The 288,358-nt window shown below is 42.2% G+C and overlaps 1 protein-coding gene across 1 annotated transcript; it reads right to left on the bottom strand.

The window, feature by feature from the left end:
• Positions 1–101,087: 101,087 nt before the first annotated feature.
• Positions 101,088–236,611, bottom strand: LOC126416353 (thyrostimulin beta-5 subunit). The gene is made up of 3 exons (XM_050084031.1): positions 236,551–236,611; positions 176,511–176,727; positions 101,088–101,475 (listed from the first exon to the last, which is right to left on the bottom strand). The coding sequence occupies exons 2-3, from the start codon at positions 176,724–176,726 to the stop codon at positions 101,230–101,232; spliced, it is 462 nt and encodes a 153-aa protein (XP_049939988.1). The 5' UTR covers position 176,727; positions 236,551–236,611; the 3' UTR covers positions 101,088–101,229.
• Positions 236,612–288,358: the final 51,747 nt, after the last annotated feature.

Genomic DNA, 288,358 nt, shown 5'->3' with positions numbered 1-288,358 from the left:
TCGCCGTTGCGGTCGGGACGGGCACCTTGCATCTGTCTGTCGCTCTGCCATGGCGCCGATCTCCAGGCGCTCAGACACCGAGGCGTCCATGGACATCAACCAAGTTGTGTCTTCGGCGTCCCTCAAACTGCATATTGATGTCACCATATTGGGTAAGCCAGTTCGAATGCAGGTCGATACAGGGGCTGCGGTATCCCTGCTCAGTTACACTACTTACACCGTTTTAGGAGCGCCAAGCGCTCAACCGGCTCCTCAACACCTCCTTACGTACAAAAGACAGGAAATCTTTTTGTTTGGGCAGTTCACGACGGTGGTTTCTTACAAATCTGTCAGTCGTACGATTTCTTTTCTGGTAGTCAACAGTTCCGATGCTACCGATCTGTTTGGGTTGGATGCTTTCCAAATGTTCGGGTTCACAATCGACTATCATGTACATCTGGTTTCTCCACAGGTGCCATTTCCCGAAGTTGACTCTCTCTGCACCGAATTCCAGGATCTCTTCTCCCTCGGCATTGGGTGCGCCAAGGGGTTTGCAGCGACCCTCTACCTCCGGCCGTCAGCCCGCCCTCGATACTTCCGGGTGAGGCAGGTCCCCGTCACCCTCCAGCAGCAGCTGCGCGACGAATTGGACCGTCTGCAACGGGAAGGGGTGCTACGGCCTGTTCAGTTCAGCCCCTGGGCCACGCTTCTCGTCATCGTCCTGGAGCCAGGCAGGCGTCTCCGTCTCTGTGGGGACTTTTCGGCGACCCTCAACCCCCAGCTCCAGGTGGACGACTTTCCGCTCCCTCGGCCTGATGATCTCTTCCGCAAATTGGCTGGTGGTCGTTACTTTACCAGACTTGCTCTCGCTGCGGCGTACCTCCAGGTTCCTTTGGATGAAGCTTCTCACTCCTTCACCGTTCTGAATACGCCCGCCGGCCTGTTCCAAGTCACACGCCTCATGTTTGGCCTGGCTAGCGCCCCAGCCATTTTCCAACGCTTCTTGGAACAGCTTCTGCAGGACATTCCCGGTTGCATTAATTACCTCGACGACATTGTCGTTACGGGCGCTACTGCTGCAGCCCATCTTACCAACATGCGTCAGCTGTTTCTTCGTCTCCGCGAGGCTGGACTAAAATGCAATAAGGAGAAGTGTTCCTTCTTTCAACCTTCTATTTCCTATTTAGGACATGTTATTTCCCATAAAGGCATCTCTCCGTCATTTTCCCATGTGGATGCCATACGCAACCTGCCTCCCCCACGGGACATTCATCAGCTGAAATCCTTCCTTGGAAAATATCGTATTACCGCAAGTTCCTTCCGTCGGCCGCTCAGGTGGCGGCCCCCTTATATCACTTATGCCGCAAAAATGTCCCCTTCAGTTGGTCCCCGGCCTGTCAGACGGCCTTTTCCGCCCTCAAACGCCAGTTGCAATCGGCCTCCTGACTGATGCCGTATGATCCGTCTCTGCCGCTGCTCCTGGGCACGGACGGCTCTGATTACGGGGTCGGGGCTGTCCTCTCCCACAAGCTTCCGGATGGGACAGAACGTACGGTGGCTTTTCTATCCAAGGCCCTAACTGCCACCCAACTGAAGTACTCTTAGATCGAAAAGGAGGCATTGGCTATCGTTGATTGGCGACTCCATAGTGTCCTGTGCACTACGACCAGATAATGGGTATACTTGGAAGGAGAGACAGCATTGGTCGTATATTTTTGTTTATTATCGCAAAATCGATTTTCGGTCACTTAGTGACCATCTTCAGTGCTGTAATATATAACTTAAATTAGTAATAACTGGTGTCAATAAGCTTACAGCGATCACATAGACGATCTATGTGATCGCCGTAAGCTTATTGACACCAGTGCTTACGAATTTAAGTTATATATTACAGTACTGAAGATGGTCACTAAGTGGCCGAGAATCGATTTTGCGATAATAAACAAAAATATACGACCAATGCTGTCTCTCCTTCCAAGTATATTGGCTATCGTATTTGCCTGTTCCGAACTCATGCATTCTTTATATGGACGGGCCTTTCATATCGTCACTAACCACAAGCCCCTCCTCTCCCTGTTTTCCTCGGAGGCCCGGCTTCCTACGAAGACGCCTCAGAGGCTTCAACGATGCGCCCTGTTCCTCTCGCAGTTCCGTTACACCTTGCATTTTAAGTCCACCTCCCAGCACGCCAACGCGGATTCGCTTTCCCGCTTTCCTCTTCGTTCCGACCCTGCGTTTGACTCTTCGGACGTCCTCGTGTTCTAAGTTGAGGAAGCGATCCACGACACCTGCGCGGGTTTCCCATCAAGGCCTCCACGGTGGCCATTGCGACCATGCGTGACCCATTGTTGCACCGTGTCCGCTCCTATGTTCAGTGCGGGTGGCGCAGCTGTGCTCCCACCCGCGACCAGCAGCACCTTCGGTTTTTTTTTCTATCCGCCATCAGCTGTCGGCGGTGGATGGTGTCCTATTGTGGGTAGACCCTACGTCCACACCGCGTGTGGTCGTTCCCCAGCATCTACAGACCGAAGTCTTGCGTCTCTTACATCAAGGCCATTGGGGAATCGCTCGCACCAATGCGTTGGCCCGGCGTCACGTCTGTTGGTTCGGGCTTACCAGGGACGTCACTCACATGTTTCAGAATTGCTCCACGTGCGCCAAACAGCTGTCCCGGCCCCCTCAAACCTTCCTCTCTTGGCCTAAGCCGGCGGGTCCCTGGGATCGCATTCATTTGGACTTCGCCGGACCCTTCCTCGGCTACCAATGGCTTCTCGTCACTCACGCCTTTTCACATTTTCCGTTAGTTATACGTTCTACCAGCACCACTTCGGAAGCGACCCTCGCTGCTCTCCAGAAAGTTTTTTCCTTGGAAGGGTTGCCGATAACAATTGTTACCGATAACGGCACTCAATTCCGGAGCCAGGAATTCGCGACGTTTTGTTCTGCCAGCGACATCCAACACGTCCTCACTCCGCCCTTTCACCCGCAATCGAACGGCGAGGCCGAACGCCTCGTCCGGACATTTAAGGCCCAAATGACAAAATATACCACCGCCCACACTTTGGACGAGTCCGGTGGAACTTTTGCATGGCCGGCAATCTCTTCCCCTTTTGCACCTCCTCCGGCCTGGACCAAAACAACCGGTTCCGACTGCACAGGCTCCCTTTGTTCCGGGATCCCTTATCTGGGCGCAAGGTTTTGGGCCGAGAGCTCTTTGACGTCCGCATCACCAACACAGTGGTCCGCAGGCACCGCAACCAACTCCGGCGCCGGTATCAAGGTTTTCCGACCGCCTCTTCTTTCCGGCAAGCCGCTCCGCCCCCTTCTTCCGGCCGCCCGGATGTGCTCCCTTCCACCCATGGTCGGCGTGCAGAGGCGCCAGACCCCGTCCAGCAGCAACAGGCGTCGTCTCCACAGCGGCTGCAGGCTCCACCGGCTCCTCCGCCGGCCCGACCGGCTGCGCCATCCGCCATCGTTGACGATGCCCCCACGCCCTTGGCACCGCCGCCGCCGATGTCGAAGCCTAGCCAGCGACGCCCGCACGGTCCACTTTCCGGGCAGCATCCCGCGGACGTCGATGAACCTATGCCGCTTCCCCGCCTCTTCCGCGACGCAGCTCCACCCGTCTGGCCCGCCACGCCACGCCACGCCCTACTCTGCGGGGGCCTCACGAGGCTGCCAAGGCCGAGCAGGACGACGTCGCTCTCCTCTCCCACCCCGGGAAGGGAGGTGTGTACTGTCTGCCATCGGGTTCCCCTAAATGGCAGGCAGCACCGCGTAACAGCCACGCTAGGAGGGAAACAAACCAACAGCCAAACAGGCGAAGACATCAGGTAAAAAAACGCCGAAGATTCCAGTCGATTAATAGGAACCTTTCCTTGCAGAGGTCGCCGCGACATATCCGACCACGGATTCCTACGCCGGGTTTCTATTGGCTCCAGCTCACTTTATAGGCTCGGCCGGTCGAAGGCAGACCAGTCTTCGTTCGCTGCTAATGGCAACCGCTATAGCAGAGTCATCGAGAAGGTATCACCGAAGCCGCTGTACTGCACCGCCTATCGAAGTACCAGCCGACCGAGGGGAACCACATCTCTGGCTAGATCGACGGACGTCTATATCTATTGTACACCTAGCTATTGTATTGTAGAAGAAGTTACGTTCAATAAACTGTTGGAGAATACAATTCTGCCCTCTGCTCAAGTCTCCTGGACCATAATTCAGTTGCACTGGGTATCCATTCTCATGGTTATATTGTCCAGGGAACGACGTTATTGGCACATACTCTCCATAGCCTTGATGATGAGTTTGCAGTGGAGGCATTTGTGCTCTTTTTATTGAGTCTATAATTTCCATTTTTGTAGTGAGTTTTCTGTGTTCTGGAATTTTTTTCATGTCTTGTAACAATGAAAGCAGAAAGAGACGATCTAGTTTTCTTTCGTATTGCCTTTCTCGCTCCTCCCTCATTGTGATACTTTGCTGGAGTACTGCAATCAATCTATCGACGTTAGTTTTCTGCTTTTTCTTTTTTGGCATACTATTCCTTATGTTACCGCTGTGATGGTTATCTTCAGGAACTTCCGTTTCCAGGCTGGCTTTAGTTGGGTTGCTCAATAGTGTCCTTCAGGAATTGTAATTGCCAAAATACGCGTAAGGGCTTTTACGCAAAGCTGCAGATCCACTTTTCGCACCTTCTCTGCGTTTTAATTCCCAGCTAAAACTCGTTCTAATGTACTTCCACTTCAGCTGTAGAGATTTTCCTGCAAAAGACGTCTCAATTAGCTCTGTTGGGGTGAATTTAGGGATGCTAATTTGAAAAATATTTTAAAATAATGCACTAAAATTTCTGTCACAGATGCATGGGTTTCAATTTTTTTCATATGAACGTGTTTTTCGTTTCAGATATCTGGCTTCAGGATGTACTATGGCATCACTGACTCACAGATTTCGGATAGGATATACCATTGTCCGAGAAATACGAGGGCAGTTCAATAAGTAATGCAACACATTTTTTTTCTGAAGCAGGGGTTGTTTTATTCAGCATTGAAATACACCCGGTTATTCCCCAATCTTTTAGCTACACAACACTATTTTTCAACGTAATCTCCATTCAATGCTACGGCCTTACGCCACCTTGAAATGAGGGCCTGTATGCCTGCACGGTACCATTCCACTGGTCGATGTCGGAGCCAACGTCGTACTGCATCAATAACTTCTTCATCATCCGCGTAGTGCCTCGCACGGATTGCGTCCTTCATTGAGCCAAACATATGGAAATCCGACGGTGCGAGATCGGGGCTGTAGGGTGCATGAGGAAGAACAGTCCACTGAAGTTTTGTGAGCTCCTCTCGGGTGCGATAACTTGTGTGAGGTCTTGCGTTGTCATGAAGAAGGAGAAGTTCGTTCAGATTTTTGTGCCTACGAACACGCTGAAGTCGTTTCTTCAATTTCTGAAGAGTAGCACAATACACTTCAGAGTTGATCGTTTGATCATGGGGAAAGACATCGAACAGAATAACCCCTTCAGCGGCCCAGAAGACTGTAACCATGACTTTACCGGCTGAGGGTATGGCTTTAAACTTTTTCTTGGTAGGGGAGTAGGTGTGGCGCCACTCCATTGATTGCCGTTTTGTTTCAGGTTCGAAGTGATGAACCCATGTTTCATCGCCTGTAACAATCTTTGACAAGAAATTGTCACCCTCAGCCACATGACGAGCAAGCAATTCCGCACATATGGTTCTCCTTTGCTCTTTATGGTGTTCGGTTAGACAACGAGGGACCCAGCGGGAACAAACCTTTGAATATCCCAACTGGTGAACAATTGTGACAGCACTACCAACAGAGATGTCAAGTTGAGCACTGAGTTGTTTGATGGTGATCCGTCGATCATCTCGAACGAGTGTGTTCGCACGCTCCGCCATTGCAGGAGTCACAGCTGCGCACGGCCGGCCCGCACGCGGGAGATCAGACAGTCTTGCTTGACCTTGCGGCGATGATGACACACGCTTTGCCCAACGACTCACCGTGCTTTTGTCCACTGCCAGATCACCGTAGACATTCTGCAAGCGCCTATGAATATCTGAGGTGCCCTGGTTTTCCGCCAAAAGAAAATCGATCACTGCCCGTTGTTTGCAACGCACATCCGTTACAGACGCCATTTTAACAGCTCCGTACAGCGCTGCCACCTGTCGGAAGTCAATGAAACTATACGAGACGAAGCGGGAATGTTTGAAAATATTCCTCAAGAAATTTCCGGTTTTTTCAACCAAAATTGGCCGAGAAAAAAAATGTGTTGCATTACTTATTGAACTACCCTCATATATGAAACTTGCTTGGCGATTTGGGAGAACATGAGAGAGAGTATTCCCAGAATTAAATGAGGAAAGGTGGATTGAGATAGCAGATGGTTTGAATAAAAATTCGGACTTCCCCAATTGTATTGGTGCCATCGACGAGAAACATATCAGAGTAATAAAACCACGTCATTCTGGTTCACTCTACTATCCTTGAGCAGCCGCTAGTGAAGTATCTGTGCAGCAGCAGTGCAGTAGCGAGTCGCATATTTAGCTTTCATATTCGTTTTGTAGTTTGATTCTTAATTTCTTTCCGAGTGTTTGTGCGCTTGCATATTTAATTACATAAAATATTTGAGAGGAGTAATATCGCTTATTGATAGCTGCAGAGTATAAATTCGCGGAGTCGTTGATATTAGCAGTAGGATGGATAGGGTGTGTGTGTGCTGTGTGCGGGCGCAGGAGGAACTGGCCGCGGTCCGCGAGCAGCTGAGCGTGCTGTTGGCCACGGTGAGCCCCCTTCAGGCTGCTGCCTCGAGGTACAGCGACGGCGGAGGGTCTGGCGCGTCGCTTGAGACTGCCCAGATGTCGTTTGCTGCGTCCGCTGACTCAGGCGCCGAGGCACCCTCTAGTGTACACGGCGCGTTGGGGCCGCCCTCACCTCAGGGTGACTGGCGGACTGCAACGCGTTCGTGTCGCTCGAGGAGGAAGGTCAATGTGGAGGCCGTCCGGCTGGCCTCGCCCGTTCGTCCTGTCAGTGGGCAGGTGGCCGATCCTTCAGCAGGGCCCGAGCAGGCACACGGGGGCAAAGGCTTGGTGGTTATTGGGAGCTCCAACGTTAGGTGGGTGATGGAGCCCATTAGGGAAATAGCGTACACGGCTGGAAAGAATTCCAACGTGCACTCGGTTTGTTTGCCGGGGGGGGTCTCATCCAAGATGCGGAGGCGGCCTTGCACTGCGGCTATCGAGCGTACGGGGTGCAGTCGTCTGCAAGTAGTTGCTCACGTCGGCACCAATGATGCCTGTCGCTTTTGGTTCTGAGGCGATCCTCTGTTCGTACAGGCGGCTGGCGGATTTAGTGAAGACCGCTGGCCTCGCACGCGGGGTGCAAGCAGAGCTCTCTATTAGCAGCATCGTTCCCCGAGCAGGTCGGGGTCCATTGGTTTGGAGCCGAGTGGAGGGTCTCAACCAGAGGCACCGTCGACTCTGTGACGGTCTTGGCTGCAGATTTCTAGACTTGCGCTATTGGGTGGGGAATTGTAGGAAACCCCTAGATAGGTCAGGGGTGCACTACACAAAGGAAGCGGTTACTCTGGTAGCAGAGTACTTGTGGCATGCACATGGGGTTTTCTTAGGCTAGGCAGTAGTGCGAGGTGTCCTGATGAACACTCACCAGTCGACGTGCAGGCAGGGAAATCAGGACGCGCGCAGTGTAAAGACACTTCAGCTATCAAGATATTAGCAGTAAATTTTCAGAGTGTTCGGAATAAAGCTCCTGAATTTACTGCCCTCCAGGACGTGTGTGGCGTCAAATTATTCTCGGGACTGAGACCTGGCTGAACCCTGAGATAGGCAGTTCTGAGATATTTAGTGAGGGTTGGAACGTGTATCGGAAAGACAGATTAGACACCGTAGGAGGTAGTGTCTTCATTGCAGTTGACAAAAATATTGTGTCTACTGAGGTCGAAGTAGAGTGTGATTGTGAAGTTATCTGGACACTTTTAACAGGGCTAGGGGAAATAAAGTTAATTGTTGGGTGTTATTACCGGCCACCAGGATCCACCGTGACAGTTCTAGAATCATTCAAAGGGAGTCTACATTCTGTATCGCAGAAGTACCCGGATCATACTACATTAGTCGGAGGCGACTTCAACCTACCTAGTATAGACTGGGATGTCTATGGATTCATTACAGGTGGTACAGACAAGCCGTCGTGTGAATGACTTTTGAACTCATTATCCGAAAACTGCCTGAGCAGCTAAATCGACAGCCAAAGCGTAATGGAAATATTTTAGATCTGGTAGCCACGAACAGACCAGACCTCATCGACGGCGTTAGTGTTGAGACAGGGATTAGTGATCATCATGTTGTCATTATGACTATGGTTACGAAAGTTAAAAAGTCGGTCAAGAAGGCTAGGAGAGTATTCCTACTAAAAAGAGCAGATAAGCAGTTGTTAGCATTCCAATTAGTAAATGAATCGACTACATTTACTTCCGGTACGATGGACGTGGAAGAATTATGGGCAAATTTTTAACACATTGTAAATCACGCATTGGACAAGTATGTGCCGAAAAAGTGGGTTACTGACGGAAAAGACCCACCGTAGTTTAACAGCGCAATTCGGAGAATGCTCAGGAAGCAAAGGCATTTGCACTCGCCGTAGGAGAAAGATCGGGAGAATGAGGACGGGCAAAAGTTAGTAGAGATTCGTGCTGCTGTAAAAAGAGCGATGCGCGAAGTATTCAACCACTATCACCGTCATACCTTAGCAAAAGATCTTGCTGAAAACCCAAGGAAATTCTGGTCTTATGTAAAATCTGTAAGCGGGTCGAAGGCTTCAATCCAGTCCCTCACTGATCAGTCGGGCCAGGCAACGGAAGACAGCAAAACGAAAGCTGAAATTTTAAATTTAGCATTTGAGAAATCTTTCACACAGGAGGATCGTACAAACATACCACCGTTTGAGTCTCGTACAGATTCCCGTATGGAGGACATAGTGGTAGACGTCCCTGGGGTTGTGAAGCAGCTGAATGGGTTGAAAATAAATAAATCACCAGGTCCTGACGGGATTCCAATTCGGTTTTACAGAGAGTACTCTACTGCATTGGCTCCTTACTTAGCTTGCTTTTATCGCGAATCTCTTGCCCAACGTTAAGTTCCGAGCGACTAGAAAAAAGCGCAGGTGACGCCTGTATATAAGATGGGTAGAAGGACGGATCCCCAAAATTACAGACCAATATCCTTAACATCAGTTTGTTGCAGGATTCTCGAACATATTCTCAGTTCGAATATAATGAATTTCCTTGAGACAGAGAAGTTGCTGTCCATGCATCAGCACGGCTTTAGAAGCCATCGCTCCTGCGAAACGCAACTCCCCCTTTTTTGACATGATATCTTGCGAACCATGGATGAAGGGTATCAGACGGATGCCATATTCCTTGACTTCCGGAAAGCGTTTGAGTCGGTGCCCCACTGCAGACTCCTAACTAAGGTACGAGCATATGGGATTGGTTCCCAAGTACGTTAGAGTTCCGAAGACTTCTTAAGTAATAGGACACAGTACGTTGTCCTCCATGGTGAGTATTCATAGGAGGTGAGGGTATCATCTGGAGTGCCCCAGGGAAGTGTGGTAGGTCCGCTGTTGTTTTCTATCTACATAAATGATCTTTTGGATAGGGTGGATAGCAATGTGCGGCTGTTTGCTGATGATGCTGTGGTGTACGGGAAGGTGTCGTCGTTGAGTGACTGTAGGAGGATACAAGATGACTTGGACAGGATTTGTGATTGATGTAAAGAATGGCAGCTAACTCTAAATATAGATAAATGTAAATTAAAGCAGATGAATAGGAAAAAGAATCCCGTAATGTTTGAATACTCCATTAGTAGTGTAGCGCTTGACACAATCACGTCGATTAAATATTTGGGCGTAACATTGCAGAGCAATATGAAGTGGGACAAGCATGTAATGGCAGTTGTGGGAAAGGCGGATAGTCGTCTTCGATTCATTGGTAGAATTTTGGGAAGATGTGGTTCATCTGTAAAGGAGACCGCTTATAAAACACTAATACGACCTATTCATGAGTACTGCTCGAGCGTTTGGGATCCCTATCAGAGGCGGGCTGCTAGATTTGCTACTGATAGGTTTGATCATCAGGCGAGTGTTACGGAAATGCTTTAGGAACTTGGGTGGGAGTCTCTAGAGGAAAGGAGGCGTTCTTTTCGTTAATCGCTACTGAGGAAATTTAGAGAACCAGCATTTGAGGCTGACTGCAGTACAATTTTACTGCCGCCAACTTACATTTCGCGGAAACACCACAAAGATAAGATAAGAGAGATTAGGGCTCGTACAGAGGCATATAGGCAGTCATTTTTCCCTCGTTCTGCTTGGGAGAGGAACAGGGAGAGAAGATGCTAGTTGTGGTACGAGGTACCCTCCACCACGCACCGTATGGTGGATTGCGGAGTATGTATGTAGATGTAGACTATAACTACAAAAATTATTTTTCCATCGGTTTACTTGCTTTATGTGTTGCTGATCATAAGTTCAGATATATAGATGTTGGAGCGTATGGAAAATGTAGTGACTCATCTACATTTAAGCAATCAATTTTGTATGAAAAACTCATGAATCACAGTTTACGAATACCTGAGAAAAGCCCGATATCTAACAGTGGAGTATCGGTGCCATATGTCACTGTCGGAAACGAGGCATTTGGTTTATCTGAAAATTTAATGCGTCCTTATGGAGGAAGGAGCTTAACAAACGAGAAAAGAATCTTTAACTACCGACTTTCTCGGGCTAGGCTTTTTATAGAATGCACGTTTGGCATTCTGGCAAACGGAGAATTTTTCATCACCCAATTGACGTTCGAGAAGACTTCGCAATTGCCATAATAAAAGCGTGCTGTGTTTTACACAATTATGTGCGCGAAAGAGATGGTTATAAATTTAAAGACACATTGTATGTAACTCCAGAACTGGAAATTCCCCCAGATCATACAGGCAGAAGGTGCCACTCATCAGCAGCATATAGGGATTTATTTGCGGATTATTTTACATTATTTGCCGCTGGAGTGGCAAAACAGAATTGCACTGGGGTAGTAATTATCTGTGTCATTTAGATAATGTATGTAACTGTTACTGCTTCCAAGTGATTTAGTATTAATTATTGTTAAGTGTAAATTGATACCCTCTTTTCCATTATTGTAGGTATAACAAATGTTCAATATGTAGTAAATTAAAAAAAAACGCTTACCGAATTCATTCTTGTTATTTTCACTCATATTCTGCTCACACATTATATTTGTTATTTCCTCCCAACTCCTTCTCTGCAAATGACGATCACTGTATTCTTCTGATGAAATATCCCAAAATGCTCTTCGGCTTTCAACCTCACGAATAAATTTCTCCGTATGTCACACGAACACACGGCCTGGCTGCTTGGACGAGTGCGCGGAGACTGCAGCCAGCCACGTATGCTCACTGCGAGACACGCTGCTGCCACCTGCCTGCCCGCAGCCGGCTGCCTACCGTGCAGTTGCCCCGGTTCCTCTGGCTGCCGCATCCAGAGAATCCCGGCTGCCCAGTGCGCGGCCTACCTTACGCCGTCATTGTTTTACCCGCTGCCGCAACCAGGCTGCCTAGTGCGTTGACGCCCTAAACCTAAAACACGTCTTTAAAAATCTCATAATAATTCCTGTGCATAAAATCACTTTGCTCATTAAGTAGTACGTCTGGGTTTTTCGTTTGGTGAGCGTGTATTTCAATCTCTTCGAGCACTTTGAGATAGACTATTTGGAGCTTTATGTAACACCTCCATTTGTTCATTTATATTACTCACTTCGTGTTTATTATCCTTTACATGCGCTCCAATTGCTGTCAGATTGATATGACTGCAATGTTCCCTGTATCGAATTTCAAAATACCGCCCTGTCTGTCCTATATAATAACCGTCACATTCAGCACATTTGATCTTGTATACTCCGGAATTGTTGTATTTCTTTTGTTTTGTCGTTGCTGGTTTATGTCTTAGTCTTTGTGCCATTTGCCCCTCATTCTGGAATGCCACAGTGATGTTTTTTGGAAAGCATTCAGCAATTCTTTCCGACACACGCCCTTTGTATATCAGTGTGACAAAGTTCGTCTTACCATTAATTTTCCTAGAATCATTACTGATACCGGAGGATTTGTTTTTGATCTTGTTAAACATACGTGTATCGTCTTGTCTCCTGAACCCATTAGCTGCTGCTACTTGCTTAATAATGCCTAGTTCTTTCTGCAACTCATCTCCCTTTAGTGGCAATCGCAGGGCTCTGTTGCACACTGCATGAAAGTACGCTCTTTTATTCTGTGCCGGGTGGTGAGATGTCGCTTCTATAATGTTGTCGGAACAAGTGTCTTTTCTATAGAGCTGAAAACTTTGTTCTCTAAGTCATTCATAAAAATTTCAGCTAAAATGCCTGATAGACAGTTTCCCATAGCTAAACCATCATCTTGAATAAAAACCTTATCGTGAAAGACGAAACTATTAAAACTCAACGTGAAATATTGCATATCCACGAGTTCGACGATTTTACCCATGCTCATTGACCCTTTTTTTCAGGTTTTTTCCTTATAATTTTCAAAGTTTCTGCAATTCAAAAATCGATCGCGGCAATCCCAATAAGACAATCATGTCTAGTTTTGGTAAACTTGTACCTAGTCAGGCTGTGGGAGATGTGAAACCATTTTTTAAAGCTAAGCTTAGTATTATGAAAGTTAATTTAAAAATACATTTCAACAATAGCTGTTTGCAAGTAGGAGTTGTACCAAAGAGCGCAAGAGTTCAAATGGTTCAAATGGCTCTGAGCACTATGGGACTCAACTGCTGAGGTCATTAGTCCCCTAGAACTTAGAACTAGTTAAACCTAACTAACCTAAGGACATCACACACATCCATGCCCGAGGCAGGATTCGAACCTGCGACCGTAGCGGTCTTGCGGTTCCAGACTGCTGCGCCTTTAACCGCACGGCCACTTCGGCCGGCAGCGCAAGAGTAAAGATAAATAACAGCAGTACCTCAGCCAGAAAAGTAAAGAGGAGAGCAGTAAAGTCATGGAAAAGACAGGAGATCAAATCAGGGCACATCGAGAAAGACAATCTCAATAGGCCAGCGTTCAATTTACATATGAAGTTAGGTAACTTATTGTCGCCAGTGCAGTTTATACAAGTTCAAAATGAGATTGAGGCAAGGATTCAGGTACATAGGGACGAAATCATGAAGAGACATAATAAGAAAATTACTAACGTGTATGCAGAGAGGGAAACACATAAAGTACAGTATGTACATAAATTTTGTGACAGAACCATTAACCTAACACATATTGTCTTTGCTAATGAAGAGCAGAAGCTTTGGATAAGGGGCGTAAGTTTAATCCGCGAACGAACTTGCGATAACGAGACATCAAGAGAATGATCGCAGAATTGAAGGTAGCATGTAGGGACGCTAAGTTAACTACATTCCAAGAGACATGTACCGTCATCAGAGCCAAAGAGACAATTGAATGCCAGAAAACATTACGTAACGGTAAATATAGTGAGCTGTTGTTAGTGAAAGAAATTAACTTAAAACTGGATTGTATTAAAACTGTGTGCCCGACCGAGACTCGAACTCGGGAACTTTGCCTTTCGCGGGCAAGTGCTCTACCATCAGAGCTACCGAAGCACGACCCACGCCCCGTCCTCACAGCCTTACTTCTGCTAGTATCTCATCTCCTACCTTCCAAACTTTACAGAAGCTCTCCTGCGAACCTTGCAGAACTAGCACTCCTGAAAGAAAGGATATTGCGGAGACTGGCAGAAGTAAGGCTGTGAGGATGAGCCGTGAGTCGTACTTCGGTAGCTCAGATGGTAAAGCACTTGCCGCGAAAGGCAAAGATCCCGAGTTCGAGTCTCAGTCGAGCACACAGTTTTAATCTGCCAGAAAGTTTCATATCAGCGCACACTCCGCTGCAGAGTGAAAATCTCATTCTGGAAACGTCCCCCAGGCTGTGGCTAAGCCATGTCTCCGCAATATCCTTTCTTTCAGGAGTGCTAGTTCTGCAAGGTTCGCAGGAGAGCTTCTGTAAAGTTTGGAAGGTAGGAGATGAGATACTGGCAGAAGTAAGGCTGTGAGGACCGGGCGTGAGTCGTGCTTCGGTAGCTCAGATGGTAGAGCACTTTCCCGCGAAAGGCAAAGGTCCCGAGTTCGAGTCTCGGTCGATCACACAGTTTTAATCTGCCAGAAAGTTTCATATCAGCGCACACTCCGCTGCAGAGTGAAAATCTCATTCTGGAAACGTCCCCCAGGCTGTGGCTAAGCCATGTCTCCGCAATATCCTTTCTTTCAGGAGTGCTAGTTCTGCAAGGTTCGCAGGAGAGCTTCTGTAAAGTTTGGAAGGTAGGAGATGAGATACTGGCAGAAGTAAGGCTGTGAGGACCGGGCGTGAGTCGTGCTTCGGGAGCTCAGACGGTAGAGCACTTGTCCGTGAAAGGCAAAGGTCCCGAGTTCAAGTCTCGGTAGGGCACACAGTTTTAATCTGCCAGAAAGTTTCATATCAGCACACACTCCGCTGCAGAGTGAAAATCTCATTGTGGAATATATGTATGATTTAATTATATTTTAAGTTTTTTTTTAAATTTTAAACTAGTGTAAATTATTTCAGTTCATGGTCCACTCAAAAAAGATTATTCATATGTTATTTTTTTGAAAATTGTCTTATTACTAAAAAGCATATTCGCCCTTAATATGTATGGTGAAAAAAAATGCACAATGCTTACAGCAGAGGGCACTTTTTACTTTTACCAATCAGGTTTCTCCAAACTGTGATATAAGGTTTCAACAGATTAAAAATAATTTACTATAAAAACAGTCTTGATCACGATTTATTTATCGTGGTGACTGGTTTCGGCCACTACTGTGGTCATCTTCAGACAATTGAGTAGGAACCTCTTTCTGTTGTAGTGATTCTCCAACAGAAAGAGGTTCCTACTCAATGGTCTGAAGATGACCACAGTAGTGGTCGAAACCGGTCACCTTGATAAATAAATCGTGATCAAGACTGTTTTTAATGGTAAATATTTGTATGACATCGATCACTGCCACTCCCATAATGCATTCAAAACATTAAAAATTACTTTAGTCATGACAGCGAACCAATAGTTCTGTGCTGACAGGTTACTCTATAACTGCAATATATGGTATGTTGGCATTAATACATTCCAAAATTTCTTTTTGTAAACTAAGATAGTTCTATCCGTAACTATATCTCTCTTGTTAATTATATTTTTAACTTTATCTAACAGATCTGAAGATGGGCAGTTAGCCTGAAACCTGTCATTGAAAATAAAAAATAGCGATCAAAGACTGAAATTCTATTTATTTATTTTTTAAATTAAACTTGATAACTTATTTATTAACTTTCATGCAACTATGCAGTAATGACACTATTGTGAGGCCTTTCTGTGGACGACCGTTTGTAAATGTATTCCATGCAATGAACGCTCTTGTACGTAGATTTTTCTGTTACTGACCGCATATACCTTCGAATCGCTCTAAATAACTGATACCTTAAAGTGTGTGCTGAGCCCACAAACATCACTAGTAAACAGCTTGTGCTGAATATCAGTTTCTACAAAACAAAAATTGTGCTGATTAGTTGTAAGAGAACAGACAACGTGATTATCAAATTGGAAGAGATCAGAATTGCGAGTCAGCAAAATATAATGTCTATGATGTTGGTTCACAGTAAAATGACGTCATGATGCTGAGATAAAATAAAATGGCACTAGACTACACGTGCGACATTACAAAAACTTCATCGTCTGCTCGATGTTACATTTATCACACTTAAGTGAATTGTAAAGTTCTCTATGTTACCCGTACTGCTGTATGGAGCAGAATCTCTCATTCATGAACAGGATGGACGAATTAGACGGGTAGATGTGCTTCAGCATGGTGCAAACGTCTTCTTATAAACGGAAATTTGGGCGATGGGAGGTGGAGGGGAAGGGGGTATGCACATCATCTGAACGTAAAGTACAGCTTGACGAGTCTCATCTCTGAAGGGTAAATAGAAAAGGAAATGTCGCACTCGTCGGAGAAGAGCCTCTTGGTCCTAGGATTTCCAAGAGTGGCACGACATCCAAAAAATTGTTGGGTTGATACGAACAGCTGAGAACAGAGAGCTCTATGATGCTCACTAAACTTCTGTAAAAACACCCAAAACGAACAATGAAATCACCTCTAACACAATCGTCATCAATTACTATTTAATATGATCTACTTTTCTCCTCTAGTTTCATCTCACTATAGCAAAACAATACGTTGTTTATATTTCAGATCCAAGCACTAGATGCCTGACTTATTACGTCAACAGACTTTGTAGTATTCCACTTGTTTTCTACGGGAGTGAGACACTCACGATATGGCATCTATCAGCAGGCAGCAATATTTTCTAGGAAATTGTTCTCACTGTTGTAGCCAGGATATGCTTAACAATCTTAATTGATGTCAAATGATTAGCTTGCTCATGATGTATTTCATTACGGCAGCGCCAGGAATGTCTTCCACGTAAAGTGAACTATGAACTACTCTCCTGTTTTTAGCAATACGGAGCAGTGTCAAAATAGACCATACTTGTAAGACGCAAATCTGCAAAAGCCTTAGTAGAGCCCTCTTTTTATGCTTTCGATGTCCATTTCAGAAAGGGAAATCGAAATAATGTTTTATTTGTAACAAACTAGTCGTCTACTGGAAGGTAATCTATGTTACTATCAGCATTGACAACGAACATTAACCAGCATAAATCAAAAACACTTATTGTATACTGCCTCTCTTCTAATAGTTATTTACGCTCTTAGTTCTAAAAATCCATTTTCCGTCAAAATGAATTTGAATGTTGATTTGTTATTTATTCATAAGAATCTAAATCACTGAGGGATTCTTAAGTTTTCGATTTAAAAAATCTTACTTGAGTATCCTGCGGATTTAATGTTTTTCCTTAACTAATCTTCGTTACAGTCTTATATGATTTTGGGTAATTAATGATGTCTGCCATATGTAGTGTGAATGGAATTAGTCACTTAAATAAATCACCTACATTAAATATCTTACGTTGGTCCCACAGTAAGATGTATTAAAACACATAACACCCGATTTTGTACATGATTAAAGCTCTTTATACGACTTAAGTCGTGAGCTAGACTGCCTCGTTAAATAGTACGATCCGTTCATCAATAAACATCAAGAAGCGTCAGACCCGAAGAAAGAAAAGTGGTAAACAGTTTTACTTTTTCCTAGGAACAGTTTGTGTTGTAGGAAATGAAAGCAGTACCAGGAGAAAGCAGCCCATATCGTTCTAATATATTCAGTTGTTTCTGGCAGCTGAGGCCTTGGGGTTGCTGCCCGCTCCGGAAGACGTTGTCTGATCTCGCTGTTAGGACTATACTGATGTTCAGAACCTAGTCGAGAAAAAGCCGCGTGTCATAACATCATATAGAGACGCTCTTAGAAGCATGCATCATCAGTACTCACCATAACATTAAACTAAGGGAACGCTGCACCTTGAGGGTATGACTTTCGTAGACGCACTAGCAAACCACAGTTTATACTTCCTCCGGCAAATAAATGGCTTTTTCTAGGAATCTGAGAAGTATTAGTACAAACGACGAATCTACGCTGTATAACCATTCACGTTTCGTAATGGAACAATTCCTACAAGACGAGAGTGTTCTCTTGAATCCGAAAAAGTCGTTTTGTCAAAACTAGAACAATGAATAGCTTCTGCAATATCTGTCTCGGGTTACATACGCGTCTACATACACTTGTCCAACAAAAGCACTCAACCGCTAAATCTTTGCCTATTAGGCCCGTCGGCTGGCCGAAAGAAAACAAATACCACGAAAGAGTAAAAACTCTCCTTCAGTCCACATTGAAAATTTCTGAAGATTAGAAAAAGTATTTCAGTAGTTTAGTGAATTCTTGTTTTCGTGCTTTGATGCTTAGATAACTCATACGGCACGTAGCAGGATACGCAAAAACATCGATCCAAAGTTTACAAACACCCGGTGTGCGATAATTCAAGAATATGTTTTGCCGCACAACCGAACAGGCGTGTATCAGTATTTATTGACGAAAGGACAAGGACAGAAGTTGTGAAGGGCGATATCTATCAAACATGGTTTCCTAACATGGAAGACTGAAAAATGCGAGAGCTTAAGGCGATGATTGTACTGGTGGTATCGTCGTTAGTGGCGGGTGTGCTTCTGGTCGATGGTGGATGTCGAAGACTAACGGCTCGTTATCGGTTCGGCTGGGCTATATTTAGCAGCACATAATTTGTAAAATTAATTAAAATTTGGACCGTCTTGGCCGTGTAGTATAGCATTCGGGCTATCGGTTACCGTTTGCATGGAAAGAGGTTTCAGTAATACGTTCCGTGTGCGTGCATGCACGGGCGCTCGAATGATCCTAATAATAGCATGTGGAATTATTATTTAGGTGACAGGAAGTTGTTATGGTCAGCTGTAAGCTAGAAAATACTATCAAAATAAGTGATATGCTAAACAGTTTCCAGCGGTTCCGAAATGAAATATTGTAAAGCCTCCTACCGCGTTTCCCCTTCCTCTCTCCGCAAGCGTTTTTACTTCAGCACGAGGTTATCCTTACCACAAACACACGTATACACACGCACCACCTTAGTTTCGATGTGACAAGAGACAATAAAATCGTTCGAACAAAGTGTCTGGTTCCAGAGCTTGTAGGCCCTGCTTACACTACCGCCAAAAGTCACATTAATGAAAAAACAAAATGGCCACAAGCGATTTTTTAAACAGATATTAACAGAGTGCATCATAATGGACATCGAAAACTGACAATGGTGAAAGCATACGGTAATAGAAGGAAAATCGCTTCAGAAAACAAGGATCCGCGCAAACGGTTCGCTTTTAGAAGTAAGCTTACTGGATTGTTTTTGTTTCTATTATCGTATACTTACAGTCGTGTTAGTTTCCACTATTAACAATTGTACTGTAGACCAGGAGGAACATGTGGCATATTGCACGAAGTACTACACCGTGTCTTTGCCGATTGTTTGCGTATCGATGGACTCAATGAACTGCGGATCAAGCCCGACCAACAGGCTTACATGCACTGAGCGAAAATAATAGTGCATTGAGAATGGCTAGCTTCTAACCGAAATCTGGATCTGTACAATAAAATTTAAAAAGGACGACTGATCGCTGCAATCTATAATTTACAAGTCAATATAACAGTCGCCGAGTGCAACAGCTTTCTGAATGGAAGGTAACCTGATGAAAACCAGTCTTTGCAAAACGTTTCGCCAAGCGCATTCGTCCGGTATTACGGATCATGGAGAACATCACTGATGTAAAAGCACCACTGAACTGACTAGCAGCGAAAATCGCTACAGAAGATCTTGATACTAAGTGCCGCTAGAAGTCGCTTGCATATTCATGTCACCGTCAGCTGAAAATGTGAATATGTAAACCTAGTAAAATGTGGTAACTGGCATACGACTATAATTTTTTGTAGCAGGTGGAAACAGAAATATTTTCTAAAATCAGAAAGAAACAAGTAACCGTATGGAAGCAAAACAGTAAGTCGAAAATGACAATTTGCCTCTAATATTAAAACCTAAATCGTATTTCAAAATCCTATCATTGCACAGTGTCAGATGAAAGACAAAATAATCACACAGTAACATTTATTGACAATATGCTCGCACAGAAGTAAACTAGCTGAGGATGAGATTGCATGGTATAGAGCCCATATGTAACTCATTAAGTAGGTGATGAAGTAGCAATCATTCATTAAGGGATTTTAACATCACTGTTCCCAGCACGCACATTCAGCTGCAAACACGTCACAGGAGGCAACAACTCCAGCCAGATATACTACATGATATGTAGCTGAGGTCTATGTATGATTTCGAATTTTCAACAATTGTTGTGAAGGGAAACCATCAGAGTCACTGAACCAAAATAGTAATATTACAGCGATGACAAAGAGAATTCAATAAAACACTAAAAGATTTAGGTAAAATAGAGGTATATTCATAAGCATGAGTTGTAGCTACGCAGCGTATTGCCTATGGATATAAAAATGGACAAATCTGCGATGGAAGTACCTATAGGTCATCCCAAAATAATACCGAATTGAACTTCGACATGCTGATGGGTCTTACGTCAACTGTCCAGTTAATTAATACGCGCAGTACATTTACAGCGCATACTAACCACACGTCAAAACCTATGGAGGGGTATGCGTAACAATAATTTAGTCCAGTATAATATTAATGGCACGTATTCCAGTTTTCATAATATGAAATGTCTTACGCTTTACATACACTATTCACAGATCAGATGATGGCAATCTGTTTATCGACACTAGGTATCATTAATGAATGTTTCACAAATGCAGTCTTGGCAGAGTAGTTGAATTTCTTAAAGCTGCATATTTACAGATTGCTCTATTAGTACTCAGCGTGGGCAAGTTGACTATCGTCTTGGGTATGGAATGGTTAAAGGAGTGTGAATCAGAAATTAACTGTGGGGTAAGATTTGTTCATTATGGAGTGAAGGTTCAAAACTGAGTGCGAATTTTGAGAATTTGGCAATAGTAACAATCTAATGCGACAAAAGAAAATAAAGATGATGCTGATAGGAGCTGATTTTGGAGAACTAGAATTGAACCTGGAACATGATGGTGATACATATAAGAGTGCGATTATACAAGGATTAAAGAACCAAAGAACCATTAAGAGTTGATCCACAATAGATGAAAGTGATTAAGAAATGTCCATCTCCAATAAATGGAAAGCAACTGAAGTCTTTTCTAGGTTTGTGTATTTTTTATACAAATTTTGTGTCTGTACAAGTCTTTAACAACGCGTATTTGAATAAGTTATCGAGTTCTAAAGTAGCTTTTGTTAGGGCAAACAAGTCTCAAAAGGCTTTTTATGAACTTAAGGAGGCTTTGAAGAAGCAGATTTTCCGTCATCCTGAAAGGAAGATCACAGGACAATAGCTTGTGCAAGCAGTTCATTAAGAGGGAATGAGGGAAAATATAGTGTGAGTGAATGAGGTGCATTGATCATAATTTCAGTGTTCCAAAAGATGAAAGATTACCAATGGGGACATAAATCCATCACTTAAATTGACCACAGAACCCTTATATTTTTTCAAAAAATTGAGACTTATGAATGCAAGTTTAACTAAATGACCATTGTTTTTGAAACGATTTCAGTTTGAACTCGGATACATCAAGTGTACTCAGAACAAGGTAACAGATGCTTTTTCCAGACTGCTAATGCAAGGGAGTGATGAGGTATGACATGATGAGGAGAGCGAACATATAAAACTGTTGTATATACGACGAAATCAAGGGGAGAACAAAACTGAAAGTATCTACAGAAATTTGAGAAGGTATCAGAATCAGGATGAAATATGGAAGCTAACAAAAAGGGACTTTGGTAATAAGCATAGAGAACATAAATTTTCAAAATATTACAAGTTATATGGCAGGCAATTGTTTAGGTGAGCAAACGAAAATCTAAAGAACTGGAAAGTATGCTGGCCCAATGAGTACAAAGATGAGGTAATCGATTACATTCATTTTAGTTTTGGACATGCAGATCGTAAAAATTGTGTACAGAACTTCTTCCAATCCATATCCATATGTGGCATACAGCAAACCAGTGCTGAACAGTATTGGTTAAAACCAGTCTTGGTTGCAATTTTAGTTTTTTATTTTTCAACTACGCGTTTCGCCTTATTTAGGCATATTCAGGTTAACTTAATTTGGTATTTCTTAGAAGGATCCTTTTGACAGTGTTCAGGTTAATTTAATTTGGTATTTCTTAGAAGGATCCTTTTGACAGTGTAGCCAAAGGGCATCGTCGAATATATCAGGCCAACATCGCCTTCGTTAAACTCAGTAAAACTTTTCTAGATGGACGCGAGTGACTCCAAGACCTGCATAAAATGTTCTACACTGTGTTTAGATTTAACTAGACATCATATTGCCACATACTCATGACCAAGTGTGAGAATATTCACCTGTTGCAATTATAATACAACAAAATTATATCAGTTCCTGCTTTATTTACGAATTTATTTACAGAATTTTCGTGTTTTGTGTTATTTCGGTGTCTGCTGTTAACCTCTGGCGTAGTTACTTTTAATAAGTTTAAATAATCAAAATTCCCGGTCAAAGTTGAGGCAAGTAGATCTATGACAACCATTTTCTTCACAATTGCAAGCGCTTAAGAGAGACTCCTGCAGCGTTTTCAATGGGGTGTGTTTGATCACACGTCGTGCCTCCCGGATTTTCATCTCTTTATTCACATGAACCGCTGACTATGAGGTCAGCATTTTGGCACAGACAACGAGCTGAGGGCTGCCTAGAGACTGGCGGAAAGCATAGGCGGCTGTCCCATATGACGGAAGTACTCGAAAGCTGGTACCATGCTATGACAGCTGTCTACGATCAAAAGTATACGGACAAGTGGCTGAAAATGAATTACAATTTCGTGGCGCCCTCCATCGGTAGTGCTGGAATTAAATATGGTGCTGGCCCACCCTTAGCCTTGATGACAGCTTCCTCTCTCGCAGGCATACGTTCAGTCAGGTTCTGGAAGGTTGGGGAATTGCAGCTCATTCTTCACGGAGTGCTGCACTGAGGAGAGGTATCGATGTCGCTCATAGAGGCCTCGGATGAAGTCGGCGTTCTAAAACATCCTGAAGGTGTTCCATAGGATTCATGTCAGGGCTCTGTGCAGGCCAGACCATTACAGGGATGTTACTATCATGTAACCACTCCACCACAGACCGTGCATTATCAACAGGTACTGTTGGCACTACACACGCTGGCAGACGACGTTCACCGAATCGGATGGCCACGTTATGTACCGTGATTCGTCACTACACTGTTCAATCGTCCAATGTTTACGCTCCTTACACCAAGCGACGCGTCGTTTGATATTTACCGGCGTGATGTGTGACTTATGAGCAGCCGCTCGACCATGAAACCCGTTTTCTCACCTCCCACTTAACTGTCATAGTACGTGGCTCTTGATGCAGTTTGGAATTCCTATATGATGGCTTGGATAGATTTCTGCCTATTACACATTACGACCCTCTTTAGCTCTCGGTGGTCTCTGTCAATCAACAGACGAGGTCGGCCTGTACGCTTTTGTGCTGTACGTGTCTCCTTTCATGTTTCCACTTCACTATCACATCGGAAACAACGGACCTAGGGATGTTTAGGAGTGTGGATATCTAGCGTAAAGACGTATGACACAAGTGACAATCACCTGACGACGTCCTAAGTCCGTGAGTTCCGCCGAGATCCTCATTCTGCTCTCTCACGATGTCTAATGACTACTGTGGTCGCTGATATGGAGCACCTGGCAGTAAGTGGCAGCACAATGCACCTAATATGAAAAATGCGGTTCCAAATGGCTCTGAGCGCTATGGGACTTAACATATGAGGTCATCAGTCCCCTAGAACTTAAAACTACTTAAACCTAACTAACCTAAGGACATCACACACATCCATGCCCGAGGCAGGATTCGAACCTGCGACCGTAGCAGTCGCGCGGTTCCGGGCTGAAGTGCCTAGAATCGCTCGGCCACCGCGGCCGGCTGAAAAATGTGTTGTTGGGGGTGTCCGGATACTTTTGATCACATAGTGTATGTAGGGAAGTAGCTGGAAGGTGTAGTTAAATGCTGCACTTAAAATATTTTTAATTTTCCCTGAGGTCTCCATTTCGGAACTGTCGGAACATTAAAAGAATGGCCCTCGTACAAAGCGCCGCGTAACTTCATATGTCATCGGATACGCGCCGAATGAACCCACTAGCGAGCTAGTTCGAGCCAAACTGTTCAGTGTTAAGTGTAAGGGAGCACAGCTGAGTTGCAAGGTCATGCACCTTAGATGTTAGTTCGGCTGAATCGCTATGTATTTCTAACATCGCAAATTTTGCAGCAAATGCAGATTATAATTGAGTTTAGGAAAGTGTAATTTTGATTGTGAAATGTTAACAATATTTGCTACTCAGCTTCATAGTGGAAATAATTTAATATCGAACAATACTAATGGTCAGTAATTTTGCATGTGATCACCATGGATATTCGTTGTTCGGTTTTTATTTTATCCATACAAAAGTGCATAATAAAATAGATTTTTATAATTTATTTCAGTAAAAGAGGGCTTTAATGCGTGTTTCGTGGTAGTTCCGTTAAAGCCTCATAACATATGCACTGAACTCAAGATCTACTTGCTACCTCAGTAATAGGACGACAACTTCATTTGATGACGCCAAGTTCTTGCACATTTTAAAAACTCTGTGTTTTGCTTTGACGCCGCAAGACCAAACTAGGGCCTTTAATGCCGTGCTACCCCAGGAAAACTGCAGACATTTATGAGCCATATGTGGTAAAAGAGAGGGGAGAATCGTCCTCGCAATGGTGAGTGACTCTCTCACTCAAACACATTTGCGACTAATTATCTTTAGGATCACAGTGAGCTGGTTGTAGGCGTTGTAAACGTAATAGTCCCAAGCCTAAATTCGACGGACACTTGTTTCAGTATACAGGCTGTCCAGTCACATTAATGTGACCACCTGCCAAAACGCTGAATAACCAACTTTCGTAGTACGGACCGCTACAAGATGTGCAGGAAGAGAGTCAGCGAGGTTCTGGAAGATGCGGACAGGGATGTGGATTCATACCTACTCCAGTGCAGTGGCCAGCTGCGCTTGGTTTCTTGGTTAAGGATCCATGGCGCAAACATTCCGATCGAGGTAGTCCCACAGATTCTTGATTGGGTTTACATCCGGGGAGTATGGTGGCCTATGAGGTACGATAAACTCATTCTGGTACTCACCGCCGGCAGCTGTGGCCGAGCGATACTGGACGCTTCAGTCCGGAACCGCGCTGCTGCCACGGTCGCAGGTTCGAATCCTGCCACGGGCATGGATTTGTGTGATGTCCTTAGGTTAGTTAGGTTTACGTAGTTCTAAGTCTAGGGGACTGATGACCTCAGATGTTAAGTCCCATTGTGCTCCGAGCCATTTGAACCATTTTTTGGTGCTCACCGAACCACACGCGTTTTGTGCGAGTTATGTGACACTTTGTATCGTCTTGCTGGTACATGCCATCGATCTGAGAACACCGAACTGCATGATGGGGTAGACCTGATCCCCAGTGGTAGATATACACTTCTGTTGATCCATTGTGCCTTCCGAAATGACGATACCACCCAGGGAACGCCACGAAAATATTTCCCACATCATAACGCCCCCTCCTCGAGCATGCACCCTTCCGACGATTGTCGCAGGGCGTTTGCTTTCAGACGTTTCACACGGTACACGCCAATAGCCATATGTCCAATGGAGCAAAAAACGGGATTCATATGAAAAGGCCACCTGCCGCCACTCAGTGGTCGTTTAGATGCGCTACTGGTGTGCAAATTCTAGACTTCGTAGCCGATGAACTGCAGTCGGCGTGTGTGCATGAACCTGGCGCCTGCTACAGCGTCCCATATGGTGCAACGTTTTCCGAATGATCGTTGAGGAGACTGTTGGTAGCCTCTTGGGTCATCTGGGGGGGGGGGGGGGGGCGTCATTTGCTCAACAGCTGCACGTCTATTCCCCCCTACACAACTCCGCATCCGATAGCGCCATTTTACCATGTACGGCACGAGAACAGTTCACAAACTAAGCTGTTTCTGAAACGCTAGTGTTGCCACCTGCCGTTTCTGAGTGGTTGTTGTGCGTTGACTTCGAACGTAGGTGGTGGTCTTTAACTTTTTTAACGGTACATCTAGCGATGTTCCCGAATCTTCGGCTGTAATGGAACTCTTTTTTAGCTTTATGTGAAACGGAGAAAACTTGAATAATACGATGAGCCGAACTAATGCGAGAGTTTTTACAAGTTCAGCATTCCGCTTTTCAGGAACTGAATGAGGTGTGGAACTGAACTTAGGCATTCTTATTGCCAACGGTTGTAACAGCAAGCAAAGAAAACCTGCTAACACTGGCTTCAGCAGCTCGTTCATTAGACATCAAAAAATCACGACAATTGCTAATAAAATCAAACAATTAGTACCTTTAAATAACCTCAGCTATTCCGGGTTATTCCCGGCTTGCCCAGTAGAGTGTACGTTCGGCCAGCAAACAGTCGCAGAATGTCCTCCTTAATCACCACTGTACTTTGACAAACTGCGCTCGAGTGTCAACGAGACTTACTAGATCTACGTGTATAGTGGGAACGAGCAGCTTCACTGCTCCGGATATCAGTCCCCAGTTCTTATCCCGTTACACCTCTTACAGATCTTGGCGGCGGCTAGTAAGCAATTAAGATGGCGGCGAGATTACAAGAGAATCTAAAGGCTTTACAATTACAAATTACTGAAGTGATTTCACAGAGTTGCTGTAGCTATATTACTTGTCATATTGTCACCAGGCTTTGTACACACATAGAAAAAAAATTGTTTTGACATATAACCAGTGCCCATACCTCTGCCGAGTCTGCAGATGTCAAGTTGATAACCAAGATCTTCCCACGTTCAGCGCAGCAATATCCCTGTTAGTCTTTTCAAAACTTCTGTTTATGTTTTTTGGTAAAGAACGGGTAAACAATGAATCTTTGACAAACCCCACACCAAAAATTGCATTGGTTTAGGTCGGGAGAATGTGGAGGCCATGACGGAAATTTTATCAACAACATCACCATGGCCGATCAAGAAGTTTCTCGATTTTTTGTTTAAGAATTCGTGAACATCTTGATGCAGTGGTGTGGAGCACCGCCCTATTGGTAAATGAAGTCCACACTGTCGGCCTCCAGTTGTGGCATGATCCAGTTTTCCAGCACATCCAGATACATGTGTCATGTAAAGATCTTTTCGCGGAAGGAAAAGGTTCCGTTAACTTTAAAACTTCACAGAACACACTACTTTTAGAGGATCTCGAATGAGCTGCTCGGTAGCGTTGGGGCTGTCTGTCCTTCAGATTCACACATTGTACCTTTTGATAGTGCCATTCACAAAAAAAATTTACTCTATCATTGAAGATAAGCTTGTCACAAAACCCATCCTCTTCCACAAGCTCTTGCAACTGGGGCGAAAATTCAAAGCATCTGACTTCGTCATCGTGTGTCAGGGATTGCAGCAGTTGCAAGCGGTAAAGTTTCAGCTTCAGTCATTTCCTTAAGATTTTCCAAGAGGTCTGTTGTGGTATGTTCAGTTATCTGCTTCCTCTGTTCTTCGATTTCTGTGGGCTATGTGCGGAACTCGCCTGCACATGGTCAACCAATTCTTTACACGCTGCAAACCGTTCCGTTGATTTCCCCTTTTGGAGGCATCCTGAAGTGTTAGAATGTATATATTATTGTTGTGGTCTTCAGTCCTGAGACTGGTTTGATGCAGCTCTCCATGCTACTCTATCCTGTCTAAGCTTCTTCATCTCCCAGTACCTACTGCAGCCTACATCCTTCTGAATCAGCTTGGTGTATTCATCTCTTGGTCTCCCTCTACGATTTTTACCCTCTACGCTGCCCTCCAATGCTAAATTGGTGATCCCTTGATGCCTCAGAACATGTCCTACCAATCGATCACTTCTTCTAGTCAAGTTGTGCCACAAACTTCTCTTCTCCCCAATTCTATTCAATACCTCCTCATTAGTTATGTGATCTACCCATCTAATCTTCAACATTCTTCTGTAGCACCACATTTCGAAAGCTTAATCTATACTCGATGTTAACAAATTTCTCTTGTTCAGAAACGCTTTCCTTGCCATTGCCAGTCTACATTTTATATCCTCTCTACTTCAACCATCATCAGTTATTTTGCTCCCCAAATAGCAAAACTCCTTTACTACTTTAAGTGTCTCATTTCCTAATCAAATACCCTCAGCATCTCCTGACTTAGTTCGACTACATTCCATTATCCTCGTTTTGCTTTTGTTGATGTTCATCTTATATCCTCCTTTTAAGACGCTATCCATTCCGTTCAACTGCTCTTCCAAGTCCTTTCGTGTCTCTGACAGAATTACAATATCATCGGTGAACCTCAAAGTTTTTATTTCTTCTCCGGGGCTTTTAATTCGTAATCCGAAATTTTCTTTGGTTTCCTTCACTGCTTGCTCAAGATACAGATTGAATAACATCGGGGAGAGGCTACAACCCTGTCTCATTCCCTTCCCAACCACTGCTTCCCTTTCATGCCCCTCAACTCTTATAACTGCCATTTGATTTCTGTACAAATTGTAAATAGCCTTTCGCGCCCTGTATTTTACCCCTGCCACCTTTAGAATCTGAAAGACAGTATTCCAATCAACCTTGTCAAAAGCTCTCTCTAAGTCTACAAATGCCAGAAACGTAGGTTTGCTTTCCTTAATCTAGCTTCCAAGATAAGTCGTAGGGTCAATATTGCCTCACGTGTTCCAATATTTCTACGGAATCCAAACTGATCTTCCCCAAGGTCGGCTTCTACTACTTTTTCCATTCGTTTGTAAAGTATTCCCGTTAGTATTTTGCAGCCGTGACTTATTAAACTGATTGTTCGGTAATTTTCACATCTGTCAACACCTGCTTTCTTTGGGATTGGAATCACTATATTCTTCTTGAAGTCTGAGAGTATTTCGCCTGTCTCATACATCTTGCTCACCAGATGGTAGAGTTTTGTCAGGACTGGCTCTCCCAAGGCTGTCAGTAGTTCTAATGGAATGTTGTCTACTCCGGGGGCCTTGTTTCGACTCAGGTCTTTCAGTGCTCTATCAAACTCTTCACGCAATATCGTATCTCCCATTTCATCTTCATCTATATTCTCTTCTATTTCCATAATATTGTCCTCAAATACATCGCCCTTGTATAGACTCTCTATATACTCCTTCCACCTTTCTGCTTTCCCTTCATTGCTTAGAACTGGGTTTTCATCTGAACTCTTGATATTGATACAAGTGGGTCTCTTTTCTCCAAAGGTCTCTTTAATTTTCCTGTAGGCAGTATCTATCTTACCCCTAGTGAGATAAGCCTCTACATCCTTACATTTGTCCTCTAGCCATCCCTGATTAGCTATTTTGCACTTCCTGTCGATGTGTCAGTAGTTCTAATGGAATGTTGTCTACTCCGGGGGCCTTGTTTCGACTCAGGTCCTTCAGTGCTCTATTTTTGAGACGTTTGTATTCCTTTTTGCCTGCTTCATTTACTGCATTTTTATATTTTCTTCTTTCCTCAATTAAATCCAATATTTCGGCTGTTACCCAAGGATTTCTACTAGCCCTCGTCTTTTTACCTACTTGGTCCTCTGCTGCCTTCACTACTTCATCCCTGACAGTTACCCATTCTTCTTCTACTGTATTTCTTTCCCACATTCCTGTCAATTGTTCCCTTATGCTATCCCTGAAACTCTGTACAACCTCTGGTTTAGTCAGTTTGTCCAGGTCCCATCTCCCTAAATTCCCACGTTTTTGCAGTTTCTGCAGTTTTAATCTACAGTTCGTAACCATTAGATTGTGGTCAGAGTCCACATCTGCCTCTGGAAATGTCTTACAATTTAAAACCTGGTTCCTAAATCTCTGTCTTACCATTATATAATCTATCTGAAACTTGTCAGTATCTCCAGGCTGCTTCCATGTATACAACCTTCTTTTATGATTCTTGAACCAAGTGTTAGCTATGATCAAGTTGTACTCTGTGCAAAATTCTACCAGACGGCTTCCTGTTTCATTTCTTAGCCTCAATCCATATTCACCTACTATGTTACCTCCTGTCCCTTTTCCTACTACCGAATTCCAGTCACCCGTGACTATTAAATTTTCGTCTCCCTTCACTATCTGAATAATTTCTTTTATTTCATCATACATTTCTTCAATTTCTTCGTCATCTGCAGAGCTAGTTGACATATAAACTTGTACTACTGTAGTAGGCGTGGACTTCGTGTCTGTCTTGGCCACAATAATGCATTCACTATGCTGTTTGTAGTAGCTTACCCGCATTCCTATTTTTTTATGCATTATTAAACCTACTCCTGCATTACCCCTATTTGACTTTGTATTTATAACCCTGTATTCTCCTGACCAAACATCTTGTTCCTCCTGCCACCGTACTTCACTAGTTTCCACGATATCTAACTTTAACCTATCCATTTCCCTTTTTAAATTTTCTAACGTACGTGCCCAATTAAGGGATCTGACATTCCACGCTCCGATCCGTAGAACGCCAGTTTTCTTTCTCCTGATATCGACGTCGTCCTGAGTAGTCCCCACCCAGAGATCCGAATGGGGGACTATTTTACCTCATGAATATTTTACCCAAGAGGACGCCATCATCATTAACCATACTATAGAGCTGCATGCCTTCGGGAAAAATTACGGCTGTAGTTTCCCCTTGCTTTCAACCGTTTGCAGTACCAGCAAAGCAAGGCTGTTTTGGTTGGTGTTACAAGGCCAGATCAGTCAATCATCCAGACTGTTGCCCCTGCAACTACTGAAAAGGCTGCTGCCCCTCTTCAGGAACCACACGTTTGTCTGGCCTCTCAACAGATATCCCTCCGTTGTGGTTGCACCTACGGTACGGCTATCTGTATCGCTGAGGCATGCAAGCCTCCCCACCAATGGCAAGGTCCATGGTTCATGGGGGGGTGGGGGCGGGGAGAATGTATATACCATCGTCGAACTGAGGTGGTAGTTGCTACATCTTTGTTGAACTCATCTCTGAACTGCCATTGCAATGTTACAGCGGACTGGTGTGAATATATTTCAAGCTCAACGTACGGTTTCTCGGCGCCGTCTTGCCAACTGCTCACTTCTGCGTTCTTAAGTATGGCTGCAACAGTACAAAGCGTTTCGAGCTTTTCTGTTTGAATGCAGAGTTTTTTGACAATATGTTAGCTAAGGGAACACTGCACATGAAATTCGTTGAAATTTAACATTTTCTGTTTCCTACTCCGTAATGTACTTTGGACTTTCCTGAACATTTTTATATATAATACATTAAAATCAGACAATCGTGAGACCTCCAAACAATATTTTGAATGTTGACGTGTGACTGTCAAATTTCGCGGCTACGCATATACTGCCACAGTTGAGCAGTCATATATCCTGGGAACTACAGAGTCTAGAAGGCTGTGAATTGCTTTGTTTTGTGCCTACTGCTACGTCTCAGAAGGTGGCATTGCGAATAAATAAAACAGTCCTTTGTTTCTGGTACTAGTTTTCGTTGAAAGTTGTGTGACTATAGGCTATTTTACTAGTAAGCTAACTTATATTGCTTTTTATAAAATTAGTAAGCGTAAAAGCAACTTCAAGAAACGGAAATTTGCGGGTAACAGATATGTGAGACATACATTTTCTTCTGAAGTACTTAAAAACACGTGTGCTAGCAGTGAAGGAAACCACGATAATGTTTCTGAAGTGACCACATCCCCTAGTGCATCGAAAAGGAAAGTAACATTAGAAACGGGCGACAGTGGTAAAAGTAATGATATTATGGACAATGTAATTATTGGTCTGCAAATCCTTGCACTAGTTCTTTCTGAAACTGCCTCTTGCTATCTTGGTGGTGAAGTTAAACTTTATGAGGATATTGGAGCTCGAAAAGGTGTTGTGACTAAATTAATTATTATTCGTATAAGCTCGAATAGGTGTTGTGTCTAAATTAATTAACATTGGTATAAGTAAAGATGGCGGCCACTGAGTGACGCGCGTTTCTTTGGCTCGCGAGTTTTTCCGCTCATTGAAGGTGTTACAGAGAAGTACGGCAGTCCACAAAGTGTGCACCCGACTAAACAAGTGTTACTTGCCGTGGTGTGTTGTTCTCCGTTGATTACCACAAGTGATTAGTGATAAGTGAGTGAAAAATGGGGAGAGCACGAGTAAGCGGCAGCAGGCGAGGCTACGGGGGCGCAGGCAGCGCGGGCGCCCGGTCTCCGGCGGCAGGTGAGGCCCCGCTTCCCGACATCGGGGAGCTCGTCCGGTCCCAGGTGAGTGCGGCGCTGCGCAGTAAAGACACGCTAGACGTAATCGTGCAATCCGTGACGGACTCTGTGACGGCCGCGGTCATGGACAAACTGCAAGAGTCTGTCGGGCGCAACAGCGCCGAAATCCAGTCTCTTAGAAAGTCCCTGGCCGCACAAGAGAAAAAAGCCGCCGACCTAGAAGCTAAACTGTCTGCTGCCACCGATGAAATTGAGCAGTATCACCGAAGGAACAGCTTGCGCTTGTTCGGGGTAGCTGAAAACGAACATGAAAACACCGACGACCTGGCCATTAGCCTCGTGCGTGAGAAACTTGGCGTGCAGATCGACGTGGCCGATATTGAAAGAAGCCACCGTGTTGGGCGCAGGATACCAGGTGCCATGAAACCCAGACCCATAATTATTAAATTTGTGTCATACCGGAAAAGAGCTGAAGTGTTTGTTGAGAAAAGAAAACTCGCCAAGAGTGGGGTTACACTGAGGGAAGATCTGACGCGCGAAAGACTAAAAGTTTTGAACGCTGCAGTCACACAGATCGGCCTTCAAAATGTATGGACCAAGGATGGCAGGATCGTAGTCAAGACGGAAGGAGGGAGGAAAACGGTGACGAACATGTTCGAACTGAAAGACTGAGCGAAATCTCGTGAGACACGACGTCTCATATTGTACTCTGTCTAATATAAGTTAATTTTTATTCTTTCTTTTCATTTTTTTTAGCTTAAATATTGCTCCGTTATTTCTTTAAGTACCATAAGTACTCTATTTAAAATCAGTCAATTGTCTCACATAAATATTGCTTCTTTATTTGTCTATCGTAAGTGCTCATGTATATTCATATTGTCAGTCAAACGGGAATCAACATTCTCCATTAACAGGAATCTCCTTACAACCGCCTTTCTATATCTGTTATTTTCACCCTCGTCACTACCACTACTACTACTATTATCTTTTTCGTAACCACTACTGCCACTTTCCATCTTTCTTTTCGCTCCCTTCTCCGATACTTCCAGCCTGTTTTTCACCTTTAGCTCACAGACGCTCGAGTCAGCCACAACACCTGTAAATATGTCTTCCCCCGCGGAATCCAGCTTTTGTCCTTCTTCCGGCCAGCAGGCAAACGGAGCGCGCTCGGTCCTACAGGCGGCCACAATGGGACGGACCGGTTCCAGCGGCGGGCTCTTTGTGGCCCACGCGAATGCGCATTCGCTAACGGCTCTCTTCGACGAGTTCTGTGACCTGTTCTGCCAATCGCTGTTCCATATTATCCTCGTCTCTGAAACTTGGTTGAAACCAAACATTTCTTCCGACGCTATCCGAATCACTGGTTACTCTCTCCTAAGGGCAGATCGTGAAACACGACGCGGGGGTGGTGTGGGTGCCTATGTTCGCTCTGATCTGACACCTACCGTACTATGCACATCAGATGCAAAGGGCGAAGGAGAAGCAGAGTTCTTGTTTTTCGAAATAAATACATCAAATCAAAAACTGCTAATTGGAGTAATCTATAAACCTCCAAACGTCGGTGCCATGTCCTCCTTTCAGTCTGCCCTGTCCTCACTCGTGACACAGTATCAACACATAATCATTATGGGCGACACAAACATCGACTTACAGTTAAAATCTCCCTCTGCAGAAAAACTAAGGCGACTGTTCCACTCCAATGGTATGAGTTTAACACCGCTGGACCCAACTCATCACACGCCACACAGCCAGACACTCATAGATATAATAGCAACAAAGCGACCAGATAAAATAATTCGCACCAATCTGACATTCGCTCCGGGACTCTCTGCTCATGACGTGATATTCTTAAATTACTCAGTGCATACTACCAAAGAAAAATCTCACCTGGTAACCTACAGAAACTTAAAAAATGCTAACGATGACGAAGGATTGCTCAGACATCCCTTGGCATGATATAAGCAATGAACCGACTTTAGACGGAAAAAATCCGGAATTATGTCGCAAAATTATTGCACTGTATGACAAATATGCTCCTCAACGTACTGTCAAGGTAAAGAGAGCTCCCGCTCCGTGACTCACCACTGCATTACGCCAGTTAATGAATAAACGTGATGCTGCACATAGGGCCTTCAAGCGTAACCCAACTCCAGAGGCGTACGAAGCTTATAGGAAACTCCGAAACAGAACCAAGCAAAGCGTGAGAAATGCCAAAATCAGATATGCCCGCTCTGTCGTATGCGGCATATCAAAACCTCCTGCACTGTGGAAAAAGCTGCGCAGTTTCGGTATAGGGATGCGAAGATCTGACGCTGTTTATCAAGCGTCTGCAGAAGAATTAAACGATTTCTTCTCAACAGCTGTAAACTACCACGCAGCGACAAATTACCAGCCCCAAGATATCAATCTCTCGAGAGACAAGTTTTTCCTAAAACATGTCACTACCGGCACTGTACACAAGGCAATTATGAGAATCTCTTCCGAGGCAGTAGGAAATGATGGAGTGAGCATTGGCATGATTAAGAACGTCGTAGACACTATTATTCCAGTTATCACAGACATACTCAACCCGTCTCTTGTCAGTAGTACATATCCTACTGAGTGGAAGCAAAGCTTAATTCAACTTATACCCAAGACTGACAACCCTAAGTCGCCAGGTGACTACAGGCCGATCAGCATACTACCTGCAATATCTAAAGCCCTAGAATACATCGTCCATGAACAGCTGACGGATTACCTCAAAACTCATAATGTCCATGACGAATATCAGTCAGGCTTTCGAAAGCACAATAGTACAGCAACTGCATTAATCAAAGTAACTGATGACATTAAACATGCTATGGACAGACGTGAAGCTACCATCCTAACACTGCTTGACTTTAGCAAGGCTTTTGACACAGTTGACTTTGATATATTACTAATTAAAATGAAAAAGCTGAATTTCTCAAACAGCGCAATACACTGGTTCGACAGCTACCTCAAAAACAGAAGTCAACAAGTCGTTTGTGGGTCGGAAAAGTCATCATGGGAAAACGTGCGCTCTGGAGTTCCCCAAGGCTCCGTCCTTGGTCCATTACTCTTCTCACTGTACATTAATGATATTTCTTCAGTGATTCACTCCTGCAACTACCATCTATATGCCGACGACATCCAACTGTACTTAAGTGCAAGCTCCAAGAACATTGCTGACACAGTAGCGAGTATGAACGCAGATCTTTGCTCTGTTTCTCGATGGACACAGAACCTAGGTCTGAAACTAAACCCCAAGAAATCCCAGGTCATACTTATATCTCATCCAAAGTTAATCAGCCGGTACTTTCGCGAAACATTCCCTCAAATACTCCTCAATGGTACCCAACTACCATACCAAAAAACAGTAAAAGACCTTGGAATAATCTTGGATGAACACCCAAACTGGGAAGAACAAACAGTCACAGCTTGCCGGAAGTCGCTTTCCTCCCTACATGCAATTCAAAAATTTAGAAAAATATTTCCAACCCATGTTAAACAAAAATTAATCCAAACACTAGTCTTGCCTAATCTTTACTACTGTGATGTAGTTCAACACGGCACAAATAGTGAAAATTCTAGATGCCTCGAGCTGGTGATGAATGCTTGCGTTAGATACGTGTGCAATATTCGGTTGTATGATCATATCAGTCCTTCATACTCCCAGCTAGGGTGGATATGCCCACATAAGGCACGCGATCTCCACACGATATGCTTACTTCATCGATCTCTTAGCCACTGATGCCCCCAATACTTATCTTCTCACATTAAACACCTATCATCATTCCACAACCGCAATACCAGATCAGATACGTCTAGCATCTTGGCTGTTCCTTTAAATAACACAAAATCTTTCTCCGTGTCATTCTCCATCTCAGCCATACGACTATGGAACGCACTCCCCTGTGATCTGCGTCTTATCCAGAACCACTCAACATTCAAGAGGGAACTCAAAACTTACATATTAGGGACGGTATAGCCACCATTGTTGTGCCCCTCTCATCTCTTTCTTTCTGCTCTCCATCACAGCTTCGAATTTTACCATTCTATTTGACTTCCTCTAACCTATCTACCTCTTCTATATCTCTTTCACCCCATTCTATCGTCTTATGTCTCTGCTCGATGAGAATAACTCACAAGCTGCAAGAACATAACGAGAAAATTCCCAACTAACAATAGGACTGACATTCAGAAAAGAAAAGTATATTTACTTTCATATACATAGTCATTACCACTATTATTATTATTATTATTATCATTATTATTCTTGATTGTTGTAATTATTTTTTTATTATTATAATTATCATTGTACTACTGTTATAATCTCTATTTTTTTCTTTAACATCAATACTGTATAATACGTTATATGTCCTTAATATTCTGTGGAAACTGTAACTCATTCAATCTGAGTATGCCTGATTAGGTGTAAGAGAGGGCCTGAAGGCCCTAATCTTGCCAGGTAAAATAAATGCATAAATAAATAAATGTCAGAAGTGCATAAACGATAAAGCAGTTCATACTTCATCAAAGCGTTCAGGTAATGAATTGTATGAAACTAATGTGAGACTGTTCTATGGCCTCAGATGCATTGGTAAAGGTGCAAGGGCTGTGAACAAAATGATGGTGACACAGACACCAGCATTACTGTAGGTGGATCCTGGCAAAAGCGTGGGTTTAGTTCTACAAATGGTATTACGACTGTAATAAGTAATGACACTGGAAAAGTTTTGGATTTTGAAGTTGTCAGTAAACACTGCCAAGGTTGTACAGTGAACCAGAAGAACAGATTACTACATAAGCACGAGTGTATAAAAAATTATGGTGGTACAAGTGGAGGATTGGGTGTAAAAGAAGCAGTTAACATTTTCCAGTGTTTGCAGAAGGAGAGACGTGTCAGATATGTCAATTACTTAGGTGATGCCGACCGCTGTGACCGAGCGTTTCCAGGCGCGTCAGTCCGGAACCGCAGGCCGCTACGGTCGCAGGTTTTAATCCTGCTTCAAGCATGGATGTGTGTGATGTCCTTAGGTTACTTAGGTTTAAGTAGTTTTAAGTTTAGGGGTCTGATGAGCTCAGATGTTAAGTCCCATAGTGCTTAGAGCCATTTTGTAACACCTCCCATTTATGTATCCCGCTCGATCGGGATCTGTATAGCAGCCCAAATAAATATTAATTAATGTGACCGTGTACCTAATGGGGCTGGCAATCGGATTTTGACTGCTGCGGAGTTGTTACATTCCATTTTGTCCTTCTCAATGCCGTAATAATGAAATGTCTGGTGACAAGAAGAACGCCAACACGGCTTCACTAATCAAGACCTATATTCGTCTCAAAAACACAAGAAGAAGGAGACAGCCACTGCCTTCGTCATACATAATTTATTACGGCTTATCTCAGCACAGGCCTCTTCGTTATTCATTATTGTCACACGCAAATTCAATCACTGCAATCCAACACTGCAATCCAAATGATGCCGGCACGGTAGACGCGAAACCAAAAATATCGGCACAGAAATATCACTGACCACTCTCGTAATTGTACATCTTCACTTTCTCGTATTATTCTAACACAAAGGGGTTACACCGCGGCGATGGCCACCCCCTTTGTAGGTAAACCTTGCTCGGACACCGCAGCCTGGGAACTAACTAAACTCTACACTCGCTCTCGCAACCCTACACACTATCGATTGTTTGCCCTGTCGACCTGTGCCGAGTGCAAACTTATAGTAAGGGCTTACGGACCCCTTACATCCCCGCCCTCGAAAACTTCTATGGAGCCACTGGCGTAAAAGAATCCCCAAGGGAATTAGACATTGCTACATCTGAACAAAACACATAGTGTAAATAACTAATGAAATTACAACTCACCAAATAATCCCTCGACTCCAGTACTGGACTGCCTCCACAACAATATTCTACAAAAGGTTATTAGATCTCATAAACATGGCATTGTCCAAATTACAATTTTTTATATCAAACAGCAATAGTCCTTTATAGTCCAATATTGAATGAAACACACAACATACAATCAAAAATAATTACGTGAACATACGACATATGAATTATTATACTACAAATTAGTTGTTACAGGTTTTTACATCCATTCTCAGGTAGTCGTCGATATGAAATATGAAGTTCTACTTACAATACATCAGAAAACACAATGTAAATAAACATTTCCCTTTTTAAAATGTCCGTTTAACAACTAAATGTTCTAAACATATCTTACCTAACTACATCAAGGAGCTTGAACGCTCTCATTTCAGACATTCGCCCTAATCGAGTTCCCTTTCCTCCTCTGGCTTATCCCTGTTCTCGTGTGAGTAGTACCTTTTTATGTTTTCCACATGTTCTTTACCATGCACTTCTTTGCCCGTGCATATTCCAACTCCACAGTGTTAGGATGACCAATTTTTATAATCCTGTACGGTCCCTTATAAACGTGGTTAAATTTATGTATTTCAGAGTTTATTTTCTTTGATTTTGCATGAACCTTTACTAGTACCAAGTCTCCCACTCGGTAAGTTATCGGTTTCACTAGCTTGTCGTGTCTTTCCTGTCTTTTTCTAGCCTTCTCCTTCATACTTAATTCCACTAACTCCAATTTCCTTCCCCAAGTCAATGAACTTCCTGGTGGGTAGACTACCAACTCACGAAAAATACCGTCAGGTTCTTGATTGAGCAATACTTCACATGGTGCAAACCTTGTAGAATCATGTGGGAGGTGATTCCTGACCCGCTCAAATTCTTCCAGATATTCTTTCCATGAACCATGCTTCCTATGACAGAATGTTCGGCATAAACGGTTCAATTCCTTCATTGTTCGTTCTGCTGGGTTAGAAGCTGGCCTATACCTAGAAATGGCAATTTGCTCTATTTTGTGCTCATTTAGCATCTCTGTCCACTCCTTTGACCTAAATTGTGACCCATTATCACTCAAAATTCGCTTAGGATTACACACCTTTTGAAAATAGTCTTTCTCAAAATGGTTAACGATGGCTCTACTAGTAGCTTTCTTCAACGGGTAAAATTTTATGTACTTGGAAACCAGTTCTTCCACTACTAAGATTTGTGTGTAATTCCCTCGTGAAGCAGGAAGTGGCCCAAAGAGATCCACTGCAACTATGTCCTTAATTGCTGTTGGTACAATTGGATGCATATATCCTTTATGCTGTACTGTAGTCGTTTTAGATTTTTGACAGGTATCACATGTACTCAGTGTCTTACGTATACGCCTTCCCATGTTGTTGAATGCACAATCTAACTTCAACTTTTCCAGACACTTTTTTGGTCCATAATGCGCATTACTATAGTGCGTATACCAAATTAATTTTTCTACCACATGCTCCGGCACACAGAGTTTCCAGTTCTCCTCACTCTCCTTGTTTCTTTTATAAAGTATCCCATTATGAATATAATAAAATGTGCGAATCCTTTCCTCTCCTGCACACCTGTATTTGTTTTTAATTGTCTTTAATTTCTCGTCCTCGTTCTGTTCCCTGCACACATTCTTTAGGAATTTCCTTATGAATTCTTCATACTGTACTTCCTTCATCAGGTTAATTCTAACTCCTTCTCCTTCTGGCCTGTCCACCAACATTCCTCTCGAGTCAGCTGGTAATCTTGACAAAGCATCAGGTATTATGTGTGTTGCTCCTGGTTCATAAATTATCTCGAAGTCATAGTCTTGTAATGCCAGGGCCCATCGCGTTAGTCTGCTATGCCTCAACTTGCTTGTGGTCAGAAATGTAAGGGCCTTATGGTCAGTCACGACTTTCACATGCCTCCCGGCCAAATAATACCGGAAACGCTTAAACCCCCACACAATTGCCAATGCCTCCCTTTCAGTAATCGAATATTTCCTCTCCCAAGCATTTAAACTTCTGCTACCAAACGCTATTGTTCTTACACTCTCACCATTTCCGCTCCTCTCCATTTGGTACAAATGTATTCCTAGTCCATAGTCAGAGCTGTCTGCTCCTAAATAAAAATCCTTGGAAAAATCCGTGTGGTACAACATGTCTGCACTATATAGTGCTTCCTTGATATTCTCAAACTCGGTTTGGCACTCTGCACTCCAATGCCACGGCATCCTCAACTTGGTCAATTCCCTCATAATCGGGGCATTAAGTACAGATCCTTTGACAAATTTTCTATAAAACTCACAAACCCCAAAGAATGCTCGCAACTGCTTCTTACTATGGGGGGTCATAAAATTTCTAATAGCCTCCATTTTACTAGGATCAGGATAGACACCCTCCTCGGATATTATATGGCCCAGGAATTTTATCTCTGATTTGCCAAATTCCGACTTGTCCAGGTTTACAGTTACCCCTGCGGTTTCAAAAGCTGCCAAGATTGCATCCAATCTATTCAAATGTTCTTCCCATGATTCGCTTGCTATCAAGAGGTCATCCACGTAGACGGTGACCTTTTTAAGTAACTCCTCGCCTAGTATCTTATCCATCGCTCTTATGAATTCAGACACTGACACATTAAGCCCAAATGGCAACACTCTAAATTGACAGCACCTCCCTCCATAAGTAAATGCTGTATACTGGCGGGACTCTGTGGCCAATGGTATTTGCCAGTAACCAGCAGTTAAGTCGATACTACTAAGCACCTTTGCTCCTCGGAATTTTTGAATCAGTTCTTCTATAGTCTCAGGTTTGTCCCACTCCGGCTCGATGATTTTATTCACTGTTCGTGCATCCAAGACTATCCTCACCTTTCCATCCTTCTTATCAACAACAAATAGGGGGTTGTTATATTGACTGTTGGCCCTTTCTATAACACCAAGGTCCATCATCCTCTGTATCTCTTCATCTACTGCTCTTCGTTTCGCCTGGGGAATGGAATACTGTTTTATATTGAACGGTTTGTGGTTCTTTATCTTTAGCTTACACTCCACCCCTTTCATGATACCGGGCCGTTGAGAAAATACTTTACAACGCCTGTATAATACTGTGGCTAATTTCTTCTTAGTCCCCTCATCTAGGTGTGTCATCTCCTCTAACTTTTTACTGATCTTATCCTCTTTATGTCTATCCTCTCGTGCTAATCCCTCAAGGTATATCAACACTTCTTCTCCTAGTTCCTCTTCCCCGTATCCCATGGTGGGTTCCTCTTCATGACACAAATTTATTCATCTGAATTCCTCCTCTTCTTCGATTGCACTCCCCTCAGCAAACTTTAACCTCTTCTCTTCTCCCTTTCTTCCTTTGACCTTGATAGTACCTTCATCAAAACTCACTACTGCATCAACTTCATTCAACCAATCTATCCCAAAAATAATTGATGTGTTCAATCTGGCCACCACCAAAAATGTTGCTTCGTATTCTTCTCCCTCTATCTCGAAGGTAATCAACACTTGTTCTTTAATAGGTTTACTCCTTGCACCCAACGCATTCACCATTCTCACTCCACTCACCGGGAAACTAGGCAAGCTAATATTTGCTTTTAGTATCTGTTCATATAACCTTTTGGATACTGCAAATGCTTCACTTCCTGTATCTACTAATGCCTCGATATTCAGTCCACATAGCTTGATCCCTATCATGGGTAGCATGGGTTCTTTGGGAATCCCATTTCTTTCCTCCAGTAGATCTTCTCTCAGATCTCCACCATTGTCGTGTCTTAGTAGGTTTACTCTGGTCCTTGTAGCTCTCACTCCTGACCGGAGTGTCATTCAGTTTTCCGGTCTCTCCGCCTCTTCTATATGCACTGTGTCATTCATTCGCCTATCTCATCCTCTCTCATGGTCTCTTGGTTCTTCACTCCTCCTCCAATCATTTCTCCATTGCCGTTGACCACCATGGTTCCTGTACCTATGGCCACCACCTCTTCCTCTATAATTAGACGAATTACCAAAATGATTCCTTGGGTCATTACTTCCCCCTCGGTTTTGATCATTAGCTTGGTTGTGTTCCTGTGATTGAACAGATTCCAACTGTTCCAGTATTTCCATCAAGGCCTCCCTATCTTTAATTAGGCTCCCGGATACAGTTTCTTGCATTCTCCGGCTCATTCTTCTTTTTATCGCTGATATCATTACGTCATCACTCAGGGGTTGTTCCAAGGTCTCGTTCAATTCCCACAAATGTTCGGAAAACTCTCTCAACGCTCCTCTCCATGTACTAAGTGACTTGCGGTGGAGTAGGTCCTCAATTGCTGCACACTGATGACTTTTGGACCAGTATTTCTTCAAGAATTCCTCTTCAAACTGATCATAACTAGTAGTCCCTTCCTTCTTCCTGACTCCCCAAGTGAAGGCCTCACCTTCCATTCTATCTATTGCAAATTGAATCTTGTCTGAGTCTTTAAGATGTGCTGGGAAAACTCCTTTTAACCATTTCATAAATATCATTGGGTGCAACCCTCCTTTCGGTTTAAATTACTGCCCTGTATTATTTTGGAGGTACCGATTATCACTGCTCATTAAGGTAACGACTCTACCTTCCCCAACGGTTAAAGTGGCACTGCTAATTCGTTTATCAATTTCTTCTGTCTTGCTCTCCAATTGCTGCACTCTCTGTTGTAATTGCCTGACCTCCATTGCAACCCTCTTGTTATCCTCTTCTCGTTGCACGGCTATAGCATTTCTCAAATTGACAGCCAGTTGGTTTTGCCTATCTCCTATCCCCTTAACTGCATCAATGCATTGTTTCTGCATCTGCGTCACCTCAGCGATCCTTTCTCCCAATTCGGTTTTAGTTTCTTCAACATCGTCTTCTATCTTTTTTGTCAACTTTTCTTCCATCTTCTCCACGTCTCCCTGGACTTGGTCTACGCTCTTCTGTAGCTTCCTCTCTCTCTCATCGATGTCCATCTTCAGTCGTTCTTGTAACTCCTGCATTTCCTTCTTCAGATTACATTCCATCTTCATCTGCGATGTTTTGATCTCTTGTGCTATAGTTTCTTGTAAATCTTCCTTTAATGATTTGTGGAATATTTCTTCCCTTTCTCTAGCTTCTTGTAAACCTTTCTCTAAGGATGCGTTATTTTCTTGTAAACCTTTTAGTGATTCTCTTGTTTCTTGTAAACCTTTCTCTAATGATTCTCTGAGACCTTTCTCTAATGATTCTCGAGATATTCTTCCCTCTTCCCTAGTTTCTTGTAAATCTTTCCTTAATGATGCGTTAGCCTCCTTTATCAAGTCTACCAACATCGACCACTTATCTGCATCCTCTGAAACTGACTTATTTCTCATCGTTTGTCCCGGTGTCTTGGGATAACTAGTTGAATGTGCTAATGGGCTATCTAATGACACTCCATAATCACTGATTCCCGAATCCTCTCTGTCTTCCTGTCCTATCCCTTTCCTTTCAACTACTGCCTCACAAACCTGCTTATCTTCAGTAGACATGTTTGGTTTATTTTTAATGCACAGTCAAGTAATATAAAATAACTTCTAGTAACCCAAAACACTCCTAATTACCACAAAACTAATCAAACAGTACCTGCAGTATTTTCAGTTAATTCCAAAATTGATACAATACGTATGAATACTGAACATAACAACTCTCAAAACCTAATAACTTCAAATATCAATTCTCACATAGACAGTTTATGTAAAATGTTATAAATAAGATAAACCACACCACTCATAAACTCTATAAATGTAAAATCCCCAAAAACAATGAGCATATCTGTATAATTACCATTTAGACAGCGCAGTGTGCATAAATAAGTATGCTATATTTCAGAGTATGTTTCGCAAACTTTTCGGAAATTACTGTAATTGGGCACTTTTCCTAATGTGAAATTCCGTTTACCATTGTTTATTTACCGCAAAAACAGTACACTGCAATTTAATATTATGCTAGCCAGTCGTCTTCACTCACCAACTGACGTTACCACGAGCCGTGATGTTTTGACGTTTGAAGTGGGCGTGGCGCTGTACTGCCGCCAGAGCTGCGTGAAGTCACGCTGGAGATCTGTGGCGAGTCGTCGTAGTTCTCCGTCGGCCGCTCCGCGGCGCTGCAGGCGGGCGTAGTTGTAGTTCGGCCGCTAGATGCCGGGTCGGCGCTCGGTGTAGTGCGTCTGTGCTTGAACTACTCCTTGCACAGGTAGTTGGGATGACGTGTGAAATCACCTCGCAGATCGAAGCTCTTTGGCGCAACTGCTACACGGGTCTTCGTGACGTCACTCAACAATTGCGTCGCCACACGAATTGTCATCCACATAACAGTTTATGGGTCCACATGAAGCTGTCCGATTTTCACTATTCAAAAAGCAATTCCAGTCACAATATTACTATTAAACACTTCTGTAAAAGCTTTAGTGACGAATTCTTGGCTTGTTTTGCTATTTTAAAGTTCACACATGTCTTTCTTTAGTGTTCACATTTCACAGTTTTTCGCGCAGATTTACGCATTTGCACATTATACCACAGTTTATCGACACTATTATTCTTACCTAATATGGCAAGAAAAGAAAGTTTAGTCACAATTGTAAGATGCTATTACTTCGTATTGTTCAAAATGCACTGTTTCTTGTCGCAATTTCAACGATTATGCTCTGTCTCGATCCGACATTGAAAAATATTTTCTTGCGTGAAGCAAGGTAAAATTACCTATTGTTCTTTACGATTCATCCGAAAATTGCACTTGTCCTTTCACGGTAAGCCAAGGGTGTAACACCTCCGATTTATGTATCCCGCTCGATTGGGATCTGAATAGCAGCCCAAATAAATATTAATTAATTTGACCGTGTACCTAATGGGGCTGGAAATCGGATTTTGACTGCTACGGAGTTGTTACATTCCATTTTGTCCTTCTCAATGCCGTAATAATGAAATGTCTGGTGGCAAGAAGAACGCCAACACAGCTTCACTAATCAAGACCTATATTCGTCTCAAAAACACAAGAAAAAGGAGACAGCCACTGCCTTCGTCATACATAATTTATTACGGCTAATCTCAGCACAGGCCTCTTCGTTATTCATTATTGTCACACGCAAATTCAATCACTGCAATCCAACACTGCAATCCAAATGATGCCGGCGCGGTAGACGCGAAACCAAAAATATCGGCACAGAAATATCACTGATCACTCTCGTAATTGTACATCTTCACTTTCTCGTATTATTCTAACGCAAAGGGGTTAAACCGCGGCGATGGCCACCCCCTTTGTCGGTAAACCTTGCTCGGACACCGCAGCCTGGGAACTAACTAAACTCTACACTCGCTCTCGCAACCCGACACACTAACGATTGTTTGCCCTGTCGACTTGTGCCGAGTGCAAACTTATAGTAAGGGCTTACGGACCCCTTACAATTTGAACCATTTGAACTTAGGTGATGGAGACACCAAGGCTTTCATTGCAGTACAAATCAGTAAGCCATATGATGTTCCTATACAAAAACTCGAGTGTGTAGGACATGTCAAGGAAAGGATGGGAACACGTCTGCGTAACCTAAAAATCAAGCTTGGTAACACAAAACTGTCTGATGGCAAGACAATAAAACGTGCTGGAAGGATTAATGGACAAAGTAATTGATGAATTACAGGAATATTACGGGAAAGCCATTAGAGATAACTGTGACAATTTAGAGAATATCAACCGATGAAAAGCCATGTTATGCTTTGTGTCCACCTCCACCGGACACTTGGTGTAAATATAGGAAAGCTGAATTTTCTGGCACCCTGCATCGAATTACACATAAAAATTTTCTTCCTTTAGCAGTAATGGAGGCAATCAAACCTATTTACAGAGATTTGGGAAATCCTGAGCTACTAAAGGACGGTTTACATGGGAAGACCCAGATTGTTAATGAGTCCTTCAATAATGGTGTATGGTTCCATGTGCCTAAAAATGTATTTGTTCGACTTATGACTCTAACGATAGCAGTGTCTGATGCTGTAATGACTTTTAATAGTAGGAACTATGAAAGACTTAAGGTTCTGGAGTAGTTACGGGTAATATTTGGGCAGAACACAACTAAAGCACTGCGGGAACTTGATGAGCTTCGTGTACGTGAAGCAGAGATAGCTGCTCAGCAAATGACAAAAAAAGCAAGAAAGAAAAGGAGGAAGCAAGCACTGGGCTGTTGTGGCACTGAATAAGACACAGGCTATGAGCCAGGGCAATTCTAGTGCATAAAAGATGCAGAAACGTAAGTCTGTATAAGAATTTTTAACAAAAAGGCTTTTGAACCTCAGTGTCTCTGAACTACATTTTTTGCAATAAATGACCCGTTTTCTAAAAAAGTGCTGATGGTAGAGACATGAAATTTTCACAGAATGCCAAGTGTGACGTTCAACACATATCAAACTAACATAATTAAAATATCTTGAGTTGTTTGGCTTTTATGCTCATTTATTTACAAAATTCTGTCAAAAATTGAATGTTTGAAAAAAAAGATAACATGACCTACAATAGAACTTTAGTAATAATTCTAGTTCAGTTTATCTAGATAGGTGCACTCAATAACTATGGAAAATTGTAAGTTGGTGTCTTAAAATGTTTCCGAGATAATAGGTCACAAAATTCGATAATTTAACACTGGCGGCATAGGACATATAGTGTCCCCTTAATGTAGAGCTATAGCGGATTTCTGAAATTGCTTCGGTCGTTTATAATAACCCTGTATTTAACATTTTCGATTTTGGCCTATGGGGATGGCAGGAAGAAGAGGTCACAAAGAAAAGTAAACACGAGAAACGATTAGATAGTGCCGCCCCATAAGAGTATGCCAAGGAGACCCCTAAAGATCTACGCATGGTACAGTCAAGAGCATTTCAGAGTGCACTGAAGGCGGGCGTGGAATTCATGAAAATCAACTTTGAACTTAATCATTTGTTTTGTTTAACACATCTCTGTGTATCTGTTTGGACTACGGTCTAACAGCTGTATCTCCATAACCAAGAAAAATTGGACACGTAGTGTATGCAACGTTTCATGCGGTTTACTCTATACCACCACTTCCTGAAATTTTAATACACCTCCTTGAACACCTTATACAGAGTCTCCCACAAATGTTGTGAGAAGCTGCGGGTTGGCTATAGAGGGCGTCTTGAGAAAGTATTCGAGGATAGGAAACCGTGTCCGGAAACGTCATCCAACGACACTACGAAGCGTCGAAGTTTTACAAATGTTGACCCACATATTAATTTTTTCCGCAGATTCGGATAAGTTTTGTTTGGATTCACATTTGTAAAACTCCAATTCTCCTCTCTCTCAAACCCCGCCCTATAGGAAGAGTGGGAGAGTTTTAGTTTTAACGAATCAAAATTTACGAAGTAAATAAGGATCTTTTATTTATTCGTAACTATTTTCCATGCAAAAAGGAGAATATGGATTTTCTTGAATTACAGCGCCAACTACCAAGAATCAAAACAAATATTTAAGACAAAATGTATGCAGTTTTTTATGTAGAATCTGATTCTGCAATAAAAAATGGGGGTTCCCATTTGAAATTTTAAAGTTGCCTCCTGCCTCACCCCCATGGACTGGGGTGGTCGGCTAATTTTAGCGCCAGCAGATGTCCCCCTCGAAAATAATCAACTTTGGACTCTACACATTTTTTCGTGTGAAGTTTATTTTTCGAATTATTCTGGTCTGTCAACTTAAAATTTACACCTTGTGTAAAGGTGTATCCACCGTATCTCGTAAATGTTCTGTTGCTACCAGGGGGCATTAAACATCCTGAACTACCCGTCTTGTAACTTTGTTCATTCCAGAGATATGAACCTCACTACGTCTAAACTTTTGTGTTGGTAATCCACTTCCTCTCCTCAAGACCTGTTCTAAAACTTATCACTGTCTACCATTCACGTAAACATGATGTTGTTAAGAACTTAGCACAAAAGTGACTTTCACTCTGCTGTACTAGCACACTGTGTAAGTACCAAGTGTAAATCAATCCCGTCCGCTTGCTGGAGCTGAGAGTAAACATTTGGAAACACAAGGAAATAGCACACCTATCATTTACTCAGACGTCATCAGTTGAAGGTTTGTGTAAGTACAGTTCACATCAGCGAAGAGGAGGAATAACACTATGCCTTTATGGGGAATGTAAATTAGAAGAATAGTAATTGTGTTTTCATTTATTTAGTGTCAACTCAAACAAGTGGACGAGTTACGTACCTGAACTTCAAGCTAGTACAGGACTGTCGAAGTCAGTTTTGTGTTACGTTTTTAATAACGTCGTGTTTACATGAGTGATATACTGTGATGCGTTTTTGAACGAGTGTTGAGGAAGTGTTCCTATTTAAAGAAAAGCACAACTTCGTAATGAACAAAGTTACAAGAAAGGTTGCCATCCAGGTTGCGTCCCAAGGCTAGGGAAACAACCATTTGCTGTACATTCTTTTTTATTTCTGCTCTGGACAAAATGTTATTTGGTGTGGTCATGATAAATAGGACGAGCTGTATATTGTTCTGTGCGCCCGTATAGGAGACGCGAGGGACTCGTGTAACTTTTCTGTATTTCCGATAAGGGAGTAAAAAGACTGCGATCATTGTGTATTAGTGTGCATTGTTGTACTCTTCCTGCCAACAGTGCGCCGACAGGACGTTTACTTCAGTCTCCATTCGCTCTAAATTCTAGGGAGTGGCGTAAACGTTACACATAACTTCTCATGAATACACGTCCCGCCAACCTCAATTTCATGTTCGCTGTGGAGTTAATTACGCCTTGCAACGATCAACAAAAGACCAAATGATCTCTCTGCAATAACTGATGTGTGTTCTCTTCCCGACTATCACAGCAGCGTCCTGGCGAAACATAATTCACATCGTACTCATCATTTAAAGTCGTTAAGATAGTACCTGCAGATTTTATTTAACTGCAGTCTTTCATTTATATGTTCAAATGTGTGTGAAATCTTATTGGACTTAACTGCAAAGGTCATCAGTCCCTAAGCTTACACACTACTTAACCTAAATTATCCTAAGGACAAACACACACACCCATGCCCGTGGGAGGACTCGAACCTCCGCCGGGACCAGCCGCACAGTCCATGACTGCAGCGCCTTAGACAGCTCGGCTAATCCCGCGCGGCTTTTTATTTATAACTTTACATGTTACGTTCATAATTCGAAATTGCCGAGTGATAGAAACCTTCGACCATTCGATTCATGTGTGGATTCTCATCGTATACTGTAGAGTCAGCAGTATTTGGCCTGTAATGTGGAAACTACGTATCCAGCCCCTAGACAACGAAACCAGCCAAAACTTTTAATATTGAAACTCTGAGTCAGAGAGTGCGTAGTTGAGAGCCACCCACACCGTTTCCTTTAATGAAAGTCCACAAATAAGAGAAGGAGAAAGACTAATTGAGTTCTGCAATAAATTTCAGTCAGTAACAGCGAGTACTATGTTCAAGAATTACAAGAGGAGGACGTATACTTCGAAAAGGCAGGATGATACACGAAGCTTTCAGTTACGTTACATCATGGTCAGACAGAGATCCGAAATCAGATACTGGATTGTAAAGTGTATCCAGGAGCAGACCATAGACTCAGATCACAATATAGTAGTGATGAAGAGTAGGCTGAAGTTCAAGACATTAGTCATGAAGAATCAATAAGCAAAGAAGTTGGATAAGGAAGTACTGATTAATGACGAGATACGGTGAGGAATGGGCCATCACAGAAGTTGGGCCTGCCGAAGTGGCCGAACGGTTCAAGGCGCTTCAGTCTGGAACCGCGCGACCGCTACGGTCGCAGGTTCGAATCCTGCCGCGGCCATGGATGTGTGTGATGCCCTTAGTTTAGTTAGGTTTAAGTAGTTCTAAGTTCCAGAATGAGATTTCCACTCTGCAGCGAAGTGTGCGCTGATATGAAACTTTCTGACAGATTAAAACTGTGTGCCCGACCGAGACTCGAACTCGGGACCTTTGCCTTTCGCGGGCAAGTGCTCTACCATCTGAGCTACCGAAGCACGACTCACGGCCGGTACTCACAGCTTTACTTCTGCCAGTATCTCGTCTTCTACTGGCAGAAGTAAAGCTGTGAGGTCCCGAGTTCGAGTCTCGGTCGGGCACACAGTTTTAATCTGCCAGAAAGTTTCATATCAGCGCACACTCCGCTGCAGAGTGGAAATCTCATTCTGGAAACATCACCCAGGCTGTGGCTAAGCCATGTCTCCGCTATATCCTTTCTTTCAGGAGTGCTAGTTCTGCAAGGTTCGCAGGAGAGCTTCTGTAAAGTTTGGAAGGTAGGAGACGAGATACTGGCAGAAGTAAAGCTGTGAGTACCGGGCGTGAGTCGTGCTTCGGTAGCTCAGATGGTAGAGCACTTGCCCGCGAAAGGCAAAGGTTCCGAGTTCGAGTCTCGGTCGGGCACACAGTTTTAATCTGCCAGAAAGTTTCAGTTCTAATTTCTCAGAAGTTAAGTCCCATAGTGCTCAGAGCCATTTGAACCATTTGAACAGAAGTTGGGAAGGAAAACATAGGTAAAATTATGGTAATTGCGAATAAACCATGGGTAACAGAATAAATACATCAATTGATCCTGAAAGTAGGAAGTACAAAAATATTTCAGGAAACTCAGGAAAAGAGAAAAACAAATCGTTGAGGAATGAAATAAATAGGAAGTGCAGGGAAGCTAAGATGAAATGGCTGCAGGAAAAATGTGAAGACATCGAAAAAGAAGTGATTCTCGGAAGGACAGACTCAGCATACAGGAAAGTCAAAACTACCTTTGTTGACATTAAAAGCAAGGGTGATAACATTAAGAGTGCAACGGGAATTCCACTGCTAAATGCTGAGGAGAGAGTGGATAGGTGGAAAAAAATACATTGAAAACATCTATGAGGTGCAATATTTGTCTGATGTGATAGATGAAGAAATATGGGTTGATTTAGAAGAGATAGGGGATCCAGTATTAGAATCAGAATTTTAAAGAGCTCTGGAGGATTTAAGATCAAATAAGGCAGAAGGGATAGATAACATTCCACCAGAGTTTCTAAAATCATTCGCAGAAGTGACAACAAAACGACTATTCACGTTGGTGCGTACAATGTATGCGTCTGGCGACATACCATCTGACTTTCTGAAAAGCACCATCCACACAATTCCGAAGACGACAAGAGCTGACAAGTGCGAGAATTAGCGCACAATCAGCTTAACAGCTCATGCATCCAAGTTGTTTACAAGAATAATATACAGAAGAATGGAAAAGAAAATTGCGGATGCAATAGGTGACAATCAGTTAGGCTTTAGGAAAGATAAAGGCATGAGAGAGGCAATTCTGACGTTGTGGTTAATAATGGAAGCAAGACTAAAGAAAAATCAAGACACGTTCATAGGTTTTGTCGACCTAGAAAAAGCATTCGACAATGTAAAATGGTGCAAGATATTCAAAATTCTGAGAAAAGGAGGGGTAAGTTATAAGGAGGGACTGGTCATATGCAATATGTTCAACAGCCAAGAGGGTATAATTATAGTGGACGACCAAGAACGAAATGCTCGTATTAAAAAGGGGTGTAAGACAAGAATGCAGTCTTTCGTCCCTACTGTTCCATCTGTACTTCGAGGAAGCAGTGATGGAAATAAAAGAAAGGTTCAGGAGTGTAATTAAAATTCAAGGTGAAAGGATATCAATGATACGATTCGCTGATGACATCGCTATCCTGACTGAAAGTGAAGAAGAATCTTCTAAACGGAATGAACAGTCTAAATAGTACAGAGTACGGATTTAGACAAAATCTAAGAAAGACAAAGGTAGTAGAAATGAGAACAGCGAGAAACTTATCAGGATTGATGGTCACGAAGTAGATGAAGTTCAGGAATTCTGCTACCTAGGCAGTAAAATAACCAATGATGGATGGAACAAGGAGGGTATCAAAAGCAGACTAGCAATGGCAAAACGGACATTCCTGGTCAAGAGAAGTCTATTAATATCAAATATCAGCCTTAAATAGAGGAAGAAATTTCTGAGATGTACATCTGGAGCATAGCATTGCATGGTAGTGAAACATGGACTGTGGGAAAACCGGAGCAGAAGAGAATCGAAGCATTTGAGATATGGTGCTGCAGACGAAAGCTGAAAATTCCTCCGTGGTGTGACATTTGTTTTGTCTTGAAGTGTATTAACATTAATTCATCCGGTTGTATTCTTTCTCCCCCTACATTAACTTGATGCAACACAATAATGTTTTGTCTTCGAAACTGTCGGAGATGTAATTAATAATGGCCCTCCTCCAGCATGCGCACATTGGCAGTCCAATAAAATAATATTAAAATGTAACTTTTAATAACGCCAAATAATTTTTGCAAATAGCTCTCGTTTTCCCCATCTTTAAATTTAATTAAAGTTGTTGCAAAATATTTAGGTTGTATGCATATTGGTACGTAAATATTCGCAACACTTTTTAATCAAACACTCTCTTAATGTAAGAGATAAATTTCTGAGAGTTCCATTGTTTGTAATCGCCTACAGCCACATTTTGACAGCACGTTCACGCGCGTTTCCCATTAAGTATATATGGTATTTGTTGATCAGTCACATTATTCTCTACTGGCATAACTTTTTAGTTATCGTCAGCGTGCTGCGTAGGGTTAACAGCTCTTGACATGGCCTGTAGATTGACTTCTCGTGTAGCGATGTATCATTATTAGTTTGGACAGGTGATGTGTATTAATTAGGTCGTGTAGTAGTATGTAATATAGATCTGAATCGCTCACCGTGTAGCAAATTCGCCGCCTAAGTGGTTCAAATGGCTCTGAGCACTATGGGACTTAACTTCTGTGGTCATCAGTCCCCTAGAATTTAGAACTACTTAAACCTAACTAACCTAAGGACATCACACACATCCATGCCCGAGGCAGGATTCGAACCTGCGACCGTAGCAGTCGCGTGGTTCCGGACTGATCGCCTTAACCGCGAGACCACCGCGGCCTTCACCGCCTAAGTCTGCTCATTCACCTGACTCCATTTACGTATGTATGACGCTTAAAGTAAAAAATAAATTTTAATTGCAGCATCACATTGTTCGCATCTGTCGACTGAATCCGCTACTCCGAGGTAACACCCACGCCATCCGGAAGGCAGGTAGACCACTCTCTGCCATATGTGTTGCGGCTCAAGCATCCTCACAGCCGACAGCTGTTTACGTTAACAGCCTGTACACCTAACTGTGTACCGAACCTGATATTAAGCTCACCGGAATAAGGTCACTCACCACCATAAAAGATGACAGTGGCCACCTTGGAGAGCTGTATGTAGTGTACAGCTGGTAACAGATCGTTATGTGGTCACCGACCGCTAGTGACAGTCAAATCAGTGAAGTGATTTGTGCCCATGACAACATCGAGAATGAAGTTGCCCAACTAGTGGATGTTTCAACGCTGACTATACAGCATGAATACGAATAATGTAGGAGAGGCGTTCAATAAAAAAATGCAACAATTTTTTTTTCTAGGAGCTGCTTGGTTTTGTTCATGATTTCAATACACTTTATTATTGCCCACTGTTTTGGCTACAAAATACTATTTTGCAATATAATCTCAATGCGACCACCTTACGACACCATACTGGGTGGGCCTGAATGCCCAGATGGTACCACTCTACTGGTCGACGGTGGATCCAACGTCTTGCTGCACAATAACCTCTATGTCACCCACGTAATGCTTCTAGGGGAGTACATCGATTATTGGGACAAATCGGAAGGTGCAGATGTGGGCTGTAGAATGGGTGAGGGAGAACATTCTAATGAAGTGAAACCCCCTCGGGTGCGTGGACATGCGTGAGGCCTTCTGTTGTCATGGAGCAGGAGAAGTTCGTTTACATTTTTGTGGCAAAGAACACGCTGAAGTCATTTTTATTTTATTTCAATTTCCTGAGAGCGGCACAATACACTTCAGAATTCATCGCCGCACCATAAGAGAGGACATCAAACAGAACAGCCTCTTCAGAGTCCCAGAGGACCGTCGCCATGACTCACCGGCTGAAGATGCGGGTTTGAACTTTTCCTTCGGTGGTGTGGTGCCACTCCATGGGTTACCGTTTTGTTTCGGGGACGAAGTAATGACCCCACGTCTCATCACCTGTGGTGATCTTCGCCGAAAATTGTCATGATCAGCATTGTAACGCGCAAGCAATTCGGCACAGATGGTCCTTCGTTGCTCTTTATGGTCTTCTGTTAGGCAGGGAGTAACCCAGCGGACACATCCCATTCTCTACTCCAACTAGTGAACAATTGTGTCAGCACCCCCAATAGAGACTTCCAGTCGTGCAGAGAGGTGTTTGATTATGATCCATCGATCAGTTCGAATGAGAGCGTCCGCAAATTCCAACATTGCAAGAACCGGCTCGCGGGGGAATGGGGCTGGTTTGTGTGACCTTGTTGTGATTATGACAGACATCTCTTCCGACGACTCAACGTGCATTTGGCCACTGCCAGGTCTCCATAGACATTCTGCAAGTGCCTATGAATGTCTGATACTCTCTGGTTTTTCACCAGAAGAAACTCTATGATAGCTCTCTGCTTGGAAAGCACCTACTTTGCAGCCCCCACTTTGGAGGCTATGTATAGTGCATCTATTGAAACTCCATGAGGCAATAGGGGCTGAAGCGGAAATATTCCACGATGTCCCATAAGAAATTCCGCATTTTTTCAACCGAAACTGGACGAAAATAATGTGTTGTATCACTTACTGAACGCCCCATGTAGCTTTCACATCCAACGAACTCGATGCAACAACAGTGGTCAGGATCAGGGATCAGAGAAGAACGTCACATCTACTCAACGACACTCAGTTTCGAACCCGACAGATAATTAGTCAGTTGGTCAGTTGCACATTCCATAGATCATTTGAACAATTCTTTAAAGAAACAGAATGGAACGAATCAGTTTATACGTATATACTTGAAATTTAGCACTGCAATAGAAGGTGTTGCCAAGGAAAAATGATTAAAAATTATACTTGTCTTGTTGCCTGTCAGATATTTCACAGTTGTGGACTAATGCTCAAATATTTTTGTTGCTGTATATTGAACACCTTTCTGAGCCACTGACAGCTTTGATAATGAGGTATAAAGGTCATTTTCGCCTGTAGTGTTGTTGGTGTGGACGTCACTGTTCTACTCAAATTGTGATGGATTATTTATGACGAATTTCACTAACGATTATACGTGTTGTCACGATGCAGATAAAATGCCAAGCTCCTTGAAGTGGTATCTATGTGTTACAAGTTTTTAGGTAGAAATTCGCCAATGGAATAGGAAATGTACAGGAGAAATGATTTTCAGTTCCATTTAAAAATTGTTTTATTACCTGGCAGACATTTATGTTATTGGGAAAATGATTGATAATTTATGTTACTGCTTATTGAACTCATTTATGAGCCACTGACAGCTTTACTAATGGGTAATAAAGGTTATTTTCCCTCTAGTGTTGTAGGTATGGAAATCCTCGAGCTACTCAAATTGTGACGGATTATTTATGACGGATTTTATTATCAAATATATGCATTGTGGCGATGGAGTTAAAATGCGTCTGTCATTGAATAATACCACAAATTATTCGTACTCCTCGCTTCTGTGCAATCGATACTTTCTTTCTAATTGATAAGTTACACCATAAAAATAACCCAGAAGACATTCTTAAGTGGAAATATGCAAAATATCTCAAGAGGTTAATTCGGTTGTTTCCAATGTTAGAAATTATACGAAGACCAAATGTAGCTGTACTATTCCTCTTCCAGCTCAGTGTCCATCAATATTTACACCCAGAAATATGGAGCATTCTAACCTATTTGCTGCTCATGTGCCACATCAATACATGTATGGTTATTGACCATTTGTTGTATAGAACTGCATATAGAGAATTTTTTCCAAAATTTAGAGAGAGAGTACTTTTTCTGAGAATCACTTAATAATTCTTTGCAAAATATTATTTACAATCTCTTCTGTTGCTTTCTTACTTATGGAATCGCCTGCTAGGAGTACCAATTCTGCTTGCTGAATGTTAAGTAAAAGGTCATGGATATATATACGTAACAGGAGTGGACACAGAGTTGAACACTATAGACTCCCTTTGTGACTTTACTTCAGTCACCAAATTTTCTACCCCTACTAATTCTTTCAATTATTTATTACAATTTTTCATTCATTTTGTTAAGTATGATTCCTACCAGTTGTGTGTAAAACCATCAGTTCCATACAATTTCATTTCTTAGATAGCAACATGATCTGCACAACCAAATGCCTTGTAAAGATCACAAAAAATACCACTTAGCTGTATTTTTTTAATTTTAGGCTTGTACTATTTGATGAGTATGTGTTATAAACAGCATTCTCAGTCAAGCAACCCTTCAGTAACCAAATTGGGATAAAGTAATCAATTTATTTCTAGTTAAATGTGAGACTACTTGTGAGTACATTACTTTTTCGAATATTTTGTAAAATGATATCAATAAGGAAACTGGATGACAACTGTTTCAATCTGGCTTGTCGCCTTTCTTATCAAGAGGTTTAAAAACTATATATTCTAACCTGCCTGGAAAAGTTCCCTGTGCCAGTGATGCATTAAATTTATCACTAGGGACATCTTTCCAGAATTCTGTCTGAAATTTCATCAACAACACATGGGCTTTCGGTTTTTATAGAGACAGGATTTTCTGCTGTCAATGAATCCCAACCAGTTTACAGGTGAGCATTCCGAAAAGAATTACATGAAATAGATTTTTCGAGTCGTAAGTCTGGCGTTGTCATCGCTGAAAGTGGCAAGTGGGTCATACAGGTGCACGCCTTTAATGCGCCAAACAACTGGAAATCTGGACAACAGCTGACGAATGGCGGGCAGTGTTGTCTGACGAGTCGCTGTTTCTCTTCTTCTCAAATAATGTGACACGTCCAGTGCACTGAATGGTTGGGCTAAATCAGCTGATCTTTATCCCTTAGGAAAATTCTGACACTAATTGTAGCACAGGTTAACAGTAACAATAAACACCTAGGAGATCTGGTAACTCTTGAGATCTAATTAACCCATTACTGGTATCAGCCACATATGGTGTACGTTGACATGCTTGTAGACTCTGTTCATCGCCGAATTGAGGCCCTCATGAGGCCGTTATCAAGGAGAGAAACGGTGTCACACGGTATTCGTTTAGTGTCTCGAAGCGACGGTTGTATTTTTGTCGTACGTGCTTAGAAAGTTCAGTTAGTTGTTTTTGTTTACCGGTATTGGAGGCAAAACACAGTCATTTGATAAAGGAAAGAGGTTCGTCTACGGTTTCCCTTAGTAAGATTTGTAAAGCTTCTTTAGGATTACAGAGTATTTGTGGTGATATCAAATCACCTTTTTAACTCCTCCACCTGTCCTGACTATCACACCAACCAGGTGTAGTCTAATGGAAGCTGTAGCGCTGACATATGTTCTTCGTTTTTTGTAACATACTTTGAATCAATGTCATATTTTCAAGCGCTGTAAGAACATATTTTTACGAAAATAAATCGTCTCCAAAATCTAAAATTCGATTCAAAGTGGTAATTCATGCTTTATGCTCTGTTTATAATTTCGTTCATGGCCATTATGCTACAGCTATTTCTAAAGCAATCTTGATCATTTGCTTTGCTAAAATTTAATGTCCTTCCTTGCTCTAACTGAAACAACATTTGTATTACAGTTTTTGTGTTTTGGATTATTTCTAGCGTATTTTATATTTACAGATGAACTAGATTGTGTGATATTAATCATATGATTAATCAAGAAACTATGAAAGTCATATGGAGATACAAATAATACACAAAAAGATGAAGATGAGTGGAGAAACGATTGAGGTCCTACAAGGTAAATTGATATAAGATTAATTCAAGGTTAAAATCAATGGGTAGACTAGTGGAGACTGAATAGTGGAGGAGGAGAAGTAATGTTCATAATGGTTAAGATTTTGTTTTTCCTGATTATTGTAATTTGATATTCATGAATGCTTATGTTTGACTTTTCATTTGATTTATGTTTTAGAGTTTTCTACCAATGGATTGTCTATTGTGATTTACTGTTTCTCCTCCGGTAGAATATTGGAGAAGGAAGTAACTGTTTATGTTAATGATTGTGATTTTTAGAGACAGAGGAGACCTATAGAGCATCAATCAAATTAAATGTAATTTGGTGGCTAGACACATTTCCTTTTACATGTGGAATAATGGGACAAGACTTTTGCCATGTAGCTAAAAGAAAATTTATGCAAATATAATTTTATTTTATTTATCATGTGCCTGGTACTTGAATTTGTCCAGCAAATAAAGGAAATTTCAAAGGGAGAGAAGATGCCCTGCTAATTAAAAAGTAATTAAAATAGGTGTGTAGCAGACTATGTTGTAAATAGTTAGAGTCAGTGGTGTCTGATGTTCAGTAGACTGTAGAATTGAATTAAGGGGTGTTGTTAATTTGAATTTTGTATAGATGTAAACAGCTATAGGCATGTATGAACTAGTGGTTATTGCACATGTGGATCCACATCATGTCACTTTCATTAAAAATATTTTTCGTTATTCATTTGTGTATGCTATCGTATATTTGTACAGTCAGTTATGAACAATAGATATGTACATACTACCCTTCACTAACTGTTATGTTTATATGATTGTGTGACATAATCTACTTGTATAATAGCCTAGTAACATTTGTAACAAACACGGTGTTTTTCCATTTGTGGATCCTCATTTCTCAAGCTGGAGAAAAATGATGGATTCTATAACGAAATGTGTCCAAAAGTAGATACCATTTTTCATATAATGATCTTTTGTTAATAATCTATACAAATTTGTGTATGGATTGTCGTATGTGAGGCTTACAAATTAACTTCTTTTAAAATTTCTCATGTGTAATTTTGAGGGTTGGACACTGTAGCAGATGCTGATACACTGCTGCATGAGGCACAGTCTAATTGGTCTGCTGTTCACTGGGTCAAATGAGATACTCATCCGGAGGTACACAGAAACCAAGGATGTTGCTGAGCAAAATGGCACTCATCCAGTACCTGTGCTGGTAGCACTTATCATTTACCAGTTCAGACAAGGTGATAGTTGTGCAAATGGCACAAATGAGAGGAGGTTGATGGCCTCAGATGCCTCCAGATACTTCAAAAACTTCGCATTATTTGAGACTCATGAAAGACTGCCAAAAGAGCATCAGCACAGTCAACCAACATTGTACGCAAGAATCTGCACCCAGGTGTTTCCATGAATTTCAGAGTAATTCTCAGTTGTCAAAATGTTGGGTGTATGGAATTTAATTAATGTGTTCAAGTGTGCATAGGGCACTATAGATACAAAGTGTAGCCTCAACATCAAACTATTTTCCATTTGATTTTCAAAACAACATATTTTAATTACTTCTTAAACTAATGTTGTAGAAAAGTAGAAGTAAGAAATACTAATAGTAGCAGTAATTCTTGCAAGACTTCAAATCAGTTAGGGATCAGTCAGTGAAATTAGTGCTTTACACTCATCATTTTATTCTGAACTTTCAATGGATGGCAAAATGTGGAACACAATATATTGTTAATGCCAAATGATATTTTAATTTTAATATTTTAGGTGAATTTTGTCATGTATACACGATTTATTTCATGTCTCATGTTACTAGTTGGTTATTTCGTTGGGAAACAATCCCATTCACAAATTCTATTCCTTTAAAAGTGGTCTTATACTTACTTGTTAGTATCGGCAGATGTTGTTGTTGTGGTCTTCAGTCCTGAGACTGGTTTGATGCAGCTCTCCATGCTACTCTATCCTGTGCAAGCTTCTTCATCTCCCAGTACCTACTGCAACCTACATCCTTCTGAATCTGCTTAGTGTATTCATCTCTTGGTCTCCCTCTACGATTTTTACCCTCCACGCTGCCCTCCAATACTAAATTGGTGATCCCTTGATGCCTCAGAACATGTCCTATCAACCGATCCCATCTTCTGGTCAAGTTGTGCCACAAACTTCTCTTCTCCCCAATCCTATTCAATACTTTCTCATTAGTTATGTGATCTACCCATCTAATCTTCAGCATTCTTCTATAGCACCACATTTCGAAAGCTTCTATTCTCTTCTTGTCCAAACTATTTATCGTCCATGTTTCACTTCCATACATGGCTACACTCTATACAAATACTTTCAGAAATGACTTAATGCGTTCACTATGCTGTTTGTAGTAGCTTACCCGCATTCCTATTTTCCTATTTATTATTAAACCTACTCCTGCATTACCCCTATTTGATTTTGTGTTTATAACCCTGTAGTCACCCGACCAGAAGTCTTGTTCCTCCTGCCACCGAACTTCTCTAATTCCCACTATATCTAACCTCAACCTATCCACTTCCCTTTTTAAATTTTCTAACCTACCTGCCCGATTAAGAGATCTGACATTCCACGCTCCAATCCGTAGAACGCCAGTTTTCTTTCTCCTGATAACGACATCCTCTTGAGTAGTCCCGGAGATCCGAATGGGGGACTATTTTACCTCCGGAATATTTTACCCAAGAGGACGCCATCATCATTAACCATACAGTAAAGCTGCATGCCTTCGGGAAAAATTACAGCTGTAGTTTCCCCTTGTTTTCAGCCGTTCGCAGTACCAGCAGAGCAAGGCCGTTTTGGTTATTGTTACAAGGCCAGATCCGTCAATCATCCAGACTGTTGCCCTTGCAACTACTGAAAAGGCTGCTGCCCCTCTTCAGGAACCACACGTTTGTCTGGCCTCTCAACAGATACCCCTCCATTGTGGTTGCACCTACGGTACGGCTATCTGTATTGCTGAGGCACGCAAGCCTCCCCACCAACGGCAAGGTCCATGGTTCATGGGGAGGGGGGGGGGGGTAGAATACAGATATTTGCAAAATGCAGAAATATGCCCATACAGCTTTTTGTGGAGTAACGTTTCATGATAGTGGTCAGAACCAAACTTGGTTTACACAAGTTAGGAGAGTCAGATAAATACAAAATGTCACCTATGATTACCTTTACGTATTTTACATTCTGAAGACCAGTTCTTATATGTATCCAGTCATGCTTTTTACCATAACAACTTGTTCCACAAGCAGACTGCAGTGTGATTAATATTTCTTTAATATAATTTTTAATTGACACAAATTTTTGATTTTAGATAATGAATTGTATGTGACATTTAGATAATGAGTTCAGATGTCATTTTATTTTCATGTCTCTATTTTACTTTTCTGTGGATCTCCCAACTTGATGTAAGCTGAGCACCCTAAACCTTATACTGATACACGATAGTTGACTGAAAATTAATGCCTCCACCTTCGTAGCTCTTCAACAGTTGGCAGCATTGGTAGATGGCAGGTACTGGCTTTTTCTGTAGCCTCTTCTCTACAGCTCCAGTTGGCGGGAAGCCTTAGCATAGAACGGTTTTGTTGTTACAGTCTAAAGTATGGCACCCTGCGCAGACGGTCGGTCAATGTGATTTAAGCAATGTGCAATCATTGAAATCTTGACAGCAGAAGGCGTCACCCCTAAGGAGATTCATCAGAAAATGAAAGCTGAATGGAGGATGGCGTCACCTACATTCTCGTAACGAGAGAAGAGTTCCTGCAAATTTCAAGTCTATGCACTTTCATTTCAGGAGTTAGCGTCTGGGGTCCCCATCGTGCACAGGTCATCTGATAGCCAAGCAAAGCAATAATCAGACCCACAAGTTCTTCTGAAATGTCGATTGTGCTTGCAATCCCTCTCTGAGTGATACGACGATCGTTATGAATCAATCTGCAACATTTTGCTTGTGAAACTCGGTGGTTGCTGTCACAGGCCGTCCAACTCCTTGTTTGTCATGCAGGTCAGATGTTCCCGCCTCAACATCTTTAAACTTACACGCCCTATGACGCATAGTGCTCACATCAACACAACCACCATAAATTGCTTTCATTCTCTGATAAATCTCCTTCGGGTGATACTTTCTGCTGTCAAGAATTCAATGACAGCACGTTGCTTAAATTGCATTGACCGACCGTCTGCGCAGGATTTCGTACTTTACGCTGTAACAACAAAATCGTTCAGTGTTGAGTCTTCCCGCCAACTGGAGCTGTAGAGAAGAGGCTACGGAACAAGCCAGTAACTGCCGCATACCAATGCTACCAACTTTTGAAGAGTTATGAAGGTGGAGGCATTACTTTTCGATCAACCCTCGTAGTTCATCTTGTTGCCGTGAGAGTACTACAGAAGTATGAAAGGTAGTTTGTCATGTTGTGTCATTACTGTGTCACACTACATTGTAACAAGCTGAATTGGTATATTCCCATCAACATGTACGAACAATTTTGTTTTTTAATATTTTCCAGTAAATATTTGCATTCTCTTTTTTGTGTCGTTTAGTTCTGATGATGGCTGATTAGCAGTTGAAAGCAGGCAAGCTTGTTGTTAATTTCTGTGATTAATTTCAACAAAACATCTGTGAATATTAAATCGCGTGCTCCCTATATAATGTTTAGTCTTCTGGAATTTGTGCCCTGCCGGGAGAGTGAAGGCTATAAAAAATAAATCGTTCTGAATTAGACAAACTGAAAAAGAACAACTAAAATAAAAAGATAAAAAGTCCATATCATTAGGTACTATCCCATGACATGCTAAAGTTAAAATTACTAACACTTTACCACTAGCACATTAAGTGAAAAGAAAAAGTTATGTAATTTTGGTAAATATGCATGTAAAGTAAAAGTCCTACTGAAACATATGTGTAGAAGGGTCTCATTTAGAAATTCGTCAGAACTGGTTATTCTTTCAGTTCACATGTATACTTGAATAAACGCTCCATAAAGTAGGAAAATATTTACAAAAGACTGCAGCAGTAGATTTCAATATTGTGCAAAAAACAAAGATAACAGAGATAACAGAAGTAATGAAGCAATGAAAAATGAGCTTTTCTCATGAGATGATAGTTAATATATGTAAAATTGAACTTAACAGTGATGAACAGGCATTACTACATAAAAGGCTTGAATACAACATTACTCCTCACTTAGTGCAAGGTAATTTGAGGAAGTGATAAGTGAAATAGCTAAAATTATAAGATTCGTTGTGACTATCTTAACTATTCAGGTCAAAAAATCACAAACAGCCACATAAAATATAGTTAATGTAAAAAACAATGATGTGTAGACAGTTAATAACCTTAATAAGAAACTCAAGAAGCGGAAAGCTCTCATAAGTAAAACTGATAAATGCAGTACTGCCGTATTGCCCTCAACAGTGATTACACAAAGAAAATTGAAAATATCTTTGGAACAAACGGTATAACTGAAATTAAGAAAGACCCAATAAAACTTTTCAAAAGAACATTGGAAGTTAGAAATTATTAAATTTGTGTTTTCTGAAAATGAAATAAAATTAATTAAAGTAATGAATACCGAAATTCCAGAACTGAAGTGCCGAATAAAAATCCATAAGAAATGAGAGGTGATCCGGGTTCTAGTTAATAACATAATGTGTCATAGCTACAGACGTAATAAGCTACTAAACACAGTTAGTGTTTGATTCTCTTTGCCTCCATGAATTTTCAGAGGTAGGGAGATCCTGAAGGGGAGACGCTCAACCTCATGAGGCCAAATGAGTACCTGCCTGAACAAAGAAGCAGCAGCATCATCAGATTCAGCTACCGGCAATGATAGGTGAAGAGACCAGCAGCATGTTAGTCACCTCTCCCACAGTCACAGTCTGAACATCATACTGCCTTGTAGGCAGTTATAGGCCATGCGGAACAGGCCGAACGCCTAATCCAATAGTTGTGTTCACATTTATCTGGATAACAACTTTTTTAATAAATTCCCAAAGTTCAGATAAAATATAATCTATTACAAACATCATGTCGATGAGGTCGTCTTTCTCTATAAAGCAAATGAATTAAACATGATTTGTTCTTCATGAACAATTAGCTCCATGTTTTCTAAAATCAATCAGTTATGATAGAAAATGACTTCTGCAACAAGTACCCTGACATGGCAATCATGAAGAGAGGAAAGAAGTATGTTTTTGCGATCTACAGAAACCCAATAACTACAAACGCAATTATCAACTCCCACTCCTGCCATCCGCAACAGTGTAAGAAGGCCTACTTCAGTTCTGTGATTCATTCTCTGATACATCGCGCCTCGCAACAAAATGAAATAGATAAGAAACTTATCATCTTCAAACAGATAACTGCTGACAATGGGTACCAGAATAGAGAAGTCACTAACACCTATAACAAGATTAAAAGATAAGAAGCAGAATGAACCACTTGAAATTGACAGTAAAAATACTAAATATGATTGCATGATCTACAATAGTAAAATCTCTCAAAAATATGAAATCTGTATCAGGAAATATAAACTAAAAGTCGACTTCCAAACCTTTAATACTTTAAGAACGTAACAACATCATAAGCATCGCCAGAAAAGCGATAAATTTTTGAATTCAAGGTGTACAAAATTAAATGTAATTTGATATACTGCATCCAAAGGATGACTGCTTAGTGTGTTGCAGGAATTGAAGATAGTCAGCGACATGGAGAAGTACATAGGCAGTATTCTTAACGAACAAAGTGAGTTTGACCAGAACTTCTGTTTCAGCATCTTTGGAGAGTTGTTCTCTTGACGAAGGGTATGGGGCCGAATGGTCTGCAGGCCGCAGAAGCGCCGTGTTGTCTGCTTCCTCCTGGTCTCTTTGTGCTATTAGCTTGATGCAACGGTCGACTGCATCAAAGCTTATCCGTGTGCTTTTGTATCAAGATATGGCTTGGGGTCAGTAGCAAGTAAACCAAAGACCACCTGGAAACTTGTAAACTCTGAAGACCAACAAGCCAATTTACCTCCGTCTTTTCCATACCCTACCTCCAACGTTTTCTTTTATATGTTGTATACTTCGAAGCCGTGTTGCTATTTGTATCCAGTCATGCATAGACAATGAGTAGTTTCGTGATACTCATTTACTAAATGATTATGTTAGAGAAACCAGTGGGACAATGGAGTCACGTGACTGGCCAGGTTGCACGTCCCATCTCCGATCTGAGAAAGGAGATCGAATCTGCAGGTGTGGCACAGAGAGTTGTGCTTGACCCACATGTGCATAAGCAGTATAACGTTGTATGATATGTTACCTCTAAGTACGAGTTTGATAAGTTATACATTATGTGTGTCTTTTCATGTGGCATGTAATTATGAAAATAAAGCAGTTAAGTCGTGGCGGCTCTAATATTGGCGGTATGGATCTCCACAGGCATTACTAGTTGCTTAGGTTGCCAATGTCGAGTCGATCGTGCGTCGATAACTAGGGTCTTTGGTTGAGGTGTGGGACCTGTGGGGGCCAGTTGGCTGAGGGGCACGTGGCTGGCAAGTTTTAGCTTTTCGGGGACATCGGCTGTTCAGTGCGGGCCCTGAGGAACGGCGAAAGATTAATTCCGTCGGGGGCGGTGCCAAGACAGACGGACGTTGAGTGCACTCTGATCGGCATGTTCCCGGTCTATTCTGCAAACTTAACGTTTACGCCACCTCGAAGATCGTCTGTGTAGTTTTATAAATTATAGAGTGCAGCAATCAGTCGTACTTTTTAGATTTTATTATACAAATCCGGATTTCGGCTAGTAGCTAGCCATTCTCAATGCGATATTTTTTGTTCTCAATGCATGTAAGACCCTGTTGTTCGGGCGTCAGTCACAGTGCTTTGAATACTACTGACAGTAGTATTCAAAGAACAACAGGGACTTACATGCATCGAAAATAAAAAATATCATATTGAGAATGGCTAGATACTAGCCGGATTTTCGTAATAAAATCTAAAAAGCACGACTGATTGCTGCACTCTATAGTTTATAAGTCACATAAAGTCGCTGAGAGCATCCACTTTCCGAATGGAAGGTAACCTGATCGTCTGTGTAGGTATTTTGACCACTCGATATTATAGGCCATGCCTGTGTTTCATGGAATCAGGTCTGTTATATTGATGCACATACCAGTGTTTGAGCACATGACCATCGGTTAGTGTCATTAATTCCACTTATGGTACAGGACATATTTCGTGCAAGAGTGTACCAAAAAAAAAATGGTTCAAATGGCTCTGAGCACTATGGGAGTTAACATCCGAGGTCATCAGTCCCCTAGAACTTAGAACTACTTTAACCTAAGGACATCACATACATCTATTCCCGAGGCAGAATTCCCGGTTCCACACTGAGGCGCCACAGCGGCCGGCTAAGAGCGTACCTCGTGACAGGTATCGTGAAGGGAATAAATTGTGAGTCGATCTGTGTAGCAGGAAGGAGATATATGCTCATGTTTGTGTTATTGAATCAGTGGGTGCTGACATGATTGGTAGCTAATATATAATATTATAATGACTGTTACATTTAACTTATTGGTACCCTCTTGCCATTATATATTTCCTTTTTTCTCCTCAGCCCTTCTTGTGTGTAGCTTTATGTCCGCAGATTACTGTTCCCATTCGTCCATGTAGGCAGGGCAACTTTAGTGGCAAACGCAGCCTTCCTGTTCCCTGGGCCCGGAGCAGAGGCGTGTTCGTTTGCCGGCACGGCGGCACTCGGGTCGTCGCATCGCGTCTGGGTTGGTCGGAGCGGCTGCTCCTACTAGCAGCGTCGGGGTGGCTCAAGTTAAGGGGACATTGTACGTCCTGTGCTGACAATGTTAAATTATCGAATTTTGTGACCCATTATCTTGGAAACTTTTCAACACACCAACTTACAATTTTCCATAATTATTGAATGCATCTTTCTAGATACCCTGAACTAGATTTATTATTAAAATTGTAGTGTGGGGCATGTTATCTTTTTTTTTTTCAAACACTCCATTTTTGACAGAATTTTGTAAATAAATCAACATAAAACTAAAACAACCCAAGATATTTTAATTATTCTAGTTCCATATGTGTTGAATCTCACACTTGGCATACTGTGAAAATTTCAAATCTCTACCATCAGTACTTTCTTAGAGAATGGGTCATTTATTCCAAAAAATGTAGTTCAGAGATATTGAGGTTTAAAACTCTTTTTATTGCAAATTCTTGTACAGAATTACATTTATGTGTCTTTTATGCACTATAATTGCCCTGGCCCATGGTCTGTGTCTTCTTCAGTGTCACAAAACCCAGTGCTTGACTCGTCCTTTCCTTTCTTGCTTCTATTGTCATTTTCTGAGCAGCTAACTCTGCTTCACGTACACGAAGATCATCCAGTTCCCGCAGCCCTTTAGCTGTGTTCTGTCCAAATATTACCCGTAACTACACCAGAACCTTAAGTCTTTCATAGTTCCTACTATTAAAAGTTATTACAGCATCAGACACTGCTATCGTTAGAGTCATAAGGCCAACAAATACATTTTTAGGCACACGGAACCACACAGCATTATTGAAGGACTCATTAACAATCTGGGTCTTCCCATGTAAACCATCCTTTAGTAGCTCAGGATTTGCCAAATCTCTGTAAATAGGTCTGATTGCCTCCATTACTGCCAAAGGAAGAGAATGTTTGTGGGTAAATTCACGCAGGGTGACAGAAAATTCAGCTTGCCTGTATTTCACCTAGTGTTTGGTGGAGGAGGACACAAAGCATGAATTGGCTTTTCATTGATTGATATTCGATGAAGCAAAGTGTTCCACAAAGCTCTTTTCATCTTCTCTAAATTGTCATAATTATCTATAATGGCCTTCCCATAATATTCCTGTAATTCATCAATTAGTTTTTCCGTTAGTATTCCAGTACATTTTATTATCTTGCCATCAAACAGTTTTGTGTTACGCAGCTTCGTTTTTAGGTTTATTCGTAATGCCACTTCTGAGGTATAATAGTAGGCACAAAAAAAAAGCTATTCACAGCCTTCTAGACTCTGTAGTTCCCAAGATATGACTGCTCAACTGTGGCAGTATATGCGTAGCCGCGAAATTTGACAGTCACATGTAAACATTGAAAATATTATTTGAAAGTCTCACAATTGTTTGATTTTAATGTATTATATACCAAAATGATCAGGAAAGTCCAAAGTATATTATGGAATAGAAAAACTGAAAATGTCAAATTTCAACGCATTACATGTACAATGTCCCTTTAAGTGAGACTGATCCCTTCATGCGTGCCACGGCGGAGCGTCGCCTTTCATGCGGGGCCCAGCAGTTAGATCTGTTTGTTGAATTTAAGGATCTTTGGAGCTTATGGCATGTTTGCCATTCCTGAGGTTTTTCATCGTTATACCTCTGAGAGTGTTCTTTGTTGGCACCCTTATCACTACTTCTCAGCATGCACAGTTTAAGACCAGTTACTTATCAAGATAAACTGACTAACCGTAACTTGATCCACAGTCATTAGCTATTACACTTGCTGAGAAATTTTGCTGCTCATTCCTTGTTGGTTGCCATAGCTGTCTACCGTAGCTCTCGTCTTAATTTGAATTTTGGGAAATTGTTTAGTTATTAAGGATTGCGTCAAAGTTCTGCTTGTCTGTACCAAGTTAAAGTACATTTCAATTCCAGAATGAGATTTTCACTCTGTAGAGTGTGTGCTGATATGAAACTTATTGGCAGATTAAAACTGTGTGGGGGACCGAGACTCGAGTCTGGACCCTTGCCTTTCGTAGGCAAGTGCTCTATCAACTGAGCTACCCAAGAATGACTCACAACCCGTCCCCGCAGCTTTACATCCGCCAGTACCTCGTCTCCTACCTTCCAAACCTTTTTTCTTACATTTCAATTGTATATACTTCAGTTATCTTCAAATCTAGGCCGTTGTATATTTATTAAACCTTGTTAATGTTGGGTTGCTATATATGAATGGCCATTTATGTTTAGATTTTATACCTTTCTAGTTGGACTGTTTGAGGGAATATGTAGTTCGATATATAAGGTTTTTTCATTGATGGTTATGCATTGCTAAGCGGCCTCCCAATAACTTCAATCAGTGGTGTGTCTTGTGAGCAACCGGGGATTTGGTGAATGTTATTGGACTCTGTAACGGTCAGCTAGTCTTGAAATGTAATACATTTAACAGCTGTTATTGTAATTCATTTGGATTATAAAATTGTTTGTTGCGCCTGCTTGTAACCACACTCACTTGATGTAACCTTTGTTTTTCGGAGCTCTGTACTTCTGTTTTTCATTTCCTGTTTTTAATGGATAATTATTAGCTTTTTAAAAATAATTTGAGTCTGTTCAACTTTATTCCTTTAATGAGTTTTTAAATTGCAGTGTTAATATTGCCATAAAGTAATAGTGTAAGTAATAGTGTATTACACAAAATAAGACATGGCAAATTTTTGGCTTCACCTTCCATGGTTTTCCCTTCAGCTGTCCCAAACCTAGTCCTGAGATATGAGTAATGGTCAATTACAGGGAGTCATTTTATTTTCCAGGAGATATCAGAGTGTACATCCTGCAAGTGTCTTGTAGTTTAGAGTACTGTAAAACAGGATGACAGAATGTTTTTCAACTTAAAAAGAAAAAAATAGTAATTTTGAAAAGAAAACTGAAATCAAACTTATATGGGATTACGGGTACTGAGTTGAGCTCTGAACTTATAATGGGTTTGGGGCCTAGCTGATGACTTTATAACACAAAAAATTAAACCTTGGTGTTTCTGTTCACCCTGGAGTGAACATGATGCTTCTGTTTCTCTTTATTGGTACTTTGGCTGAATAGGGAGACGTCAGAATCTACTTCAGCTGTAGGCGAATAATAAACAAAACTTATCTGGTTAAAACAAGTTTTCTTCCGTATGAAGGAACATTGCATTTTGCATACATCGTGATTTTTCTGTCTGTTTACTGAATAATGTTTTCAATGCTTGTCAAACTTATATTTCTTATTTTCATATTTTACTTGACGTGTGTTCAATTCTCTCTGTATTTGTGTTAGAGGACAGATGAAGCATCAGTTAATGCATTTGCCTGGAATCTCATTGTATGCTTTTTCGATTTGTTGACATTCATGAAACGATTATGTAACGCATCTGTGGACTAGGTATCTATTTTCGTAAGGCAAATGGCCACGTGATTACATCAACTCTATATCATTTGGCATTTGCTATTTTCAGAACTAGCCACCTATGTGATAATTATCTTGTCATATGTTATTTACCTTTACCGCCCACCGGGCTTAGTTGATTGCGTTTATATATGTGGATGCCAATTGCCGCTGTTTACTTTACTGTAACCCCTGAAATTAATCGCTTCGCTTGCTTTAGTGTTTATATGTCAGTGGTAGATAATTTAATGCAACTGATTTCTTGTAAAACCCCCTTTAATAAATCCAAGCCAAACCGTCTAGAGGCCGCCTTCAGTATAAGTTTAGCCTGGTGTTTGTTTGCCCATTGCGCTGTAAAGTTCTATGTTTAAGATTAAGATCCTCCAACAAAGTAGTTACTAATTTTTATAAATCTTGAAACAATTCACCAGTTGTAAAGTTGCTATCGTGGATCGTGGGGGGGGGGGGGGGGGGGGCGACGATTAGTTCCGTTACACCTACATTTGTCGCAAATGCTAATAAGGTTCCTTGGAGTGCAATTCTGTCGAGTTAAGTTTGGACGATGGTACCGGCAAACTGGTCGTATGGCCAAGGGAAAAATCTTTCTTACTGTTCCTGAAATTTCCTCACTATGGTAGACACTTATCATTGGGCCCTAAGCCGTTTCTACAGTTATGAAGTACAGTGAACTGACGCTCTAGAATAATCTGTTAACGAGAAGCGCCATAGAACGATTAACAATTTTGGAACAACTGCTTAATACTTGAATTATTCGATAATTTCAATTTAGCCTTTCTATGAGGGGCGATCTTTGTTGTTTTTAATTGTCATTTCAAGGGTTATACCTAACTGTGTATTTTCTCACTGTAAAAAGTTTAATTTTTTTAAAAAATCGCTTTTAGTACACTATATTCTGTGGACCTAATACCGTTTGTCCCCAGCTAGCTCCCCACAGCGTCAATTATGACCTTGAAAGAAAAATCTGTCGCCCATATGTTGACTATCGGAAACGAGAAAAGTTTGGAGGGTCCGGTTCCAATAATGTGCAGCACGAAATTACACACTATAGCAACGACAAGTGATGGTAAACTACAGACAATGTTCTGATTCATCCGTCTTCTGACTGGTTTTATAACGCAGCAAGTTATTACGAGATAACATTCGTCGCAGTAAGGCACACTGCCGTGTGGCATGGTGGCTTCAGGATGGCGCTATGTTTTTTCTTCGCTCTGACTCACAGTGAAGCTGACACTAAGGGCTGTGTGAAAGGTCTCAAGTAACATTCAGTCGCTACGCAAATTCATACCCCCTACGAATCTAAATAAACCATAATAATTATCATCCGATTTTGTTCAAACTTGGTACACAATCTTTTGTTGTTAAGGACGGGATCCTGTCAAAATTGCAGATTTTTATCTATTATAGTTACAGAGATTGAGAAAATTATTTAAACATCCTAAAACCGACACTTATGATTCAAAACTCAGTGAGGAACAATAACCAAATGTCTTTTATTATCACCGGAAGTCATACAAAAGCTCACAGTACATAAAATCACTTAACTGGAATTTTCTTTTCAAAACTTTAATTACTCTACATTATGTAGATTAAATCATTCAAAATTATTATTTGCTTATTAGTTTTTGGTGTGAATACATGGGAATGAATGAGAGAGTGTATGCGTGACATACGAGAGCAGTTCAATAAGTAATGCAACACATTTTTTTTCTCAGCCAATTTTGGTTCAAAAAACCGGAAATTTCTTGTGGAATATTTTCAAACATTCCCGCTTCGTCTCGTATAGTTTCATTGACTTCCGACAGGTGGCAGCGCTGTACGGAGCTGTTAAAATGGCGTCTGTAACGGATGTGCGTTGCAAACAACGGGCAGTGATCGAGTTTCTTTTGGCGGAAAACCAGGGCATCTCAGATATTCATAGGCGCTTGCAGAATGTCTACGGTGATCTGGCAGTGGACAAAAGCACGGTGAGTCGTTGAGCAAAGCGTGTGTCATCATCGCCGCAAGGTCAAGCAAGACTGTCTGATCTCCCACGTGCGGGCCGGCCGTGCACAGCTGTCACTCCTGCAATGGCGGAGCATGCGAACACACTCGTTCGAGATGATCGACGGATCACCATCAAACAATTCAGTGCTCAACTTGACATCTCTGTTGGTATTGCTGTCACAATTGTTCACCAGTTGGGATATTCAAAGGTTTGTTCCCGCTGGGTCCCTCGTTGTCTAACCGAACACCATAAAGAGCAAAGGAGAACCATCTGTGCGGAATTGCTTGCTCCTCATGTGGCTGAGGGTGACAATTTCTTGTCAAAGATTGTTACAGGCGATGAAACATGGGTTCATCACTTCGAACCTGAAACAAAACGGCAATCAATGGAGTGGCGCCACACCCACTCCCTTACCAAGAAAAAGTTTAAAGCCATACCCTCAGCCGGTAAAGTCATGGTTACAGTCTTCTGGGACGCTGAAGGGGTTATTCTGTTCGATGTCCTTCCCCATGGTCAAACGATCAACTCTGAAGTGTATTGTGCTACTCTTCAGAAATTGAAGAAACGACTTCAGCGTGTTCGTAGGCACAAAAATCTGAACGAACTTCTCCTTCTTCATGACAACACAAGACCTCACACAAGTCTTCGCACCCGAGAGGAGCTCACAAAACTTCAGTGGACTGTTCTTCCTCATGCACCCTACAGCCCCGATCTCGCACCGTCGAATTTCCATATGTTTGGCCCAATGAAGGACGCAATCCGTGGGAGGCACTACGCGGATGATGAAGAAGTTATTGATGCAGTACGACGTTGGCTCCGACATCGACCAGTGGAATGGTACCGTGCAGGCATACAGGCCCTCATTTCAATGTGGCGTAAGGCCGTAGCATTGAATGGAGATTACGTTGAAAAATAGTGTTGTATAGCTAAAAGATTGGGGAATAACCTGGTGTATTTCAATGCTGAATAAAACAACCCCTGTTTCAGAAAAAAAAGTGTTGCATTACTTATTGAACTGCCCTCTTACGTTAAAACTTAATGTCATTTTATGTAAAAGCTCACAAAATTGAACCGTGGGAAAATTCCGTTGCAACCTCGATGCTGATGACGTATGTCGAAGTGTGCTTGCTTTTGTAAGAGAGCAGTTAGAATAAAAGTCTGAAGCGGAAATGTTTCTGTATTCATTTAAAGAATATTTTGCATTTCGTTCTATTTTATTAAACAATATATTAGAAACTGAAATTGTAATGACGTAAATGACTATCTGATTGGTAGTTGGCTACGGCAAGTTTTTCCTCTAGTATGATCTCGAAGGATCATTCTGATTGGTCATTCAGATCAATAGCCAATCATAATTAAGCAGTTTTCACGTGCAGATAGATAGACAGAGAGGAGAGGGGCATCAAGAGAGATGCTCGCCAACCTGCTTCCGACTACCACCGTCCTAGATGTCTCCGCGAAAGTAGTATGTAAAATGAAGACCTAGTGAGATCATTTCAGATAGAACGTGTCGTGACTAAAGCGGTTTAAGTTACGAACATTTTGAGGAAAGTGTGATGTTTCCGAATTAATTAGTTGAAGTTTTATAAGCGTGCGATCTTTTGGTCGTAGAGACAAATCCGCCTGGCATGTTCCGTGTTCTTTATGGAATACTTGGGCGATCGCTTCTAACATCACTGAAACGACCGAATGTTCAACTCGCTAGTAGTGGTGGGTCAGTGACTGTTAGATCACAAAATTAATCGGGTCAAACTTGTAGGAATTCTGACTGCTTTTAAGTGTGAAATATGTTGGACAAGCAGTGAACCTGGAATGATAGAGCATTTGCATTATTAAATACAGACTTGATAGCCATTTCATGTGCTTCCTTATGAAAAAAGGCGTTAACAGAATTTTCAAATGCCTACTGCAATTAAACTGCGTTCTCCTACCGCCCGAAATTTGTGAAAATGAATATACAGGAACTGATTGGCAACTTGAGTTACGCGGCCTCTGTGTAGTATGTATTAGGTAATGGTTCATCAACGCTGTTTTACACTGCCTAGCGTATATCTACTATTGCAGAGTGAAGGGACGTCGGAGGAAGAAATATAGAGGTAGCTGAACTGCCCGATAAAAATGACTGAGAGAGAGAGAGAGAGTAAGGAGACGAAAGAACGCCCAACCGACCCCGCCCCGCCGCAGTTTGATACGGCCCTCCAAGAACTCCTCTCCTGTGGCAACATCTTTATCTTAGACTAGCACTTGCCGCCTACATCGTAAATTACGTGCTGGAAAAATTTCAATCTCGGTCTCCCTCTACAGCTGCCTCTAGTACCATGGAAGTTTTTCCCTGACGTCATAACAAATGTCCTACCATGCAGTCCCTTCTTCTTGTCAGTGTTTTCCAGATATATTTATTTGCTGGTCGGTTCTGCGGAAAACCTCCTCATTCCTTACCGTATCAGACCACCTATTTTTCAACTTTCTTCTGTACCACCACATCTCAAATGCTCAGATTCTCTTCTGTTCCGGTTTACTCAAATACTACGTTTTATTACCGTACAATGCTGTGCCTCGAACGTACATTCTCATACGTTTCCTCCTCTAATTAGGCCTGTGTTTCATACTACTAGATTTCTCTTGGCCAGGAATGTCCTTTTGCCTGTGCTAGTCTGCTTTTTATATTCTTCTTGCTGGGGTAATCATGGGTTATTGCGCTGGCTAGCCAGCAAAATTCTCTAACTTCATCTACTTTGTGATCACCAATTCTGATGTTGATTTCTCACTGTTCTCGTTTCTCCTACTTCTCGGTACTTTCATCTTTCTTAGATTTATTCTCAATCCATATTCGGTATTCATTAGACGGTTCAGTTCATTCAACACATCCCGTAATTCTTCCTCATATTCACTGAGGATAGCAATGTCGTTAGCGAGTCTTATCATTGAAATCGTTTCACCCTGAATTTTAATCCTATTGTTGAACCTTTCTTTTATTTCTGTCACTACTTCTTCGATGTTTAGATTGAACAGTAGGGGCGAAAGATCACATCCCTGTCTCACACCCTTTTTAATCTGAGCACTTGGTGCTTGATCTTCCACTCCTTTCCCTCTCGATTCTTGTACAAACTGCATATTACCCGTCTTTCCTGTAGCTTACCGCTATTCTTCTCAGAATTACGAACATCTTGCACCATTTTTCATTGTCGAACGCTTTTTCCAAGTCGACAAATACTGTGAACGTGTCTTTCTTTTTCGTCAGTCTTGCTTCCATTATCAAACGTATCGTCAAAACGGCCTGTGTGCTATCTTTACCTTTCCTAAAGCCAAACTGATAGCCACCTAAAAGCTGCTCAATTTTCTTTTCCATTCTTCTGTATTTTATTCCTGTCAGCAACTTGGATGCAAGAGCTGATAAGCTGATTGTGCAATAATTCTCGCACTTGTCGGCTCTTGCAATCTTTGAAACTGTGTGGATGGCGTTTTTTCGAAAGTCTGACGGTATATCTCGATTGTTATATATTCTACACACCAAAATGAGTAGTCGTTTTGTTGCCACTTCTTCAAATGATTTTAGAAATTTTGATGGAATGTTGTCGATCCCTTCTGCATTATCTGATTTTAAGTCATTTAAGGCTCTTTCAAATTCTCATGGGAGTGCTGGATTCCCTATCATTTCCCTATCGTTTCTTTTTCTATCACGTCATCAGAGAAGTCCTCCCCATCACAGGGGCCTTCAGTGTTCCCCTTCCACCTATTCGCTCTCTCCTCTGCGTTTAACAGTAAAATTCTCATTGCATTCTCAACGTTGCGCATGCTTTTAATTTCACCCAAAGGTATTCTGACTTTTACGTGTAGTGGCCCATCGCTTCCGACTATCATTTCTTTTCGATTTCTTCACATTTTTTGTGCAGACATTTTCCCTTAACTTCCTTGAAATCCTATTTGTTTTACCCCTAAGTGACTTGTATTTCTCTATTCCTGAATTTTCCTGAGCATTTTAGTACTTTTTGTCGATCAGCTGAAGTATTTCTTCTGTTACGCAAGCTTTCTTTGCAGTTACCTTCCTAGTACCAATGTTTTCCTTTCCAACTTCTTCTACAGACTAATTGCCTACTAAGCTTTGGATGATACTGAGTCAACGTATGACCCTTTTCGCAGCTGCACCAGTGGGACTGCATGTCTGAGAAGTTGAGTGGTACGGTTTAAGTTATTTTCAAGGAAATCGTCCGCCCACGAAATATGCCACTGTGTCCACGGTATTGACCTCATTTGTACTGAGAGTGCAGTCCATGTGGGCGGTCACAGTAGGACCTTAAGGCATATGGAAAAATCTCACATCACTTTTACTAACCTAGTGTCTTCACTCCAAGTAGTTTGTCCCAGCTCATTGATTGCCGAGGTGTCTGTTCTTCATCAGATACTGTTGTCTTATTGCTGCTATACCTGACTCGTACATTCAGGCTTAGGTAGATTATTAACCTTTTCATGCGTAACAATGGGATTTTGGACACGGTAACCGTCCATTTTATGTAAACTGAAGGTGTAGTGGGGCGGGGGGGGGGGGAGGGGGGGGGAGGTGGAAAGGAAAGGAGCTATTGCTTTTATTTGCATCGGGATTTTATGAGGAATCAGCGGCGACGAGTGAAAATGTATACTGGAACCGGATTCCAATCCGGGATCTCCTGCTTAGTAGGCAGTCGCGTCGACCACTGCGCTACCCGGACACAGTGTTTATCGCACTTGCGTGGTCTGTCTCGGCACTCCTGCCGGCCGATCGCCACCCCCACCGGGAGCCAACTATACGCAGCCCTCGTCCATGTCCTCCATGCTCGCTGCTTTGAGATTCGCACAGAAGGTCGAACGTAATTGTGCGTCCGCGCTGAAAATGGTGGATTCATTGCCCATCGAATGTGTCCGACAGAACAGACACCACGGTGGTGGTGGTGGTGGTTAGTGTTTAACGTCCCGTCGACAACGAGGTCATTAGAGACGGAGCGCAAGCTCGGGTTAGGGAAGGATTGGGAAGGAAATCGGCCGTGCCCTTTCAAAGGAACCATCCCGGCATTTGCCTGAAATGATTTAGGGAAATCACGGAAAACCTAAATCAGGATGGCCGGAGACGGGATTGAACCGTCGTCCTCCCGAATGCGAGTCCAGTGTGCTAACCACTGCGCCACCTCGCTCGGTCACAGACACCACGCATTCATATAATCTTCCATATTATAAATAAACCTGTCCTAAAAATTCTTTACTTCAGATTACGTTCTGTGTGACCCTCAGAAGTACAGTTGAATTTTTTTGGGAAAAACATCATTTGCTGCAAAACAAATCAATTATTTTTCTTTATTATTTTTATAATCTTCCACGTCTAATGCATCGCAGTGGTCTTTTGGACACCTTAGCGAAGAAGCCATATTTCTAGTAGTTTATCCACCTTTGCTGTGAATGGCAAAATTAAGGAAAACAATTAGCAGTTTGACATATCTACATTCAATGCTGGAAACTCAGAAGTAATCCAAACACTACAGTTGGGTCTTCCTTTGAAAAGTAAGTGTAGTTCTTTACGACGAAATTGCTTCAGGGAAACATACATATAGTTTCATAAACAGAAAAATTACGCAAGATACTTGCATAATACATGATAAGATGTAAAATAAAGGGAGCAAAAGGCTATTTACTATTTGTACAGAAACCAGATGGGAGTTACAAGAGTCGAGGGGCATGAAAGGGAAGCAGTGGTTGGGAAGGGAGTGAGACAGGGTTGTAGCACATCCTCGATGTTATTCAATCTGTATATTGAGCAACCAGTAAAGGAAACAAAAGAAAAATTCGGAGTAGTAATTAAAATACATGGAGAAGAAATAAATACTTTGAGATTCGCCGATGACATTGTAACTCTGTCAGAGACAGCAAAGGACCTGGAAGAGCAGCTGAACGGAATGGACAGTGTCTTGAAAGGAGGATATAAGATGAACATCAACAAAAGCAACACGAGGATAATGGAATGTAGTCGAATTAAATAGGGTGATGCTGAGGGAATTAGATTAGGAAATGAGACGCTTAAAGTAGTAAATGAGTTCTGCTATTTGGGGAGCAAAATAACTGATGATGGTCGAAGTAGAGAGGATATGAAATGTAGACTGGCAATGGCAAGGAAAAAGTTTCTGAAGAAGAGAAATTTGTTAACATCGAGTATAGGTTTAAGTGTCAGGAAGACGTTTCTGAAATTATTTGTATGGAAGTGAAACGCGGACGATAAATACTTTAGATAAGAAGAGAATAGAAGCTTACAAAATGTGGTGCTACAGAAGAATGCTGTAGATTAGATGGGTAGATCGTATAACTAATGAGGGGGTACTGAATGGAATTGGAGAGAAGAGAAATTTGTGGCACAACTTGACTAGAAGAAGGGATAGGTTGGTAGGGCATATTCTGAGGCATCAAGGGATCACCAATGTAGTATTGGAGGGCAGTGTGGAGGGTAAAAATCGTAGAGGGAGACCAAGAGATTAATACACTGAACAGATTCAGAAGGATGTAGGTTCCAGTAGGTGCTGCGACATGAAGAAGCCTGCACAGGATAGAGTAGCATGGAGTGCTGCATCAAACCAGTCTCAGGACTGAAGGCCACAGAAACAACAACAACAACATTTCTTATTCCTTACTTACAGCGCGAATTCCACATTATCTGTAGGCATCAAAAGAAGCATCACCTGAAGTCAGCATAAGATATGGTCAGAGGTCTGAACCAATAATTCTTGAACTGCTTGAAGATGAATAAACTCTTTCATATCAGATAGCTGACAGTGATTCTGACGTTGCCGGTCCCTGGATAATGAATCTGCGTCTTCTAGAACTCTAAGTAATGACAAATTTCTTTACACAAGAAGAGAAGAGAAGCTTTGGAAATGTGGTGCTACAGAAGAATGACGAAGAATATCGTGATGGATCTCAGTGAAACGCTGTCAATATGCAATGTAATTCGGGTACACAATATCATGAATAGATTATCTCGGAAAGACTGTTACAGGTGATTGTGCATTCTACTAATTTAGATGGTAGCCGTATTGCTAGTATCAAGGAAAAATAGCATAATGTTAAAACAAAACAGTGTTGCTTCTACTACACTAAAGCCACTAACAAGTACATTAAGAGAAGCCTGCCGTCTAAGGCGCTGCAGTCATGGACTGTGCGGCCGGTCCCGGCGGAGGTTCGAGTCCTCCCTCGGGCATGGGTGTGTGTGTTTGTCCTTAGGATGCTTTAGGTTAAGTAATGTGTAAGGTTTGGGACTGATGACCTTAGCAGTTAAGTCCCATAAGGTTTCACACATATTTCAACATTTTATTTATTTATTTATTTTTATGGGAGAATCCTCAACATATATTACAATGGATACTCTTTTCAAATGCGTTCCGTTTCTTAAAAACTCTTGCGGGAAAATATTGGAACAGAGGGAACTGAGACACAACAGCAAAATATATCAACAGTATTTAAGGCTTCGAAGTCCAGAGAAGCCTTTATTCACATTGTATGGCTTAGGAGAAACTTTCACACTTGTAGGTTATGTATCCAAAAAGAACATAAGTGTCATGATGCTCACTTATATGCGCCACAGTGCCACAATAAATCAATGAGTTGAAAAGAAGCCAACAATAAACTAAGTTCTTTCTCCTGACCAGAAGGCACACACTTACAAACGCAAGGGAGAGCCAAGAAGACATACTTTTGACTTTTCGACAAAAGCAGTGTAGGTCTATATAGCACACATAACAAATCTGTGTTTATTTTCGCAGCAATAGCCAAACTTCCATGAAAGCAAATTTGATAAAAGAAGAATTTTCCTCAAGGAGTTAGGGCAAGGAATGATACAACCTCATATGGAGAAGACCCTAAAAAACCCACTCCTCTAAATCCCATACGATGAACAACCCAATCCTCTAAAAGAATGTTCTGCAGCCATGACACGTTTTAGAGTTTTGCGGCATCCGTGGGAGATTGCGGAAACTGGAAGACCATCAAAAGGATGTTTCGTGTGCCCGTATAGATTAGAAGAGAAATTATTAAAACCTGCAGTAACCCACAAAAATATTTGCAAAAATACAGTGTCATTATTTGTAGCGTGTTTTTTCGTGAGCGTAGCTTCTGAAGTAAGCCCAGTAAAAGTGAATTTTGTTGTTTAAACTCGGACAAATTATAATTTAAATCATGATATTGCACTTCATATACTAGAATGAAGGTCATAGTATCATAATACTTTCTTTTTCATTCTATCTTATCAAACCCATCGTAATTTCAAATGGCTCTGAGCACTATGGGACTCAACTACTGAGGTCATTAGTCCCCTAGAACTTAGAACTAGTTAAACCTAACTAACCTAAGGACATCACAAACATCCATGCCCGAGGCAGGATTCGAACCTGCGACCGGAGCGGTTTTGCGGCTCCAGACTGCAGCGCCTTTAACCGCACGGCCACTTCGGCCGGCCATCGTAATTTGATCGCGTTGCTTTAATAAATAGCTTTCTGCATTTTTTCTGAGTTACAAACACCACTCTCACCCATTTGTACGAGTCCAACTACTCATGCACCCAAGGATTCAGTGATGCAGACGATATTTCACGAGGGACTCCAGTTATTTTATTTGCGGTTTCAGCATTGTCGTGTACTAACGACAATGAGCGATCTGCGTTATACGCTACAAGAATATTTTTCATGCACAATGAGCACTAAATAACTTCCCTAATATGAAATGGGTTTACACTGTTGGCAGACTCGCGCCAACACGCAACCGCACCGCTGCCGGCAAATTACATCCCCACGACGAACTGCCAGCGCGGCCGCTTCCTGGGGCATTACTCGTGACGACCTGACAACGCACAATGTAATTATTGTGGTTCATATCTTATTCTACAACTGTTATTTTAATAAGTACGTCGTAATGAGTTCACTGAAGAGACGCGTTTTTACCCTTTTGCAATTTTTTATTTGTCTTCTTGTTTAATTAGCGAAAACATCTGACGAGCAAACTGTACCGCAGCAGGCACTGACCGCATAGCATTCTCTTCAGGTCCCACGATAGTTGATACCAGGAGTGCTGTGTGAGCCGGCCGAGGCGACCTAGTGGTTCTAGGTGCTTCAGTCCGGAACCGCGCGACTGCTACGGTCGCAGGTTCGAATCCTGCCTCGGGCATGGTACAAATGGCTCTGAGCACTATGGGACTTAACACCTATGGTCATCAGTCCCCTAGAACTTAGAACCACTTCAACCTAACTAACCTAAGGACATCACACACATCCATGGCAGAGGCAGGATTCGAACCTGCGACCGTAGCAGTCGCGCGGTTCCGGACTGAGCGCCTAGAACCGCTCGGCGACCGTGGCTGGCACCTCGGGCATGGATGTGTGTGATGTCCTTAGGTTAGTTAGGTTTAAGTGGTTCTAAGTTCTAGGGGACTGATGACCACAGATGTTAAGTCCCATAGTGCTCAGAGCCATTTGAACCATATGAACCAGTGCTGTGTGCAAACCTACTAACGGGAACGAACACCGATCAATAGTTTTCTGTGACGTCAGCTGCCTGCTAAACGACGTAAGCCGATTTGGATGACAAGAAATTAATCATGGCCACAAGAGCCAGAAATGTTACATTCACCGTCTCCGCAATCTTCTACGACGATTACCAATTGTCAGACAAACCCTGAGTTCATCCGTGAAGGGAATCCAAAATCATTGATCCAGGCTTTATTCAAGACGCTCCATTACCCACTTTTTCGAGTACTGTAGTGCTGCCATTTTCCGTAATGGTCACCTAGAAAACAAATTTATCGTTTGGAGACGATTGTGTACCGTCTTCTTCGACTAAAGTCTCCAAGTTTCCTCTCGAAAGGCAGCACGAAGTTCTATTGTATTTTATTCGGCGCATCTATAGCCATAAATCTTAGAGTAGGGTAAATCAGCTGGCTTTTCTGACTATGGCAGACTACTGCGAGTATCTCACGGTGTGACAGAATTTCGAATGACGTTGTCGTGGTACACGCAAATACGACTAACCCTTTTACTTCTCACAATTCCTCTTGCTGTAAAATGTAATATCAGAACCCAAGAACAATTACTTGTACGGAATACAGGTATTAATATACACTCATGCTCATAAATAAAGGATAATGCTCATACATGGTGAAACAACGCTCTGGTGGGCGGTCTGCGGGTTTAAATCACCTCGGGGTATGAGCATGCGTTGCATTTGACCTGCGATCGTCGCACGGTGGCGCTGGCAGCAGCCCACATACGCAGAGGTGTGTTGATGCATGTCAGAGTAAGGTGCAGCAAGTAATCGTGTAGACGTTTTCAGATGTGCTGAAAATAGCTCAAAGAACACATATTGATGACGTTATGAGGGGTAGAATACTAGGGCGACAGGAGGCTGATCAAACACAGCAGGTCGTAGCACGGGCCCTCCGTGTGACACAAAGCGTGATCTCAAGATTATGGCAACGATTCCAGCAGACAGGAAACTTGTCCAGCAGCTACAGTACGGGACGTCCACTGTGTACAACAGCACAAGAAGACCGATATCTCACCATCAGTGCCCGCAGACGGCCACGGAGTACTGCAGGTAGCCTTGCTCGGGACCTTACCGCAGCCACTGGAACAGTTGTCTCCAGACATACAATCTACAGGCCACTGAACAGACATGGTTTATTCGCCCGGAGATCTGCAATGTGCTTTCCACTGTCACCTGGTCACAGGGGAGTCCGTAAAGCCTGGTGTCAAGAACACAGTACATGGTCATTGGAACAGTGGGCCCAGGTTATGTTCACGTACGAGTCCAGGTATAGTCTGAACAGTGATTCTCACCGGGTTTTCATCTGGCGTGAACCGGGAACCAGATACCAGCCCCTTAATGTCCTTGAAAGGGACCTGTATGGAGGTCGTGATTTGATGGTGTGGGGTGGAATTATGGTTCAAATGTCTCTGAGCACTATGGGACTTAACATCTGTGGTCATCAGTCCTCTAGAACTTAGAACTTAAACCTAACTAACCTAATGACATCACACACATCCATGCCCGAGGCAGGATTCGAACCTGCGACCGTATCGATCACGCTGTTCCATACTGAGGTGCCTAGAACCGCACGGCCACACCGGCCGGCGGTGGGATTATGATTGGTGCACGTACACCCCTGCATGTCTTTGACAGAGGAACTGTAGCAGATCAGGTGTATCGGGACGTCATTTTGCACCAGTATGTCCACCTTCTCAGGGGTGGAGTGGGTCCCACCTTCCTCCCAATGGATGATAACGCACGGCCCCACTTAGCTGCAATCGTGGAGGAGTACCTTGAAACAGAAGATAGCGGGCGAATGGGATGACCTGCTAGTTCTCCAGACCTAAAGCGCAACTAGCACGTCTGGGATGCCCTCGGTCGAAGTATCACTGCACGTCTTCAAACCCCTACGACACTTCAGGAGCTCCGACAGGCACTGGTGCAAGAATGGGAGGCTATACCCCAGCAGCTGCTCGACCACCCGATCCAGAGTATGCCAACCCGTTGTGCGGGCTGTGTACGTGTGCATGGTGATCATATCCCATATCGATGTCCGGGTACATGCTCAGGAAACAGTGGCGTTTTGAAGCACATGTGCTCCGGGGCGGTTTTCTCAACTTATCACAAATACCGTGGACTTACAGATCTGTGTCGTGTGTGTTCCCTATGCGCCTATGATATCAGCGCCAGTTTTGGGTAGTGCCACATTGCGTGGCACCACATTCTGCAGTTATCCTTAATGTATGAGCATGAGTGTATTTGTCACTTAGAAAAGCACCTTTGAAATTCAGAGGTGAGAGGAGCAGATTGACCTATCGTTGCTTTAATTTCGATCCTAATGTTTTAAGTGATGTGTGTGCATTGCGCCCGCGTTTAATTTCACGTAATTCCCGCGCATTTGGGAGAGCGCGTCGAACGTTACTGTCGCCAGTAGAGGGCAGGTCGGAGGAGAAGGTAGTTAAGGGCTGTGGGCGACCTGAAGGAAAGGAGAGTGCGACACGGGCAGCGAAGAGTGCAAGTTAGGCGGCTTGTGGCTGTTGCCAAGCGTCTGCCGTCACCCGTTGGCAAGAGTAGTGTTTTTGGTAATTGCGGATTTGGCGGGGCCGAGTGTTGGTCGCAGCCGCGAACATTGCTCGTTAAAAGCTACTTCGGCAGGACGCACAGTGTTCGGCGTGTCCTCTGCTACTGAATTTGCGAGCAGTTTGTGTCCTTTGTGGCGACGGTTTGGAGTCCGGTCTGACCTTTGCAAGTACTGGACGCTGTGGCGTCTGTTGGATGATACCCTTGGGTTTCCGACTACGAGTAGTCTTTGTTACATCCTTCTCTCGGCGCTCTCTAAACAAGCGTTTGTCAATGGGCGCTGGATTTTACGAGAAATAACGGTGATCACGCGATTAGTGTGCACGTCACTTGGTGGCGTGTGGTGGCTATTTTGATTCCGTATCCTGGTTGACCGTTGCCGTGTATATAAATGTGTTATTTATGAAGGTTTTGCCTGGTACTACTTAAGTTCAGTTCCGTCAATGTATGTGGGCTTGCGGCTGTCACTATTCCAAACTGATTTTAGAATCTAATGGTACAGAATGCAGATGTAATTCTTCTGATTTAAGAATTGTACTTTATAGCTAGTGAAAACTGTTGAATCTAACTACTTATTTCTGAGGCATGTCTATAGTTACCTGTTGGCTAGTATCACGAGCTCGAGCTGTTTACTAAATTGTGTGCTTCTACAAAAAAAAAAAAAAAAAAAAAAAAAAAAAACAAAAAACAAAACTAAAGAAGATTTTCTGCAATTGTAGTATGTTAATTCTTTTACTAAATAATTTACGAGTTGAATCTGTGGTACAGGAGATGTGATTGTATCTCTTGTTAACAGTGATCTTGTTAAAGATGCCTTAGTACCATGACTAAAATCGTTAATGAAGCTTTCTAGTACTGTGGTAGCGGCAACCGCGGTCCTATGTTGGTAGAGAAGGAGGAATTATTGCCACCACCTCCATCATAAATTTGAACCACTTTTGTCAGGCGTTTTGACAATTACTGGCAATAGTCGATGTTTGATATTTATTGCTTAATCATTTGATCATATGTTTTGCTGTTTGTAATGTAAATGTATTTTTTTAAATAATCTTTACAAAAAGGAAGTGATTTGATACCGTTGCCCTTTTGAGATGTTTTGTCATCAGTTGGATATTGAAATTTAGTCTTTTCAGTCAATGTTACTCTTAGATTTTTGATTTAAAAAATAAATTCATTAGAGTTTTTAGAAACGTTAATGAACTTGTTATGGCTCAGTACCATTCCACTCAACACCAGCTCCCTACCGCACTTCAATGTCCAGTTTTTTTACCATCTGTCCTCAGCTCCTCTTCTGTAGCAGGGTTTCGAATTAACGCCACGCTAATAGCCAGTGCTCTGTATCACTCTTCTTGTACAAGAAAATTTTTCGCTGGTTTTTATGCGGTGTTGGGCACACAGATATTTATATGAAAAAGTTATTAGGTAAGGTTCAAATGGTTCAAATGGCTGTGAGCACTATGGGGCTTAACATCTGAGGTCATCAGTCCCATAGAACTTAGACCTACTTAAACCTAACTAACCTAAGGACATCACACACATCCATGGCAGAGGCAGGATTCGAACCTGCGACCGTATCAGTCGCGCGGTTCCGGACTGAAGCGCCTAGAACTGCTCGGCCACCGAGGCCGGCTATTAGGTAAGGAACACGGGTATATGTGTAAAATAGCTTTTGTAAATAGCACCAAACGAAGAAGGTAAAACGGATTGTGTTAATTCATTCCGTGGCTTGATTTAAAACCACGGACGAACTATTATTGCCTACGTTGAAATCTTATTCTTTATAAAAACATTTGTGGCTGCCCGAGTATTTAATTTCTGAGAGGGAGAAAGGTCACGAAAGGAAACATTAACAGATTTTTTTTCTCCTAGCGGATACTTTCACTGTTGTTAACCAAACCGCATTTTCGGTGAGGATTGTGATCGTTTTTCCATTAAATTCTATCATTAATGGACTCTTTCAAAGCAAAGTTTTATGAGCATTTGTAGCATTATTTTCGATGTATATTTTGGTATACCTCGAAGTCTTTTTTTCTAACATTTTTATTTATTCGCAGGCGCCACAAGTGACCATGAGAATGCGATCTAATCTTGAAATTATCCATCGAGCCATGATGACAGACTAAACATTGAACATGAGACGAGTTCAAAGTGCGGAAGAATGTTGCCAGAGGTCTCTCAGTCGCGCACAGAAAGCTGGACGTCACGTGCCATGGGGTCAGAGTTACTTTAGCGCCAAATGGGTCTAAGCCCGCAGCAACGAGACACCTGAAGGAACAGGAAAAGGCAATGTGTGATAATCAGCAAGTAGCTGCGGCGCACAGATGTGGTGTTCTTCATTACAATGTGGCTCAGTGACAACATCTGGATGACTTCAAGCGGAGAAAAGACATCGGAAAACTGGAAGAAGGACGACGTGTAGCAAGTGTAGCCCGGGAGTTTGGTTCTGCTCACGCGTTGTTTCAAGTGCATGCGGAGGGTTCCGGACAGACAGACATTGCTGCCCCAAGGAGGAGAGGTAGTTGACCATGGACAACTATAACAGCTTAGGACCGCTACGTCGTGCAATAGGCAAGAAGGGAGCCACATCAAACGGGGGCTGCAATTGCAACCACACATGACAGGATTGCCAGGCACGCAGTCTCATGCTCCACTGTGGCTCGACGACTACATGGGAGTGGTCTCTCTCTGCTCTTGCGTTCCTTTGATACTCGCACACCGATGGCACACTATACGGTGGCACCAAAAGTATAGCGACTGTATCTACGAGGAGTGGAGTAGTATGTTCTGCTCGGATGAGAGCAGATTCAGCTTCCTAATAGGGAGAGAGTGAGAAAACATAATGCTCCCATTAGCATTCTCGAACATGATCGTCTTCTTGGTCGAGGTATTATGGTGTGGGAACGCACGATACTGCGTGGGCGTACTGAACTCCATATGTTTGATCACGGTACACTCACCGGTCAGTGTTGTTGTGACACTGTACTCCTTCCCCATGTGCTTCTTTTCAGGGGTGAATTCGGCACTTACATCATTTTCACGGCTACAATGCGCGACAGCATCGAACTGCGCCCGTGCAGGAGCTCTTGGAATGAGAGGATATCCGGTAAATGCACTGTCCTTTCCGTTCCCCCAACTTAAATCTCACTGTACAAACGTGGGAAGCGTTGGGGAGACGTATTGGAGCAGGTCCACACGCAGTAAGGATCATTGGGGAGCTGTCAACCGCGCTGGTGTAGGAACGGAGCGCCCTACCACAAGAAGTCGTTACCAACCTTGTGGCCAGTATGGGAGCATGTTGCAGACCATGCACTGCTGTCAATTGTGATCATACATCCTATTCGTAACAGTCTACCACGTTTCGTAATGTCCAGGAGAACATCATAAATCGCTGTGACTTCAGCGTAATTATTTTCTTTCAACAAACGTTTCATTTCGGTTCGTCTCATTGCGTAATCCTTTTAATTACCTTCTATGCTATAGTGTAGCAGTTCTTTCTATGTACCGTATACGTTTCATCGAGCTATGTTACTTAGCAGTGACGCATCATGCGAATATTACTTTTGCCCTTACGTTTTCACACCAGTGTAGTGGTTTCGCAACGTATTTCTACGTGCAAGCCATCAAGACGAGTACGATAAGACTGTATCAATAATGAGTTTATATGGGAGGTAGGCCGAACGCCTTTCGAAATATGCACGAGAATGATGAAGGTTTTCGTTATGAACTCCACGGCTCACAATGCGACCGTAACAAGTCTTCATTCTCCTGTTTTCAGCACACAAGTGTCCGCTCACACAATGTGTTCTATCCGCCTTTCCGGTAACGGAAGCTGACGCCGCATTCCATGAAAAACTTCACTGAAGAATACAAAGTAACACACATGTGTTTCGGAGCCAAGCACTTTCCTACTTCAGATATATCGATACTTTCAGTGTCTCTATGCTTCAACAAACATTTCGTCTACCGAAAGCTGACATAGTGCTGACAGCGTGATGTGAGAATGATGAATGTTGATGATCGTGTACGTAGCCAACTCAGCTAAATTTCAACTTTGTCTTCTTGCTTGACAATGCTCGTCTCCATGAAAAACTTCTTTGGATAGATTTCTATTATGACATAGATGATATCCATGACTCCAATAATTCATTCTGACAATTCCAGAATATATTTGTAGATATTAGCGTCAAATAAAAGTCGGTAATAAAAGAAAGGATCAATACCGGGGTTAAAATTTCCCGTGAATCAATGATGAGACTCTTACATGATATTGTTATCCCCAGTCAAAGTGATAAAGAATATCAGGAGCTATTGAATGGAATAATCCGTTTAACAATCATGCATCAAGAATTCAGAATAAACCGAAGACAGAATGAGGAGTAGCACTAATGACATTTGAAATAATCTTAACATCAACTCTGTTGACCACGGAGCATACGAAGTTAAAGTATTCAGCTACCTTGGATGCTACAAACTTATGACGAACGAGGCAACAAGGAAAAACAACGGACTATGACAAAGAGAACATTCATGTCCAAGCGAATTCTACTGGTATCAAACATGAGCCTTAATCTGAGGAATAAATTTCTGAGAATGTACATTTGGAACACAGCATTTTATGGCAGTTAATTAAGGACTGTGGGAAAACCAGAAAGGAAGAGAATCGAAGCGTTTGGGATGTGGTGCTGCATAAAAAAGTTGAAAACTAAGTAATGGACGAGATAAGAAGTGAGGAAGTTCTCCGCAGAATCGACGAATAAAAAAACATGCAGAAAACAATGACTAGAAGAAGGCGCAGGATGGTCGACATGTGGTAAGACATCCACGGTCCACGTTTGGCTATCGGCAAGTGGAATACTGTGTAAACTACGAACACACATCACGTGGTATCGCTTCACCAAGATAGTGCCAGAAAGGCTGTAGTTACATTACAAAACGACACACTACTAGCATTTCACGCTTTAGCACAGGTTCAAAATTTAAAAATATCAGTTTGTGTATGCTGGTCATCGTCAGACTTTGAGTAATGCGTCGTTTTGTAACGCAACTGCGTTTTGCGTTGTACTAAGTTAATGAAGTGACTCAATTCGGTACGTGCAGTCTGTTTTTGGAATGTGCTCCAGCTGAAAATGACAGAAGGCCGAAATATCAGCCAAACACCTAGTAAAAAATAATTTTAACGTACAAAGGCAGCAATTTTTCTTTTTCAAAAAGTTGTGTAGACTCTGAACACCACCCAAAGGAAGACAAACGATGTTAAAAAGTCCACATACAATCCTTGATTTGTTAACGCTATGTACTGCTATCATGCAACAGATACTTTGCTTGGTTAACTATTTCTCCAATGACAGTTATTCTAATACTTCAATGACTTTCCACATATGCAATGGATTTTGATATAAGCTAAACGATTAATCAAAGTTTTAATCTTGTAAGTGGTATTGCTCTTGCATACATATTGCATAAAAGCTTTATGAGACCTGGCGGTCATGTTCTGCACTTACACTGAAACTCTCGACTTTACCACATAATATTTATTTTATTTCTCCATAAGCGTTTCGCCATTTCGAACTTCATGAGAACTGATATTAAAGACTGTGAGAATTTGTTTATAATAGTATGACGATGCACTTGAGTTCGTATGGTTTTAATTAATGTAACCATACCACATTATTGTAATTTTTACTGTTATGAGCTCGTTTCTTTGTGTATACTATCTGATGGTAACAAATTGTAATAGTTTTTACATCTATCAATTGCCAGTTCCAAATATTTTGACCATTATTCCTGCTATTGTAGAATACTACTATATCGCTTCCATTGCAACGGGAAGTGTTTCTGCCCCAGCCCGAGTAATTCTCAGTTTTGTTTCGACAGTGCGTATTGTAACTTTTGATACAAGGAACTCTCAGTGGTTTGCTCACTAAACGCGAGAGTTTCAAAAAAGTGTTCAGAAACGCCGCAGAGGACAAATAACGGTGTATATATCAAGGTACCACGTATAAAGACGTCTGCACTCATACCTGTTGCACCTTGTACGTGCAGCCCACACGGCCTGACGAGATCCTTTGCTTTTGAACTGGGCTACTTCGTTCCTATCTTGCTGCAGTTCAAGGGAGCTACGTCTTTCAGTCTGTGCTAAGACAGCCTCTGCCCTTCGAGGATGAAAACTAGTACGTATTACCATAGGCTCGATTTTTTTTACTTTGTTGTAATCCTAATTACATGAGATCGATGTCGAAAGAAAGAACACTAGTGCACCTTCTGCCTCAGCTTAGAACGTTCTCTCTCGCTGCTTAAAGAATCCGCCATTTCAAGCTTTAAATGACCTATATACCAAATTTTGAAGTTACAGCCATGTATGCCGCCACGCGCCATTTATTTCTTTTACAGAAACCAGTATTATTTCGAAAAGAACTGTGAACTTACTGTTTCCAGCGATTATACGTATGGTACATTGTATACGTTGGTAACAGTGCAGATTTCTAGTGTCTGTAAATGATTATCTTTGCTAGTATTTACTTTTGTTTCGCTGAAGCAGTTTGTTCACGTGTTACTGAATGTTTGTCGCCCAAGTACTAATATATTTGTGGATGTACATGTACTTTAGTGTGCAATAAATACGAACTATGCCACGCATCAAGAAATTCAATAAAAGGAAATTCCGTGGTAACCAGTTCACAAACAAAGCAAGCCACATTGTTGAAAGTAACCTATGTATCTGTTCTTCAGGAAAGAAACTCCCACATGGCACGCCTCCTGGTGATTCAAATTTTTTTGGGTTAACAGTGACGCTCTTTGTAGTGAATTTGTTGTTGTTGATATGGGAATCTCATCTTCTTTTTATAAGGGAAGTGGTGAAGTTAAACAATGTGATGGTGTAGGCTGGCTGGAAATAACTGAAGAACAAAGTAGCAGGAAGGATTTACCGTCAAAATTAGTTGTTCTGTGTAGATCCTACAATAAATCTACCTTGAAAATGACTTCGAACATTGTGCATAAATCATATGATGTGCATTTGAAGTCAGTGTATGCAATGCGTGCAATAGGCTCAAACGTTTTGTTGTTTTATGTACCTTCCTTCTCCTCCCAGTAGGTTCAGCAAGTACGTAAGCCGACAACCGGTTAACGATAAAAGTAATACTGCAGAACAAAAGCAAACTGGTGCTTTTCATTTATTATAATGTTCTTCTACCACGAACCGACGGAAGATTCTGTTAACATAACAAAAAATACTTATAGGTGCATTGAAGATTGTGTCTAAAGCATCTATGAAACGTGCAGTAGAAGAAAGTGTAATTATTAGTGGAACCTGGGACATTGCTGTTGCACTTGATGGGACATGACAACGTCGAGGACATCGTTCTTTGAATGATGTTGTAAGCCCTACTTCTCTGGAGAATGGAAAAGTTGTTGATGTTGAGTGCTTATCTAAGTACTGCCACATCTGTCATGGTGACACTGAAGGAGATTATAATGGTTACAGTGGAGGTATGGAGTATGATGGAGCTCTAAAACTATATCAGAGGTCGGTGCCCGTTTATAACGTTAGATATATGAAGTACCTAGGTGATGGGGACTCTAAAGCTTTCAATAAAATTAATGAGTTAAATGTTTATGGTGATACCTAGGTAATAAAACTGGAGTGTTGTGGACATGTGCCAAAGAGAATGGGTGCTAGATTAAGGAAACTATGAAGAGAAATGAAAGGGAAGTTGCTGTCCGATGGAAAATCTCTGACTGGCCGAGGAAGATTGACAGAAACTGAAATAGACCTTCTTCAGAGTTATTATGGACTAGCAATTAGACGAACTGCACCTCTGAATAATGTTACAGCAATGAGAAAAGCCGTATGGGCCACCGACTTTCATCAGTTGTCTACACTTGACCACCTTGTCATGGACTTTGCCCTAAAGGAGCAGATTCTTGGTGTGGTTACCAAAAAGCAAAAGAAAGTGGTCAAATATACTATCATAAGCCTTATCTTCCTGATGCTTTTATGAATGAAATAAAACCAATTTTTAGAGACATGAGTGACCCTGTGTTACTTAGTAAATGTCTTCCTTTGGGCACTCAGAATACAAATGAAAGTTTCAGCAATTGCATATGGGAAAGATAACCTGAGAATGTTTTTGTAGGACTAAATACATTAAAAGTTGGTGTACTAGCTGCAGTGATATGTTTCAGTGATGGAGTGATAGGAAGAAGGTTGGAAGTACTGAGAAATTTAGGCATAAAATGTGGCTGTAATATGGAAGATCAATTGTTTCTGTGTGACAGACAACAGGTGCATGAAGCTGAAAGATTCGCTCTTCAAGTTACCAAAGAAGCAAGAAGTGCTCAAAGGAATGCCAATATGAAGCTTAAAGATGAAGAAATGCTGCAGGATGAAGACTATGCTTCAGGAATGTTTTGAAGCACAGTTTAATTGGACTCATATCTTCATTCGTAATTTCCCACAAGTTGTATTTTTCAGAATCCAGGTACAAATATTTCCTAAAGTTTATAAAGCATTGGTCTAATTTTTTTCTGTAATTTACAATAGTCCGTACTTATGTAATAGACATAAGCTTTATTGCAAAATCAACTAAATTATAGAAAAAAATTGTAAAAATTGAAATGTAAGACGATATTTTTTGTACTTGTAATATACAAATTAGGTGGAATTAAATTGTTTTAGTACCTCAGGCATCATGTCATGGATATCTGGTAATGTCTCCATAAAATGTATAACATGGATTAACGCTTCTAATTTGCTTAGAAAGTGTGCTGCTTTACTTGATATCGACATAAATCTGTAAACAGTGCTTGAAAGAAATAGGTGTTGATTTTTACATAATATTGAGCCAGAAAAGTACCCAGTATCCTTAATGTTGTATGTAAATATCTTTTTGATCATCCAGAGTAAAAACTTGTGTTAAACTCAGAGGATGATCATCCAGAGACTATTACTTTCTTAACAATTCGTAATAGCTGCCATCTTAGGCTATAAATATACAGACAGCACATGCCGTCATTATGCTGAGACGAACATCTTGATCAGATGAAAAGTGGAATTAATCTGCAGGTGGCTTACTGAACTATCATTCATTTTTCTTTACTGTAGTATCTTTAGTAAACGATTTTTTATGGAATAATGAAATCTTGTGCAGCGTTTGATTTGCAATACTTCGTTCCACAGATAAAACTTTTGTAATTCGAAAATCGTGTAAAGACTTCCAAATAGAATAAATTATTTATAGGCTGAATATAAGGAGTTGTATGATTACTGAGCACGTGAAAATGGTTTCCTGTTTCATGGTGTTTATTTGAGTATAAATATTTCAAACTAAATTATAAAAATCCTCATGTATGTGCCTCGTAAATTATGTACAGAAATCTATGGAGTATTAACTGCACTGTTTTCTTGCTATTCATTCTATAAAGTTCGTAACTTCTCCATAATATCAGTAGTGGCAACAGTTTTCCCATTGATGAAATGTGAAGGAACATTTGGAGCCTTCCCTTGCAAATGTTACTCGAAACGGCCAGACGAAGCCATGCAGCAAGTATTTTTTGCCTGAAGTCTGTGTCACTTGAGGCATTTAGTATCGGAAGGAACTAAAGTCGTATTCTGCCAAATCGATTTTGCTTTTGATTTCCTCCGCATTTAGGAACCAAAAGAAAAAGCGGAAACCACAGGTTCAAAGAAAATTTCAAGAAGCATCATCTCCATTGTAAATGTAAGTGTGAGGTGCGTTTCGTTGGTATGAGGTGATGGATACTACAGTATGTAATAACTTCCAAAAGTGTAAAGACAATTCACCAAACTCATAGTTTACATTACAGTCCTAAGGAACAGGTGAACTAAATGACGCACTAAAACAATGCACTCACTGAAGAAAACATAGCTTGTAACACCGTATAAAGAGATGAAACTGTAAGTACAATCCTTACAGTTTCGTTCGTTATGGTTTGACCTGGTGGAACCGTCACACAATATTGGAACTTTATCCGTTATTATGTTAATTCGAGAGATTCACCCGATTGTTAAAATCACTGTTTGGTTTCAGCTTCATCTGAAAAATGTTTTGTCAATTCCACTTGGCATAATGTGTACCGACAGTGACCCAGCTTTCTTCAGCAAGTTACGTGACATAGATGTTGGTTCCCAACACTAACACTTGGTCTAAGGTTGGCACCAACAGCGCGATATTCCGCCCCAGATTAATTCAGTCCGTGCCGCACAGTTGAGTAGAGTTGGCGTGAGTAAATTAGCTTTACCAGTCGCTGCGGCAAGTTTAGGAGATGCAGTTATTGGTAGCAAAGTGACCTACCACCACGTATAAATACAAAAGAGAATATTACAGACATGAAGATGTTAGTAACAGCTGGACTCCCGCTTTCAACAGCGGCGCCGTTTTATCGGCCTCTTATAACATCTAGAGCAATCTTAACAGTTCAAATTACAAGCAAACTTGAAATTTTTAATACATCCAAACAAATTCCACGTAATTTCTGTTATAACAAACAATGTTTGAACATTTTACCAGCTACTATGATTACGAAGTGTCTTCAATTCTATATCTCCTCTGTTCTCGAACCTCTGTAACGTTTCAGTATTTTTCTCAGTCATTAATGACTGAATTTCCTTGCATCCAAATACTGGATAGTCACCTCTTTTTGATTCTTGCTTTCGGTATCCAAACCATTACAAACTGGAAGCGTTTTTGCTTTGGACAAGGCGGCACCATTGTAGATATCTCTGCTGAATAAATTGATAATTTAATTTTGACAATGAATTACGTCTCTCATTATTTAGCTTGCTATTTTTTCCATCCTTATCACAGCAGAACGGATTCGAAAATCCATTTCTTCAGTTACTGATTCTGAATTTAGTTACCGTTTCTCTGTCGAACCTACTGAATCATATGTAATGGTACTCCTAACTATTGTTATCTTGTGTTAGTGCCATTTCATGTATACTTATCCAGAGAATTATACTTAATAACAGGTAGTTACCTTATTTCTTATTAGCGTCATTTATTTGTCTTTTTCCGACCATTTCTTATTTTCCGCCTTAGGCATTTATATTAATCAGTGGTTACTATATTGTTCCACATTCTTACTGTTCCGTATCTTATTTTCTACCTATCTCTTTAACTTCACTGTTCTGGAATCTTAACCAATAATATGTAAGGAATATTTATGAGCAATGTATTTGACACAGAATATATACTAGCACGTACTAAACTGGTAAGCACTGATTCAATTATAAATTTTTTACACCACATAGCTATTTGCTACTAGCGTTATTTAGTGTGTATTTGTGTAATTACAGCTATTACATTGGGTAGAACAGCGTGATCGTACGTTTACAAGCTGTCAAAAGCAAGAAGGAACATATCCAACATCTTATGCTGTTTTACTACCTTGAGGGGAAAAGCTTCTCACAATGCATGCAGAAGATTTGTGCTGTGTACAGGGACGTTACAGTAACGGCTCGAGGACGTAAAAAGTGGTTTCGTCGATTTCGAATTGGGAATTTCGCCCTAACGGACAAACCTCGATCTGAATAGTTACGGACGTGAAACGCCTTAATGACGTGACAGTCAACAATCCAAAAATAAAAACGATGGTGTTGACATTGGAGCTAAATTTTTCCCATGCTACTGCAGCCACCAACTTGAAGAAGCTGAGTCACGTAAATTTTCTTATGGATTCCTCATGAAGTGAGTGAAGCTAATTCGATTCAGCATGTGCCCATCTGTGAGTCCTTATCAGGCACAGTCAGAATTCTCCGTTTCTCGAATGGCTGGCGGCTACCGATGAAATGTCGTGTGTAGACCGTCCGCCTGGTGTAAGTCTCTTGAGTTGACGCAACTTCAGCGACTTGCATGTCGATGGGGGTGAAATGATGATGAAGACAACACAACACCCAGTCCCTAAGTGGAGAAAATTTTCGACCCGACCGGGAATCGTGCATGGCATTCTACCGCGCTGACCACTCAGCTATGAAAGCTGACGCAACTGGAGCTAAGAAGCAGGACGTGTAAAACAACGTCCGCAACACTAAGTCGTGACGCAAGCCAGGGCAGCCACCAGTATCGGTTCCTAAACCTAGACTGCTTCCGAGAAATGATCTGCTATGCATGTGGTGAGATTGCTAAGGCGTCCTGTATTACTAACTTCTTCCGAATGAATCACTTCCAAGAACATTGTTCGCGGTTGGATCGTCTCAAGGCAGCCACTGATGAGTCGACCGGTTTTGGGACACGATGTCGCCTTTCACCACAACAACGCCAGACCACATTCCTCTATGGTTACCTTTCAAAAGTTGCGTTCATTTGAGTGGGATCTGTTATCCCAAAACCCGCTTTTGCCAGATATTGCCCCATCCGACTTTCATCTGTTCCGTTCCCCGCAGAATTTCCTGAATGGCAAACGCCTCAGCTCCTTGGAGAACTGCAGACTGAACCTTAAAGAGTTCATCAACCTGAAAACACCCACATTGTGGAAGAATTTCTACAATAATGGCGTATATTGCCGGAAATATACAGTTTGTTTACAAAAACGATCCGCCTAATTTAGTTATACGAGGGTGAGCCAAATGAAAAACTTAAATTGGTAATAACAAATAGAAATTTCGCGCCGTTACCCTGTAGGTTGGTATGCGTGCTACAAACAGCGTGCAGAATGGCCTATAGGTGGCAGCATAGTGCAGATGCACACATACCGTCGCAGAATCAGTGCAAATATGGCCGCCCCACTTGCGACTTGCACCAGGGAAGAACAGCGTTCTGTTATTCGGTTTTTGCGTAGTGAAGGTGTGAAACCTATTGAAATTCATCGGCGAATGAAGGTTCAGTTCGGTGATGCATGTTTGTCACAGCAGAAAGTCTACAAATGGAATAGGAAGTTCGCAAATGGTGTGACTTCTGTGACTTCAGTGGAAGATGCTCCTCGTCCAGGTCAGGCACAACGAGTTGTGACTTCACAGATCACTGCAGCAGTTGAAGCCATAGTGAAGAAAAACCGCCGAGTGACACTAAATGACATTGCAGCATGTTTACAGATTAGTCATGGATCAGCACACCACATTGTGCATAATGTGCTCCAGTTTCACAAAGTGTCTGCAAGATGGGTACCACGGCAGCTGACTCCTGAAATGAGAGAACGACGTGTTGATGCTTGTGAAGAACTTCTTCGGCGATTTGAACGAGAAGGTGATGGCTTCCTTGCAAGAATCGTTACTGGGGACGAAACCTGGGTTCACTTCCACCAACCGGAAACGAAGAGAGCGAGCAAGGAATGGCGCCATTCCTCATCACCAAAACCAAAGACGTTTCGAACTGAACCATCAGCAGGGAAGGTTATGCTGACTCTCTTTTGGGACAAAAAAGGCATCATTTTGGAGCATTACATGCCTAGAGGGACCACTGTCATCATACACAGATCTCCTAAAAAATCATCTGCGGCCTGCAATCAAATCAAAGTGACGTGGACTGCTGTCAGCAGGTGTCCTTTTGCAACATGACAATGCAAGGCCCCACACCGCCCGTAGAGCAGTTGCAACAATCACAGACGTGCATTTTGAGTGTCTTCCTCATCCACCATATTCACCAGACCTTGCCCCAAGTGATTTCCATATGTTTGGACCACTCAAAGACGCAATGGGAGGAAAGAAGTTCCGTTCTGATGAAGAGGTACGCCACGCGGTGCATGAGCGGTTGCACGGACTACCAAAAGAATTTTTTTCTGAAGGAATTTATGCACTTTGTAAGCGTTGGAGGACTTGCATTGAGCGCGGAGGAGATTATGCAGAAAAGTGATACAGCTTTGTACCACTTTTGCACAATAAATAATATTTTAAAAAATATTTAAGGTTTTCATTTTACTCGCCCTCGTACGAGGGATATTCGGAAAGTAAGTTCCGATCGGTCAAGAAACGGAAACCACTGTGAAAATCAATTAAATCTTGGGACATATGTGTTCGACAGTGTCTCTAGTATCCCTGACGCTTGCATCACTTCGCTCTTTTCAGTTCTGAGTGCATAGTGTGCACATAAAGATGCGTAGAAAATAGTGTCTCTCACCAAGTATGAGGTCTTGGTGAGAGATTTCGCCTGATGTTATGCAGCCCACATTACAGAACTGTACCTACTTCGTGATAATTCTCGGTTAAAATCTGCAGGGACAATGAAAATGCTGCTGCAGCGTTTTCGATGGGAAGTGTTTGATCACCCGCACTACAGCCTTTAATTGGCTCCCCCTGTGTTTCATCTCTGGTCACATTAACTACTGGCTAAACATTTTCGCACAGGCAACGAGCTATAGATGAGCGTAGAGAATTGGCGGGAAGTACAGGCCCCTGCCTTCTATGACGAGGGTATGGGAAAGTTGGTATAACGGTGCGACAGATGTTCTACCTGGAGTGGCGATTATGTAGAGAAGTAGCAGGAAGGTGGATCCAACTGTCGCAAATAAAACATTTCTGATTTTCAATGTTGTTTCCGTTTCGCGACTGATCGGAACTTACTTTCTGGACACGCCTTGTATTGTGCACGATCTTACGTGTGAAGTGTGTAGGCACAAAGGCCGGAAACCTCTCTGTCGTACCTGTGACGTGGGGAGGTGTGTTCCCAGGCGTTCTTTGTGGCTGCTCGGTAACGAAAAGCTAACGAACTTGTGAGTCAACCTAGTACTTTGCAGTTCAGTAGTTCGGGAATTATTAAGCAATGATCTCAATCATAGCTAGGGAGCGTAACTGCATAATTGTTGTTTGAATCTGACATCGTTGGGAGAGAAAGACTGAGTTTTTTTTCAGTATGGTCTTCTTTAATTCTCAATGTCCGGTACGTCGTGGACGCTACAAGCGTTGATAATAAAGCGTCATATTTACAGTGAGTACAGTGTCTTATTGTTTGTTCTAAGCATGATTATATCTCGTGCAAAGTGCTTCTTGCAAGAGTCCGTTATTTATTTTCTCATTTTTGGAGGATATTTATTACGTTTCTGCGTGTGAATGGTTAGGTGATTTTATCCCTTCCTTCTCTTTACCAAAGTCAGTCACGAACAGTCCGATAGCTTTGGTAGCCCTGCTTAGTGACGTTAGTGATCAAGTGTATCATTGCAATGTATTTAAAATATTTCCACACACATCTGTGTTACTTTCGCATCACGTTAGGCTGTGTTTAGTATATTTTTACAGAAGTATTTAGAATAGTTTATCATGACTGTATGGAATAAAAAAAACTGAGTAAGGCACAAGACTGAAATGTTGTATAACGGGATGCGTCACACATTTCTCAAATTAAGGTGGCAAATACACGGTGTGATTCTTCCCTCTAAACAATGTTCTGAAAAATCAGTTTGCTACAGAAGAAGCGCGTCTGTTCCTGTTTCTCCAGGTCGCCGAGGATTTTAATATCCGAACAAAGGAAGTTGGCGCAATCCTCTTACAGATGTGCACTTCGGCGCTCAGACCATACATAATATTTCTTCTTTTTTTGAAGACTCTTCAAAGAGCTTGCGTCATTGCTTATTCTGAAGAAAATCGATTAGTAAAAGCATCAGCGGTGGACACGAAAAGTTTTTGAAAGGTTACTGTCAACATACCTTCCGGGGACATGGAAGGAGACGGATCGGTAAAGTTTAGTTGTATCGACGGGAGTTGTACAGGAAACAACGTGGAGTAGATTGAAAAATAGCGTTTTTAACCATATGCTATAAACAGTACTCCACTGTACATGTAATTTTGCAGGGTAGTACAATGAGGTTAAAGAGTAATAATATTTAAACATCCAGTAATACTATAAACATTTATTTATTCTAATCAGATAACACGATAACACGATACTCTACATGAATTGAAACTAGTTTCTATACTAAACATTCAGTGAAAATATGTGGCAATAAACATACAAGAAAAGAACAGCAGTTGAGATAACTAATACACAGCAGACATAGATAAAAGTTTCGTTCAGCATAAAAGAAAGAGAGTCAATTGTACTATTTCTCATTTGTACTATATGCTACAGCAAAGATTCAGGAAAAGAATTCTGAAATCACCCGTCTCCTTCAGAGCAATCTGAAGCTGAGATTTTAAACTATGCTCCAAATTATTGGTAATATTTTTAAGCGTAATGCAGTTTGTGGTAAATTATATTTGAACAGTTTTCAATTGATACTTTTCAGGAATAATAAATTGTATATGTAACGTAACAATGTTGACGTATAATTTGAATACATAAGACAGTACTTATGGACAGGTAAGTAACTTAGAGCTCTTTCATTAAGAGTTTATTGTTAAAAAAAGAAAAAAAAACAGTGAGAAATCGAACTTAATTTGGCAACAGAGGCAGTAAGTGAACCCGGGGTACTGTGAGGTATACTCAATAACTCAACAAAAACCCATAAAGAATTGTACAATTCATAATGACAGTTACACACGGATTTTACAGTTCAGCGTGTTCATTAGGAACGAACAAATTATACATACTTAGACTAATTACCAGAGGCAGATAGTAAAAATGATTTATAGCTAAGGTAATACTGAAAGTAATCTTTGGCATAAATGGTGAGAGATCGTGTCAGTTTGTAGCCATCCACCACGGTTGGGTCAGTTTGACAGAAATAATGCATTTTTGTGAGAAAGTAGTTCAAAGTAGGTTACGTATTAAAGGGAATAGACATAGTGTGATGCCCCAGATAATATCTGCACTCTGTACATAAGCCAACAGAACCGAAAAGGTGTAAGAATACATGGCTCTTGGGTTTGCCACCAGATCATGTGTAAATTCCACAATATATCTCTTTGCCTCCATTCGGCAGTTAGTGGTGGTTACTGTTGGAAAGTAGGAAATGCAGGTGTCCATGCTTTTCTTATGGAGCAGAGATCGAGTTGCCTCCAGATGGTAGCCTCTTTAGGGAACTCAAACAATGTGAGCTCATAGCAGACCAGATAGCTGTATTAGTCTCCTTGGAAAGGCCGAAGAGAGACGTATGTTTAAAAACATTAGTATAATAATTGTTGGCAGGTAGTTGATGAAAACCTAGATCAGATTATAGGTAGGTTGGGGGGGTGAGGGGGGGGGGATCACTGAAAAAACTGAAACACCTCAGATTTTTGATTTGCTAGGGTAGATGAGCCTGTATGGAACTTTGAAAGGAGAACAGAAGGGAAGGTAAACCATTGTTAGTACGAAGTTTGGTATACGTGGAGTGGATGGCTGGCAACGCGACAGTTAGGTTGGCGTGAACTGCTTCGCCTCTACCGGCGGCCGAGCGCTTTGAAAGGGCCGGAGCGCTGGCCGCGGTAGCGCAGTCCCTCGCAGCTGGCCTCGGAGGAGCGGCAGATGGCGCACCGGCAGGAGACGGCCTCGAGGAACTCGTAGCGCTCGGTGCCGGGGGCGGCTCCCTCCTCGCAGTTGCGCAGGCGCACAGAGCGGCGCTCGCGGGCGTCGTGCAGGCACACCGGGTGGAAGCTGCGCTTGTACGGGAACCGCCAGTCGGAGATCTGCAAGCAGGCGGGAGCACCACTGTACACATGGGCCGTGTTCAACGCAATTACTAAAATAATAACAACGTTACACACCCCTCCCCCAAATCCTTGAACGCCATGGCCACCGCTCAGCTTTCAATGTCATTTTACGTTTTCCCACGTGAATCGTATACTAGACTACTGGCCATTAACACTGCTACACCACGAAGATGACGTGTTACAGACGCGAAATTTAACCGACAGGAAGAAGGTGCTGTGATATGCAAATGATTAGCTTTTCAGAGCGTCCACACAAGGTTGGCGCCGGCGGCGACACCTACAACGTGCTGGCATGAGGAATGTTTCCAACCGATTTCTCATACACAAACAGCAGTTGACCGGCGTTGCCTGGTGAAACGTTGTTGTCATGCCTCGTGTAAGGTGGAGAAATGCGTACAATCACGTTCCCGACTTTAAGGAAGGTCGGATTGTAGCCTATCACGATTGCGGTTTATCGTATCGCGACATTGCTGCTCGCGTTGGTCGAGATCCAATGACAGTTAGCAGAAAATGGAATCGGTGGGTTCAGCAGGGTAATACGGAACGCCGTAATGGATCTCAACGGCCTCGTATCACTAGCACTCGAGATGACAGGCATCTCATCCGTATGGCTGTAACGGATCGTGCAGCCACGTCTCGATACCTGAGTCAACAGATGGGGACGTTTGCAAGACAACAACCATCTGCACGAACAGTTAGACGACGTTTCCAGCAGCATGGACTACCAGCTCGGAGACCATGGCTGTGGTGACCCTTGACGCTGCATCACAGACAGGAGCGCCTGCGATGGTGTACTGAACGACGAACCTGGGTGTACGAATGGAAAAACGTCATTTTTTCGGATGAATCCAGGTTCTGTTTACAGCAACATGATGGTCGCATCCGTGTTTGGCGACATCGCTGTGAACGCACATTGGAAGCGTGCATTCCTCATCTCTACCCGGCGTATTGGTATGGAGTGTCATTAGTTACACGTCTCGGTCACCTCTTGTTCACGTTGTCGGTACTTTGAACAGTGGACGTTACATTTCAGATGTGTCACGACCCGTGGCTCTACCCTTCATTCTATCCCTGCGAAACCCTACATTTCATCAGGATATTGCATGACCGCATGTTGCAGGTCCTGTACGGGCCTTTTTGGATACAGAAAATGTTCGACTGCTGCCCTGGCCAGCAGATTCTCCAGATCTCTCACGAATTGCAAACGTCTGGTCAATGGTGGCCGAGCAGCTGGCTAGTCACAATACTCCAGTCACTACTGTTGATGAACTGTGGTATCGTGTTGAAACTGCATGGACAGCTGTACCTGTACACGCCATCCAAGCTCTGTTTGACTCAATGCCCTGTCGCATCAAGGCTGTTATTACGGCCAAAGGTGGTTGTTCTGGGTGCTGATTTCTCAGGATCTATGCACCCAAATTGCGTGGAAATGTAATCACATGTCAGTTCTAGTATAATATACTTGTCCAATGAATACCCGTTTATCATTTGCATTTCTTCTTGGTGTAGCTATTTTAATGGCCAGTAGTGTATTTAATCAAATTCCTACTTCTCCTCAATCATTCAACACTTCGTACACGTGAAGAACAAGAAACACTACGTAGGTAGCTTTTTTTTTTCTGAGCAATTGGTTTCGAACATTTTTAGCTCGTCCTCAGTTCCATTTACCGGATGGTTATAACTGAGTGCGGCTGCTCACAGATATTCAGCGTGGGCTGTAATTATCTTATGGCAGCAAAACTTGGTATATTTGCCAGTGCGGTTAATACGAAACCGATTTAAGCTGGAGAAAAAGAGTTCCGATTTTGGCCACCGAGTCCCAGGCTCTGTACAGCATCTCCTAAACGTCTCCAGTGCTTATATTCAACAAATTGTGAAAGTGAAGATTAATAATAAAATGAACGTTAACCAATTTGACAAGGAAAAACTGATGTCCAGTGTGCTGGGAAGAGTTGCAACAAGCCCTAGTCAGAACAGAGAAGTTCATCTGCAGAAACCAGCACAGTTTTAGTAAACAGCGGTCATGCGAGACACAGCTGGCCCTCTTTGTGCATGATATACAACAGGCTCTAGATACCGGCTCCCAGGTTGATGCCATATTTCTCAACTTTCGAAAGGCGTTCGACTCAGTTCCGCACGTCGCTTGCTCCAAAAAGTGCGCGCTTACCATCTATCCGATGACATATGCGGTTGGATAGAAAGTTTTCTAACAGACAGGGAGCAGTATATCGTCCTGAACGGGGTAACTTCAACAGAAACAAGAGTAACTTCAGGTGTGCCCCAGGGCAGCGTAATAGGTCCTCTGCTTTTTACGATTTACATAAACGATCTGGTTGATGGTATTGACAGCGGCCTTAGACTGTTTGCCGATGATGCTGTAGTTGACAGGAAATTAGTATCACACGAAACTTGTGAAAAAATAAATGAGGATTTGCAGAAAATAAGTGTGTGGTGTAATGACTGGCAGTTATCTCTCAATATTAGTAAGTGTAACCTACTGCGTATAACAAGGCGAAAATCCCCATTAATGTATGAGTACAAAATAAATGGATAGAAAGTTTTCTAACAGACAGGGAGCAGTATGTCGTCCTGAACGGGGTAACTTCAACAGAAACAAGGGTAACTTCAGGTGTGCCCCAGGGTGTGACTATTCGAAATGATCTCAAATGGAATGATCAGATTACACAAGTAACAGGTAAGGCGAACTCTAGATTGCGGTTTATTGGTAGCATCCTGAAGCGATGCAGTCCTTCAACAAAGGAAATAGCTTACAACACGTTAGTTCGTCCAGTCTTAGAGTACTGTTCGTCTGTATGGGACCCTTACCAGTAGGGTCTGATTTTAGAGATTGAGAAGGTTCAAAGAAGAGCGGCAAGATTCGTGACTGGTACATTTAGCCATCGCGAGAGCGTTACAAATCTCATAGAATGTTTGAAGCGGGACACACTTGCATATAGACGACGCACTAAACAGAAGGGGCTGCTCACTAAATTCCGAAATCCGATTTTCACCGAGGATGTAGAGCATATATTATTACCACCAACTTTCAAATCGCGTAATGATCATCATTCAAAGATAAGGGAAATAAGAGCTCGTACTGAGGCGTTCAGACAGTCGTTTTTCCCTCGCACGATCCGCGAGTGGAACAGAGGAGGGAAATATGACTTTGGCGCGAATTGTGCCCTCCGCCACACACCGTTTTGTGGTTAGCGGAGTATATATGAAGATGTTGAACAGCAAAGGAAACTGTTCCGCTTCTGAAACCGAAGAAGCATGCTTGGTGGAACAGTGATTGTGAGGCAGCAGTGAAGCAAAGACAGCATGTGTGGCAGAGATGGAATGCCAAGGGAAATGCGGCTAACAAAACTAACTTCCTGGTTGCTAGAAAACACGCTGCATACGGGGAGTGAAGCGTACATGTGAGAAAATGCAGTAGGCCCAAATTGACCAAGACTTCCTGAAGAGAAATACACGAAACGTCTATAGATCTTTTAAGGAAATTCTTACCAAGTACAATCCTCGAAGCCTACACTTCAAAGCTCCAAACGGGAAGCTAGCTCACAATGATAAAGCCAACTTCCAGATATTAGCGAATTACTTTACAGCTCTTCTGAATTGTGAACCTCCAAACTCCACATTTTCCTTTACCAACTATGTAAAAGTACACCCAAATTCATCACAACCCACGAAAGAGGAAATCAAGCTAATCACTCACTCGCCTAAAAACAACAAAGCACCAGGGGGAGATCGTATAATCGCTGAGCTTTGGAAGTACGCAGGGGATAAGGCAGTAGAAAAACTAACAGAAATTGTTAGCCAGTTTTGGGAAACTGAAAGACTGCCACATGGTTGGAATTCTTCTCTAATTTATCCTCTTCATAAGAAAGGCTACAGAACAGATGTAAATAACTATCGTGGTATGTCTCTCATATCAACAACCTATAAGGTTCTGTCGAAAGCTCTGCAAACTAGGTCAGAAGAACAGCTAGACCCACAGCTGGGAGCGTATCAAAGAGGTTTCAGGAAGGGGCGATCGTGCGTCGAACAGGTAATAAACCTCAAATCCATCCTTTCGTACCTGAACCTCAGGAATAAAACTTTTGTTGTGACCTATGTGGATTTCAAAACTGCATACGACTCCATTGATCGTAATACCCTGATCAGAGTTCTAGAAGAACTTGGCCGAGACAAGAGGACCAAAGCGATAATCGAGCAAATACTAACCAACACAACCTCAAAAGTGAAATTTAGAGGAGAAACATCAGAAGCTTTTGAAATAAAGACTGTAGTGAGGCAAGGAAATGGGCTGTCACCTCTGCTCTTTAACTGTGCCCTCGAGAAGGTGATTCGTGAGTGGCACAAAGAACTGGAAAACCAAAGAATTAAAAATGGTGTCAGGCTAGGTTATAAGAAACAAAATCTTGAAATCGATTGTCTCGGTTTTGCAGATGGTCTTGCAACTTTTTCTGATTCCATGGAAATTCATTTGAGAAAACCAAGTTTATAACGAACTTAAATTCACCACCAAGTGAGCTTGTAATGGGTCAAGGCAAAATTAAGTGAGCTGAAAATTTTAAGTATCTCGGGAATGGGTAACAGCCACCTTATCAGAGAAAGAGCATGGAAATGGCATTCCATTTAACCAAAAACATCTACAACAAAAGATCAGTATAGTTCAATGTAAAGTTAAAGCATTACTGCAGCGTTATCCGTCGGAGGTCTTGTACACTTCTGAATGCCTAGTAATGAACAAAAGAGGCCTAATAGAAAAACTGAAGGCCAAGGAAAGTAAGATTTTGAGAAATATCTTAGATCCTACCAAAGAGAATTGGGAATATGGAAGACGTCATAATCATGAACTGTATTCCCACATATAGAAGATAACCGATCATCCGGAAAAGGATTATCTTTTACGGTCATATGACCCGAATGAACCGTGGAAGATTCACCAATCGTATGATCACCTACTTTCAGGAGAAGAAAATGGGCCTGGTTCACAGAGGTGGAGAAAAAAGTCTTAAAGAAGTGAGCAGCGCCCATGATGACATCTTGGAGCGTGTCGCACTCAAGGAGAGGCTTATGGCGTGGCAGGGTTTCCAAGAAAAACCAAAACTAAAAACAGGAAAGGCATGGACCAAAGAGAGGAAGGAGCAACACCGAGAACGAACGTGGGAGCACTAGGCAAACATCAGAACACGTAAAGCAAGACAGTAGAAATAACGTGGTCCACAGATGGCCTATACGAAATGAATGAATGAATGAATGAATGAACGTAATGCCTTTCTCACTTGTTTGACCTTTTCTGCTCTAGTCCCATTCCTAACGTATTACATATGAAAACATTTCTAATTGTGTTTATTGCGTTCACAGTGCCAAATTTGCACCTTGTGCCCAAAATTTGAACTTTTTGCAGGGTAAATGACTTCCGCCTTAGAAAATATACCCCATTTCGCTGCCTTACGATAATTACAGTGCGACATCTGTGTGTAGCTGTACATTAATTATAACCACCCAGTATGTTACTAAAGGGCTAACACAGCCCATGGTGCACGATCCCAGTTGCACGTTGTCTGTCCTGCAGCATCCAGGAACAAAAAAATTTGATTTTGATATTTTTAATAAACCTATTGACTGGATTTAAAAATTTAAAACGGTGTTATAATCTACTCATTAAGATGTACAGGGGTTGAATAAAAATATGGAAACACCACGAGAAATGCGTGCTTGTACATAAATAAAGTTGCTAGCCTAGCCTGCACGTTGTGCTGTTGTATTTGGCCATGAACGGAACACGCGCATTGTACTCTACGTCCCAAAGTGTCAGTCGGGTCAAAACAGTTTCCTGTGTAGTTGCGAGTGCACTATTGCGGAGCTAAGCGAATTTGAACGGTAGGTACACCCATAACCAAGGTAGCAGAAGTGATTGGTGTTTCAAGAGGCAAAAAAAAAAAAAAAAAAAGAAAAAAACCGAAAGTATCATCTATAAGAGCATCTTTGTGCTGTCGTATCCTGTTTGCTTTCCATTTTATTGAGCAACGGATCTGAGGATGATGTACGATGACATACAAATGAGTCGAAACTGGTTATCCAAAAAAATTATAAAGTGACGTACATTATTGCTTTTTCTCTACATACTGGTGCAGTTGTTGTGTCCTGTGGACACTATGACTTCAATTATGACCACCGCACATCCTATACTGTCCGCAAATTCGACTCCAACAATCCTCTTGCTTCCCCCCTGATCCTCAACCCTGGTACGCTGTCGGGCCTGTACCCACACATTCCAACAACTCCAAATCTATACACACATCATCTCCTAATGAAACTGCTACCGTCTTTCTGTCCCAGAAACCATTACGATATTTACCCATCCTTTCAATTATAATTCTTCCCCACTCGACGTTAGGACTACCCCACTACCCCTTCCCCCCCCCCCCCCCTCCCATCTTTATCACTTTCCTGTTCATACCATGGTCATGCCTGCACCCCAATCTCCCTTTTTATCCTCCCACACTCGACCCCTATGAGTATATCCACACCATGTAACAGTACAGAACTCCTAGTGTTTCCCTTCGGCTATCTTTTTTCTCAGTACAGGTCATTCAAATTTTACTGAAACTAATGTGCTTTCTTTTTGAGATCGTGTACTGTCTTCGTCGTCTTTTAAATTATTTTTACTTTTATTTTACCCTCTGTTCGTTCCATTTTTCATTGAAAACGACAAAATCAACAGTTTAATTTTATATTAACACCACTCATGAAATTAATCTTTTTACAAAATCGAAGGATCGTTCATTTTTATCGCTGGCAGCTTACCTCCAACCCATATGGATCGAGGGGCAAGAAACAATAATTACGCAGAAGAAAACACTGTTGGTGAGTCGCTCCTACTGTATTAAGCTAAAAATGCGTACCGCATTGGCCCCTATTAATATTTTAGTAAAGCAGGAGTCATTGACAGAAATGGGAGTTGTCACCATTTCTTTCGTTTATGAATGACGATGACAAACCTATTCAGTTTTTATGACAAAGCTTTTCTTCTTTATTTGAAATTTTAAGTAAATTCAAACAAATCAATACCATTCGTGCATTGTCATTGTGGGGCTTACAGTTGCGTCTCGCAACCTGTTATGCACAGACATCTCCGTGTGACATTGGCGCGCCTGCATTGTATTCATTCTTTCAGAACGTTCCATCATCGATGTTCCCCACTGCAGCCTTGACTGAATGAAACGCCCACCCCTGCTTGGGCGTTATTCGCACGCCTTGTAACGCCTTTGTCCCTTTGTAACTTTCCACCGCAGCATTCCATGTGGCAGATGTAATTCATTAACAGCTCCTCCCATCGGGTGTGGGATCCTTGATTGGAATGGGCTGGTTCCATCTGTAAGAGTTAACAGGGGCGGAATTCCGAGCGCAGCATCGATCCATTGCGCAATCAATTCCACCGTTAAAACGCGAGAGCTCTTGCACTTTTGCGTTTTGGACGGTAGTTCAGTACCGATATATCATGCAGATGTAATATACTAAAAAAAAGTGAAGTACAGAAAATTACGTCAGAACTCAGAAAACATTGCTACAGTAATGCAGATCTTTGTGTACCTTTACGGTTACTGCACGGCCAGTATGGAACGTATTATATAATTAACAGATCCTGAAAACTATTTCCTAATTGGGCCTGGCCCTTTGTCAGCAGGTTCGAAACCTGCCTCGGGCATGGATGTGTGTGATGTCCTTAGATTAGTTAGATTAAAGTAGTTCTAAGTTCTAGGGGACTCTTGACCTCAGAAGTTAAGTCCCATAGTGCTCAGACCCATTTGAACTTTCCTAAACTATCTACTGGACAACGTCGAAAGTTCCTCGAGTATATTTTCCTTTGATGCTGTTGCAGTAGTAAAGTCGCAGTGCTAGTAAATTCGAACGAAATGCTAGCACCGAAGAATGCTGGCGGAAGACGACGCTTGGTGCATGTATTGTCAGCTGGCGGTCAACAAAACATTTCTAATTTGTTTTTACAGTCGTAGGCTTTCACGAACAATATCTGTTGGATAAAATCAAACCACATACACACTGTAAGGCAACAAAAACAAAGCACCACGAAGGAATTATCTGAATGCGACGGAAATCGGAATATGTGATGTACACGTACAGACAGAAATGCATTGAATAACACTGAAAATACAGTGACGGAAAAGAAATCGCAACACCAAAACATAATTAATGTGTTGTTGTTGTTGTGGTCTTCAGTCCTGAGACTGGTTTGATGCAGCTCTCCACGCTACTCTATCCTGTGCAAGCTTCTTCATCTCCAAGTACCTACTGCAATCTACATCCTTCTGAATCTGTTTACTGTATTCACCTCTTAGTCTCCATCTACGATTTTTACCCTCCACACTGCCCTCCAATACTAAATTGCTCATCCCTTGAAGCCTCAGAACATGTCCTACCAACCGATCCCTTCTTCTAGTTAAGCTGTGCCATAAACTTCTCTTCTCCCCAATCCTATTCAATACCTCCTCATTAGTTATGCGATCTACCCATCTAATCTTCAGCATTCTTCTGTAGCACCACATTTCGAAAGCTTCTATTCTGTTCTTGTCCAAACTAGTTATCGTCCATGTTTCACTTCCATACATGGCTACGCTCCATACAAATACTTTCAGAAACGACTTCCTGACACTTGAATCAATACTCGATGTTAACAAATTTTTCTTTTCAGAAACGCTTTCCTTGCCATTGCCAGTTTACATTTGATATCCTCTCTACTTCGACCATCATCAGTTATTTTGCTCCCCAAATAGCAAAACTCCTTTACTACTTTAAGGGTCTCATTTTCTAATCTAATTCCCTCAGCATCACCCGACTTAATTCGACTACATTCCATGATCCTCGTTTTGCTTTTGTTGATGTTCATCTTATACCCTCCTTTCATGGCACTGTCCATTCCGTTCAACTGATCTTCCAAGTCCTTTGCTGTCTCTGACAGAATTACAGTGTCATCGGCGAACCTCAAAGTTTTTATTTCTTCTCCATGGATTTTAATACCTACTACGAATTTTTCTTTTGTTTCCTTCACTGCTTGCTCAATATACAGATTGAATAACGTCGGGGATAGGCTACAACCCTGTCCCACTCCCTTCCCAACCACTGCTTCCCTTTCATGTCCCTCGACTCTAATATCTGTCATCTGGTTTCTGTAAAAATCGTAAATAGCCTTTCGCTCCCTGTATTTTACGCCTGCCACCTTCAGAATTTGAAAGAGAGTATTCCACTCAACATTGTCACAAGCTTTCTCTAAGTCTATAAATGCTAGAAACGTAGGTTTGCCTTTCCTTCTTCTAAGATAAGTCGTAGGGTCAGTATTGCCTCACGTGTTCCAACATTTCTACGGAATCCAAATTGATCTTCCCCGAGGTCAGCTTCCACCAGTTTTTCCATTCGTCTGTAGAGAATACGCGTTAGTATTTTGCATCCGTAACTTATTAAACTAATTGTTCGGTAATTTTCACATCTGTCAACACCTGCTTTCTTTGGGATCGGAATTATTATACTCTTCTGGAAGTCTGAGGGTATTTCGCCTGTCTCATACATCTTTCTCACCAGATGGTAGAGTTTTGTCAGAACTGACTCTCCCAAGGCCGTCAGTAGTTCTAACGGAATGTTGTCTACTCCCAGGGCCTTGTTTCGACTCACGTCTTTCAGTGCTCCGTCAGTGCTCTGTCAAACTCTTCACGCAGTATTGTATCTCCCATTTCATCTTCATCTACATTCTCTTCCATTTCCATAATATTGTCCTCAAGTACATCGCCCTTGTATAGACCCTGTATATACTCCTTCCACCTTTCTGCTTTCCCTTCTTTGCTTAGAACTGGGTTTCCATCAGAGCTCTTGATGTTCATACAAGTGGTTCTCTTATCTCCAAAGGTATCTTTAATTTTCCTGTAGGCAGTATCTATCTTACCCCTAGTGCGATAACCCTCTACATCCTTGCATTTGTCCTGTACCCATCCCTGCTTAGCCATTTTTCACTTCCTGTCGATCTTGTTTTTGAGACGTTTGTATTCCTTTTTGCCTGCTTCATTTACTACATTTTTATACTTTCTCCTCTCATCAATTAAATTCAGTATCTCTTCTGTTACCCAAGGATTTCTACTAACCCTCGTCTTTTTACCTACTAGGTCCTCTGCTGTCTGCACTACTTCATCTCTCAAAGCTACCCATTCTTCTTCTACTGTATTTCTTTCCCCCATTCCTGTCAATTGTTCCCTTATGCTCTCCCTGAATCTCTCTACAACCTCTGGTTCTTTCACTTTATCCAGGTCCCATCTCCTTAAATTCCCACCTTTCTGCAGTTTCTTCAGTTTTAATCTACAGTTCATAACTATTAGATTGAGGTCAGAGTCAAAATCTGCCCCTGGAAATGTCTTACAATTTAAAACCTGGTTTCTAAATCTCTGTCTTACCATTATATAATCTATCTGAAACCTATCAGTATCTCCAGGCTTCTTCCATGTATACAACTTCTTTTATGATTTTTGAACCAAGTGTTAGGTATGATTAAGTTGTGCTCTGCGCAAAATTCTACCAGGCGGCTTCCTCTTTCATTTCTTAGCCCCAATCCATATGCACCTACTACGTTTCCTTCTCTCCCTGTTCTTACCACCGAATTCCAGTCACCCATGACCATTAAATTTTCCTCTCCCTTCACTATCTGCATAATTTCTTTTATTTCATCATACAGTTCTTCAATTACTTCGTCATCTGCAGAGCTAGTTGGCATATAATCTTGTACTACTGTAGTAGACGTGGGCTTCATGTCTATCTTGGCCACAATAATGCGTTCACTATGCTGCTTGTAGTAGTTTACCCGCATTCCTATTTTTTATTCATTATTAAACCTACTCCTGTATTACCCCTATTTGTTTTTTTTTTTTATTTATAACCCTGTATCCACCTGGCCAGAAGTCCTGTTCCTCCTGTCACCGTACTTCACTAATTCCCACTATATCTAACCTATCCATTTCCCTTTTTAAATTTTCTAACCTACCTGCCCGATTAAGGGATCTGACATTCCACGATCCGTAGAACGCCAGTTTTCTTTCTCCTGATACCGACGTCCTCTTGAGCAGTCCCCGCCCGGAGATTCGAATGGGGGACTATTTTACCTCCGGAATATTTTACCCAAGAGGACGCCATCATCATTTAATCATACAGTAAAGCTGCATGCCCTCGGGAAAAATTACGGCCGTAGTTTCCCCTTGTTTTCAGCCGTTAGCAGTACCAGCACAGCAAGGCTGTTTTGGTTATTGTTACAAGGCCAGATTAGTAAATCATCCAGACTGTTGCCCCTGAAACTACTGAAAAGTTTGCTGCCCCTCTTCAGGAACCACATGTTTGTCTGGTCTCTCAACAGATACCCCTCCGTTGTGATTGCACCTTCGGTACGGCTATCTGTATCGCTGAGGCACGCAAGCCTCCCCACCAACGACAAGGTCCATGGTTCTTGGGGGGGACGTAGAAAAATTGGATGAATTATTCAAGAGAAAGACATCCAGAAATTGAGCAAGTCATGAAGCGTTGGTCCACTGTTGTTGTTGTGGTCTTCAGTCCAGAGACTGGTTTGAGGCAGCTCTCCATGCTACTCTATCCTGTGCAAGCTTCTTCATCTCCCAGTACGTACTGCAACTTACATCCTTCTGAATCTGTTTAGTGTACTCATCCCTTGGTCTCCCTCTACGATTTTTACCCTCCACGCTGCCCTCCAATACTAAATTGGTGATCCCATGATGCCTCAGAATATGTCCTACCAACCGATCCATTCTTCTAGTCAAGTTGTGCCACAAATTTCTCTTCTCTCCAGTTCTATTCAATACCTCCTCATTAGTTATGTGATCTACCCATCTAATCTTCAGTATTCTTCTGTAGCACCACATTTCGAAAGCTTCTATTCTCTTCTTGTCTAAACTATTTATCGTCCACGTTTCACTTCCATACATGGCTACACTCCATACAAATACTTTCAGAAACGATTTCCTGACATTTAAATCTATACTCAATGTTAACAAATTTCTCTTCTTCAGAAGCACTTTCCTTGCCATTACCAGTCTACATTTCATATCCTCTCTACTTCGACCATCATCACTTATTTTGCTTCCCAAATAGCAAAACTCCTTTACTACTTTAAGTGTCTCATTTTCTAATCTAATTCCCTCAGCATCACCCGACTTAGTTTTGCTTTTGTTGACGTTCATCTTATATCCTCCTTTCAAGACACTGTCCATTCCGTTCAACTGCTCTTCCAAGTCCTTTGCTGTCTCTGACAGAATTACAATGTCATCGGCGAACCTCAACGTTTTTATTTCTTCTCCATGTATTTTAATTACTACTCCGAATTTTTCTTTTGTTTCCTTTACTGGTTGCTCAATATACAGATTGAATAACGTCGGCGACAGGCTAGAACCCTGTCTCACCCTAGGAACTACATTTTTTCCAATAAATGACACGTTTTTAAAAAAGTAATGATGATAGAGACATGATATTTTCGCAGAATGCCAAGTGTGAGATTCAACCCATATGAAACTAGCATAATTAAAATATCTTGAGTTGTTTTGTTTTTATGGGCTCAGAGCCATTTTTGGTACTGTCCTTACACATAAGGTTGGTTCGCAAACCGTAAGTAAACGTAGCCAGCTATTAAAGGCGGCTCTGCTAAGTTCTATATACTTTTTGTGAGAGATGGCGGACGTGGCTCGGCTGTCGGCGTCGGCGCCTGTGGCGCCGCGGCGGGGCAGATAACGCGCTAATGCCCGCGGACGCCCACGACGCCCACGTCGCGGTGCTCACGGCGGTGATCCCGCCGGCCATAAGGCGCCCGCACTGCCGCCTTTGTGCCCGTAAAGAATGGCCCCCACGTGGGTGGGGCGGGACTGTGGGTGGGGGGGGGGGGGGGGGCGGAGCAGGCGGGCGGATCACGGCTTTCCTCTTCATGGCGCTCACGTGCCGGCTGTTAAACAAAGTCTCTCATTAGCTGACCTGGGCCCTCCATCACGGCGAAGACTACGCTTCTGTACCGTGTCGTTTCATTACATTTTTATGGACAACTCTGATGTTCCCACCGCTCATTGAAACATGTGCTGTATGCCGCGGATGCAGAGGAAATAATGCGGACAAGGTATCGACAATTCGTTCAGTAGGGTTGGGTTCTTTTGGGGAGGAGACCAGACAGCGAGGTCATCGGTCTTGTCGGATTCGGAAAAGTCGGGGAAGCAAGTCGGTGTAGTGTCCCTTTTGCAATATTCACCATTATCGAGGTTAAACATAAAAAAATGACTGTATGTGACTCAAAATGAACTGCAAACATCGATTTATCTGCGAAAGGTAATGACACTAACTGTAAAAATATACAATATAGATCGATAGATGCAAAAAAGACATTATTTTTATTGCATGAGATTATAATGTGTAAGTAATTAAAAGAAGTATTATTATCTTTTTAAGAATATAAAACACAATGCAATGCTCATTCTTCTGTCTAGTCTGTTTTCTTCTGTTCGTTCTGGTGTTAGCTGGAATAAGGCACGCAAGCTATTGCGTTGCGCTAGCATTTGTTTCCGTCGTAACGTAATCGCAAATATTTAATGGTGTAAACTGTGTTCTAGTAAGAACATATTAGTATAAAGTGATCTCCGTGTGTTATTTCAAGAACCTACACCACATTTATCTTATGAAAAGAATATTTAATGAAAATTATTTAGCATGTTTCCAGCTGCTGCGGAGCGCGTAACAGTGATCTCTGACTGTTAACAATTAGCCGCCATTACGAGGTACATTTAAAAACATTTTTTCACAGCACAATGTCTGATAGCCGGAGCGGAAGAAATTATGTAAAAATATTCAGTGAGATTAATTGAAGGAATCCAGTGAAATAATTTTATCAAAACTTGTCTATTTTCTCTGATAGTAATAATTTCAGATTAGTGAACTGGAGCTGAGTAATACTACGCTATTGCATTTACAGTAATTTGTAGGGAGCCTGGCGCTCGATAAAACCAGACATAATACGTAATTGGCAACCAACGAAATTCATTATTTTGCTTATTATATCTCTTTTGTATTTTTCTGAAAGCTAAACGTAAAAACTAACTTCACTAAAAATCGGTAACAGATCACGATAAATCAAAGGACAAGCAAATTTACTAGGAGAGTGTTTCCTCTAAAATATATTAGTTACACTTTTTTTAAGAGATATGATATCGGCCGTCCCTTTCAAAGGAACCACCCCGGCATTTCCATGGAGCGATTTAGGGAAATCACGGAAAACCTAAATCAGGATGGCAGGACGCGGGATTGAACCGTCGTCCTACCGAATGCAAGTTCAGTGTGCTAGCCGCTGCGCCACCTCGCTCGGTCCGTTCAAAAGGTTCCGTAAAAACATAGGAGTGGGGTACCGCAAGCGGCTCCAACTTTGATCGACTGCCTGCACTGTCTGACACAAAGTTCCCAGACACCACTATGTGTAAGGAGTTAATCACAGATATTTATCCTGAAGCAACTGATAGAACATAGAGCCTTAAAAAACAAAAAGCAGTAATAACCATTGTGAACTTCACAAAGGCGTATGACTCCATCGACAGACAGACTCTTCTTAGGATTCTGAAGAACAGAGGACTCGATGGAACTACACAAGAAGTCATAAAAGAAATTCTGACAGACATAAAAGCAAGGGTGATTTTCAGAGGAGCACTGTCAGAAGAATTTGAATCAAGACTGGTGTTAAACAGGCAGATGGATTGTCACCATTGTTGTTCAGTATAGCACTGGACGAAGTGATCAGGCAGTGGAGAGCAATAAACGAGGAAATGGGAATACCAAAGACCCATGTGGGGGACAAAAAGGACAACAGGCCTCAAGTGGACTGCCTAGCCTTTGCAGACGACATAGCAATAGTAAGTGAGAGGGAAGGCGACGCAAAGACACAACTCGACAACTTATGTAAGGTAGCCACAAAGGTGGGACTGAGGATCGCCTATAACAAGACAAATACATTAAACACCACTGCAGACTGGGAAACACCGGAAGGCACTGTGCAAATGGTGGACAAATTTAAATACCTGGGAGAATTTATAACAGGAAGGAATAGGAGCAAGAAGGGAATAACAGAGAGGATAAAGATGATGACGTCAGCCTTCTGCATGACGAGAGAGATACACAATAAAAAGAATGTAGCCACAAAGGCAAAGATAAGCCACTACAAGGCAACAGTGAGGAATGCAGCATTATATGCTGCTGAGACGATGACAATAGGAAGAAATGGGGCAGAACAACTAGAGAAAGAAGAGAGAAAAATATTGAGAAAAATACTAGGTCCCAAATGAGGTGGAGAGAGGTGGATGCGAAGACCTAGGGAAGAATTGTACCAGAACATGAGAACAATATCTGGGGAAATCAGACTCAAAAGGGCAAGGTTTGCTGGGCATGTAGTTAGGATGAGTATGGACCGAATGACGAAGAGAGTGTGGGAAACAACAGGGAGGACAAGGGGAAAGACAGGAACCAAGTGGATTGTTGAATTTTGGAAGGACTGGTTGGAATTGGGGATCAAGGTCGAAGGAAAGGAAATTGGTGGAACAAATATACACCGACAAATATACCGGAGATCAATCACAGAGAAGAATACAGGAAAAGATTAGAATGTCACCAGTGGAGCCGCCAGGAGAAACGGAAACTGAAGATCTCGGAAGAAGATCGGGAGAGAAGAAGAGAAAGAATGAAGAGGTTCTGGGAGAAGAAGAGGAAAATGCAGTCCACGAAGGAGCTACCTGTGGTCCTACAGAGGCCGTAACGCAAGAAGAAGAAGAAGAAGAGTTAATCACTGGATACAACGAGAGGCGAAACCATCAGTGTAAGAGGACGAGGGCAGAATTGTGTCGCTGGTAGAGAAGCGCTAATAGCAGAATTGGGTAGTTCAGGAGAGCTCAGTGAATTCGAATGTGCGCTGGTCACTGGATGTCACCTGAGTAAGATATTGACCAGGGACATTTCATCCCTACTAAAGTTTCCAAAATCGACTATTCATGATGTGACTGTGAAGTGGAAAAGCAAGGAACAACCACAGCTAGACAAAGACCGAGCTGAGGTAACGTACTGACGGATGGAGATCGTCGAACGTTGCGAAGGGAAGTTATAAAAAAATCGCATGAAATCTGCGGAAAGGATCACTCATGAGTTCCACAGTGCTACAAACAGTCCAGAAGTCACAGTTACTGTGCCTAGGGATATACTGAGAATGAGATACAATGGTCGTGTAGCTCCTCACAAGCCACAAATTTCTTTATTCAGCGCTAACCGAAGCTTGGTATTATTTACAGAGCCACGCCAAAGGACAGTGGATGATTGGCAATGAGTGATCTGCAGTAATGAATCACGATATACCCTCTGGGAATCTTACGGAAAGGCTAGGGTTTGGCAGATGCATTCCGAACGTTACCTGTCGTCTCGTGTACTGTCACTAGTGAAGTGCGTAGTACGTTATGTTATGGTGATTTGAGTGATTAGCTTGAGGCTCGTTATTGCTCTTAAATATCAGTTGATCAGCCGCGTGGTGGCGTCGTCTTGATGGTCGCTACGAAACTCATCGAATCTTTGTGACAAAACTACGCCACCTTTCGGTTAATCACCAGAGAAGATTTCATCATTGGAAGCCTCCATTCACATATAACATTATGTTCTGTGTGCGGTAGAGGAACAGTTCGGAGATGATTAAAATATCAGCACGACAACGCACTCTGTCATAATTCAGCATCAGTGAGGCAATGGTTTGTGGACAACAAAATTCCTGAAACTGATCCTCTGGGCCAGAGTCCCATCCTGAACCCAATGGATAGCCTTTGAGATGAGTTAAAATCTTTTCTGGGTTGGGCTCTTGAGGAAGAATGGGCTTCTATTCCTCCACAGATAAATTCCTTATTCAAAGTGCGCTCAGTAGAGTTCAAACCGTTGTAAAGCTGTAGGATGGTCATTGCTCATATTAATGTCCATTAAGAGGTGTCCAGATAATTTTTCATAACATCAATTGCATGTATGGTCATCATCTTACGTGTATCACAATCAGTCACACACATTTCCTCATATTTCATACAACTGCAATGGTCACCAGTGGGGTCAGGATTTTTTTTTTTTTTTTTGTATTGTGGACGCTGAGCAGGTGAGATGGTGATGCTACTGGTGCAGCAGGCCGAGCTCAGGAGCTGCTGCGAGGGCCTGTCATATGCTGGTGTGGAAATGCATTGCCAGCAACGCCCTATCTTCTGCAACATTGCGCTTGGGTGCCCTAGGTACCGGATGTGACACACGGTATGAACAGGTTCTGGTTCTCTATCGTCTGCGCGAAATAGTAACTTTAAAAATTTACATGCACACCCCAAGAGTTGGACCTGCTGTGCGACACATCTGCTCGTACGTTTCTAGATTTTGTTCTGTCGGTCCGACTTTACACCTTGTATACCACACATATTCCAAAAATCACCACTGCCACACCCACCTGTAATACGATGACGATACAACCTATAAAACAATCACACCCTCCAAATTCATAGAAAGACCAGTAACTATCTCTGACTGCATCACTAGTAGTCACCGCATTCAGATTTCCACCTTCTTATCTACAAGCAAGTGATCTCTTAAAGCGATTACGACTGAGACTTGACAGGAATCTAACATGGTATGCACATCTTTACATCAAACACAGGGCCCAAAATCGAACTTAACTACTATCAGACCACGCCTGGGGATTCCATCCTTCTATCAGTATTCTTACATCAAAAACACGGCCCAAAATCGATTTAAAATAATATCAGACCACGCCTGGGGTTTCCATCCTTGTAATAGTATCCTTAACTGAAACCCCTCACATGCCTTGTCATAACTTACGCCGATATGGCCTGAACCTCCATGTCTTCTAAATTTTGCAAATCCTTTGAAAACCTAGAACGACACGATCATCGGCTTACCTTCCGCATCTGCCTACCTTCCCCAACTAGCATTTTATACCAACTCATTCTCTTCTCCTCTCAAAAGACCTTCTGACGCTGTAAACTATTTCTAAAGCATCCAGAACCACAGATAACGTTACATCCATATTTCACCTTCCATGAACTACCATTATCCTACGATAAAATCCATCCTGAGAGCTACCCTCCTTTCCATCACTAGTCAACAATACTCAGTCTCACTCTTCCCTTTCCTCCCTCCTCCATACTCTCCCTGCGGTTTCACAGTACCCCATTGCAGTACTCAACAGGCCCCCTCCATAAACACGATCATTTCCATGTTTCACCGTTACTCCATAGCAGCATCAACATCTTGTAATGAATTTTAATTTTTTCGCACATTCATGTAAAAATCTGCTTCTCCTCCCATCACGGATTACGTAATTCAACCTGTCACAGTCACCAAGGTCCATCCATATCTTCCGTGGTCTTCCTTTCTGTCTTGTTCGCTAGGTTCGTAGGAAAGAATTTGTTTTAGAAGCCATTTCATTCATTCTGTCTACAAGTACCCACCAGCTGTTTCTGTTTAGATCTACTGTCTTGGGTGCGAAATCTACTTGTAATTCATTCCTAATGTCTTCATTTCTGAAGTTATCTTCTCCGGTGCGCTATTTGACGGTAAGAAATCTCATTTTAGCAGTCTGAACTTTGCTCATATCATTTTGCGGGAGAACCAACGTTTCGGATCCAAAGGGATCCCTTCCCTTCCTTGGTACAACTTCACTTATGTTTTTGTACCCTCGCTAGTGGATGATAATCTACATGTTCTCCCTGTTGATCTACATATATGCCAAAGTGATATTTCAGTTACAAGTCATGCCCAGGCTATCTATGTAGAAACTGAATTGAGTTGCAGACACGCCACATCTTTGTCTAATGCCTAGTGTTATTCATAATTGTTGAGGTAAGCTATCTCTGACCACGATTACAGTCAAAAACATTCAAATTATAAACATTTTCATTTATGTACATATTTTTAAAAACAAAATTCATTTAACCTACTTCATATAAAGAATTTGTTAACCCTTTAAAAGAAGTGTTTTAGTTGTAAAGAATAAATGTATTAAAACTTCATGCCTGATGTTGCATTTTTCACGCATCTCAGTGTTTATGTTATTATATTCTTGAACTATGCGTTGCAGCACGTTATATTGGTGAGGTTCATCAGGCAGCATACGTGGATACCGTCTGAGAAATACGTTGCGAATTGAGTTAGTAGCAAAGAGGAATTAAGCTTAACTGCCATGCATGATGCGACAGTTTTCAGCTCATATCACTTTTTATGACTCGTGATCTGTGATAGGTAGGTGGTTCTTTACCCAGAAGCGATTGCTGTCAGACAGTAAGAGATATGTGTACCAAGTCTGGTTCAAATCAGTCCAGTGGTTTAGGAAGAGATGTGGAGCACACACAAACACACGTATATACACGAACACGCACGCACACACACACACACACACACACACACACATCCATTCTAAAAATATGTATGGATTCCAGTATAGAATTCGTTTATGTATCCTTGCAGCAGTGTACCAACACCCAATCGATGAATGGAAACTTTCGTTCTGCTGGTTGTGTGTTTAGTTAAAATCGAAAGGTATTTTATGTTCCTGAATTCTGAGTTGTAAATAATACTGACTTCGTTTGGAAACGTTTTTTCCCTAGCAGATGTGAGCACTGCTATGACTATCACACGAACAGGGGAGAAAGGAAAGACTCAATAGAATCTTTGCACATTTATGATGATTAGTCCAATAGCAGTTTTTATGCTCGAGTCCATGGTCACAAATTATTGCAAAACGTAGCTTTTCCTAGTTTTATACCAATTTCTTATTTCTTCTGCTTTGTTATCAAACAACTCTATACTAAACACATCTTATAAGTCTCACTGTGCTAAGCGCAAGTTCTGATTCAGACATCTATACAGAGTATTGTACCTGTAATATCCTCTCAAATTTCCGTCGAATGGCGTAATATCGTACCTTCACAGACGCCAAGTTCCAAACCCATAACGAAGGAATGTGAATGTGATGACCGTATTAGAGCACACATAATAAATCGTACTACAATAGGTCAGCATATGTCTCGAAATAGTAAAACACACATGGCATGGATATCACGTAGACTTCATTACATGCATATACAAATTGCATTTTTTGCGGTCAGGATATAAACCTGGCATCTTTAAACCTATGATAAAGCCGCTATAGGGGAATAAGCTACTTGTGAGATGATGGTTGATAATGCCCAAATGGGCGAAATTAGGTCCATCTAGAAAAGATAACCTGGAGGTGCCTAAACAAGGCGAAACGCGTCGTTGAAAAATGAAAAACTAAAATTGCAGCTAAGACAGTTTTTAACCAATATTTCATGAATATGTTCTGAGAACATAGAACAGCTCGTATACTATTTTAACTAGCATAAAACACGTATATCCGTTCTATCGTCCGACTTTGTTCCTCTATTTCAACGTAATGGAAGTGAGCGAGGAGATTTAGTCATGACACGTGAATTATCGGGCCGCTTTATAAATTTGGGAGGATCAAAAAGCATAAGCTGGTTCTGTCCAGACAGACTTGTAGGCACTGTTATCCAGGAGTGATTCGGAAATGACATCGCTCACTCTCTCGCCCTTCACACAGGAGGAACAACCAACAAAATTCGTGGAGAAATAAAGACAGTTCTTGGATCTCCGTCTGTGGATGAGGTTATCACTTGAACTACAGACGTTGCTAAGCGGTGGAGCGCTAAGGAAGACGTTCTCCTGTGATGTACGCATTATGATGCACGAAGAGCTGCAAGAAGCCCTCTTTCATCATCGATCACAATCACTGGGTGTCTTGCGCGATAGCCTTGAAATAGGTTGGCCGACCTATCACGCCACCTAATAAATATATCGCTCGACTGCAAAGTGTAGCCATACGGCCATAACGTCGAGACAATTTTTGAAAATATCCATCATTTCTGGTCGGTTTCTCAAACACGCTTTTGTTATTGGATCCTGTTGTAAATGCTACGATAGAAGTGATGTATTCACCCTCTGCATAATTGACTTATAAAATCTTTAAGCTGACATACTGTATCTGAACGACACTGACATAAATAATCATAATTTCCTTTCAAAAACGGATATCGTCAGCATAGATCGATGGTTGAATTTAACTAAACTGGAGGCATAGATGTGAATTTTTAAAGGTTAAAAGCATTTAACACATCTGGCAGTTTAAATTTTTTATTCCATCAGTCACTTGTGCACTACTTGCTGGTTTCGGACAATGGCCATTATCGTGTACATCGATGTATCTGACCGTGTGATGTGGTTTACAAATCCTTGTTATTCCAATGGCTGCGAAGTGTAGAACGAGCTTTGATTTTTTGGTGCACTTAATAATGGCCACGTGCTGATATCAGCAGATAGTGCACAACTGAATAACGAAATTAATAAACATTCTCTTGTTAATATTTGCAGCCATAAGAATAACAATCATGTGTCTTCTGCGACAGAATTTTTTTGTTGCTTTTAACCAAACATATTTCTCCATATTTGGCTTAGAAATATTCACTATGGTACAAAGAAAATGGTTATTATTGTAATTATTTGCTTGGAAACCATTCAACAGCCATGGCCGCATAAAATATTTCTTTACTTAAGACAAGCGGTTTCAACAGACTTTACTGTCATTTTCAGGTCATAAAATCTTTTGTTGTAAAACGTGTTCATTTTATGCTCACTTCAAGCACAAGGAGATGTCAGGTGGGTAAAAACGGCACATTATAAAGGGTTTGTCATCGTTAAAATATTTAAAACATAAAGCACCTTGTAAAAGGCTGTATCCATGTACATATTTCTCACAGTTGCTTGCTGCATCAAACAAACACGATACACAATAGCACAACTGTTTACATATACTGAACATTTAAACAATTTTGTAGCGTGTTTGTATGATGCAACAAGCAACTGTGAGCAATATGCGTATGGACATAGCCTTTTACACGAGGTGCTTTATGTTTTAAGTGTTTTAACAATGACAAACCCTTTATACCGTACCATTTTTTCCACTTGACATATTGTGCGCGAAGTGAGCATAAATTGAATGTGTTTTACAACAAAAGATTTTAAGACCTGAAGATGACAGTATAGTCTGTTGAAACCGGTTGTCTTAAGTAAAGAAATATTTTTTGAGATCTTGGCTGTTGAATGGTTTTTAAGGATTAAACAGATTTGCCCTTCAGTTACCGCAAAATGACAAAATTCAATCAAACTATTTGCTTCACTACAAATGTTTTGTTTTGAGTCGTTTGGAATGACATGCATAGTGGGTCATTGCAGCAATTTTGGATTAGAGATTCTTTTTACTGGTAATAACTTAGTATATACTTTATCAATAACTAACATAAGCCAACTGAAAATGGTTGACATAAACACTATGCTATGCTATCACAGATTTCTAAGGTTCGTAGATGGAACTCCGTAGACATAGTTTTGATAAGGAACACATTTCCGGGATAGTATCGTTTGCGTGTCAATACGTTTGAATATTGGATCACTTCAAGGCTTCATCTTCGCAGTACGTACACGGCGGAGACAATGAACTCTGGTCAGTGTGCTGTACAGAAGGAGATGACATGGGCAGTGCTTCGAGTACTTTTCGTCAGATTCACTTGTATGTGGCGAAGGATGTCCTTTTCAAAGCTGAAAATGCGGCGCGTCCTTGGAGTACACATTCTACGCTCGTAGGTGCGAATCTACCAGTTTACCGCAGCTGTTGTTGCAGCCGGACTACAGTGCTACGTGATGTCATAATTACAACAGGAACTGACGACGGCGCCGTCTTCTCAGTTTGTGTGCTTGTCGTGAAACAGGAGATCTGAAAATTATCCGATCTTCGAACGTATTTTATATCCAAACTGAAGGACACGGGTTCCTAATCAAAACTTTATCTACTAACTCCTCTCTAGAAACCCTATGAATCCGTAAAACAAAATGTCTATTGTTACACAGATGACATCTGTAAGAATGATTTCCTTTGCGAAACTATGTTTTATGAAAAAACAAATAAAAATTACAGTTGCGATGTGAAAGACGATTCGCTGGTATTCTTGTTAAAAGAAAAAAAAAAGAAAAAGAAAAGTGGCCAGGTGCGAGTCGGTTCCGTACAAACTTCATTATGTATACCGACAGTTAACCAATTCCGGAAGTCGAGGATACTGACGATTTTTGCCTGTTATCGACGTTGATACTGGCAAGATATCGGTCCGAGAGATTCCGAGACTTTCAAGAATTTTTTAGTTTCAAGTCTGAAGTCGGATGACAAACGAAAAAAAAATAAAATATTTTATTCTAGTGGTATAATTACAGATTAAAAATTTCGGATTTTTAATACACCTGTTCTGTGAAATCTTGCGTCTTGACAAATTTCACTATCCTTGGTCAATGAAAAGCACGCTATAGATTTTGATGAGTGGGTTTGCAAGCATCAAAATACCTCTACTCGTTCATGAGGAAATTGATTCTTAACAGTCGGACAGACATACAAACAGACGGACAACAAAGCGATGCAAAGAGGGTACCGTTTGTATAGACTGAAGCACGGAACTCCAAAAAAAGTAAAGTGGTATTCATTTTTAAAAAAAATAAACACCAGATTATGGTAAACTAGTTCTAACCTTCATAAAGATTCTACCGCTGTGAAACCATCTCACAAGAAAATTAATCTCATTCATTACGTTCCTAAGTGAACACTAAAGTCTTGCGGGCCGGTGTATCGCTACTTTCTTCCGGAAAACTTTGCTGGGAATTCTTGTTGGTTCATGTAAACAATACAGAATCCAGTGGCAAAATTCATAACGAAAAAATAAATTAAAATAGATGTGGTGTTTATCTAGGCGATGAGAATTAGTTATTACGGCCTACGCGCGTTTTAAACTGGTATGACTACATGAACAGCAACTTATTTCAACTATTTTATTTTTATTACTACTATCATTCACATATAGCAAAATCGAAAATGACATTCCCGCCCAAACAGGATGGTTCCATCAGAAAGGCTGCTGCCAATACACTGATCCATTTCTGACCAATGGGTGTCCCTTCTTAGCCTTTAATCTTTGGTCATGTGTTTCAAATTAATTAACTGTCATGATTTACGAATCTGAAAGTGACGTAAGTGAGAAGCTGACAGCTTCCAGGAATACACATGGTAAAAAAAATGGTGTGTATGTAGAACGAAAAGAAGGAAACAATAAACTATTAGGTAGGAACAGCTAGATATTTCATTAAAAAACTCATAGATCACTGCTGGGCTCACGGAAATCAGATAGACCCTGAAACATTGATATTTGAAAGGAGTCGATCATCTACAGCTAAAGGAATTAAATTTTGGACAACCATCTATTATACGTACTATTAACTAAAGCATATTACTTTCTTACGTGCCATATACTCGGAATCCACCAAATTTGCTCGAAAATGCGAGTTACGTTGCAAGGAAATGCATATACTTAGCCACCAGGTCTTGACGTTGATCGACATTTACGAACCTGTTGTTGATTAACATTATATTTTTTAGTGACGTTTCTATCAGTGTGACAATAGATCGCAGAAAACAACATTTTTATTACTGACTTTTTCTTCTCACTAGAATTTTAGGAATATTGAGCAACATAGGTATTAACTGCAATTTTGTTGGCTAATTTATTAATAAATATCTGGTCTATTGTCAGCGTTCTCCTTGCATCGAAGAGCACTCTGTAGCAGAAACATATATCTGTCCTTCTTACTTTTCGTGCTAGCAAAAATTATTTCCGCTGTTGTACAATTACGTTATATATCATTTTTGGTTTATGTGTAGCCCTAAACCTTAAGAGTTCAATTTGTTTACATTTGCCATTGGTTGAAGTATAGCGTCAGTGAGCATACTGGATTTGACTACAGAGATTATCAGTCAATGCTCACACACAGTATCTATCGGCTAAAGTGGTTTTGATACTTACGTCATTTTCAGTAGCCCAGTATATAAGTACTGACTGAAAACCATTGCGGTCAAATTTATGGTCCAAATCGTACACGTGGCAGATGATCCGAAACTATTATGAGCTGAGGAACCAGTGGAGGTGAATGAATACTTCAGCTGGTACGAAATCTCGAATTTACTGTGTGAAGTGGGTATGTTTCATAACATGCACCATCGACATTCGTCCGTATTTATTTAATATGTAAATGCAATGAAGGAGTAATGTAGGAGTTTGAGATCTGTTTGGAGAGTAAATGGGAGGAAACAGAAGGGGACCATAGATGAATGAAGTTGATGAAGACTGAATACATTTTTGCGCCCCCTACGCCCAACACATTTACTCTCCATTTAGATTTTCATCACAACACCATTATTTCATTTACATATCAACATAATTGTGACAGCCAGAGCGAGAGCACCAGCAGCAGCGAGTACTGTTTGTATAAAGCGTTTATTTTGCATTTTGTTTACGACCTTCCACTAAGGAAGGGATTCTATTTGTGTTTATCTGCTCTGCATAGTAACTAACAGTTCTTGATAAAACTTTACGTAGTTTTCGTGTTAGATTTCTTAGTGTTTTCTCGATCGTTTAGAACAGAAAGCGCCCTAAAACCGTCTTTTGTTTGTTTCGCGGCCGTTAGCCACTAGTCACTTGAATCAGCAGTTGTCTTGTGACAGCCAGAGCGAGAGCACCAGCAGCAGCGAGTACTGTTTGTATAAAGCGTTTTTGTACTTATTTGCTGCGCTTAGCTTTTAAATAGTTTTTCTGGGAAAACCTAGCGTAGTTTTCGCGTCTCGTATTTCAGTGAGTGTTTCTTGATTATCAGAGTAGCTCATCAGAAGATTATCTTGGGAATTTGTCACCGTATAGAGTAGGGTAAACATAGTCATGTGTAGGGACTGTGGTTGTTGTGAGCGGACGCAAGGAGAATTGGCCACTCTTCGGGGGCAGGTGGAGGCTTTGTCTGTTAGGCTCATCGAGCTCGAGGCGCAGGCGTCGGCTCGTAGTGGCGTTGGGGCAACTGTGGTGAGACCTATGCCTACTTCGGTGGCCTTGGAATCACATGGAACCCCTGATGTCGCTGCGTCTTCCGGCAGTGAGCATCTTACCGGTCAGCCATCACTCCAGGGTGAATGGCGGACAGTGGTGGGCTCGCGCGTGCCTGGCCGAAAGGCGAAGGTGGGATCTGGCCGCGTGGCAGCTGCCTTACCCTTTTCCAACAGGTACGGGGTGCTTCCTAGTGGTGATGACATCGTTTCCGAGCCACCACAGGATGCCTCGCCTGTTGGGCCAGTGGCCGATTCTCCGGCAAGGTCCCGACAGTCACAGAGGGCGGGCCTATTAGTTATAGGGAGCTCCAACGTTAGGCGGGTTATGGAGCCCCTCAGGAAAATAGCGGGTAGGTCGGGGAAGAATGCCAGTGTGCACTCGGTGTGCTTACCGGGGGGTCTCGTCCGTAATGTGGAGGAGGCCCTTCCGGCAGCTATTGAACGCACTGGGTGTGACCGGCTGCAGATAGTAGCACATGTCGGAACGAATGACGCCTGCCGCTTCGGTTCTGAGGCCATCCTTGGTTCCTTCCGGCGGCTGGCTGATTTGGTGAAGACAACCAGCATCGCACGCGGAGTGCAAGCTGAGCTTAATATCTGCAGCATAGTGCCCAGAGTCGATCGCGGTCCTCTGGTTTGGAGCCGTGTGGAGGGTCTAAACCAGAGGCTCAGACGACTCTGCGACTATAATGGTTGCAAATTCATCGACCTCCGTTATTGGGTGGAGAACTGTAGGGCCCCCCTAGACAGGTCAGGCGTGCACTACACACCGGAAGCAGCTACTAGGGTAGCAGAGTACGTGTGGCGTGCACACGGGGGTTTTTTAGGTTAGAGGGGCCCCCCCTTGGGCGAAACGATAAAATACCTGACGGCTTACCAGAGAGGACATTATCATCGTTGATAAAGAACGTCCGTCCTCAGAGACCAAAAACAGGAAAAGTTAACGTAATATTGGTAAACTGCAGGAGTATCCAGGGCAAGGTTCCTGAATTAGTATCTCTTATTGAAGGAAATAGTGCGCATATAGTATTAGGAACGGAAAGTTGGTTAAAACCGGAAGTGAACAGTAACGAAATCCTAGACACAGAATGGAATATATACCGCAAGGATAGGATAAACGCCAATGGTGGAGGAGTATTTATAGCAGTAAAGAATTCAATAATATCCAGTGAAGTTATTAGCGAATGCGAATGTGAAATGATCTGGGTTAAGTTAAGTATCAAAGGTGGGTCAGATATGATAGTCGGATGCTTCTATAGACCACCTGCATCAGCAACCGTAGTAGTTGAGCGCCTCAGAGAGAACCTGCAGAACGTCGTGAAGAAGTTTCGTGATCATACTATTGTAATAGGGGGAGACTTCAATCTACCAGGTATAGAATGGGATAGTCACACAATCAGAACTGGAGCCAGGGACAGAGACTCTTGTGACATTATCCTGACTGCCTTGTCCGAGAATTACTTCGAGCAGATAGTTAGAGAACCAACTCGTGAAGCTAACGTTTTAGACCTCATAGCAACAAATAGACCGGAACTTTTCGACTCCGTGAATGTAGAAGAGGGTATCAGTGATCATAAGTCAGTGGTTGCATCAATGACTACAAGTGTAATAAGAAATGCCAAGAAAGGAAGGAAAATATATTTGCTTAACAAGAGTGATAGGGCACAAATCGCAGAATATCTGAGTGACCACCATCAAACGTTCATTTCTGAGGAAGAGGATGTGGAACAAAAATGGAAAAAATTCAGAAACATCGTCCAGTACGCCTTAGATAAGTTCGTACCGACTAAGGTCCAAAGCGAGGGGAAAGATCCACCGTGGTATAACAATCATGTACGAAAGGTACTACGGAAACAAAGAAAGCTTCATCATAGGTTTAAGAGTAGTCGAATCATAGCTGATAAGGAAAAGCTGAACGAAGCGAAAAAGAGCGTAAAGAGAGCAATGAGAGAAGCATTCAACGAATTCGAACATAAAACATTGGCAAACAAGAACCCTAAAAAGTTTTGGTCATATGTAAAATCGGTAAGCGGATCTAACTCCCCTATTCAGTCACTCGTTGACCACGATGGCACCGAAACAGAGGACGACCGAAGAAAGGCAGAAATACTGAATTCAGTGTTCCGAAACTGTTTCACTGCGGAAAATCGTAACACGGTCCCTGACTTCAGCCGTCGCACGGACGCCAAAATGGAAAATATTGAAATAAACGATATCGGAATTGAAAAACAACTGCTATCACTTAGTAGCGGAAAAGCATCCGGACCAGACGAGATACCCTTAAGATTCTACAGTGATTATGCTAAAGAACTTGCCCCCTTTCTATCAGCAATTTATCGTAGATCGCTGGAAGAACGTAAAGTACCTAGCGACTGGAAGAAAGCGCAGGTCGTTCCCATTTTCAAGAAGGGTCATAAATCAGATGCGAATAATTATAGGCCTATTTCGCTTACGTCAATCTGTTGTAGAATAATGGAACATGTTTTGTGTTCTCGTATTATGACGTTCTTAGATAATACAAATCTCCTTCATCATAACCAACATGGATTCCGCAAACAGAGATCATGTGAAACTCAGCTCGCCCTATTTGCCCAAGAAATTCACAGTGCCGTAGACACTGGCGAGCAGATTGATGCCGTATTCCTGGACTTCAGGAAGGCATTTGATAAGGTTCCGCACTTACGTTTAGTGAAAAAAATACGAGCTTACGGAATATCGGACCAGGTTTCTGATTGGATTCAGGATTTCCTAGAAGAAAGAACACAACATGTCATTCTTAACGGTTCAAAATCTGCAGATGTAGAGGTAATTTCGGGAGAACCGCAGGGAAGCGTGATAGGACCTTTATTGTTTACAATATACATAAATGACTTAGTTGACAACATCGGTAGCTCCGTGAGGCTATTTGCAGATGACACGGTTGTCTACAAGAAAGTAGCAACATCAGAAGACTCGTACGTACTCCAGGAGGACCTGCAGAGGATTAATGCATGGTGCGACAGCTGGCAGCTTTCCCTAAACGTAGATAAATGTAATATAATGCGCATACATAGGGGCAGAAATCCATTCCAGTACGATTATGCCATAGGTGGTAAATCATTGGAAGCGGTAACGACCGTAAAATACTTAGGAGTTACTATCCGGAGCGATCTGAAGTGAAATGATCACATAAAACAAATAGTGGGAAAAGCAGGCGCCAGGTTGAGATTCATAGGAAGAATTCTAAGAAAATGTGACTCATCGACGAAAGAAGTGGCTTACAAAACGCTTGTTCGTCCGATTCTTGAGTATTGCTCATCAGTATGGGACCCTTACCAGGTTGGATTAATAGAAGAGATAGACATGATCCAGCGAAAAGCAGCGCGATTCGTCATGGGGACATTTAGTCAGCGTGAGAGCGTTACGGAGATGCTGAACAAGCTCCAGTGGCGGACACTTCAAGAAAGGCGTTACGCAATACGGAGAGGTTTATTATCGAAATTACGAGAGAGCACATTCCGGGAAGAGATGGGCAACATATTACTACCGCCCACATATATCTCGCGTAATGATCACAACGAAAAGATCCGAGAAATTAGAGCAAATACGGAGACTTACAAGCAGTCGTTCTTCCCACGCACAATTCGTGAATGGAACAGGGAAGGGGGGATCAGATAGTGGTACAATAAGTACCCTCCGCCACACACCGTAAGGTGGCTCGCGGAGTATAGATGTAGATGTAGATGTAGATTAAAGCGGCGTAATACATATATGCCTAAACACAGACGAACAAAACATTTTTAGACCAAATGAAAGTTCGCAACACTACTTATATATAAACACACTGAAACACGTTTAGGTATAAGTACGCAAATAAATAGGGGTGGTGCTATGTTGTGCCGTGTTTCACGTCAGAAAATGAGTAGTGCTGCAAATCGACGTCAGATTACAGAAAAATCTGCAGTGCCAAATAAATGAATGTATCAAAAATATGCAAGCAGACAACATTTTTCTGGTGCAGGCGAAAATCATACATAAAATACAGTATCACACGTCCATATTTTTTTTGTATTTATCTGCTTTTAGATTTAGAAAGCAAACCGAACTATAAATATGCTTTATTACCGACTACTGACTATGTTCTGCACCAACAAAGCAAACGCGTGTAGTGCTAACATAATATACGTACATTCTTGTGGTTGCACATTCTGATTTAAATACCTTCAATAACTGTAGAGCAAGTACGGAGACTGCTTTCATTTTTGTGTCACCAGTCTTCTGACTGATTTGAGCAGCCCGCCACGAATGCCTCTCTCGCGTCAGTCTCTTCATCTCAGAGCAGCACCTGCACCCTACGTCACCAGTTATTCAAATCTCTGTCTTCTCGTACACTTTGTACCATCTTCAGTTCCTTTTACTATTACGGAGGTCATTCCCTGATGCCTTGGTACATGTCTTATCAGACTGTTCCTTCTTTTTGTCAGTCTTTTCTTTACGTTACTTTCCTCACCGTTTCTGCGGAGAACCTTCTCATTCCTTGCCGTATCAGTCAACCTAATTTTCAACATTTTTCTGTAGCACCACATCCCAGAAGCCTCGATTCTCTTCTGTTCCGGTTTTCCCACTGTCCTTGATTCACTACTACACATTGGTGTGGTCCTTAAGTACATTCAGAAATTTCTCCCTTAAATGAAGACCTATATTTGAAACCAGTAGATTTCTCTTGGCCAGAAGTGCTCTCTTTGTCTGAACTATGCTTTTTATGTCATCCTAGCTCCATCCAGGTATCACAATTCCTTAACTCGTCTACTTCGTAATCATCAATCTTTATGTTAAATTTCTTCCTATTCTCATTTCTACGACTTCTCATTACATCTGTTTTTTTCTTCAGTTTACTTTCAATCCATATCCTGTACTCACTAGACAGTTAAGTATATTCAACAGATTCTGTAATTCTTTTTCACTTTTACTGAGAATAGCAATGTCATCCGTGAATCTGAGAACTGAATTCGTTTCATCTTTCTTTTATATTCATCACTGCTTCTTTGATGTATAGATTGAACAACAATACATTACATCCTTCTGAAATTCAGCGCTTTGTTCGTGATCTACCGGTTAATGTCCTATTTGGTTCTTGTACATGTTGCATTTACCCGTCTTTCCCTAAAGCTTACTCATTTTTCTCTGCATTTCGATCTTGCGCCATTTCACACTGTCAGACACATTTACTAGATCGACATATCCTATCCACGTATCTTCATTTTTCTGCCGTCTTGCTTGCATTATCAATCACTGTGTCAGAGCTTCCCCTCTAGTTACGTTTCCTAATGCCTCTCTGGTTAAGATTCCTAAGGCCAAACCATTCGTCATCTGCGGACGTTTCTCGTCCCACAAACGGAGGATTCCCGCAGACCGTATTTTCTGACGTATTAATTTAACAGGAAGGTTGACGCCTGCTTATTAATGAATCTTCTCCCATACGAACCAACAGAATCTCCTCAAATTTCATTGCTCGAAAAATTCTATATGAAGATCCTTGGACAGCTCTCTGTAACTCTAACGAGCAAATGTCTCGTAAGATTCTGTCCAAGGCGGTAATTTTCTTCTAATTCGGTTGAAATATGATGCGAAACCTTCCTATGTACCATGACTCCCCCCTGCTGCCTTATTAACTGCATACATTTTTGTCACAGTCAATGCTCCACATTGTAGAACCAATCAAGAACGGGAAACTGTGATAAACCTTTGCCGTGGGCACATCCCAGATGACTGGGTACCGATTACCAAGGTAGCACAGCCAACGTCAACATGTTAGGCAGTTATTTATTGCGAAACAGTAACTGTTCGTAATAACGTGTTTCACAAAGATTGCGCATTCAAAATCTCGTACAATCAAAAACGCTCATTTCCGACCATAGAATTCCGAATCCCAAAGTATTCAGCTTATGATCGACTATCATAAATACAATATTTTGAACCAAAAGCTAAGGGACACGCTGTGCACTGTGTAAATAGCTCTGCTTCGTCACCACATTGCTATGTGAAGCCTCTGAGTGCCAAGGACCGGTGTATAACAGTGCAGTCTAGGTCTTCTACCAGTGCTGTACATACCATTTGCGCCAGAGAACGGAAAGCTTTCCTCCTTCGACCAGTGAAGGCAACTACCTGTTGCCTGGCGCAGCTGCTGGCGTCCTTTCTCTTGGGACTCAATTGATACAAAGTTTCTGTTTCTCATCTGGCGCCGATCTCTAACGTAAAGTCTGAACAGGCTACCACAAGGAGGCTATTTGGCAGTATAATTTCTAACTTCTGCTCAGCATCTGATGGCCATCGTGTACACCTGCCTCTCTGAAGGAACCAATTTCCGTCCAGAGTTACTGGTTTGTGTTATTCTCTAAAGTCTTCTGTTTTAATCTTTTTGTACGACACATATTTCTTTTGGGCTTCCATGACATGCACCTCATACGGATATTGCATTTGTTTCAAAACTACTGAAGACATACTGAGGCGCCAAAGAACGTGGTATGGGCATGCGTATTTAAATACAGAGACAGAGTACGGTGCTACCGTCGGCAACGCCTATATAAGGCAAGTGTCTGGAGCAGTTGTTAGATCGGTTACTGCTGCTACAATAGCAGGATATCAAGATTTACGTGAGTTTGAATGTGGTATTGTAGTCGGCGCACGAGCGATGGGACACAGCGTTTTCGAAGCAGCGATGAAGTGGGGATTTTCCCGCACGACCATTTCAGAGTGTATCGTGAATATCAGGAATCCGGCAAAACATCAAATCTCCGACATCTCTGCGGCCGGAAAAAGATCTTGCAAGAACGGGACCAACGACGACTTAAGAGAATCGTTCAACGTGACAGAAGTGCGACCCTTCCGCAAATTGCTGCAGATTTCAATGCTGGGCAATCAGCAAGTGTCAGCGTGCGAACGATTCAACGAAACATCATCGAAAAGGGCTTTCGGAGACGAAGGCTCATTCGTGTACTCTTGATGACTGCACGACACAAGGCTTTACGCCTAGCCTGGGCCCGTCAACAACGACATTGGACTGTTGATGACTGGAAACATGTTTCCTGGTCGGACGAGACTCGTTTCAAATTCTATAGTATGGTCGTATATGGGTGTGGAGACAACCTCATGAATCCATGGATCCTGCATGCCGGGAGGGGTTGTTCAAGCTGGTGGAGGCTCTGCAGTGGCGTGGGGCGTGTGCAGTTGGAGTGATATGGGACCCCTGATACGTCTAGACACGACTCTGACAGGTGGCACGTACGTAAGAATCCTGTCTGATTACCTGCATCCATTAACTTTGATTGTGCATTCCTACGGACTTGGGCAATCCCAGCAGGAGAATACGATACCCCACACGTCCATAATTCCTACAGAATGGCTCCAGGAACAGTCTTCTCAGTTTAAACACTTGCGCTGGCCACCAAACTCCCCAGACATGAACATTATTGAGCATACCTGGGATGCTTTGCAAAATGCTGTTCAGAAGAGATCTCCGCCCCCTCGTACTCTTACGGATTTATTGGTCAGCCGTGCACAATTCATGGCTTCAGTTCCCTCGAGCACTGCTTCAGACATTAGTCGAGTTCTCGCCACGTCGTGCTGCGGCCCTTCTGCGTGCTCGCGGGGATCCTACACGATATTAGGCAGATGTACCAGTGTCTTTGTCCTTTCAGTGTAATTTTCTAAACAACAAGTCACCGGGCATCATGGGTCTTTCACACCAAAATACTCAGAAAATATTCTGAACAACCGCCAGAGTTTTGTTAGTTGACTTTTTGCTCATTGTGTATTCAATGTTCTCAAGTTCTGTAAAGAACAGATAGCCACTGTACCCTTACAGAATACATATGAGATGAACAGTACAGTTACGTTATGTGGTATCACAAGAAAATTAACCTAAAACTACCTAGAGAGGTAAGTTGTTTTATTTGACAATGGTTTAAGATGTAACAAAGTGAGAGCGGCCATAAAGTTTCCGTAAGAATTTTGTAAGGAAGATTAGTTTTCTGTTAGGGGTGCAAGTGCTGCTATGATAAGAGGAGTACGGTACAGGAGACGATTTCGTAAGGGGCCGCATGAAACCAGTCAGAAGACCAGTGAATAAAAATCCTCCTAATCCTGTTCGTTTCTCAGGGTGCTGCAGATCACCAACAGACACAGACGGTGGATTCGGAGCTTGATCAAACAATCGAAATCCTAGAGATGTCACAATCCATGGGCAAAGTCACGGCTGACCACCAACTATCAGGAAAGGTGGTTAGGTGCACTTGCACCGACTGTTGAGAAAAATGTCCCGTGGTCACGCCCCATAAACGATGTTGGTGCCCTGGTTCGTTGTTGCACCAAGAATGTTGAACAGCAGTAGACTTTGTTTGCGAGCTGTTCATGTTGGCAAAAGCCCACGGAGCCAAGGGCGCAGATTCATAAAAAATTTTCTGCGTCCTTCCTTAAATCTGTGTTACTGGTACTGACGGACTCATTTACAAATTATTTTTCCACTGATAAAATGCAATACAACACGACGGATGCGGAAGTCTGAGTGCTACCAAAATTTGGCTTAATCTGTGACCTTCCCCAGACTAAACAATGGTAAGCAGAACTTAAATACGCAAGTAAGTTTCGCATGATGTGTCACTGTTTAGTAACGCAGCTCGATGAACCTTGGACCATACGTACAAAAAGTTACTATTGTATAATGCAGATGTTAACTGAAAGCAAAGCGTAATCACACAAAGAGAAATGGCACTCTCATTCAAAGAAAGTAAATACACTGGAGTCACCGTCATTCATGATAATCCCTGGACATTACAAACGGCGGGGCGTGGCTCTTAATTGGGTGTCTCATCACCATGTAAGCTCTGTAGAGTGATCCCATGCTGGCCACAGGGTTGGTAAGGAGTTCGTGTGACAGGGTGTTCCAGTCCTCCAGCAGCGCGAATGGCAGCTGCTGGATGATCGTTGGTGCGTGCAGACGTGTTTCAATACGTCTCCCCAATGCATCGCCGGCTGCTGTGACTGAGCGGTTGTAGGAGCTTCAGTACGGAACCGCGCTGCTGCTACGGTCGCAGGTTCGAATTCTGCCTCGGGCATGGATGTGTGCGATATCCTTAGGTTAGTTAGGTTTAAGTAGTTCTAAGTCTAGAGGACTGATGACCTCAGATGTTAAGTCCCATACTGCTTAGGGCCATTTGACCCCAATGCATCTCACACGAGCTCCATAGCACCGAAGTCGGGGGAACGGACAGACCAGTCCATTCGCCGAATATCTGCTCGTCCCTGGGTGCATTACATACCCTCCAGGTTTCATACACCTATGTACTCGCAAGTGACACATCATGTGAAAGTGAGTTTCGTCCTTAAGTTTTGCACACTAGTGTAGTTTTTAACAATTTTCCTCAATTAGGATCAAAGAAATTCCTGGATTTCATACACGTGAACAGCATACAGAATCTGACAGTGCAGTTCCATTCCGAAAGGAATCCTGAAAACAAAAAGTGATCGAAACGTCGAATAGAGGAGGTTGACAACTCTAGGAGAAGTATTTTCAGAAGCCGGCTTCGCTGTATTCCTCTCCACTTATGGCACAACACAAATCAATAAAAGGATCTTGGCTGGTACACATCCTTCAGCTGGGGCCGCTGCTCCACCTCCTGCATCGTCAGATGAGGCTCGTCGGCGTAAAAGTTCGGTCAGGCGCCGCAGTGTGGGGGCACCACTTCCAAAAGAAGACAGCATGAAAACCTGCAACGGTCAAATCATCGTACAGTCTCTCCATGTACGACACTAGAGACTGACCGACAGACCACAGGGGATAATCGACAATAAGTGCTAGCGCTGTCACACATGCCACCAGTGACCCAGATCACTGTAACAATCTGACCTGCAACTCTAGCTCCTTAGCCAGTCGCCGCCCATGTCTCTAACGGACCTCGCAGACGGGCATCCCTTATCAAGACGCAGACTAGGAGAGGCAATGTGATGATTTGTGGTTTGGAGGGTATCTCACCAAGGAGCAGCATGAGTGATGATGACCTCTGTCTGAAGGACGGCCGGATGGACAGTTCCACATTCCCAACAAAAAGCACCGGCGCGACGTCCTCTGCCATGAGAACAGCGAGATAAACAGCCCTTCCCATCTCCTGCCGGCCCGAAACACCAACCAGCCGTACACACTGCGTAACAGCAACCTTCTTCTGCGTCCCAGACGACAATATCATGTCATTTTTCACGTGCCAAATCCTGTGGAGCGATATTTAGTATCCGGCAGTGCTATCGATGCTGCAACGGGAAAGATATCTATGCAGCTGATGGTAGCGCCGCCTTACATGAAGGAGGCGAAATTTCATAAGCCACATTTCATCAGATATAACGTAGCAAATCGTCTTGTACAACAAATAGATGATGTTAACTACGGCGGTACCAGTCACTTGTGGTATTAAACCTGCACACTACCAACCTACGAATCTGCTGTGCTGATTCTACGATGACAAATGCTGATAAGGTACTCGGACTTCAGCTGGAGCCCCTAATTCCATTTTTGGTAATTCTGACGGTCACAAGACTCAACAAAAAAACTGGTATTTGAAGTTAATAAACTCGCATTATACCACAGCTAACAACCTCTGTTCAGCATTGTAAATTATTTTTGTTGTTCATTCGTGCGGTTAAACTATGATTCAGACGGAAAACTAAAAGGTTGTAACACGCAAACGTAAAAGCAATGTTGTGGAAAGTAAATGAGATGCGAGATCACCAGGATTCTCTCAGAATTATTGAGATATACGGGCGGGGCAGTCACAACAGAACTTGTTCTGGCGTAACCACAGGCGCCGGAACGAAGAGGAAGAACGCAAGACCAGAGAAGCCAACAGCCCGCTGACAAGGACCACGCCGCGCCAGGAGCGACCTCTGCAAGAAGCGTATATAAGCGCCGCTCCCGCCTGTCTCGGCCGTACATTAGCGTTCATATCGGCTCCGTATACGGACACTGGTGGACGGCTGTAGACCGACACTCGCAGAACAGATTGTAGTCATCCGTATCAAGTGCTTACTTGAACTTGGTCTATAGCGAAGACTATTACTGTTTGCATGTCACTTGCCACACCGATGTCACTCCAGAATTAAGTATTGTCAATATGCTTTATAGAAATAAAACTACTAATGTTATTTGTTTGAATTGTTGTATAGCATTCCGAGAACGCAGCATCTTTTAGGCACCCTATAAGCGACGAATGGGCAAGATCCAACAGAACTATTTCAACTTGCACGCAAGATGTAATCGACAGGCGAAATGCCTGCAAGTTTCAAGAAGAATGCAATAATTCCTATTCCAAAGAATACATGGGAGATAGATGTTAACAATGAAGAACCATGGTTCCTAAATACTGAAAAGACTGAAACTTCCTGGCAGATTAAAACTGTGTGCCGGACCGAGACTCGATCTCGTGACCTTTGCCTTTCACGGGCAAGTGCTCTACCATCTGAGCTACCCAAGCACGACTCACGCCCCGTCCCCACAGCTTCAATTCTGCCAGTACCTCGTCTCCTACCTTCCAAACTTCACAGAAGCTCTCCTGCGAACCTTGCAGAACTAGCACTCCTGGATGAAAGGATATTGCAGAGAAATGGCTTTGCCACGGTCTAGGGGATGTTTCCAGAAAGTATGGAAGGTAGGAGACGAGGTACTGGCAGAATTGAAGCTGTGGGGACAGGTCGTGAGTCGTGCTTAGGTAGCTCAGTTGGTAGAGCACTTGCCCGCAAAAGGCAGAGGTCCCGAGTTCGAATCTCTGTCCTGCACACAGTTTTAATCTGCCAGGAAGTTTCACATCAGCACACACTCCGCTGCAGAGTGAAAATCTCATTCTGGATACTGAAACTACTGTTTACAGAAGAATAGAAAAACTGGTAGAGACCAATGTCAGGCTATACTGTCTCTATGACGTGTCTTAGAAAGCAGACTGAATACTAGCAAACGTATGCTTGTAGTAATTTTAGAATAAGCTTTTAACAGTTTGACTCGAATACCTTCTTTGAAATTCTGACGATAGCAGAAGTAAAATACAGGAAGTGAAAATTTGTCTACTGCTAATATAGAAATCAGACTGCACTTATAATACATGAAAGAGAAGTAGTTTTTCAGATGGGAGTGAGACTATCCACTATGATATTCAGTCTGTATATTGAGCAAACAGTACAGGAAATCGTCATCGTCAGTTACGATTGCGGTGGGCACAACGTCACTGAGGTTTTCACCATGGATCAATAGAAACTTGTCGCCTATCGCATTTCTCGTTACACCAGTTCGAAGGAGGGTCCTTTTATGTCGTCATCCAGGCGAATGTCTGTACGAAACGTGCACTGCGTGACAGATGCATACTGGTGAGAGCAGAATTATGCTATGGGGTAAATTGAATTGGGCTTCTATGGGACCTGTGCTGGTAATAGTAGGCATCATGACAGCAGTGAAGTACGTAAACATTATTGCGGACCACCTGCATAGTCTCATGCTTGATGTCTTCCTATACGGCGAGGACATCTTCCAGCAGGACAACTGTCCATTTTTCAAGGTCAGAATCGTGCTACAGTAGTTTTAGGGGTATTATAGTGAACTCACATTGATGTTTTGGCCAGCAAATGCTCCTGATATATACCAATTGGAAAACATATCTGGCGCCAGCTGCTTTCCTGTAAACCGCCATCCCGTAATTTTCGGGAATTCCTTGACCTTTACGGAGACATCTGATGCCACTTACTTCTGGAATTTTGTCAACGACTTGTAGAATCCATGCCAAGCAGAACCTCTGTTGTATTGTGTTTGACAAGTGGAACACCATGCTGTTAAGCAGATGGTTATAATGTTTTTGCTCATCGGTGTATCTGCATCAGTTATACACACACCACCGGCCTCTCGGCACACCGGTAAAGCTATATTAGGCAAGCAATAACTGGAATTCCAGGGCAGCAAAGTTACGTGAACGTGACTGTGGTCGCCCGATTGCCCTGTTGCTGTTGCTTGTTCGGCGCAATGTATAATATCTGTTGGGGTCAGAGCCGACGGGCGCGCAGCTCGGCGGCGCCGATTTCCCCAGCGGGTAGGCAACCGGGCCATTCACCACTCTCGCTGCCGCCCTCGTTTCCGCCTCGGGAGTGTGCAAGCAGGCGGCGCCGAGCAAACAGAAACAAACTAGCCGGCCTAAGAGGCCGGGACTGAATTAACGCTGCGGCTGAGGCCACACCGCACCTTATCTCCGCCTGACGGGGCCGGGCGCGGCGTCCGCCTCAGAATGGAGCCCGCTAGATGAGATTTTTCCCACAGAACTTACACCGTGCAAGAGGCTCCTGATGTGAAGCCTACGTGATTACTTCTCGAGTAATTCCCTGTTCCTCCAGAATGAAACAGCTTGTTGAAACGCGTTGTACATATGACGTACCGAGATAGCAACTTTCGTTCATCATGTACCTAGCAACATACCGTAGGCCAAGGACACAATAATGTGTACATGGTAGTATTAACATCTCATTACCAGAGCTACTTTTCTGACTTACCTGTCACAGAATGGGACAGTGCTCTCCATTGTACACTGCCGGTCATTAAAAATGCAGCGCCAAGAAGGATAGTAAGTAATGAAATTTATGTGATCATATATTTACAGTATAGTAGGAAGAATGTAAGACAAAATTTTAGATGATTCGTAGGTGTATGTGGTACGAAATTTAATACACACTGCCGCACATCCTTGGCGGCAACAATGGATGTAACCAGTTTGTGTCCATCTGCGAGCCAGATTCCATCAATCGTTGGCAACTTGCGACGTGCCAGTCACCAGATGTTTCTGGTCGACGAGAGATTTGGGAACGTGTTGACCATAGTATCGAGCTGGTCAGGATATCGCAGACGACGAGCGGTCTTACTTCATCTTGTCGAAACATGCCACGCAGATCATCGAAGATAGAGTACCGGCCTTAAGACGACAGAAATATAGCAGATGCTAGAATGAGATTTTCACTCTGCAGCGGAGTGTGCGCTGATATGAAACTTCCTGGCAGATTAAAATTGTGTGCCGAACCGAGATTCGAACTCGGGACTTTTGCCTTCCGCGGGCAAGTGCTTTACCATCTAAGCTACCCAAGCACGACTCACGCCGCATCCTCACAGCTTTACTTCCGCCAGTACCTCGTCTCCTACTTCCCAAACTTCACAGAAGCTCTCCTGCGAACTTTGCAGAACTAGCACTCCTGGGAGAAAGGATATTGCGGAGTCATGGATTAGCCACAGCCTGGGGGATGTTTCCAGAATGAGATTTTCACACTTGCAGAATTTTTTCTTCATGTATCAGGTTGCATCGTAAATATAATTAAATGACTTTTTATGTGGTGTTGAAACTCATGAAATAAAGATAAATAGGTTTAAGAATATTCTCGTGTGGATCTATAGCAGTTTCCCCTCGCTGATCTCCAGTTATTCGCACGGAGAAAAACTGTTTGTTGAAATACTGAGGAACCGTTTCTGGTATGTTAACGACGAACTGTGAAATTACTGTCATCCTCTCAAGGTTTGTTCAACATACAGCACAACATAACAGTTTTCTTGAAATATGTCGCGTTTATATGACAAACGAATGAAAACTATTGATATTATACGCGCTTTATCACGGGGTATTATGCTCGATTCAGAAAAAATATTTCAACTGTAACTATGGCAGCATGAATAGTAGGGGCGAAGAGCGATTCCTGAGCGATCCTATGTTCTAGAATATTTTGCATGATCAACGGCTTATACTGTGTGCTAGTTACATAGAGACAAAAAAATTAGCGCAAGACAATAAAAGATAGAGAACAGGATCAAAATAGACAAAAAATATTCTCGACTTCAAAACATCTTAAACGTTTACTTCCATCAAAGTGTACGTACTGCGCGTTTACAGTTGAAATGACATACATCGATAATTTATTTACTATTTGTCAGTAGCGCGTGTATTGTGGTTGGTGATACTGACTCTCTGGGTTCGTGGGTTCGATTCCCGGCCAAGATCGGGACTTTCTCCACTAAGGGCTGTGTATGTCTATTGTCTCCATCTTTATTTCTTTTCTTTTTGATCATTAGTCTTCTGACTGGTTTAACGCGTCCCGCCACGATTTCCTTTCCTAGGCCAACCTTTTCATCTCAGAGTAGCACTTGCAAATTACGTCCTCAGTTATTTGTTGGATATATCCCAACCTCTTAGTTCTCCACACTTTTAATTCTCTACAGCTCCCTCTAGTATCTTGGAAGTTAGCCATATCATCCTAACCCTTCTTCTTGTCAATGTTTTCCATATATTCGTTTCCTCCCCATTCTCTACCCTATCAGTCAACCTAATATTTTCAACATTCTTCTGTAGTACCGCATCTGAAATGTTTCTAATCTCTTCCTTTCCGGTTTTCCCATAGTCCGCGTCTCACTGCCATACAATGCTGCTCTTCCAACTCACGTTCTCAAAATTTTGTTTAGAAAATTAAGACCTATGTTTGATACTAGTAGATTTATATTGGCCAGGAATGCACTTTTAACCATTGCTAGAATGCCTTTTAAGTCCTCGGTGATCTATCCATCATAAGTTGATTTGCTATTTAAGTCGCAGAATTCCTTAATTTCATCTACTTCGTGATCACCAATTATGATGTTAAGTTTCTTACTGTTCTCATTTCTGCTACTTCTCATTACTTTCGTCTTTCTTCGATTTACTCTCTATCCATATTGTATACTCATTAGACTGTTCATTCCATTCAGCTGATCTGCATTTCTTCTTCACGTTCACCCACGATTGTAATGGCATTAACGAATCTTGTCATGGATATCCTTTCACCCTGAATTTTAATCCCACTCCTGAACGTTCCTTTTATTTCCATCATTTCTTCTTCGACGAATAGATTGAGCAATAGAGGCGAAAGACTACATCCCTGTCTTACAACCTTTTTAATCCGAGCACTTCGTACTTGATCATCTTCTCTTATTATTTCGCCTTGGTTACTGTACATATTGTATATTATCCTCTTTCCCTATAGCTTACCCCTACTTCTCTGAGAATTTCGAACGTCTTGCAGCTTTCTACCGCCCGACAAATTCTATGAACGTGTCTTGATTTTTCTTCAGTCTCACTTCGATTATCAACCGCAATACCAGAATTGCCTCTCTGCTGCCTTTACCTTTCCTAAAGCCAAATTGGTGGTCATCTAACACATCCTCAATTTTCTTTTCCTTTCTTCTTGTGTTATCCTTGTCAGCAACTTGGATGCATGAGATGTTAAACTGATTGTGTGATAATTACTGCAGTTTTTATCAATTGAAAACATAAAGTCTGAAATGATTCCATGATCATATTCTTGCAGTGTTCGGAATTGTATGACTGATATTTTTTCCGAAAGTCAGGTGGTATGTCGCCAGACTCATAAATTCTACACCCAACGTGAATAGTCGTTTTGTTGTCACTTCCCTCAATGATTTTAGAAATTTTGATAGAATGTTATCTATCCCTTCTGTCTTATTTGATCTTAAGTCATCTGAAGCTCTTCTGAATTATGATTTCAATACTGTATCTCCTATCTCTTCCATACTGCCTCCTTGTTTTCCTTCTGTCAAGTCACCTGATAAATCCTAACCCCTCATAGAGGTTCTCAATGCACTCTTTCCACCTAACTGCTCTCTTCTTTGCATTTAACTGTGGAATTCCTACCGTATTCTTAATGTTACCGCCCTTGCTTTTAATTGCACTGGGTGTTTTTTTGATTTTATACACTGAGTCAGTCCTACCGACAAACATTTCATTTTCGATTTCTTCACATTTTTCATGTAGCTATTTCGCCTTAGCTACCCTGCACTTCCTATTTATATCATTCCTAAGTGACTTGTGTTTCTGTATTAGTGAATATCCCTCAACATCATTATGGACACGCAAATCGCCGGAGTGGCGCCAAATAATAAGGTTTGCATCAGGTGGTCGAATATCCCAAATGGGCACTCCTGGCCAAAAATGCCATGCACCGTTTTCATTTTTTTATATCCTCATTAATGAACATTTAAAGGCCGGAAGCTCTGTGGATTGGAAAAAGAATTTAAATTGCTGTTGACCCACTTCGTACCATGCCCATTGATGTGTATTCCAAATCAACGTAAAAGATATCGTTTGCGCTTCAATTTATCTAGCCAGCTCATTTCTAGCGTTGAGTAGATCTCCACCACGCGACAGGAGCGGGAAGACGTAGTACGTTTGTCTGTGAAAAAAAAAAAAAAAAGGTAAGCTCCTTGGCGAAGTAACATAACAGGCTTTCAGGCTAAAGAATTAAACCGTTCATTTGGGCCGACAGTAATTACTGAGTGAATGAGCCTCCTGAAATATGGCAGCACCAGGGGGCGATAAAGTGCGCCGTGGGATTGTGGGAAGCTGGCAGAGCGAGCCGCATAACACTGTACGCGAGACGCGGGTCGGGAACGCAATTACGCTAATTATAATTGAGTTGGCTGCGTGCTCGTAGGCCGGAAGGCACTAATTCGATTCCCGTCTGACTCTGCTATTGTGCGTGCGTCACGCAGTGTTCACTTTCTGCGGAAGCAACGACCGGTTCACCGTAAGAGGGTCAGACGATGGAGAGTCCTGGAATCCGCGGTCGATGAGAAGCGAATCATCTCGACGTTATCGGGTGGATGCTTCAATGCTTCGTTAAAACACTGTGCCGTGCCATTTAGAGCGTAATGAGGGGAACAGTAATTGGTTTACATGTCATCAGCGTATTGTGACTGCGGGATTGTTCTCTGGAATTCACACTGCGTTCGAATGCGCAGGTAGCAGGGTTCGTACATCAGACTATAAGTATTTCGTTTCCAGTAAATTATTATTCATTTTTCCTTCCTGTTACATAATTTACTTGCGCTCTCAATGAAGCACAATTGACTAAAAAAAAAACAAAGATTTTTATGACCGTATTCAGCTGGAACTGATGAGAAAACCGAAATTTCAATGTCAGTACCAATCTCCATCTTCCGCACTTCGCTGTTAGACGTCATTATCCTCTTTCATGAAGTAATGGAACGCATATTAGAGTTTCCTAAACGATCTAGCAGTAACAGAATGGTCAATGCGCTATACTAAGCGCTCTCACAAACTAGAAGTTATTTGATGCAGAAATCGAAATCTAAGAAACTAGACCACTGAAGAAAATTTTGAGCGCACCTCTCCGTCGTATTACTGCTCATTACTCAAATAAATAAAGTCTTATATGCAAAAAATATCAGCAGGCAGTCTGATAAAATAACACCGTATCAGACACATGTATTTGCGAACAACGACATACCATAATAGAATTATCCTTAAGAGCTGTTTTCATTGGGACACAAGGTATTTTATCCGCCTTCCACTACAAACGGAAACCAGATAACAATACCTGCCACAGTGTTCGCCAGATTACGTCCAAACTTACATGGACAGCTCCAAGACACTGCCTACTAACAAACACTACATAGAGGTGTTCTACATCTAATGAAGCGTCAAATTCCACCGTTGAAATATCAAATATTCGAGAAGCGGTTGCCAATCGAATACGTAACAACTTTCAAAAAATCCTAATCTTAACACACTCGAAACGTAATCTATAAAGAATAGAAATTTGAATGTGACATCCCCTGATTATATAGAAGACATAGTGTGTTTGATTCATACTGCAAGAAAAGGTGACACTGACGTGAACTTCCCGTGAATCATTGGAGACTCAAGTGTCATTGGAAGTTAAATATGTGACAGAAATGCTAAATACAGTATAAATCAAAGCAAATTACAATAAACTAGGCTCCCACGTAGTGACTATATACGGAAAATACTCCAACAAACTCAGGAAAAATGGAACTGGGAATTTCTGTAACAAAAAAAGAAGGATTTTATGCCCGTATTAAGCTGGAACTGCTGAGAAAACTGAAATTTGGTCGCGCAGAATTAGTACCAGAGCTCCATAAAAAGAATACAGTTAAGACATGGGTGTTACCCTAGCCTGTAAAATTAATGCTGTGGCCTCATCAACGTGCTTCATGACAGTGAAGAAGCCGGTTGAAATCACGTAATATTAATGTATACTAAATACACAGCGAAAAAAATTACACTACAAGCTGAATCCGCTCGAGGTACGATTACTATACCCATTACATCCGTTACTGTGCTTTTAAACACGAGTGAGATACGGATCACTCACAGGACAGGAGTCTACCTAAACGCTCAGATCTGAATAGTTCTACCTGTATATACAAAGGTGTATAAATATGTATGTACCATGAAAAATTGCGCCATACTCTGATGCATAAACAATGCGTATATGGTGCATTGGTAGATATTACATAAAAATAAATGAAAGAAGGCAGCACAGGTGACACAACCGATCTTCAGGACGCTGGAATTAAATTTAAAACACGTATTTTTATTTAAGTTAACCCTGATTTCCCCGAATAACCCTATCCCTGCCATATTGTGACATGAATCACACCGACTTTCAACGGTTGTTACATTCTACCTGTTCCGTTATTTTCTTCTGAGATCGTGAAAAGAAAATTGCAAATCTTCAGTTGCAGGTATTATTTCAAGATGGTTCTTAATTTAATGATAAGACAATTTATACATTACCGTCTAGAGCATTATTTTCATCTCTTATCACAGCGATTTGTAGAAAAAGTCTCTAGCAATATTACATGTAACATTGAGTGTGTAAATGTAACAAACGCATTAAGACTGAAGTATAATCATTCCATCTACGAATCATAGTTCCATTACCTGCAACAGTATCTATTGTAACTTTGATTCATACGAACTTGGTATCTACTCCAAGCAGTAGCCCGATATCCCGGACAACTTTGTGGAGATTTCCATAAGAATATCATTAGAAGTTCTGACAGCACTTAAGGGCGTAGAAATACGTGTGCATCGTAAGGTAGGGTTTTCACTAGTGACACAGTAACAATATCCAAAAGTTGTAGAGAAGAAAATGCATAAATGCTTTGTGAGATGTTGCAGACATTTTTTAATGCACTCAAAAACAGATATTAGTCTTGACCACAGTATTTGTTAATTTTGTACTGCCTTACACCTGTCGGGCCTGTGCCATTCTCAAAGACTCTACAAGAGAAATACATGAAAAATTATTACATACCCAATTTGCTAGCTTTTATTCTGTATATAACTTTGTAAATTTTGTTTTATCTTATGGTTGGAATACTTACATACTGATTTTAAGGTGTTTATGTGTGCATTAATGGATAGTAAATCAGGAATTTATTGTAACATATTATTTCACTGAACAGATAGATGTTCACTTATTTTAATTAGAATTCGATTATTTGACGCCATCTTGCTATGATAATTTGCACCAGTGTCCTTACACCACATGGATATTTGTTAGATAATAAACTGAATTATGTAGTAGATATAATAGAAAGTTCCTTGTCATTTAAAACGACATTGTATCAATCAACCATACCAGTACTTCTGTATTTCAAAACATAAAATGTTCATTAACACCATATAGTACCGTCATCTGGTGGCTTCTTCATCTAATTTTTCGATGTATGCTGTGAGTCACATTGCAATCAGATGTCATCGAATAATGTAGACAAGAAACTTTGCATCCATGTTTGACAAATTCAGTGTCGTTTTACGTAAGACTATGTTATAGATATTATGGTGAGTTCTACTTCCCTTTTTTTACGATGTGCATTTTGTGTACGATTTTATCTACATTGTCCACTGAGTGCTTGCGTCTTAAATTTAAGTACGTTTTATATAATTGTGCCAATGTAGTTTTACTGATACACTCTCATGTAATTCTATTGTAGAGACTTTGAGAATGGCATAAGGACAAAATGCGTTAGGCAGTGTAAAATATACAAATAATAGTGGTAAAAAAAATATCAGTTTCTGAGTACTACGGTAAATGAGCGTTTGAGTGAGTCACTGGGAATGAGAACCTGAATACAGAGACTGAGTCTGCACCTCGAATTACTTTCCTCAGATCAGTAATGTATCAATATAACTAATTCGAAATAAAGCTAATGAACTAAAACAGAGCGAAATGCTAAAATCCCATAATGTTTCCCAGATCCGTACATCTGAAAACGCATTTCTGCGCCTCCTAGTTTCTGGCTTTATACTGCTAGCTGTCATTTGTGAGTTCCATTGCTCTCAGCTTACTTACAGGTCCTCGTACGTCCTCTCGGTGCAGATTCTCATAAACGTAAGTGCAAGAATTTGTTTTATTCGTGGGTAAAGCACAGATACTCCATGAGAGGGAGAAGCAGCATGGTGCTGACGTGGGACTGTATATATCTGGCTCTGTGCCAGGATAGCACTTGTTGCTACGACTCCAGAGACGTCTGATGCACCACCGGTTGCGCCTGCCGATTCTGGTCACGGCAGAGCATCAGGAAGAACAGCAAGGTGGATAAAACTAAACGCAGGCCTTTTTGTCTCTGTTTGATCCACCTGTATGAGTTTCTACCTAGCTACCACTCCGGCAGCAACAATGAACTGCAGTTTTTATCTCTCTAATTTATTAGGATTGACGTTTTGTAATACAGAGTGAACATTAATAAAACCGACAATCTGCAAGGACGGATTCCTGACTGGAAATTAAAGAAAAGATGTCACATGAACATGTCTCCGGAATGCATCGTTGCCACGGTAGATAGTGCTGACGAATGAAAGTGCCTGCCGTGTGCGGGCTGTGGCTGTGTGATTGACGCAGCGTGATGTAAGTAGCAGAATGGTTCGGTATCATGTCGGGAAGAAGCCGAGATGGTATTGGTGTACTGCCAAGCAGACAAGTCGAGAGGGATCGCGGCTACACCAGAACAAGTATCCTCACAAACACCAACCACATCACCCAACATTTCAAGCCCTTTTTGGGCGTTTCTGTGATTATGGGTCCTTTCAGACAGACGAACCAGCAGGGAGGTGGTCGACTGTGCGTACACCAGATTTGGAGGACAGGGTTCTACACGATGTTGAGACGAACCCTAGTACGAGTTCCAGGATAGTAGCCCGCCAACATGATGTAAAAATTACGTGTATCTGCATGACAACCATATGCAGGCATGGGGGCCTCTTTGAAACCTGCTGTGACGTGGATGCCATCCAGCTCTGAACTGTCTTCCGGGACTATTTGTTGTCGTTGCACGCACACCGCCCATTTCCAGACACTTGTTCATATGTTTTCTTTATGTTCACCCCGTATAAATGACATGAAAGCACCACGTTCCTGAGCAGCGGAGATACGATGTACCTCAGATGTAACTCACTAATGACTGAAATCAGTTTCTCCCTTGCGACGAAGGGAACCTCGTAGGTAACGAACTATGTAGTTGCGGACCATCTACCATATTATGAATAGTTTTCGAAGATGAGTCTTGAAAAAATTCATTAACGAGTGAAACCCGTTCACTGTAGAATTAAAATGAACGAAATGAACCGGGTCTGATTTCTGTTTCACCATTCGTTCAGGTAACTAATAAATCCACAATGGTTTCGAAATTTCTTAGCTCATCCTAACGCGGCAAACATTATAACATTCATGTTCTTGTTTCATATTTATATATTCATCCAATCAATCAACGTTTTCACATAAAATAATTAACACATAGAATTCTAGCAGTGGACAGTAAATAAGTTTGAACAGTGTACGAGGTATTATGACGAAGGTAGTTCAGTAGTTTGTCACACAACGAGTCTTCCTAGAACCGCCATATGGCTAGACACACTCATGGGCCGCTGCATCAAGGCAGCAAACAGGACAGACAGGAAGTAATAAAATCAGTAGACAGGTTCAGCTCCCTCTGATAAGGAACAATTGACCGATGCATACATAATTTCTCTAACATTCCTGTTTAGAGTTCCATGAAAATTCACAGTTCAGACCATTAACGAAATTTCCGAGAGAAAAGAAACATAGCACACTGAAGAAGCAAATTCTGGAAACAGATTTCGGGTGTCGTCTTTTTGAAAGGAGTTGATAATTTACACAGCATGGAGGTGACTGTTAAAAACTAATAAAGTTTTTAAAAGGTCATTGTTCTTCCTCGTGGAGGCTTAGGGATACAGTGAGAAGCGCCTTCCCAACGATGGAGCTGATGAGGGGACCACAGACCTGTTAATCATGGGTACTGTTAAGGGAGGGACCTGTCTTGAATACTTGGCTAGCAGCTTTTCTTGCGATGGCGCCCAGTTCCCGAGAAAATCAATGTTGAATTATTATGCCTACCCCCTATACCTATACCCCCTATACCTATAACACGTTTTGATCGAGCGACCTTAGGGCAGGGGCTAGGTTTCCGCACTACCAGGCTGGCGGTATGCTTTCAAATCACACCTGTGTATCATTTCTTTGCAATTTCGTCCTACAGACTATCACTAAATGCAACATTATTCAAAATCGTAATTTTCGCCGTAGTAATTTCATTAATCAGTCATACTGCGGTGGGAGACGCAGCCAGAAGAGCACTGTTCACGTGCCAAGTTCTTGGCCCTCCCTGCTTTAGACAGCATTGGCACACCAACAAGTCGAGTAACTTCACTCATTGAGTGGCCTCGTGCGCGTCCAGACACGATATTTCCTTCCTGCCATTCTATCAAGTCTTCATGTCGACCCTCGTCAGATTACCCCGTAGCCAGATATACACAATCTACAGCTATCCAAAGCAAGCAGTGCGGTCTTTTAATGGGGTTATACACTGAAGCGCCAAAGAAATTGGTATATGCCAGCGTATTGAAATACGCAGGTAGGTAAACAGGCAGAATGTGACGCTGCGGTCGGCAACGCTTATATAAGACACCAAGCGTCTGGAGCAGTTGTTAGATCGGTTACTCCTGTTACAGTGGTAGGTTATCAAAATCTTTGTGAGTATAAACGTGGTGTTACAGTATGTGCACGAGTGATGGGACATCCCCGAGGTAACGATGAAGTGCGAATTTTCCCGTACGATCATTTCCCGAGTGTACCTTTAATATCAGAAATCAAGTAAAACATCGAATCTCCGACACTGCTGCGGCCGTAAAAAAGATCCTGCAGGAACGGGACCAACGAGGACTAAAGAGAGTCGTTCAATGTGTTAAGTGGAACCCATCCGGGAATTGCTGCAAATTTCATTGCTTGACCATCAACAAGCGTCAGCATGCGAACCATTCAACGAAACATCATCGATATGAGCTTTCGGAGCCGAAGGCCCACTCGTGTACCCTTGATGGGTGGACGACACAAAATATTTACGCGTCGCCTGGGCCCGACAGCAATGTTGTTGACTGGAAACTTGTTGCCTGGTCAGACGAGGTCTAGTTTCAGATTGTACTGATCAGAAGGACGTGTACATACATGAAGACAATCTCATTAATCCATAGACCCTGCATATCTGCAGGGGACTGTTCCAGCTGGTGGAGGCTCTGTAATGGTGTGCTGAATGTGCGATTGGAGTGATATGGGAATCCTGATTCGTCGGTCTAGATATGACTCTGACAGGTGACAAATACATAAGCATCCTGTCTGATTTCCTGCATCGATTCATGTCCATTTTGCATTCTGACGGACTTGGGCAATTCCAGCAGGACAATCCGACATCCCAGAATTGCAACAGAGTGTCTCCAAGAATACTCTTCTGAGTTTAAACATTTCCGCTAGCCACTAAACTCCCCAGACATGAGCATATCAGGGATGTCTTGCAACGTGCTGTTCAGAAGAGATCTCCACCCCCTTGTACTGTTACGAATTTGTGGACAACCCTGCAGGATTCATGGTATCAATTCCCTCCAACACTACTTCAGGCATTAGTCGAGTTCATACCACATTGTGATGGGCACTTATGTGTGCTCGCGGGGGCCCTACATGATATTAGATAGGTGTACCCGTTTCATTAGCTCCTCAGAGTATTTATCCCGTGAGCTTACCACCGCAGTAGCATTACCAGCCAGTTGGAGCGCGGCACCTCGGCTACTCCCGATGACAATCTGCGGAGAGGACCAAGGGCATCGAACGGAACTCGTGCTGGTGGGGTGCGTGGCCTTAATCCTGCGTAGGGCCAAGCGACGGGAGGCTGCAGGCGATGGCCGCATATAAGCCCGAGGCTCTGTGTAATTGAAATTAATGGTACGACCTGCTTACGTCACCGCGTTCTACCTGCTGCTACAGGTCGCTTTATGGCCTATAGGGAAAGCAGAACTTGCTTTCCAACGCTTGTCTTCGTCAATTTAATCTGACAATGAAGATAGTACAACAACAGCGAACTGAGTTCCACTTTTTAAAAGATATAAAACCTTGTTACAGAAGTAATAGTTTAATGCCTAAGGAAACGGCATCACTCGCATCTGTAGTTCATTCAGATCGGAAGCATTTCCCACAACCACAGACTGTTAGAGGAGGTCCAAATATCGACGAGGGTCTAAAATCGAACTAACAAGTTTTAAAGCGCAAAGAGGCGCTGCCATCACGCAAGTGGAATACGAAACAGCGATATGGTTCAAGCTTGTCGCTCTGTGAACATTTCAGCTTAGTGCTCTGTTGTGTGTGAATAGAGTGAATGAAAGTTTGTCTTCACTCGATTCGAGATGGGTGTTCTCGATTTCATTATAGGTTACATGTTAGCATAAGACATACAGCTATTTACCAGTCACCTTAAGTGTACTATATGCTTTAAACTCTTTTTAAACGCGTTGAATAAGCTTCGCTTTCGTCGCCTATGTAACCACAAAACTGAAAACAGTCGTTGCTGTAAACTAAAAAAAAGTTCTTCTCAGACTCATTTTATTCAGAATCCCTAGAAACGTGCCTAAGTACTTCAGACTGCCTAGAAACAAACCTAATTACGTTCGAAAGGACAAAAGAATACAGTGAGAAAAGGCTAATATGGCAAAAGCAATTCATGCCGTAAGAGAAAAGAAAAAGGGTAAAGGAGCAAAGCCTTTAACACTGCTTTCATGTCGCCAGAAATGAGCACAACATTTGAAAATCCAAAGTATAGAACAAAAGTAAGCTCATAAGAAAAAGATCTGGACGAACATGATAAAGATGGTTCGCCAGATGAATCCATTATTGGAAAAACAACTGTTGATGGAAAACATAGTGATATGGATTTAGCTTTGGAGAAGTAATCCTAACAGTGAAGATGGCATGTCTTTTCTGCAAAGAAAGATTTTCAGATTACAGGAAAGGAGAGCTGTTGATATTGTACTTCATATGTAGTCTTTGGGCACATAACGATGGAGGCTGATAGGAAGCGTTTACGGAAGTCAGCTATTTTTCTAAATAAAATACAAGAAAAATTAGGTTGCTTTTTAAGTTCATAGTTAAGAAATGCCAAAAGTACATAATATTGTTTTGAAATTAAACTGGATTTATAAACTGATATCACTTCAACCATTTTCATTTTTTTTATTCCTCACGAAGTCTTCAACAGTTAGTTGAAATTTATATCATGCAACAAATATCTTCGGTTTTGCTACCTTATATAAAAATTTGTAAACTAATTGTGTAGTTTTTGTTACATCTAATCAATCAGAATTGAATTATCACCCTTTCAGCTAAAATCTTCATCAGTTCATAGTTTTACGTTAGCTGAAGATGAAAATAAAATTTGTAGTCGAAATTTAGACTTTCGGAAATAATGACGGCAGTGGCCTCATCTCTATGCCTGTATAGGAAGCGAATCATTATTCAGGGCTAATAAACGAGTGGTCTTTTCCCTTTGAGCAACCAAAGATGGAAAAATTAACAACAAACACGCTGTTTAGGATACACGTTCTTGGGAACTCATTCGTCTCTAACGAACTTATAGTTTACAAGCTGCCTGTAGAAAACCTTGTAACGTTTCAGAACAAATGAAAATTCTACTATACGAAAACATTTTAACTTTTTGTGGAACTCAGTTGCAAAGTTATTGTTCGTTTTATTATATTTTTACAGTCCAAAATTACTTAGGTGAAACATGTACTTCGTAACCACTGGTAATGGAAAAGTGTCTAGATAAATGACAGAATTAGGACTCGTCCCTAATAATTATTCTGTAAACAAAGCAGTCTGTTGTGGACTGCTCTAGGCAGCACAAGCTCCGTCCTGCTGCCACGGCTAGAGTGTAACGGTCGATGAAGTTGCATATGCGAGGCACAGAGGCAGCATTGCAGACTGCAGTGATCTCAGAGGATGATAGATGATTCTAGCAACATTGTATACCATTGCTCAGAATTAATAAGTTGTTACAAGGTTACTCTAACAGGTAGAGGTTGGCTCTGAACACTATGGGACTTAACATCTATGGTCATCAGTCTCTAACAGGTAGAGGCTGAGCACAAAACAACTTACACCTTTAAAAAATTCATGGGAACGAAAAGGTAGAATTTATTCGGCTCAAACTTTAACACGTTTATAGAATCTCTCTGTAAGTTTCTTTTACGTATGGGTGCAGTTCTTGCAGGCTCCGGTGGTCAATGTTGGTCTAGCCAACCACAGCGGGAGATTATGCTTCACGCTCTAACTTCTCCACTGATATGTTGGCAAGGACGATCAAGGACAACGACAACACAGAAAGTTTAATTTTTAATGATGGAGGAACGTTTCAAACTAGTGGTAAAGTTAATAGGCACAATGCTTGCTTTTCGGAAACAGAAAACCCTCATTTCTCGCTCGAAAGTAAGTGAGTTCCGAGGAAGATATACAGCCCCTCTTTTTCACCGAGAAAACCGTCACAGATGTGCTACCGCTCAAAGATCACAATGTCACACCAAAGTCGGCAACGTGTTTCGGTATCACAGACACAGTGATGCGGTTTCAACAATTGGACGCGCTCATGAAACACGCCGGCTCTCTCAGCACTGCAGCGCCATCGCACGGAGATAGATGTAGAGCCGAGCATGGACTCTCTCGACCCAGTTCATCACCTTCGAAGAAGCAGTCAACATCATCTACTTGGGACTCCAGCGCTATTCAAGTCTCAGATGGAACTGTAAATGTTGAACTTTTACTTCAAGAGAAGAGTTTGTAATTGTGTGCATCAAGTGATGCTTCATTGTTGAAACACAGACCTAAATATTCGGCTCATTCACGTTGCAATGAATGTCCAACGTTAAGGAACCGTCTGTACTTGCCAAAATGTTGAACTTTTACTTCAAGAAAAGAGCTTGTAATTGTGTGCATCAAGTGATGCTTCATTGTTCAAACACAGACCTAAATATTCGGCTCAATCCTGTTGCAGTGATTGTACCACGTTAAGTAAACCGTTCTGTCATTCTCGTAATTAAGTGAACTAATGTTTCGTATGTTGTAGTTACGATCAGCCATCTCCCAGAACAATCAAACGACCCACAGTTTTGACTGGTCGATTGCAGTTTCTTCACGTCGTAACCAGAGGCATTTGCTACTGTCGAATGCATTAGATGTACATACACACGTCATGTAATACGCGTAAATAACTGGCCGCTGATTTGCGTACGCGGTGATGGCACCGATAGCAACCCATATGAGTTCCATAGGATTTACGTCAGGAGAATTTGGTAGCCGAGACATCAACGTCAGCTCACAATAATGCTCCTCAAACCACTGTAGGACGGTTCTTACTCTGAGACACGGACAGTTATACTGCTGAAATATGACATCGCCATCAGGGAATATATCAAGCATAAAGAGACGCAAGTGGTTCGCAGCTGTCAGATGTCTTCGATTACTATCACAGATTCGATGGAAGCGTGGGATAATCTCCCAGCTGGCTGGGGTGGCCGAGCGGTTCTAGGCGCTACAGTCTGGAACCGCGCTGCTGCTACGGTTGCAGGTTCGAAACCTGCCTTGGGCATGGATGTGTGTGATGTCCTTAGGTTAGTTAGGTTTAAGTAGATCTAAGTTCTAGGGGACTGATGACCTCAGCGTTTAAGTTCCATAGTGCTCAGAGCCATTTGAACCATTTTGAAAATCTCCCATAGCACAGCACCGCTCCCTCTAGCCTGCGTACGTGGCGTGCTGCACGTTTTGAGCCGCTGTTCATCTCGATAACGGCGCTTGAGGTAACGACCATCAGCCTAGTGCAACAAAAATGTGATTCACTTGAATAGCCGACACGTTTCAATTGATCGACGGTTAAGCTCCGATGGCCCCTTGCCCACTACAATCGTAACTGACGATGTCGTCGGGCCAACAATAGAATACGTAGGTCTGGTATGCTGCGGAGCTCCATTTTCAACAATGTGCACTACTGGCCATTAAAATTGCTACACCGAGAAGAAATGCAAATGATAAACTGGTATTCATTGGACAAATATATTATACTAGAACTGACATGTGATTACATTTTTACGCAATTTGGGTGCATAGATCCTGAGAAATCAGTACCCAGAACAACCACCTCTGGCCGTAATAATGGCCTTGATACGCTTGGGCATTGAGTCAAACAGAGGTTGGATGGCCTGTACAGGTACAGCTGCCAATGCAGCTGCAACACGATACCACAGTTCATCAAGGGTAGTGACTGGCGTATTGTAACGAACCAGTTGCTCGCCCACCATTGACCAGACGTTTTCAATATGTGAGAGATCTGGAGAATGTGCTGGCCAGGGCAGCAGTCGAACATTTTCTGTATCCAGAAAGGCCCGTACAGGACCTGCAACATGCGGCCGTGCATTATCCTGCTGAAATGTAGGGTTTCGCAGGGATCGAATGAAGGGTAGAGCGACGGGTCGTAACACATCTGAAATGTAACGTCCACTGTTCAAAGTGCCGTCAATGCGAACAAGAGGTGACCGAGACCTGTAACCAATGGCACCCCATACCATCACGCCAGGTGATACGCCAGTGTGGTGATGACGAATACCAGCTTTCACCTCGATGTCGCCAAACACGGATGCGACCATCATGATGTTGTAAACAGAACGTAGAATCATCATAAAAATGACGTTATGCCATTCGTGCATCCAGGTTCGTCGTTGAGTACACCATCGCAGGCGCTCCTCTCTGTGATGCAGCGTCAAGGGTAATCACAGCCATGGTCTCCGAGCTGATAGTCCATGCTGCTGCAAACGTCGTCGAACTGTTCGTGCAGATGGTTGTTGTCTAGCAAACGTCCCCATCTTTTGACTCAGGGTTCGAGACGGTGCTGCACTTTCGTTACAGCCATGCGGATAAGATGCCTGTCATCTCGACTGTTAGTGATACGAGGCCGTTGGGATCCAGCACGGTGTTCCGTACTATCCTCCTGAACCTACCGATTCCATATTCTGCTAACAGTCATTGGATCTATTATCCTCCTGAACCCACCGAGTCCATATTCTGCTAACAGTCATTGGATCTATTATCCTCCTGAACCCACCGATTCCATATTCTGCTAACAGTCATTGGATCTCGACCAACGCGAGCAGCAATGTCGCGATACGATAAACCGCAATCGCGATAGGCTACAATCCGACCCTTATCAAAGTCGGAAACGTGATGGTACGCATTTCTCCTCCTTACACGAGGCATCACAGCAACGTTTCACCCGGCAACGCCGGTCAACTGCTGTTTGTGTATGAGAAATCGGTTGGAAACTTTCCTCATGTCAGCACGTTGTAGGTGTCGCCACTAGTGCCAACGTTGTGTGAATGCTCTGAGAAGCTAATCATTTGCATATCACAGCATCTTCTTCCTGTCGGTTAAATTTCGCGTCTGTAGCACGTCATCTTCGTGGTGTAGCAATTTTAATGACCAGTAGTGTACGTTGAACGGTGTGCTGCGAAACACTTATGGCTGCACCGGCATTGTGCTCTTTCGGCAGATGTCACAGATCACCGTCTATTATACTTTACAGATCAAACAAGATTCTCAACCACACGTTCTCTGAAGAATCATAAACGTCCTACCATTTAGAGCCTACTGCTTTCACTTTCTACGTTAGGACGATCCCCCGTCCGTGTCTGCTCCCCTTACACAACATCTTGGAATGCATCGTGTTGTCTCCAGGCTCGTCCCGCGGGCTTATGAGTCAAGACCAGAAAGACCGACTCGCAATCTGTGAAGAGCTTTAGGATCGCGCAAACGAGAACTAGATGTTCCTTAAGAGAGTCGTAACTAGTGATGAGACGTGGGTCTTTGGTTAATGACGTTGAGACCAAGGTTCAGTCTTCACGATCGTTCGGGAAAGATTCTCCAAAACCAGAAACAGCTTGTCAAGGCAGGTCAAATATCATAGCCATGCCGACAGTTTTCTTTGACTTTGAAGGATTAGTTCATCATGAATTCGTGCCGTAGGGACAATCTGTCAATCGATTGTACTATCGGAACGTGTTGCGATCCCTGCGAGAAAATGTGAGAAGGAAACGGCCTAAAATGTGGCGTATGAATTCATGGCATCACGATAACGCACCCGTACTTTCATTCCTGTTGGTGCGTGACTACTGCACAAAAAGCAAAATCACTATCCTGCCTGATTCTCCGCTCTCTCCAGATCTGGCCCCTGTGGGCTTTTTTTATTTCCAAAGTTGAAATCCCCGTTGAAAAGACGAAGATTTTTCAAAGGTATACAACATAAAATAAAATTCGCATACAGCACTTCACGTGATCCAGCAAGAAGCGAACCAAGACTGCTTCCGGAAGCTGGAAACGGCATTGGGAGCTGTGCACCAATTGTGGAGGAGAGTATTTTGAAGGATACCATGCACAATACGCAAAGGTAAGCATAGAAAAATTTTGTGGATTAAGATTAAATTTTTTTTGAACAGACTTCGTTGAGGTAACCATAGCAAACCATGATAATGGTTGCTATTGTTTTTGTCTCCGCTCATAAAATGATAACAGAACACAACCTCGCATGTTTCATAAATACCTGTTTTGGACAAAAAATTATAGAGGAAACACGGTAATGGGAGTACTTTTCGGAATATGAACGAATACGAGCAATAAGATTTTGTTTAACTTTGCAGTCGAGTATACTACAGTACCGAGCGAAACTTGGTTTCGCTTATATTGATTTAGCAAATCAGCCTCTGTTTTTCGTGCGTGACTCTTGATTTTTATTTCAGACTGTACAAAAAATAGTAACTGTTATTCAGCAATCGTTAACTCGCAAGTCTAGAAATAACAGTCGGTACAGGATTGCCTCCCAATGAAAACGAGATTGCAGCTTCGCGCCGACTGTTCCACTGCGTCAATAGCCAGTGAGAGTAAAAAGGAATTTCATTTTGCTGAGGTTATTTACGTCCCATTCAGCCCTAGATGAGTCACCGGCACAATAACCGGAAACCTACGCATCGCAGTGGCGAGCCGTCTTTTTCCGACGCAGATAAAGGAATACCAGATTAAAGTATTTGCGCATCCATCAGATTGCTAATTTTTCTCTGATAGCTCTAAGCGAGTGCCTTCTGGAAACAAAATTATCCTATACCGGCTCAGAGGTTTTTGTAAAATTACACGCTTTCAACAATAGGACCACGGGCAATGAATCACACTCGAACCTACTAAGAGTCATGATTGAAGAAACGATGAAGGTAGCAAATCTTGCAAACGGACTCTACAACGAAAAAAATTATCTCGGTACTTGTGATGCACTGCATTTTTCATTAAGCTAACGGTTTCAAACTCTTTCGCACATCGTCTCCAGATGTAAAAGTTGTGCTGCCACACATATTTTGTTCTAAATGGTGTTCTTTAGCACAGTACTGCGGTGTAAAAATAGTGTGATACAACAGCCTAGCGACCGATACTGTTTCTTATGGCTACTATATCTCTTCATATTGTTAACAATATAGAAGCAATGCAAATATTACAATGAAGCGCCAAAGAAACTGGTGTAGTCCTGCGCATTCAAATACAAAAACATGTAAACAGGCAGAATACGGCGCTGCCTGGAGCAGTTGTTAGATCGGTTACTGCTTCTCGAATAACAGGTTATCAATATTTAAGTGAGTCTGAACGTGGTGTTGTAGTCGGGGCATAAGCTATGACTCACAGCATCTTCGAGGTAGAGGTGAAGTGGGAATTTTACCGCACGTCCATTTAACGAGTGTACCATGAATATCAGGAATCCGACAAAACTTCAAATCTCCGACAGCGCTGCGGGCGGAAAAAGATGCTGCAAGAACGGGACCAACGACGACTGAAGAGAATCGTTTAACGCGACAGAAGTGCAACCCTTCGCAAATTTCTGCAGATTTCAGCGTCGAGCCGTCAACAAGTGTCAGCGTGCGAACCATTCAACGGAACATAATCGATATGGGCTTTCGGAGTCGAAGACCCACTCCCGTACCCTTGATGACTGATGAAAGCTTTACGTCGCGCATGGTTCAATTGGTTCAAATGGCTCTAAGCACTATGGGATTTAACATCTGAGGTCATAAGTCCCCTAGACTTAGAACTACTTAAACCTAACTAACCTAAGCACATCACGCACATCCATGCCCGAGGCGGGATTCGAACCTGCGACCGTAGCAGCAGCGCGGTTCCGGACTGGAGCGCCTAGAACCGCTCGGCCACATCGCCCGGCAGTCGCGCATGGACCTGTCAACACTGACATTGGACTATTGATGACTGGAAACATGTTGCCTGGTCGGAGACGTCTCGTTTCAAATTGTATCGAGCGGATCGACGTGTACAGATATAAAGCCAACTTCATGAATCCATGGACCTTGCATGTCGGCAGGGGTCTATTCAAGCTGATGGAGGATCTGTAATGGTGTGGGGCGTGTGCAGTTGGAGTCATATGGGACCCCTGATACGTCTAGATATGACTCTGTTAGGTGACTGATCGCGTGCATCCATTCGTGCCCATTGTGCATTCCGACGCACTTGGGCAATCCCAGCAGAACAATACGACACCCTACACATCCAGAATTGCTATAGAGTGTCTCCAGGAATACTCTTCTGAGATTAAACACTTCCGCTGGCTACCGAACTCCCCAGACATAAACATTATTGCGCATACCTGGGGTCCCTTTCAACGTGCTATTCAATAGAGAAGTCCACCCCTTGTACTCTTACGTATTTATGGAGAGCCCTGCAAGGTTCATAGTGTCAGTTCTCGTCAGCACTACTTCAGACATCAGTGGATTCCACGCCACTTCGTGCTGCGGCACTTCTGCGTTTTCGCGGCGGCCCTGCACGGTATTAGGCAGGTGTACCAGTTTCTTTGGCTCTTCAGTGCGTATTCTTTCAAAGAACACAATTTCGAGATCAGCATTTTATTGATGGTTGACAATATACACATGGTGACAATTATTGAATTATATGAAATAAGATCGTCATAACTCCGCACGGTTTGCGTTAGGAAGTTCAAACAGAGCGGCTGACCGCGAGGTATGATGGGAATTAGTATGCGCAAATATGGTTTGCTTTAGCTACGAAGCCCACTTTCATTCGGTGGGTTCGTCAATAAGCAAAATTGGCGCGTTTGGGGGCTGAGAATCCGCATTTAGCGATCGAGAAGTCTCTGCACCCTTAACGGGAGACTGTGTGGTGTCAAACGCCCAGTCTCGGAATAATCGGTGCGATATACCTTGATGAGTAACGAACGGCAGATGACGGTTTTGAAAGATGATTTCATCCTTATTATCCAAAGTGACTCTGATTTCGGGTATATGTGGTTCATGACGGAGCTCGGCTCCATCGAAGCAGGAGAGTGATGTCCTGTAGGAGCACTTTAGGGATCGCATTGTGGCTTTAGGGTACCCAGAGGCCACTGGCCTGAGCCTCGATTGGCCGCCATATTCTCGGGATATGAACAGATGCGACACCTTTTGTGAGGCTGTATTAAAGACAAGGTGTACAGCAACAACCCCAAAACCAATGCTGAGCTGAAAGCGGCCATTCAGGAAGTCATCAACAGCGTGAATGTTCCGACACTTCAGCGGGTCATGTAGAATTTCGCTTTTCTTTTGCGCCATATCAGCGCCAATGAAGGCAGGCATATCGAACATGTCATAATCGAAATCCGAATATCTGTAATGACGTTTACATGTTGAATAAAGTGTGCGCTCGCCGTAGTTTATAACTAATTTACGGTTTTTTCTTATAGTTCATATCTGTTACCCTGTATCTTGATATGCAACACAAATCTGTTACTAAAAGATAATCTTTGCGTTGTAAGTTACGTAGATTTCTCATATAATCATCAGTTCTTAATGTACTCGTATAGCCCGCATCTCGTGGTCGTGCGGTAGCGTTCTCGCTTCCCACGCCCGGGTTCCCGGGTTCGATTCCCGGCGGGGTCAGGGATTTTCTCTGCCTCGTGATGGCTGGGTGTTGTGTGCTGTCCTTAGGTTAGTTAGGTTTAAGTAGTTCTAAGTTCTAGGGGACTTATGACCACAGCAGTTGAGTCCCATAGTGCTCAGAGCCATTTGAACCATTTTGTACTCGTATCAACAGAGTACGTCCTCATATTACTACTCTAATGAACGTTCTGTTTAATCATAATGAAGTCAGTTGCATACTGGTATCGAAATCAGGTCAGGCCCCGGTAGCTGAGTGGTCAGCGTGCCAGAATGTCAGACCTAAGGTCCCGGGTTCGATTCCCGGCTGCCTTGGAGATTTTCTCCGCTCAGGCACTGGGTGTTGTGTTGTCGTAATCATCATCATTTCATCCCCATCGACGCGCAGGTCGCCGAAGTGGCGTCAACTCGAAAGACCTGTACCAGGCGAACGGTCTACCCGATGGCCCTAGCCACACGACATTTCATTTTCATCGAAATCCTGATCTGTTTTATAACTGCTGATTTTCAATTTATCCTATGGAAAGGTGAATTCCGTGTCAATCTAATGTATAGCTCTTAAGTATTTCGACATGTTTTACATGGTCAACTTGGAAACTTATTTGTTTTAACCATTGTTGACATTTTTCGTTTATTCTTGTTGACATAAGATGATTGGTACGACGGAAAGCGGTAGAAAATAAATAGTAAGCTTGTACAGCTGATGGTAAACACGCAGTTCTTCAAATTCCTTTCAGTTGCATCGGATCATCTCATTAAATTGTAAGTATATATGACATTTAAAAATGTGTTACTTTTACCACATCCTTGAATACTATTTCAATTAAGACCTTTGAAAGCAACATTAGCACATCACTTCTTTTTCTAATATGTGTTGCCTGTTGTATGTATTACCTGTCCTTTTACGGAGTATTACTCAACCTTTTGAAACTCCTCGCAATATGCTAGTTGAATGAAACGAGAATATAATCAAACCTGTTTCGTTTTCTAAATGGAAAAAACTTACCCGATACCTACAGCCTATTGCCGCTGCCATCTGCCATTTTAAGAATTTATGCAAACTGAATGGTCTCTTCAGAACAGCGAAATATTTAGCGGGACTTTTCTGCTTATGTTTCACTTCATAATTTGCTGACCATCTTGTTATTAAATTTCTTTCCTTCAAAAACTAATTCATCACTTGCGTTCTATAGCGTATCAGTACTAAATGGTAATAAAAGTGGCACAATTTTTGCTCTATTTCCAAATAAGAATATAGTTAAACGCGGCGTCCATGTTGCTAAATATTGGCATGGAGGCTATCTGAGAGTATTACGGGACGTTTTTCCCCTGAATTTCAGTGGAACTAATGCGATAAATCAGTAGCTGATTGCTTGTTTAAGTATTTGCTTTTTCTCTAGAATACAAACAACGCATTCGAGCATCACCTCACATTTCCAAAGGCCGCCCTCGCTCCATGTGAATGCTACCTGCCGTGCTGCCGCATCCATAAACCTGTCGTATTTCTGCCGTCGCGTGGCGTACTGCGGCGCCGATCACGCTGAAATAACGTCTTGTTTTATGGCCCTCGTCTCTAGAACACGCCTCTTTTTAAGGGCAATGGGTTTCTGGGAGCGTTGCTGTCGCTTCGAAGCAGGTATCGTAATTGGCAGCAACGGAACACATTTCGATCGTGAGGGCACCCACGCGCTCCGTAGCGACCGCTGCAACGCAGATGTCTGTTGTACACTTATGTTCAGAAAAAAGAGAACACGTTCTTATTCACAGGACATATACGTTAGTATGTTCTGTAGAAATGATTAGCGTTTGAATCATGTCGGCCAACGGGTTTAAGGTTAACATCGATATCGCTGCGAAACACCAAGCTGAAAGGTGCTTGTGGTTCTAGTTGTCGCTGTAAACCGAAGGTAATGGATCAGTGTGACTTCAGAAGACGTGCAGGATGCCTCGAAGACGTATCAGCGAACCGTACCATCAAATCAGTGATCTTGAAAGAGGACACATTATTGTCATCAGGAATGTGATGCATCATCTGGGAAATTGCTGCTCGTGTGGACAAAGTGTTTCGGTAGTGCAACGGGTGTATGCAAAATGGTTGAACGAAGGCCGTAGAGCCGGCCGCGGTGGCCGAGCAGTTCTAGGCGCTTCATTCTGGAACCACGCGGCTGCTACGGTCGCGGGTTCGAATCCTGCCTTAGGCATGGATGTGTGTGATGTCCTTAGGTTAGTTAAGTCTATTTAGTTTTAAGTCTATGGGACTGAAGACCTAAAATGTTAAGTCCCATAGGGCTTGGAGCCATTTCAACCATTTGAAGACCGTAGAACACGACGAGATGGGTAGGACAGATCTGCGTCCTCCTCGGTTCTGACGCAACAGCGGAGCACATCGTACACTGTCAGTCGTGACAGTCCGCCGCCGTTTATTACGGCATGGGTTACGTGCTTGTTGTCCATTTCTCCACTGGTGGCAGAAATGGCATCAAATACTGTTTTCGGACAAATCCAGGTTATGTTTTCTATATGGCACATTTACTTGACTGAAGCTGTTAGTATTGAGGTCCTGCCTGTTCCCTTTTAATTAAATTAAGAGCTATTTCATAATTTGGGTTCTGAAACTTTTATTGATCAAGGCCTACATGTTTTTATTGCCATATTATTGAGATCTGATATCTTACTCAATGTGTGTTGCAACTCGCTGAAATTGTGATTGCCAAAGGCCTACCTGTTTCAGAGGTATTTATGTCGATAAGGTAGTAACAGGAAATTACACTTGATTTTACAATGACCCTCATCTTGCTCCTTACATCCCATCCATAATTGTAGGTTTTAGTGTCCTACTTTTATTCTGTAATGTCATACACCGTTGTGTAAGATACAGTTTGAATGCAGCCGCTGAGATACGTAACTTGGGTCTGTCACAGTGACTGGCTACTTATGGACCACCATACAACGCGAAACACGTAGCAACTCGCACGGGAAACTACTGTTTGAGAAAGCGAAGGCAAGGCTTCGACTCACTAAAATAATTCTACCGGAGATGAAGTTCATTCTGGGGGTAAATTCTTTCTTTGCAACGTCTTGAATCATCAGGCGAACTTTACAAACAGGACTGACTTCATCAGGAAGACGAGTTCAGAAATAAGGTAACAAAGCAGAACTTATTTATTTTTAAACATTGCGACTTATTCCCACGTATGATTAACATATGCTATACTTTGATCGTAAATTTTCCTTGCGTCGCAAAATATGTTACGCCAGTATATGCACAGACTACACACAGATCACTATGCCTAATGGAGGAATTCGAGGAGATATGTAAAACCAGAACATTTAACGTAAATGTAACTCCATTCTGGGTACAGGAGCGTGGTACAGTAGCTGCTCGACGACTTGTAATAATGCTATAAAGTTCAAAGGTCATCAGTCCCTAAGCTTACACACAACTTAACCTAAATTATCCTAAGGACAAACACACACACCCATGCCCGAGGGAGGACTGGAACCTCCGCCGGGACAAGCCGTATAATGCTATACCAACAACGTTATATTGACATTGTTTTGTTAGGTAACAAGTTTCGACGTTCCAATAACGTCATCTTCATGCTTGTAGCATGAATGACACTCGTGCATGTATAAGACAAGACACCAAAACTCGTATCTGGTTCCGTAGATATCCCAAATTCATGAGTATGTGTGCTCTTCGCACACGTGACAGTAACATTTTCAAGCGTTAGTATGTGAATTCTCTCTTTCTCTGTCTCTCACTTTGCGTGTGTGTGTTTTTTTCCTGGACCGACATTCACGGTTTACCAAACTTACGTTCTTCCTCTTAATCACATTCATCTCACAGAAAAAGACATCACCTTTGCTGTTTGGCGGTCTATAGAGAAAACCCTTTATCATCATATACATTTATCAGTGAACGAATGTGAAAAAAAAGGTTTCGTACGTTGTCCTAATTTTTGTAGACTTCATTACACAGCATGTAAACATCCAATCTACATCTCCATGATTACTCTGTAGTTCTCAATTAAGTGCCTTGCAGAGGCTTCATCGAACTACCTTCACGTTATTCTCTACCATTCCATTCTCTAACGGCACGCTGGAAAATCGAGCACTTAAATCTTTCTGTCGAGCTCTGATTTCTGTTATTTTATTATGGTGTTCATTTCTTCCTACGTAGGTGGGTGCCAGCAAAATATTTTGTCATTCGGAGGAGAAGGTTGGTGATTGAAATTGCTCGAGAAACTCCTGCTGCAATGAAAACCGCCTTTGTTTTAATGACTGCCGCCCCAACTCACGTATCGTGTCCCTGGCACTCTTTCCCCATTTTCATGATAACACAAATCGAGCTGTCCTTCTTTGAACTGTTTCCTCCGTCAGTTCCAACTCATGCGGATCCCATACCACAGAGAAATACTCAAGAAGGGGGGCAGACAAGCTTGGTGTAAGCAGTCTCTTTAGTAGACCTGTCGCACCTTCTAAGTGTTCTGCCAATAAATTGCAGTTTTTGGCTTGCTTTCCCCACAACATTGTCTATGTGATTCTTCCAATTTAATGTTATTCGTAACTGTGATCCCTAAGTATTTATTTAAATTTACAGCCTTTTGATTTGTGAGATTTATCTTGTAAAAGAAATTTAGCGGATTTCTTTTAGTACTCATGTGGATGAGTTCACGCTTTTCATTATTTAGCGTCAATAGCCACTTTTTGCACCATATAGATAACTTGTCTAAATCAGTTGCCCATTGTTTTTAATCATCTGATTACTGTACAAGACAGTAAATGACATTATCATCTGCAAACAATCTATGAGGGCTGCTCAGATCGTCTCATACGGCGTTTATGCAGATCGGGAACAGGAGAAGGCCTTAACACTTCGTTGGGGAACGCCAGATATCATTTCTGTTTTACTCGATAAGTTTCCACCAATTACCCCGAACAGTGACCTTCCTGACAGGAACTCACGAATTCAGTCGCACAACTGATGCGATACTCCACAGTGAAGCAGTTTGATTAGAAGTCGCTTGTGAGGAACTGCGTCACAAGCCTTCTGAAAATGTACAAATATGGAATCAACTAAACGTCCTCTGTCAATAGCACTCATTAGTTCGTGAGAATAAAGAGCTATTTGTGTTCCACAAGAACGATATTTTCTGAATCCATGCTGACTATTTGTCAATGAATCGTTTCCTTCGAGGTAATTCATAATGTTCGAACACAGTATATGTTTCAGGATCTTGATGCAAATCGACGTCAGTCATATGAATCTGTGATTTTGTGGATTACTACTATTCCTTTCTTGGCTATTTATAGGACCTGTGCAGCCTTACAGTCTTTATGTACGAATTCTTCCTCGAGCGAGCGTTTGTACAACATCGATAAGTATGGAGCTATTCTATCAGCATAGCCTACGCTGAAAGGAACCCGACTGGTATGCTATCTGGACCCGAAACTTCACACTTATTAAGTGATTTCAACTGTTTCGCTACATTTTGGTTATCTACGTGTAACTTATTTATGTTGGCAGTTGTCCTAGATTAGATTTCTGTAATATTTACTTCGTCTTTTATAGTGAAGGGTCTTCGAAAATCCGTGTTTAGCAACAGCAGTACGAAGCATTCGACTGACAGAATAAATGACATGAAACTTTTAGGTAGACTTGTTAGAAAAGTTTGTGCGACAAACGAAAGCCCCCACGTGCTGTAGAGGTCAGAGCGACTCCAACACATTGCCGAGGGCGGCTAGAGAGTAGCGCGGTCTGCCGTGGAAGTTAATTGCATTCAGTGCGCGATGCCGCTCCCCACAGCCACGCGGTTAATTACGTGTTTTGACAAGTGAGGGCTGCTTCATTCCCCACATGACGCGATTTCACAAAAGCCAAGCGATGCTGTCCGCGCAGATCTCGCACGACTTTTTTTGTATTTTGCAACAAAAAGCACTGGCGTTACTTTCCGCCAAGCAATTAAAATGGAGTGAGACGGAAATGACATCATCGCTGCGAGGCTGATGAAAACACAGCCGAAAGGTTTATCACAATATTTCCGTTTTCCTAAGACCACATTTTCCGAATTGTTTAAAAAAATGGACTCCCTATTATCTACACAATTTCAATGCGCGACATCGCATGTTGTATAACAGTCACTTCGTTATTATTATTCTCTAAAAGTTATGAAGGTCCCTGAGAATCCCTAAACAATAGTGTATTATATTACACTGAGGTGACAAACGTTAGCCGGCCGCAGTGGCCGTGCGGTTAAAGGCGCTCCAGTCTGGAACCGCAAGACCGCTACGGTCGCAGGTTCGAATCCTGCCTCGGGCATGGATCTTTGTGATGTCCTTAGGTTAGTTAGGTTTAACTAGTTCTAAGTTCTAGGGGACTAACGACCTCAGCAGTTGAGTCCCATGGTGCTCAGAGCCATTTGAACCATTTTTGACAAACGTTATGGTGTAGCAACGTGCCTATACAAAGATGGCGACAGTATCGAGTACACAAGGAATAAATGGGAAGTACATTGGCGGAGCTGTCAGTTGTACTCAGTTGAGTCATTTCAAAAGGTTTCCGACGTGATTATGGCCGCACAACGAGAGTTAACAGACTTTTAAAATGCAATGGTAGTTGGAGCTAAATGCATGGCGCGCTCTATTTGGGAAATCGTTAGAGAATTCAATATTCCGAGATCCACAGTGTAGCAGCGCGGAGTGGCCGCGCGGCTTGAGGCTCCATGTCACGGATTGCGAGGCCCCTCCCGCCGGAGGTTCGAGTCCTCCCTCGGGCATGGGTGTGTGTGTTGTTCTTAGCGTAAGTTTGTCTAAGTAGTTTAAGTAGTGTGTAAGTTTAGGGACCGATGACCTCAACAGTTTGGTCCCTTAGCGGTTCACACACACACACACACACACACACACACACACACACACACACACACCCTCCACAATGTCAAGAGTGTATCGAGAATACCAAATTTCAAGTATTACCTCTTACCATGGATAACGCAATGGAGGATGGCTTTTACATAACGACTGAGAGCAGCGGCGTTTGCGTAGAGTTGTCAGTGCTAACAGACAAGCAACGCTGCTTGAAGTAACCGCAGGAACCAATTGGGACGTAAGACGAACGTATGTGTTAGGAAAATGCGGCAAAATTTGGGGATAAAGGGCTATGGCGGCAGACGATCGACGGGAGTGCCTTTGCTAACATTACGACTTCACCTGCAGCGCAGTTTCAGGGTTCGTCAGCATATTGGTTGAACACTAGACGACTGGAAAACCGTGGCCTTTTCAGATGAGTCCCGATTTCAGTTGGTAGGAGCTGCTAGTAGGGCTCGTGTGTGACACATACCCAACGAAGCCATGGACCCACTTTGTCAACAAAGCACTGTGCAAGGTGGTGGTGGCTTCACAATGGAGTGGGCTGGGTTTAAGTGGAATGGACTGGGTCATCTGGTCCAATTGAACCGATCATTGACTGTAAATGGTTATGTTCGACTACTTGAAGACCATTTGCAGCTATTCATGGAGGCCGGCCGGAGTGGCCGAGCGGTTCTAGGCGCTACATTCTGGAACCGCACGACCGCTGCGGTCGCAGGCTCGAATCCTGCCTCGGGCATGGATGTGTGTGATGTCCTTAGGTTAGTTGGGTCTCAGTAGTTCTACGTTCTAGGGGACTGATGACCTAAGAAGTTAAGTCCCATAGTGCTCAGAGCCATTTGAGCCTATTCATGGGCTTAATACTCCCAAACAACGATGGAATTTTTATGAATGACAATGCGCCTTGTTACCGAACCACAGTTGTTCGCGATTGTTTTGACAATATTCGGGTGAATGATTTGGCCACCCAGATCACCCGACACGAATCCCTCTAACATTTATGGAACGTAATGGAGAGGTCGAAATACGGTGTGAAAGGGCGTCCGACACGACATTAGGAGGTATCTCATGACTTTTGCCACCTCAGTAAGAGGCCGAACACTGATGTTAACCATTTTATTGGTAGAGAGCAGACCACATTTGCACTTGCGACCGCCCGGGGAACATCCAAAACAAAATGTCCATCTTCGTAAAAGGGCGTAAAGCACTGTGAAATGCTTGCCATAGAGTGAAAAACAATATGACGCATGATGTCTGACACTAGCGTTTTTCCTAGGATGAGAAGTACTGTCTCTCTTCAATCTCTTTAATGCGTTATTAGCGATAAGAGACGAATAAATTACTAGAGACATGCCTGTCTACAGAATAATCGATGGCTGCATTCAGATTTTGAATAACAGTTTTCCGTTCAAGTGAATGCGCTTCTTCTAGTGCTCTAAGATCTGTGGCCTAACAAAGCACAATGTAAAAAGCCAGTATCATTGGCGAGTACTATGTATTAATTTTTCTTTCTGTCGTTCCCTAGCAAGTGAGAACTATTAGTTCGATTTCAAGCTGTGCTGTATTAGTAACCAACTCTTCAACAGCACGGTAAAAATTTACTTTCTTCCACTTCTTATAAGTATTTCGACAGTAGCGTTGCACCATAAAGAGCGATGTCGATTTCTTCTCTCGCAAATCTTATAGTCTGTAAGCCGGATCCAGTCGTCCACCCTGTTCCACAGGAAGCTCCTCGTTCCGCAAGGTCTGGTGAATTCACAGAGGGTGGGTTTGCTGGCAGTTGGGATCTCCAACGTTAGGCGCGTAATGGGGTCTCTTAGAAACATGGCTGCTAACGAGGGGAAGGAAGCCAGTGTGCACGCCGTGTGCATACCTGGGGGAGTCATTCCAGATGTGGAAAGGGTACTTCCTGATGCCATGAAGAGTACAGGGTGCAGCCAACTGCAGGTGGTGGCTCATATCGGTACCAATGACGAGTGTAGCTTTGGATCGGAAGAGATTCTCTCTGGTTTCGGGCGGCTAGCGGAAATGGTAAAGACTGCCAGTCTTGCTTGCGAGATTAAGGCGGAGCTCAATGTCTGCAGCATCGTCGATAGAACCGACTGTGGTCCTTTGGTGCAGAACCGAGTGGAGGGTCTGAATCAGAGGCTCAGGCGGTTCTGTGAGCGTGTAGGGTGTGGATTCCTTGACTTGAGCCATCGGGTGGTGGGTTTCCGGGTTCCTCTTAATAGCTCAGGAGTCCACTACACGCAGGAAGCGGCAACACGGGTAGCAGGGGCTGTGTGGAAGGGGCTGGGTGATTTTTTAAGTTATAGGGTCTCAGGAAACCACAGAAAGAGGGTCCGCCTAACAGGGGGCAGGTAAAACTCAATGAGTTGTATAAACGATCATTATTGTAGTTGCCAATTGTCGTAGCTGTGTTGGGAAAGACCCAGAGCCCCAAGCTATAATAGAGAGCACTGAAGCTCAAATAGTTACAGGTATGGAGATCTGGCTAAAGCCGAAAATGCGTTCAGTCGAAATTTTTTCGAACAACCTAACAGCGTTCAGAAAGGATAGATTCAATACAGTTGGTGGTGGAGTATTTATTGCTGTCAGAAGTAGTTTACCTTATAGAGAAATTGAAGTAGATAGTTCCCGCGAAATAGTATGGGTAGAGGTTACACTTGACAGTCGGATTAAACTATTAATTCGAACGTTTTACCGACCCCCGACTCAGAAGCTAAAGTTACTGAACAGATCAAAGAAACCTTGAGTCATTTCAAATAGGTACCCGAATCATATAGTTATAGTCGGTGGTAATTCAATCTACCTTCAATATGCTGGAAAACTTATATGTTTAAAGCCGGCGGCAGGCATAAGAGTTCATCCGACATTGTACTGATTGCTTTCTCAGAAAATTATTTTGAACCATTCAGTTCATGAACCCACTCGAAGCGTAAAGGGTTGCAAAATCATACATGACCTCTTAGCAACAAATAATCCTGAACAAATAGGAAGTATCATGACGGATACAGGAATTAGCGACCACAAGGCAGTTGCTGCTAGGCTGAGTACCGTAACACCTAAAACCATCAAAAAGAAACGCAAAGTACATCTATGTAAGAAAGCTGATAAAAATGCTCTTAACGCCTTTTTAAGAGACAATCTCATTCCGTTCTGATCATGTAATCGTAGAAAAGATGTGGAATGATTTCAAAGAGATAGTATCGACGGCAGTTGAGAGATATACACCATATAAATTAATAAGTGATGGTACTGATCCCCCCATGGTCCACAAAACGGGTCACGTCGCTGTTGCAGAAGCAACGAAAAAAGCATGCCAAATTTAAAAGAACGCAATATCCCCAAGACTGGCAAAGTTTTGCTGAAGTTCGAAAGATAGCGCATACTCAAATGCGAGATGCTTATAATAATTTCCACAACGAAACTCTGTCTCGGTATCTGGCAGAAAAAACCAAAGAGATTCTGGTTATACGTAAAGTAGGACGGCAATCTGTCACGCTGACCACTCAGCTATCGGGGCGGACATTCCCTGATGTCTTAGCAGATGTCCTACCATCCTGTCGCTTCTTCTTGTCAGGGTGTACATATACTTCTTTCCTCGCCGATTCTCCGGAGAACGTTCTTATTCCTTACCTTATCAGTCAATCTAATTTTCAACAGTCTTCTGTAGCGCCACATTTAAAATGATTCAAGTCTCTTCCATTCCCACAGTCCATGTTTAACTACCATACGATGCTGTGCTCCAAAAGTACATGCTCAGAAATTTCTTCCCGAAATTAAGGTCTTTACTTGATACTAGTAGACTATCCTTCGTGGAGAATACATCTCTTTCCAGTGCTAGTCTGCTTTTCATGTCCTCTTCGCTCCGTCCGTCAAGGGTTACTTTGCTGCCAAAGTAGCGAATTCTCTAAGTTCATCTACTTCGTGATCGCCACTTATGATGTTTAGTTCCTCACAGTTCTCATTTATGCTCCTTCTCATTGCGTTCGTCTTTCTCCATAACTTGTGCTCATTACACTCTGCATTCCATTCATCAGATCCTGTAATTCTTCTTCATTTTCACTGAGGATAGCAACGTCATCAGCAAATCTTTCACCTTGTATTTTAATTCCGCTTTAGAACCTCTCTTTTATTTCCGTCATTACTTCTTTGATGTACAGATCGAACGGTAGGATTGAAAGCCTACATCCCTGTCTTATACCCTTTTAAATTCGAGCACTTCGTACTTGGTCTTCCCCTCGTATTATTCCCTCTTGACTCTTCTACATATTATATATTACCCGCCGTTCCTTACAACTTACCTCTATTTTTCTCAGAATTTAGAACATCTTTCACCATTTTACATTGTCGAACGCTTTTCCTTGGTCTCAAATTCTTTGGACGTGTCTTGATTTTTTTTTTAGTCTTGCTGCCATTAGCAATCGCAACGTCAGAGTGAACCTCTCTGCTGCCGTTATCTTCCCTAAAGCCAAACTGATCGTCATCTAATAGATTCTCAGTTTTCTTTTCCATTCTTCTGTATATTATTTTTGTCAGCAACTTCGAAGCAAGAACTGTTAAACTTATTGTGTGACAGTTCTCGCTCTTTCCCACATTCATGTGGATGATTTATTTTCCAAAAGTCAGGTGGTATATCGCCAGATTCATACGTCCTACACACCAACAGTCGTTTTGTTGCCACGTCCCTGAATGATTTTAGAAATTCTGATGGTATGTTGTTTTTCCCTTCTGCTTCATTTGATTTTAACTCTTGCAGATCTCTTTTAAATTATGATTCTAATACCAGATCCCCTACCTCTTCTGTATCGGCTCCTGTTTGTTCTTCATCACGTCATCAGACAAGCCCTTCCGCACACAGAGGCCTTCAATGTAATCTTCCCACTTATCCGCTCTTTCTTGTGTTTTTAACAGTGGTATTCCCATTGCACTCTTGATGTTACCGCCTTTGCTCTTAGTTTCAGCAAAGGTTCTTTTGACTTTTCTATATGCTTCCTGACAATCATTTCCTTTTCGATTTCTTCACACTTTTCATGGAGTCATTTCACCTTAGCTTTCCTACACTTGCCATTGATTTCATATCTAAGAGACTTGTATTTCTGTATTCCAGAATTTCCTTCTTTCATCGATCAACTAAAGTACTCGTATTTCTTCTGTTACTCATGGCTTCTTACCAGGTACCCTCTTTCCACCGACGATTTTATTTCCACTTCCTGTGATTGCCCTTTCCAGAGATGCCCATCCCTCTTCAACTGAACTGTCTGCTGAGCTATTCCTTATTGCAGTATCTATAGCCTCAGTAGTTCAAAAAAACGGCTCTGAGCACTATGGGACTTAACATCTGAGGTCATCAGTCCCCTAGAACTTAGAACTACTTAAACCTAACTAACCTAAGGGCATCACACACATCCGAGGCAGGATTCGAACCTGCGACCGTAGGGGTCTCGCGGTTCCAGACTGTAGCGCCTAGAACCGCTCGGCCACACGGGCCGGCTGACGCGTAGTACTTCATTCCTTAGCACTTCCGTATCCCACTTCTTTCCGCATTGATTCTTCCTGCGTATTCTCTTAAACTTCGTATTCCTCTTTATTGTGATCTGAGTCTCTATCTGTACTTGGGTACACCTTAAAATCCAATACCCGATTTTGGAATCTCTGCCTGACCACAATGTAATTAACCGAAATCTTCCCGTACCTCCTGGCCTTTTCAAAGCAATCTCCTCCTCTTGTGATTCTTGAACAGAGTATTCGCTATTACTAGCTGAAATTTATTTGCGAACACAATTAATGTTGAAACGTCCTGGACAATTAATGTTTCTTCTCTCTCATTTCTGGTACGAAATCCACACTCTTCCGTAACCCCTACTTCGACTCCTTCCCCTACAACCGCATTCCGATCCCCCATGACTATTATATTTTCATCTCCCTTTAGGTACTGAATTACTCGTTCAATATCATCATATACTTTCTCTATATTTCATTTTCGGCTTCCGACGTCGGCATGTCTACCTTAACTATCATTGCCAGTGTTGGTTTGCTGTCGATTCTGATGAGAACCACCTCATCACTGAACTGTTCACATTAATTCACTCTATGCCTACCTTCCTGTTCATAACTAGTCCTACTCCCGTTATATTATTTTCTGCTGCTGTTGATATTACCCTGTATTCATGTGACCAGATATCCTAGTCTCTCTCCATTTCCCTTCACTGACCTCCCCTAACTCTCCGCCTTATATTTAGATTCGCTCTTTGCCTTTCTCTTTTCAGACTTTACAGCTTCCCTACCACATTCTGTCATTCCACACCCCAACTCGTAGAATGTTATCCTTTAGTCGCTTATTCCATCATTTTCTCAGATAACTTACCCCTTGTCAGTCCCATCCCAAAGACCAGAATGGCGGTCCGTTCCGGAATCTTTCGCCATCACGACACTTTTTCAATTACAGGGCACATGTGCTGTGGATACACATCTTGTGTCATTAACGCATTGGTTTCCGTTGCCTTCTGCGTCCTCATACCGTTGATCATCCCTGATTCTTCCGTATTAAGAGGCAGTTTCCCATCCCGAGGGCAAGAGAGTGACAAGACGGTTGGCTGAATGAGGGGTGATGTATTAATCCATGTGTTCCGACCCGAGGCCGAGTGTGTTTTGATTACTAATCAAAGATCTCACCCCCAGACCAATAAATGTGCCTGGTAAGTAGACGCAGTTCGGAATTAAATGACTTTTCTCCAAGAAGCACTGTTGCGAATCGCAATCTGAGCTGCGACTTGCAAAAGTTTTGGGCAGTATCTGTCTTGAGTGAGGGCAGTGCAGACCTCGTTGGAGTCGCAGCGCCCCCAGCACGACATGACGTTGATGACGTCCCAGCAGGCGCGCCCGTCGGCGTCCGTCTTGGTGACCTTGTACGTGTAGAGGCGGCGGTGGCACTCGAGCGTGGACGCCGGGTCCATGGCGGCGTCGGCCACCGCGGCGGCGGCGGCAGCGGCGGCGAGCAGCGCCGAGCACACGTACATCAGTCGGCAGTGGGCCATCCTGCAACAAACAGCACGGGGCCCACAGCGCTGAAGTAGCTGATCATATCATCTAGCTAGCTATGAAATGCATTGAATAACACTGAAAATACAGTGACGGAAAAGAAATCGCACACCAAAACATAATTAATGTGTTGTTGTTGTTGTGGTCTTCAGTCCTGAGACTGGTTTGATGCAGCTCTCCATGCTACTCTATCCTGTGCTAGCTTTTAAATCTCCCAGTACTTACTGCAACATAAATCCTTCTGAATCAACTTAGTGTATTCATCTCTTGGTCTCCCTCTACGATTTTTACCCTCCACGCTGCCCTCCAGTACTAAATTTGTGATCCCTTGATGCCTCAGGACATGTCCTACCAACCGATCCCTTCCTCTAGTCAAGTTGTGCCACAAACGTCTCTTCTCCCCAATTCTATTCAATACCTCCTCATTAGTTATGCGATCTACCCATCTAATCTTCAGCATTCTTCTGTAGCACCTTATTTCGAAATCTTCTATTCTCTTCTTGTCTAAACTATTTATCGTCCATGTTTCATTTCCACACATGGCTACACTCCTTACAATTACTTTCAGAAACGACTTCCTGACACTTAAATCAATACTCGATGTTAACAAATTTCTCTTCTTCAGAAACGCTTCCCATGCCATTGCCAGTCTACATTTTATATCCTCTCTACCTCGACTATCATCAGTTATTTTGCTCCCCAAATAGCAAAACTCCTTTATTACTTTAAGTGTCTCATTTCCTAATCTAATTCCCTCAGCATCATCCGACTTAATTCGACTACATTCCATTATCCCCGTTTTGCTTTTGTTGATGTTCATCTCATACCCTCCTTTCAAGACACTGTCCATTCCCTTCATCTGCTCTTCCAAGTCCTTTGCTGTCTCTGACAGAATTACAATGTCATCGGCGAACCTCAAAGTTTTTATTTCTTCTCCATGGATTTTAATACTCCGAACTTTTCGTTTGTTTCCTTTACTGCTTGCTCAATATACAGATTGAAAAGGATCGGGGAGAGGTTACAACCCTATCTCACTCCCTTCCCAACCATTGCTTCCCTTTCATGTGCCTCGACTCCTATAACTTCCATCTGTTTTCTGTATATTGTAAATAGCTTTACGCTCCCTGTATTTTACCCCTGCCACCTTCAGAATTTGAAAAAGATTATTCCACTCAACATTGTCAAAAGCTTTCTCTAAGTCTACAAATGCTAGAAACGTAGGTTTGCCTTTCCTTAATCTTTCTTCTAAGATAAGTCGTAGGGTCAGTACTGCCACACGTGTTCCAACATTTCTACGGAATTAAAACTGATCTTCCCCGAGGTCGGCGTCTACCAGTTTTTCCATTCGTCTGTAAAGAATTCGCGTTAGTATTTTGCAGCTGTGACTTATTAAACTGATAGTTCGGTAATTTTCACGTCTGTCAACACCTGATTTCTTTGGGATTGGAATTATTATATTCTTCTTGAAATCTGAGGGAATGTCGCCTGTCTCATACATCTTGCTCACCAGATGGTAGAGTTTTGTCAGGACTGGCTCTCCCAAGGCCGTCAGCAGTTCTAATGGAATATTGTCTGCTCCCGGGGCTATGTTTCGACTCAGGTCTTTCAGTGCTCTGTCGAGCTCTTCAAGCAGTATCGTATCTCCCCTTTCATCTTCATCTACATCCTCTTCCATTTCCATAATATTGTCCTCAAGAACATCGCCCCTGTATAGACCCTCTATATATAATGAAACTTTGGGAATACACTAGTCTAGGTAACATTTTTAAGTGATTAACATTGCACGATCATAGGTTAATGTAAGCGCGAGATAAGCCATTGAAAATGTGAAATGCTGGCACATTAGTAACTCCTGTAACCGCCACAAATATGAATGTAAGCATGCAAATGTCATGCATTGTGTTGTATAGCTGCCGCACGTCAGTTTGTCGGATGGAGTTATGCCTGTTGCACTTGGTAGGTCAGTACAGGGACTGTTAATGCAGGTTGTGGATGACGCTAGAGTTATCGCGCCATGACGTCCCATATGTGCTCGATTAGAGACAGGTCTGGTAATCGAGCAGGCTAAGGTAACAGTATGTCGACAAATAGCGGTATGTGGGTGAGCGTTGTCCTGTAGGGAAACACTCTCTGGAATATTGTTCAAGGTTGGCAGAACAACAGCTCGAATCAACATGTTGACGTACAAACTCGCAGTCACGTGTGATAACTATGACAGTGCTCCTGCTGCCATACGAAATCGTACCCCAGGCCATAACTCAGTGTGTATGTCGAGTGTGTCTAGCATGCAGACAGGTTGGTTGCAAGCCCTTAATTGGCCTACTTCTGACCAATGCACGGCCATCAGTGGCACGAAGGTAGAACCAGATTTCATCAGGAAACATAACCCTGCCCTCGAACGAGCTCTCTCTTGACACCGCTGAAGTCGAAAATGGCGGTGGTTTGGAGTCTCTGGAATGCACACTACAGGGCGACTGGCTCACAGCAGTTCTTCAGGTAACCGATTTTTTACAGTTCGTTGTGTCACTTGGATGCCAACTGCTACTCAAAATTCTGCTGCAGATGCAGTACCGTGCTCCATTATCATAAAGCGAACGTTAGTCTTCCTTTTCAATAGCGCCATTTGGCCGTCCAGAGCCCTGTCTTCCCGCGTCCGTGTCTTCACTTGACCACAGATGCCAGCAATCAAGTAGAGGGGCTACGTTCCTGCCAAGTCTTTCCACAGTGTCGCAGAAAGAACATCCAGCTTCTCGTAACCATATTACACGACCTCTTTCAAACTCAGTGAGGTGTTAATAACGGCTTGAAAGGCATTCTTGGCTAACTTTATCTCATCACGTCCAGTCTCAAAATTACTAAAGCTCACGACCGTTACAGCGTGTTTTTAAAGAAAACCTGATTTTTAGCATCATAGTGGCGCCACTAGCCTCTCTTATGCTACTAGCGCGAAATTTGAATAGACAACACCTTTCAGATGTAGAAACATGCCTACCAACTTTATTTTATGTCGCACAATCCCTTCATGGTGTCACGATTTTGTCCGTCAGTGTACGTTCTATACAGGCTAAACCACCGAATTGTAACAAGTTAAATAACAGACAAACTTTTCTCGGTTTACGAGCAACGTCATTCTGAAAAAAAAGAACTTGAGCCTTCCACAGTTGTCACCCCCACCATCATCATCAGAAGTAAAAACTATATACTACTGGGGCTGTTTCCTCTTTATTGTTATTTCAGTACCTCACTAGAGTGGACTGGCAGCAGATAAATCCGCTCTTCAGTCAAAGGTTTTACATGTCAAACAAACGATGTAATACAGAAGGTGTTCCATTTTTCTTAACCACCTCAAATACGTTTTTTCCCTAAAATAAAGTAAATAAATGTAACAAGCAAATGTTTAGGTACGAGGCGAATATTATCCAGCATGTCTTTCTTGTGACTGTTTGTTACGAAGATATAAATAGTAGTACGCCTTCTTAAATAGCATTTGCAACAGGTAGATGTCTGCGGTGCAGGATGGTAGATGTACACCTCACGTCTGCTACCTTTCTTGTAGATAAATGTGAACTGTTCTTTGCCAAATGGACCTGCGTTAAACTATGGTTATCTTCACCAACGTCAAAGGATAGTCATTGCAGATTTACTTTCTGCCCTTTCCCTGGCCCTTACATAAAATGACATTATGCACGCATGTCTTAAACTAGTAGGTCAGAAATAATATGCTCTGGCTACAGCCTTACACAAACTTGCATCTTGTTGCAAGATGTATACAAGTTCTAAATCGATGTCAAAAACTGCTGGTATTCCTGCCGCGTGCTTTTAAATGAGTCAAGGATTCACAGTAATAGTTGGTCTCTCCAACCCAGGATTCATTGAGTGTTCCGCTAGGTTCTTGACCTTTCTGCTTGACCCGAGTTAGCATTTGGTATTTGAACACTGGCTTCTAAGCATTGCCCCTGCACTCTGCGCGTTGTCTCGCTAAACGCAGCGGAAATTTCCTTAGCTACAGGAAATTACCCCAAAAGCAGAGACGCTCAAAGCAGACGCTGTATCTCCATGTCTTCTCCCCGTTGCGTGTCTTCCGTCCTTCAAATGGAGCACTAAGCTAGTTACACAAATTATGCTACGTTTCCAAACATCTTTGAACATTCACTATTTTTCTGCCTAAAACAGCCAACGACGTACGTAAGAAGGTGCAGGATTCTCTTTTCTGCTATTATAATGATACCTTCTATAATTTTAGCACAATCTCTCTTGTTAAACTCATTACGTCCCACCCACCGTCCTAGCCTGCTTTCCCTTCACCCAAACAGCCCACTCCATTTTTCCTTCCCACCTCTCCCCCCTCCCTTTTCCACACTGTATTCTTGATATGTAGTTCTGACAAGGGAAACTCCCCATCGCAATTCCCGCCTACCCCTCTCTCCCCAGTGGATATCCGGTCAAAAGCTGAACACAGCTCAAGCTTGAAAACAGGAAGAAAGTGCACTGAACTGTGAAAAAAGATCGAAGCAGAAACGTTGTACGGTCCAACGTCAAGACATGCATATGAATTGAAAGAGCTGTGGCTTGTGGTTATGTAGTCACGGTGTAGGTCTGCAAAGTGGGAGATTCGTGTTCAAATCTCTCTCGTGCACCATCTTTTTCTTTTTACTAAATTATGCCGCGCAGGGTAGCCGCGTGGCCTCAGACGCCTTGCCACGGTTCGCGCGGTTTCTCCGTCGGAGGTTCGAGTCCTCCCTCGGGCATGGGTGTGTGTGTTGTCCTTAGCGTAAGTTAGCTTAAGTTAGATTAAGCAGTGTGTAAGCTTAGGGACCGATGAAAAAAAAAGTGTGTGAAATCTTATGGGACTTAACTGCTTAGGTCATCAGTCCCTAAGCTTACACACTACTTAACCTAAACTAACCTATGCCCGAGGGAGGACTCGAACCTCCTCCGGGACCAGCCGTACAGTCCGTGACTGCAGCGCTCTAGACCGCTCGGCTAATCCCGCGCGGCCAGGGACCGATGACCTCACCAGGAAACTTGCCACAAATTTCCAAATTTTACTAAATTATGAACTATCCTTCCGGTCACTGATGTTTCTGTTCGTTGTATTCAAAGACGTGTCTGTGTCGTGGTGTAACGTCCGTTTGTAACAGATAAGTGTAAGGAAGGGACCTACGATGAAAGTTGATACTGCACAACTACTCTATTAGCAGCCGAATGGAAGTAGCTCACGAGTGGAAACCGCAACGTTTGATGACAAGGCGACAGGTCAACCGAATCCTCCACCGGTAAACACATCTGGTGTGTCACACACGACATTGGTGACACTATGTGTTTCATATGATACGAATCTCTCATCAACGCACCTAACTTGTATGCCTGGTGAATGAATGAGATATGCCTCCTTGCCCGATTTAGGTATTCATATGAAGGTGGATGTGATCACTCCCAAAGAAATGACAAAAACATAATAATTTGTCACATAAGCTGCAACCAATGAACGTAACAATTTCACTATCACCAGTTTTTCTTGTGCCCTGTCAAAAAATATGTTTTAACGTTTTTAAAGTTTTCCACATGAACACCATCAAATCCTGTGTATGTCCATGCAAATCTGAACACGTTCCGGATTTTCTGTGCCGTATAGTGTCTACGATAAAGGAAAATCTTTGATCACGCAAGGAGCAATCACACGTTCATTAAACTCTCTCACAACTTTTCTCCATTTTGCCTGACGCATAATAATTCACAGTGACATCAGAGGTTTTCGCAAGTACCCTATTCACTTGTTGCTGAACTTCTGTCCAAGTACACGATTTTTTTTACTGCAAACATAAGTAAAACATAGGTAAAAGAAAATCTGTTTTGTTAAGGACACAGTGCATGCAGTAACTGTGGGAAGTGGCATGCAGCTGGTCTACACTCTACATCTAGTGTCGTCGTCTCCAACTAACGATAACGTGCGGGTGTATTTCATTTCTTAGTTAAAACGGGACTGATCTGTGTTGATATGTACGTCTTCATACAGTTGGAATTTGACATTAATTGCTGTAACCAACTTCTTGGAACATTCTAGAAGTTCCTCGAGTTCATCGGCATAGCTTTTGCTTACACACTTGCTAATCTTTCTTCTGGCAATTTTGTATTTCCTTTTGAAAGTGAATAGCCAGTGAGGTGAAGCATTAAAGGCCAGACCGATTTGTTTAGCGTGATGCAATCCCCACATCTGTAAGTCTGTACCATCTGCTGCGCTTAATTAATTTCTGCCTTTGCCTTCATCCCTTTAAACTTCTTTAATTTAGTTAAAAATTCACTCCATAATCTATGCAAGCGTCTTTTAATCGACTTGGACATTACTTTATATTGGAGCATTTCCTACATGTATCCCAACGTAATGCGGTTAGATTGACGTCACAGCATTTGTTCTTCGTGTTGTTCTTACGGATCAACAACTTTCGCATCATCTAGAACATATAGCCCCGCAGCAAGCAGCAACCTGTCTTACTCACCACATATACTATTTATCAAAAAATGTAGGAAATCCTCATACAAATATTGCGCAGTCATCCGATTCCTTAAGGACCGTTTAGATTTCTTAAAGTTTGGCAAATGTACATAGATCTTGTTATGCAAGACGTGAGCAATATTTGCTGGATTCATATTCCCCATGGAACATCACTCTTGTATTGAACACGCCCACTTCCAAAGGCACAAAAAATCCACTGCCATACAGGCAGCTTCGTCAACAGGAATCCTGTCTCTGCAGTGTACAGTAGTCAACTGACGCCCGTCGTGTGTTTGTTTCGTTTTGTTTGTAATCTACATCTACATCCATACTCCGCAAGCCACCTGACGGTGTGTGGTGGAGGGTTCCTTGTGTACCTCTATCGGTTCTCCCTTCTATTCCAGTCTCGTATTGTTCGTGGAAAAAAGGATTGTCGGTATTCTGTGTGGGCTCTAATCTCTCTGATTTTATCATCATGGTCTCTTCGCGAGATATACGTGGGAGGCAGCAATATACCGCTCGACTCCTCAGTGAAGGTATGTTCACGAAACTTCAACAAAAGCCCGTACCGAGCTACTGGGCGTCTCTCCTGCAGAGTCTTCCACTGGAGTTTATCTATCATCTCCGTAACGATTTCGCGATTACTAAATGATCCTGTAACGAAGCGCGCTGCTCTCCGTTGGATCTTCTCTATCTCTTCTATCAACCCTGTCTGGTACGGATCCCATACTGCTTAGCAGTATTCAAGCAGTGGGCGAACAAGCGTACTGTAACCTACTTCCTTTGTTTTCGGATTGCATTTTCTTACGATTCTTCCAATGAATCTCAGTCTGGCATCTGCTTTACCGACGATCAACTTTATATGACCATTCCATTTTAAATCTCTCCTAATGCGTACTCCCAGATAATTTAGGGAATTAACTGCTTCCAGTTGCTGACCTGTTATATTGTAGCTAAATGATAAGGGATCTTTCTTTCTATGTATTCGCAGCACATTACACTTGTCTACATTGAGATCAATTGCCATTCCCTGTACCATGCATCAATTCACTGCAGATCCTCCTGCATTTCAGTACAGTTTTCCATTGTTACAACCTCTAGATATACCACAGCATCATCCCAAAAAGCCTCACTGAACTTCCGATGTTATCCACAAGGTCATTTATGTATATTGTGAATAGCAACGGTCCTACGACACTCCCCTGCGGCACACCTGAAATCACTCTTACTTCGGAAGACTTCTCTCCATTGAGAATGACGTGCTGCGTTCTGTTATCTAGGAACTCTGCAATCCAATCACACAACTGGTCTGATAGTCCATATGCTCTTACTTTGTTCATTAAAAGACTGTGGGGAACTGTATCGAACGCCATGCGGAAGTCAAGAAACACGGCATCTACCTAGGAATCCGTGTCTATGGCCCTCTGAGTCTCGTGGACGAATAGCGCGAGCTGGGTTTCACACGATCGTCTTTTTCGAAACCCATGCTGACTGCTACAGAGTAGATTTCTAGTTTCCAGAAAAGCCATTATACTCGAACATAATATGTGTTCCAAAATTCTACAACTGATCGACGTTAGAGATATAGGTCTATAGTTCTGCACATCTGTTCGACGTCTCTTGTTGGAAACGGGGATGACCTGTGCCCTTTTACAATCCTTTGGAACGCTACGCTCTTCTAGAGACCTTCGGTACACCGCTGCAAGAAGGGGCGCAAATCCCTTCGCGTACTCTGTGTAAAATCGAACTGGTATCCCATCAGGTCCAGCGGCCTTTCCTCTTTTGAGCGATTTTAATTGTTTCTCTATCCCTCTGTCGTCTATTTCGATATCTACCATTTTGTCATCTGTGCGGCAATCTAGAGAAGGAACTACAGTGCAGTCTTCCTCTGTGAAACAGCTTTGGAAAAAGACATTTAGTATTTCGGCCTTTAGTCTGTCATCCTCTGTTTCAGTACCATTTTGGTCACAGAGTGTCTGAACAATTTGCTTTGTTCCACCTTCCGCTTTGACATACCAAATTTCTTAGGATTTTCTACCAAGTCAGTATATAGAACTTTACTTTCGAATTCGTTGAACGCCTCTCGCATAGCCCTCCTCACACTACATTTCGTTTCGCGTAATTTTTGTTTGTCTGCAAGGCTTTGGCTATATTTATGTTTGCTGTGAAGTTCCCTTTGCTTCCGCTGCAGTTTTCTGACTCGGTTGTTGTACCACTGTGGCTCTTTTCCATCTCTAACAATCTTGCTTGGCACATACTCATCTAACGCATATTGTACGATGGTTTTGAACTTTGTCCACTGATCCTCAACACTATCTGTACTTGAGACAAAACTTTTATGTTGAGCCGTCAGGTACTCTGAAATCTGCTTTTTGTCACTTTTGCTAAACAGAAAAATCTTCCTGCCTTTTTTAATATTTCTATTTACGGCTGAAATCATCGATGCAGTAACCGCTTTATGATCGCTGATTCCCTGTTCTGCGTTAACTGCTTCAAACAGTTCGGATCTGTTTGTCACCAGAAGGTCTAATATGTTATCGCCACGAGTCGGTTCTCCGTTTAACTGCTCAAGGTAGTTTTGAGACAAAGCACTTAAAAAAATTTCACTGGATTCTTTGTCCCTGCCACCCGTTATGAACGTTTGAGTCTCCCAGTCTATATCCGGCAAATTAAAATCTCCACCCAGAACTATAACGTGGTCGGGAAATGTACTCGAAATATTATCCAAATTATCCTTCAGGTGCTCAGATACAACAGGTGCTGAGCCAAGGGGCCTATAGAGACATCCAATTACCATGTCTGAGCCTGCTTTAACCGTGATCTTCACCCAAATTATTTCACATTTCGGATCTCCGTCAATTTCCTTCGATACTATAGCACTTCTTATCGCTGTAAACACGCCTCCCCCTTCACTGTCCAGCCTGTCTCTGTGGTATACATTCCAATCTGAGTTTAGAATTTCATTACTGTTTACATCTGGTTTCAGCCAACTTTCTGTCCCTAGTACTATGTGGGCATTGTGACCATTTATTAACGAGAGCAGTTCTGGGACCTTTCTATAGACGCTCCTGCAGTTTACTATTAGCACATTAATATTGTTATTCCCTGTTGCATTTTGCCTTCTCCTACCTTGCCGCGTATCAGGAGGCGTCTTGTCGGGCCTAGGGAGGGAATTCTCTAACCTAAAAAACCCACATGTGCATTCCACAGGTCCTTCGCTACCCTTGTAGCCGCTTCCTGCGTGTAGTGCACGCCTGACCTATTCAGGGGGCCCCTACATTTCTCCACCCGATAGCGGAGGTCGAGAAATTTGCACCCCAGATCTCCGCAGAATCATCTGAACCTCTGGTTTAAGCCTTCGTTGTTTGTTTAGACATAGCGCCCTCATACCACTGCTTGGTTATCTTGCGTCAGACCTACTGCATACAGTGGGGTCCGAACCACTAGTAGGCTTGCATCTGAGATCTTTTATTTTTCACCGATGCTCGACCCTGAGATCCCGGAATTCAAGGTCACCAGCCTCCATATATACGTACCTCCTATCTGTTCTATACAAGTACCGCACGTTATGGCTCTTGTGTTCCGTTTCCGCAGTTTTGACTCACGAGTTCCTTTCTTGTAACTTTGTTTACACTCGTTTACTGGTTGTTTCCATTTCTGTGAGATGTCTACGTGGCATCTCTCCTGCTCTCGCTATTCATCACATTTACTTGCAACGGTAATAAATCCTTGCCACATAACTTTCAATCACGTATAGTGTGACAATTGCCAAGATTACGGAAAGAGAAGAGACACGTCAGTGTTCAGACGAATAGTTCATAATTTCGTGAAAAAGTAGATTATGAGGGCGATTAGAACGTGGATCTCTGATTTGCAGTCCAATACAGTGCTCACAGAACCACGACGCCTTGGCTCGCTGGAGGTTGCACGTCTTGAGCTTGGACCGTTCACGGTTTTTATTTTGCTTCTTGTTTCCCAGTTCAGTACACCTTCTTCCCGTTTTCATGCTTGATCTATGTTCAGCTTTTGACAGGCTATCATCCACTGGACATCTTACCACTAAATCTCAGGGGTTGGGATGGGCAGTCTCCTGCCACACCTTGGTAGACGTGACGTCACCAGCAGTCGACCAGTGGTATGTTTGCCCTGAAGATGGCCCCTGCGATGGGCTGTAACCGGTCGCCACTAAATAAATAAAAAAAACGCGATTAAGACTGTTTTCTTAATGCTAAGCTATTTAAAGGTTGTCGGCGTATTGGCTCTGAATTGGTCGGTTGGCGTGGGCTAGTGAGGAAGGACAGGATAGCCATCACTCGCCCGAAGATTGTCGACACACACGTTTGAGTGGCAACGACCTTGCTTGGCCGTTTGGTTGGTCTACTGATTAGACGACTTGTATTTGGGTCGTCCACCGCTTATGGGTTGTCTGTGATCTGTGATCCGTTCTGGTTGTTGTTCCAATCTCCGCTGTTAGCATCGTTTGAGTTTTGGTGCAAGTGTAGAGCGGAACTGATCTTGATCATTGGTCTGTGGACCGTCTGTCGGTTGGGTTCCCAGCGGATTGAAAATGGTTGGGCCGATTGCCTGTCTCACCTAAGTGAGCGTTAGTGTTTGAATTCCAGGCCGACCCTCGAACATCTGAGCGCCCTTGGGTGTACGGCCCTTTTTTTTTTAATTTGTTCTTATTGTTCGTACTTGTATGGCTTCTAGCCGATCTTTGTAATAAATCAGAGTTGTTTTGCTCTTAAGGCCTTCAGTCTAGTTTAAAGTACTGTTTCAAATAAGCCCTTTGCCATTTTAAAAATTTTAATGTTGTTGAAATTTTAAGTCTTGGGCCTTCAGCCGGTCTTGAGTTTGAGTTGTGCTCTTAAGGCCTTCAGCCTAGTTCAGAGAACTGTGCCACGTAAGGCTTTTGGCATTTTAAAAATTTTAATTTTCATCAGGTTACCTTCCATTCCGAAGGCTGTTGCACGCAGCGACTGATAAATTGAATTGTATATAATAGATTTCAGCTATCAGTCAGCCTTTTGAAATTTTATTGGCAGATCTAGATTTCAGCTAGAAAACTAGCCATTCTCAATGCACTATCATTTTTGATCAGTGCATGTAATGCCTGTTGGTCGGGCTTCATCCACAGTTCATTGAATACTAAATGGGAATGGCTAGTTTTCTAGCTGAAGTCTAGATCTGCCAATAGAATTTCAAAAGGACCACTGATAGCTGAAATCTATTATTTACAAATTTAAATGTTGTTGAATTTTAAGTCTTGGGCCTTCAGCCGATTTGGAGTTTGTGTTGTTTGCTCTTAAGGCCCTCAGCCTAAATTAAAGAACTGTTTCATGTAAGGCCTTTGGTATTAAAAAAGTTAATGTTATGGATTTTTAAGTGTTAGGCCTTCAGCCGATTTGAATTTAACTTGTTTACTTCAGCCTAACTAAAGAACTGTTTTAAGATAAGGCTTGCCTTTTAAATTTCTGATTATGCTTGCGTTTTAAGTTATTGGCCTTCAGCCGTTTTTAAATTAAAGTGGCTTTCAGCGTTAATTAAGTACCAAAGATTAAAGCTGTGTGTTTAAAAAAATTTTTTTGGGCTGTTGTAATATTTGATCAAATAATAAAGGTGTATGTTCGAGTGTAATTGACAGCCCCTTATTTTGGCCCCTTTCCACAATTTATACTATCTGTCCTGTCCTGCGGGTTAAGCGGGGCGTTTCAAAGGCTTTTAGAAACGGAAATGAGATACGCATATATATATAAATAATAAATTTTTAACTGTGATAATATGCTACAACAATTCAGCTTGTAACAATTGTTTAACATTCATTAGCAAATATAAGAAATGCTGAAGGCGAGGCAGTGGGCAGAACCAATGGTTTTGTTCGATAATTGAAATATGAATAGCGGAAAGTTTTACGACATTGGCCTGCTGGCTGCACATAGAAATTATATGAAAAAATTGGAATAACTGGCTGAGAACTATTTTTGAATGAATCTTCCATTCAACATTATCAGATTCATGATGTTAATAGGAAAACGGGAGTATAACGGGAACAACTGGTTAGCCATTACATTTGATCGACATTCGTCTAATATTAAAATTATTAATTAACCTTGCCTACGTCGACACAGGACCTTGGGAAGGCAACATCCAGTTAAAGCAGGTCCTCTGATAGACGGACGTAGTATTTAATCTTTCTTCTAACGCTGAAAATTCGATACTTTTCACAGAAAAACAGGAGAACCTACTGAAAGGAAATTAGTTATTAGGCAGGATATTTAAGGAATACAGTCCAAAGATATCAAGACAAACTATAAAATTATTCCCTTCAGAAACAATAATCTTTTAGGAAAAATGTTTATAGCGAAATATGAGTTTATATGTTTTAATTATCCAGTACTCTGACAAATAAATGTTTATATTCTACCGCCTACACCAGTTTCTTTGAAGTGTTTTCACCCATACGTTACAGTTTCACCGTATTTTTGTTTGTTTTGCGCTTTAATGAACTCAGTTCGTAAAGGCCTTTAACTAACATCTGTCTGTCTACAGAGCCTCATTAATGGCGAACGCTAAGCGGGGCTGCTGCCTCACTCCAAACGGAAAGTCTTTCGTTTCTTCTTTCACTGCTCCTAACATGGAACGAACATGTTTGGCCTCTTTATAAGCTGATTACGTTGATGGGATATTTCTCGAGTGCTTGACAGAACAGCGTAAGGAAAAGTTCTTTTTGAAATGGAAATTTTCCAGGCAGAACCCAGGTTAGCAGCAAAAAAATATCACAAAACATACGCTGTTAGCTCAATGTCGACATAAATTTCCAGGTTTTGTGCCAGGAATGAGCATATGATTTGTTTAGCATATAAACCATTCACGGAAAAAATCATACATGAATATTGTAAAATGTCGGTTATCTACAATAAATCAAAAGGTGTTGAATGCAATTACAGAACAAAGCAAAATACACATTCGGATAATGAACAGTCTAACCGTACACCGGCGTGGGACGTTTGATTAACATCCCATCGCACTCGGAAGCCGCATTTCCATTTCACAATTGAACGTTCTAAAGTTGTTTCTAATAATCGACGTATGGACACGAGACCCAGTACACTAGATTGAAACGCAACTATAGAAAACAGTGGTGTTCCGATAGTGTGTTCTGAAGCGAAAGATATGAAAACCGCTAATGCCTTGGATATCACAGTTTTATCAAAGTCAACGCCGAAGATTTTAGATTACGGTGCAAAATATAATCTCCACTCAATTATTTTAATTATGTAAAAATTTTCCTACATTATTTTCATTGGTGATGAGACTTAAAGAGCGAAGAACAACGGAAAAACTAGCGGACAACCTTACTAATGTGTACCTCTTCGATTTTGGAGAGTATTTAAAATAAAATACGCCCTGAATGTTTAAAGAACTGAACTGCTCCATGGCGTTTGATTTGCAAAATATGTACACACTTACTCTAGTTGACTGTCGCACTCCCACAAGTGATGGGATTTAAGTTAGAAGAACTGGAAGGCCAGTCCATTCGCTGAATATACTCTTGTTCCAAGCGCTCATCAACCTCTACAGTTCACTACGGTCGCATTATTATTTATAAAAACCAAGTCAGCGCCGAATACACCCCTGAAAAGACGCACATGGGGATAGAGTACAGTGTAACAACCACACTGGCCAGTGTGCACTGTGTTAAAAAATTAAAGGTCACTACACCCATAAAATATTATACCGCCCCACACCACAACACCTGTGCGACCAAACAATCATGTGCGACAGCATTCCTGGGTGCATTACGTACGAACATACAGCGATAGGTGGGAACAATTAATGCAGCCGGGAACATTCTCGAAGATGATTGTCTCTGAGGTGTATGGTGTAGAGAGGCATAATGTTGCAAGGGTGTACCGATCTCCAAATCTTTGCTTAACATGGGCCAGGAAAAATAAATAATGCTGCAGGCGAGGCATTGGGCAGAACCCACGGCTTCGCTCAATAATTGAAATACGAATAGGGGGAAGTACACTTGACAGTCAACTTTGGCACATTGTATCTCTTCCCCATGTACGTTTTCCACGTATGCATTCATCCCTGGCTTCATATTTATCTGTGAGAATGTGTGAGGACATTGAACTGGGTAGGTAGAGGTGCTCTTGGCACGAAGAGGATATTCGGTGAATGGACTGGCCAGCCAGTTTCCCGGACTTGAATTCCATGGAGCACGTTTGGGACGCTTTGTGGAGGCTTAATCTGGTGCATCCACATGTACCGAATGGAACGCTCTATCACAAGAATTCCTTACCAGTACTGTTACGTCTGGGCCCCTGCCACACAGACTTCACTCAAGACACCCCTGTGTACCATAATACATACACAAGCACTTGCAGGCGCAACCAAGAGGAAAACAGTTCTAAAAAAAAAAAAACAGAACTTGCTAGAGACTAATGAGAACCTTTTTCTGCAGAGGTCGCCTCACAGATACAGGGACAGTTGGAGTACTCCGCCGGCCTCCGCCGGCTTTATAAGGCCAGCGCAGCAGCAGTACAGCCAGTTCCTCGCCAAGCTAGGACCAGCTCCGACGGACCTCACCGACGCTCTTGATGAATGGTCGTTTACAAGTTATTTGTTTTTGTGAGCATATAGTGACTGTTCGAGAAGTGTAGTTTGGTTCCAATAAACGACATTACACTGAGTGTTCTACAATACTGAGTATTCTCCAAGAACTGTGGGCAGAATGGTTGCACGTTGCAGAACGTACACTGCCGTCCGTAGTGATCATGCTACTTAGTAAGAACCATGTCCTGCTTCTTGCAATGTACAGGGGACCAATCGTAACTGGCGGTGGTTCCATTGTAATTATTGTCTTTGAATAAAAGTGTCGTTTCTGATCATGTCAGTGTATATTTCTTTCATTTCCTTCAGTGCTATATGTAGTAGTTCTCTCTATGAATGGTCCAAGTTTCATGAGAGATATGTTACTTGTCAGTAACACACCAAGTGACATCTTCTTTTTTCCTTAAGTTTTGCGAACCAGTGTACTTATTTTAATTACTAATAACAGTTGCTGATACCCTGTGTTGCATATGAAAAAAATATTCGTTAAATAAAAGAATATTCGTTAAATAAAAAAATATTCGTTAAATAATTTTAATTAATATCGTATTAATTTCTCATATCTGGAAGCAGGCTAATATTTATAGCAGTAATTGATGAACACTGCCAGAAAACAACTGTAGTATGTCACAAAAGTGACAGAGATTACAGGTATGCAGAATTGAAGAAATTTGCGCAGGTGAGGGGAAAAGTACAAGGCTGCACTGGGTAGTCAAAAGATTGTTGACCGAGATAAACTCAGGATTTCCCACTGACAAACTACGCTGTGGCAGTGGCTTCCTAGGAGGTGCGTCAGTTTTCCTAGGTCGGATGGCTAAGCTGACTGAGCAGGAGGCAACAGACTACTTGGCGAACAGCGCAGGCGACCGCACGGCCGAAACTACTTGCGGGCAGGAGCGCGACGAAGGGGCAGAGCCAGTGGCCGCAGCCCCTAATTGCGCCTTAATAGCCGACAACCGAGTTACGCCCTCCTGGTGGTCCTCGATTAGCCACTGCACCAAGCTTTCAGCAAGTAGCATCCAGTAGCTTCTCATTTCGTTGTCATCCGAGGTGATTACTAGCATAAGGGTTCGCAAGCGTTCGTGCAGTTATTAAAGAATCTAACCGCCCGCTATGTTCGGCACTAGATTGAGCAGGTAGTGCAAACCACTGCCCAAGTTGGTACTGTGTGTCTTGACTTCCGGACGACATTCGATACTTTACCGCACAAACGTCTAACAAAGAAAAGATGGGAGTGCAGATTACGACAGCAGTATTGTAATTGCACTGAACAGATTTTCAGACGTAGACCTCTTCGAGGCCAGTGTATTTAGGTAATCTGTCTATGGTCGTCACAATCGCTTCATTGAACTCCCTAAATCGGTTAAGACGTGTTAAGATTCAGTTCCTTTAAACGGGCACGGTCGATTACCTTCCTTAACAGTCCACAGTCCGAGCTCATCTTTAATAAACTGATTGTCGAAGGGACACCTTCAAACGTTTCTACATTCATTTCTTTATTATAGGAAAGTGTATCAGTTACAACAGTTCCCAGTTCACTCAGTTCTTTCAGTGAAAGCACCTTTTTGCAGTAGTCATTGTTCTGATGAAAAATTTCTTTTACAGCCGAAGCCTCTGTTGTCGTTTGAGCCGAGCTAGTAGCTGTTATAAATAATCAGTCACATGCATGTCCGAAGGAACACTGCATCGTGCGTCTTAATTACATGTTGTTGTTGTTGAGGTCTTCAGTTCTCAGACTGATTTGATGCAGCTCTCCATGTTACTCTATCCTGTGCAAGCTTCTTCATCTCCCAGTACTTACTGCAACCTACATCCTTCGGAATCTGCTTAGTGTATTCATCTATTGGTCTCCCTCTACGATTTTTACCCTCCACACTGCCCTCCAATGCTAAATTTGTGATCCCTTGATGCCTCAGAACATGTCCTACCAACCGGTTCCTTCTTCTTGTCAAGTTGTGCCACAAAATCCTCTTCTCCCTAATTCTATTCAATACCTCCTCATTAGTTATGTGATCTACCCATCTAATCTTCACCATTCTTCTGTGGCACCACATTTCGAAAGCTTCTATTCTCTTCTTGTCCAAACTATTAATCGTCCACGTTTCACTTCACACATGGCTACACTCCATACAAATACTTTCAGAAACGAATCCCTGACACTTAAATCTATACTCGAAGTTAACAAGTTTCTCTTCTTCAGAAACGCTTTCCTTGCCATTGCCAGTCTACATTTTATATCCTCTCTACTTCGACCATCATCAGTTACTTTGCTCCCTAAACAGCAAAACTCCATTTCCTAATCTAATTCCTTCAGCATCACCCGATTTAATTCGACTACATTCCATTATCCTCGTTTTGCTTTTGTTGATGTTCATCTTATATCCATTCCGTTCAACTGTTCTTCCAAGTCCTTTGCTGTCTCTGACAGAATTACAATGTCATCGGCGAACCTCAAAGTTTTTATTTCTTCTCCATGGATTTTAATACCTACTCCGAATTTTTCTTTTATTTCCTTTACTGTTTGCTCAATATACAGATTGAATAACGACAGGGAGAGGCTACAACCCTGTCTCACTCCCTTCCGAAACACTGCTTCCCTTTTATGCCCCTCGACTCTTGTAACTGCCATCTGGTTTCTGTACAAATTGTAAATAGCCTTTCGCTCCCGGTATTTTACCCCTGCCACCTTTAGAATATGAAAGAGAGTATTCCAGTCAACATTGTCAAAAGCTTTCTCTAAATCTACAAATGCTAGAAACGTAGGTTTGCCTTTCCTTAATCTAAGTCGTAGGGTCAGTATTGCCTCACGTGTTCCAACATTTCTACGGAATCCAAACTGATCTCCCCGAGATCGTCTTCTACCAGTTTTTCGATTCCTCTGTAAAGAATTCGCGTTAGTATTTTGCAGCTGTGACTTATTAATCTGATAGTTCGCTAATTTTCACGTCTGTCAACACCTGCTTAACTACATAGGCACTGCAATATCGTATTTATCCGCCGATACCAGGCAGTGACTTGTATTTAAAATGTCCTCGCCCGTATGGGAATTACATAATGTGTGTACGATTACAGTTTGTGATGCATGAACGCCGCATATGGCAGTTTAGCTCTGGCCCTGAGCCGATAGTCAAAGCAGTGAAGGCGACCGCTCGCGTGAAGCGAGAAATCCGGATTCGAGTCCCGGTCCGGCATAGATTTTCGTTGTCGTCATACTTTTATGTGGCTGATGATTGCTCGTATTCGCAACTGCGAATACATTTCCTGTATTTCATAACGGCTGTAAGAGCGGCAGCGCCTCTCCTTCGATCATGCATGCATGTCCGGAGGAACATTGCATCGTTCTTCTTATCAACAAAGGCGCTGCATTTTACTCCTTCTCTTGAAAGCCAGATTGTTCGGGCCTAACAGCTCCGTCAGTTACAAGAGGCTGCTGGGTGCTTCGGAGCACTACTCTTTCGAGGAATTTACTCACTGGAATGGGCAGACTGATCGGCCTATAGTTGGTAGTATGCCTGAGGTCCTTTCCTGGCATGGGAAGGACACAGTACTGACCACCTTCCATTCCACTAGGAAGAAGCTGAACGACAAACACTTGTTAAATGTTTTTATCGGAAGAACCAATGGTTTTCGCGGAAGTTGTCTTAAATGCTCGTTTGTTATGCAGCCTGTGCCAGGAGCCTAGGTGCCTTTCCTGTTACGAATGATGTCGAATGCCGTGGTAGTCGAGAGGAGTGGTAAGCTGTTTATCGGTTGCCGCCGGAACTCGTCAAAGCAGTACAGTGTTGTTGTTCCTCGCGTCGTTCATTAGCCTAGATGTCGTGGTTTGAGAAAGTATTTTGTGCTTCATATGTCTAAGCGAAAGCCTCCGCCACTTGGACTGACCCCGTGGGTGCCTGAGTGATGACTAGCGTTCTTTTCGGTTGAGGAGACATTCCCAGTCCTTTCGTTAGCTGACACTCTTGTTTCTGCTGGAGATGGAACTCCTCCGTCATATCCCTCTATATCCCAAGTTACCACTCCAGACCAGAGTCCTCGCTGGAGCTTGAGTATTTCTCTCCTATCTAGTCGATTTCAGTGCGTCTGAACCTTCACTGGTATCAGATCTTCCGATGATGAAAGTCCAGTAGCAACGGCGAAAATTCGTACTGTAACGGTGTAGCAGCTACAGTGTTCGTAGTGGTGTGACGAATCGCTATTCGGATCGTCGTACTGATTTAGTCGACTGCTGTGACTACGTCCTCTGTCAGTCTCAGGTTTAGTGTGGGGCGAATAGTTTCCGTTAGGATCCGCCTATACTGGTCCCAGTCCATTGCCTTCTTGGTCCGATCATTGGTGGGTACCAGTAGTGATTCTGTGCAGGACTGCTAGCACTGGAAAGTGGTCAGACGTGAAATCGTTGGTTTTCGTAAGTTCAATTTTCGCCGACATATCTTTGGTAATGGCGATGTCCAGGCTATCCGGCCGATGCTGGCTGTTGAATAGCACCTAGGTGGGGCCCCGCGTGCCCTGTATTTCGAGGGTGAGGTCTTTTGCCACGGCCAGGAGTTACCGTCCATTTATTTTAGTCCTGCGAGAGTGTTAGTGATGATATTTGGCATTAAAGTCCTTAGCAACGAAAATCGAATTAGTGAGGTGCTTCCACCTCTTGCTGGAGTAGGTGGATTCGTGTGGCGACACGATAGCAGTGGCGGGTGTTCTTGGTGGTGCGTGAGTGAGCAGCGTAAGAACATGGTCCCACCGATCTCCCCCCCCCCCCCCCCCCCCCCTCTGCCCTGTTGTGTCTGTCAGCCTGGAAGTATACGATATCACGAAGTCGGAAAAGTTCATTCCCATCGATCATCGATACCACGGAGTTGTGTTTCGCTTATATGCAGAGCTTCTCCAGTGTGCTGATAAATTGCTCCACTTCGACTTCTTCCCGTTTTATACCGTTGTCGTTCAAAATTACTACGGTTATATGTAGTTAGTAGATGGGCAATCAATCGCGTGTTGCCACGATTCCCTCCATCAATGCCATTATTTTGCTCATGGCGTCTGTTGCTTGTTTTATTTTGATGGACGTGTGTTTGATTTTTGCAGTGGTGTCCATGTTGAAGAATCTCGTTGCGAGCGACATTATCTATTTCGTTGCCACGCCGAGTGAGGCGTCGACGGTGGGGCTGTGTCTTTTACGGCCGTTGCCGTTCTTGAGACGGCATTGGTAAATGCTCGTCTCGATGCCTGCGAGGTCCTGCGTTGGTGTAGTCGTTTGCTGGGGCTGGTAGTGTCGAAAACTGCTCAGCCGCTGACAGTTATATGCTGTTGTTGGACACCGTTTGCCTACGTCATTGACGTTAGTTGATACCACACAGGATTTGAGCGTTTTCTGACTTTTGGGCAACCAGTCCAGTTTGTCAGATGTCCTTCTTTGCCTCATAGAGCGCAAGGTGTCTTTTCTTCTGTTTACACGCTATTGATGCATGTGGGCCACCGCATTTGACGCCTCTACGCGACAGATGGCTGTACTTGGCAGTATGCCTCAGCCTTTGGTAGTTTTTACGTAGTGGCGACCAATCCTTTGGCCTGTAGTTTTAGAAGCGTGTCTTAGTGTAAAATAAGTAGCGTCTGATTATTTTTTCCCTTAGCGAGTGATAGCACAAAAATTGGGATGGGTACTTCTGCATCTTTTCGTTCCGCTTGCTGCACTGCTGGATTTTGTCGACCTGGTATCCCTTTTATGTAAGTGCATCCTGGAGAACCTGTGCTGGCACAGTCTCAGGGAATCCTTCTATAAAGACTTTGAAGACGCAGTCTTCCTGAGCCACAGCTCCCGACTGTTGAGTGGATTCTCGGAGGCTGCGCCTCCTCTCCTCGATCGGAACGGCACCAGACGATGGGAGTAACGCCTGCACAGGTGGCGTTCTGCGTTTCCGGCATCAACAAGCCGTTTTGTTATCGTTATAGTTGTACTGGCTTGCTATCCGTGTCGTCCAGCTTCCTTGCAGACGCCTGTGCGGTTTGTGGACGACGCCTGAATGCTAGGCCACCCGCTAGACGGGAGTGTACTGTAGTTGCTAACCAGTCGAAATGTTGGCGCGGACACCACAATCTGCCTGACCGGGAGAGTACAAATCATAGGGCGTTAACGGCTCGTCCCGGCTATATGCAGCCAGAAATGAATCAAAACATATACAACGATGGATAACTGATTGACTATTCTTACAGTATAGTAGGTGCTTACATACTGGTGTTTAAATAATACAGAGGCGTCCAGAAAAATGTAGACCCTCTTCGATGGTTAATATCTTCGGAACAAAATGATATTGCGTTGTAGTTATTCGCGGTAGCTTAGTCCATTGTTTACTCAAGAAATATTGGTGCCCATTTTCCAGCAGATGACAGTACAGCAATGCATGAAGTAAGATTATCGTTTAAGCAACGCAAGGCCATATTGAAGTGGTACTGGAAGTACGAGAACACGATGGAGGTACAAAAGTCAATGGTGTGGTGTGTATAGGACTCACCTACCAACACGTACAACAGCTTCTCATATTCGGCATAGATCTGAAGCCGACGGTACCGTCCAGGATGTCTGCCCGACCAAAAACATCAACAAGTCCAACTTTACCAGGTCACCTCAAATATCTGTGAAGCAGGTTGCACGTGTAAGTGTGGTATGCTCATCAAGCGTACGACGTATTCTAAAGCCTGCAAAGTGCAAAGTGTACATTCCAAGATTCCTGCACGCTATGAAAGAGAATGATCCGGTTCGAAGGATGTAGTACTGCGACAGGTTTGAAGGCATGCGTCGCGAGGATGAACGCTTTGCAGGGGTGGTTATCTGGTCTGACGAAGAGCAATTCAGACTGAACGGTACTGGAAACCACCACTACTGCGTGTATTGGGCTCCTGAAAATCCTCACGTTCACGTGGATAAACATGCTAATCTACCGGACGTTAATGTGTGGTGTGGTCTGCCATGACACAACTTGACCCATTCTTCTTTCAAGGTACCGTATCTGGTGAAGTGTGTCTTCATATGCTGCAAACACAGATTTTTACCTGTGATATTCGGCAATGAAGCATTTTACCTGCAACAAAATGGCGCTCCGCCTCACAACCACAGAGATGTCAGAACCCACTTGAATGAAAATCTACCTGGTCGATGGATAGCTCGAAGAGAGGCTGATGGGTATCCACCACCGTCTCCAGAACTTACACCTCTTGATTTCTACGTATGGGGGACCTCGAAAAATGAAGTATATTAACAGAAGCCAGCTACACTGTACGAGCAATGAGAAACCATCGAGGCATCGTGTGCGGCTACCACACCGGCAGCCCTGACAGCTGTGGTTCGGTCAACAGTACAGCGCCATCGACGTTGTTTGGCTCATAATGGGGGTCACTTTGAACACATATAATACCTTCCCCCCGTGCAAGAATTGCATCGGTATGCCATTTTGTTCCATTAGTATTAACTATCAAACAGTGTCTCCATTTTTCTGGACCCCCTCTGTATAATACTGAATAAAAAGTGAAATAGTCGGCAATAGCTGTTTTTGTTGAGGTCAACTAGAGACCCACACAGCCGGCTTCTCAACATTTAAGTTGATCTTCTGGTGCATATTATGCTATGTCGTATAGAAAGCTATTGCAGAATACTGCGAAGTAACAGTTGGGGTGGCTAGGCTTTCAGCCTTCTTCAGTTGGTAATGATGAATGATGAATGTCCATTCTGTGTTAAAATTACAGTGAACTGTCATCACTTGGTCAATAAAGTATATTCCTCACTCCGGCAACATACTGGACACCTCATAGGTTGTGTTGTCAGCCGCTTCGATTACTATTATGTTGGTGAAAAACATACACAAACATGTCGGTTTCCGGCCCACTATTTTCCTGGGTAACATTTATGGGGGCATCGTCATTTGCACGACATAGCCCCCAGGAATATATTTTATCCTTCAAGTGACGACAGTTCATCTTGATTTTAACACAGTCTGTACATTAATTATTGATAGTGATTTTACCAATTGAAGAAGGCTGAGGATTTTGCCTTGCCACGCCAATGTTACTCTGCGGCATTCCTGTCTAGCTCCCTAAACCATATGACATACCATCATATATACCACAAGATGCAACTTAAAAGTTGCGAAACCGGTTGTGTGCATCTCTAATCGATTTCAATTAATATAACTATTGCGAACAACTGGAATATTCATTAAATTTTACATTTTAATTATTTTAAGACCTGCATGTAAACACCTCTTATACTGTAGGAACAGTCAGCCAATTATGTATAACTTCTTTAGCTGTGGCTGACCTAATTTTGAAATTATATGTTAACAAAGGCGGACTCAAATGAGCAAACGGTAAATGACCTGTACATCCAGCAAAATAGTTTCACTGCGGAAGATAAGGCCGGTTCATCAAGGTTAGTAACAGGACAGTCATCTGACTTTGCAATGTACCTCAATACATTCCTTCGTGACCTACAAGACTGATACTCTTCCGACATCGTCAGCGTGGCGGCGATCTGTAGCGTTATGAATACCAAATAAATTCTCAGCTGCCAATATAGCTAAAATCATTTATTCGTATAGATGACCGGTTTTGGCAATTCACTGTTGCCATCTTCGAATCTATATTTGCATCATTACATAATCTCCTCCATCAGTACAGTAAGAGGTGCTGCACAATGTAAGTCCATGTTCGTAACATGAGCTACTCTAGAAGTCGGAATGCCAGTTTTAAAACAACAGCTGTGAATGGACACATTATTGCCTCGATTATAAATGCTGACATTCATCACCACTTTACGATTTACGACTCGCATTTGTAAAGTGGCATTAATAAATTCTGAGTTAATGTCTTCTGTGCCTTTAATGTGGTTTTTATGAACTATGACAGCAATTTTTTTAGAGTATGATTGGAGTATGATGAAAAGCTTTATTTTCTTGAACTTTGTGGGAACATTGTGAAGTATGCAGTGCATGAATAGAGAATACTTCAGAAATGTCGCACCTGCACATAATTTGTGTAATTTATGCTACATATTTCAGAACAGTTTTGTAACACAATCGTGAGTCCTTTCCTTTTTTTATTCTGTACGTAAGTTTTCTGTTTCGACACCCTATTGCTAGAGTGGATTTCCTTCAGCTTTATCTAAGAAAATATGTAGTTCCCTCGGCGTAATGGTCGTGAACAACAGCTCCTCTACTTTTATAGCCACCGCTCAAGGGAGGGTAAGTCCCCTCCCCCCTCCCCCCCCCCGGGTACCCCGCCCACCCACCCCCCCCCCCCCCCCACATTTTCCAGCTCTTCGCAACTCGTGCTGCCGCTTCCTGTACAGAGCGTACTGACTCTAGCTGCAATGCTCTGTATGTAACTTTCTCCCCTGTCCCTCCCACTCTACTTCCAACTGTTAGTCCATGTACTGTATTTCTTGACTGTATTTCTTCTGCGAATGCCATTCTATTGATTTTCTATCCATGGCATTGTCATTGTAGATGAATATTTTTCAGATTCTTCAAAATCATGCCTCAGGGATGGAACCTGCACACGGGAAAAATGTTGGATAAAGCTTAAGAAGTCAAAAAGAGGCAATAGCTGAAAGTCGATTTTTTTACCAAAAGGAAAACAGCCTTCCTGCACCAGGACACCTGGTAGTCATCATCATCTTCTTGACGTATTATGCTTTATCTTTTTCGCCTATTTATAAAGATTATTCCCCCGCCCCCACCCCCACCCCACCCCAGATGATTTTACGTCTCACCACATTTCTTCGACCTGTAGTATTTTTGATATCGCGTCATCATCCATCCTACTTCGGTATTCTTTCCATTTCCTTCTGCATTCTTCTACTTTTTTCATTAAGATATATTAATCGTTTTGCTGCCCTTATTTCTGTATTTCGCTTTCTATCTTAGCTTGCGAATCCTTCTACATGTCTGAAAAACCTGATTTTTAGGTTCTGCATGTTTGAGTGCTCTTGTTTGTTGTTATGCAAGTTTCGCTTTCACATATTACAACTCAGGTTGACGGTGTTTGATAAAATTTCTAAAGTTTCTCCATCTATACTTCTATATAAGATTCGTCTTATAGTATTATCTGTTAAGCTAGATTTGTTTTATGTTGAAAATCAATTTCGTCCTCATGTGATACATTTCATCCTAAGCATTTAAAATTTGTTACTTCGTTATCATTTTCCCATTTATTACAATTTTGAATCTTCTTCGTCTTTTCTTATTGACTATCTCTGGACCACACTATTTCAACTTTCCCTTTTCCTCGTGCTTGGGCTTTAACTTTAACCCAGTACTCCAGCATTTATCTCATGGACTGTTCCTTCCTCGCATTAGTCCATGTTTTGTCAGATTTCAATTTTGGCTGTTCGACGAAACCAAGTTGCTATTGGAGTTTATTCTTGACCGGAATGAGTTCACGGATATCCTTCACTGTTACCCCCACTTCTTGCAGGTCTCTCTGTACCAAAGACTGGGAAGTTCCTTAGGGTAGAGGGTCTCGGGGAAGTACAGAAGCCTCTTCAATTTCAAAGGGTGCAGAACAAACACAGGAAGAGGATACACTTAGGAACAATCAATATTGTTGTTGTAAACAGTCGTAGGTGTGTTGGAAAAGAACCAGAGCTTCAAGCGTTAATAGATAGCAACAAATCTCAAATCGTTATAGCTGGATAAAACTGGAATTAATTTCAGCCTAAACTTTTACAAATGCTTCTTGGCCAGGTCGTAGCAATGTTCCTTTCAGAGATTGCTGATACATCTCCATACTTATCATTCACATACAACCTATCGCTTTTTCAAAGACTCGTACCCAAAAACTGGAAAGTTGCAAAAGTTCAGGAAGGATGGATTAAATACAGTTGGTGGTGGAGTGTGTGTTTCTGTTAGAAGTAGTTTACCTTGTAGTGAAATTCAAGCAGATAGTTCCTGTGTGTTAGTATGAATAGAGGTTATACTTAACAAATAAATTAATCACTGGTTCCTTTCACCTCCCCCTCCCCCCCCCCCCCCGACTTATAAATAGTTGCTGAATAGTTGAGTGTCATTTCCAATAGGTACCCCATTCACACAATTATAGCTGGTGATGACTTCAGTCTACCCTCAATATGTTGTCGAAAATACAAAGTACATTTTTAAAGTCGTTAGTAGACATAAATCGCTACGAAAAGATACTTGTCCTCTTAGCAACAAATAATCCTGACCACATAGGGCGTATCATAACAATACAGGAATCAGAAATCACAAATAGCTGTAACAGACTGAATACTTTAACATCTAAAACCACCAAAAATAGACACAAAATACATCTATTTAAAAAAATCAGTTAAAAATGCACTTGACGCCTTCCTAAGAGACAGTCCTTCCAATCCGCCTGTATAAGTGTAGGCTATATTTGAGTTACATTCAGAGGAACAATATCGACACTATTGCAGAAGCTACGTAAAAAGTATGCCAATTTCAAAAGAACGCAAAATTCCCATGATTGGAAGCTTGAAATGTAGCGCGAGCTTCAATGTGAGATGCTTTTAATAGTTTCCACAACGAAACTCTGTCCCAAAATCTGTCAGAAAACCCAAAGAGGTTCTGGTCGTATGTAAAGTACACCAGTGGCAAGATGCAATCATTCCGTTCACTGCGCCAAACAATGGTGATATTATTGGCGCCACTAAAGAAGGTACTGAACATGGTTTTCCGAAATTCCTTTACAAAAAAAAGACGACGTAAAGAGTCAAGAATTCGAATCAGGAACAATTGCCAACATGAATATCTTAAAAGGAGATATCCTCAGTGTAGCGAAGCAGCTTAAAACAATAAAGGCAAGGCTTCTGGGCCAGGTTGTAGCCAGGTTGTAGCCAGGTTCCTTTCAGCGTAGGCTATGCTGATAGAATAGCTCCATTCTTAGCAATCATATACAGCCTATCGCTTGCGAAAGGCCCGTACCCAAAGACTGGGAAGTTGCACAAGTCATACCAATACCCAAGAAAGGAAATAGGAGTAATCCGCTTAACAACAGACCTATATCAGTAACGTCGATTTGCGGGTGGATTTTGGAATATATACTGTGCTCGAACATTATGAACCACTTCGAAGAAAAAGATACATTGACAAACGCCAAGAAGGTTTCAGAAAATATCGTGCCTGTGAAACACGACTAGCTCTTTTTCTCACGAAGTAATAAGTGTTATTGACAGGGGACGTCAAATTGATCCCATATTTGTAGATCTCCTGAAGGCTTTTGACACCGTTCTTCACAAGCGATTTCTAATTAAATTGCGTGCCTATGTAGTATCGCTTCAGTTGTGTGACTGGATTCGTGATTTCCTGTCAGAAAGGTCAGAGTTCGTAATAACTGACGGAAGGTCGTCGAGTAAAACAGCAGTAATAGCTGGCGTTCCCCAAGGAAGTGTTACAGGCTCTCTGTTGTTCCAGATCTACATAAAACAGGAGACAATCTGAGCAGTCCTCCTAGATTGTTTGCAGATGATGCTGTCATTTACCGTCTTGTACAGTCAGCAGATAATGAAAACGAATTGTAAAATGATTTAGACGAGATATCTGTATGGTGAAAAAAATGGCAATTGACTCTAGAGGAGGAGGAGATTAGTGTTTAACTTCTCATCGACAACTAGGTCATTAGTTATGCGGCCAAGCTCGGATTAGAGAAGAATACAGAAGGCTGTGCCCTTTCACAGGAACCATCCCGACATTTGCTGAAGCGATAAGGGAAATCATTGAAAACCTAAAACTGGATATCCGGACGCAGATTTCAACTGTCGTCCTCCCGAATTGATTCGTTTTAGAAAAGAACGTCTGTGAACAGCTATTTTCAAGAATAAAGTACAAAAATGGTTCAAATGGCTCTGAGCACTATGGGACTTAACATCTGAGGTCATCAGTCCCCTAGAACTTAGAACTACTTAAACCTAGCCAACCTAAGGACATCACACACATCAATGCCCGAGGCAGGATTCTAACCTGAGACCGTAGCAGTCGCGCGGTTCCAGACTGAAGCGCCTAGAACCGCTCGACCACAGACTAAAGTATACAAATAGTAAATATAGAACCAAAGTCTCTAATGAACACCTTAGGAACACCTCGACGACAGCAGACACCTGAATTTGATACATCCTGTCACATTAATTCTATGGTTTGTAATTATTTATACGTAATTTACCAATAAAATGTCATGTGAAGAGGTCAGAATGATCCAAGCCTAAGCCTCACTCTCTTGAAAAATAAAACTTCACTATGTGCTGACTGAGTATAGCTAGGTAAATTTCCTGGTGAAGTGGTTTGTTGATGTATCAACAAATGGCATGGTAATATAACAATACAGGGTGATTCAAAAAGACAACCACAACTTTATAAATGTGTATTTAATGAAAGAAACATAATATAACCTTCTGTTATACATCATTACAAAGAGTATTTAAGAAGGTTTTTTTTTTCACTCAAAAACAAGTTCAGAGATGTTCAATATGGCCCCCTCCAGACACTCGAGCAATATCAACCCGATACTCCAACTCGTTCCACACTCTCTGTAGCATATCAGGCGTAACAGTTTGGATAGCTGCTGTTATTTCTCGTTTCAAATCATCAATGGTGGCTGGGAGAGGTGGCCGAAACACCATATCCTTAACATACCCCCATGGGCTGCGAACAAATGCTTGCTGGATGCGTGCTACATTTTCATCACTCGTTCTCGGCCGTCCAGAACTTTTCCCTTTGCACAAACACCCATTCTCTGTAAACTGTTTATACCAACGTTTAATACACCACCTATCAGGAGGTTTAACACCATACTTCTTTCGAAATGCACGCTGAATAACTGTCGTCGATTCACTTCTGCCGTACTCAATAACACAAAAAGCTTTCTGTTGAGCGGTCGCCATCTTAGCATCAACTGACGCTGACGCCTAGTCAACGGCGCCTCAAGCGAACAAATGTACAACTAAATGAAACTTTATAGCTCCCTTAATTCGCCGACAGATAGTGCTTAGCTCTGCCTTTTGTCGTTGGAGAGTTTTAATTTCCTAAAGTTGTGGTATTCTTTTTGAATCACCCTGTATTTTAAATCATTAAAACCTATTAACTTGATTTATAGGTTTTTCCAAATCTTTTTGTTTTTTGCCCTCTTGTAAAATTCTGCTACCTGTGGCTTAGTCTTAAATCATTCAAACTCCTTTAAATTAATTCCATCTTGCTTGTTTAGAATAAAGAATCGTAAATTACACTTCTGAACGCGGCTGTTATTCAGCATCTGTCTGATGTTGTTCCCAACTGGGCACACATGGCAAAGGCTAGAACGTTATATTTTACTTTTGTCAGAAGCATAGCAACTTCAAATTCTGACTATTGTTTTCCAGCAATGTAATTTTACGATTTATCAGCATTTATTCTGATGAAGACACCCCTAGTAGGTGTCAAAAACTAGGTCAACTCACCTACCGGTTTGCTGTTTCATCCTATGTTGCATCGTAAATTACTTGACTATAAACATCCGGTCGTCCCTTTTTGTTATTGTTAAGGTTAAATATATTATAAGTGACCCAGAAATACTCGTCTTCTTCCAATGTGTCCCAGGTACCTCTGAGCTGAAGACAGAGTCAGTGCCGCACAAATATGTCAAGATAAACAGCTCCGTAGACGAGATATTCGCTCCGGACCCAATACTTTCCGCAGAAAGGTCCGCGGACGGGAACTCGCTTTTGTTGGAGAGCGTCTGAGACGCCAGTCTACAATTGGATCAGTACGGTCGAACAGACGTCGCCTCGAACGACCCCCTCCCTCGCTCACGACCCGGCCTGTCGACGGCGCGCAAACACCTCGGGAAGCGGAGCCGTTCGCGCCACTGTCTGCAGGGAGAGCGGCGCGTTCTGTAATCTCATTTGTCAGCCGAGCCGGCACTCAGGACCTGCAGCGGACAGACAGGCCCCGCCATTCACGCGGCCTTTTGAGCCGGCGCCATTCACACCGCCGGGTCCGCGCGCCGCTGGGGCGGCAGCCGGCTTAATCGCCGCTGCAGCTTTTTAGCAGCTCTGCGGCGCGCTCGAGTGTCGCTGCCCGGTCGGGGCGGCGCTCGTAATGACAGCTCAGAGAGCGGCCGGCGCGAGCCGAACGCCCGTGCCAGAAAGCAGACTCCTGCTCTCCGCGCCCGCGGCCAGAAACATTTCACGCCTGTCGCACATTTACATAAAATCTGCTAAAAGATGGGGTGGGCGCAATGAATAAAAATACGTCGAAACACATACGTATACACACACACACACACACACACACACACACACACAAAGACACACACATACATACACTGAAGAGCCAAGGAAACTGTTACATCTCCCTAATATCATGTTGGGCACCGCGAATACGTAGAAGTGACGTAGCACGACGTGGCATGGGCTCGACTAATGTCTGAAGTAGTGCTGGAGAGAATTTATAACACTCCTGTCTGCTACTGCTATACCATAACCTTAAAGTAGAAGGCAGGTCGTGAAATATAACTATCTAGTTAAAACAATTATGATATAAAGCAACAGAGCAGTGTTACCCTCTGAGAGGAATTTTGTTGTGTTGACTTCCTAAGGAAGTGGCTTATCGGAAATGAAAGTCAGAATTGCGTAAATATTTGAACAGCAACAAAAAAATTTTTTGCGTACCTGCACTGTTTAACGGATAAAGAAAGCGGTCGCCAGCCTAATTAGGCAAGAAAATGATTAACATTCTTGTTCAAGAAAATAGTTATTAGTAGCTTTAACGGATAAACACAACCTATACTTTGTCACACGCGAGTGCAATGAACTCTGACACATACATATGTTTACGGTAAGATTGAAGCTAACAGCTAGAGCAGCGCAAACTATTGGCAAAATTATAACAGATGCCAAAACACGCTATTACTTTCACGGCTTGTTCAAACTGAATGGTTTTTTTAACATTAGTATTAACATTCACTGTAGGATCATAAATTGGACATAGGCTAAGTCTCTCTCAGTTAAATTGGAATCCACTAACAGGTTGCTTCTCACTATCTTTTGAATAAGGAAATTATGGTTTTCATAAATAATGGTCTTCCCGTTACTTGTTACCTAGCATTAGCACAATAGACAAACTATGGATCCTGTTATACTATTAATATGCACTTCCAATACACAAGAGAGACAAACACTTAGCAGTCATGAACATATAATTTTCTATTATTGCAGTTTTCCACTTTTACTACAGTGAAACACAATGTTGACAAATTTGCAAGAAACTGACTCACCTTTTAAAATTTACTACAGGTAGCACTATGATCATTTACTAAGCAAAATTTTATAAGCTTCTGTCTTAATAACTTTTAATTTTAAAGTTGGCAACAACATGTTAATAAGCAGTTTTAATAGGAAAATTATTTTCAGCAAGCATCATTTACTTTAACTCACTCTCTTGCCACATTAACTTTCTTTTTACTATGTTCGAGAGGCATTAATTAGCACGACACTGGGCTTTAATGTTCATTCAGTAAGGACGCTCGGTAATCATAGTTCAAATGGAGAGGAACTTGAGAAGTGTTGTGATAAGGAAAAAATCCAGGTAGGTACATGAATTCAATTATAAGTTACCTTATATTTGACCACACTAACACATCCAATAAGCTGATCCTTCACTGTACATTATTATAGTATTCCTTTACAGTGATTGCGCAATGTGATGGCAACTGCATGTTGGTAGGTGGATTTGCAGACAGAATTGCTGGACTCTGTCCCTTCTTGGTGGCGATGATGGATACCAATTCCAGAATCGTTCCAGCTATTTATACATCCATCCGAGGCATTGGAAAGTGGCAGAAAAAGCCTCTCTCAAACCAGCACAATATACAACTTTTACATGGCAGTGCACAGTTTGGTAGCTCGTCCCCGACTGACTCTTGTTCCACCTTTTCTACCTAGGCCAACCACAATTTGGGCGCACTACACAGTTCCGTTCCCAAGGGGAACCACAACAACTTTAACATACAAACTAACTAAGAACCCTAAGTGAAGGTCAGCAGTTTAAATAACAGCAAACAAACATTTTAAATAAAACAGAACCTTTGCATATATTGACATTTCTCCAAAAAATTATTCAAACAGAAGTTACAATTATATACAGTAAGTTTTGTTCCCTCCAAATCGGACAAAGAATTTAAATGACAGATACACTACTTTGCATAGAACCAAACCGTGACATCAAAGTTTGTACAAAGAAAGGAGTATACAATTTCGTGTTATCTATTCAATCAAACACATTTACAGAAGCGTAATGATGTAATATTAAACGAAACAAAAGCAAAATAAATCAGTAGAGCATTATAGCTATGGTGTTACAAATTGACACCATGAATCCTGCAGGGCTGTCCATAAATCCGTAAGAGCACGAGGGGGTGGATATCTCTTCTGAACACCACGTTGCTAGGCACCCCAGATATATTCAATAATGTTCATGTCTGGAGAAGTGTTTAAATTCAGAAGAGTGTTCCTGGAGCTACTCTGTAGCAATTCTGGACGTGTCGGGTGTCGCATTGTCCTGCTGATCAGACAGGATGCTTACGCACGTGTCGCCTGTCAGAGTCGTGTCTAGGCGTATCTTTCTTTCTTTGTCTGAGCCTTGTCCCACAGTTACGCAGGGTCGGCCATCGTTAATCGGATGTGACATGATAAGTTTAAGGGGTGGCCAGATGCCCTTCCTGCCGCCACCCCGTAACCCCCGGGAAGGAATTAGTGTACCTCAGAAGTATGTGTCTAATGTAAGTCATGGAATAGTGCGAATGTGTTGCAAATGTCTGCGAGACGTGTAACTGCGGCGGAACGTGGGGACCAGCCAGGTATTCACCTAGGGGGATGAGGAAAACCGCCTAAAAACCACATCCAGGCTAACCGGCACACCGGGCCTACGTCGTTAGTCCGCCAGGCAGATTCGATCCGGGGCCGGCGCGCCTACGCGAGTCCAGGAAGCAGCGCGTTAGCGCTCTCGGCTACCCTGGCGGGTTAGTCGTGTCTAGACGTATCAGGAGTCCCATATCACTCCAACTGCACGTGCCCTACATCATTACAGAGCCTCCAGCAGGTTGAACAATCTCCTGCCGACGTGCAGGGTCCAGGGATTCACGAGGTTGTCTCCATACCCGTACATGTCCATCCGCTCGATACAATTTGAGATGAGACTCGTCCGACCAGGGAACATGTTTCCAGTCATCAACAGTCCGAAGTCCATGTTGACGGACCCAGGCGAGGCGTAAGGCTTTGTATCGTGCAGTCATCAAGGGCACACGAGTGGGCCTTCGGCTCCGAAAGCCCATATCGATAATGTTTCGTTGAATGTTTCTCACTCTGACACCCGTTGATGGCCCAGCACTGAAATCTGCAGCAATTTGTGGAAGGGTTACACTTCTGCCATGTTGAACAATTCTCTTCAATCGTCGTCGGTCCCGTTCTTGCAGGATCTTTTTCCGGCCGCAGCAATGCCGAAGACTTAATGTTTTTCCGGATTCCTGATATTCACGGTACACACGTGAAATGATCGTGCGGGAAAATCCTCACTTCATCGCTACCTCGGAGATGCTGCGTCTCATCGCTCGTGCTTCGACTATAACACCACGTTCATACTCCCTTAAATCTTGGTAACCTGCACTTGGAGCAGACACTTTTTTATACATATACGCGTTGCCGACCGCAGTGTCGTATTCTCCCTGTTTACTTGAATGCGCATGCCTATACTAGTTTCTTTGGCACTTCAGTATATTGTGTATTGAGTGTGTGTAACGGATTGGATGGATATTATTAATTGTTACTTTGCACTCAATAGAACATCCTGCATCATAATCAAAGTCAAGAGTTACATGTTATTACCGATAAACTCGAAAAGTATTTATGAATAACAGAAACAAGTTTTATATAAGTTCGCCGCGCGCAGTGGCCGCGTGGTTAGAGGCGCCATTTCGCAAACTGCGCGGCCTCTCCCGCCAGAGGTTCGAGTCTTCCCTCGGGTATGGGTGTGTGTATTGTTCTTAGCATAAGTCCGTTTAAATAGTGTGTAAGTCTAGGGACAATGACCTCAGAAGTTTGGTCCCTTAGGAATTCACACACATTTGAGCATTTTATATAAGCTCGACGAAATATCGAAACGATGGTTGATATATTTGTGTTTTGTGGTTTTTTTTGTTTTACCTCTTTGTTGTCGAGAAAAATGTGTTTTCTAGAGCTACATGGTATATCTGTATTGTTTTCTTTATTTTTACAACATTCCTCTGTTTCACGTTACAGATCAGCCACTTTCGATTAAAATCTGACTTAGTCATTGACAGTTTCACTTTTGCTACAAATACTGATCATTCTTAAGTAACAGGCAGCAGGATAACTATGTAGAATAAAAATGTTCTGTAGGTCACCCTGTGCTTTATAAATCCTCGCTCAGTTTTTCGACTGTTCACCGCTTCCGCGTTTGTGAGGAATCTAGTAAGACATTGATCGCATAGGTAAAGAAAGCGTTCGTTATGAGGTAATCGCCGATAGGTATGCAACAAACCTAACATATAGGTAACGTGGGTTCGACCATAACTGACCAAAGATACTGGAAAAACTACTGTAGGAAAACTACGACAGTCTATGGTAGCCTACGGCAGTCTTAAAACTCTGCTTACAAACAATATCCTATCCTCAATTGCTTGTTTTGTGTATTCCTGTGTCCGTCTTTCCTCACAATTACTGACCTCCACAGGTCCCTCTAGTACCATGAGCATAACGCTGTAACACGCCTTATCATCTTTCTTCGAGTTACTAATGTCCGCAGCCGGCCGGTGTGGCCGTGCGGTTCCAGGCGCTTCAGTCAGGAACCGCGTGACCTCTACGGTCGCAGGTTCGAATCCTGCCTCGGGCATGGATGTGTGTGATGTCCTTAGGTTAGTTAGGTTTAAGTAGTTCTAAGTTCTAGGGGACTGATAACCACAGATGTTAAGTCCCATAGTGCTCAGAGCCATTTGAACTAATGTCCGCATGTTCTTTCCCTTTCCAGTTATGCTGCGGCCGCCTGATGTGTTATCCAATGCTTCGTGCTACCCAACAATGATTCCGGGCGGCTTTCATAACGCATGCCCACGATCAAAGACTCAATCCACCTTCAAACATTCATTGGAGAGCCTCTCATAAGGCTTCTCAGCAAAGTGTCCTGCCACGAGTATTAGTGCTTAAATTTCATTGGCAAGCTTGGACTTTTCATATCAATAATCAAATTATGTGGTGTTAGCCACAAAGCGAGATGAAGACCTGACCAGGTAGCAGCACCTTCAAGTTCACGTCTGGAAAACTGTGAGGAGAGGTGGTAACGGCATATACTGAAGTACTCTCACAAGAGGATGGTTGTCACGTAATACATTTTTCTATGTGAATTGACCGACACTTATTTTGACAATATTTTTCGCACACAATCGCCGTGACAACATTTATACACGTTGTAATATGTACGCATTTATGTTTCGTCTGAGTAAACCTCCAACCGCTTTAATTCTGATGCTCCACTTTTTCGTAGAAACCTAACGCAGTAATCTGTTTCTGAAACTGTGTCATCTCGTTCGCACATAATTGCACATTTATCCTGGCATCTCTCGAACTCAAATCCCACGGACATAACAATGTCAGAGTTTCGATACTAGTCTTGAAGTCCCGTTTCGTGCAATAAAAATTGTAAAATTTTCACAAACTTCTTATTTTTTGTATTGTTGATAATGTCGAGGAAACACCTATCTACTAATACATTTGTTCATATCGTCAATGGGATATTTATTGTGATCAGTTTGCTTGTTGTTCGAATAGATCCATTTCCTTCTTGTGCGTTCCGACAGTTGTAAGCTATGTGGCCAATGACCTGCCTCCAATTCTCTTCAGAGCAAATCATCTGGTCCCCGTAAGAAGTGACCGTGCCATCTCAGTCTGTATTCCGTAATCTTCTCCGGAAGGAGTGGTTTTTCATATAACCTCATAAGTAGTCATTACGGACCGTCGAGGGTGGCTCACTATGGCCATTATAATATGTTGGCATCAGCTGAATGCTGTTTGAGCTCCAGCGACATCTTCACAGTCCATGTATCAAAGCCTTAGATAATTGTTAGTTTAATGGTTGTTTTGTGTACTCTGACCCTGGAACAAACAGGCATTTTTTTTTCCTGAGAACCCATCCGTGTTAGGTGTGTTTCATATCTATTGGCGTTTACCTCATAACCATCGATTTCTTCACGTATGCCATCAGTGTCTTGCTAGATTCCCTGAAAACAGAAATAAGTGAGCCGTCTAGAAAGTGAGCAAGGACCTTTAAAGGGAAGGATAACCTACAGAACAGTTTAGTCCTACAAAATTATCCTCCTGTCTGTTACTTAAAAATAAACAGCATTAGTAGCAAAACTGAAACTCACAGTGTCTAATTCAGATTTTATTCAAAAACGTTCGTTTTACAGCGCCACATCCGGGAAGGAAGATGCGCCGGCCCCGGGTCGAGTCCTTCCAGTAGATAAACGAGGAGGATCGGTGTGCCAGCGAGCCTGTGTGTGGTTTTTAGGCGGTTTCGCACATCCTACTAGGTGAATACTTGTCTGGCACCCACGTTCCGCCTTAGTTACACGAGTCGCAAACATTTAGAAAACTTTCCATAGTCTCCATCTGCATAACACTACGCGCAGACAGTTGGGGGCATACGTATTCCCTTCTGTTGGGGTGGGGGAGGAAGGGGGGTAATGGGTGGTGACAGGAAGATCACTTTGCCACCCCACTAAATTAACTACGCGAGATCCGTTTCTAATCATGCCGAACCCTTGCGGATGCTGGCAAAAGCCACAAGAAAAATAAGAAAAAAGAAGAGGTAATTTCTAGTGATGACGCGCCATTAATTCCACGAAGCTCTTATTTGCTGACTAATATCTGTGTCTTTTATAACTTGTTCATTCTATATTACTGATAATAGAAACACTACCTGACAAAGAAAGGGAAGCACCGAGGCCACATGATCAGATGTCAATGTAACTTAGTACATGTACACACCATCGGCGGGTATGTAACTCATTAGAACAACAACTCTCTCTGACACATAGAACGACCAGGAAGAGAATATAAGGTGCCTGAACAACATCATCTGTTAAGTGACCACTGAAACACGCAGGGATGTTGCGCACTAATGTGACACAGCGCTATCAGCGCCTGACAGAGTTTTGAAAGGGGCCGCCTGGTAGAATTATGCAATATCTAGATAATATCGCATACCCTGTCAACATGTGAGTATCATTAGGTCTCATCCGCCGCTTATGGTGCTTCACTTTTTTTTCAGGCAGCGTATTCGAGTAGCCTGATCCTTACTGAAGTTTTCTGCATATTCTTCTAGGCGAATTTTTGTGTATTTCTTTTACTAGATTTGTTCCCTCAATCTTCCTTCCCTAATCCAAATGTGTGTCCCGTCTTTAGTAACGCCATCGCAAGTTCCATGTTAAACCATAATCTTCCTTTCTTGCTTCCTTTTTACGAAGTTGCAAAAAGAATTCTGGTGTAACGTCGCTCATCAGCTAATGTGTTGCGCGCAGCTTGCACTGTTCACTGAAGCTGGCGTTTCGGTACTCCCGACTGTCCGACCGAATAGGACGGCGGCCCTTAGTGCGGAACGACTCTTGGGCCTGTTCCGGAGGCTGGGGAAAGCAGGTGCGTTAACGCCAAGAGCGATGCGAAGGCGCCTGCCGCAACCGGCCCTCGGAATCGATTCCTCTGAGATTGGTCCGGGTCATCGCCTCGAGAAACACAATTTCCGCCGTTTGCCTCAGGTGGTCCGCCGAGGGTTTAGGCTGTTGCTATAGGACGATGCAAGGCCGTGCTGACCTCTGTGATTCAAAGTGGCTACAGCCCATCCACTGTGCCTCGAGTAAATCGTTTCATCTTCCATTCTCCATTATTTTCGAAGGAGAATTCTATCTGTGTGTTCACAACTGGTAAAACATTTCTTTTGCAAATACACTGCGCAAAAAATTAAGGATTACTTTTTAGAAAAACCATAGTTGTGTCCCGTTGCGACGCGCAAGTCGGAAATTTGGTGCAAAGGTGCTTACATCCTTCCTATGTAAAGGTGCAAAAGGGTGGCGCGATGCGACATCACCCGCGGACTCTACTATGCTTCAAACCCCAATGTATTGACTTCGTGTTGTCACCATGTGATGTTCAAAGAAAATGTTCAAATGTTTGTGAAACTTATGGGACTTAACTGCTAATATCATCAGTCCTAAGCTTACACACTACTTATCCTAAATTATCCTAAGGACAAACACACACCCCCATGCCCGAGAGGGGACTCGAACCTCTGTCATTTGATGTAAGCAACTTGATTTACACTATGTGATCAAAAGTATACGGGCACCTGGCTGAAAATGACTAACAAGTTCTTGGCGCTCTCCATCGGTAATTCTGGAATTCAATATGGTGTTGGCCCACCCATAGCCTTGATGACAGCTCCCATTCTCGCAGCCATACGTTCAATCAGGTGCTGGAAGGTTTCTTGGAGAATTACAGCCCATTCCTCACGGAGTGCTGCACTGAGGAGAGGTATTGATGTCGGTCGGTGAAGCCTGGTACGAGGTCGGCGTTGCAAAACATCCCAAAGGTGTTGTATAGGATTCAGATCAGGACTCTGTGCAGGCCAGTCCATTACAGGGATGTTATTGTCGTGAAACCACAGGAACTGCATTATGAACAAGTGTTTGATCGTCTTGAAAAATGCAGTCACCATCCCCGAATTGCTCTTCAACAGGAGGAAGCAAGAAGGTGCTTAAAATATCAGTGTAGTACTGTGCTGTGATGATGACACGCAAAACAACAAGGACTGTAAGCCCCCTCCATGAACAACGTGAACACACCATAACACCACGGCCTCCGAAGTTTACTGTTGGCACTACACACGCTGGCAGATGACGTTCACCGGGCATTCGCCATACCCACACCCTGGCATCGGATCCCCACATTGTGTACCGTCATTCGTCACTCCACACAACGTTTCTCCACTGTTCAATCGTCCAATCTTTACGCTCCTTACACCAAGCGACGCTTAGTTTGGCATTTACCGGCGTGATATGTGGCTAATGAGCAGCCGCACGACCATGAAATCCAAGTTTTCTCACCTCCTGCCTAACTATCATAGTACTTGCAGTGGATCCTGATGCAGTTTGGAATTCCTGTGTGATGAGCTGGAAAGATCTCTGCGTATTACACATTACGACGCTGTTCAACTGTCGGCGGCCTCTGTCAGCCAACAGACGAGGTCGGCTTGTACGCTTTTGTGATGTACGTGTCCCTTCACGTTTCCACTTCACCATCGCACTGGAAACAGTGGACCTAGGGATGTTTAGGAGGGTGGAAATTTACCGTACAGACGTATGACACAAGTTACCAAATCAACTGACCACGTTCGAAGTCTGTGAGTTCCGCAGAGCGCCCCATTCTGCTCTATCACGATGTCTAATGACTACTGAGGTCACCGATATGGAGTACCTGGCAGAAGGTGGCAGCACAAAGAACCTAATATGAAAAACGAATGTTTTTGGGGTGTCCACATACTTTTGATCACATAGTGTATATAGAAGGAAACGTCGTTAGCCGATACGAGATGAAGTTATGCTTCTTTTGTTTAGTGAGGAAAAAAATAGATAAGCTGCAAACTTACAACGGCTTAGGAATAACGGGAACTGTAATGCTTTATAAATTATGAGAAGAGCTGTATGGACAATATTTTTCTTAAGTTATCGATTAATGAAGAGCCACAACACAGCCTTTGCTCAAGCGGTCCTGAAAGTTGGTGCACGTATAAATGGGCTTTATGTTCTGACGAAAATGATGAGCATAAAGAGCATAGATACTCTTTACCAATAGCAGTTATAAACACAATTAAACCTTGTTGATAATGATCTACTCAAGAAATGCAATTCTCAAAATCTCAATGAAAGTTTGAACTGTGTAATTTGGAATCGTCTACCAAAAACGTACACTATGAAACTTAAAAACTCTGTGTTTTGTGTTAGATGTTGTTGTGTTTTAATGATGGGGTATCAAGAAAAATTGAATTACTGGAGCGACTAGGAGTAAATGCAGGTGCAAACACAAGACTGGCGATATGAGATATCGGTTTTTCAAGCATCATAAAGCAGAGATAGCTGCACTCAACTGCACAGAAGGAGTGAGAAAACGAAGAAGAGCCAGGAATAAAAGAATAGAAGCCGCTTACGATACAGATGATGTTGCTTATGGTGCATGAATATATTAATCATAAAAAATGTTTACAATCTGTAAATAACACACAAATAAAACTTTAAACCAAGTTTTCTCGAAACTAATTTTTTTGTCCTGTACGTACCTGAGCCGTGCTGCGGCTCGCGTTGGTGCTGTTTGTAGGTTTCCGCCCCCTGTTAGAGACTAGACGGTATCGTTTAGTTGGCACGGTTGTGGTTGTTTGTCTTTTTCTCGTGTTGGCTGGCGCCACTGGGTTTCGCAAGCGTTGTCTGTCCGCTAGTGGCAGCAGCGGCGGTTATCGATATGTAGTCAATGTTGCCCTATCTTTAGGGCGACTTCGTTGTTTATCCGGGTCGTGTGAGTGGACCAGTTCGGTTGGGGACTCAGGAGGAGCCAGGTCCGCGCAGTGCCAGAACACGCCGGAATCCGCTGGCGGCACGCATGGACTGCCAGATGGAGGGGCTGTGGTCACGAGGGTGAACGACCTCGTCGCAAACCGGATCCAGCAAGCCTTAAGATGAGTGCATCTCAATCCAAGCAGACAAACCTCCACCATTGTGATATCCCGCGATTTTCCAGTTACTTTAGTTCGTGTTGCTGCTCGTAGTGTCCCCGAGGTGAAGTGCAGCGGGTGGAGTGCTTTGGTGGTAGTGGTTCCTTTCTCGTTCCGTCCCTCTAAACACAGTGTACTGGGGACTTAGTGCAGACCGCCGGGCCGGCCGAAGTGGCCGTGCGGTTAAAGGCGCTGCAGTCTGGAACCGCAAGACCGCTACGGCCGCAGGTTCGAATCCTGCCTCGGGCATGGATGTTTGTGATGTCCTTAGGTTAGTTAGGTTTAACTAGTTCTAAGTTCTAGGGGACTAATGACCTCAGCAGTTGAGTCCCATAGTGCTCAGACCCATTTAATTTTTGCAGACCGTCGGTTCCGGCTTTGGAGTACTGTTCCATCGTTGCATTTGGTTTATCGGACATCAGGTAGCTTCAGCAAGATTATCATTAGTCATTCGTTAGACTGCCTCTAGTCTGAGTTACCATCTTGTGAAGTGAATGCAACTCTTGGCTGCCTATCTCATCGCTCGCGAAATGGTTTGTTGCCGGACCTTCTCAGAGGCTGATTCCTGGAGCACCGTCTGTGGCCCCTTGTGATACAAAGTTTACCATCATCTTATTTCAGCCGTTTGGCAATCAGTTGCTTGTTTTTTTAATTAACCTTTGCTATTGTATTTGCTGTTTTACAGCAGGTTTCTAAATTTTTTATATTATTGCCGTTCCTAGCGCGTAAGGCCTTCAGCCGTGATTGTGGTCATTTGCCTTAAAATTTTAAGTTGGTATATGTATTTTAGCAGTAAGCCTTAAAACCTTATTTACTGCCATTCCTGGCGTCTGATGCCTTCTGCTGTGTTTGTGGTGACTTGCGTCTAATATATCAATATTTGTAATTTGTAAGTTGCAGCGAGTTTTAAACAGTTCTTAATTTATTGCCATTCCTGGCGTGTGAGGCCTTCTGCCCAGATTGCAGTGGCTTGTTTTTAAAACATTATCTCTTGTATCTGTATTTAATGGTGATTTGCTAAATTGTAGCTCACTGAAAGCACTATTATTTGCACAGTTGTTTATTCCATCATCAATAACGTGTGGTATTTTATTTATTGTTGAGTCTGGAATTACTAGTTTAAAATAAACTGTGTGTAACTGTAAAAGTCAACCAATAGTAACTGATTACGGCCCCGTCCACAATCGTAACCGAATCCTGCCTTCCCTTCAGGTCTCAGTACCATTATTTCCAGATCAATGTGTCTTAAAAACTTAAAATTTTCTGGAGTTCTTCCAATACAACTAATGAACAAATAGACGAACATTTGGCTTTGTAAGTGTATTTCTTTTGATTCAGGCTCAAAAAGAATATAAGTATGACACTTCCACGTCCCTCACGCCAATGATTCGACCATCATTCCCAAAGTCCGAAAGATGGCGATAAACGGTACATGCAAGTCCTCTGCGAATGCAACGTTGCAATCTACGCCTATAATGTTCCAGTAACATTAGACAACCCAATAGTCATCACTGCCTCACACCATTCCTCGTCTGTAGGAACGGCTTTTTCTTGTATTGAAAGTACTGTAGGTACGCTTGCATATGGATTAAATTTTAAGTAAAATGTCCCAAGGGCATGGGCATACTGGGGTATTAGTATTTTCGATTATTTTTACATCACGTAAACTTCCTGTTGTGCTCAGACACACAATGTATTTTGCCGTTTTATCATTCATACTGTACTGTATTCACCTTGACATGGAGATTTCATGTTTGGAATTAGAGTGTTGTACCTGGAGGATAGTGTACCTATGGCCATGACATGTTTCGTGGTCGGTATTTCAGTCTAATAACTAATTTTAGATTCATATGAAGGAATGTAGCTTACTCCTATTTTCTTTTTTTTGAGTCATGAGGGTGTGTTTTGTGCACTGATTGCAATACACGCTATGGGGAAAAAAAAACAGCGGAACACGAAGGATTTCCGAACGGGACGGAAGTCGGGAGATGTGATGTAACATGTTCAGACCAACAAATGATTATAATTCCAGAAAAAAATGTCTGTTGTATTCCAGGGAAAAGGCATAACAAATTGGGCAAGCCAATAACGTGTTGGTGCATTTCTGGCATTTTCCGAGCAGTTATTCGGCCTAGCACCCATAGAGTTGTTGGATGTCCTCCTAAAGGATATCTTGCTAAACTCTGTCAAACTGGCTAGTTAGATCGAAAAAATCTAGAGCTGGTTGATGGGACCTGCCCATAGTCCTCTAAACATTCTCGTCTGGGGAGAGATCCGGTTACCTTGACGGCACGAAGACAAACAATAAAAATTATCGTCGTGTGCGGACGGTCGTTATCCTGCTAAATGTAATCTCAGAATGGTTTGGTGATGAAGGGCAATGAAACGGGGCGTAGAGTATAACCGACTTACCATTGTGTTGTAAGGATGCCGCAGATGGTAACCAAAGCGGTGCTGCTACAAACGAAACGGCACACTGGCTGGCGGACCGCATGGATGGCAACAGTCAGGTTGGTAACCAACCACTGTGAAGGGCATCTCATCTTCGGTCTGGAATCTCAATGATTGGAGTAGAATTATCTTCAGTGATGAGTTCCGCTTCGAACTGAGCCCCGATGATCAGCGACTTGTAGATTTTATAATATAAATTTGTGTTCACATTCACAGTAAACAGGCCTAAGCGTGCAAGTAATTTACTAAACTAGCGTTCCACTAAACTATTTGTTCCACTTACGGACCACAATGTCTCATACCAGGTAATTAATTTCAGTCTATGATGAACGGCATAATTACTTATGTTGGTTCGATGTGAAGTTATGACTACTGATGTTTGAGAAATCGGCTTCTCTTCGGTCTCTATAGGGTGTCGTAGGAGGAGTGAGTTTCATACTGACACTACTGGCTCCACGGAATCGTCGCCTCAGCTCCACGCCGCCTTCCTGCCTTTGACCTTTCGGTAACGCTGGACGTGTCTGGAGACCAGGACTGGTGCCGCCTGCAGAAGTTGGCCCTGCGACCGCCCTTGCTTGTTGCCTGTCGGGCAATTTCCAACACGCCGCTAATTAGACTGCATGTTGTGCATATCCGATCCTGATCCTGCGCTGTTGGGTCAGCACACTCTCGCCTTTCTGCACTTAAACAACGGCGTAAGGGAACTGTCATCCATTGAGAAGTAGCTGTACGTATCAGCAACTCAATATCTAAGGTTTTTCTTTTTTTAATTTCTTTAATCATTGTCTTGGAGCTGCAAGCTAGCAGCTGTCATTACGATAGCAGACATTTGCTTCTTCACTCGACAGATTTAGGACTAAAGCAAATGAAACAGAAGCCACATCAAAATAGAAAGATATGTAGCGAAACGGCTATCAAATATTAAAACGAAATATTGAAATAATTGTTTTCGTTTTTGCTATTACCTGTTTCAAACAAACGTTAATGTACTAAGTACTGTACACTGTAACGGGTCGAATTACTGACCGTCTGTGCAGATTGATATATGGTCGAAACTGGAAACGGAAAAGATGGTATTGGCTAAATTCAGTATGGAAAAAATAGCCGAGTTCAATGTGAAAAACCACAGGATAAATTTCAGCAAACCAAATTATAACTCTGGCGCACTGTTTTTTATTATTAACTAACGAACCTGGCAATGCTTTGCAGTTGCTAAATATGTATGGGACTTGCAAATACGAGGGTTGGCAACTATTTATTCACAACCGACGCAAAAGTGTTACATGTTTTCACCTGTTACTGTCCTTCAAAGTAGTCACCAGCGTTGTGTAGAAACCGTTGGCAGCGATGTGGAAGGCGTAGTATACCGTTAGCAGAGCCTGTTCTGCTGATGGTGCGAATGGAGCGGTCTACTGCCTGCCAAATCTCTGGAACAGTTTTGAAGCATATGCCACCAAGTGGTTCCTTCATCTTCGGAATCAATTCAAAGTCACAAGGACTTAAGTCCGGGGAGTATAGTGGATGGTACAGTACTTCCCAGTCCCATCGACCGAACAGAGCAGCCACAGCTTGCGCTGTATGTACCCGTGCATTGTCGTGTAAAATGATGGGTAGGTTGCGCAGAAAGTGTCTCCGCTTCTTTCGCAAAGCTCGTCGTTTTTGGAGCATCAACCGTGATACGTCTAGATACTACTCTGACAGGTGACACGTACGTAAGCATCCTGTCTGATCACCTGCATCCATTCATGTCCAAAAATGTCCAAATGTGTGTGGAATCTTATGGGACTTAACTGCTAAGGTTATCAGTCCCTAAGCTTACACACCACTTAACCTAAATTATCCTAAGGACAAACACACACAGCCGTGCTCGAGGGAGGACTCGAACCCTCGCCGGGACCAGCCGTATAGTCCAAAAAACTTCCGCTGTCCACCAAACTTTCCAGACTTGAACATTATTAACCGTATCTGGGATGTCTTGCAAAGTGCTGTTCAGAAGAGATCTTCACCCCCTAGTACTTTTACGGACTTATGGACAGCCCTGCAGGATTCATGGTGCCGGCCTGTGTGGCCGAGCGGTTCTAGACGGTTCAGTCTGGAACCGCGCGACAGCTACGGTCGCAGGTTCGAATCCTGCCTCGGGCCCGGATGTGTGTGTTCCGTATTACCCTCCTGAAGCCACCGATTCCATATTCTGCTAACAGTCATTGAATCTCGATCAAAGCGAGCAGCAATGTCGCGATACGATAAACCGCAATCGCGATAGGCTACAATCCCACTCTTATCAAAGTCGGAAACGTGATGGTACGCATTTGTCCTCCTTACACGAGGCATCACAACAACGTTACACCAGGCAACGCCGGTCAAATGCTGTTTGTGTATGAGAAATCGATTGGAAACTTTCCTCGTGTCAGCACGTCGTAGGTGTCGCCACCGGCACCAACCTTCTGTGAATGCTCTGAAAAGCTAATCATTTGCATATCATAGCATCTTCTTCCTGTCCGTTAAATTTCGCGTCTGTAGCACGTCATCTTCGTGGTGTACCACTTTTAATGGCCAGTAGTGTAACAATACTTACGATTACTGACAGGTTCCACGGATGTGTAACCAGGGAGCCAAATACGTCTATCGAATAAGACTTGTACTTTTCGCGGCAATTGCATTTTACTGGTGAAAATGAGATACAGAACAGTCAACGAAGAGCAGTATCTCTGACAGTAGAACTTCCCTCACACAATGCTCGTTATTCGTATTGCCCTTCTACGCAGCGAGTCATTATTGCATGTAAGCAATAGTGCGTTTCGCCGCTTTCCGACCTCGCCTCCATAGCCTAGGTCGACAACTCAGATTTGCGAGCGTTCGTCTAGAACGAAGCCATTTCGAATCCCGGTGGGTGAAGTAATTCTCACTGCTCGTACTTCGCTGGCTAAGGGAGGACAAGTGGTGATGTAAAGTTCCTGTAAACCACACTGCGCCATGTCCGGTATTAAATCCCAAAACACTTTGTAGTGGAATGAGGCTACGTGACGCCCCGTCAGATGGATTCGGATATTAAGTTAGGCGAATTTCTTGTTTCTATTCGAAAGCGGTTGGTATGTGCCAGTACCACCCACATGATACAACACAAACATGATTCCACACTATATTCACATCCACTACATTCAATCATTACCTTTACTTAAGGTACAACACTTAATCACCTGCTGGTTATGGTGCTCACAGGAAGAAATCTGCTCCTCAGGGTCTTATAGCCAATAATGCCCTGTACTGTTTTCTCCCCGATATGACACTCAACGACGACGGCTGTCAGATTGCGGTCCCTCCAGTAACCTCCAACGCGAATACGCGGAAAGACTCAAGCGCGATTAGTCCAAAAACATTTCATACTGAAATTTTTGTTTCTGTGAGGGTCCTCAGCCTTTAAATACTGTTTAGAAGAAAATATGGTCTCTTGCAGACTGTAACGTAAACATTTTTTAGGTAGTGTGATTAGCTTATTTCGACTATAACTGATTTTCGGGCTCGAGTTTGATTTTATATATTGAAATAATTAGATTCTTTTACTGGACAAAAGCAGACGTCAGTTCCATAATTACATTATGAATGAATCTTTATCAAAAACTTTACAACCACACGTCATGTATTGGTAACTATACTCTAAGCAATTATGTAATATGACGTCTTGTTTTTTATGATAACTGTAACATCAAGCACGTGCTTACAAGTGACTTACGGCCGAAATTAGCTGAGCAGACTATCTAAATAAATGTTTGTGTTACAACTTACTACGGACCAAGTTTTATTTTATAAACTTCGTCTTGGTTAGAGGGTGCTAGCGACAACCTTCGCATACATATTGATGCCTGGGCGTTTGGAATTGCTTAGCATTGGAAGTCTAGTTAATACTTCGAGTGGCAACAGTCCAGCACCTTTCAGATGACACCGAATCGTTGAGACACATCTACACACCTGAGGAACAAGGTGTATCTAAATGCAATATTTACACGCTGATGCATCTTGTTTCTTTCTAAAGTGCTATGCTCAGGCATTCTAGTATCATCAGTGTCTCACTGGTAGCAAATGGAATACAATATGAATTTATTGCTGCTTGACTTTCGTGAATTTCGGAATATTCCAGAAGAAGGATGGTCTTGTCGGAAAATAAGTGAGCAGTGAGACATGTTTTCGTATTAGGGCAATTCCATAAAGAACTTCGGAAGAAAATTGTGGGAATGAGGAATCTGAGCGAAGCTGTTGCAAGGAAAAGAGAAGAATGGGAAGGAGTGGAGTCTTGGCATACGAAGGAAAGAAGAGTATTGTGTTAATTGTTAGGCTGAGTACGTGAGTGGGTAAAATTCGTAATAGGGTATGGGGAGATCGTTTAAATTTCTTTTGGACAGGATGTGGAAAAAGTGTAGTGTATTGTTGATATGGTGTGTTGGTCTAAGAGTGCCAGATTACAACGGTGGTAATCAGGGATGAAGCAATTAGGTGTCTGAAGCACGTTTTCGGAAAGTACAGGAAAATTGAACATGTTCAGTATTGATGAAAGTGCCGTAAATTTATAATATAAACTAGGGAGCGTAGATGAAATGTAAAACGAGGTAGAGTGCTTCCGTTCGAGGATATAGGTGAAGAGATTGTATCATGGTGAAACTAAAATCCGGGCGACAAAAGAGAGAGTAGAGGAAATTAAGAAAAGTATAATGAGAGATACGATCCCTCTCTTGGGGCGGTTATCACATGAACTTCATAAGCCTGCAGTGATTTGGTAGTTGTCTAATGCGACAGAAAAAAGTTAAAAAGATTACAAATCGAAGTGTATGTTTCCCATCAAATCATCTTTGTTTAACCGCAGTTATAGGGTCCAATGTCCACAGTGGATAAAAATGGGCCACGACATTTACAGTGCTCCATTGCGGATTACAAATTTTGTACGGAGTTGTATACTGACGAGCCAAAGAAACTAGTTCACCTGCCTAATATCGTGTAGGACCCCCGCGAGTACGCAGAAGTGTCGCAGCACGACGTGGCATAGACTCGACTAATGTCTGAAGTAGTGCTGGCTTCAATTGACACTATGAATCAAATGGTTCAAATGGCTCTGAGCACTATGGGACTTAACATCTCAGGTCATTAGTCCCCTAGAACTTAGAACTAATTAAACCTAATTAACCCAACCAACGGCCTCGTATCACTAGCAGTCGAGATGACAGGCATCTTATCCGCAGGGCTGTAATGGATCGTGCAGCTACGTCTCGATCCCTGAGTCTACGGATGGGGACAACAACCATCTGCACGAACAGTTCGACGACGTCTGCAGCAGCATGGACTATCAGCTCGGAGACCATGGCTACGGTTACCCTTGACGCTGCATTACAGACAGGAGAGCCTGCGATGGTGTACTCAACGAATAACCTGGGTGTACGAATGGCAAAACGGCATTTTTTCGGATGAATCCAGGTTCTGTTATAGCATCATGATGGTCCCATCCGTGTTTGGCGACATCACGGTGAACGTACATTGGAAGCGTGCATTCGTCATCGCCACACCAGGCGTGACGGTATGGTGTGCCACTGGTTACACTTGTTCGCACTGACGGCACTTTGAACAGTGGACGTTACATTTCAGATGTGTTACGACCCGTGGCTCTACCCTTCACTCGATCCCTGCGAAACCCTACATTTCAACAGGATAATGCACGACCGCATGTTGCAGGTCCTGTACGGGCCTTTCTTGATACAGAAAATGTTCGACTGCTGCCCTGGCCGGCACATTCTCCAGATCTCTCACCAATTGAAAACGTCTGGTCAATGGTGGCCGAGCAACTGGCTCGTCACAATATGCCAGTCACTACTGTTGATGAACTATGGTATCGTGTTGAAGCTGCATTGGCAGCTGTACCTGTACACGCCATCCAAGCTCTGTTTGACTCAATGCCCAGGCGTATCAAGGCCGGCATTACGGCCAGTGGTGGTTGTTCTGGGTACTGATTTCTCAGGATCTATGCACCCAACTTGCGTGAAAATGTAATCACATGTCAGTTCTAGTATAAAATATTTGTCCAATGAATACCCGTTTATCATCTGCATTTCTTCTTGGTGTAGCAATTTTAATGACCAGTAGTGTATATTATCGGGCAGCAAGTTGTTGGCCAGGATGCTCCACTCACCTCCGTTAAAAATTAAATTAAATGTCGCATGGCATTGTCGTCAGTCGCCTCCCGGAAAGAGTTTTCTTCCTCCGCGCACATCGGTCCCTTTCATTGTGGATTAGTGAGAGCTGAGTCGTATGTGCATTTGTGGAGTGTGGGCAAAGTTAATAGATGCTTATACAGTGCAGATCTATATTGTTTTGTATGGTGATGAGGAGAGAAGGGAGACTGTGAAACCCAGTGCCTTCACATAGACCACTCCTCTCGAGGTGGGCCTCCGTGCTTAATGTTTCCCTCCGATGGACAGATCACCATCAACAGTGTCACAAGCCCCCACTTCGTGAAGGTCCGCCCCCAGTAGCTGAGTGGTCAGCGCAACAGACTGTCAAGCCTAAGGGCCCGGGTTCGGTTCCAGGCTGGGTCGGAGATTTTCTCCACTCAGGGACAGGGTGTTGTGTTGTCCTAATCATCACCATTTCATCCCCAACGGCGCGCAAGTGGCGTCAAATCGAAAGACCTACACCCGGCGAAGGGTCTACCCGACGGGAGGCCCTGGTCACACGACATTTAATTTATTTACTTCGTGAAGCACCTGTAGAGGCTTGGAATTTAATCCAGGACATCGGAGCAAAGTCTGGTGATCAGGAAGTTTACGCCACCATCTCTCCTTTTGCCGGCCAAACACTGGCTGTGAAAATTACATCCACCACGAGCATTCGAACCAGCGTATGTCCAAGCCGAGCGCCGCCTCATAGGCGTGCGTTAGCGTCCTCGATTGCGTTGGCGGGTTATCCCCATTATTGATCTTCTGCGGAGTTACATATCATGCACGTGACGAAGATTCCACTTTCTCGAATCCAAGCTGTAATCTTCAGAAAAACTGTTTACATCTAAATCTTCACACCGAATTTTACTGTAAAATTCAAGGGTCACCTGTACTTGCTAATAACATTCGTATTGCTATGTGTGTAACATGTGGTATGAAAGTCCGCAGCTCGTGGTCATGCGGTAGCGTTCTCGCTTCCCACCCCCGGGTTCCCGGGTTCGATTCCCGGCGGGGTCAGGGATTTTCTCTGCCTCGTGATGACTGGGTGTTGTGTGATGTCCTTAGGTTAGTTAGGTTTAAGTAGTTCTAAGTTCTAGGGGACTGATGACCATAGATGTTAAGTCCCATAGTGCTCAGAGCCAATTGAACCATTTTTTTTTGGAATGAACTTCATTTCACAATTGTTCTGGGTATTGCAATTTTCGTTTAATAACACACGCAAGTGTTTAGATGCAACGAATTGTAGTGACCCGTCCTATTTACACAATTTACTGGTTTGGAACATGTGATACTGGTTTATTGCTCCGTAAGTGCAATAATTTTTATCACTGAATGTGAAGTGTACATTACTCTTAAATTATTGAAATTTACCCGCGGTTTTTTCCTTATAGCCGGCCGGAGTGCCGAGCGGTTCTAGGTGCTTCAGTCTGGAACCGCGCGACTGCTACTGTCGCAGGTTCGAATCCTGCCTCGGGCATGTATGTGTGTGATGTCCTTAGGTTAGTAAGGTTAAAGTAGTTCTACGTTCTAGGGGACTGATGACCTCAGATGTTAAGGGGCTCCGGAAAGGCTCAAAATCATGAAAAGTTCAATTTTTACTTTTTTGCGTTTTCTGAATCTGCAGACTATTACCTTTTAACAGATATATAATTTATTCAATTCCGAAGACTACAACTATTTTTAAATTTTTTTTGAAATGTGTTCTACATGGGCGTGACCCACTGTGGCGCTGTTAAACTGATGTCAAATGGTGTTATTATTAACGTCCGTGTTCATCAGGTACATTTTAGTGATGTGAGATAAAGTATGTGTTGTGGCTAACCTGTGATGGTTCAATATACATCGCTGGTGTGATTGTCGATTGTTTCATGTTTATTGACTCTGTCGTTATCTCGAAAATATTCGTAATTAATTCTGTTTCTTGAGTCTCTGTTTTGTTGAAGTATAATAATGAGTAAAAGTAAAGTTATTAGAAATCCTCTGAAGGCTTTTAAGAAAAGGAGAAATGTTGGAAAGCCAAAGGTATGTGTTATTACTGTAAACAATAAAGACGATAACCAAGTGAGTGAACCTAACCTCTCAAGTACACCTGCCCATAGCAGTCAAAGTGGGAAAGAAAATACTTCACAGAAGAAGCTTGGTTCAATGAGTGAAAACTATGAATGTTTTATGGGCGAATCGGATGTGAATGAAATATTTGATATGTCGGTTCTCAAAGGAATTTTTTTCAAACTGTGTAAGATGTATTCATTCTAGTGAAGTTGGTCTGGAACTCTCCATAATAAAGCACGTAGGACTTGCTAGTGAAATACAACTGAAATGTGATAAGTGTTCATACATGACCACCTTTTGGAACAGTGTTGCAGTAACTGCAACTGAAGAAAATGGTAGCAAAATCTACGAACACAACAACGAGCGATGCTTGCTTTAGACAAGGAACGCCTTCGGGCTGCAGACAGGGCTGTAAAGAGTCTAGAAATACAAGCAAGAGTAAACAGGAGGAGGAACAAGAGGAAGCTGGAGGAGGAGTTTGCAGAGGATGAAGATAATCCATCCTATGGACCTGGAATGCACTAAAAAGTTAATCCAATCTTTGTCGCTCGATTCCCAAAACTTTTATTTTCTCATACTAATTACATGTTTTCTAAGGATCTTCCAAACATATTTGTTTCAAACTTTCAGTAAATGTTACACAGTACCTTCTGCATAATTTAGCACAGCCTTTTTCCAAAAAACTGTATATTTTTGAATATATAAATAAAAAATTGCAAAAAATGTTGTGAATTTTCATTACAATTGAAAAAAATCATCTTTAATAACTGAACTAAAATTTTGTAAAATCCCTGTGTTAAGTTGTAGCCCATATTCCAATAAATAATCTGTAAAAAGTTCAACTTCCTACCTCAAATACTTTGTGAGGAAAGATGTAATTTATAAGCGCTATTTTAACATTGCAAGTATAGGGCGTTCCGGAGACCCTTAAGACCCATAGTGCTCAGAGCCATTTGAAACATTTTTTCCCTTATAATGAACAATAATATTCGAAAGGTGAAGTTGTATGGATGTTTTATTGATTTCATTTATTTGATTAATTGTTTGAGAACCAAACAGTTAATATAAGAGTTAAACAGTTCAAATATCCAGCTATATCATCACTCATTGATTTCGGTTCAGGCGATAACTGTCGAATTATTTACGTTACGATAACAAATAGGGCCTAATAATAGTAATGCTTCGTTCAATCAGTCAGTTATTGATGAGTCTGGTATTTATTGTTTAAGGGCCTACTTCAGTTTCAGCGCTGTGCGCTTGACCAAAATAATCAAGACTGGCCGTCACCCAGTTTTGTGAACTTTAGACACTATACGTACTCTTGCTGGTGTGACGAAAACGCATCACCATGCGGGAAATTCATTCTGCGATGAATTTTGCTAGGTTTAAACTTTCACTTCGGGGAAACGCAAGTGAAGAACTCTGTCTCTGATGGAAGCTGCTAGGCAGTCTCCCGCACACTGTTTGCGTATCTCTATCATGACGCCACCTAATTAACATAATGCACATCCTTATAAACATGTTTCCAAATTCATAGGCTACTGGCGCTAATTTTCGATTATTTATTATACATCTACGATCTGCATTTGGCTCAAACTAATATTTTTTTGATTAGTATGTTATAAATATAGAAACAGCATATTTCGCGTAAATCAAGAGGAATAAAGCCGGTATAGCGGCATAACAAGACCCATATGCTCTTCCTATAATGTAGCCCAGAAACTATATTTCAGCTGAATAATGGTCACCGACATGTTGCAACGAATGTTCATATACAACCATCCGAACATTGCGATTGCATCACTCCTTCATGCTAGACACCTACAAAACTTCAGTCCGGCCTATCCTCTCGTATGACAATATCAGCTTAAGTTGTTCCTCCAAAATTCAATCAGTTCGTCTAAACTTCCATGCAAATCCTCGTACATAATGTACTGCTTCTTGTCTGCCATATGCGTCGTCCGTTGTCCCTCACTCCAGTCCTCTATCAACATTCATCAACCACCACCACCCCCCCTCTTTCTCTCCTCACCCACAACGAACTACCTTGAAATTCTCACGGAAAACGTAACTGCCACCGCTCGTTTGTCCCCCCCCCCCCCCCCCATCAGATTACTAATCCTTGTGCTCTGACGTGCTTGTACCAGGACGTAACCGCAATCTTCGCTTACGCACTCTTCACATTCTATCCCAAAGAAACTTTAACCACGTTCCCCTACCTGGTCAAGAATTTCAACCACAGATCTCCCATCCATTACTGATTTAATAGAGTCCACCCGCCATTTCTGATTTAATAGAGTACTACTTTTCCCGGCTGCTTTGTCCCCCACTCTAATTTCCAACAGCTTGGTTCATAAAATCAGCGACTCCCATTTCTCTGCCTTCCTTCCTTCGTGACAGTCTCAGATCGTACATTACCAACAATGTTAACTCAAAAGAATCAAAACACAAGGGGATTTTATCTTCTGAGAATAACTCTAAGAAAGTCAATGATGCTTTCACTTACAAACCGTATGCTATTTACCACATTTTATTTTTTTAATCACTGTTTTATATTTCTTTTTAAATATCACGCTGGAGTGCTACTGCTGAAAATCCGTCGGCGTGAGACGAAGGCATAGCGGGGATAAATAAAAATAATAGGAAAAATCATTTCCTTTTCGTTAGTTCACAACAGTCCTTCAGCTCAATAAGCTCGTTCAGCATTCCGCACTTTGATAACAGTGTACTTTAATATCACTGAAACTTATCCATGAACTTGTACAGAAATCCTTCTCCTATTGATTTTAACACCATCAACTCGAATTGGTGTCATTTTTTAGATGTCCTGTGTGTACTAATGCGGCCTGGTCCTAGACATATCATTGGAGTGGTAGATTAAGTTTTACTGTACTATACTTCTTTGAGTGTCACGACAAACTAGAGGAAGTTTCTCGGTCCAAATTCATGTTTTTATCGTGCAATTCTGGCAGTTTTCATGCCTTTTCTTGTTTTGAATGTCTTCTCAGTTTCGAAGCTCCTGCAAGCCTGCACCAAGGTGTTTCTTTTCTTTTTTTACAGATGGTAGTATATTGTACAAAGAGACTGCCGCCCTGGATCCTTGCTTGCTGTTACTTTGTAAGTCATGAAATCAGTGTTCTACCTTCTACCATTGCCAAAATACGCCTCCTAATCTTTTGTATAAATCCTTGAATGCCAAAGACAATCTCATGTTCTTCTAAACCTGAATAAAGAAATGCACTAAGGTTGATAGATGGTGAAGCAGAGACCTTAAATCTCATTGTAATAACTCTATTAATATTATCGATATACCAGTCCCGATAGCTGAGTGGCGCCGGCACGGTAGCTCAGCGTGCTCGGTCAGAGGGTTAGCCGCCCTCTGCAATAAAAAAAAACTGAGGGAATGGATCAACGAATAACTTAAACGGACGTCATAGGACGTCCGCCCCGAACACACGGAACAAACTATAACGAACAAAATTAGATGGACCAAAAAAAAAAAAAATGTGGTCAGCGTGACGGATTGCCTTCCTACGGGCCTGGGTTCGATTTCCGGCTGCGTCGCGTTTTTCTCCGCTCAGGGACTGGGTGTTGTGTTGCCTTCATCATCATTTCATCCCCATCCGGCGCGCAGTTCTCCCAATGTGGCGTCGCATGGAATAAGACCTGCACCAAGACGGCCGGACATGCCCCGTAAGGGGCCTCCCGGCCAATGACGCCAAACGCTCATTTCCATTTTCCATCGATATACCAGTCTCAAAATTGTGAGAAATTTTTCCTTTGTAAAAAAAAACAAGTCTTCCTCGTGGTGTTCTGTTCTTACTTTTCTCCATCGTAACAACTGTGCCGAGGACCAGATCCCGCAGCCTCACCTTCAACAATGTCGTACATTAAAATAGCACATTCATATTCTGCACACTACGGCCGTATTACGAGCTCGTAACCTCAATTACTGTGCCTGGAATTTGTCTTTCCTGCTTCATTTCTCTCAAACGTATATACTTTTCATCTATAAATACGAAACAGGAGTGAAAAAGTAAATTTTTGCATGTTCCCTTTCCCCAGCCATATCTCGAGTTCTTTTTCACCTTCCTGTAGTCCATCAGAGCTAATCACGTGGAATCACTGTCAGCATCTCTAAAATATATCACTTTTGCAGTACTTTTCCGTCAGCATCTGACTCATTGTAAGTCAATCATTGAAATCACAAAGTTATCACTTTCTCAATCAGAAGCAGCAAAAATTTCTGTTCTACCATATTCAGATTTTAAGATGAAGATTGGGGTGCAAAGAGGAAGGGAATCTGCCGTGTTCTTTTCACGGAGTCATCACACCATTCGCCTTCAGTGATGTAGCGAAACAATAGAACACATACATCTGGATGCGATGACGGGATTGTAATCGGTGTTCGCTCGACTACGAGTCATCAGATTTCAGTACTTTCCGTTTAATCAGATCGTAATATTGCAACACGTTCTCAGTGCCTCACTAAAGTTTTTTAGGATTCGACCGTAATTTAGACAAACTATCCAATCTCTGGAGGTCGGAAGTAAGAACGAAATGTTTCCTTTACCGTATTAAGAAGTCTGTATTACAGATTCTCCTCTGTTTTGACTTTCCTGCATATAATCATTTCCTTGCTGTAGTTTTCGTGAGTAATCGGTCAAACATTACTTACTTTCAAATATTATGGGTCTGCTTAATTTTTAATATCCGTTTCACTCTTTGAAGCATTCCCAGTCTTCTTTCTTCCAGCTCTCGGAGAAAACCAAGACTCACACATATCTCCAAAATTCTTTCTTAATATCGTATCATTACTGTTAGCAGTCACATTAAAGGTCAAAAACCTACATGTAACATTACCGTCCTAATTTTTTGCCGGGTCCTCCAAATAAAAACTTTACCTCACCATGCAATGATTTATTCCTTCCTGGAGAGCAGTACGGAAAACTGCAATCTCCATTGAGCTGCTTTTCAACTTTTTTCTGAAGAATCTTGCAAGTAGGAATACTAATATTCAGTAGTGATTAGATAACATTGTGAATTCTCGTTTCCATTCACTGTCAATGTTCACATCATTATTCAGTGATCTCGAGAAACGTAAGTTGGCTGTGACGGATTGGGATGCCAGTTCACTGTATTCATTTCAGGAAGTATTATTCTAAATAAGCGCGTCACTATAATTAATAGACAAAGAAATCCGTACCTCTTCAGATGTCACCAAGAGTCTATTCTCATCTACTTTACTTCGACGTACAAAATCTGTGCTATTATAGAACTAAATTTGGAATGTCCTTCGGAATTCGATGCAGTTAGTTCAGATTCACAGAAGTATTGGAAATAATCCTGTCGTGTTCAGCAGATTATTACCACATACCACTAGCAGTTACCTGTACGCTAAAGTATGCATCCGACTGTTCCAAGAACAGTAGCCTATTTTGCACAAGTTATAGAACTATCTAAAGTTACAGTTAAACAGTTAAAAATTATCTGTAATGTTGTGGCCATAACACGCTTCCATCTATTTCTTCAACAGGTGATAAGCTGAGGATCTGTGTAAGAGCACTCCACACAGAAATTAATGTTCCTCTAGCCCGTCTTTCGATAGGAAGTGAGAACGATTGTATTAAAACCTCCATTAAAACATTGCTTTTTATCTGCTATAAAATGCTCAACCTATTGTGCTTACAGGTTGATGGTGAATTCGATCAGGACGAAGTGTGCATCATTTTCAGTCTCATAGTTACTTGTAAACAATTAACATCATAAAGTAGCTGTGTGAGAGAAGTTGTATCCCATGTCAAAAGTTGGATGAATAGCATTCGATGTAGGAATATTTAACCCAGAGTATTTCGTCACCTTGAAAGGTAAAAAGGACGGTATCATTTTCCAAAATCGCTAGCGTAACAGAAAATTTCTTACTCTAACACACAGATACGAAATTTTCAAGTGATGGCAACCTAAAAATGATATAACGTACCCGCTAACAATTATAGATACCAGTAGGGTATTGAGAAAAGTCTGGAAGTTCCTGCAAGGTATTAATCACATAAAGAGATAGTGTATTTGGTACGGAATGGAGTAAAAGAACTTTAAATGGCTTGCATTATATAATCTTGGAAATGCTTGAAAATTTTTTGTTCTTTTAAACAGCAGAAACATAGTTCACCTGAAATTTTGTGCAAAGTCTATAGACAGGGAAAGTTTTAGATCTAACAGAAGTGCTCTTAATTTCGTGGTATAAGATGGTGGCTGGGGAACACGAAATCCGGACGGTAAAACACAGCTACATTTTATTCTTCTACTCCTCTGACTGAAATATGATATCGGATATGTTTTCTTCGTAAGTTTCTACGTCTACGTTCACACTTAGTTATTTTTGCTTATACAAAGCAACGGTACTACCAATTACGAGGCAGTCTTCGTATATGTTCCAGATGTATTCTGGATCGCGGAAGGTAACAACGTCAGTGAATTGCATCCAAACAAGCTAGCTGTCGTAATTGGAAAGTTCACTCAGCGCAATTTATCATACATGTTGTAATCCCTATAAATATAGCGTGGTATAAATGCGAAGGTGTCAACTATATTTCATTTTCTGCGAATATTATTTTAAATACTGATGTGTCAGTGAAACCCGCAGCAGTTCACTACTAAAAAGCTAGATGGCACCACGTAACAACTGAAGATGCCTCTCGATAATGGAGGTCGATCTCTTTGCCTTGCGCCAAAATTTCTGGGTTCTTCACATATTTCCCCTCTGTTACCGATATGAGAAATCCAAAAATAATCTTTGGGTTCTTCACATACTTCATTTCTATTACCGATATGAGAATTCCAAAACTAAAATACCAAACATGAAGGAGATTAGATAAGCAGTGATACGAAGTTACTGAATTTTATTCATCAGTACCTACAGCAATTACGAGCAGACAAAGAACTGACAGATAAGTGGTTTACGGTTTTGACACTGTAATTTTTAGTCCTCTAATAAGACTTCAGTCGTAAACTCGTTTCCGTATAAAAATACTTTACTAAACAAGGTAAGACTAGAAGAGATAATAAATCCCCTGCTTTTCAATTATGAACAACACACCAGGCGATTACGAGAAGCTCCACAGTATTACATGAAAATCTTACTGTGATAAAACCTTGCGTGACATAACTTACTTTCGTTGGAGCAAAAAGCCTGCCATTGGCTGCTATAGAACTTAGTTCATTTAACTTACTGATCTCAACCACTGTGCAGAATTATTTTGTAAATATAGCGAAAGCTATGAAATAATTTTCAATTTCAAAGAAATATGTTTATCATTTCCTTCTTCTACGTTATGAGATTGTAAGAAACGTTACCAAAGTATGAAATATGCACATGGGATGATTACCATCATTTCCTGGTTATTTTTCTACTTAGTAACGAACAACTCTAGGAAACTATGTGACATTGAAATATAGACAAAATAAAAACATCTTTGACTGAGAAACAGCGAGTGCTTCTTAGCTTAGTAAGGAGAAGCAGATACTGCAGAATTAATACATTAGTATTTGAAAAGTAAATATGACATTCTCATGTGCGTTCCCTTACATGCGTTGTCTTTCAGCACTGTTCGGACACGCAGCCAAACGCTGTAGATGAAGAAGAAATTGTATTATGTTACTGACATGAATTGAAATGGACTTTTGTGACGTAAGTATTGTAGACACGATCCTCGGGTCAACCATATAACGTTATGTATATTTCACAAACTCAGTATATTTGGCGGGAAATACTGAAATATCTGGGGTGTAGCACTGAAAAAACCATAAGGAATCATCACACAGGCGCAAAAAATGCTATAAACGTATCAGTATCAGCATTGGAGTGACTCGTAAAACTGATGAAGGGGGTAACAAAGTGGGAAAAAAATAAATGACTTAGATAGACTTAGAGAGAGACAGAGATAGACACAGAGATACGAAAAAGGGTGACTCTCTGATATGTGTAAATATGATTTCAAAATGTATCGTAGGGTAAATACTTTAATGAAAGCATCATTTAGATTCGAGAAAGGTGTCGTGTACTAAAGAAGGGTAAGGAAGGGAAACTGGGAGGGATGGGGGGGATCAGGTCAACGAATTTTTAATTGACAACTTTGTACAATCGGAACGGTGTAGCAAATAATATGCTTAGCCACGTAGCCCATAAACTCACGTGCTGTGCTGGCGGTTCGTGTGGGCAGACGGGTGCAGCGGAGGATGCCTTCCTAGCGACGCTCGAGTCGCACTGACGCCGGGCGCCACGACGCCGGCGAGTTTTGGCGCCTCTCTCCCCACCACGGCACCCCGCGCCGTAGGGGTGGCAGCGGCGTCGTCTTTGTGGGGATCTCTCGCTCGCCATTGGTTGGCGCAGTGCGCGCGCGCCGTGACGTAGTCCCACGCCGTTTTTGGCGGCGCTACGGGCAAGCTGCACGCTCGAAAGGGTCCTAATTAGACGATCTGCTGGGGCGACATGATATTTGGTATTTTAAACTTTCTTACTAAGGCAACGTCTTGCCATATCTTAGTAAAATGGTCTGTCTAGCAGTGAGATGCACGAAACTTCACCCTCAAGAGCTGACAATCGCTTCATAGTGTCTAGTGTGACGAATGGCAGCTTGCTGTAAATGTGGGAAAATGTAAATGAAATAATTCTGATCAGAAACACGAACATAAAAACAAAGTTATTTTGTGGCCATAACTAGGTATTGCTTCCGACAAAATCACTCGATGTTTAAAGAATAGAAAAATATGCATTAGTCACAGGAGCACTAAGAACCTGCGGTGATTACTGAGAACGTATACCATGGAAATTGGAGCACTTTCCGCAATCAATAATCTACAGAAAAAAAACTGTGAAGAATGTTCAGAATTTTATGTTGGACAAAAAGGAAGGAAAGTTAGCATGCAACTTAAAAAACACACCACAATAAGCGACAGTAGCCCATCTACCTTTGCTGCACACTTAAAAGACATCAACCACAAAATACCTAATATTGATGAATCACTACATATATTATGTAAGTCACAGAAAGGTAAAATCATGGATATGATAGAAGGAATTGAAATTTACATCCATCCAAAACGTCGGTCAGGCAACGGCCTTGCCACAGTGGATACACCGGTTCCCGTGAGTTCACCGAAGTTAAGCGCTGTTGGGCGTGGCCGGCACTTGGATGGGTGACCATCCAGCCGCCATGCGCTGTTGCCACTTTTCTGGGTGCACTCAGCCTCGTGATGCCAATTGAGGAGACACTCGACCGAATAGTAGCGGCTCCGGTCAAAGAAAACTATCGTAACGACCGGGAGAGCGGTGTGCTGACCACACGCCCCTCCTATCCGCATTCTCAGTTGAGGATGATATGGCGGTCGGATGGTCCCGATGGGCCACTTGTGGCCTGAAGACGGAGTGCTATAAAACATCGGTCAGACGGAGTTTTAAATAAACAGAAAGATCTGAGGCATGGAAAATTCTTCGACATTTTACCAGTTCTACGACGAAGCGATACAGAACCGTAGAAAGTATAACTATCGCCATACTAGTTAACAAATACACTACTGGCCATTAAAATTGCTACACCATGAAGATGACGTGCTACAGACGCGAAATTTAACCGACAGGAAGAAGATGCTGTGATATTCAAATGATTAGCTTTTCAGAGCAGTCACACAAGGCTGGCGCCGGTGGCGACAGCTACAACGTGCTGACATGAGGAAAGTTTCCAACCGATTTCTCGTACACAAACAGCAGTTGCCCGGCGTTGCCTGGTGAAACGTTGTTGTCATGCCTCGTGTAAGGAGGACAAAAGCGTACCATCACGTTTCCGACTTTGATAATGGTCGATTGTAGCCTATCGCAATTGCGGTTTATCGTATTGTGACATTGCTGCTCGCGTTGGTCGAGATTCAATGACTGTTAGCAGAATAACGAATCGGTGGCTTCAGGAGCGTAATACGGAACGCTGTGCTGGATCCCAACGGCCTCATATCACTAGCAGTCGAGATGACAGGCATCTTATCCGCAGGGCTGTAACGGATCGTGCAGCCACGTCTCGATCCCTGAGTCAACAGGTTGGGACGTTTGCAAGACACCAACCGTCTGCACGAACAGTTCGACGACGTTTTCAGCAGCGTGGACTATCAGCTCGGAGACCATGGCTGCGGTTACCCTTGGCGCTGCATCACAGACAGGAGCTACTGTGATGGTGTACTTAACGACGAACCTGGGTGCACGAATGGCAAGACGTCATTTTTTCGGATGAATCCAGGTTCTGTTTACAGAATCATGATGGTCGCATCCGTGTTTGTGCGACATCGCGATGAACGCACATTGGAAGCGTGTATTCGTCATCGCCATACTGGCGTATCACCAAGCTTGATGGTATGGGGTGCCACTGGTTACACGTCTCGGTCACCTCTTGTTCGCATTGACGCCACTTTGAACAGTGGACGTTACATTTCAGATGTGTTATGAACCAAACTCTACCCTTCATTCCATCCCTGCGAAACCCTACATTTCAGCAGAATAATGCAGGTCCTGTACGGGACTTCCTCGATACAGAAAATGTTCGATTGCTGCCCTGGCCAGCACATTCTCCAGATCTCTCACCAACTGAAAACGTCTGGTCAATGGTAGCCGAGTAACTGGCTCGTCACAATACGTCAGTTACTACTCTTGATGAACTGTGGTATCGTGTTGAAGCTGCATGGGCAGCTGTACCTGTACACGCCATTTGACTCAATGCCCAGGCGTATCAAGGCCGTTGTTACGGCCAGAGGTGGTTGTTCTGGGTTCTGATTTCCAGGACGTATGCACCCAAATTGCGTGAAAATGTAATCACATGTCACTTCAAGTATAATATATTTGTCCAATGAATACCCGTTTATCATCTTCATTTCTTCTTGATGTAGCAATTTTAATGGCCAGTAGTGTATGTGTGTAATGCGAAAGATCACGCAACCACGAAGCACATCATGAATGGTTTTACTTAGTTTCCATGATCTTCAGTACTGTTTCGGTAGAGTGCTGTGATCGTAAGATCTTTGTAACAACTGTTCAGAAATGACGTGCTCCAAAAATATTAGAATAATTATTTCCTAGTTATTTTATAGAAAATACGTACAGTCATATTTAGACCAATGATAAGCGATAATTAAATACAATTTATAACAGAGACATCTATAGGTTAATTAACAAATATATGTAAAGTAATAATAATTATGTTAGTGTAAGTTCTTTAAAAACCTTCGACCTTATATATAAGAGCTTTGCAGTAACTGCTCAAAAGTATCGTGCTCCTGGAATAGCGAAAAACTATTTTTAATTTATTTTGTGACATTTACATGCAGTAACACGAACAAGGTCATACATGGCATGATATACCATTATTAAAAAATGGCTCTGAGCACTATGGGGCTGAACATCTGAGGTCATCAGTCCCCTAGATCTTAGAACTACTTAAACCTAACTAACCTAAGGACATCACACACATCCATGCCCGAGGCAGGATTCGAACCTGCGACCGTAGCGGTCGCGCGGTTCCAGACTGAAGCGCCTAGAACCACTCGGCCACAGCGGCCGGCATAGCATTAATTAATCGTCCATAAAGTAAGACATAACCATCGCAGTATATCTTGGGATATTATTTATTCCTATGTTATATTCGTAAGTGATGCTAACGCATCCAGTCTATAATGCTTTCTTTTTAGTTACCTAGAAATTGTCTGAGATCGACATTGTACAATCGTGCATCAAATAAAGAGAATGGTAGCCGAAGGCATCACGAAATCATTCAAAAAATTCATCGCAGCTGCAGACTCTAAGTCAATGAGGGTTATATAAAGCAAATAAGTAGGGAAAACAAAGCTGTAATGTTCGAATACAGAACAAGACGTGTGCTGCTTCACATGTTCATATCGATTAAATGTCTAGGTGTAGTGTTCCACTGCTACATGAAGAGAAATGAGCACGTAAGTCAGTTGTGGGGAAGGCTAATGCTCGACTTCGGTTTATTGGGAGAATTCCACAATAGCTTGTACAGGCAGCGTACAGAAAATCGTGCAAATCCATTCTTGAGTACACCTCCAAGTATAGAAGCCTCACCAGGTCAATTAAAAGATGGCATCGAAGAAATTCAGACATGTGATGCTAATTTTGCTACTGATCAACACATGAGTATTATAGATATGCTCTGTGAACTCAATTTGGAATATCTGAAGTGAAGAAGACGCTCTTTTGGCTAAACACTGTTGAGAAAGTTTATAGAACGGACATTTGCCCCTTCATTCAGCGGAGAATCTTATACCCTCTCAGTTCTTATCAGTTCGTCAGTTCGCTTACTTTTCAGCATTCTTCTGCATCACCACACCTCAATCATTCCCATTTCTGGTTTTCTCTCGCTGTAGCATTTAATCCGCACTATATACATTCTCAGCCATTTTTTCACAAATTATGCCTATGTTTTGTACTAGAAGACTTGCTGTAGTGAGGAATGCTCTCTTTTTTTCTTCTATGCTGCTTCTCATTCCAACTTTCTTCGTCCGTCATGCGTACTGTATCTTCCATGATACTGGAATTTCTTTACTTCGTCTTCTCTTTGACTCCAATTTTTTTATACCAAATTAGCCGCTTGTCTCTTTTCTGCCGCTCATCACTAATTCCGTCTTTAACTGTCTCTCCAGCTACTGTGGTGCCTTTTTTTAGAGATATCCCCCTCAAACGAGCTACCCACTGTGGCTACATCTTCGTATAACTTCGAACGCACGTGACTGTTGCTCAGTACTGTAGTAGCCTGTCCGAAATTCTTGTATGTTGATATTCCTGACGAGTTTCTTAAACTTCAGCCTACACATTTCAGACTGACACAGCCAGGAACACGAGAAGATTTCACTGCATTGACACGCAGCGAGAATTTCCATGCATTTCAGCCTACTCTCTATCATTACTAAATTGTGATCAGAATCTCTGTTTGATCGTGGAGATGTTTTGTGTTCCAGTATCTAATTTCGAAAGATCACTATCGCAAATGTGTAATCGAACTGGTATTCTCTATTCTCTCGTGACTGTTTTTTAATATACCTACTCCTATTCTGGTTTTTGCTGTTAATAGCTAAAATAAATTGCAAAACTCAAGGAGAATGTTTCCTTTCTCATTCGTAATACCGATCCAGCATTCTCCTGTAACTCTGTCTTCTGTTAGTTTCCCTGTAACAGCGTTGCAATTCCCCTTCGTTATGAGATTTCTATCTCGCTTTATACTATAAATGACCGGTCTCATCATCATCTGCTTATGACGTCCGAATGTATACTTTAACTATAGCTGTTGGCTTTGTATTGGTTTCCAACCTGATGAAGATAATCGTGTTGCTGAACTGTTCCCAGTAGCTCATACTCTGATCGCCCTCCTGTTTATAGAGTATCCTAATCCTGTAGTACAATTTTCTGCTGCCGTCGGCATTACCCTATATTCATCTGCCTAGAAATCCTTATCTTCTATTCATTTCTATTCACTGGCCCCTACTACACCTAGATTCAACCGATATGTTCTACTAGTTGATTTCTCAACCTGATTTTCATGGTGATCACTCCCTTGGCTGTGTCCTCTTAGAGATCTAAACCAACATGACATTTTTTTTCAGTTACAGGTCATGTCTTCTGTGGATACACATTCCATGGAATTAAATGCAGTGGATAATATATTTGAAAGTTGTAACCAACGAGAAGGAACTACGATGTACCAGTTGGCTGGATGCGTACAGTCAATCCTGTTTTGGAGGAAAATTTCCTTACTCTTGTGGGTGCGATTAGTTGCAGGTGCTGCAGGTGGATGGGGAATTTTTAAACAGGTAACTACATCTACAACGCCGACACTGGTTTTTCAATCCTGAGGTAATGATAGACGTAGGATAGGAAATTCAGGCTTTTTGTGGTATACCTTCCTGAAGATAGCAATGAGAATATCAATGCAGTGCTGGAAGCGGAAAAGTGGGGATTGGGAGTTGGGTTGGTTTGGCACGTGGATGGCTAGAAGGTGTCAGAGGTGTCAGACTCCAAGGTTTTGGTCGTGCGGATGATGTGGAATGGGAGTCTAAATCAAGACCTATGACTGAAGAGTAAGTGATTCTTGAGGGATTACTTTTGCAATATTTAGATTACGCATGTATTTAAAATTTGAAGTAAAGGTTTTCTCGGTGAAATGTGATGGAGTAGAGGAATTGGGTTCTGGATAAGTGTGTTGTTGTCTCATGAGAGCGAATTCCTTGTACGCGTACTGCATCTCGTTATTCTTTTTGAGTCATTTATGATATAGATAGTGATGTAGCTATGCTACCCGATACCTTTCAGGTTACAGTCGTGAGACTAGTTAATAATGGTAATATTTAGTCATCCTTTGAGTATTCTATACAGTGCTATGGACAAGTGCTTTCTAAATAGATATACATTGCACATAATGTGGATAATACAATTTTTAAATAAATTTTTATGTCAACTGTGCGTCAAATAAGTTAAAAGCTTATGTTCCAACTCATATCCCTTTGGTTCTTTTTCCACATAAGCACAAAACTTACACACACGTAACTTCACTCATACAGGTATTGTTGGCCCTTTTCGAGTAGACTTCAACAGCTTTCTAGATGACTGATTGCTTGAAACGATGAAAACACTGTAGCAACATCAAACACATCACACTTATTCTTGAATAAATTGGGACAACTGAGCCAATGTTAACAGTCTGTGTATTCCTCAACGCTACATGAAATGTTGGATGTTGGCACCTTTTCAGCAGTTTTTTAAAATGTGTGCAGCGTCTAAACGAACTATGTATACATTTTTAGACTTATTGAACGAGATAAAAAAATACTTTTGTTATGTGACGCACATGTCACAGATGTACTGTGTAGCTGCTAGGGATCCCTTAAGGATTGTATGCTGGACTTCCTTTAAGCCAGCTTTTGTAGTCAATAGCCACAATAGCCATGTCTTAGAGGTGGAAAATTCTAAGTCAACTCATGCATTCCACCGTCAACAGAGATAAAGATGGGGGCTGGTATTGTTCACAACTATCTGATTGGACTACATCTTCTGCCTAACACATTCGGTCAAGGAGATTACCGTATCTTTCTCCGTGAAGTACTACTGGAAACATTGAAGAATGTCCCAGTAGCAGTCGTCGATTATACACTCCTGGAAATGGAAAAAAGAACACATTGACACCGGTGTGTCAGACCCACCATACTTGCTCCGGACACTGCGAGAGGGCTGTACAAGCAATGATCACACGCACGGCACAGCGGACACACCAGGACCCGCGGTGTTGGCCGTCGAATGGCGCTAGCTGCGCAGCATTTGTGCACCGCCGCCGTCAGTGTCAGCCAGTTTGCCGTGGCATACGGAGCTCCATCGCAGTCTTTAACACTGGTAGCACGCCGCGACAGCATGGACGTGAACCGTATGTGCAGTTGACGGACTTTGAGCGAGGGCGTATAGTGGGCATGCGGGAGGCCGGGTGGACGTACCGCCGAATTGCTCAACACGTGGGGCGTGAGGTCTCCACAGTACATCGATGTTGTCGCCAGTGGTCGGCGGAAGGTGCACGTGCCCGTCGACCTGGGACCGGACCGCAGCGACGCACGGATGCACGGATGCACGCCAAGACCGTAGGATCCTACGCAGTGCCGTAGGGGACCGCACCGCCACTTCCCAGCAAATTAGGGACACTGTTGCTCCTGGGGTATCGGAGAGGACCATTCGCAACCGTCTCCATGAAGCTGGGCTACGGTCCCGCACACCGTTAGGCCGTCTTCCGCTCACGCCCCAACATCGTGCAGCCCGCCTCCAGTGGTGTCGCGACAGGCGTGAATGGAGGGACGAATGGAGACGTGTCGTCTTCAGCGATGAGAGTCGCTTCTGCCTTGGTGCCAATGATGGTCGTATGCGTGTTTGGCGCCGTGCAGGTGAGCGCCACAATCAGGACTGCATACGACCGAGGCACACAGGGCCAACACCTGGCATCATGGTGTGGGGAGCGATCTCCTACACTGGCCGTACACCACTGGTGATCGTCGAGGGGACACTGAATAGTGCACGGTTCATCCAAACCGTCATCGAACCCATCGTTCTACCATTCCTAGACCGGCAAGGGAACTTGCTGTTCCAACAGGACAATGCACGTCCGCATGTATCCCGTGCCACCCAACGTGCTCTAGAAGGTGTAAGTCAACTACCCTGGCCAGCAAGATCTCCGGATCTGTCCCCCATTGAGCATGTTTGGGACTGGATGAAGCGTCGTCTCACGCGGTCTGCACGTCCAGCACGAACGCTGGTCCAACTGAGGCACCAGGTGGAAATGGCATGGCAAGCCGTTCCACAGGACTACATCCAGCATCTCTACGATCGTCTCCATGGGAGAATAGCAGCCTGCATTGCTGCGAAAGGTGGATATACACTGTACTAGTGCCGACATTGTGCATGCTCTGTTGCCTGTGTCCATGTGCCTGTGGTTCTGTCAGTGTGATCATATGTATCTGACCCCAGGAATGTGTCAATAAAGTTTCCCCTTCCTGGGACAATGAATTCACGGTGTTCTTATTTCAATTTCCAGGAGTGTAGTTACAGCGTGGTTGAGCCCCACCACACTTTGCCATTGCTGTCAGATAACAGCTAGACCATGTTTTCCCCAATATATGGATTGTGAGTGGTGCGCCAGTAATGTGGCCACCACGTTCTTTTTTGTTTGGAGATAAGAAGCGTTTGGTGTATGAGACAATGACAGACGCTCCAGAAGAGTTAGTTGTTCCTTTGTCTGAAATTGTACCCATTATTCCTCAAACACCTGGTTGTTTTCAGCATGTTAGATAATTATTAGCACACAGATGCTAGTAGTGCATTAATGTAAACGGCCAACTCATTCAGCAGCTCTTCTAAAATAAAATTCGTCACTCAGTTTCAACAACATCTTTGAATGTCACAGCGTCAAAACTTTCATGACCCCCACTGGTGAAATGATGCAACTGTGATTATTTTTGTACCATAAAAATTCTTTGGTAGAGGTTGCAGAAAATTCTGTTACCACTTTCAGAAGTGTTGGGCTGAATGACGCCTATGGTGGGTGGCTACTAGTAGTCATGGAATCCTGTAGTTCACCACCTTACACACGGTTTCAGTGGTGTGGTGGGAGGATACAAGTAGGCTGTCAGATGTCCCATCATGAAAACTGTGTTTCCAGATAATCTATTATTCCATATCAGACTACATCATTACTAGACAGTAGACTCAATCACAAAAACATGTTTAGCTGAGAAAAGGGTCTTTATCACATTCAGCATGTGGTGTCCCCCTCAGCAGCAGATGGTGGCTCGGTGGGCAGCATAGTCAGCACTCCAGCAGTGGTGCTGACTCTTACCCTACTGCAGGGCAGCCTTGGTAACTAGTGACAGTGGGTTGGGTTGTTTTGGGGGAAGAGACCAAACAGCGAGGTCATCGGTCTCATCAGATTAGGAAAGGCCGGGGAAGGAAGTCGGCCATGCCCTTACAAACCATCCCGGCATTTGCCTGGAGCGATTTTAGGGAAATCACGGAAAACCTAAATCAGGATGGCTGGACGCTGGATTGAACTGTCGTCCTCCCGAATGCGAGTCCAGTGTGCCGTGACAGTGGTAACTTGTGCCCACAAAGGTGAAGGAGGACAGGAGGAGTCTTTCCTCAAACAGGACCATGAACAGCAACAGCGTTTGTTTGTTCAAGTGGTGATGGCTCAGCAGATAGATGGTCTATGCACAAACTGTAACGCCCTAGAGTAGACAAACAACTGTGATCAGAGGTCAGTCAGCATGTGGCCTGGTGGTTGGAAGGCAACAAGTAAGCAAAATTAAGAGTGTGGACAGCAGACATGAAGCTAGTGGAGGCAGCCTGGCATCAGCAGCTTGTTGACCCATCTCGTATTTTAGACTGTTGTATACCTAACTTCGTAACTGACTACTGCTGGCGACTGCTTGATGCCTGTCTAAAATTACCCAACGTATATGAAGCTGGGAGAGAGCTGCTCGAGTGACATGCAGTTTTGCCTACCTCAGGGAAAATTGTATCACTGGGGCAAACATGTGCCCTTGGCCGCTAAACAGGCCCACTCCACATTGTTGATAGATCTCCATCACAGTGTGGCCCACTCTGCATTGTTGCCAGAACTCCTCCCCCCTTCCCCCACCCTCACCATTCCCCGTACTCCTCTAGGCCAATTGTGAAGCATAAAAATGTTGGGAAAGTTCGAACAGACTGCATGTTTATCAGATTTACCCCACCTCCCCCATCCCCCGCTTGTCAGAATTGTCAAAAGTGTTCTGTACACAATAATGAAAAAGGTTTATCATGATGTTCCAGGAACAGCGATCAGCCACCAAACCCCACACAGAGAAAGATAAAGTCAATTGGGGCTTCATCCCACTAGTTATTACCCAAATATTCTGCTATAATTTATTACCCATTACTCAATTAGGACTGTCCAGGAACCTGTATCGTTATATACAGGGTGTTTCAGAAGTGATGGTCAACAATTCACGCACGAAAAGTGCATGCCAAAAGTGGCTAAAAAGCGCCAATAAATATGAGTCCACAAATCAACCATTGCTGAGGTATCTCATTAATTCAAGTTGGGAACCAACTGTAAATGCCCCTTCATATCGAGGTATTTGCATTGGTATCAGAAGGTTTGGGATCGATTATCCGTTTGTTTACACTAGTGAAACTACTTCCCTTTCCATCTCTGTGCATTGTGCCATAGCGGCCTCACAATCAGTTAATAACGTGAGGGCAGCATGGACAGAAGTCACAACAATGAAATGTAAACTGCTTTGTACTTCATGTATGGCAAAGCCAATGGCAGTGCCCTTAAGGCTGCATGATTCTATGAAGAAGCTTTTCCTTTCTGCAGGCAGCCTGACAGGTGTACATTTACCTAGTTACATCAGCACCTTAGAGAAACGGGGAGTTTCACACACAACGTACGATAAGGCCGAACCAGATCCATAACACGCGATGTTGACGAAGAGATGTTTGTACACAAACGTCTGGGTACTTTAACTAGACGAATTGCTACCCGCCGGCTAGGATGGCCGAGCGGTTCTAGGCGCTACAGTCTGGAACTGCGCGACCGCTACGGTCGCAGGTTCGAACCCTGCCTCGGGCATGGATGTGTGTGCTGTCCTTACGTTAGTTAGGTTTAAGTAGTTTTATGTTCTAGGGGACTGACGACCTCATAAGTTAAGTCCCATAAAGCTCAGAGCCATTTGAACCATTTGAATTGCTACCCAAGAGCATGTCCCGAGTCATAGCAGTATGTGGTGGATTTTACATGGACATGTACTCTGTCCATATTATCTTCAGCGAGGCCAACCCTTCAACAATGCAGGCATCCCTCCTAGAGAGAATTTCTGCCAATGCGTGCAACAACAGTATTTCCTGAATCCCCTGTTTGTAAGCAGCATGCTGTTCAAGTATGAGGCTGGATTTACCCTTGACGGAATTTTATCTACCATAACTGTCACATTTTGACCAAATTCAATCCTAATGCAACTCACGTATCACATTAGCAGCGTTATTCGTTGAAGGTGTAGGTAGGATTGCTCAGAGACTGTATAACTGGACCACACTCCCTGCAACAGAGATTAACCGGATAGCAGTACATCCGGTTTCCTCAGACTTTACATCCAGATGTAGATGATGATGATGTCCCACTGAACCAACGATTGAAAATGTGGTTCATGCATGACGACGCTCCAGCACATTTTCGAGTGTGTCGGCTTCTAACTCGGACATATGGATAGGTAGAGGAGGGTCTGTGCCATGGCCTCCAAGGTCTCTGGATTTAAATCCCATGGATTTCTGTGTGTGGGGTCATTTCAAAAGCCTGGTATGCGCTACCGAGGTCAACTCTCTTCAGGAATTACGCTTGCTGATTGAAGCAGCCTCCCAACATTTACAAAGTTCCCGAGGACTGCATGAGAGAATGCATAACTCGTTTCAGCGACGAGTTCAATGATGCATTGAGATGCATTGACGACACCTGCTTTAACGTTTAGAGATGCCGTGTGTTACCAGACACTGATGACCTGCAACATAAAATGTGTTGTATCTCGACAACGATTGGTTTTATGGATCCCTGTTTGTTGGAGCTTTTTAGCTACTTTTCGCCTGTGCTTTTCATGTGTGAATTATTAACCATCGGTTCTGAAACACCCTCTATTTTATTTTTTATCGCCGATAGTACAACTTATGATACAATATGACCAACACACTACCAGGTTGCCTAAGATGAGTCGTGCACTATAACAATACAGAGGACACATGAAAAGGGGGGAAATTAAAAAAATCCAAATGATACAGCATGGTCTATTTATGTAGGAACATTTTTGCAGGCATGTACCTACCAGTATTATGTTAAAAATATGTTGAAGACATCACCAGCTTATTGCCGAGTATAAAATTGCATGAAATGAAATATAGTTAAAAATTACAGGCTTACCGTAAATTTTTAACGTTGTTAAAACACGGATCACGAATCTGTTATTTACAACTATGCCAGGTTCATTTTATAAACTCAGTACACACTTACTGCGTAATAATCATACTGTGTTGATGTAGAGTTCATTCAGTACACTCTATGCACGTAACAATTAGAATCTAGGGGCACTAAAGCGTGATTTGCTGAGTATCCATGTAGATGTAGAGCTACATAAACAAATAACTGATAGCCCGTGGTTGCCTCCAACAGTAGAACTGTTTGTTACATGTGTGTACAGTGGAATAACCAATTTGAGTGGGTTTTGGAGTTCAAGTTTCCATTCTGCATTAATATCCTATATATACACACCTGAGAACACTGTCGTAAATCTTAAACGTTAAAAATGTAACTGCAGTAAGGAACTTAAGTAAGGTATGTATATACCAGTACTGCTTCAAAAAACGCGATATAGCTCGGACACAGTAAGCTAAATAATTACTGATACCAAAAATATAAAATGATAGTCATGAAATTAAAAGAAATCCATGATAGTGTCGCTATTAGAACATTCACTGCTGCATTACACTCACAATATAAAAATCGATGGAATTCCAGCCCACGCAGTCCTCACATAAAACCTACATAGCGTATCAAGTACACTCACGCCACAGAACGATCTCATTATGTACATACAAGTATCACATTAAAAGAAATTGAGCTGCAGCAGATCGTGAAATAAACTGTATTCCGACAGTGAAAAAAATCCCTTTCTAGCCTCTCACATAGCCTTGCACGGAGGAGCACTGCAGATATATACGAAGGAAGGACGGATGTTGGGATGATAATTACATACGATTATGCCATATCCTATTATAGCACATTTAGGGTCAGAACGCCAGGTATTCCACTGTGCAGCATCACCATCCATGGTGCTAGGTAAGCGTCCTCATCTCGCCTCCGGGAAGACAACTGCGCTACTAGCGGCAGAATGAACCCCATTACGGTCCACAGTCTGCGTGTCTTATACCCCCATACAAGCATGTGCCTCAAGTAAATATATTATACTGACTGCCGAAATTTCAGAGATTTACTATGTAGTATGTCACCATAACCAACCAACCACATTGAAACAATTTGCGACTCGAGTCTGATCGTCCGCCACTACCTGTGAGTGCTGGTGGAATGCACATCCAGCCAACACTGTGCCTAGCAGCATGCGATCAGCCAAGTACCAAATGGAAACAGATACATTATATAGATGTCCACCATTCTGTGAATAGCATCTCCTCATCAATATTGTCTTGTAAAGGAACATAAGTTTGTTCAAACGTTCAAATGTGTGTGAATTCCTATGGGACCAAACTGCTGAGGTCATCGGTCCCTCGACTTACACACTACTTAAACTAACTTATTCTAAGAACAACACACAAACCCTTCCCCTAGGAAGGACTCGAAACTCCGGCGGGAGAGACCGCGCAATCAGTGACATGTAGCCTCTAACCGCGCGGCTCCTCCGAGCGACCATAGGTTTGTGGAACAAGTTTTCTTGTAAACGGTTTCTTTCCTGGATGGCTTCTCCCAAACGAGTCTGCGCCAGGCACATGCTTTTCCAACCAGTTGCTTAATGTAATTATACTGTTTTAAGTCCTTAAAGTTCTCACTCCTAGACATTCTATGGTATTTGCTGTTTCCAGCGATACTGTAATTGTAAAGTAGGGGATTTCTCCTCTTATATATGCACAACATGTTACATTTACCTGTCTCCAGGTCCAACATCCATGGTGATATAATAGCCCCCTTAGAAATCATGAATAACCCACAAAAAACGCTCTTGGAAACTTTTTTTTTTTTTTTTTTTTTTTTTTTTTTTTTTTTTTTTTTTTTTGTCTCATCAATTTTGAGACAGGTTTTACGCAGCCCGCCTCGAATTTCTCTACTGTGCCAACCTCTTCAGCTCAGAGCAGCACTTGCAACCTACGTCCTCATTTATTTGCTGGCTGTATTCCAATCTCTGTCTTCCCCTACACTTTTCGCCCTCTACAGCTCCCTCTAGTATCATGGAATCATGCCCTGATGTCTTAACACATCTCCTATCATCCTGTTCCTTCTTCTTGTCAGGGTTTCCCACATATTCCTTGCCTCTCTGACTCTGCGCTGAACCTCCTCAATCCTTACCTTATCAGTCCAACTAATTTTCAAATTCGTCCGTAGTACCACATCACAAACACTTCAATTCTCTTCTGTTCCGGTTTTCCCAAAATCTTTGTTTCACTGCCATATAATGCTGTGCTCAAAACGTACATTCTCAGAAATTCCGTCCTCAATGTAAGGCCTATGTTTGATACTAGCAGACTTCTCTTGGCCAGGAATGCCCTTTTTGCGAGTGCAAGTCTGCTTTTCATGTCCTCCTTGCTCTGTCAGTCATTGGTTATTTTGCTGCCTAGGTAGCAGACATGCTTAATTTCATCTACTTCGTAACCATCAATCTTGATGTTAAGTTTCTCACTGTTCTCATTTCTGCTATTTCTCATTACTTTCGTCTGTCTTCGATTTATTCTCAGTCCATGTTCTGTTCATTGTATTCAGCAGATCCTTTAATTCTTCACCACTTGCACTCAGGATATCAATGCCATCAGCGAGTCGTATCATTTATATCCTTTAACTTTGAATTTTAATTCCACTCTTGAACTTTTCTCTTATTTCCTTAATATCTTCTTCGATTTGTAGGGTGAACAGTAGAGGCAAAATACTGCATCCTTGTCTTAGACCCTTTTTAAACCGAGCACTTCGTTCTTTGTCGTCCATTCTTATTATCCCCTCTTGTCTCCTGTACATATTGTATACTATTCATGTCTCCCTATAGCTTACCCCTCTTTCTCTCAGACTTTCGAACGTCTTGAACCATTTTACCTTGGCGAAAGCTTTTTCAGTGTCGAGAAATCCTATGAAACTTTACTGATTTTTCTTTAGTCTTGCTTCCATTATCAGCCGCAACGTCAGAATTGCGTCTCTAGTGCCTTTACCTTTCCTAAAGCCAAACTACTGGTCATGTAACACTTCCTCAATGTTCTTTTCCATTCTTCTGTATATTATTCATGTCAGAAACTTCGATGCATGAGATGTTAAGCTGACTGTGCGATAATTCCCGTGATTGTCAGCTCTTGCAGTCTTCGAAATTGTGTGGATGATATTTTTCCGAAAGTCAGATGATATGTCGTCAGACTCATGCATTCTACAACCCAACGTGAACTGACGTTTTGTCGTCGCTTTCCTCAATGATTTCAGAAATTCTGAGGGAAGGTTATCTATCCCTTCTGCCTTACTTGATCTTAAGTCCTCCAAAGCTCTCTTAAATTCTGATTCTAATACTGGAGCCCTTATCTCTTCTAAATCTACTCCTGTTTCTTCTTCTATGACATCAGACGAATCTTCCCCCTCATAGATGCCTTCAATATACACGTTCCATCTATTTGCTCTCTCCTATGTATTTAATAGTGTAATCCACGTTGCACTCTTGATGTTACAACCCTTGCTTTTAATTTCACCGCAGGTTGTTTTGACTTTGCTATATGCTGATTCAGTCCTCCCTACAATCACTTCTTTTTCGATTTCTTCACATTTTTCATGTAGCCATTTCATCTTAGATTCTCTGCACTTCCTGTTTATTTCGTTCCTCAGCGAACTGTATTTCACTATTCCTGAATTTCCCTGAACATTTTTGTTCTTCCTTCTTTCATCGATCAACTGAAGTATTTCCTCTGTTACCCATGGTTTCTTCGCAGTTACCTTCTTTGTTCCTATGTTTTTCTTTCCAAGTTCTGTGATTGCCCTCTTTAGAGATGCCCATTCCTCTTCATCTGTACTGCCTACTGAGCTATTCCTTGTTGCTGTATCTATAGCGATAGAGAACTTGAAACGTATCTCGTCATTCCTTAGTACTTCTGTATCCCATTTCTTTGCGTATTGATTCTTTCTGAGTAATCTCTTAAACTTCAGTCTACTCCTGATGACTACTACATTGTGATATAAGTCTATATCTGCTCCTGGGTATGCCTTACAATCCAGTATCTGATTTCGGAGTCTCTGCCTGACCATGATGTAATCTAAATGAAATCTTCCCATATCACCCTGCCTTTTCCTATTTTACCTTTTCCTCTTGTGGTTCTTGAACAGAGAATTCGCTATAACTAGCAGAAATTTGTTATAGAGCTCAAATAGTCTTTCTCCTCTCTCATTCCTTGACCCAAGCCCGTATTGTCCTGTAGCCTTTTCTTCTATTCCTTCCCCTACAACTGTGTTCCAGTCCCCCATTATTATTAGATTTTCTTCTACCTGCGCTATCGTTGTCGGTGTTGGTTTGCAGTCTATTCTGATAAGAGTAACCCTATCAATGAACTGTTCACGTTAACTCACTCTCTGTCCTACCCTCCTACTAATAACGAATCCTAGTCTCATCATCCCCCCCATGAACCATGGACCTTGCCGTTGGTGGGGAGGCTTGCGTGCCTCAGCGATACAGATAGCCGTACCATAGGTCCAACCACAACGGAGGGGTATCTGTTGAGAGGCCAGACAAACGTGTGGTTCCTGAAGAGGGGCAGCAGCCTTTTCAGTAGTTGCAGGGGCAACAGTCTGGATGATTGACTGATCTGGCTTTGTAACACTAACCAAAACGGCCTTGCTGTGCTGGTACTGCGAACGGTTGAAAGCAAGGGGAAACTACGGCCGTAAATTTTCCCGAGGGCATGCAGCTTTACTTTATGGTTAAATGATGATGGCGTCCTCTTGGGTAAAACATTCCGAAGGTAAAATAGTCCCCCATTCAGATTTCCGGGCGGGGACTGCTCAAGAGGATGTCGTTATCAGGAGAAAGAAAACTGGCATTCTACGGATCGGAGCGTGGAATGTCAGATCTCTTAATCGGGCAGGTAGGTTAGAAAATTTAAAAAGGGAAATGGATAGGTTAAAGTTAGGTATAGTGGGAATCAGTGAAGTTCGGTGGCCGGAGGAACAAGACTTCTGGTCAGGTGACTACAGAGTCATAAACACAAAATCAAATAGGGGTAATGCAGGAGTAGGTTTAATAATGAATAGGAAAATAGGAATGCAGGTAAGCTACTACAAACAGCATAGTGAACGCATTATTGTGCCCAAGATAGATACGAAGCCCACGCCTGCCACAGTAGTACAAGTTTATATGCCTATTAGCTCAGCAGATGACGAAGAAATTGGAGAAATGTATGATGAAATAAAAGAAATTATTCAGATAGTGAAGGGAGACGAAAGTTTAATAGTCATGGGATGACTGGAATTCGTCAGTAGGAAAAGGGAGAGAAGGAAACGTAGTAGGTGAATATGGATTGGGGGTAAGAAATGAAAGAGGAAGCTGCCTGGTAGAATTTTGCACAGAGCACAACCTAATCATGGCTAACACTTGGTTCAAGAATCATTAAAGAAGATTGTATACATGGAAGAAGCCTGGAGATACTGACAGATTTCATATAGATTATGTAATGGTAAGACAGAGATTTAGGAACCAGGTTTTAAGTTGTAAGACATTTCCAGGGGCAGATGTAGACTCTGACCACAATCTATTGGTTATGAACCGTAGATTAAAACTGAAGAAACTGCAAAAAGGTGGGAATTTAAGGAGATGGGACCTGGATAAACTGACTAAACCAGATGTTGTATAGAGTTTCAGGGAGAGCATAAGGGAACAATTGACAGGAATGGGGGAAAGAAATACAGTTGAAGAGGAATGGGTAGCTTTGAGGAATGAAGTGGTGAAGGCAACAGAGCATCAAGTAGGTAAAAAGACGAGGGTTAGTAGAAATCCTTGGGTAACAGAAGAAATATTGAATTTAATTTATGAAAGGAGAAAATATAAAAATGCAGTAAATGAAGCAGGCAAAAAGGAATACAAACGTCTCAAAAATGAGATCGACAGGAAGTGCAAAATGGCTAAGCAGGGATGGCTAGAGGACAAATGTAAGGATGTAGAGGCTTATTTCACTAGGGGTAAGATAGATACTGCCTACAGGAAAATAAAAGAGACCTTTGGAGAAAAGAGAACCACTTGTATGAATATCAAGAGCTCAGATGGAAATACAGTTCTAAGCAAAGAAGGGAAAGCAGAAAGGTGGAAGGAGTATATAGAGGGTCTATACAAGGGTGATGTACTTGAGGACAATTTTATGGAAATGGAAGAGGATGTAGATGAAGATGAAATGGGAGATATGATACTGCGTGAAGAGTTTGACAGAGCACTGAAAGACCTGAGCTGAAACAAAGCTCCAGGAGTAGACGACATTCCATTAAAGCTGCTGACAGCCTTGGGAGAGCCAGTCCTGACAAAACTCTACCATCTGGTGAGCAAGATGTATGAGACAGGCGAAATTCCCTCAGATTTCAAGAAGAATATAATATAACTATCAGTTTAATAAGTCACGGCTGCAAAATACTAACGCGAATTCTTTACAGACGAATGGAAAAACTAGCAGAAGCCGACCTCGGGGAAGATCAGTTTGGATTCCGTAGAAATATCGGAACACGTGAGGCAATACTGACCCTACGACTTATCTTAGAAGCTAAATTAAGGAAAGGCAAACCTACGTTCCTAGCATTTGTAGACTTAGAGAAAGCTTTTGACAATGTTGACTGGTATACTCTCTTTCAAATTCTGAAGGTGGCAGGGGTAAAATACAGGGAGCGAAAAGCTATTTACAATTTGTACAGAAACCAGATGGCAGTTATAAGAGTCGAGGGGTATGAAAGGGAAGCAGTGGTTGGGAAGGGAGTGAGACAGGGTTGTAGCCTCTCCCCGATGTCATTCCATCTGTATATTGAGCAAGCAGTGAAAGAAACATAAGAAAAATTTGGAGTAGGTATTAAAATCCATGGAGAAGAAATAAAAACTTTGAGGTTTGCCGATGACATTGTAATTATGTCAGAGACAGCAAAGGACTTGGAAGAGCAGTTGAACGGAATGGATGGTGTCTTGAAGGAAGGATATAAGATGAACATCAACAAAAGCAAAACGAGGATAATGGAATGTAGTCGAGTTAAGTCGGGTGATGCTGAGGGTATTAGATTAGGAAATGAGACACTTAAAGTAGTTAAGGAGTTTTGCTATTTGGGGAGCAAAATAACTGATGATGGACGAAGTAGAGAGGATATAAAATGTAGACTGGCAATGGCAAGGAAAGCATTTCTGAAGAAGAGAAATTTGTTAACATCGAGTATAGGTTTAAGTGTCAGGAAGTCGTTTCTGAAAGTATTTGTATGAAGTGTAGCCATGTATGGAAGTGAAACGTCGACGATAAATAGTTTGGACAAGAAGAGAATAGAAGCTTTCGAAATGTGGTGCTACAGAAGAATGCTGAAGATTAGATGGGCAGATCACGTAACTAATGAGGAAGTATTGAATAGGATTGGGGAGAAGAGAAGTTTGTGGCATAACTTGACTAGAAGAAGTGATCGATTGGTAGGACATGTTCTGAGGCATCAAGGGATCACCAGTTTAGTAGTGGAGGGCAGCGTGGAGGGTAAAAATCGTAGAGGGAGACCAAGAGATGAATACACTAACAGATTCAGAAGGATGTAGGTTGCAGTAGGTACTGGGAGATGAAGAAGCTTGCACATGATAGAGTAGCATGGAGAGCTGCATCAAACCAGTCTCAGGACTGAAGACCACAACAACAACAACAGTCTCATCATATTTTCTGCTGCTGTTGATATAGCCTTATATTCATCTGACCAGAAATCTTTGTCTTCTTTCTATTTCACTTCACTGACTCACTGTATCTAGACTGAGCCTTTGCATTTCCCGTTTCAGATTTTCCAGCTTCCCTACTACGCTCAAACTTCTGACATTCCGCGCCCCGACTCGTAGGATGTTATCCCTTTTGTTTCTTTATTAACCTCTTACTCATGGTCACTTCCCCTTTGGCAGTCCCCTCGCGGAGATCCGAATGGGGGACTATTCCGGGATCTTTTGCCAATGGAGACATCAACACGACACTTTTTCAGTTACAGGCCACATGTCCTGTGGGTACACGTGACGTGTCTTTAATGCAATGGTTTCCACTGTCTTTAGCATCCTCATGCCGTTCATCATTGCTGATTCTTCCGCCTTTACGGACAGTCTCCCTCCTCAAGGTCAAAAGCGTGTCCTGAAACTCTGTCCGCTCCTTCACCCTTTATGACAAGGCCATTAGCAGAATGCGGGTGACTTCTTATTACGGAAATAGGCGGCCTCTACTATTGATAATTAATCAACATTTAAGCGGTGGCGGGTTTCGAACTCAGGATCGAGGACGTTTTTGTTACTAATCAAAGACGCTATCCATAGACCACAGGTGCAAACTGGTATCATTTCCCAAATAATGTCATGGAGACGTAAATAATAGCACTATGTCCATTGTATCTCATGATGCACTGAACCATTCCAAGAGTAATAAAATACATTTTCCCAGCTGTTTTGACCATGTTTAGAGTTTCGGTTTTCACTGTGTAGGTGGAGCCAAACAAAAGCTGCCCATCACATGTTCTTTGCTGACCGATATCTTCTTTTTTTGTGATAGGGGTTATCGCTGAGTACAGCAAATAACTCTCAACACAGGGACATGCACTTCCGTATCCCTGCCTGTGTCAATATGTTTAACTTGGATCCTCATCAGTATGACACAGTCTACTCTTGATAGCATTTGCAAGCCACCTTGTTTTGTCACACTATGTACCTACATAATCAAGACTGTGTTGCTTTTATACACTATTTAAACATATCTCGTTCAGATCCTCATGCATTTTCACGCATTTATCAACATAATAGCAATCTGTGCGTTTACAGTGTTTCGTTCGCAGTAAGTGCAGTGCAATATTCTATGCCTCTTACTGTCATTGTAATTGTAGTGTATAGGGATCCTGCGTACTCAGTTCGCTAGACAAACAACCAAACAACTCGTATTAATGAGTTTTATGACAGTTAATCAAATGCAATACGGTACTTAACTTTGGCAATCACACAGATGTGTCGCAAGCAAAGGGCGACATACGAAATAATCAGTCTTTGCAGTGACTGCTGACCTCTGACAGTCTTTCCTGAACTGCTATCGAAGTGCCTAACGTTGACGCTGCTATCGAACTGGATCATCACCAGTCGGTCGCGGCGCTTATGTCCTCTTCACGCAGGGGCTGCTGCTGTCACGTAGTCGTCCTGGAGGGAGGTCCGATCAGCGTGCGATTTGCTGACTTCTTCTCACAGCCTTCTCTTCCCTGTCGTTCCCGACTGGCGTGCCGGCGCTGTCATTACGCCGTGACAGTAATCACTCTGTCGAAATGCTTATGGTATGCAGAACAGAAATTTACGACTGATAACATGAAAACAAAACTATTTTTATAAAAGATACCATTACCATGGATCCATAAACATATACTTTACGTTATAATAACTTGTACAGGGACATGCAACCCATCAACAAAATCCTATTCAGTGTACTTTACGTCTTACGTTTCGTGTATTTGCAGTGGACCTCTTGCTGTCGCAGTAGTAGTAGAAATAACGAAGTAGAATAGCGAAATAGTAGAGAGAGTATAGGGATATAAGCAGCGCTCGAGATGACATTCTTTTTCTCCACATACACTGACATACAGACGAAATCGGCGGCTGTAGTCATAATTTCGAGACAAAGGATTATTATACCGTCGAAATAATATCGGAAGCTAGTTACGTTGTACGATGGAGAATATCATGGTCATTTCCCGAAGTCCTTGCTCCGTTCACGAATGTAGCATGGAGGAATGATTGTCAATAAACTCCTGTATTAGCTCTAATTTCTCATTGCGATTTGACGAGACATATATGACAGGTTGTAATTTGTCGCCCGAAATGAACTCTCATTTTTCTAGCAGTAAAACTCGTCATACACAACGCTTCTGTTGTAGCACGTGCCACTGCAGTTTGTGCAGTATCTTCATACCACTATGCGCTGAACCTTGTGTCTTTTCTGTAATGTGGCCTGCTGATTAATTTGGTGTCTAAGTGCGGTACACGTTCTTACGTAGAGTTAGCAGACCATCTTAATCGCCGTAATGCTCCACTGAGTCAAGATAAAATACTTCCAGATTATTTATCAAGCTCAGACTCGTTCATGTGAGCATCTATCGGTGTCAGGAAATGGCAAGTGTCAGCAGATGTACCTGCTTTTTTTTTTTTTTTTTTCTTGTCATCAGTCTACTGACTGGTTTGATGCGGCCGGCCACGAATTCCTTTCCTGTGCCAACCTCTTCATCTCAGAGTAGCACTTGCAACCTACGTCCTCAATTATTTGCTTGACGTATTCCAATCTCTGTCTTCCTCTACAGTTTTTGCCGCCGGCCGCAGTGGCCGCGCGGTTCTGGCGCTGCAGTCTGGAACCGCGAGACCACTACGGTCGCAGGTTCGAATCCTGCCTCGGGCATGGATGTGTGTGATGTCCTTAGGTTAGTTAGGTTTAACTAGTTCTAAGTTCTAGGGGACTAATGACCTCAGCAGTTGAGTCCCATAGTGCTCAGAGCCATTTGAACCAGTTTTTGCCCTCTACAGCTCCCTCTAGTACCATGGAAGTAATTCCCTCATGTCTTAGCAGATGTCCTATCATCCTATCCCTTCTCCTTATCAGTGTTTTCCCCATATTCTTTTCCTCTCCGATTCTGCGTAGAACCTCCTCATTCCTTACCTTATCAGTCCACCTAATTTTCAACATTCGTCTATAGCACCACATCTCAAAAGCTTCGATTCTCTTCTGTTCCGGTATTCCCACAGTCCATGTTTCACTACTATACAATGCTGTACTCCAGACGTACATCCTCAGAAATTTCTTTCTCAAATTAAGGCCGGTATTTGATACTAGTAGACTTCTCTTGGCCAGAAATGCCTTTTTTGCACATAGCGAATCTGCTTTTGATGTCCTCCTTGCTCCGCCCGTAATTGGTTATTTTACTGCCTAGCTAGCAGAATTCCTTAACTTCATTGACTTCGTGACCATCAATCCTGATGTTAAGTTTGAAACACGTATGTATTCATTACCAGCGATGGCGAGGCATGACAGACTCTCTGACCAGAAGAGTTATTTATCGTTGCTAGTCTGCGCTTGACCGCGCGAGACGACAGTCAGTTGCGTGTAGCGAGTCGGCAGGAACAGTTGTGTCTGTGCGAGTCTGCATTAGTAGTCAGTCGACAGTAGTAGCGAGTGGACAGTTGTACCGAGCAGAAGTCGGCATGCGTCGGCGGCGCGCTCTTCTCGCGACTCTGGTCACGGTTCGGGACGATGAGTGTTGTTGTAGAAGGTAATGAAGCAGCATTGCGCACATCTAGTAATGTATGTTAATTGTAATTAATTTGTTCAAAAAATGCCCCAATAATAATTTTTTATAAAGTAACTCTTTTAAAGAAAAACATTCATTTCAATTTAAAGAATATTTCCTATGCATTTCTTCCAAGAATCAAAAAAAAAAAAATTATACGCCAGCATTGCACGAAGCTGTGTCGATAGATAAGAGCAGATATAGACGCAGTTTTTATTGAGGTAAGAACTTTTGCTTTTGTTATTCAGAATACAGGGCCGAAGGTCAGCGCTGCTGCCCTTATAAAATTTGTCAGGTTTAATTATTTTACAGGGCCGAAGGTCAGCGCTGCTGTCCTTATAAAATTTAGCAGGTTTAAGTACTTCTGTTGAGATGTTACATTCGGTTCATGGTTCATTATTCAATTAATATTATTGTGGGTTAATGATCAATCATCATTCCGTAATTTTGTGGGGAGTTTACATTTGGGCCATTATTATTCTTTAATTTCGCAAGGAGGTTACGCTTGGCTCATTTACATTAACATGACTTTTATTATTACGGGGAGGTTACACTTGGCGACATCCGGACCAGGATCGTATTTCTTTGTGAATCTTCTGAGAAGTAGTCATATACCTGCTCTTATTTACTTAAATATAATTAGCATTTGGCGCAACACATTTACTAATTTTGTCACTTTCTTCCACAGATCATCGGCAATTTGTTGCTCTTTGTTGTAATAGTGTTTGTTGGATTTTGCATTGTCTTTGTTTCATTTGTGAATAATTGTGATTTGTGTAAAAATGCCGCGAAAAACTGTTAATAGTACATCGCGAGGTATAACGAGTGAAATAACCGACTTAAATAACTTCACCGATAGTACTTGCGACACTCAGTGTCTTAATGACAGTCCTCAATTTACGAACAATCAGTGCGTGCCGACCACTAATAATGATTGTTATCTTAATGATGAACAAACGAATTCGATTGTGTCCTCTGTTAATTTAACGACGATTGATGACGTGGGGCGTTCTGTTGCAATGAGCGCTGCCCAGCTTGACACACCCGGTTTGCAGGATTTACGTGACGAACAGACAATTTTTTCTAATGAAAATGAACAGAGTAATCAGAGTACAACAGATTTATTTAATTCCGGTGTAGTGATTAACAGTGCACATCCGATTGGTAAACATCTTCAACAATCACAGAATGTCCAAATGTATACACAAAACGTGACAATTGCAGACACACCATCACACAGCACAGAGAATAGAGATGTTCATTTTAAATTTGATCAAATTATGGCAGTATTGCTACAACAGAATGGAAGACAAGAGAACAATCTCAAAAAACTTAGTGAAAATCTCGTACATCAAATTAATGAAAACAATGATAAGCAATACAAAAATTTCAAACAACTTAATGGAAACCAAGACAACCGTAAAGAAAATTTCAAACAACTTAATGAAAAATTAGACAACAATTCCAGACAGCTTTGTGAACAGATTACAGCCGTTGCCGCGCAATGTCATGATACTAAAGAACAGTTACGCGAGGAAATTGAGGCTTGTGCTAGGAAAAGTAGCGAAGAAATTCGATCTGTTGCTCAAGAATTAAGGGGTATGCAAACAGCTGCAACAGAATCACTTAGAGACGAAATCAGTGCAGTTGGTAAACAATGCTCTGAAAAAGCAACACAATTACTCGACGAGTTTAAAGTAATGACAGCAGAACTTTCGCGCACAATGGATGCAAAGATAGACGCGAAATTCCAACAACAGAACAGTCAAATTGACGAGCGTTTTAATCATTACCTACAAAACAGTGATACGCGTTTCCGCAAATTTATACAGGAACAGAATAAAGTAAAACGACAAGTCATGGAAACAATCACCGCACAGAGGCAGGAAGATAAACGTAAACTGTTTGCGAAAGCAAAAACATACGTAGACAACAATATTGCTACTGCATCGGACGAAATTAATACAATCAAGCAGTTGAACACAGAATTGCGTGATGAAATTTCTGATCTTAAATCAAAAACAGATACACACACAGTAGATTTTTAGACAGTGACAGACAGACTCGAACAATTAGAACTAACACATGATTCCGATGACATCAAATCTGACGTTAAAAAACTGAACGAAACCACACGTAAAATACAAAAACAAATTAATGCTTCTGACACTAAAAACGATGATCAGGTAAAAAAACTGACTGAAAAATATGATGAATTGGCCAGTCGTATTGATGTTATCGAAAGTAATAATGACAGCAAATCAGACGATACTGCACCGATTTTGTTTAACCAAACACCTGAATTCCAAAATTTACAGCAGACAATCAATGAGATCGATTCGTCTAATAACACATTACGTAGAAAATTGTCAAGTTTACAGCAAGAGGTAACAGAGATAAAAAATATTTCAGTTAATAACACGTCACAGCAGACGGCGAATTCCGAACATTTCTCACACTCACACAGACAGTATAATTTAGGTAATCTACAGAGAGTACGTGAGTTAGATACCGAACAGTCACAGTCAAACAGATTCTCATACAATCCTGAACCTGTTCCGTCATACAGAGACGATAATTTTGATTACAAACATTTTCTATCAGTGAGAAAATTTAAAGTATTTAAAAATGACAGAACACAGATTCACCCCCTGGATTGGATACAACAATTTAGCTTTGCTTTTCCACCGACTTGGCCTGTAACACATAAACTTGAATTTATTTGTAGTTTTTTGGAAGGCGAACCGGCAAGTCGTATGAGACCGATCGCGAGACAATGCTACTCGGTAGAAGAATTTCAGAATGCTTTTCTGTCAGCATATTGGTCGAAGACGACACAGCGCGGAATTAAAGATCAACTAATTAGTTTATCGAATTATGAGAACTCAAATTTTCCCAGTGTCACGCAATTTTTTGAGCATATGGTCCAACAAAACCAGTACTTAAGTGAACCATACAGTGAATCTGCACTTATACAATTATGCATTTCTAAATTACCACGGTCATTAAGTGTGTCACTTTTAACGGGTCAGCAGAAGGAAAACATTTCGGCATTCAGAGATCTGTTACAGCTTTTGGAAGTGCAGCAATCGGATTATTCCTTTGTAAACAAAAATTTTTCATGTAATAACCAAGGCCAACAAACTTACAGTAACTACGATTAGCCACGCAGTTTCAATAGCAAAGGTAATAGACGTTTTAGGAACGACAACCACCAGGATTTTAATAACAGACAAAATTTTAATTATCAGTATCGCCCAAATTATCAGCAACAGGAACCACATTTTGGTAACAATAGAGGTTTTTCCCAACAACAGCAACAAAACCAACCAGTTAGCATACCTAACCAACAGTGCAGTGTGCAAGGTCAGCCAAGCTTTAATGTTTCGCCGCGTGCACGTATAGTCTCAGCTCCAACAAATAGTAACGCACGGCAGCAAGGAAATAACTACGTACAGAAAACACAGTATTTTAATTCCTGTCGCAATGCACCGTATAGAAATGACTATCACGACAGATGTAAAAACAATGAGCACAATTATCAACATACGTTTAATAACAGTCGGTCTTACCAGCAGCAAAATGATCAGCAACAACATATTCTCATGAATGAACCAGACAGTAGGTATCATCCAGAACGTAATACGTCTGGAAGAAATAACAGAACAGTTCAAATAGTCGAAATGCCACAGCATCCTCCCGAAAATAATAACATGTCAGATAGAATTTGAATAGATACAGTACAGGTTGCATCTTCCAGTAATGTAAGCAATACTTCAGACACACAGAATGTTGTTCATGAAAATGTTATTACTTTTGACGACATCAGAGACACTCTTTTGTAGGAAAGACCAGTTGTTCAGAAAACCATTTCACATCCTGTCATCGAAATTAAAATTGGTTCATCGAAATTTTCAGCAGTAATCGATTCCGGATCACTTATGTCAGTAATAAATGAAGAAACTTTCAACGAGTGTAACAAAGAGAATAACTATCCTACATTACCATTAGGCAAAACGAAAGTAAAAGGAGCAGTATCTAGTAAAGGAGTAGATGTTAAATTACAGACACATTTATCATTTGTATTGCAGGTCATACTTTTCACTCAAAGTTTTGGATTGTTCCTTCATTGACAACAGACGTTATTTTAGGTACGAATTTTCTGGTACAACACGACGCAATTATTGACTTTCAAAATTCCTATTTAATGTTGAAGGATGAAAATGTACAATTGGCTTTAGAATTTCAGCACTCATTATCTGCAGAAGAACAAACAATTAATCGCACAGAGGTCATTTCCGTATCACGTAGCATAGACTGTAATTCCACATTGTTCACAGATACGTACGTACATAACTATAATACTCCAGACGAAGCTGACTATGACGTAATACAGATGATTTCTGATAAAGTTAAACAAAGCAGTGCAAATACAGACGACGAACGCACTCAACTACACAAAATTCTTTTACAGCAAGCTCCAGTTTTTGACAATGTTCCTGGTACGATGACCGGTTTTATGTATGAATTTCAGGTTAAACAGCACGACACATTTAAAGCCAAGCATTATCCCACTCCATATATCCATAGAGAACAAGTTAAGAAAGAATTGCAAGCTATGCTTGACCAAGGAATTATTGAACCGGCAGTTAGTCCGTACATAAACCCGCTCCATATTGTTAAAAAAAAAGATGGTTCACTTCGCCTTGTACTTGATTCGCGTCACATCAATGACATTATTATTAATGAAACAGATCGCCCACAGACACTAGAAGAACTACTACAGAAATTTCACGGTACTGCTATTTATTCTACATTAGATCTGAAATCGGGATTTTGGCAAATTCAGCTCCATCCGAACTGCAGAAAGTACACAGCTTTTCTCTGTTTTGGTGACTGTTATCAATTTTGGAAATTACCATTCGGTTTAACTATTTCTTCTGCAGCTTTTAATCGCGGTTTGAACACAATACTTCCGACAGAACTTAAAGACAGAATCACAACGTACGTAGACGACATTCTTATTGCAGAAGCTAACTGGTCTGAACACAATTTGATTCTTGAACGACTGTCGAAACTTTTCATGCACAACGACTCACAGTTAATCTCAGTAAATCGCACTTTGGTAAAACTTCTATAAAATTTCTTGGACATGTAATTTCAGCAGAAAGCATTGCGCCTGACCCGGAAAAACTTCAAGCTTTACGTGACATTACTGTTCCTACGACGAAAAAACAACTACGCAGCTTTTTGGGTTTAATTAACTTTTTTCGTAAATTTATTCATTACTCTGCTTTAGACACCCCTAGATTATGTCAATTGGCAGGTAAAAACACTATTTGGTCCTGGGATGGGCAAGCACATTCTGAATTTGTAAACCTGAAAGAAGCCTTGTTGAATTCACCACTTTTATCGCACCCAGATCTTACTAGAAATTTTTCCATAGCCACCGACAGTTCTAACACCGCTTTAGGCGTACATATTTTTCAGGAAATTGAAGAAGATGGTTGCACAGTAATTAAAAACATCGCTTTTGCAAGCCGCATTCTGTCAGCTGCTGAGCGCAATTATTCTGTTACTGAACTTGAAACATTATGTGTTGTATGGGCTTTTACCAGATTTAGGCATTTTCTTTATGGAAGACACACTACAGTTTACACAGATCACAGGGCGATACAATTTTTACTTTCGGCCAAATTTACACACGACAGATTAAGCAGATGGAAACTTTATCTACAGGAATTTAATTTCACAATTGTTCACATTCCTGGCACACAAAATGTTGTAGCAGATGCATTATCTCGTTCTCTCAGCAACAATCAGCAAGACATCGCAACCAACTTCTGCAAGGCAAATTTCAGCGTCATGTACATTCAGCAAGTTGCATTTGAAAATTTTATTTCGTCGTCATTACAAGACATAGCACAAGAGCAGAGTAAAGACATCGTGTGGAAAGAGATCAAACAGCTTTGGCAAGACAGGAATAATGTTACCATTAGAAACCATTACACTGTACGCAATGACATTCTGTTTCGCCGCTCTCATCCTGACAGCAACAATTGGTTATTATGCATTCCTGACGAACTTGTTAACAAATTAATCTGGTACACTCTTTTAAGTTACGAACATTACGGAGCCAGAAAATGTTTTCTTATACTGAGACAGAACTGTTATTTTACGAACATGGAGAAACGTATTCGACGAGTTTTAGCGTCATGTAAAATCTGCCAGAAAGCTAAATCAGATACGGCTTCACATATTCCTCCATTACATCCCATTGTACCTGTTAAATTGAGACATATGGCCGCTGTAGACATTTTTGGTTCGATTCCCAGAACTAATAGAGGTTTTTGCTACATCTTTGTCGCTGTTGAACTCACTTCAAAATTTGTTACCTTCACTCCGTTACGCAAAGCTACTGCTAAAACTGTTTCGAAAGCATTCGTAAAACATTTTCTATTTCATGTAGGGCGTGTGTTGAAAGTAATTTCCGACAATGGATCACAGTTTCGATCTGCTATATGGACACGTATGTTACGAGCTAGAAACATTTCTCCGATCTATATATCCAGGTACCATGCTTCTTCGAACCCTTGTGAACGATTAATGAAAGAAATTGGTAAACTGTGTAGAATATACTGCCATAAAAAACATATTGATTGGGACACACACATACTCTCATTCCAAGACGTAATTAATTCCATACCAAATGAATCCACTATGCTATCTCCGTCTGTTATACTGAAAAATGTTGAACCACCTAACAAAATTAAAGAATTAGTAATATTTCCTACATCTCGTCGACTACGACACCATGAAATAATTGACATTGCACTGAACAACATCAAACGTGCCGCAGAGCGCCGGAGAAGACAGCAAAAACAGGTTTGTACACGCCGTGACTTTCACATTGGACAGAAGATGTTAGTACGTACACACTATTTATCCAACAAAGGAAAGAGTAAATGTAGTAAATTTGAGCTTCTATACGCAGGTCCATATCGGATTCGCAGCATTCCTCACCCCAATGTTGTACACGTCGAAACTTTGAGAACCAGAAAAACCAAAGGAAACCACCACATATCAAACATCAAACCTTTTATTGAATGAAGATACTTTATGATTTAACATGCTGTAATGCCATTTGCTAATTTTTAAGACCACATATGCAATTATATTCACATGAATACTTACTGATGATTGTCGTATTTTTTCTTGGCAAGTGCCCGGCAAGGTAAAGTTAGCAGGTCGCTCTTCTTGTCGTTACATATCAGACCGTGCATATTTTTCCAGATGAACTTCACATTTTATGACCATTTATGCAATTATATTTATGTGACTACTTACTGATGATTGTCGTATTTTTCTTGGCAAGTGCCCAGCAAGGTAAGGTTAGCTGGTCACTTTTCTTGTCGTTACACATCAGACCGTGCATATTTTCCATTTTTATGCATGTATGATTGTTTTTCCTGTTTTGTTTGTATGCACTATGAAATAGTTAAGATATAGCAAACACCAATTGACTTTAACATTTTGCCCTATGATATCTCAACATCGTGACTACTTTACTTCTTTGTTTGCTGCTACATTGTGATGCACTGGGTACATTTTTGCCTCTGAACACTATCTATGTTTTTGACATATTACATTTTCTGTCATGCTATGCTGTATGCTCAATTATGCTACTATAAACCAGTTTTTATCTAATGGGTATATGAATTATATGCAAGACATTAATCTTTGTTCATCATTTTCAGAAAGAAATAACGTGTAAAAGAAATAAATTAAACAGAAATGGGAATTTCACCTTCGGAATGAACGAAAGAGGATACAATACTTCGTGATGAAGAGTAAATGGATCAGGATTAACAAGCATTGACAAGAATATACTATACACATCGTAGAATAGCAGTCTTAGCTAATTTTTTCTTTCAGAATACGAGGCGATTGATGCAGGCTGTCAGACAGAACTACACATCTTAGTTTTAGTGATGAAATATGCTGGAAATAAGGAATAGTTGTGTAATGAGTAATGAAGTGACTTTTTTTTTGCAGATGATAATGAATGGTGATGAATAATGATGAAGAATATGCTACTATGGATAATGAAGTTTTTCTTTACAGGTGATGATACTAATGGAGTTATGGTGATATGGATAATGAAGTTTTTCTTTGCAGATAAAAATAATGATGACGTTTATATATTTGCTGTTGGTTAAGAGATGCTATGTAGTTATTTAAGTGTTTGTTGCAGTTCGTTTTGACAGTATGTGTTATATTGCATAGTATGATGACTGAAGGTTGTGGAAAGGACAGCTAGGGAACACATTTTTTTTATACACATTTCACTACCTGTTAATTCGAAGTTCACTACTTTTCAGCATAAAATGCGTTTCTTCTTTCAGTTTAATAATCCATTTTTGTATTTTGCAGGAGAAATTATTTATGAAATTAGTGTGCTATAAGCAGTTGTTCATTAAACCTATGTCAGTTATGAATGTGATTACATATACTCTAGTTGTTTCATAATCTTGCTACAGCTGACTCATGACGAGTAACGTTACACATCTTCATTTGCAGCAACAACTCAAAAACAAATATTTTCATTCTTCAGTAATTACCCAACGCAATGCATTGCTTTAAATATATATATATATATATATATATAATGCTTTATAATTAGGCAGTGAGTGCCAATGTTCTCTGTAAAACGACTCATGAACATTATTCTGTAATAGTATGTCATATATTAGCTCTTGTTTTCAATGATGACCTCTGATGGTTTGTAATTAGGCAATGAGTGCCAATGTTCTCTGTAAAAGGATTTATGTACATTATTCTGTAATACTATGTCACTTATTAGCTCCTATTTTCAATGATCACTTCTGATCGTTTATAATTAGGCAATGAGTGCCAATGTTCTCTGTAAAATGACTCATGAACATTATTCTGTAATACTATGTCATTTATTAGCTCCTGTTTTCAATGATGACTTTTGTTGGTTTATAATGAGGCAATGAGTGCCAATGTTCTCTGTAAAACGATTTATGTACATTATTCTGTAATGCTATGTCACTTATTAACTCCTGTTTACAATGGTGACTTCTGATGGTTTATAATTAGGCAATGAGTGCCAATGTTCTCTGTAAAACGACTCATGAACATTATTCTGTAATACTACATACATGGTACAGAAATGTTCAATAACTGGGCAATGAGTGCCACCAGCTATTAGTGTAATTCTCAATGAAGACTAGTATGTGACTTAATGTCCTTCACCTTCTGACCTAATTACCTGGAATTACTGCAATATCCGTTTGTCCTGTATATCCTCATGATCATGGAGCACTATATTTGGTTTTTGCACTAATTCTACGTTGGTGTACCTTACAAGAACGTGGTGTTGACACGACATGCTGTCCACCACCGTGAGCGATGGAGATGCTGTTATGGTCCCACTGTTTGGTGTACCTAATGTACTACCAAAAAGATAACATGGAATATTACTACGACATTTCAGTGTCTTGGCTACGCTGATTAATACTTCTGGGAAAAGAACTTCAGATTGTCTCACTTGGTGTTGTGTTTCTGTAGAAAGATATGGACTTTGAGTGCATGTGCGTGCAACCTAAAGTGCTACAACCATAATGCAATCCTTCCCGTTCCTATCCTAATTCTTGTAATATAGTGAAAATCATTTTTTCTAACATGATTTCTACTCATTGCATATACATTTTTTTGATTTGCTGATATGTTCTGAACTACAGTGCATGTGCACTTATGTCATTTGTTAATTTGTTTTGTACTCACTGTATATCTATTCTGTCATTACCTAATATGTTCTGTACTCGGTGCATGTGCACTATGTTTACTTCATGTTCTACACCTATATATCTGCATATTCTGTGATTGTAAAGTTAGTTAGTTTAAAAAAAAATTGTTGCTCATGGAAAGTCCAAATGACTCACCATCGCTGCCAAATTTTTGCCCCCCAGTGGAGGGTTGTGAAACACGTATGTCTTCATTACCAGCGATGGCGAGGCATGACAGACTCTCTGACCAGAGAGTTATTTATCGTGGCTAGTCTGCGCTTGACCGCGCGAGACGACAGTCAGTTGCGTGTAGCGAGTCGGCAGGAACAGTTGTGTCTGCGCGAGTCTGCATTAGTAGTCAGTCGACAGTAGTAGCGAGTGGACAGTTGTACCGAGCAGAAGTCGACATGCGTCGGCGGCGCGCTCTTCTCGCGACTCTGGTCACGATTCGGGACGATGAGTATTGTTGTAGAAGGTAATGAAGCAGCATTGCGCACTCTAGTAATGTATGTTAATTGTAATTAATTTGTTCAAAAAAATGCCCCAATAATAATTTCTTATAAAGTAACTCTTTTAAAGAAAAACATTCATTTCAATTTAAAGAAGATTTCCTATGCATTTCCTCCAAGAATAAAAAAAAAAATTATACGCCAGCATTGCACGAAGCTGTGTCGATAAATAAGGGCAGATATAGACGCAGTTTTTATTGAGGTAAGAACTTTTGCTTTTGTTATTCAGAATACAGGGCCGAAGGTCAGCGCTGCTGCCCTTATAAAATTTGTCAGGTTTAATTATTTTACAGGGCCGAAGGTCAGCGTTGCTGTCCTTATAAAATTTATCAGGTTTAATTACTTCTGTTGAGATTTTACATTCGGTTCATGGTTCATTATTCAATTAATATTATTGTGGGTTAATGATCAATCATCATTCCGTAATTTTGTGGGGAGTTTACATTTGGGCCATTATTATTCTTTAATTTTGCAAGGAGGTTACGCTTGGCTCATTTACATTAACATGACTTTTATTTTTACGGGGAGGTTGCAAGTTTCTCGCTGTTCTCATTTCTACTACTTCTCATTACCTTCGTCTTTCTCCGATTTACTCTCAAACCATACTGTGTACTCATTAGACTGTTCATTCCGTTCAGCAGATCATTTAATTCTTCTTCACTTTCACTCAGGATAGCAATGTCATCAGCGAATCGTATCATTGATATCCTTTCACCTTGTATTTTAATTCCACTCCTGAACCTTTCTTTTATTTCCATCATTGCTTCCTCGATGTACAGATTGAAGAGTAGGGGCGAAAGGCTACAGCCTTGTCTAACACCCTTCTTAATACGAGCACTTCGTTCTTGATCGTCCACTCTTATTATTCCCTCTTGGTTGTTGTACATATTGTATATGACCCGTCTCTCCCTGTAGCTTACCCCTACTTTTTTCGGAATCTCGAACAGCTTGCACCGTTTTATATTGTCGAACGCTTTTTCCAGGTCGACAAATCCTATGAAAGTGTCTTGATTTTTCTTTAGCCTTGCTTCCATTATTTGCCGTAACGTCAGAATTGCCTCTCTCGTCCCTTTACTTTTCCTAAAGCCAAACTGATCGTCACCTAGCGCATTCTCAATACCTGCTATCGAATTGTAATTAGTGCTGAGGTTTTCACTGTGTATAATAAAGATAATTGAAACTAGTGCCAGACAGAACACTTTAGCATATCATAGGTTAGTGAACTGGCTTGCGCTATCTTAGAAACAGCTTAATGCTCACTGATTCTTACCAACTATCACTCCATGACCACCTAACGAAATTGAACCCCATTTCTACTTTTTCGTATGTAACACGGAATACTAATTAATGGTATTTACTCCTGTGTCTGAACACAACTGTCTGTTCTTGCACCAGTTAATTGTATGTAGTTCGCCACAAGCTACTATTTGAGCCATGCGTGGCTCGTGTTCGTACCATCTCTTATTTGACATCCTGTTTTTGCCGTACTGCCACCTCATTATGTTAGTTTCAATTACTTGGGTCACTGAGTTGCTGCTTGCCTGCCCGTGAGCGGCAGCAGCAGCGCTTATCGATATAAGCCCTGCCGTATTATCTTTGCTGGACTGCGATGACTTCCCGGTCGTCGTGTGTCGACCAGCAGTTGGAACGCGCCAGCAGTTAGTTCGGACCTGGCAGTGTTTGAGTTAGCATGTGGCAGAAGTTCAGTCGGGGCGCGGCAGCAGTGAGGTCCGGACAACCATGATTCGCCCGACGGTTCCCGACACATATGACTTCAGTGCGGATCAACTTGGTTGGTGGTCGGTCGGTCGTCTTGCCGGATGTGTACTTTGGCCGGCGATCGGTTATGGGTTGGCTGCGTGTGTGCCAACTCGTGATTCGTCCTTCTTATTGGACTGCCACTGCCGTTAGCAATGTCTAGTTCTTCGTGCAAGTGTTCGTCAAACTGTGTGTAGTTTCTGTGATTTCGACTGACAGGTTATTTCAAATGCTGTCGGCGTACTGGTGTGCCGAGTCGGACGGTTGGCGTGGAGCAGTGAGGAATTCTCGGCGGGGCGTAGTTTGGCCGGGACCCGCTGGCGGTCTCTACGCGGTGTCGGAGAGTGTGGCGCTGTTCCCATTGCTACGAGGTCCGTAGCTCACCGACCCTGGACACGAAAGTTGAGTTTTGAATTAACCTACCAGCAAGTCAAGACTGTTCACATTGTGTCGTTTGGAGTTCGTTGTCGGCTGTTGGGATATTCCCGCGAGCAACATCGTGGTTTTCAAGTTGGAAAATTCTAGCCACCCTCCGTTGGAGTTTCACTGTATTTGGTGATTTTAAGTGAAGTGTACCAGCAGAATCTTCTGCCTTGTGGCCGTTAACGTTCCGGTTACCTGCCCCGCGCGTAGACGTAAATTTCAAAAAATGGTTCAAATGGCTCTGAGCACTATGGGACTCAACTTCTGAGGTCATTAGTCCCCTAGAACTTAGAACTAGTTAAACCTAACTAACCTAAGGACATCACAAACATCCATGCCCGAGGCAGGATTCGAACCTGCGACCGTAGCGGTCTTGCGGTTCCAGACTGCAGGGCCTTTAACCGCACGGCCACTTCGGCCGGCCGTAAATTTCTGGAAGTGTAGTTTCCTCATCTTGTTGTTGCTGCCCAGCACGGTGTGTAGTTTGACAGCTCCGTGTATGATTGGCTGTGGGCGCCAATGTCCTCTACGTTGTTCCGTTGAACTTCCTGTTGTGCCTTGGTCGGGTGAAGTGGAAGTTATCTTGTGGGTGAGTCCGTTGAATGTCGGTCGGTTGGGTTGTCGTCGGATCGTGAATGGTTGGCCCGACTGCCTGTCTCACCCAAGCGAGCGTTAATGTTTGAATTACAGGCCGACCCTCGAACATCTTGGCACCCTTGTGTGGACTGCCTTATTTTCTTAAAATTAGTTCTTGTTGTTGGTACTTGTATGGCTTCTAGCCGGTTTTGTGTTTTGTATTAGTTACTCTTAAGGCCTTCAGTCTAGTTTAAAGTACTGTTTCACGTAAGCCCTTTGGCATTTAAAAAAAAATTGAATTTTTAAGTCTTTGGCCTTCAGCCGATTTGAATTTACATTGTTTACTTCAGCCTAACTAAAGGACTGTCTTAAGATGAGGCTTCCTTTTTAAATTTCTGATTATGCTTGCGTTTTAAGTTATTAGCCATCAGCCGTTTTTGAATTAAAGTGGCTTTCAGCCGGTAATTAAGTCCCAAAGATTAAAGCTGTGCCGGCCGCGGTGGTCTCGCGGTTCTAGGCGCGCAGTCCGGAACCGCGCGATTGCTACGGTCGCAGGCTCGAATCCTGCCTCGGGCATGGATGTGTGTGATGGCCTTAGGTTAGTTAGGTTTAAGTAGTTCTAAGTTCTAGGGGACTGATGACCACAGCTGTTAAGTCCCATAGTGCTCAGAGCCATTTGAACCATTAAAGCTGTGTGTTTAAAAAAATTTTTTTGGGCTGTTGTAATATTTGATCAAATAATAAAGTTGTATGTTCGAGCGTAACTGACAGCCCTGTATTTTGGCCCTTTTCCACAATTTATTCTATCTGTCCTGTCCTGCGGGTTAAGCAGGGCGTTTCACTAGTGTTGAAAACCTCCTACACAGAAAACAGCATTGTCTGTGAATCGTACATTGTAAGAGTATTAAAGAATTTGTTTTCTATTCCATTCACATACATGCCTACGTACATACCTTTGTACATGCCTGTTTACATATCCTAATCTCCCTTATACATCAGATATACAACGGTGGTAGCAAATGCTCTCACACTCTTCGTTAAATATAGTTCATCCAAATATGCCCAGTAGCGTTTTGAAAGGAAAACATTGTCTTTTCTGTAGTTACATGTTTCCTTGAATATTATAAATGTCTGCAAATCCTCTGTTTTTTTGTGTGAGTAATCCAATGCATGGTCACTGTCAACTGCTATTTACAGTAAATGCTGATGAGTTTGTATCCCCTAGCCAAGGTACAGTGAACGGGGAGGTTATATAATAACGGTATCATCGATTTTCTTTCGCATTCTGCTTTTTTAAATTTAGGGCAAAAGTGGCGGTGGTAGTTTTCCTACGTTTTTTTAATCCCTTTTCTGCTCGCTATCAGAAGATAAAAAAAGAAAGCCTCATGGTAAGGCGACCTCTTGCGGTAAGTGGAAAGAAAGGTCGTTAGCCTCGGTTTAGAACCACGCCACCGCTTAAATTTTGAATAAAAATCATCAGAAAATGGCCGTCGAAGAAATTCGGCATCAAAAGTCATTTTCATTCAACTCACGGCCTTCTCAAAGAAGGCGGAGAAACGAACAGAGGTTCTGAGCACTCGCTTGACCTTGGGGTGGGAAACTGCACCTGAAGGCGAAAGAATCAGCAATGATCAACGGCATGAGACTGCAGAAGGCAATCGAAACCACTGCGTTAAAGTCACATAATTCTTATCCACAGGATATGAACCCTGTATCTGAAAAAGTGTCGTGATGATCTCTCCATTGGCAAACGATTCCGGACTAGTCCCCCATTCTGATCGGGAGGGGACTGCCAAGAGCTAAGAGCTAGGTGACCATGAGAAAAGATTGAATCAAAAAGAAACAACGTTCTACGATTTGGGGAGTGGAATCTTGAATGCGGTAGAAATGCTAAAAAATTTGAAAAGGGAATTGCTAAGTTTCGATCTACACTCATGCTCACAAATTAAGGATAATGGCAGAATGTGGTGCCACACAACGTGGCACTGCACAAAACTGGCGCTAATAGCATAGGCACATAGGGAACACACACGACACAGATCTGTAAGTCCACGGGATTGGTGATAAGTTGAGAAAACCGTCCCGAAACACATGTGCTACAAAGCGCCACTGTTTCCTGCGCATGTACCCGACATCAATATGGGATACGATCACCATGCACTCGTACACAGGCCGCACAAGGGGTTTGCATTCTCTGGATCAGGTGGTTGATCAGCTGCTGGGATATAGACTCTCATTATTGCACCAGTGCCTGTCGGAGCTCCTGAAGCGTCCTAGGGGTTTGAAGACGTGCAGCGATACGTCGACAGAGAGCATCCCAGACGTGCTCGATGGGGTTTAGTTCTGGAGAGCAGGCACGTCACTCCATTCGCCTGATATCTTCTGTTTCGTGGTACTCCACAATGGCGGCTCGGTGGGGCTGTGCGTTATCATCCATCAGGAGGAAGGTGCGACCCACCGCAGCCCTGAAAAGGCAGACATACTGGTGCAAAATGGCGTCCCAATACACCTGACCTGTTACAGTTCCTCTGTCAAAGACATGCAGGGGTGTACGTGCACCAATCATAATCCCACCCCACTTCACACCATCAAACCACGACCTCCATACAGGTCCCTTTCAAGGACATTAAGGGGTTGGTATCTGGTTCCTGGTTCACGCCAGATGATAACCGGCGAGAATCGCTGTTCAGACTATACCTGGACTCGTCTTTGAACATAACCTGGGACCACTGTTCCAATGACCATGTACTGTGTTCTTGATACCAGGCTTTACGGGCTCTCCTATGACCAGGGCTCTGTGGAATGCACCTTGCAGGTCTCCGGGCGAATAAACCACGTCTGTTCAGTCGTCTGTAGATTGTGTGTCTGGAGACAACTGTTCCAGTGGCTGCAGTAAAGTCCCGAGCAAGGCTACCTGCAGTACTCCGTGGCCGTCTGCGGGCACTGATAGTGAGATATCGGTCTTCTTGTGATGTTGTACCCTGTGGACATCCCATACTGTAGCGCCTGGACACGTTTCCTGTCTCCTGGAATCGTTGACGTAATCTTGAGACCACACTTTGTGGCACACAGAGGGCCTGTGCTACGACCCGCTGTGTTTGACCAGCCTCCAGTCGTTCTAGTATTCTGCCCCTCATAATGTCATCAATATGTGTTCTTTGAGCTATTTTCAACACGCAGTCACCATTAGCACGTCTGAAAACGTCTGCGCACTTACTCGCTGCAACGTACCTCTGCGTATGTGGACTGCTGCCAGCGCCACTGCGCGACCACCGCAGGTCAAATGCACAACATGGTCATACCCCCAGGTGATTCAAACCCGCAAAACAGTCCACCAGAGCGTTGTTTCACCATATATCAGATTTATCCTTAATTTATGAGCATGAGTATAGATATATGGGAGGTGAGGGGGAGGAGTGAAGTGAAACTAAATGAAGACAATGTTTCTGGTCAGATGAGTATAGGATAATATCAACAGCTGCAGAAAATGGTATAACGAGAGTAGGATTCGCTGTGAATAGGAAGGCATGGAGGAGGATGAGGAACTGTGAAAGTTCAGTGGTAGGGTTGTTCTCATCAGAATCGATAACAAACGAACATGAACAGAACAGGCGTACATGAAGAGGTAGAGAAAGTGTACGAGAATATTGCTCGGATAATTCAGTACGTAAAGGGAGATAAAATTCTAACACTCATATGGAACTGGAATGTGGTTGTAGGATTCGTTGTGAATAGAACGGCAGGGCAGAGAGTGAGTTACTGTGAGCTTCAAGAACTTCAAGCGTATCTCTTCGTTCCTTAGTAGTTCCGTCTTCCTCTTCCTTGCGCAATGATTCTTCCTGACTAGTCTCTTAAAGTTGAGCTTCCTCTTCACCACTACTAGATTGTGATCTGAGTCTATGCCTCCTCCTGTGTACGCCTTATAATCCAGTAACTCATTCCGGAATCTCTATCTGACCGTGATGCAATCTAGTGTCGTTCTCATTAGAATCGATAGTAAACCAACATCGACAGTGCTTTATTATTCCAGTCTCTGATCACAAATGAATTCTTTAGACGATGGCCGGTTTCAGTCTGTAATGACCATCTTCAGTTCTTTTTTACACCATGTCCTAAAGTGATACGGCCATAATGGCATCGTCAAAATATATAAATATAATCAGCATAGCATCGTCACATAGATTTAAAATATGGTGTGGCCTATTCTACAACATATTTTAAATCTATGTAACGATGCTATGCTGATTATACGTTTTGACGATGCCATTAGGACATGGTGTAAAAAAGATCTGAAGATGGTCATTACAGACTGAAACCGGTCATCGTCTAAAGAATTCATTTGTGATCAGAGACTGGAATAATAAAGCATTTTACAGTATTGGATCACTGTTTGTACACGCGATTATGTCGCAGTTGGTGAACATCGACAGTGCAGAACGACGATGAAGAGGTAAAGAAATTACATGAGGATACTGAACGGGTAATTCAGTACGTAAAGGGACATGAAAATCTAACACTCATGGGGCACTTGAAAGTGGTTGTAGGGGAAGGAGCAAAAGAAAGGGTTACAGGAGAATATTGGCTTGGTACTAGAATTGAGACAGGAGAAACACTGCTTGAATTCTACAATAAATTTCAGCTAGTAATAGTGAATACTCTGTTCAAGAATCATAAAAAGAGAAGGTACCATTTTAATGGCCTGGAAGATGCAGGAAGATTGCAGTTAGATTACATCACGGTCAGACAGAGATACTGTATTATAAGTTGCACCCAGGAGCAGACATTGACTCAGATCACAATCTAGTAGTGGTGAAGAGGAGGCTCAACTTTAAGAGACTAGTCAGGAAGAATCAATGCGCAAAGAAGATGAATACGGAACTACTAAGTGTGGCGAGTGTGTGTGTGTTGCCTCGATGGAAATGGATGTTCAAATGTGGTTGACACAGGTCGGCGTCCGTCGATTGCGACAGCTCCGATCTGTAACTATTAAAGCAAACTCCTCGCTTTGTTTGGTTAGTTTCAGATACTATTTCCCTTTAACAGACATACGCGTATCGATGGCGCAGCACGCCGAAATGTATAAGCGGCCCTCGCTTCTAATTGAAGCACCAGTGTTCGAAGGATGTCTGTCTTCTTTACTGCTACACACAGTGACTGCACCACACGGTACCGCAACCATTCCCTTTATCTGAAACAATAAACCAAATATCCTTCGCGTATTCCTGACTGGCTTATAAGCTTACACGAAACTTGATAACAGTAGTTTTTATGCCAGGTTTGCAAATGAATGTTCAAACGTAGATAATATGATATCTCAAATTACAAGTTCCACCATTCAAGCATATGCCACTTTATAGTCTTGCGAGGATGTTGATTTGTGAAGTATTATAGCGTCGTTAAAGCGTCGCTACGGTGCTAATTCAACAACTCCTACGTCGTAAATCCAGAGATAGTGTATTCTCTAAATAACGTACAGAAAACGTCGTAATACAATGTTCAATTACTATTCCCTGTTAATAATGTCACTCAGTCACCTTCAGCTTCGGCGTTCTATCAAAAAAATATTTATTAACAGTTAAACATTAAAGTCAATTAAATGATGTAGACGACACGAAATATGAAAGTTATAACTGAGTTTATTGAACTTCTGAATTATCTAACCACTGTACTGGAAAGCACACCGATCCGTCATTCAGGGAATTGAAGCTACGATTTACAACAGCAGTTGTGACATTGACTACAGCTTCCAACAACACGGCATACCTGTGGATTCTGCGTGATTGCGTGTATATGTTTCCTACTCAAGCCTATTTACAGAGTGTAAGTCGGCGTCTGGTACATTGCTATGTCCTTCAATGTGCGTGACGATCACAAATCACGACGACTAAGTCCCAGAATCCATTAAGTATCACACGAGTTACTTTTCCCTCTCGTATAATATCTGTTCCGTTGTCTGGCTAAACGTAAATGTTCTATCACTTTTCTTCAGAACTTTGACTAATACGTCAATACGGTACTTGAAAAACTTTAAAATTCTAGATCTGTTTGAAACAATCTAATATCAGTCAATTAGCGTGCTTCTATCGCGACGTCTACAAGAGAGCGAATTAACCTCTCCATTGAAGTAGTCGCAGCGAACTTATAGCTCGATGCGGCTACAACTCATCCCTTGGATAAATGTTATCTCTGATTACTTTATCTCGTCTGTGTTTTAACCTTCGTAAAGCATATATTTTGAATTCTTTATTTAGAGTTTCATGCTCCGTAGATTCAGTGATTATCTGATAGTCTTTCATTTAGTTCTTTCCCTCGAATAGATGTTTTTAGTTCCCTAGTATTTCTGTTGGTCAAGCTTTCAATAGTGTTAATATTTTGTTACCGGTAGCTACCGTCAATGTCAGGAATACTAATTTTTATATCTTTTGCTGTCAAAAGGGACGTCATTAGGGGCTCTATATTTGGGGTGTTCTATAAGGAACGAAGAGATCTGCCTGAAGTTCTCTAAGGCTATAGCTACTCCGATAATGAACAGTTCAGTAGGCAGTTGAAGAGGAATGGACAATTCTAAAAAGTCATTCACAGAAGTTGGAAAGAAAAAAATAGGAACAAAGAAAGTAAATTGCGAAGAAACCTTGGGTAACAGAGGAAATACTTCAGTTGATAGATGAAAGGAGGAAGTACAAATATTCAGGAATACAGAAATACAAGTCACTTGGAAATGAAATAAAACGTAAGTGCAGGGACGCTTTGGTGAAATTGCTGAATGAAAAATACTAAGAAATCAAAACAGAAGTGACTGTCGGGAGGGCTGACTCAGCATACAGAAATGTAAAAACAACCTTCGGTGAAATTAAAAGTAGTAGTAATTCCACTGTTATATGCAGACGATAGGGAGGGTAGGAGGAAAGAGTACATTTAAGGACTCTATTAGAGGGAAGACTCGTCAGATGAACTGACAGAAAAAGACTCGATATAGAATAGATAGGGATCCAGTATTAGAAGCAGAATTTGAAAGAGCTTTGGAAGACTTAAAATCAAATACGGCAGCATGACTACATAGCATTCCAACAGAATTTCTGACCATCGGGGGAAGTGGCAAGAAAACGACTATTCACGTTGGTGTGTAGAACGTATCAGTCTGTCGATATACCATCTGATATTCGGAATAACATCAACTACACAATTCCGAAGAGGCGAAAAGTGTGAAAATTACCGCCCAATCAGCTTAACAATAGTTGTATCCAACTTACTGACAAGAATAATGGAAAAGAAGACTGAAGATGTGTTAGATAGCAATCAGTTCGGGTTTAGGAAAGGTAGGGACGGAGGCAGTTCTGAAGTTGCGGCTGATAATGGAAGCAAGGCTAAAGAAAAATCAAGCCACATTCATAGGAACTGTCGACTTGGAAAAATCGTTCGACAATGTAAAATGGTACAAGTTGTTCAAAATTATAAAGAAAAAAATGGTAAGCTATAGAAAAAGACAGGTAACGTACAATATATGTAAGAGCCAAGAGGAAACAAAAAAAATGGTTTCAATAGCTCTGAGCACTATGGGACTTAACGTCTGAGGTCATCAGTCCCCTAGACTTAGAACTACTTAAACCTAACTAACCTAAGGACATCACACACACCCATGCCAAAGGCAGGATTCGAATCTACGACCGTAGCAGAAGCGAGGTTCCGGACTGAAGCGCCTAGAACCGCTCGGCCACAACGGCCGGCCCAAAAGGGAACAATAAGAGTGGAAGACCAAGAACAAAGTGCTCGTATTAAGAAGGATGTAGGACAAGGATGTAGTCTTTTGCCCCTATTGTTCAATCTATACATCGAAGAAGCAATTACGGAAATAAGAGAAAGGTTCATGAGCGGAATTAAAATTCAAGGTTAAAGGATATCAATGATATGACTCGCTGATGGCATTGCTGTCCTGAGTGAATATTAGGAAGAATTAAAGGATTTGCTGAACGCAATGAACAATCTAATGAGTACAGAACGTGGACTGAGAATAAATCGAAGACAGATGAAAATAATGAGAAGTAGCAGAAATTAGAACAGTGAAAAACTTAACACCAAGACTGATGGTTACGAAGTAGATGAAGTTAAGTAAGTCTGCTACCTAGGCAGCAAAATAACCAATGACTGACGGATCAAGGAGAACATCAAAAACAGACTAGCACTCGCAAAAAGGGTATTCCTGACCAACAAAAGTCTACGAATATCAAACACAAGCCTTAATTTGAGGAAGAAATTTTTGAGAATGTACGTTTGGAGCAAAGCATTGTATGGTAGTGTGGGGAAACCGGAACAGAAGCGAATCGAAGCAATTTAGATTTGGTGCTACAGACGTACGTTGAAATTTAGGTGGGCTGATAGGTAGGATATTTTGAGGTTCGCCGTAGACCTGGCGAGGAAAGGAACGTATGGAAGACGCTGACAAGAAGAAGGGACAGGATGGTAGGACATCTGTTAAGACATCTGGGAATAACCTCCATGGTACTAGAAGAAGTTGTAGGGGGTGAAAACTTCAGAGGAAGACAGAGATTAGATTACATCCATCAAATAATTGAGAACATAGGTTGCAAGTGCTACTCTGAGCTGAAGAGGTTGGAAAAGGAGAGGAAAGTACCAGAGCTCCAAGCGCTAATAGAAAGCACTGATACTCAAATCGTTATAGGCACTGAAACCTGGCTAAAGCCGGATATACGCTCTGCCGAAATTTTTGCGAAGAACCTAACAGTGTTCCGAAATGATAGGCTAAACACGGTTGGCGGTGGCGTGTTTGTTGCTGTTAGAAGTAGTTTAACTTATCGCGAAACTGAAGTAGATACTTCCTGTGAGTTAGTATGGGCAGAGGCCATTGTTTGCAACCGGAATAAAATAATAATAGGATACTTTTACCGACCTTCCAGTTCAGATGATACAGTTGCTGAAAGCTTCAAAGAATACTCGAGTTTTATTTCAAACGCGTACCCGACTCATACCATTACAGCTGGTGGTGACTTTAATTTACCCTCGATGTGTGGTCGAAAATACATGTTTACTCCGAAGGTACGCATAAAATATCATCCGAAATTGTGCTAAACTCATTCTCTGAAAATTCGAGCAGTTAGTTCATGAGCCCACGCGAATAGTAAACGGTTGTTAAAACACACTGGACCTCTTAGCAACAAATAATCCTGAGTTAATAACGAGCATCAAAACCGATTCAAAGATTAGGGAACACAGGGTTGTCGTAGCTAGATAGAATATTGTAATCCCCAAATCCCCAAAAATAAACGAAAAATATACCTATTCAATAAATCAGATAAAAATTCACTTGACGCCTTCCTGAGAGACAACCTCCACTCATTCTAAATTAATAATATAAGTGTAGACCAGATGTGGCTTGAATTCAAAGAAATAGTATCGGTAGCAGTTGAGAGATTTTTACGAAATAAATTAACAAACGACGGAGCTAATCCACCTTGGTACACAAAACGGGTTACAACACTGTTGCAGAAACGTCGAAACAAACATGCCACTAAACAGACGCAAAACCCCCAAGATTGGCCATCTTTTACAGAAGCTCAAAATTTAGTGCGGACTTCAATACGAGATGCTTATAACAGTTTGCACAACGAAACTTTGTCTCTAAACCTGGCAGAAAATCCAAAGATATTCTGGTAATATGTGAAGTATGTTAACAGCAAGAAACAATCAATGCCTTCTCTCCGCTATAGCAGTGGAGATACCATCGAAGACAGTGATGCCAAAGCAGAGATACTAAACACAGGCTTCCGAAGTTCCGAAATGCCTTCACAAAAGAAGACGACGTAAATATTCCAGAATTCGAATCGAGGACAGCTTTCAACATCAATAACGTAGACGTAAATATCCTCGCAGTAGTGAAGCAACTTGATAAAAGCAAGTCTTCTGGTCCAGACTGCATATCCATCAGGTTCCTTTCGGAATATGCTGATGCATTAGATCCGTACTTAACAATCATATGCAACTGTTCGCTCGACGAAAGACACGTACCCAAAGATTGGAAAGTTGCACAGGTCACACCAGTATTCAAAAAAAGGTAGTAGGGGTAATCCACTAAATTACAGGCCCATATCGTTAACGTCGATATGCAGCAGATTATAAACTACCTCGAAGAAAATTGTCTATTGACACACAGTCAACATGGGTTTAGAAAACATAGTTTCTGTGAAACACAACTAGCTCTTTATTCATATGAAGTGTTGAGTGCTATTGACAAGAGATTTCAGTTCGATTCCGTATTTCTGGATTTCCTGAAGGCTTTTGACACTGTACCACACAAGCGGCTCGTAGTGAAATAGCGTGCTTACGGAATATCGTCTGAGTTATAAGACTAGATTTGTGATTTCCTGTCAGAGGGGTCACAGTTCGTAGTAACTGACGTCATCGAGTAAAACAGAAATGATTTCTGGCGTTCCCCAGAGTAGTGTTACAGGCCCTTTGCTGTTCCTTATCTTTATAAACTATTAGGGGGACAATCTGAGCAGCCGTCTTAGGTTGTTTGCAGATGACGCTGTCGTTTATCGACCAATAAAGTCATCCGAAGATCAAAACAAATTGCAAAACGATTTAGAAAAGATATCTGAATATGCGGAAATTGGCAGTTGACCCTAAATAACTAAAACTGTGAGGTCATCCACATGAGTGCTAAAAGGAATTCGTTAAACTTCGGTTACACGATAAATCAGTCTAATCTAAAAGCCGTAAATTCAAGTAAATACCCAGGTATTACAATTACGAACAACTTAAATTGAAAGGAACACATAGAAAATGTTGTGGGGAACGCTGACCAAAGACTGCGTTTTATTGGCAGGACACTTAGAAAATGTAACAGATCTACTAAGGAGACTACCTACATTACGCTTGTCCGTCCTCTTTTAGAATACTGCTGCGCGTTGTGGGATCCTTACCAGGTAGGACTGACGGAGTACATCGAAAAAGTTCAAAGACGGGCGACACATTTTCTATTATCGCGAAATATGGGACAGAGTGTCACAGAAATGATACAGGATTTGGGCTGGACATCATTAAAAGAAAGGCGCTTTTCGTTGCGACGGAATCTTTACACGAAATTCCAGTCACCAACTTTCTCCTCCGAATGCTAAAATATTTTGTTGACACCGACCTAAATAGGGAGAAACTATTACCACGATAAAACAAGGGAAATCAGAGCTCGTACGGAAATACATAGGTGTTCGTTCTTTCCGCGCGCTATACGAGATTGGAATAACAGAGAACTGTGAAGATGGTTCGATGAACCCTCTACCAGGCACTTAAATGTGATTTGCAGAGTATCCATGTAGATGGAGATGTAGAATTCATGGAAGGCTGCATGAAACTAGTCAAAAGACTGAGGACTCAAAAAAAAAATGTTCACTACGCCAGATATATGATGACGGTGACATAGCACATTTTTAGAAAAGCATGTAATGCTCTTTGTCCTGTATCGTGAAGAATAACAATTTTCGTTGATTCATCATTCTCGATTAACTCACATGTTTCTGCATTGATTTTTCCTGTTTTATCGATGGAACATTTTATTGACATCTCGGCTCTGTGATACACCACCCAGATGCCCCCCCCCCCCCCCCACACAAAAGATTCTTGAGCTAGACTGCTTCTTATGGCACTGTATGTGACCCCTCCGTAATTTTTCTCTCCGTGATATATGTATAACAAACTTAGTTGCACCCCCTGTCAAACGTAGCTTAGTCATGTGGATACTCTCTCCGCAACTGTAACGGAATGCTCCAGAAATTGTAACAAATGGCCTCAAAATTGTAACAAATTAACCCAAAACTGTCACAAATTGCCCCAAACTGTAATAAATTGTCCCCAATTGTAATACATAGCAATGTTTAACAGCAAAAGAATATATATCTCTTTTTCCACATGTTTCACCAAAACTTGGAACAATTTGCCTCAAAACTGTAACAAATTGGCCTAAAAAAAAATGGTTCAAATGGCTCTGAGCGCTACGGGACTTAACATCTGAGGTCATCAGTCCCCTAGAACTTAGAACTACTTAAACCTAACTAACCTAAGGACACCACACACATCCATTCCCGAGGCAGGATCCGAACCTGCGACCGTAGCGGTCGCGCGGTTCCAGACTGTAGCGCCTAGAACCGCTCGACCACAACGGCCGGCAAATTGACCTCAAAGTGTAACTTATTGTCCCGCAAACTGCAAGACAGTACCACACGATGAAGCAATATTTGGTAACAAAGTATCGTATGTTACAGTGAAAGTATAAAAAAAGGACATCTCAATTTGTTTAACGTTGTATAGCTTTACGCAAGAAAGTCTCAAAGCTAACAACTGTCTGTATGTATAGCAGTAATGTGCAGCTCTCAGCTGCTGACAGTGTTACTGGACTACCATATGATGTGTGTGAAGGGCTACCCAAGAAAATGGAAAATACACAACAACGAGAATAAAAGAAAGGGCACTCGCTCCAGAAATCTATCTGTAAATGAATATAGAAAGATGACGTATGGACAACTTGTCAACTCTGTTACAAACTAAAATGATACAGCAACATACCATTATCATGTGCAGTTTCTGACTTTTTATGTTTCATTGGGGAAGCAGCATGTGAAATTACAAAAAGAAGACAGGGATATAACACCAAAAGAGACATATAGTGAAGTGGTAAAATATGTAAAATTCTGCGCTTCACCGAGGGAAATCGCTAACATAATGAGAACAAATTTCATGATACTAAAGTTATTATGTCAAACAATGAAAACTGATGACCATCAACCAGCTATGCCTACTATTCACAAAAAGATGTCGTCAAGTCTGATTGAAATCTCAACGAAATATCCACAACAAGCAGCCGTTGCAGTAAAAATGGCAAGCTGAAACAGCATCTGTACTGGGAAAATCACCGAAACCCATTTTTGATTCAAGAAGATCAGCTGTTCAGAAAGGAGCGGAAGAACACGCACAAAGATGATCATAATGAAGAAACACATGGAGCTATCCGGGAAAACCGTATATACGAGGGCTGTCCAGAAAGTAAGTTACGATCGATCGCGAAATGAAAATCACAGTGAAAGTCAGAAATGTTTCATTTGTAACAGTTAGTCTATTCTTTCAGCTACTTCTCTACGTAGTCGCCGTTCTGACTCAGACATTCGTCGTAGCGTTGTACCAACTTTCCAATACCCTCATCATAGAAGGCAGCCGCCAGTGCTTTCCGCCAATTCTCTACGCTGGCCTAAAGCTCGTTGTCCGTGCCAAAATGTTGTCTTCATAGCCAGCGGTTCTTCTGAGCAGAGATGAAACTCAGTGGGAGACAATTACGGGCTGTATTGTGGGTAACCAAACATTTCCAATTGAACCGATGTAGGAACATCTTCATTGCCCCTGCAGAATGAGGCTGAGAATTGTCTTGAAGAAGAAACCGCACGACAGTTATGTAATGTTGGTTGCATAGCTTCAGGGGAATATTCTCACCAGGCCCTCGTACTTGGCGGGAGACACTATTTTCTATAACATCTTTACGCGCTCACTAAGACCTCAGGAATGAAAAGAGCGACATAATTCTACCTAGAGTCATACTAGAGACAATGCCCAACACATCTTTGCAAAGCTTTATCGGATTTTCATAGTCGTTTCCATTTTGCGACCGATCGTAACTTACTTTCTGGACAGCCCTCGTATTTGGTATATAGCCTGCAGTTTAACCAAGCATTGGAGAAAAGCGGAGGATAGAGAACTTGAAACAATGTCAGGATTACAGAGTCCAGTATTATTAAAAAACTCTAAAATTCGACAAATATTCAATGATAGATACAGAAATGTTACATATGACTGACAGGTATAAGAAATCCAATATAGTAGTAGCAAATTAGTCCAAACAGCGTGAAATACGACAAAAAATAGTATTAAACCTAGTTAGAGGGCTGACTTGACAGCAGCATTATAGACATGCAGAACAAGGAAATTAGCAATCAATCTCTACAATACGTCTACTACGACAATAACCTAACAAAACAATTGAATGATTATGACTGCTCACATCATCGACAGCTGGAGGCAATACAGTGCTCTGGAGTGAAATCACTTCAGTAATTTCAGAGCTTCGAGAAAGAAGTATTATCGAATAGTTATGGAGAGCTCTGATTCCATTTCCAGATTCTCCACATCAATTACATTTAAATAAGTAATTTCATTAATAGGGATCGGACTTAGTCTGTTCGATATACTGCTGCTTTTTCTTATGATCTGTGGCAAAACAGTATTTTGTAAGAACAATAACAGTTAGTGAGGCATTTTTCTTAAAATTTATGGAATGATTTTTATAAACAGATTTTTCTTATAATTTCTTATGTAGTAATCGCCTTCAAATTCGATTTTTTTCCCTGCAAGTTTGCCAACATGTGACCATTTCCGTCAGCGTATGTAATACAGTAAATGTAGATATCCCATAATTCCTCTTTGCAGCCTCATAGTTTATTCCATATTCTGCGTTGAAAGGTATGTACGCAATGCTTAATTAGGATTTTTGTACAAGAATATATCTACTCCTATTGGCCATCTTCTCAGGCATTAGTTGGTTTCGTTAGCAACCAATAGTGACTATGATTCCATCATCCAGCCCGGTAAATGCAGGTAAATGTAATATATTGTACATACATAGGAGAAGAAACCTACAACTGCAGTTTACGCTATCGCTGGAAACAATAAATACAATAAAATACTTAGGAGTAAGCATCTGGAGCGACCTAAAATGGAATACCTCCATAAAGTAACTAGTTTGGAAAGCATGTGCCTGGCTCACACTCATTTGAAGGAACCTTAAGGAAATGTAAAGATTTGATTAATAAAACACCGTCGACTACCTGAAGTTCCTATATACAATGCATTATTAATCACAGACGTGTTATTTACGAAATGGTGGAAATCTAAGTTACTTGTCTGTTACTTGTATTTGTGCTTGGCTGGCCCATGCTGCCAGGTACAATGGTAGTAGTGCGCCCATGCCATTAGCAGCCACAGGCAGTGGGGCGATCAGACTCCGGTCACAGAGG

Source organism: Schistocerca serialis, chromosome 8 (assembly GCF_023864345.2).
Source record: "Schistocerca serialis cubense isolate TAMUIC-IGC-003099 chromosome 8, iqSchSeri2.2, whole genome shotgun sequence".
In the NCBI taxonomy this organism is placed as follows: Eukaryota; Metazoa; Arthropoda; class Insecta; order Orthoptera; family Acrididae; genus Schistocerca; species Schistocerca serialis.
This window is presented reverse-complemented; position numbering and strand designations above follow the sequence as displayed.

Bases quoted from the DNA above. Each gene is read 5' to 3' on its own strand.
- LOC126416353 (XM_050084031.1), bottom strand. From the start codon at position 176,726: ATGGCCCACTGCCGACTGATGTACGTGTGCTCGGCGCTGCTCGCCGCC. The intron at 101,476-176,510 runs GTCTGCACTGCC...GCCTGCTTGCAG, and splicing joins GGCGCTGCGACTCCAACGAG to ATCTCCGACTGGCGGTTCCC.